The following is a 288,358-nucleotide window of genomic DNA, read 5'->3' as shown; positions in this document are numbered from 1 at the left end:
AAGTTTTGTTTACAAAATCTCACTTACAAAGTGAGATCTTTGGGAGGATGATAACTAAGTATTCTTGCATATTTGCTGCCTAGTTTAATTACTGTGCATTTGCTTAAATGAGTCCAGGTGGTTTGTTTCTTGCCATCTAAGTTTCATTAAGGACAGAATAACTAATTGGAACCTCCTCATTTTTTCATTCAGTTTTTGTTCTCAGAACTTGTGTAAAGGGACGAGGGGGAGGGAAAGAACCTGGAGCTGAGAGAGATCCAGGTACCCCACCTCTGTTTTCCAGTAATAAATCACAGAATGGCAGACTCAGGGAGGCTGGAAGGGACTGTGGGTCCCTCAGGGCAGGCTCAGCTGTGGACTCAGACCGAGCTGCTCAGGGCTTCACGCAGTCAAGGCGTGAAACCCCCCAAGGCTGGAGACAGACCAACCTCCAAGGGCTCTGGGCCCACTTCTGGGCTGTCCTCATGGGGAAAAGGCTTCTCCTTATCTCCAGCCTGAGCTGCTCATTTTTCAGCTTCCGCTGCTGCGTCTCACCCTCCCACCACGCACCGCTGTGAAAAGCCCGGCTGTGTCTCCTCCATCCCTCCCATCAGTGTTGGGGATACTGTTGGGTGCCCCCCAAAGCCATCCCTCCCCCTGGCTGAATGAGCCCTGGTCCTGCAGCCTTTCCTTGCAGCACAAGGGCTCTGGCCCCACTGTCTCGGTGGCCTCCCCGCACCTCCAGCCAGTTTGTGGGTGTCCTTCCTCTATCGTGCAGCGAAAACCAGACACAGACCATCTATTGAAACCATGACCTTGTCTTCATTCTGTTTAACTCCTCCCATACACTTTAAACAAAATGTTTAACATGCAAAAGCGTGTTATGTTGTTCCTTTTTCTCTATTATCTTTGTTTCATGTATATATAGAATCAAAGAATTATAGAATCGTTTAGGTTGGAAAAGACCTTTAAGATTATCAAGTCCAACCATTAACCTAGCACTGCCAAGTCCACACTAAACCATCTCCCTAAGCATCATATCTACATGTCTTTTAAATACCTCCAGGGATGTTTGTTAGTGTGTCCTCAAATCTTGTCTGTCTGTAAGCACTAAAGAATTCATGTGGAGCAATCAGTTAGGCAGAAGTCTTGCAGGACTTAATGGGAATTTCACAAACTTTAGTTCTGTAGTTTCATAAATCTGGAAACCTTAGGCAGATTCAGAGGTCTCTGAAGATGAATATGCATTTTTTCTCTTTTGATTCTGTCTGCCATTTCCTAGATATTTCTCTCCTTCATCTTTTTGTTTAATTCAACTGGAGATTGTTCCTTTGAACATTTCCTTCCAAGCACTTGTTCTCTCTCTGTGTTTACCCTGGGAGCAATTTACCTGTACTGTAAGTCTCATGCTCCAAGCAAGGTCTTGAGGGTGATCAAGTGTGGTCTTGAAGCGAAAGGATGAATTGAAAAAAGAAAGGAAGATCATGAATGAGCCAGGGACTGAAGGCAAACAGAGGGTTTTTTCATAATGTCTGTATACATGTATGCACAAATTTCACAGGTTTATTTTTTTTGGGGAAAAAAAAAATACAGAAGCCAACACATCAAGGAAATGATAGGCAGTTTAGATTCCGGTGTAACCAAGAACTGTTTGATCATATAATTGTAGTTCAACTGAGTGATGTTTTCTACCGGAGGAATGGGAAACAAGAAGTAATGTATTAGCATTCTGCAAGTAAAAGTAACAGAACAGACTGTGTTTTAGGAAGGATGTTAGCTGTGGTAAAAAGAGAAAACAAGCTTTACACTGATCTTTCAATAGAAAGAGCAAAATAAAGCTGACACAGCTTTTCCTACGCTGGAAGAATGTCATCTGGTTGACGTAGCTCTCCCATGTTGTACTTCCCATGTCTAGCAGTTCAGTAGATGGGAACTATCAGGATGCTTCTCTAGTCATCTGTGTGGAAGCTGAGAAGGTGGAGGGAAAACAAACCAACACCCTCTCTGTCAAGGGGCCTTAAAGCCCCGTGTTTTCATGGCCTTCATTTAGAGTGCTGTGCAACTGTAGCATCAGTGAAAATTAATGGGAACTGTGGATGCTTCAGTGACAGGTAAACTGGTGGATGTAAACTGGAAGAGAGGTAAGGAGGTGTCATCTAGCAGTAATGTTCTTCAGAACTTTCTGATAGGTAAAATAGAATATTTAAAAGAGGCATTGCCAAGATTTGGTAGACCTCAAAGTAGAGATTTGCAAGGACAAAAAAAGCTAGCACTTTGCAGTTGCTCAGCATAAAGTTTGGCAGAAGGAAGTGAGATTTTAAACTAAGCTGTATGTGAACATTAATAGAATTCTTTGGATCAGATCATTTTCAAGGAAGGAGGAGATAATATTTTGTCCTGTGGATATTAAAGTTATCTTCCTAAACGCTGGTCATTGCAGGAGAGGCTATAAAGATAATCTCTATTCATGAGGCAGGTTATGAAAAGCATTTCATAAGTTGGAAGACTTTGTGAGAAAACACTGAGAATAGAAGGATACTTCCGTTTTCTATATAATATGAAAGGACTAGAAGGACTCTCAACTTCTCCAGCAAAATGTCAACATAAATGAAATTGTTTTAATTTCTCTGAAAGCACAATATTACTCTGTGGATACAATCCATAGGCTTCTCAGAGGAACACTTGACACAGCACAAAGGGAGATTTCTATCCTGGAAAGAATATAAAAATGGAAAATATGATGTTTCCTGTCCAGCAGAGGAGATGGTGAAGTGAAATGAGATTCTTCAAAGAGTGAATCTGGAACTGAAATTTTATTTTCTTACCACAGAACAAAGGAATGGCCTAATCCTGCAAAAGATTGACTGTAAGGCATTCAGCATTCCTTATCAAGCCACAAAATAATAAGCAAAAAAATAACAGTAGTGAGGTCAAATGGCTAAATGCTCAAATGACAAGGTTAAAATGGTGCTCATGAGAACTATGGGCTGGGCAGATAACATGGATGGTGCAGACTTGTTGCCAAATCTTTACTTGCTGAACAAGGAAAGGCAGATGGAACAAAACAAGTAAATAATTAAAAACTAATGTCACAAACACATCTGATTTTGCTTCTTCCATACTTTAGTATTCTGCTGCAACTACAGGTCTGCCAGCACTTGAAGGAGTATGTGTCCGCCCAGCATCTGCAGTGCTTTATTTGTAACATTCATTAGATATTTACCCCAGGTAGATGCCCCAAGAGAATGTACAATAAATATTTCTGTTTGTGTCAAATTTTAGCAAATTTACCATGACCTATCCTCATTAAAATACACACACACATACGTGCACATATAAACATGCATGCATGCCTGTGGGAGATGGCACTTCCCTTTCCCAGTGGATGAATACCAGCTTTGTTTAAACAAATCTGGGCTGACAGATCATTTTCAGCAATTGCAGAATATTTCTAATGTAATTTTCTGGTCTTAATGGCACAATATCATCCATTTTAGTACCTGAAAATATAAAAGAACACTGACCACAGCATAATACGCTAACCTGTTGGCAAGTGCTATCTACACTTCAATAGATTTCCGAACACCTCTCTGTGTTTGGGGTTACAGACAATAGATATGACACATCTCTTTTAAAAACCTTTTTTCCTTATGACTAGGAAGTTTGTATTTCTTGGGATTAGGAAATAAGACAACCTTTCTGTCTTTTTGGTGCTTATTTTCTACAGACAATGTCAAGTGTTACTAATAGAGAGTTGTTTATATTACGTAGCGTACATGTGCCAGCTGGGCATAGTCTCCCGCTGCGTGGCGCCGTATCTGAGTAACAGTTTCTGCATTGCAAAGATTGTAAGTAGACAATATAGGCAAAGGGTTGTGGACCACAGAAACTCTACAGCAACAGTATGCTGTATGTTTATCTATTTTTTCTCATTTATCTGTGAGAAAGCAAAAGGTTCAGCGCTCTGTGCCTGCATTAGCTCTCTGCTACCATGCCTATGCAATGAGGGAACAGCTTAGTAGTAGAAACGATTAAAAAAAATCAGTTTTTATGAGGTATCATGAGGGCCTTTCCTCTGGAGCAGTCATGCTTGTGCAAAAGGACTGTGAGACTTGCAAGTCCTTCTGTTTGTTTATATGATAACTGACGTGCATATTTATATATAAACATATTTCAGCAAGACAATGATGTAGGTTTGTGCTAGTGATCATTCTTCTCCATTTTCCAGTTGGTTTGGCTTATCATTCAATTTGACTCCACTTTCAAGTCCTTTGGCTGTGTCTTACCCTTGAACTAAACAATTTCAACTTAAAAGACTTTTTACTTCAGTCAGTATTTGGAAGAAAAATTTTGCATTTGTCTTCATGGGAAAAACAGTATGTTCTTTTCCTGAAGTCAGCTAATCTACTTTAAATCCTAGGAAAAAAAAGACACTTTTTTTTATTTTCAGTCCAAACTAACAGGTCAGATTAAAAGCCATGGAGATCTGTCAGCCAGCTGCTTAAGGGTGAGCACTATATATTGCCTTTACTTGCTAGTATCTGACTTCCAGTTAGAAAATTCAAATTAAGAACATACTTTTTTAAAGACAAATTCATTTGTCTGAACACAGGCTTGGAAGAAAGAGCATTTCCTTGCCATATAATGCAATGTAGTGCAGTAATTCCTCAGCTTTCACTGAACCGGGAAACAGAGTAGCTTCATCAGTATGGCATTGTGCCTGGCTAACATGGCTATTCTGCTTCTGAAGCCAAGGGTAGTATTCCTGCATGACCTTGGAGTTGTTATTATACATCTATTGTCTATAATTGTACTCTGAAAAAAGGGTTCATCTGCTTACAGCTTGCCTGTGTCAAAATTCCTCAGTCTGATTTGCAGGGATACCAAGTAGGAAAACCTTAACTTTTCCAAAGCTCTGTCTGAAGCTCCAGCTGGGAGTAGTGTTTAAGCACCTCCACGTATAACCACATTTGATCCTAAATCAGCAAAAAATCTGGGTAAAATTGTCCCCTCTGATTGGTGATACAGATATTTGCTCTTATTTCTCTTGTTGTCCATGGCAGTTCTGTGCTCAGAACAAATGAAATCTGTGCTTTAGAGGCATATCATGCAGATAATAGATCAGGAGAATGAAAGTTTCGTCTGCCTAAACATGGCAGAAAAATGGTGATTTTTATCACTGTGAATATTTTTATTATAAAAAAGTAATTTCCATTTTGTGAATTTTTGGCTCTATAAGTTACTGCTTTCTAGTTACACCTTCTCACGATATAAACAGATGGGTTTCATTTGCTGGAGTAAGATCTTCCATAGATCATATCAGCATTTCTTACTGATAACAAGTACACAGATATTTTCCTAAAAGTTTTCTTTTTAACATAAGCAATAGGTCTAATGTGAGTGTAAGTCCGAGTTGCAATAAGACAAAAGAGTCTTGGAGTCCCTCAAGTGGTGACTCAGGAGAATTGCAGCAAAATATGAAACTGCCTGCAGTTCAGAAAGGCGTGCAAGCTTTTGCAAGCAACAAAATATTTTGAATGTAAGGACTGACCAGAAAACCAGATGGTTTAAAATCATGGCTGTTTGCTACGGAATGTATTTTCTATTTCTTTTAAATAATGTCATAGTTAGACTTTTACTGTGTAAAGTTATTCATTCCTCCTTTGGAGACTGTATTCTGATCTCAGAAGTAAGGGTCTGTTTTTATTTATAAGTGGTAGCATATTATACTCCAAAATTTTAAATGGAAGTACCTAAGTTCATCTTTACAGTTAAGTTGTGTTTCAGAATAAATTGAAAAGGGAGTGCATGCTCCTTTTCCTTTAAAACTAACAACTAACTTGTGTGCATTTTCACACAAGGTTCACACTTAGGACAAGTTAATTTTGTAAGACTTTGTGGTGTTTCCTCAGTGAATCATCTACTAACAACGAATCTTTTAAAATTGAACTGTGCCCCAAAATTGTCGTTTTGTATTTTTACTGTTGCCTGGTATCTCTTAAGGATAGTACACTATATTATTTTCCTACATAAAAGCTAGCAGGTGTGTCTTGGTGGGAAACTGGTTGGTGCATTTTTGTTTTGCTGTGCTTTCAGTTTGTCAGTGTTGGCTTAGTACAACCATTCGCCATTACCTTCTTTATAGCGGAAAGCTGATGCCCTGCATGTGTGCTTCTGAGCAACTGCGGCTATGCGCAAGTGAACAAAAGACTGCCTGATGATGCTGAAACCATGCCTTTCTGTCACATGCCTTTCTACACCAGAGAGGGTTTCAGATGAAGTTCTGGATATTTAAGGACTTGTGCAATTACCGTCTGGTAGATTTCTTCACCACAGCTGCTACTCATCCCCTCAAGTCTGTTCTTTCCCTCCTCTTTATTTTAGCATTAATCTCTCCCATAACCCCTCAAATCATTAGCACACAAAAATTAGACTGTGAAGAGATCCAAGTTGCTCTTCAAAGAGAGAAGCAGAGACACAGATTTCCCCTCTATCCTTACAAATGCTTTTCCTTCATTTATACATCACATTATGAAGCCTCCACGCGTGAACTCAGTAACAGAATACAGTTGGATCAGAGCTGATACAACCATGTTGTTCATATTGCTTTCATTCACTAAAAATTTTGTTTCTGGTCCTTGGAAGAACAACTTCCAAGAGTGACTGACATAGTTTGTCACCTGGGAAGAAATCACTCGCATTGTCAGATATCTCCATGGTTCATTTTAAAATTTTAGGCATGCTAGGCACAGTATACCTCAGTGTTGTAATCTACCTATACAAGACAGAGATCAAAACAAAAAATGAGCTCTTCTAGCTGAAGCTGCTCAAAATTCCGCAAGTTCTTTGTGGAGGAGAGATTCAGGAAAACACCGCGTGCTGCATCCCTTGCCCCTCTCCTGGCTAAAGAATCGGCTCTTCCTTGCACACATGCCAAAGGCCACATTTCTCTCTGGGATGTGTGTCTGTGTGCTACTTGCACTGAATACAAACTGAGAACAGGACCTGGCTTTGTGGTCTGGCTGGTAGAGCATCTAATTGCAGCCAGGCCCCCCGCTGTGACCTCAGTGAGACTTAGCTGACAGCTCATGATCCACCTTAAATACGTACTTTGGAAATGATAAAAAGTAAGCCAAAACAAAACAAAACAATTAAGCCAAAACAAAACCAGAACTGTGTGTGCATAGGGAGAAATGCAAAGGGAGTTTTTCAGGGGGGCTTTACTAATCTGTGCTGTACTACAATGCATTCTTTAAGTTGCTTTCATAATGGCTGCTTTTATACAATAACATAAACCTTTCTGCTTTGCAACAATTTTTAATAGGAAAGTTCTGCTTTGCAGAGCTTTTGGGAGTTAATGTGATTTTTAAACTGCTTTTTCTGCTTCCCAGTAGTTAATAACATGGATTCCAACATCATAAATGGAGGTCTATAGCTATTAGCAAAACAGTATACTTTTATGTCATATTTAGCAAAAACGAAGTGGATTTTAAGCAATTCTGTCCATGTCAACAAGCTTTCATAGGAAGTTCTCTATAATCAGAAAGACAGGAGGTCTCTTAAACTTGCAAAGTTGAAGAGTCTTCTAAAAAAAAAATCTAATATATGATCAGGGTATTCAATTCACGTGGCTCTTCGGTACAATCTGCTGGGAGGAAGGAAAATCATGTCCAGCCCTTCACAGGACTGGAGTGGCTGACATTCCTGTTGGAACTGCACTGCATCTTTTTACCTCTGTAATCATATTTGCCAGGTGTTTATTGTGGTGGTACTAAGGAGGCAGTTCTGCCTTTTGGACCATATGTGCCTTTGAAGTGGGAAAGCACTTGGGCTGTAATAACAGCCCATGTTACAGTTTTACTGAGCCAAGGATAGGAATGCATTTATGCAATAGATAGCAATTACTTCACAGAGACAATCACTGCTGAAGCCCTTAGTAATGCGTGGCTTAAAAAGATAATGCAACCATATTGTCTAACCATATCTTCCTTACAACTATAAGCAGAAGCTGTTGATAGTAGTATAATATAACTTTGTGTTTTATCTCAGCCACATGACGAAATTTAAACACAACTTCTTTGCAGCAATAACCTTACATGGTCATAAAGATTTAAAAACTGATGGGTTGAATTTATTGTCTTCACAACTATCTATGTAAAATGTCTGTCTCAGTAAATATACTTTCAGGTTCGCTTTGTATTGCTTTTTTTTTGGTTGTGCTCTTTTCATTCCAGAAACAAAAAATGTGGAAGGATGTCCACTTCATTTTTTCCTACTGATACTGCAGGAGAGGACTCCAGCATATTTTTCTCAGCAGCATGTTGAGACTAGGGAGAGTGGAACAGCTTCAGAACAAAAGGAAGCCTCTGCTCTTAACTTTATATTTGATGGACAGTGTTAGTTATTGCCATAAATTTTGTCATAAACACCTTCTTAAAAGAAATATCATCAGAGAATAAGACTTGAATAATTCAGGGCGAGGAAATGTCTAGAGTTCTTAATAAATGTTAGAGGAGTTGACATTAATGCTGATGATTTAGAATTTTAGTCACTGGGTTCGAGTTGTTGCACTGCATATTTTGTTTGTTTCTTTCAGCTTCAAAAGGGGATTTTACAGATGAGCATAGAGCCATAAAGTATGGATGGGGGAGATTTAATCAGTGCACACAGGAATGTACTATACCACCAGATTGCAGTTATTAGACCATTTCCACTTTCTTAAGAAGATCTTACTCTCAATTATTTGCCAGCAAATAAATGAGTAAACTAATAATAATGCTGGGGTCTTAGTCTTGCTTCCGTAATAGATGGCTCAGAAGAGATCCTTTGTAATTCAGTCTCAATACCATATGTCTCTGTTGACATTAAAGTGCTTAGTTCCAAATGAGTTGGCTTCATTCAAGCATCTTAATTCAAGAGTGGATGATTAGATCTTAAGCTAAAAACCTATTAGGATGTAAACACTTATGCTGCTGAAAGGTATTAAAGGAACAGCATAGTGTGGTTGCAGATAAACCCTCTATATCTAGTACCAATTGGTTAAACCTTGCTTGATCTTCAAACAACATTAAAAGCTAGCTTAAATGTTCGAAGTTGAATGTTGCATAAGTAAACCTCCAGGATACATTATGTGAAAATAAATTTTGATGGCTTTTTGAGAAACAGGGAAGCTCAGGTATGAGAACAGAAATAGCATAAGATGCTTTAAAGAGCACACAGACACTTTATCTTTTAGAAATGAAAAGTGTGTTTTTTACTTTAGTCAGTAAAGCATGGCAAGAATAATAAGCAACTCCAAAGAACTTTATTCAGTCATTCCTTGGCGTGGTAACTAGCATTTTTAATAATCCTGCAAGTTCTGTATTTTATTTTTCATCTGCAGAGCAGTGCAAATTATGTAGAGAGCAAAAAAACCCCAATCGTTGTGTTAAGTGAAAAGAATTATTGTCTGATTCCTTACTGACTAAAAATCAAATACTGAAAGTAAAAATTGCTATTTTGGGGGACTGATTTATGGCACAATTTAATTCTGTATGTGACCCAGGCCACTGTAAATTTATTTTCTGAATGATGTCTTTTGCCTCCAGCCCTGTAGCAGAAATAGGAGAAGAAAATTAATATATAAGTGACTTTGAAATCTTACTTAAATACTGTTTTACAAAATATTTAATACAAATAACAAAAATAATAACTGAATTTCAGAATCAGTCCTGTGATTTGTGGGACATAATTTGGTGACTTTTTTGAATGCCTGGCTTTGGCCATGTTTCCCAAAAGGGTTGCAGGATAAGATTTTCAAGAAGCAGCTACTCCATAATGGTCTGAATAACTATGTGAATGCTCACACTTTGCTAGTGGTCACATTCCCTGCAGTAATGCAGTATATGTTTAAAAACCTGATAAGTGTGTGTTATTGCCATCTAAAATGAAATTAAACTCCTTCATGATGGATTACCTTTGCATACATATAGCAATCTTTTAGGGAGTATAACTTAGGGTGAAATATAAAAAGAAAAAAAAGTATGAAAAATCTGTTAAAAGTGCAATGACTTGTTTTGGGTTTGTCTTGATGGTGCTCACTTGCTAATGGTTCTTTGGCAGTTTATGTGATGCTGACTTGTCCTCATTCCTTGCTACAAAAATGGCATTCAGAACCCTGGAGAAGGTGGTGAACTCATTGCTATTATGCACACTGCTGTAATGGAGAAGGGGAAATAGGAGATATCTTTGCAGACTATAGTAAAAAGAAAGGAATTTAGGACATGCCTACATGTGAAAAAGGCATCAACTTAAAAAACATTTTTAGAAATCAACTCTGTCAGAGGCACAGTCTTCCTGGTGAATGAACAGCGTGCTTTCTTCTTCCCTTTTCTGAAGTTCTCATTTATTAAGCAGAAGTCAGTAAGGGACCTCTGCTGTAGTTGAAAACAACACAACTTTCATATTTAAGTAAGGCAAAAAGTCAAAGAGGTCTGTGCTGCTACAGGGCTTGAGAACCTGTTCTCTAGTCTTCTAACCCCATTACTGTTAGGATGCTGAGTTGCTGCAGGTGAGGGTAACCAGAAACAGCTGCCTCTGTGCCTGTCCTTGGCAATGCCGTCATAGACAGACCACAGCACCGCTGTTGATTTGTGTTTCTGGAGATACAGCCCTGGAACTCTGTGCTGCTGGGTCACCCAGCAATGAAATCCTCCTTAGGATCCAGCCTGGAAGCCAAACACCGTTTTCTCAAGTTAGCCACAGCATGCAATGCAGAGTTGAGGTCTCAGCTTGTTTCCATTGGCTGTAGGAGGAGACAAATACCCAATCCACCATATCAAACTCAGGCATCTATGGTTTGGGGCTAATTTGAAGAGCACGCAGACGCTTTGCAGCCTATGGCCATGGTGTTCATCTAGCCATAAGGATTACGCAGCTGCATATCACGGACACGTGACCTGAGATTCAGACAAGTTGATCATAGTCAGACCGAGAATGATTTCACCCGTCTACCTTAGCAACTCACATCATTATTGATCAGGGTTTCAACAGAAAAAGAAGCTCTTTGTATCCTGCTTTCAGCACCCTTTTGTTCATATATTTGCTAAGGTCTGGTGTAGGACCTAGGCTAACATTGTGCTCCTCAGCTGTGTCACAACAAACCCCTGCATACATCCTACATCCATCTGTCCCATTTGGATACCTATGCATGAATATATGAACTCTATCAAAATCTGCTGCAATGATGAAGTGAGGTAAATTGATACAATAATGTGAACATGTGTCCTTACAGACCACCTCGTTTTGAGTAATCCTCTGAATATGTACTGGTTTACAGGATGAAATAAGTACATGAAATAATTAGGCTAATGGGGAAGGAGAGAGTAATGGGGAAAGGGAATACTAGAAAGTGAGTAGTAATGCATGAATTCACGTTCCCCAAGACCTGGAAAAGGCAGAGAAATCAGGACAACTATTCCGTACTCCTTGACAGCAACAGGAGCTGATTTTCATCAACAAAATTGAACCTTAGGAATTAGCTTGTTTCATAACTTCAGAAAATACGTATTTTCTGTAGGTTTAAGATGAAGGCCCCTATGGCAATGTGCAGGAACGATAAAGAATTTGCACTCTAAAGGATAGATATTATCTAACCGAATGGGAAGATCTGAAAAGCGGGGACATCCTCTCCCTATTCTCACTGAAAAAAGCATCCCATTACATTCCAGTTTCTTGAGTGGGAATTCTGCTTGACTTAGGCTTTCATTTCTAACAACTTATTTACTTATCTGAATTTGCCCTTGATGACTCTTCATTATTCCCTCCTTAGCCAGCCCTCAGTTTTAGTGCTTCCTCTCTTTTGCTGTAACATTATCACTTTCACAGCGGCTCATAGCACATCATTTTCTGATGGTGTGACTGGAGCTGCAGTCTGCCTTGGTGCTGCTCCCAGCTCTGCCTCCCCTTGCAGGCAGCATCCACTCACAGTCAGTGCTACTTTCAGACCAGGGTAGCTGGATTGTGTGGCACTACAAGCTAAAATCCGACTGAGCCTGTAAATTCAGGCTGGAAACCCCCCCATACAGATTGCAGGATAATTTACTTCAGTGCTATCCTGTAGCCCAGTGTACCCTACTCCCAGCACAAAAGGCACAAACAGATTTCCTCATGACTCATGGTGAAAGAAATATAAAGCAGTTCTGCTTATAATAACAAAAAGATTTATGAGACAGATATACCCTCGAGTCTTGGGGGTGCCATGTGCTGATCCTCAGCACTGATGATGCCCTGGAAGTCTGGCAAGCTAAGATTTACAACTGCTTACAGCTGAAGCTGCATAACCCTGTGGCTCCATCCCTTCCACTTGTGGAAACACAGGGCAAATTGCTCCACCAGAAAGGTGTATGGAACATAATGCTCACCCTCCTTTGAGGGGGAGGGGGAAGATAAGAGCTATAATGATCGGCACATCTCAAAGCTTGTGAAGCTTGTCCTTGGAATAGCTCCTGGGATTTAAGAGCCAAAGGCATGACCTCCCAGACTGACAGGAGGGTATGAACTGTGTCAGTTCCGCTCTCACAGGAGTACATCAAGGCTAATGTTTTATCTCCTTAATGCTTTTTTCGGTGCTTCTAGAAAGCACTCACAATAAACATAGACTGATCAAATACCTGCTTTGTTAATGAATGTGTAGCTAAAAACTGCTATCAAGACATGTTTGATCTACCAACACTTAACATGTTAAAAAGTTATCAGACTCTAGCTCAGTTTTGTTAGTTTGACTGCCTTGCTCATTATTACCTCCTTGTAAGGAGTGTCAGTTATCCTTCGATGTTTACAAGTCACTAAGCTGAATGTGAGATGTAATTTATCTCTTCGCAAAAGGGTGTTTTCTGCAGACTTGCCTACCATGCAACAGTAAGTGCACAGAAAATGCTGCCATATAGAAAGCTGAAATGAACACCAAGAAAAAGTTAAAATGCAGCATAGTGGCAAGGACTGGCAAATCCTGACTTTTACAAAGGTATTTCCTCTTTTTCTTCATTGGAAGAGAGAGCATGGTGCTGAGCAAACCACAAAGCTGCCTAACAGCCAACCTCCCAGTCATGTGGTTGGCAACTGTTTGGACACACATGGTAGTCTCCTGGCTTTAGGTGAAAGTGTATTGCTGTGTTACAGTAAAACAAAAATTATGAGGAACATTATGTATACAAAATCCTTCCTTTGGATACACCTCAACTAATTCACTAACAGTAGAATGTTAAAATGGGAAGTCATGCTTACGTGCTGCTTATAGTTAAGAAGAACATGTGTTTGACAGTAACAGAACATCCTGAGACCTTTTCTATTCTCAGTCTATTTTTGGAGGCACAGGGAAATTTTTGTCCTCTTCCAGGACATTAGCTCTGCACCCTTGACGAGAGCTTACAGATTCAGGAACTAAATTAGGGAGAGATCAGTACTAGTTCATGCTCCACTTCAGGTAAGCCACAATGCTCATTTTGATTATCCAATTTGATTTCCATGTTTTACTTGAATAGTATGCAAAAACTTTAAAGAGCAAGAAACATTTCAGAAAAAAATCCCACCCATTAGCATCTTCAGCTATTGGAATATAATCTGCATGAATACTCAGTGAGATGGAGAATTTTGCAAGAGGATAAAAATTACAAAATAAAGGAACAACAGATGACACATTCACTTGTACCACAAACTCACAGACTGAAATGCCGATGTGGGTTTGGGCTGCATACCAGAAGCATCGGATAACAGGGTAGGAAATTACATTTACCATATAGACTTTGGAAGTTTGCTGACCTGAGTGCTCCGCTGGCTGAAGCTTGTGCAAAGTGGGGTGAATGCCAGCTGATTACAATTTTCTCCTCATTGACACAGGAGTTGTGTTGTAAGACCTATTACACAACTGTGATTGGATATAAGTAATGCCGGTGGTATGCGATTTTGTTACTTTGAAGAGTTTAGCTGTGTCATTTGCTCCCTTTGTGCTACAAATGTCTGTATTTAAATATACATGGTTGCAGATGCGGCCATGCTAGCTTTGAGATTTTGCTGTTCCTGTAAGCACATAGAGAGTTCTGGCAGAATAACGCCCAAAGTGTTTCATTCACTCTAGGCCTCTGGCTACCAGAAAGAAACCTGAAAGCTGCAGGAAGGGAAAAGAACAACAGAAAAGAAGAACAAAATCCTTAGGACAAGGAGCAATTTGTTCATGAAGAAAAGTTACATGATGTTGGCTAAGGGAAAATGCTAGACATTTGCATAGTCATTCATGACTGATTATGGGGGTGCACAGAGCAAAAGAAAAGCATCATAGCATGGACACATTTGAATTAAAAGAAAAATAGGAATCCCAAGGTGACTTTTCTGGACTAGGAATCTTTGTGTAGGAGATCACACAGAAAATAAGAGTGGTTGCAATACTAATAGAAATAATATTAACAGAAGAAGAGAAAAAACTACTTGCTGTTGGCAGAGCTGTCTAATGAATTGCTAAAGAGTCTTTGCAGCCCAGGCTTTACATCTAATGGACGTTAACTGTATTTTCCATCTATACACAGATTAAAGTGAAGTTCAGTGCAGAGTCTGCCTGAGAAACGTACTGTAGCCAAATGGCAAACACATACTCAACAGAGAAAACCCTGATTTCTCTATAATCCTGTTATAGTGAAAGTCTAAGCTGCCTCAGTGTACTCTGTTTCTGTGCAAAGGCTCAGTAAAATGGCAGTCCTTTAAGCAGAAAGGGGAGTAGGTTCACCCTTTCTGCAAGGCTCATGCAGTGGAGCAGGAGTGGAGCGTTCCTTGCAGGTCAGAGAAGGGGAGCACACCCTGCCTTTGGGAATTCAGGTGCTCTCAGTCCATACAGCTGGTATGCCCACATGGAGTGGTGATGATGCTGAACCAAAGGCAGTCAGCAATCATTTCAGGAGAGACTGTTTGAATGCCCTGCATGTATGTAGCAATAAAAAAACCTATGCCTTGCAATTGTAAAATACTGCCTAATCAGAATTGTCTATATACATCACACCAGGACTTTAGTCTGTGCAAATGATGGCACCAGTCCAAAGGAGCAGAGAAGGCCTCCAGATGCTGGCCTGAATGGTTTTCAATACTTAAATGTAACTTCATCTCTCCCCTTCTTTCCTGTTCATTAAAAATACAATCAGAGAGGATGGGAACTGTAAATATTGGCTAAGTTAACTCTGCAATGAAAACTAACAAGTGGATATACTATGGCATTCACCTTCCCCTACAAAGGTATTGCTGTCTAGACAACGTCAGAACTCCAGTTGCGCGTTATTTCTTCAAAACAGTTTCTCTGATCTGGGTGATGATTGTGCCTCTTACGAATGCTAACTTTCGATGAATGTCCTTATTATTACTGCATCAAAAATTCTTTAATCCTTTATATTTTTCATAGCAAAGAGCCTGAAGCCAAATTTTGTCAGCCTGTAATAAATTCTGGTTTATTTTTACTGAGGCAAATCATCCATGTGCATGTGTGTGGGGATGGACTTTCTTGCCTGAAGGCATCCATGAGCAAAACACCAAACACAGAAAATGCCAGTAGAATTCTGTTTCTAATAGTAAAAAACAGTACTAAAAGAGACTTTTTCACTTGTACACGCCAAAATGTTTTGCTATGACAAGCGCCTACTGTACAAATGGCAATAACCATTTAAAAATGTTTATTCAAGATCGTGCTGCAAACTGGTGGCAATTTAAACTAAGTAGTTTAAAAAGAGTATTAGGCCAATTTTGGGCTTTGACCTAGCACCCAAGTCTTCTCTACCATGTGGTCAGAATAGACATTTGAACTGCATGAAGTTACTCTGACAGTCAGGGAGATTAGGATTGTCACTCAAAATTAAATAGAGGTATTGTGGCTCTGATCTTTAAGATTAGAATAAACACACTTTTATATATATTTATATATATAATATATAAATATATATATATATATATATATAAAATAAATACTCCTTTCTGGTAGAGTCAGGTGAGAAACAGACTGAGATACCCAGATATGTAATAGAAGTAGGCAGAGGAGAGACCTGATCAGGGTCTCCTGTTTCCTATGTGGATGTCTTGGGCTACTTGACTATGGGTGTGGAGAGGGCATGCCTGTCTCAGGCTTTTCTATCAAGTGTTACCCTTGTACAGCCAATTCACTACAGAGGCAAAAATCATAAACTCCATGGCCTGATGCTGGGGGCACTCAGCTAAAACACAGGTGAGTAGCCTGGAGGCTAGTCCCATTAAATGCTTGCTTATGCTAGCAGTAGATGGAAGAGTTCAAACTAGAGACACTAGGAGAGATTCACCTTACATTAATTAATAACCTGATAAGTAAAGAATCCCCTTGGGAAGGGGCGGGGGGGGGGGGGGGGGGGAGAGAGAGAGAGAGATGCTATTTGTATCTGCTTCAGGTCCTCCTTCTTCCATGAACTTGTTGGCTATTTGGGGGCGGGGGGAGTGTCTTCTGATTACTTTTTTTCTTTTGACCAGAGATTCAATCCTGAACAAGAGAAGTGTTCTGTCCAAAACTGACATCTTAACAGAAGAAGTAATTGTTTTGAACGATTATTATTTTTAGACAAAAACCACAAACAACAAAAAAATTAATTAAAAACAGGAAACTACAAATATTTAGAATGTCTTCTCAGTTATGTGGTTGAAAATTTCATAGCTGTTTTCTGAGCCCAAGTAAAGGTAGCAAGGCTGGGCTCAGGGGCAGAGAATCACGTGACTGTGCAAGTATGCACAAGGCATGCTCATGTGCACTAACCTTCTTCTGGGGAAAAAAAAGAAACAGTAATAACATTTTACTAATAGAAATTATATAAAAAAAGAAAATGCCAACAATGGCAAGGTGCGTAGAGACAGGGTGGAAAGCAGTACCAGTACAATTAATTAAATGATCATTTGTTACCCAGTGGTTACTGGTTGTTCTATCATCTCAAAGATTTGTGGACTATTCTTAAGCTCCAAAGGTTTATGGATGTCATTGATAACATTTATTTATTATAACCTGTATTTTACTCCCATGTGTGTATAGGTCTGAAATAAAAATGGTATATCAAGTGACTCCAACTTAGCAAAAAATGCATTAGATGACATTCTAAGCTCTGTACAACAAGATGGAGCTAGAAGTGCTTTTTTGTTTCTCTGAGATCCAGATTTAAAACAATCACATGAAAATTTTTGATGGGAATCTAGCAAACCTGTTTCACTGCTGCAAAAAATAAGGCACCCCTATGACTTCTATGGGAGGTGACACTGTATAGTAGAATAGTACAGGTTACCAAAGCTTGCAAGGACCCTGTCTCATCACAGCTGCAAATATTTTATTGATGATTTGTAAGACAAATCACATTTAAAACCTCCTTCATCTCCTGAGTATCATGCTATAAAGCACCTCAAGGAGTCCTGCAGTAAATTTAACTTAATCCCCTTTGAAGGGGGATGCCGTGGACAGAAACCCGTATCTATAATATTTACTGGACCTCTATCTTATGGGGAAATCTGGATGGTCTGAGGAACTCAAACAAAACTGAAGTTGCTGTTGTTACTTCAGGACAGTTAACCAGTAATAACAAGACCCAAAATTAAAAAAAAAAAAAAAAAAGGTTATTTAAGGTCCTAAGTATGGAAATGAAGTAAATATTCTGAGAGCTCTACTTCCACAGGTCTACAATAACAAGAAACTTCAGAGAAGTTACGACTGAATCATTTTTGTTCCAGGTCTGTTCTACCTGCCCACATGTGCATGATGCTGAGCAATGCCATCTTCCAAATGCACTCATGCTCACATGCAGGTGACTAGGTGATGGTACTGTCCTGTTCATTGTTAAGACCTTTTGAGCTGACCTCAACCCTTATCTACAACTCTTCATTCTGAACTACAGTTTTCCATGTTTTTCAATGAATATATTTAAAAAAAAAAAAAAAAAAGAAATTTGCAGTAATGAAGAACACTTGATATATTGTCCTGATAGTGGCTGTTAAATACTGGTGCGCAGTTTCTTTGTTCTGTTTCATCAAGGTCTTTGGAGTACTAGGGAGTATCATAGGAATCATAGAATCATTGAGGTTGGAAAAGACCTCGAAGATCATCGAGTCCAACCATCAACCCAACACCACCATGCCCACTAAACCATGTCCCTAAGTGCCTCATCTACTCGTCTTTTAAATACCTCCAGGGATGGGGACTCCACCACTTCCCTGGGCAGCCTGTTCCAACGTTTCACCACTCTTTCAGTAAAGAAATTTTTCCTTACATCCAATCTAAACCTCCCCTGGCGCAACTTGAGGCCATTTCCTCTCGTCCTATCGCTTGTTACTTGGGAGAAGAGACCGACACCCACCTCGCTACAACCTCCTTTCAGGTAGTTGTAGAGAGCGATGAGGTCTCCCCTCAGCCTCCTTTTCTCCAGGCTAAACAACCCCAGTTCCCTCAGCCGCTCCTCATAAGACTTGTTCTCCAGACCCCTCACCAGCCTCGTTGCCCTTCTCTGGACACGCTCCAGCACCTCAACGTCCTTCTTGTAGTGAGGGGCCCAAAACTGAACACAGTATTCGAGGTGCGGCCTCACCAGTGCCGAGTACAGGGGCACGATCACTTCCCTACTCCTGCTGGCCACACTATTTCTGATACAGAAAGCATTCGCCTAGAAGTGGCAGTCACTGTCCAACTCTTCAGAGATTTCTTTAGAGTTCAAAGGGCTTGGAGGCTGGTGAGGGAAAGGGAAAAAGGCCCTCCTAGACTGTGACTTCTTATGGCTGACAGCATATATGTGATGGCTTTACAGGTAACATTCACACTGTAATGCACAAGCTGTACTAAAGGGGATTGCTTTTGCCAGTGTTTTTTCCTTGCCAGAAGATTCAGCAGCTTATTCTGCTGACACCTGCTTTCCAGATATCTGTGGCATGAGAACTGAAAGACAGGGGTGGAGGGGGAAGATAGGGAGAATCCTAGTGCCTCCTTATTTTTTTGTCGTTGCTTATTTATGCAGTTATGCTTAAGTTCTGCTAAGCGTAATGGCTTTATGAGGCAACAGCAAACCTAAGTTGAGGGATTAGTTTTACATCAGATGTGTACCACTCCTGATCCTGCTTTTCTTTCTTTCAAGTTTGTGACAGCAATGCAGTCCCTTAACACAGGGCTAGGCTGTGCCTGGCAGGATTGGAGACCAGGGAAGCAGCATCCTTTATGCCCTGTGGAAGGGTACACTGACCCTTGAGCAACATGTTATTCTGGTCACACCAAGCCATTGAGCAAGGCTGTAGGGTGAGGTACAGCAGTCTGAACCACAACTACAGCACCCTTTTGCTCAATGTGTCCCCAGCAACCATCAGAAAGAGAGAGAGAGAGATACCTTCTCCTTCCCTCCTGCAGCTCCGGCGGCAGGGAGGACCCCTCCTTGTGCTTGCAGGAAGTACCCGTGCATTTCCCTAAGGCAGAGGCAGTGCGATTCAGCACTCTGGCAGACCAGAGTGTGTTTAGTAAGTTTGCCTTTTAAAGTCCCAGCCTGATGTCTCTTTCGCACAGTCTACTCATGGATTAGTCCCCACCGTGCAGACCTTCATCCAGAGTTAACCCACATCTCAGTACATTGAAGACATGCTGAAGACATTTTAATGGTCTTGTGTATGACAGCCTAGTAAGTCTCTTTGTATGTCTTCCTCCTTCTTCAGAGACCCAGTGTGGCACTGTGCCACTGCAGTGGTGGTGTTGCTGTGATCTCCAAGGCTATCAGCCAGGCAAGGTTTGCAAAGCAGTTAAGTTTTTTAATAAAATAATGACTATAACTGTGGGAAGGGTGAGCATGAGGAAAACAGGCTGCATTTTCTGAGCAGGGCTTGAGTGTCCCAGAGCTTGCTGCATTATTCTCTTTCCCCATGATAATCTTTCTTTATGTTGCACAGCTTGATTTCTGTTGGAGCTCTTATTTGAGAGAACTAACAATTTTCTGCTATTGTGCCTATCTGAATGTTGTTTACAGTCTTTTTGTGTCTGAACATCTGACAAAGGGCAGGTGCTTCTCAGCAGTTGATTCAGTATAACACTAATTGATGGTCTTAGTTGATAGAAGCTAAGTGATCACTGCCCCCAGACTTCATCTGTAGCATTTGACCATTTCCCTCCACAGTAGAGAATACAAATTATGGAAAAGGATGTTTTAATGTTCTGTTCTTATTGCAGAGTGTCATGGTTTAACCTCAGTCAGCCACTGAGCACCACACAGCTGCTTGTTCACTCCCCCCACCCTAGTGGGATGGGGGAGAGAATTGGAAGAGCACAAGTGAGAAAACTCATGGGTTGAGATAAGAACAGTTTAATAATTAAAATAAAGTACAATAGTAATAATGATAAAAGAATATACAAAGCAAGTGATGCACAATGCAATTGCTCACCACCCGCCAGCTGATGCCCAGCCAGACCCCGAGCAGCGGCCCCCCCGGCCAGCTTTCCCCAGTTTATGTATTGAGCATGACGTCACATGGTATGGAATGTCCCTTTGGCCAGTTTGGGTCAGCTGTCCTGGCTGTGCCCCCTCCCAGCTCCTTGTGCACCTCCAGCCTTCTCAGTTGGTAGAGCATGGGAAGCTGAAAAGTCCTTGACTAGTGTAAGCACGACTTAGCAACAACTTAACAACAAATGTCGGTGTGCTACCAACATTATTCTCATGCTAAATCCAAAACACAGCGCTGCACCAGCTACTAGGAAGGAAATTAACTCTATCCCAGCCAAAACCAGTACACAGAGGTAAGGAAGAGGATGTCCATCAATACAAGCACTTACATTAGAATGAATCATACCTGGTTCAACTCAGCAAATGCAGTTTTCAGTTAAGTAGATTTTGTTCTTTTGTCTAAATCTGTCTCTACAGCACACTGCCAGACTTTTCTGTTGTCATGACTTTGCCTTCCCCATGACTGATAAAATAGGAAAAAAACGTTCTCTCTGAAAAGATTTGGGGGACAGAAGAAGGGTTATTATAACTCTCCTGAGCCTGTTTTTAGGCAATCCTGATAAGCATGCGTTATTGAGAGAAAGGAAAAATAAGTCTGGAACCGATTTTGAGAAGACAGTAACATGTAATTACTTGCAAGAATGTTTAGAACCAGCTGCTAAAACTCAGTGTAAACTGTAGGTGGCACCATTTGCATAAAATTTTGGAGAGCACTGGGGAAAAAAGCTGTCACTTTAATTTACAGTTTTCCGATAGCTTGCCGTGATCGTATAGTGGTTAGTACTCTGCGTTGTGGCCGCAGCAACCTCGGTTCAAATCCGAGTCACGGCAGGAAAAGGTGCATCTTTTGAAGAGATGTAACTACAGATTGCATACCAAAAATAATCTATTAGTGATGTCCATGCCTAAGATGAGAAAGCAATTACAGGCTCCGTAACTTTTACAAGAATGTTTTGCTAAAAAATTATGTGCTGCAAGTATTAGTTCAGTAATCCTGTTGTCAAGTGTGATTTTTTTTTTATTTAAACGTTTATCGATATTGTGATAAACAGAGTGGCATAGTCAGCATGTAATTTTTACTCATTAGAGCCACTTAAGATCTGGACTGAGCCATGAAGTCTGTTTGGTTTTGATCTTTGCTAGTTTTTCATGCTAATAAAGCAATCAGCCTGAATTGCTTGGAAATATAACAGTGGTAGATGTGGAAATCCTACATACCTAGGCATGAACTGCTGCTAGCAGAAGGTCTTTGCTGACGACAGACAAGAGGAACAATCACTTGTCAGTGATTCCAGTGATTCCCTTTGTTTTTGTGGTAGGAACAGTGTGTAACTTCACTGTCCTGCCTCACTGAGTAATATGAGCTCAGATTCTCAGAATGAAGACTTCTAAAATGACCGTGTGGATTTTACAAATTAGTTATGGTAACTAATGGCAGTTTGTGTAATAAATGATAAATAAACAACAAAATTATATAGCTGGTAACAACTATATTAATAAAAGATCATTATTGTGGAGTTTATCAGATTATTTGGATGCCATATAGAGTTTCTGGTAGTTGGTTCTTTAATTTGATAAGGAGTTAATTCAAGAGAAAGTGCTGTCTTTCTTTCATTGTTGCATCATCTGATGGGACATCAGTCCTCTGCATAACAGATTACATCTCCACCAGGCTCAGATGGATTCAAGTTTCATGCAACTGGTCCAGCTTTTGCAGAGTGTGAATGACAGGTGCCTTTCTCTCTGCAAAGCAGCAGGAACTTTCCTTGCCCTCTTACTCAGTGAGGAAGTGAAACAAAACTTTCTTCACACTGCTATCAGGAAAAATCAAAGCCCTGTATGCCTGCAGACCTGGAAGGGCACCTCACCTCTGGAGGCTGGAGGCTTAGGTGTTCCAGTTTTGGTGTAGTAGGCTAGTGACCCCTGGCATCTTATCACCTCCCTCAGGTTCACGAGAGCTCTTTCTGTTGTGTTTTTTAAAATATCTTTGGGTATTCCTCTGATTGGCCTCAGAGTTCCTGTCTAAATGTCACTCAGCCTTTTAGGAGCATATCAGAACAATTAGCTCTTGACTTCGTGGTCTAATTGATGAGAGAGATGTGACTGATTTCCCAAAAGAAAGCAATTTAGAAACATGCACTAACGTAAAAGAGACCAGGATGATCTTTCATACTCTGTCCCTGCTGTAGTTTCTCAGAAATGCCATCTGTTGTGTTAGATTTTATAAGCCCCAGAAATACCAAATTAACTCATCACAGGTGTATATATTCTTTAAAGCATCCTATTGAATCAAGTCCTAGAACAGAAATCCAAAAGTTGCAATGACAGAAATTCTACTCTACTCATGCATCATCCTGAGGCTCACCCCTGCACTCAAGGCTCACCCCTGCTTGACCTCAACCACCCTGGAACTGACTTCTATATATCCAGTGTTCATATGTAGCTAAAATGTAGAAACACTGTATTACCTTATTGCTAGTTATAGTAATATTGATGATTTTGAAGAGTTTTAACAGGACACTAGCCAAATTCAAAATGTCCTTTTTTTTTGTTTTATGATGAGTTGGCCAGAAACAGCGGTCATTCTGTTCACTTTAGTTTATTTAGGATACCGATATCTGTATTGCTGGCTCAATGCTAGCACTATGAACTGAGAGCAAGAATGGTGCAGGCAGATAATCAGACATTTCTTACCAATTCCCCCTGCAGCTATTTGTTCTCCTCACAAGAGAATCAAAATTAAAACCCAACTTCATTTTGGAATATAAACGTGCAAGTGCAGGTGGCTCCCAGCATTCCATTTCCTGAGAAAATATTTGTCAATTTTCCCATCTCATTAGGGAAAAAGAAAACAAAAACTTTAGTACAAAACAGTTTCCAAGGATAACAGGATTGCAGACTAGGAAACACAGAGATATAATCTTGGAACTGATTCTGAAGCTTGAATTGTACAAAGAATTGCCTGTACATTTCTGAAATATGTGGGTCTTCATCTCTAGCAGACATGTCCAGATAACACTTTTCCAGTTGGAAACCATGATCTAATAATAAAATGTTCAAAATATTAACAAGGATCCAGGTTTACATATTTCTGAAGCTCTGAATGTTTTTTGTCTAAGAACACTTTGAAGGCCAGAGAGAAGAGTTCGCTTCAGCAGCCTTCTCTGCCTTTACACAGCAAGCTGATCTGGTGGGAAATGAAGAATAGTATTTTAAAAATGAGAGAGGAAAATGCCTTTCACTGCAGCTCTTCTGTGTCCTTTTGTGCCTGCCGTTGTTTTCGTACATGGCCCATTCTGCGTAGAACATAAAACCTTTAAGACATAGAGCTGTCTCTCTATATATCCCCAACATGCCTAATTCACATTTTGGCTCTGAAACTAATAGGATGTACCCATCAACAGTGCTTGGGAAGAGATTTATTTCTTGTTATTGTATTTTAACATTAGCTTTTGATTAGGGTTAAAACTGCTAGAGTTTTTAAGCTATAAAGACAGCTAGTTGTTAAGAAGGCAACACTGAACAGAGACTTGAAAAACTTTTGAAATATTAGTTGAACCTGATGCAGATTTCTGTTCTACTTCATTAATTTTTCAGGAGTGCAGTGAGTTGCTTGTATCCTGTCTGATGTTCGTATCAGGTGTTGAGCAGGATAGAAAGCAGTGGCTGTTTTGAATCTGCAGTCATCAAATCAAATTAATTCTGTTTTTCATTCTCTTTACAGGAATGCAGCTCATATTAAAACTTTTATAGGTCCCCTCTGAAATCCTTTCAAAGGGCTCTGGTCAAGAAGACTCTTTGAAAGGAGATCTTCTGTGGTAAAGAGAACTCCTGAAAGCTTAAATAGCTGGTTGTGCTTTAGCAAAGAATGCCAGGAATTCATTTCACAGGTGGGATGATTTTATCTCTGGAAATTCAGCTCTGAGTTTACAGGGTATTATTGCAGGATGGATAGTAATTGGGAAAAATTTGGCAGATGGGGAGATTCCTGAGCCTGATGTGCAAACGTAACTGCATAAGCAATGTCTGATGCTGCAGTTCTGTAGCTTTTCTCATAATCTGTCTTTGGTGTTTCTTAAAAGAAAGCATGTCCTGCTCTCTAAATGAGACTGTGTGGCTTCTCATTTGTAAGGCTCCAGCAGTCACTCACAGCACTGGAGAGAGCTGCGCTGGAACACGTGATGACTATGGTCAATTTTTGAAGCTTTCTACTTGTACTGCTTTGGGTTAAGCTTTCGCTCAGGTTTGAATCCTACGACTTTCTGCACTATATTTCAAACTACTGAGTAGGGCCTGGTTTCACGTCTTCATCAACAGTTCAGCACAAAACCCAAAACTACCAAACATCCAAAACTATTTAAATAATGTTTTCTGTTGCTTTTTTTAAAAAAATTATTTCTCTCTGTTTTTATATCTCTTGAATTCTAAATTCCCAATTTTTTATTCTAAAAACTTTATAGATGTGTCCTCTTGATTTGGAACTTCACAGAAGCAAAATCAGCTCTGAGTTGGATTCAAACACATCTGATAAATCTCTCTTTCACAAAGCTTTGTGAAAGTCATTCATCTGCTTAATGTTTTACAACTTTTTCCTGCACTCTTTTATAAAGAAATGTGGTATATATTTTCTGTGCACCAAAAACAACTCAGAAGGTGACACTTTGTGATATTTCTTTTAAAGGAATATCTTCTTTGTCACAAAGAAGCCTCCATCCAAAGGGATCCCAAAACACAATGTCTTAAAAATCTTTGAGAAGGGATCATAGATTTGATATTCCATGCTAATATAGCAAAAATTTTCTCTTGGAACACGGTCTGTAATGTTAACATAATCATTGCCTCTGTGCTGCTAAACCAGCACCTACGTGTCTCTTGCACCTGAGAGTTGCGCATGGAGCCTGCAACATAGCCACCGCACTATTTCTGGTAGTTTCTTTCTTGTGGATCCCTGCATTCCCAGTTCAGATCTTGTGCTTCCAGACTCCTGGAATTTTTTTTTTTTCATTCTCTAATATGAGCAGCAAACCTCTTATTTTACCCTCCAGAATTGTATCACTAATTTGTTTGGGGGTGGCAGGTCTATCGAATATCCTTTCTATTTAGGAAAATCTGACATGGTAGGATGTGTTTATTCTGGGACCTGTACTGTTGCTATTATTCACCATGCAGCTGAAGGCGAGAGGGTGTACTGACCTTTGTACTGGCACAGAGAAGAAAACTTTATGATATAACCATGAAGGCATTTGTATTAAAACCACATGGGGTAAATTAGTGTTTTACTGTTACACTTGAGAAGGAAAAGTCTGAATCATTTAGCTAAAGCAACAGTAAGAAAACTAGCATATCATGGAAAATTCCCTTCAGAAACACAATTTGAAGGTTTTTTGTGTAAGAACTGAACTTAACTGAAAAATAATTGCGAAAGAACTCTAGAAGGCCTAATATAAGAAACATGAACTCTTCCAGAGAGACAAAAGTGTAAATTCTGGAAAGAGATTTAAGAGATTGATCCACCAGCTATTGAACTGCTTTGTTTCACCATATTGTCCTTCCTATTTCTGGTTTGCTGAGACATGAGTTTAATGGAATTAAATATTCCCTGATGGTCTTCATAGTTATGTGAGTCTCATTTTAAAAGCAATTCCTTTTCATCTTAACAGTTTCAAGATAGTCTTGCTTCCTTACTGAGCCCTAGACAGACACCTGGACGAAGTTGGCCAAGAGCTGGCAAGCCTGTGTCTAGATGCCTGAATAGGGTTTGACCTCAAGGACATATACTCTCTTCAGTAAGGAAACATTTGAGATTCTGGCCTCAACTGTTAGAAACATACAGTCATTTCCCATAAATGAATATTTGTTGCCTTCTCCTTTTCCATCCCCTGCTTTTTCTTTTGGCTTGTAGTTGGGTTGTGTGCTTAGGCATGAAGAAATTTGGTTAAAATGAGTAGTTTTTACTTCAGTCAGCAAGATGTATAGCTATCTAATGATGAAATTAGAATTGGCCATATGATATGAAGTTCATCAATATATTTTTGAGCATCTTCTATTAATAACAAATTAGAAGTAGAACTCTGTTGCTGCGTGGTTCAATCAGTATATAAGGTCCCTATCTGTAGGCACTTGGGAGTATTTCTTGAAAATTTCTTTCCTTGTGCATTTCAGCTAACTTCTTTACCTCACCATCTCCATACTGGAAAACCTCTGGTCCCTAACACCCCCGCCCCAGCCTGCCCCACCAGGCAGCATAGGCGGGATGAGGGAATGGTGCTTAGATAAACAGAGAATCATGTCAGGCCATTTTCCCACCCCTTGGCAGAATCCTCCCAGTCACATCATCCTCTCCCCACAAAAACGGCACTGCATTTCCAGCGGTGTCTTGCTTCTCTTTAATCAAATTTCAGATCTAGACATGATGTCTCCCATTTGCTGCTATTGATTACTGGCCTCATAAGTGCATCATTCTTGGAACAAAGATACAAAAAAGCCTCACAGTAAAGAAATTAATTGCACGTAATATCATGCCTTCTTTGTTGTTCTTTCCTGAAAAATTCTTCTGGAATTTTCTTTTGTGGTGAGTCATCCCTGGGGACAGTTCATAGAAAGAAATCAATCTTCACTGGGAGAGAGAAAGGAGATATGTTAAAAAACTAACAGAGTGAAGTCAGTGAAAATGTTGTCCCAGACAACCTTAAAATAACAACATCTGTGTGAACTGCTTGAAATCACACAAAAGGAGACAAAAAGCCTATGATGCAAAGAGTGTCAACCACCTTATCATGTAGCAGTGAGCTACGTGAACTTTTTTGTGCAGCTACTGCTTCCTCTCATTTGTTTTTTTCTGTGCTTCAGACACTGAGCCCTGTTCAGCAGTTACTGCAGAGTGTGGGCTCGGGTGGGTGTCATGTCCCCAGTGGTGTGTCTCCAGCAGCAAGCCTCCAAAAGTGAGGACTAAAGCAGTTCCCTCTCCCCTGTGCCGTGACTCGGATTTGAACCGAGGTTGCTGCGGCCACAACGCAGAGTACTAACCACTATACGATCACGGCAAGCTACAAAGGACAAGTCCAGTATCTTGTGTTTTCTGTCCCCTCTAGCAGAGCTGTGCAAGCATTGCCACCTAGCGTGGACCAGCTATAGTGTTCCACGTGCTGGCCTCCTTCCTAGGGTGACCACTGCTACTGCAGCACACCCGGGCATCCCCCAAGCCAACGGAGAAGTGCGTGCAAAGGCAGGCACAAATGTTATGGTGGCAGAAAAAAAATTCCTGCTCCTTTTGGCAATTGCAGTCTGGTGTGGAAATCTTCCTTGCCTTCTGTTTGGTCAATGGCTGTCTTCAAACATACAATAATTTTGGTCTGCGAATCTTCTTCCTGTTTTCAATGCTGTGCCTAGTGACAGAGGAAAATCTGGTGAAAGGACATTCAAAGTTACATAATTATTTTAAAAGTTATTGAAAAGGAAGCATAAAAACACATGTTCCCCTCCTGCTGTAAGTCAGATTTGAACCAAGGTTGTCGTAGCCACATAGAATCATAGAATCATAGAACCATTGAGGTTGGAAAAGACCTCGAAGATCATCGAGTCCAACCGTCAACCCAACACCACCATGCCCACTAAACCATGTCCCTAAGTGCCTCATCTACACGTCTTTTAAATACCTCCAGGGATGGGGACTCAACCACTTCCCTGGGCAGCCTCTTCCAACGTTTCACCACTCTTTCAGTAAAGAAATTTTTCCTTACATCCAATCTAAACCTCCTCTGCCGCAACTTGAGGCCATCATAGTACCAGCCACTGGACTGTCACAGCAAGCTGGCACATTGTGACAGGTTTTGAACAGACATGGCAGAAAAATAAGATTTCTAGTAAAATATCAAATGTTGACAGCACTGAGTCATCAAGCAAGGATTTCTGTTGAGGCTTGAGAGTTAATGTTTCAAAACACAAGTGTTCATAGTAGTTATTCTAATAATTGTCTTTATTAGAGATCTCATATACTCCATTTAGTCTCACTTTAATTCTGTGTCTGACAGTGATAACAAGATAAGATTGATAATAGCAAGTATCTTCACAATTTTGTTAATTAGTTAAAAAAGTGGGAGGAATTGGTGGGTACACCAGATGGTTGTGCTGCCATTCAGAGGGACCTCGTCAGGCTGGAGAAATGGGCTGACAGGAACTCCATGAAGTTCAACAAGTGGAAGTGACAAACCCTACACCTGGGGAGGAACAAGCCCATGCACCAGCACATACTAGGGGCTGACCAACAGGAAAGCAGCTTGTCAGACAAGGCCCTGAGAGTTCTGGTGGACACCAAGTTGACCATGAGCCAGTAATGTGCCCTTGTGGCAAAGACGGCCAACAGCCTCCTTGGCTGCCTCAGGCACAGCATTGCCAGCAGGTCAAGGGAGGTGATCCTTTCTCTGTGCTCAGCCCTGGTGAGACACATCTGGGTGCTGTGTCCAGTTCTGGGCTCCCCAGTACAAGAGAGACATGGACATACTGGAGAGAGTCCACTGAAGGGCCACTAAGATGATGAAGAACTTGGAGCTTGGAGAGGGTGAGAGAGCTGGGACTTTTTAGGCTCAGGAAGAGCAGACTTAGGGGGGAATCTTATCAATGTGCATAAATACCTGATGGGAGGGTAAAGAATACAGAGCCAGGCTCTTTTCTGTTGTATGCAGTGATAGGACAGAAGGCGATGGACACAAATTGAAATAAAGGAAATTCTTTATAAATCTAAGAAAATCTTATTTACTGTGAGGGTGGTCGAACACCAGACCAGGTTGCCTGGAGAGGCTGTGGAGTCTCCATCCTTGGAGGTATTCAAGCCCGACTGGACATGGTCCTGGGCAACCACCTGTGGCTGACCCTGCTCAAGCCGTGGGACTAGAGACTTCCAGAGAGGCTGGCCAGCCTCAGTGATTCTGATTCTCAGGAAAGAAAAAAACAAAAACAAAACCAAAAAAAAACCCAGACCTGTCAACCAAAATAAAATGTCAGTGCTTGCAAATTTTTTTTTTAACATTTCTATAACATATAGCTGTGCTTAACAGCACAGGCAGTTGAGCAGAGGGAGTCCATGAGTGCCAAGAAATGGGATACTGAAAGCTTGACAACCTTCCCTGTCAACATCCGCACAGCCTGGGTGAGCCAGAGAAGTAAGCAATAGCTAGAGGTTGAGCATCTTATTTGGTACAAAAACATTTAAGACAACTTTAAGTGTCTTCTCGTATGTTTTCAGAATTGACAAAGGCTTTGTAACATAGATCTTGCCCAGTGCATGCATGTGTTATATTTTTGCTAGGAGGTGCCAAGTCATGGGTACGAATGATTAAATGTATAGATTAGCAAGATTGCCTGGAATTTTCTAGCTTCTCTTTTTGCCAGGGTGAATGAATATAGATTACATTGTTTCAGCCAAACTCCCTGTGATTATGAAAAAAGGAGTTGGCTAATTTTTCTTCTACTAACCACAAATAAATAAAAAGATATCAGTTTGCCAGTCCATTCAGACTATGCTCTTTTTTCCTTCCTTTTTTTTAATACCTCCAATCAACGTGGTTCGTTGTATGTGCTGGCATAATAATATGAATATCCACAATTGTGCTGTAAATTAATTCCATTTCTAGGAGTTTATCTTGTCCCAGTATTTGCAGTGCCTTGGATTTGATCGAAAGGTCAAAATTATTTTAATAGTGCACAAGGCCACATTTCTGCACCTAAACACGTGTGTACAGATTTTTTTGCATTGATTCCCAAGATTCTATGCACTAAATGACTTTTACACTTGTAATACTGGCATATGGTCTCATGTTGATTAAATGCCTACCTGCTTCATATTTAAGGCCTACTAGCAGCCCGGTAATCTATTCCTCTGTCGCTTCCATCCTCCATACTTCTCTTTTGTTGAAACGGAACCAGATTATTGTCAGAGAACCGAATGCAAAACTACTGATTGCATGACACCGTGTGTCATTCAAGAAAAAGAGTGATTTTTAAAACATTTTAAACTCAAAAGCATGTCTGCAACATTAGTAAGTATGCCTCTGCCTTTGATTCAGCTTGTGCATTTATAACTGTTAAACCTGACCAGTTGGTGTTGGCACCAAGGGAAAAACTTGTTTCATTAGACTATGTCAGCATGTCTGAATACAAAACATGAGCCTCTGGAGATTCTTTGATCTGATAGCATGTTAGTTATATTTCTTTAATTGACTGTGGTTGCTAAAATTTAGCTAAGAGCTTGATTAATTTGGAAATTGGGAATCTTGGCCTAGTGGTACTGAATACAAGTAGGTCTCCTTGAAATAATCCTGGCACACTGTGTTTCCAGTATTTTCCCCATTTAAAAATGATCCAGGAGGCAGTGGTTGGGCTTAACTTGGTAGCAGAAGCAGAAGAAACTTAGCTATGCTCACAGATGGTAAGGTTGCCTGACATTAGAGTAGACAATGGCAACGTCAAGGAAAAGAGGGTTCCAGAATAAGACAAAACCCAGACGCAAGTGGATTTGAACTAAAGACACATCATCTTTTTTGTGTTCAAGGTGTTGGCTATTTGGGGATAGCAAGACCTCTCAGGTGTGTAAGCATCCTAACTCACAATGGTAGAGCAGACCTCTGCCCCAAGACATCTAAGAGGCTGTCTGTAGTACAATTTTTGGTATTGCAGGAAATGTTAGTGCTACAGTTCATACTATGCTATTGCTTCCAGTAAAATGCTGTCACCCTGTCATCTGTCTTCCCCTTATGTTACTGCCTTTCTTTCCTTGTGTATCATGACTTAAATTTTCACTGGATTGAATTTCTGTTCCTGTGTAATTATATCAACATAAAGGAAACCATGGATACATGTGATGGGTTACTTCCCTCTTGAATGATGACATAACATCTAGCAAAATGGCCCCAGAGTAGGAAGCTTTTTCCTGGGCTGTGTTAAGAATGCAGAAGAGCTAACTCAGCTGCTAAGTCCTGTGCACTTTTCTGAAAAAAAGAAGTGAACCTCCCTAAGGTGTGTGCATTTCAAAGCAAACTCTTCAATAAACTAAGTTCCATTACAGTCATCCTGATGATGTGGTACCATTAAATGAGCCTGAAGAGTCCTTGTGGTTGAACTAAACACTTGCAACACAGTATTATCTTTGCAGCTGGTTAAAACATAGAAATTGAGCCTCTTATTATACTTTTTTTTTAGTTGTCTGAGTTATTATGTGTGGACAGATTATATGAGACTTCAATGCAGTCCGCAGAATGCTTAGGATATATATGCAATGTAATATTAGACAGTAAAAATATTTGGGTTTGAAGTGTATTAGTGTTTTTTCAATAAAGTTTTAAAAAAACCCATCCTTTATCAAAACCTGAGGTTGATGATAGACATCTCACTATTTAAAATCACTTTTAAAATTAATTTCTCATCTTATGTTAGTACTGGCTTAATGTAAGAGCTAGTGAATGTTTTTTACTTAGACATGAATTTTACATGAACAATACACCGGATAATAAACCTGTCTTTAAGTAAATCTGGTTGGCAAATCAAACATATGTGAGCCTGAGGAAATATGTAAAGCATCCTATGACCCTGTTCAGTTGGAATTCTTCTGGTCCAGAAATTTGCCTCACATAATGCTGAGAAGAAACTAGAGAGGAACAGTGATAGTGACTGTAAGCTAACGCCTATCCCATCCAGCTGTTTCAGTCTGCCTGGCACACATATGCCAAAACTTCTCTTCATTTATGACCAGTATTTGTTTTACTTTTTATTTTTGAAAGTTGTTCTAGCTCCAAGGCAGTTTAGAGGTGATATATGCCTCCATAATGGGCATGTCAGACCAGAACAGACCGTTGTTTGGAGACTCCTGGCTTGAAATCCTACCTTTTATACTCAGATTTGATGTAGACGCACGGATAGCTACAGTAAAGGCCATCTGTTTAAATGAACAGCAAAATCCCACTTGCAAAATTCTCAGACTTTTGGGTGTTATAGTGCAGAGGAGCCAAGCAAATGTAGATTGCTTGGCTCTCCAGAGAGTACTGTACTGCATCTCTTCAGAAGAAACTCTTCCATCAGATAACTAAGGCAATGGTGGAAAAATTTTGTGGGAGCTACATTTAACTTAATTTACAGCTTATTCTATAGAAAGGATAACCGTGAGGCAAAAATGCAAAGGAAGTGTTCACACACCTCTCTTACGCAATGGCTGCTTAACGTTATATGCAGAGGACTGACAAAAATATTCAGAGCAGCTGTAATAATGGAATACTCATCAGATCATTCCAATCACATAACCAAACTGTATCTGATCATGGATGGTATTTAAGTATCTTTCAAATTAGGAAAAGGATTTCAAAACCAGTTTTTAAAATAACAGATTGTTGATAAAAAGAAAATTAATCGATAATGCATTAGACTCTCAGAAACTCAGCTTTCACAAAGCAAGGTACACATGACACCCAGAACATTTTTAATAAGGTTTAGGTTTTGTTGTTGGAAATAAGCAGATCTCTCTGACTTGTTGTTCCAATATGAAGATTTCTCTCAACAGGATTACATAACAAGGAATGAAATGACCTTTCAGTCGCACTTCTGCAGCAAAACAGCTTGTTATCTTCACCTTGGTTTAGGCAGCATTGTCCCCTTTAGCATCAACCAGCAACCAAGAATCCCCCCTCTTTCTATTGTGTGCATCCCAAGCTCCTGTGCTTCTTCAGTTTGAAAGATGTTGTTAGTTTCCTGAAATCTATATGATTAGTATATGACTAATGACTAGTTGTGCCACTTCCTCTAACATGTGAATAGCCCTTAGCAGCATAGCATAATCTTTCTAGCAATATAGTGCTACTATCCCATGCCTAGCAAACACCAGAGGTGCGTGTATCAGAAGGGGTACCTCTCTCTGCCGGGGAGTCTGCTTTGCTGCCCTGATGGATATTTATGATAAAGCCACACGATACCCATGTTTGCCTACCATTGCCAGCTCATAGCACCTATGACTGGAGTAACTGTTCACAAATATTGCTGTTACAGCTCAGCATTTATCTTCAGCTATCAGGCTGTGCTCATTGCTGCTGCAGGAAAAATGCTACCAATGCCACACACAGGAGGACAAAAATGTTTTTTATGGGGGAACTCACAGGGACTCCTTTTTGTCTGTTTAAAGACTCCTCTTCTTTCAGCTGCTGCCTGTAGGCCCTGATTTCCAGTGTAAAATTATGTCACAACACAATTAACAAGAGACTAATAAAAGGTAAGATGGTCCATAAACAGTTCAGTTATGTGGGCTGTTGTGCAAATTGACCAAATCTTTGTATAATTTTGCTAAAACTTGAAATGGTGCTTCACTTCCTGTAAGGGTGCTTTCAGGTTTCTTCTCTGAGCCTTTTTAGGGATATTGCCACTCCTGTTACAAATGTTTTTTTTTCAGAGAAAGGTGACATTGGTACCAGCAGAACTGCTGTTACTCAGAACATCCCTTGTTCAAGTCCACATACATCACCTATACAGGGCTACTCTTTTTGTTGTTTGGCTATCAAAAAATCTTTTCTCCTCTTCTGTCTTCAACGTTTCCTTCAGATTTTAAAATGTTTTATTGCTGAAAACACCCTCACAAGCATAGTGGATGGTATATTATAAATATATCACAAGTTCATTCTGTATAATGCTGACAACACAAGCTTAAGTATTAGGCTAGTAAATACTATTACTGTCAATGAGGTAACAGCAGTGTACCGGTGGGCCCATGAGCGCTCAAGTACATTTCCCAGTTGATATTGTGCCATTGGCAACCGGCAAATGTTGACTACACACATGCTAGTGCTTGCCCTGCTTCTGTGAGGTTTTTTGGGCTGCAGTGAAAAGATACTGTAATTTTTGTTTTCTTTTTTTATGTACCGTCTTATATCTCTGGGAATAGCTTTGGTCAATTCCGTTGTGAACCCTTGCATTGGCTGCACTGAGAGCTCCCTAAGCACCAGCTCAACAACCTACACTATAAACTCCACATAAATGCATTTTCTAATCTTGGTAACAAAACAGTGGATTTTAAAACTTATTCTAATGTCTGTTAATTAGTGTTAAAATAAGGGGATTCAGATGATTGTAGTCAGATTTTGTTGTGCTAATTACCTCCTGAATATGCTATTTGGGGTTAGGAAAGTGCTGCTCAGGGGATGACAAAATGCGAGCCGCTGTTAGTAGAGCCCCTTTAAACTCTGGAGGTGGCAGAACTTTCTACTGCTTTCAGTCCTAAAATTAGAAAGACATTACACTCCATGATGAGGTCTTTTATTGCATCTACTGAATGTAAAACAAACAAATAAACAAAAAAACCCCACCCAAACCCTACACATGTATTGTTAAAAAATTCTCCAATTATCTTGTTTAGTATGCTACATGCAGCTAAAAGTGGTTAAGACCGATATTCATAATGGTTTGTTATGCTGTAAAATTGCGGAGTATAAAAATTATCTGGCTTAGATTTGCATGGTAATTAAGATTTACCTGGCAGGAGTTCATAAGGAACAGGTACAATAATGTCAAACTTCTAGCTTGCTTGAGACATCTAATTCGTGACCCCTCGCTCTGCGTTCAACTGGTCTGAAAGAGATTTTCTTATGCTGAATAAATATTTTTAGAGAATACCTATTTTTAAAAAAGCTCAAACAATTGGTTGGTTGATATCTGTGAAATAATAAAACGTTCAGTGATTACCATGTTAAAAATCAGTCCAGGAGCTGGATAACGTCATAATCTAAACCTCAGAATGGAATTAAGGGCATTGATTAACACCATTCGATCCTGGAGATTGACTCACACTATTAAAATCTATTCAGTGGCTCTTAAATGATTGTTTAAACAAAGAATTATTATTTAATAGCGATTTCACCAGTTATGTCTACATTTTGAATATTCAAAGGATTCAGATTATTTACTGATATGATCTGATTTGTTTCACTGAGAATCTGCTCTTAATAGGTACTTTTTTGGCAAAAAGTATTTATACTGGGCCCGAAAGAAAAGTGACAAGGTTTTCTCTGTAAGCAGGAATGCTGTTTACCAAACCTTTCCTCACCATGTTTCTCAGTATCTTTCCCTCTTTGATGTACATCAGAATCATATTAAACATGTGATGGGGGGAGAGCTTTTATAAGGTTTGGGGCTGTAAAGTGATTGCAGTTTCACATGTTGTTCTGTTTGTAGTTGAACTAGGTTTACTGCTGCCACCTCTCATCTGTTAATCACTGCTACACTCACCAGAGGTTATGACCAGTTCACATCCACCAGCATAACCAGCCATGTGTTTGCCCTCTAAGGGGGCCTCTCAGGATGATACATGCTCCCTAAACATCTTTCATGGTAGGAAAGACTGATTATGAGTGAGGTATAAAAGCTTCTGATTTTGGAGGATGGTGACAGGGAACAATAATATTAACCTAGCTCAGTTGTGCTAGAACATCATGGTTGATACCTCATGAGTCTGTAATATGAAAGGGACTGGGAAAATTGGCCATAGGCTTGCAACAGGTGACCACAGGAGGCATGTCATTCAATCTACATATAATTAGGTTTTCCACCTGTAAAATATCTCTCAAAGGCACTGTGAGAATTTCATTTGTTAATGTTGGCAAATCTCTGTTTCTCAGAAGAGATAATACATTGTCTATGATATCTAGATATTAATTGAAGTATATAAATGATATGTCAGTGTCATTTCAAAATCAGATATATTCCTAAGCATAATTTAAAAATTCCTTTTATGATGCAGTAGCAGCAATTACAGCTATAGGATCCTGATATTTATGCAATCAAGTAATTACCAAACAAATTATTACATGAGCTGTCTTAAATGAATATAACCTGAAAAGGTTAAAGTAACCCTGAGGCAATTAATCTCTTCTTCTGCAATGACCAGTACCATTAAATGTTTATCAAACATGACCTTATCTTCCTTCATTTTGCAGTTCACTCTCAGTGTCCTCAGTTTACAGTGCATTCATTGCTATGGTATTTTGTGAGGAGAGCAAAGCTCTGAGAGCCCAGAAATCTGACTTCTGTTCTCTCTCAGTCCTCAGCAAAACATCTAGCTATAACTCCTTATTTTTCATATCTGTAAAATCCAGACAACAGAGTAAAATAATCATGGCTGCTAGAAAAATGCTTTGCAAATCATGGATGAAACACATGAAAGAAGGTCATCCACAACAGCTGGGTAATTTTAACACCAGTGCGTATAACACTGTCCTAAATGAGGCTCCAGCACAAATGCCTAACAACAGTCTTAACAATGATAATTGGTTGGAAGTATTTAAAGCCCTCATAAGTATTAACCAATACAATTTAATAGTTTTTCTGAGACCTTATTGCCCTATACAAATAATAAGTTGAAGCAGAAAGAGGTAACTGCCATGCCTGTCATGACATAAATTTTTATGATGACTCAAATGACAGAATTGATCCTGATTTTAAATTTCACTCTGACTAAAAGTGTAGCACAATGACATTATTATTATTACTGTCAAATGCAGAGCACGGGGCTTTTTTTTTTATTACTAGATTACACAAATGTGCTTACATTTAGTTACACTCCATGAAAACCATTCCAAATGATTTATCTGTTAAGAATTAATAACTTGTTTCATGTAATTTTGACTTACTACGTCTGGTTAGGCAATGGTTTGTTCCCCAAAACCTTAAACAACTTAGTATTTAACTGAGCATTTTCTCTGGGTAAAACAAGCTCCCTCTGCTGGGTCTGCAGAAAAGAGTATGGATCTGCCTAGGTCCTGTGGACGAAGGCTTGGCATTGATTGGGGCTTTGCCGTTCGTTTTAGGAAAGTGGATTTTCTTATTGATCTTGCTTGTTAAAAGCACCACTTAAAGGACAAGAACTCAAAGCTTTATCTACGAAGAATATTGAACCACTGAGGAAGACTACTGGCTCCAAAGGGACAAAGAGGCATTTCCTGAGACTAGTGTTTTTCACTAGTCATTAGAAAGCCACCCCTTTCTGTGAAAAGAAACTAAGACTTTGAATAGTAAAGGAAACTGTTATGCCTCTTTCAACCCTGGAGAGCTTAATTTACTGCCTGCTATACCTCACATCTGTCTTTCCCATGACAGCAGAAAAATTGCTCAGCTCTCTCTTTCAAAAGCATGAGACCAGTTTAAAAATAATGAGATTTTGTATTAAACCATTAAGAGACCAAGAGAGCACATTTTTGGAGGGGCTGTGCAGAAGGGGAGAACAAACAGATAACTACTTTCTGGGGTGCTCTTTTCTTATTATTTTCTTCAATGAAAACTGAGATTATGTCATCATAATTTTATTAGTATATTATTTATTAATTATATGGTTATAATTATTACATAATACTCAGTCTCCAACAGTTGTTTAAGGAAAAACACCAAACATCATGAAAATCAGAATTAAATAATGACATACACCACCACTACAATTCATAAAATCTGCAACAAAATCCTCATTTTTCAAAGTTTGGTAAGAAACAAGTATCAACTATGACAAAATGTGTCCTTCCTAAATACTGTTTGGCCTTTTGATCATTGCTCTCCTTGGACTCAGCGTATGCTAACTGCTGTGTATGAACCAAGGAGCTTCTAAGATGCGTGACATGTTTCCGTTCCAAGTTGCAAAGTTTCATAGATGTTTGTAACATTCTGTCCTTACCAGGAACTGTGACCAATTAAGCCTAGAAAGCTCTCTTGGACAGATCAGCTTGTCTCCAAAACAGACAGAAAGCATGTTCCATATTAAATTGTATTATTTTGCACATCTAATTTAACAGCTTCTGGGAACTGATTTTCATAAATCCCGCTGCATCTCACTCCTCTTCCCTGCCTCTTGTGGCAGTCTAATACCTGATCGTTACATACCTAGACCTTTTGGGGTTTTATTTATGTGACTTAAATTTTGACCTGTAATATGCATATACTGAAGAAGGAACAAAACTGTCTTTCCACATAACTGTGGGAACTCTTTGCTTCGTTATGTGATTATAGGAGGATTGTGTGCTTCAGCATAGCTACATGTTTAGATCTGCATGGTACCTTCCGCTTCTTCGTATCTAAACGTACACTGCTAACTACCATAGAAAAGAACTGTTCTCAAACAGGATGGGATTAGTAGACTATGCCACAATTTCCTATGGGAAAAAGCTGCTCAGAATCACAGAACCACAGAATGGTTGAAGTTGGAAGGGACCTCTGGAGGTCATCTGGTCCAACCCCCCTGCTCAAGCAGGGACACCTAGAGCAGGTTGCCCAGGACCGTGTCCAGACAGCTTTTGAATATCTCCAAGGACGGAGACTCCACAACCTCTCTGGGCAACCTGTGCCAGTGCTCCGTCACCTCACAGTGAAAAAGTGTTTTCTGATGTTCAGAGGGAACCTCCTGTGTTTCAGTTTGTGCTCTTTGCCTCTGGTCCTGTCACTGGGCACCACTGGAAAGAGCCTGGCTGCATCTTCTTTACACCCTCCTTTCAGGTATTTATATACATTGATAAGATCTGCACCGAGCCTTCTCCTGCATGGATGAGACTGGACTGGCCACTGCTTCCTTCTTCATGCTGTATCTCTGCTCCCGTTAAGGGGAAACTATCCCTACATCTGTGCTCATGTAGAGAAAGAGCACAGCTCATCTATGAACAGGTCATGCCTTTTAATGGGTCAGAGCAGCAACACTGAAGCCAGATATTTCCACTGTGGTTTTTTGGGAAATGTTTTCACTGACAGCATTAGATGGGGGAAGTCCTAGCAAAAACATTGACATGTCTGCTATTGGAGGTTTTTTGTAGTGTCCAGCAGGCAACCTATCATCAGAATTAGGTAAATCAGAGCTAGCTTTTTTAACTCTAAAGCAATTCTTACTGCCACCACTGAAAAGGCACTAGAGTTAATGCGGGAGACCTCCCAGAACAGCTTGGGGTTAGCACAGCTGCAGTAAAGGATGGTGAAGTGATAATCCGTCGGAAGTAGGCACTTCTCATGTATAGTGAGATGCTTCCTTTACCAGATCTAGCATTAGCATGCTATGACCAGTCTTTCTTTCAACAGATTGACAATTCTAACCCAAAAAGCAGACTCAAACAAAGGAATAACATTTTAGGGAAGCAAAAAAAGTAACAAATTTCAGCATATGCTTGGATTCAGTTCCTTAAGAGTCTGGAAGCCAGAAAAGTTTGCTTTTTATTTACAATAAGAAGATTCATAATCAAAAAATTTGCAAGCAAAAGATTGCATTAAACACTTCTAGCCCCAGACTGATTCCTGCACAATGTCACAATTATCCAACAACAGATTCCATACTGATGACCACTACCTTATGAGTTTGGTGGTCCAGAAAGTTTTCCACCTACTATATGGTTCGTTTATACTGTCTATATCTCACCAATTCGGCTATAAGTATACTACAGGAGATTGCTCTGAAGGCTTCACTAAGCTGAGGTAAGCTGAACAGTATCCACTGCTCTCCTCTTGTCTATATGGGATGTTATAGAAGGCAATCCAGTTGGTCAGGTATGATTTGTCCTTGCCAAATCCATGCTCCCAATCACTTCATTCTCCTTCAGTCATCTGGACATGGCTTCCAGGAGGATTCGCTTCATAATCTTACCATGGGCTGAGGTGAGGCTGACCAGCCTGACATTCCCTAGATCCACCTTCTTGCCCTTTTTGAACAAGGCTGTGCGTCATTTACCTTTTTCAAGTCATTAGGAACCTCTCCAAAACACCATGACACTTTGAAGATGGTACAGAGTGTCTCACAGGGACAGCAACTAGCTCCCATAGCATCCTGAGATGCATTCTGTCTGGTCCCATGGACTTGTGTGTTTCCAACCTCCTTAAGGACTCCTTAATTCAATTCTCCTTTACCCTGGGTAATGCTTCATTCCCCAAGGCCTTGAGAGACCTAGGAGACCTGAAGACAAACGCAATCAGTAAAAACCAAGGCAAAGAAGTCACTGAGTGTCTTAGCCTTTTCCATAGAAGACCTTATTGCTGCTCTTCACGTCCCTTGATAATTTTGACTCCTGCTAAGTTTGGGCTTTCCTAACTCCATCCTTTTTTGTATCTCAAAAAGTTCTTAGAGCTTTGGCCTGTATTGCATAACTCCTAACAAAGAGACCTGTATGTTATTTCTGATACTGCTTTTGGCTGACCCATTCTTCCTTTCATGCTGGTAACAGACAAAGGTAAAACAAACTATTCAGTACACAGTTCCAGGGTCCAGGGCTACTGCTCAATGTCTCTCAATCCACCCTATGCTGCATCTCACATTAACTGCACTTGTCTGATGAATCAGAACTTACATAATAAAAATTCATATTCCTGTACCTCGAAGAAACATAATTTGATAGAATTCAAAGAAACTCTGAAACAATAAACATGACTAATATTCCCTCAATTTTATCTTCTGTGTTATGCAGCTGAGCAAGAGCCATTCTACAATGCTGCTCCATCAGCAGCAACAGCAAGTCCCTACAGCACTACTGAAAATCATTTATAATTCACAGTTCCAGCTGTAGGTGGCACTGCACGATACTATGCATGTTTTTTTTCTTTTTCTGTATTCAGATTTCTTCTTTTCTAGACAGTGTGCATAGCCTCTAACCTTTTCACAACTCATGCCTGTGACAGACAGCTGAGGATTTTTGTCTGAGAATGTAATAAAACAACACATGCACAGAGGATTTTTCAAAGTTATGGGAAGTTTTGTTTGAAACATACTAGGCCTTGTTAGGTGAATATATTTTACTATATTTTTCCAGGAAAATCTGTTGTAGAAAATTCAATGGGTCCCTTTCAACAAGCAAATACGGGACATCAAGAAATAAGTGTAGTATGTCAGCTAAGGCACACACAGCAGGAATCCAGAAATCCTGTAATTGCTTGAAATCCATCTCCTGCTCCAGTGTCATACACGGAAACACGCACATTGCCTTCATTTTTGGAGCTTCAGGGATAGTGTCCTCTTTGAGATTTTTAACCCCTTTTAAATTCTGTTTCTGCTGTACATAAAGTAAAAGACTGACAATAGTTTTTCTATTGTCAGCTCAGAACAGAAGCGGTCTGTAACCGCTTACCCAGTGTGTCCTTACCCAGATGTTCATGCCTGATCTTGATATAAAGCTACCCCTTATGCATTTGTCAGTAAAGGGCAGGGGGTGTTTTTAACTTTTAATACTGGAGAAGTAAAATGTTTAGAAATCTGCTATGCACATTACTATCACTTTTCTGTGTGCTCAGTCAAAAAAAGCACAGATGAGGAACATTTAGAACAAGCTTTTCAATAAAGCCTATTTTCTCTCAACATACTGAATACCATAAATGCTGGATCTGGAAACTATTACAACATTTTTAGAAGCTGAAAAGTAATCATAATGAGATCTTGCAAACAATGAACTCTATTCTCCCCCTGACATACAGAAGGATTTACGGACATATTATTGCCTGTGCATTCAAAGAAAAATCCCTTGTGCATCAGCACAATAGGACGCAAATATCCACTAAGTTCTTCCACAATTACAGTGCTAGTTTCACCCATTTATGGGTTTTTTATTATTATTCTAACAGTAGATGGCAACATTTAGTTGAAACTTGGCAAACCTTTGTAAGCTTTACAGAGTCATTTCAGTTCTGATTTTACTCATGAGACTTAGAGATACAGAAAAATAACATAATAGCAGCATATAATTAGAAACTGTAAATTAACTAAATTGTTTAATTATCTATATAAATTAATATAGCAATTACCTTATTTTCTTCCAAATTCCAGCTTGCCCGGGATAGTTTTTGACTGAAAGCCAGCTGTGCTCTGACAGTTTGTCTGGCAATTTGGAAAAAAGTCAATGTCCTAAGGGTTAAGCTTTCCTTATACAAAATCATAACTGGAAAAAAGCAGCAGGTTAATTTCTTAAAGGGTTATTAATAAAGCTTTTCCTGAACTGCACAGCTTGGACTCAGATGTGAACTGCCAGCATCCCGGGATGTTTGGATCAAGCTTTTCAGTGTAGCCATTTACAGTTCTCCGACTTTTACCATATCTGTTTCCCCTGATAGGTGCTCAGTGAATATTCCCATTTAATGATGAAGTTAATGAGAATTCTGCTGTTGACTTGATGGAAACAGGAACATCCCCTGTAACATTAAAGGATAGAACTGCTCTCGGTTATTAAGATCACAGTAAAACTGAAATCTCTTAACACTTCAGAGCTTGTCTTGCAACAGATGTCCACATGCCTCAGGTGCAGGCTCAGGCATAAGGTGAAGCAGTATGTCTCCACTCACCCAAGATGGGCAAGTATCCACATCCTGGGCTGTATTCTATTCTTTGGATAGACACTGAAGGTACTTGTGTAATGTCTGGCCTTGGCAGAGGAGGCCAAGGGTTTAGGAAAGGAAATGCCAGCTGCTTGGAGCTCTCTAGGTATACTAGTCAAAGTAAGGCTATGTGTGTGTTTAATTAGAATAGGCAGCACTGCCTGAACTAAAGAATTGCCTCGTAGATCTGTTCAAGCAAAATATATTCTTCAAGTTTTAATTCTTTTAAATATTAACTACAGACTTTTGTGTAACATACATCTCTCTCTGTGTGATTCCTTGTCTGGATCTGCCTTGAAATCTTGGGCGTCAGCTTCTCAACAACAACAAGAAAGACCATATAGTCAAGGAACATTCACCAAATTCTTCTGCTTAAATTACAGTGAAAGTAAAAAGCAGATCAGCAGGTATCTTAATGTGCATGGCTTTACGAACCCCTCTGACCAAGGCATGATATTCTCCGTGGATAGTGCATCAATCACTCAAAGAGACTAGGGCATTATTCCTGGCTTTTAGAAGCACAGCCTGGGCCTTGTGCTGTTGTGCAGACAAGTACAGAAAGAATGTCATTTGAGAGGGAGAGTGGGAGCTGAGTGAAGAGAGGGGGCCCTTGTACGGGGAGGAGAGAAGAAAAGAGAAAGGAAGAAGGCCCAGACGCTGGAAAGCAAGATTCCTTTTAAGCTGTCAAGGGTTTAACAAAAGCAATCATGAGGTTATCCAAAAGGGAGTGAGCTTCTTATCATAAATACACAGATGATTTCATGGGCATGCTCTGGATCTCACCACACTTCTATGTGTATCCTATTAAGTGGTGTTTGGTCTCTGACTTTTTCTTGTAGAAGGATCTCTCCTGCAGAACTTCACCGGAGGCTGCACGTTCCACAGGGCATTTAAGTGGATGTGGAAGAGTTCAGCAAATGTCCTGTGTATCTATAGCTACTGCACTTTTTTCTGATAATGGAATGAAAGATAGAGTATTAAGAAATGGAGTATTCTGGAATTGTAAAATCTTGTAAATGTAGGGCAGCCTCTGTATTCTTCAGATACACTGAGATTAAGTTATCTCTAAAGAGGTGTTTAATCAGAGGAAGACAGAAGCATCTAGAGATAGAGGTAAATAGATTAGGATTAAGTAACTGAGGCTGCCCTCTGTGCTTCGATCGTGACTGCAGAATTCCTTTGAATTCATCTCCCTGCAAGGAAATCCAGTGCAGCTGCTTGAAAAACCTCTGACTGTGGAGTGAATGAGAATAGGGAGCTGCTAAAACTTCGGCTGGCTGCTAGGACCGGTTTTGAATCAAGAGCAGGAGAATGTCCCAGCACAAAAGACACGGAGGTTTAAAAGCTGAAAAGCAAAACAAATCAGGACATTCAGGGTCACTCATCTTAGGAAACAAGTTGCATTACACTTACAAAATGTTATGCCAAGGTAGATTTCTATTTACAAAATAAAGAAGTCTGTAGGTGATTGAATGATCCTGGAAGGAATTAGTCAGGAAGGACAGGCACACATTTTCGGTAATCTCTCCTAAAACAACAATGCATTTAGGCAGTGATTGCCTCCTAGCAGTGTGTGCCATTTGACAAAGCTGGAGGACACAAACATAGCCAGCCCAAGAGGTTAAATGGGGGGGTTGGAGCATAACTTTCCATACACTGCAGCTTGAAAATAACATGGGTAAAAGAGGGCCTCTGATTTGGTGCTGTCTTTTCTGGAATGTATAGTGCAACTGGATCTAAATTTTGGGAGAGTGCCCAGTTTCAGATGTCTAAAGCCTCTGTTGAAAGCAGTGGAGACTATACACTGCCAAAGTTTTATGTACGCAACTGCAGATTGATTGCCTAACGGCAGTGGTGGGCTTTGATCATGAGTGTCTGGAAAGAGAAGTCTCAGTAGGTGCCCTTTTCCTCTTTTTTCCCTTTACTCTTCTAACTCCTAATTCTACTGTTTTTCTATGTTTTCCCCCTGTATTTACTACAAGCCTTTCACTGATACCTGAGATATAAAAGTTCCTGTCCACACGTATTTTTCTTCTTTAATGGCTTGCTAGTTGAGGACTGTGCAAGAGGAGTTAACTGAAGAAGGTGCAAGGGTATGCAATTGCTCTAACACTTTGTCTATTTTGGGCTTTATGGGTGAGAGAAACAGATGAAGATAATTTCCTCTCATTCTCTGTTTCTTATTAGTAAATCGTGAAGAATTTTTAGGTACAGAACATCCAAGCGGGATCATCAGCTGTATGTAAGGGAAAATTCTTTCCTTACAGATTGGTCAATGTGTGAGTCAGAGTCACATAAAAAATGTAATAAGCTGCTGTTTCTCACAATTAGAGGTTTTGTTCTGATGGCGAATTAAAATTTAAGTCCAGCAGAATTAGGTGAGAAATCTTGCAGATTCCCAGCTAACCATTTATTGTGATTCCACCTGGCAGCTAATAGGACTCAAAAAATTGCTTTTTTTGGCCCCTACTTTCCCTTTTATGTACACTTCTGGAATTGTGCGAAATGACAGCAAACTGCCATGAATATATCCTTAGTCTATATCCATTGCTCACTTTCATTCCTTAATGAAAAGAAGGGCAATGCATCAATTTTTATACCTTGTTACTGAAAAAAAGAGTAGCACTCTTAATACTTACATACCTAACAGATGGGATGAAATGACAAAGAAATGCCTAACAGTATAGGCTGTTTTTTAGTGAAAAATCTTGCACAGACAAAGAATTAAAACATTTTTTTTAAATTGTGCTTGCCCTAAAATCAGCCTGTTCATTTTTCTTTATAACTGCCGTTATGGGGAATCATCTCAGAAGCTTCCAACTCTGCTACAAAGACAGATGTTTGAACGATTCCCTCCTGCTCAGTATCAGCTGTTCAGCAGAGCTTGCCTCACAAATAAAGGACCAGTTACCTCCTAATACTGGCTGCCTTTTCAGGAATGATACAGGGATTTTTGTAATAACAAAGGTACCTTCTTTGTTCTGGGGGTCAGTTAGGAAGCCCCTGGCAAGTGCAGATTCAGCTCACCATCAATAGAACTTGCTGTGGCTTCTTGCTCTTAAACTTTACTTACAGGACAATTATACAACCTGTGTAATTTTTATGAAGGTATGGTGGAGCTCATCACCCTGAGTCCCCCATGAATTCTGCATCTCTCCCTTTCAGGCATGAGGGATTCACTTATCTATTAGCAGCGGCAGATCAGGCCACTTGAGAAAGAATATAGGTAGCCTCAAGGTCTGTTCTGCTGTGGGTGCAGAGTGAGGTAGTGAACCTGATTCAGTGTTCAAAGATAAACAGTCTTGAAGGCTACACCATCACATCATTTTACTCGTAAGTCAGTGTCCTTGGGTGTGGATGTGAAGAGGATCTAAAGAAATAAAATAGAGAACCCCCAAACCAGGTGAGGATATAGTGTCAGTATGCTTTTCAGGGTTGTCATGTGATTTTCTCTAAATAGACTTCACAAGGAGGCACCTGAACATAAAAGCAAGCTACATTGCTGTTTTCCTTTCCTTTGGTCCCTGGGTTACCATTGTAGGAGAGGTTCTTTTCCTTCAGAATCTAAAAGCTTTCTGAGAGGTGAACTGCAAAGAGAAAAATAAAAATTAAACTTGACTTTGCATATTAGGGCCTTGACCAGGGAAGGGAGCAGGAGAACATTCCCTTTAAATGAACTCTCAGTTTAACAAAATCATAAAAGCCCCATAAAAGATTAATTATAGAAAATAATGGCAGTCCAAAAATATGGTAACAAAACACAGTAAATCATTTTTGGAGGGAACCTGTTTCATTTTCATGAATTAGGATGACCTCCACATATTTCACCAAAGTTCTTATTTTACCACTCCCGAGCTCATAAAAGAGGGTATATTTCATCCCAGGGGTAATGTTAAGATACTGTGAGTTAAGCCCAGAAATATGCGCTGAACATCCCCCCCATTACCAGACTGGGTGGAGCCTTGTGCATAGGACTAAGACTTGAGTAACCCTTTCAAAACCTTCCTCCTCTCATGGCCCTGCCTCCTGCTACGCTCTGGCCTAAGGAATTTGTCCGTGTGAAGAGGTGACAGCCTATGTAGCGACTGGGCTTGCTGGAGTCTCTGGCAGAGATCTTCATTCACACCTGATATTGCCTCTTAGGTATTCAACAGTCATCAGTGGACTAGAGGCACCATTACTCATGTGTGGGTCGCGAAGGGAAGGAAATTAATACAAAAAATGTAAGGCATACTGGGCCATAAGTAGCACTAGGAGGACTACTGTAACATGGGGTGGCCTCCAGCTCTGATAAATTACACCAAAATCTAATTCAGCTTCTCTAACAGCAGGCATCCTAAGAGCCACCTTTGCCCCACCTGTCATTTCTAAACATGCCGTATGTGCTTCAGTTCCCAGAGGTGCAGGACTAATTCTAGCTACTCTGTCTGGAAATGCTAGGGATGGACATATTCAAATGGCAAGGAAAAAAATGTCATCTCCCTCTCCTCTCCCCATCACCATTAAAGCTGTGCTTGAACTCTACCATGGCTCTCCTCGACCTTCCTTTCAAGACAGAACAAATCTAGGTGCTTCATCCTTCCTTGTTAGGTCTCATTTTGTCTTATTCTTGAAGATGTCTCTTTATTTCACTCACATATAAGTCAAACAAAGACTTTGTTTAGACCAGTCTAAATTTCTGCTATTCTGTAGTAAGTGGAGAACTGTATTTCATTTCATGACTATGGTAGGAGCTGATGCTCTCAATTTTGGTAGGTTGCACAGCTCTGCCAACATCATCTGCCTAAAGCAAAGTGGAGATCAGGAGTTGCACACTCTGCCTCTCATGGAGGTAATGGCATCCTGGTGTTAGCTTCCCTATTTCATAAAATGGGATGACACTGGCAACCTGGCTGCCTTTGAAGATTGGTTGCATGGCTGAGGTAGATAGTTAACAGTGATGACTTACAAACAGCCAACTGATGTTAGATTTGAGCTGGTTAAGAAGTCGGGGGGGGGGTGTTAAAAAATCCTCAGCAAACAGTGATATCTCTTCATGATGAGATGGCATTCGGGAGCACATGGCACAAAGCTTAGACTGCAAGAAACTGACAGCTCGGTGGAAAAGCTGTGCATAAGCATCTCTGCAGGCATCAAGCTCGCTGGTAAACCTGCCAGGATGATTCCATAGAATGTTATTTTTCAGTTTGCTCAATGGAGAAGCGGCATGCAGTGATATCAGTAAACAGTTTTAAGCACTCGCTACACCTCAGTAAATTAAGAACTACGGTGAATTCTGGAGCCTTAATACAGACTTGTGTCCATAAACGTTATTGCACAGTACTTAGGAGACCTGAAGTGGAACAAGACTTTAATTATTTCAAGCAGGGTACATAAACTTAGACAGTAATTTTTACCTTTGCATCCCTTCCATAACGTGAGGCTAATGGTCCCTTCACCTCCAAGGGGTTTGTGTGCAAGTAAACAAGGCCATGTTTGCAATGCCCTTGTGCATTGTGATGAGAAGGTGGATGTGCCCTGTGGAAGCGCTTGGGCAGAGGATGGGTCTCTCATGCTGGGGTCAGGCGAGCCAGTGTCCGAGGAATGGCACAGGGACATGCTGACAGTGGGACTGGGGCCACCTGATTGTCACCATTGACTCACGCGTGGAGCGGCTTGGAGGTGCAGAGGGGTGCCCTGGGCCTCCCCCAGCGATGGAGAGGGCCTCCTCGCCCCAGAGGAAAGCTAGGGTGGGCACAGGAGGGCAATGTGGGGCTGAAGGAGCAGAACCGAAACATGGCCCTGTGGGGTCAACGCCCGGCCCCAGAGCCGCCACCAGGCTCCCCTGGGGAGGTGCTGTGGCCTGGGCGGGACGGGGGGCAACCTGGGCCCCCCATCCAGGTGGGTGGGGACCCAGAGCTGCAAGAGAGGAGGGCAGGTAGGCAGGGCGGGCCCCACGGGCAGGAGGCCGAGCCCCACCGCTGGGGCGGCAGCCCCGCAGCTGGGGGGCCGACCCCTACAGCCGGGGGCCGAGCCCCACACCGCGAGCGGGCGGTGCCGGGGCCGCGGAGGCGCGCGGGCGGCGCTAGGGGGCGCGCGGGGGCCGCGCTGCGCTGCGCGGCCGCGCATGTGCCGCGCCCGGGGCTGCGCCCTCCCAACGCCGCCCGGCGCCCTCCGCCGCCCGCGGCGGGCCCTGCAGCAACGCGGCGGCGGCTCTCGGGGCTCGGGGCTGGCGCGGCGGCGGCGCCTTGCCCGCGTGTGGCGGCCGGAGGTGTCGCCGGTGGCCCCGGGGAAGCCGTGCCCTGCCACAAGGGCGGGAGCGCTCCCCACCTCTGCCCGGTGGCACGGAGAGGCTCTGACCAAATTAGGCGACTTTTCCTCCGAAGGGGGTGAAAGCCTCGGGCGTCCTAAAAATAATCCCGGTCGAGCCCGGGCCGGCGGTCACAACGGGGCGCGGGGCGGGGGAAAGCGGCAGCTGGGTTTTGGGGTGGGGGCGAGGGGGGGGATGGCGTGCGGACCCCCCGGGGCAGCCGGCGCCCCCGCCCCGGCAGAGGGACCGCCGCCCGCCTGCCGCCGGCCTCGCTGGAATACCGCTGCCGCGCTTCCACCGGCTCTGTCAGCGGGGTTTTTAAACCCGTCTGCGTTTGAGAATAGATGGCTAAAAGCCACGAAATGGTCCGTAAAGGACCGGGAAGGCTGCGCCGCTGCCCTGCGAGAGCCGCCGGCGCGGAGCGCCGACCCGCGCTCCCCGGGGTGCCCGGGGACGGGCGGGACCTGCGGGCGGGAGCCGAAGGGCATCGCCCGGGCAGGTGCAGAGGCAGTGGGGCAGGTCGGCCGCGGTAACCGCAGAAATCCCGCTGACCTAACGCTGCGGGAGGTGGTCGGTAAGGTCTCGGGAAGATTTCCCCGTGCTCTCGAGGCGGAGGCTGTGCGTGCGCGGAAAGATGTACGCGGGGGCGTGCGGGGGGGGGGGGGGGGGGGGCCGCCGCCTTCGCAAAACCCGGCCGCCTTCACCGTGGTAATCCGGCAACAAATACGACGGCAGAGCTGAAATGAAGCTTCCCGAGCGCATCCGTGCGAACAAAAGACGCACGTCCCCCCGCTCCCCACCACCCCCCAAACTATGTCCTGCGTTGTGGTTGTGGGCTTCTTACTTTATATTTAGTCTCTTCATGGAGGCTGGAGTCTCTTTATTGTGTGGGGCTGGGAACGCATTTGCGACGAATGCTCTGTCGCTCGCTGCCTCCGTTTTTACTATCCTTTTTGAGAAGCGCTGCTGCGGGCTGCAGCCTGCGGTTCGTGCCAGTGCTTCTGCTGGAGTGGAGCTGGCGACAGGGAGCGGAGAGGTAGCGAGGCTGCAGGACACCCGCTGCCCCTGCGCTCTCGGTGTCGGCGGAGGCTCTCCATACGTGTACCTCTCATTATCTGCTCGCATACACCCAAGGAGTCCGCTTCTTTTAAATACACCGGTCCGTCTGGCTGTTACAGCAGAGTTAAATAGCGATACAAAAAGAAAGCGCCTAACTTGAGGAACAATGTCAGTATTGCACTCCGGTTTTGTAGGTTTTCCCTACCTGTCAAAGAGAGTATATCACTATTCTTCAAGAACCGGGAAAAAGCAACTAAGATGCACTACAAATATAGAGGAATTAGAGACTGTAATGTTTGAGTGGGCTTGGTACAATCATACGAAAAGGTTACTGCACAATAAGAATAGGTATTGAATATATCGATGAGCACATACAGGAAAAAATAGCCTTTCTTTTATTTCTCTGTGCAATTTCGGAGCCTTAGTGCTGAAACTAGGGTAAGTGGGAAACAATGTGCATAATTACAAGAAAAAAAAAAAAGACAATAACGATTGAAAAGGACAGGGGGGTTAGCAGCACACAAAACATCACGAAGACAGTAGGCTTGTCAGACTCAGGGAATGTTTATCCGGATGGCTGTTCAATCAGTTTCTTCATAACAAACACTATTTTTATAACAGGGCAGTTATTGCTCCCTGTCATAACAACAATCACTAAACGAGCAGGATTTTGCCCCTTTCTCTCGTGCGCAATGACGGTGTTCTGTTGCTGAGAAGGTAATGATTTGGAGCTGCAAAACTCGGATTTTCATCTTTTCTAGACGCTCCCCTTACACATATTTCAACGTCTCTGTGCAAAGAAGACTAGTTTGCACTTATTTTATTCATTTAATTTCGTTCAGTCCCTGGCCCCTGGCCGCGAAGGGCGTCCTACATGAGGATACCCTTGGCGGCAACAAAAAATCCTGTGAAGAAGATCGCAGTGATCAGGCACTTTCTTCAATGCAGTGTTTTTGCTAATGTGTGCGGATGTCCAGGCGCAAGTGGTATGAGAACTTTCCAAATCTGCAGCCATGAAGTTTAAAACTCCTGTTACCATTTCTACACCTCAGACTGTACCTATGCGTACATATAAATGCGTATGGCATTATAATCTCAAGGGCGCTAGTTTTTAAAGTCTGAATTACTCTAATTCACTCTTTAGGAGGCATCACTTGACAGAAGTGGATTTCTCCCTTTCCCTTCCCACCTACTTTGTTGTGTCCCTTCATAGCGCTATTTGCATTTATGTTGGACTGCTTGTAGCTAAACACACAGCGACACGTTTTTAAAATGGACACAGTAGCAGTGTCAGCTGGAAGCTCCCGGACGACGCGGGGGGGGGGGGGGGGGGGGGGGGGGGAATATTTAAACACACTTTAAAGTACTCTGTTACTGAAACAGTAGCTGCAGAACTGCAGCTGGGAAGGGGGAGCAGGGCTATTTAAATGGTATTTGAACCGGACCCGCATTTTTAGTGCTGTTTATGAAGTGCATATGGAACTCCCAAAAACTGTTCAGCAAGTGCCGACAAAATGTATTTATCAAGGGGACAAGAAGGCATGGCAATATTTTGATCAGTTCTTACTTATTTTGATAGCTGGGCACATCGTTAGGGTCATCATAAGCGTAGCACCTACGGAAGATTTACCAGTTTAATATATCGGGTATTTCCCTGCAACATTTTTGAAACGTTTCTTTACTTAGGCAAACGCTCCTGTCTACTTTGTTGAGAGTGATTTGCCAAGCTAGGGGAGCCATTTCCTATAACAGGTAGTTTGACAAGGAAAACCGACGGTCTTAAATATCAAAGAGTAGTCAAACCGCAATGAGATTCAAAGCAGGGAGTGTTGGAACATTTTGTTCCAGCGAACGAGCTAAAAATAACAGTCCCCACCCGTGTTGGAAGGGGGTTGATTTGCCCACTTGGAAGGGCCGGTAGGGAATAGAAATTAAATTATTAATGTAATCAAACAGAAAAATCTGCCCGGAGAGTTGAAGGGTGAAAGGGGTTTGTTCTAAAGTGTCAGTGATTTAAACAAGCCTGAGTCCAGAGCCGGGGCTCTGAACGGGATTTGATGGGTTGTTGGGAGCTTTAACCTAATTTTATACCTTCCTCATGGCACATCAGAATGCGTTTGAACAAGGTCATAATAATGCCAAACTGCACAGCCAAGTGTAATCCTGCTGCTCCAGCCGTTCTGCCACTCGAAGTCAAACCCGAAAGTCTCATTTTCAGCCCCAAAGCAAGTTCCTTCCACAGCTTCACATTTTTTACTTACCTGCAGGACAGGCTCTCTAAAGATGTCAGAAACTGCTTTGACATCCATTTCGGAGATTAGAGGCTAAACGTGGTGCACGTCAATAAGGAAATGCTTAACAACACGACGATTACACCACCCACGTTATTGAGATATTTGGTGCCATGTTGGAGACTTTCACCGTCCACGCTGCGCGAAAAGAGAGCTTCTTTCCTTGCAGACCGTAGGGGAAAATAAAAACAAAAAGCAAAACAACAACAGCAAAACCCAAAACACCCACGTTTTTAATCCCCCGACCACTTTTTATGCAGGCAGGGAAAGCTTTCCCCTTTTCCAATAAACACGTTTCCAGGGAGCTGTTACTTCCCTATTCTTGTGAGCGGCGTGGCGTTTGTTTTTAAAGGGTTTGACTGTTTAAAGCACAGTAGAGACGTTGTAGAAGAAATAGCCCACGGCAGCCCAGCTGAGCGGTGTTGCTCCCCAGCGGCTCCGCACAGCCTCCCACCGCCGCGGAGAGCCGCGCTGCCCCGGGGCTCGCTGCCGGGCTCCCCCGGCGGCCCCCGGGCGCCGCGGCTCCCGCCGCAGCCCTCGGGCATCCCCGCTCAGCGCCGCCGTCCCGCTGCCCCCGGGCCCTCCCCCGCCGGCCCCCGAGGCCGGCGCCGAACCCCTGGTGCGGGCTCGGCCCCGGGCTACCGCCAGCCGCCTCCAGGCGGGTCGCCGCTCCGGCAGCGGGCACCGGCTTTCCAGCCTCCCCGGCGGGGGCGGGCGGCAGCCCGAGTCCCCCTCGTCCGCACTTGATTTTCACCTGGTCCTACAGCACAGGTTCTTGCAAACACCGCGTCGTCGTCCCCCGCCCCAGACACAAACACCAGCTCTCCCCACCCTCGGCCCCTCCGAGCCCCCCCACCGGGATGGGGCGGCCGTCCCGACCTCCCCCTTCCCCGGAGGCAAGAGTATTCTTTCCTCTCCCCACCCAGCGAGCCGGGGCCGGACCTTCCCCCGTTACCTCTCCCTCGTCCACCGGGAGCAGGGGGGAGTCCCGCACCGCCGGCCGCCTGCCCCAGCCTCCCTCTGCGTCCCCTCCGCGGGACTTCCAGCTCTTTTCCCCTTCCGTCCTCCTGTTTGTCTGCCCGCCCGCCTGCCTCCTTTTTATTTTCCCTGCCAGTGACTTAAGCCCAAGCCAAGGGAGGCACAAGGAAAAATACAGCCGTGGGCTCCAGGTCTATAAATACAGCTCAGAGCGAGCGCCCAAAAGTTTGGAAGGAGAGAAAGGAAGAAGGCAGCGTACGGAGACAAAAGCTGAGGACCGCTCCGCTGCTGCCGACGCTCCCTCCGGCTCTGCTCGGGTTTCGTGGCGGCGGACCGAGCCCGTTTGCGGCTTGTTTGGGTGGGCTGTTTTCGGGGGCAGGGCGGCGGCGGCAGAAGGTTCGGCGCACTCATCATTTCGGGCTTAAATACCTGAATTTTAGTGAAAAATACCAGTCGATCGATCAGCCAGCTTTGCAGCTGCTATCGCGAGTGGAAACTTTCCTAACGCGGCTGAGGCTGCAAGTGGAGGGTGGGTTTTTTTGTCTTGTTTGTTTTGGTTTTGTTTTTTTTTTTTTTTTTTTTTTTTCAGCTGGTGAAACCTAAGAGGCTGAACATTTCCTTGTTCTCTCCGTGATTTGTGTGTCTATCGGCGAGGGAGAGAAAAACAAGCAGTCGGCTCTTTAAAGGCGGGGCCGCGGCGCCCCTACCTGTTCTGTGCCATTGTCCTCCAAAGAGTACCCTTCGGGACACTCGTAAGCGGGGCTGCGGTCCGCCGTAAAAGTAACACGGGGATGTCAGAGAGGAAACGGCCAACATGTGTCTCTTGTATCCTAAGTTTATATTCATGTTAACTGCTTTTTTCTTCATCCTACGTAAGCAATTGGTATCATACTGAAAGTATTGCTCTTTCTTAGGACCGCGCAATACCCGGTTGTACTGTGCTCAGAATAACAACGACAGCAGCAAGAGAGTCAAGGGAATGCGCATACACTGGGTGAAATTGGGAGAAACCGACCCACTTCTGGAGGTCGTCTATTTGGGAGACTGGGGCTGTGGGGAGGAAGCAGATCTGGAGTTAGGAAACGAAGCTAGCAAGTGGAGAAAGTGCGCGGGCAGCCTTCGAAAGCGCCAGGAGGGACAAGCCACACTGCCCTGCAGCGAGGGTGCCGAGCGGAACCGGTGAGAGGCCGCAAAACACAGTGCGGAAAGATGCTGCCGGGAGCGGCCGCCTGCAGTGCCTCCCGCCGCCCCCCCGGACGGGCTGCCCCTGTCCCACCGGCTGCCTCTGCCCCTCTGCGGCTGGAGGGGAGGGAGGGGCCCTCACCCCCCGGGAGAGCGAAATAATCGTCGGTTGCTGTAAGACAGAAATAAAGGGGGCCGAGGGAGTAAAGGCTGAGAGGCAGAAGGAGACAGAAGGAGTTAATCTGAAGGAACAAATAGACGGCAGCTCAGCGCTGAAGCTTTGCAGGAGTTACCGCTTGCTTTGCACGCCAAGCACTAGGCAGCGGGAGATATTCCCCCACCGAAGAGCACTGCAGGCTGCAGGCTTCAGAGGGGCTGGTTTTGGGGCCCTCCTACATGTCACACAGTTGCAGGAGGCAGCTTTATAGTGCACTGCTACAAAACGGGGGGCTGGACGTTCCTGCTCGTTGCCCTGCCCCATGCCACTGTCACCCAAGGAGGAAGGGTTGACTCGGCTTGCCAGACTACGAGGTTCTTGTTTACTTAGGGGTGGTGGGAGTTGTCCACAGGGATTATTTTTGGGTTGGGGAAGGGATGAGGAGAGAGAAATCACGTATCTGCTTTATCTTGGAAAATTCACAGGTGGTCAACATCTGATGAAATAACAGCACTGTGCAGTTTTTGTGGCAGCGGGGCTGTGGAGCCATCCCCAATAATGCCTCCCTGGGCTAGTTCTCACCACACTTGGCATTCCACACGTGTAACACTTGGAGCTGAGGCTTCCCCCCACACACGTGCTGCCACCAGGCCACCACAGCTTTATTGATGACAGATTTCTAGTAACTGCAGAGTTGTTTCCGGGGGATGGATCACATTGCCAGCCATCGCAGCCCATTAGCCTGCCCCGGGGGCGAGCAGGGAGCTGGGGGCGGCTGGGGGGCTGCACACGGGTGGGGGTGAGACACCCCATGGGTGTGGGCACGGGGGCAGCGAGGTGCAGCTCATCCTGCACTCTCAGCTGGAGTCCCCCCTTGCTGGCGCACGGCTGCCAGCCCTACAGGAGCAGCCTGCAGCCAGGGCTTGGTCTATTTAAAGCCTCCGCTGCTGCTGCAGACTCCAGGCAGCATGTGCCAATCCCCTTGGCTTGGCAACATTATTTTTGGCCGCGGCTCCCTCCCACAGCGTAGGAAACACAATAAAATTAAAACAAACAGAAAAAAAAGAAAGGAAAAAAAAAAGATGCTTCCGGCAGGGGAAGGAGTGGAGCCCATGGGTGCCATGCATCTGCCCTGCCACGCCGTTCTGTGGTCGCCTCCCCTCCGGCCATGGCACCTCTGCCTGTCTGCTGTGCGGTGGCAGGTATGGGGTGAGAAGAGGCAGTATGGCACTGCGGCCCCGCATCGGCTGCCGTGGGGCCTTCCCCACCACAGTCGCTGGCCCTGTCTCCCCCTGGGCTAAAAGAGGGTGGCCTCCCCTCTGGTCCAAGCCATGGGGGCAGCAACTTGCCCCAGGCCCCGGGGTGGCTGCTGGGGATGGGCTTGGGACCATCCTGGTCTGGACTGCAATTTAGGTAGGATAGACCTCTCTGTGTGGACACCGCTGGCTTAGGGAAGATGCTGGGTCCTGCTGGTGTGGCCTGGCTTTAGTCTTCACCCTGCCTTCAGGGAGAGGTGTTAGGACGCACTGCAGCTTTGCTGGTGCAGGTGGAGCCTGAATTCTGATGTTGTCCATTCCACTACCACAGCTCGGCCATAAAAACGGAGTAGTAATGAAAAAAGACATTTAAACAAATCCTATTCCTGAATTGAGTCCACAAGAGTTGTAGGCACAATGCATACCAGAAACAAAGAAGCCCGTGCTTTCCCAGAAAACTTTATCTGTCAAAACTTCACAGAAAACACAAGAGGATGTGGTTTAGGAAGGGAAAGTAAATCCATTAGGGAAAAAGGAAACCCCTTTCACTGGTGCAGAAGAAAACACCACATAACATTGTAATGGGAAAGCACTGCTTGATCATGTTTTTTCCTCTAATCTACCAACCCACATTTCCACCTCTATACAGAGAGCAAGAACATATGCATTTATGTAAAATACATTCTTTACTGAAAAATGGGTAGTGTTTCTACTTACAGGCTGTAAGTTAATTTTGCCACCTTCTTTGGAAAGGCTCATGTATTACTTTCCTTCACACACTGTAAAGTCTGATAGAGCTTTCCCCATGCCCTTTACACACCTTCCTGCTGCTTCAGCTCCTCCTACTTCCAACGTATTTTCCTTTCTGAGGCTCAGTAAGAAGCAGAGGGAAGACAGGGAGGGCTAATGATAGAGATGATGGGGGTGGGGGCTGGGAGGATAAAGAAAGAGGTGGAACTTGCTTTGCTTTGGTTTTGCCTTAGCAATCAGTACCACTCTTGTGACAAAGCTTGCCTTTGCTCATCCTAGTCAGACAGAGCGGCTCTTGGCCTAGACTGACCTCCTGCTGCTGGCAGTCGCATACTCATCTGACTTTCCCTACTTCCTCTACTCCAGAGCCGAGTGCTGTCCTGCTCCATTACCTGCTTGTGTTAATGCATATTGTACTGCAAAATATATTACCTCATCAATCAGTTCAGCTGGTTAACAGGAAGATTAATAGTCTTACCTTATTAACTTGAGTGCATGTGTCTCTATATTCAGAGTATTCAAAGAACTACAGGGTATGACTAAGCTACAGAGAAGTTCCATTATAACCTTGTTTTCCATATGTTCAAAACATTCTGAAAATGTCGCCTTTGGAACTCAAATTTCCTGTGTCTAGTAAAAACTATTAACATGCCAGGAAGTCTTCCTCTGAACACAAAACGCAGCCTTTCAGAAAATTCACTGGATGTTTAAAGTACGAAGCAGGACTTACATTTTAGCTTACATACTTTCAAATAAAATTTTTTGCTCTGAACTTACATGTCCGTGAGAGCCAGGATTGCTTGTCCAGCTGCTGGTACAGGCAGGGTATGGGTTTCATTTTAAAATGGTCTCTGAGAAGCTCACTATATGGAGTGGCTGCTGCTGAAGTCCAAAACCCTCATGCCAGGTTGTGGTAGCTCCTCAGTGCTGCACTGCAGTTCCCTGGGCCTGTACTGTTCCAGTCTCCTTCCTTCTCGTGGCTTACTTCTACGTAACACAAATTACCTGTGGTCACTTGTGGCTTATACACATGTAACTCTCCTGTCATGCAGCTCATTCTATTTTTACATGCTTGTCTCACCTTGGACATGCTACTGAGGTTAACCAGCTCTTGACAACACCAGGCTCATCACAGGGTTTGGTTACCCCCTGATGTGATTGTGGTTTACAGTTTAATTTTGGTAGGTGCACAGAAAATTAACACTGACAGTAAGGCACATTCAGAGATGGAGGTGAGAAAGCCTGCTGTGATTTCAGGGTGTGCCATTATAAATCCAGTGAAGAACTGCAATTGCAGCAAAATATGGCAACGACACACCTTGCTGTGCACGTGTACAGCCATGACTATGGTGAGCTTGAAGGGTCCCTAGGACTGCCTCAAATATCTACTTTTGACCTAAAGATTTTATTTTTTTAAAGAAAACTGTGACTTTTGGTTTAGCCACTACAGCTTCTTGTTTCTCCAGACAGGGCTCCCTGTAACATTCACAGCAGTACAGCAGTGTAGAGTGATACTCCTAAAACATTGTCTCTAAGTCCAGACTGTAGATCACCAATGTTTGCATGTAGTAAAAATCTCCACCCAAGACTGTGGAATTTGGCTTCCTTGATGTTGTCCATTCACAACCTCACATCCTGGGAGAGGAGAGAATAAATTTGACAGTCTCTGCAAAACTTTACCTTAGTCTCCTGTCAATGGCTGCTTAAATTCTCCCCCTCCCCTACTCAGGATGCTAGTATTTGCCTTTAGCATTTAAAGTTTAAAATATCAACACTCAGTAGGCTCCTTGGCCAGAACAAACTTCCTGTAGCTCACCAGCCCTCTCTCTACCATGGTATGCTCTTTACTCAGCGGCTCATGCAGTGACAGGCAGAGCTTTTTACACCTGAGAAAGTTACTTGTCTTCTTACTAGTAATCTCTCCTTACTGACATCCTGGAATGACCTCTCAGTCCATTTTCCCTGACTTCTCTTTCCAGTCAGTTAAGAAACTAATCTGAAATCCCTCCCATAATGCACCTATGAGCTGGGAACCTGGTTGCTCAGGGATAAAGGAAGAGGTCTGTGGTCTTGCCATGCCGTAGAATACAAAGGAGCAATTCTTTTGTTTCTTTAAATAGAGGACAAATTATTTGCTCTTCATTTTTCCTGGAGGAACTTTCCTCTTCCTTAGATTGGGTCAATAAGCAAAGCAGAATCAACAGAGTACGATAAAAGGGCTCATAGATGCATGAAGTACACATCAAGTCTGGACAGAAGTTGGATGAACATTTAAGCCAGTGAAGTGAGGAAGAGCAATGACTACAAAAAAAAGCAAGCTATGGAAAAGGAGGAAGGTAAAGCGACCTCTCTTTAGAAAAGCTGAAATACAGCTCTCTGACCAGGGCTGGAAGGGCATGCAGCAAGGTGTGCAGAAGAGAGAAAGGAGCTAAGTGGCTGGTCACTACCACAGTTTCCAAGGCAAGGGTTCCTACTCCTGAAGCATAACCACCTCCAATATTTTACTGGTGCCCTCTCCTACATGCTGTCTTCTTGTGCAGCCAGTGCAGCCTCCAGAGAGTACAAGATTTTCTATTATTCCAGGTCTGGAAGTAGGTACTGCTCCCCATTCACTCTGTTCCCACACAGCGCATTGGTGTGTGGTCAAAGGGAAGTAGTCCCCTTCAGAAATCCTTCTCAACCACCAGTGTGACTGTACCACCAGGACTTACTGGCATAGCAAAGCTGCATCTTTAAAAATTGTTATTATAATCAGCTGGAATGCCTGTAATGGTTCTAAAAATGCTTAAATAACACATTATTCCTAATATTTTTATTTTAGTATTTTTTAAATTGTTTAATAAATTGATTAGGCAATCTTCACAGGTATTCCCAGACATGTGAATGTTCAGGAGAGAAGAAGAAGTCGGGAAGACTCTAACATATTCAGTTTCCTGATTGTCAAAAGAGCAATGGAAAACATATCCATGGGCGCTGGAGGACTGTGCCATGTCCCATTTTATTTCCATAGTATGACATTTTCTTTTGCACATTACAAGCAATGCAAGGGTGAGTGCAGACAGTGCTTTCCTTAAGTTCTTTCCCTGCTTACTGGACTCTGCCCCACTGATGACAAGCACACTTTCCAGCCACCTGTCTCAGGTCTACTGTGCCTTGAAAACTGGTGGAGAGCCTTGGCGGTCCTTTTCCTTGGAGACGTTGTGCAGGATACTGCAGAAGGCAGAAGTAGAAATGACACTGGCCACGCTTTTATCCAGAAGTGATTTGGTAAGAAGGACTGTCTTTTCTTTAACCTGCTGAGTTCACACTTTATCACTCTCCTCCAGCTGCCAGTATTCTGCTGGCTGAAGCGATACCAGCATGAAGGGGGCAAGAGGTGTTTCTTAAAATGACACACATGTCTTGCCAACATCCATACTCTTGGGAGGGAGTAAGATCCCTGCTGTTCAAACTGGTAAATGTCATCTCCGGGACAGCATCATGCTGGTCATCTTTCTACTCTGTAGGTGACAGAAGCCTGTGTTGTCTTTCAGGCTGAGATAGCTAGGTTTTCTCTGTAAAGCACAGTATCCACATCGTAACACTGGCTGCAGAGCAGTTTGTGAAGCCCATTCTCTCAAACCTTAGCTATTATTTTAAGCACATTAGCAACAGGAACAAGATCATCAATCACGTAAAAAATCTTTGCTACCGTAAGATCTTCAGCTGTCTTGCTGACACCATAATGACACAGACCTGTAGAAGTCTGGATGAAAAAGCCACCAGGTGGCAAAATCCCCCACTCTGGACAAAAATGTCTGCCCTCATGGGCGGATCCTGCAGATGGGGGGCAGGAGAGGTTTGCGGTCAAGCCTCATGCGTATTTCTTTTTCATGCAGAAATGCTGAATGTCCCAAGACTACACGCTGAGAGGACAGCTTTCTTTTGCACAAGCTGTCATACCGGTGTGCCTATAGAGAGCCCATAGTGACTGCGGTGTGCAATAGGTGTCTGCCAGACTGTCACATCAGCAACCCATCGGCAGAAATAAGCTCTCCTCCATTTTTTTTCTGGAGATCCCAGTGTAAAAGATGTTCATATGAAAATAACCTTTGCTGCCTTCCCTAATCTCTTCTGCATCCTGCTACAAGAACGCTAAAGCCCCATTCATGAGTGGTTGATCCAGTTCCAGGCTGATATAACAGGAAAGGACAGAAATGAAAGTGAGAAGCTGGGTTAGCAGGCTAGAAGCATTTTTTCACAGGAGCTTGAGAGTGACAGAGAAATTCCTCCTCTGACCATTTTGAAACATGGTCTCAAGCTGATGAGTGCTAAAAACCTTGGAAGACATGCTCAGAAATCCTAGTGCCAAACCTATCCTAGGACCAAATCTGATCACCTATGTAATTGCAACATAGTTAGAGTCTGTTACAGGAGTATGGGCCACGTGCAGCTCTTCAGGTGCACATTCACATATGGGTTTGGTCAGCTTAAGTAAGCATGCTTGTGCCCAGAGCAAGAAATATTCTGCCAAGTCGATTTGGATGCTGTAGGACCCATCTCAGAAACAGTGGACTATGCGAAGTTCAGTGGAAAGAGACCCCCTAACTGGAGCAAGAAGGAGACTTGGATCTGGTAGACTGGTTTGCAAAAAATAGGAAACCAAAATAATTGTCCTCTAAGGGCCTGCCCTGGCTCCATTTCACAACGTTCTGCAATTTCTAAACTTAAAAAAAAAAAATAAAAAAAAAACCTGCTACAAAAATACAGCTGCTACAAAGTCAGTTAATGTGCTGCTGGTCTGTTCACATAGCTTGGCTGAAAATGCTGCAAGGCAAAAGTAACAACAAAGATGTGCACCCCTTCCCTTCCTGTTCACCTTAACGAGGTGTGAACTCAAAAGGCTCTGTATGCCATTTAAATGCTACCATTAAGCCTCAGCTATTTTTTTTTTATTAAAAACAATGATGTTACAGTTCCTCAGCAATCCTGTGTATCGAGAGAGGCAAGGCTCTGGGGAAAAAAATTATACTTTGCCATATTATTAAGGACAGTTGAAGAACTGAAGGCAGTCTGTTGTATGGAACGTATAGGAAATTTTATACCTTTTTAGTGCTTCACTCTGTAATCTCCTAATCTTCTTTTAATTTGTTCTGGTGATGATGTGGTTGTGTGGTGATGTTGTGATAGTGCTTCCAACATATTTTAATAGAAGAACAGGATTAAACAAATAAAAGTACATAGTATGAGACTATTAACTAGGCAGAAATAGATGCTGTGCATAAGGATTCTGCAGCTGCTTTCCTGGACAAGGAAAGGGAGACTTGCTGCTGACTAAAATTGTGTATGCCGTATTTCCTCTCCTGTGTTGCTTTATTATCCAAAGTGAAAAATCTGGTCTGCTGTAATCGGTAACAACTTTGCTACTGCTTGCCCAGGCCTCAGGATTTGAGAAATAATTTTACAAAATCTCCTTGAATTCTCCCTTACCGAATATGCCAGAGCAGGGCTGGGAACGAACAGCGCTTGTCCTTGCCACGGCGAGTGGGAAGTCCAGGCTTTGCTTGGCAGTACAAGGAATTACTAACACCAGTCTCTGTAAGCCTGCTGACCAGCACTCCCCATCTCTTTGCCCAGTGCGTTTTACCCTAGACCACAGAGTACTTGCCCGGGGGAAGCAGCAGAAGAAACCATTTTGTGGGTGCCAAACTCAGAGTTATAATTCTGCCTAGTTGCTAGGAAACTATGCAGGAGGCTCTGCAGGGCCAGGAGCCTATAAAGAGCAGCATGGCAAAAGTATGAACTTCCAGAAAAAATGAGCAAGTGTCATGCACATGTGCAAATCGTGGATTTTCCGTGGCGCGTTGCTCAGATGAACCCGAACGGGTTGCTGGAGGAATAGCAAGCGGCACCTTTTTAGCTACAGTAGCCCTTCCCTGAAAAATGTGAAGCTCCTACTTGAAAGCTGGTGGGGCGAGAGCAGTTTTTTACATGTGCAAAATGATGTATTTAGCCAAAGCTACCTGGTTTTCTCAGTTGTCCTGTTATGCATGAGGACGGCTGTACCCTCATGCACACAGCTGAACTGTACTGAGATTCTGCCTACCGCATTGTCGCTTAATGTGATCCTTGTTTACTCGGTCTATTCTGTGACTGAGCTACTCAAAGACTTTACTGTTGAACCATCAATATGCCAGATCCTCTTTCACTCATTTTATTTTCCTGTCCTGTTGATTAGTGAGGAAACCTTGAAAATACAGATATTTTAATAAAGCAAATTATAGAAGCAGCTTTGAAAATAAGTCTTGACAAATTTCTTACAAATCCTGTTATAAAGATGTCAAATAATTCTTTGATTGTTTTTTGTTTTAGTGGAAATTCTGCAAGTAAGTCTACCTCCCTTCAGATTGTTATCTACTCATATCCAGATAAATAACTGAGTACGTAACAATTATCCACAGAGGAAAACTATTTACAGTCTTTCCATGTTTCATCCATTGTGACCATTAAGAAGTATCAAGTATACAGATGTATAACCTCAGAAGACCAAAAAAATCCAGAATCAACAGAACTTAAGGTCAGCCTGTTACAAAATATAAGTGCCTTTGATTGTATTTATGGAAAAGCAAGCCATAATCAAGACATGCTAGTGCTATACAATTGAGAAATCAAAGGCAATGGAAATGATACGTAACATAATATTTGAACTTAAAAATATGTTCAAGAAAGTTGCGTATGAGAAACAATCTAGGCTTAAACTAAACTGAGTAACTATGGCAGCTTTGGGTAACATAATTTTTCTTTCTAAAAGACTGCAATATCCATTGCTTTCCCCGATGCCATTATTTCTCTTATTTAACATAATATAAAAAGTTCCTGTTTGCTAAATCACCTGCAGAGTTAGGCTTAGTAACTATACAGGCTCAACAAAAACAAACAACAAAAAAGGGAAAGCTGCAGAGAGTAATGGGCCTGTCTACTATAACTTGAATCTTTGTCAGCAGTCACAACAGCAGCACCAAAATTAAACCTAAGGAGCAACAAAGAGCCTGGAAATCTATCATGAAATATTGCCAAAGTTCTTGTAACAAACTCTGTTAAGCATTGATGACCAGCGCAAATCGTTAATTGTCTGTGACTCTCTGATTCAAAGCTTGAATTCTATACCAAAGAAAAAAAAATTTAAAAAAGTTTAAAAAATCAACACCCACAGGTTCCTTCCGGCATGGAGAAAGGTCTGCTCTCCACTCGACTGACTGGCTGTCATAAAGTTTACAAAATCTGTGCCACACATAGCATGAACAATCGTTTCCCCAATTCACCAAACAGACAAATTTGTAACTTAATTTTTCTAGGTTTGGTTTCTTCATAAAAGAACCAGAAAAACCCCACAGTGATTGTTCTTAAGTCTGAAAGCTTCTTTTTTTTTTTTCCTATTTCATGGCAATTTGTGCTTCATTCTAGGCATAGAATGTATTTTTAGAGCTTAGAATGTTTTGGTTTTGAATCAAACAAAAGAAAATTGACTTTCTGAGAGGCCCTCCTGTTCCCAGCAATGGTCTCCAAGCAATTACGAAGATTCTTTAGAGTTTGTACTTGGCAAACAATTTTTAGCAGGAAGGAATGTATTTGTTATCTGGCTGATTAAAACTCTTCACACACTTTCGCCTCATGCAGTTTTATTTATTTCATTGCAAGTGCCTGAATTCTGTAGGAATTCTGTAGCTTTAGACGCGAAATCCTTCCTCTGCGAGGTGCCTTACTGCCTTCAGGTTTGGACTAGAGAACAATTCCTCCGGAGTGAAGTTAATCCTGCAGGGAGGGAGTCGTGTGATGTGACAGTTTACAAAAGGCATCTGGAGCCACGAAATCACATAACCTGTCTGCAAAAGCCTTTCATTGAAGTATGTGTGAAGAAATGTACTCGGCAAGCGTGGCCTGTGAGGGCTAAACGAAAGTATTTTGGTACTCATGTTAAAATTTAAGATGCGGTAGCAAGCGATTTAACGCTTCCACTCTCCCAGCCGACGTTCATCATCCCGTCCAGGGCCCGGCGCGTGCCCTGCTTGGTAGGATTGTCGTTACACCCTTAGTCCTCCCGAGAGGGTCGGGGGACTTGATACGAACGCACGCAGCAAGAAACCGAAATCGAGCCAGCGGCGGCCCCACCACCGCGCTGCCCGTGCTCACCCGCGCCCGCGGCAGCCTCTTTCTTTCTGGCAGCGTTCGAGATGCAGCCTGCGGGCAACCCGCCGCCCGCTGCCGCCCCACGGGGGAACCGCGGCGCTGCCGACCTCCGGGGTGACACCGGCTCCCGCCGCCCGGGCCCCCCCGCCGGGCTGCCCTGCGCAGAGACCGGACCGGACCGGACCGGACCCGCCCGCCGGCCCCGCGGCCGCCGCTGCCGGGCGCCCCCGCCACGAGCTGCCTGCCCCGCCCCGCCCCGCCCCGCGCTCCCCATTGGCTGTCGCCCTCCTAATATGCAAATAGCCGCGGCGGCACCGCTGCGTGCGGCAGCCGCCAGGCGGAAGCGGAGAGCCGCGCAATCCGCGCCGGCGGCGACAGGCGACCGGCGGCGACAGGCGACCGGCGGCGGAGCCTGTCGCCGAGGCCGCAAGGAGGCCCGGGCCGCCTCCGGTCGCCCGCACCGCCCGCCCGCTCCGCGCAGCGCCCGGCGGGGGGGAGGGGAGGGGTGGGGGGACGCGTGCAGCGACGCGCAGAGGCCGTGACATACACATCTATATGTATATATATTTTATAGATACGTGTATGTGTGTGTATATATATATATAAAAGTACAAAAAAAAAACCCTAAAATTTTTTTCTTGGACCGCGTTCAAGTCGGTCGCCCCCGAAACGTGCTCTCCAACCTGGCGGCTCGGAGGAGGAAGGACGACTGGGAAGAGAGGAGGAGGAGCGGGGGCGGGGGGGCTGCCCGCTGCCCGCAGGCTGTGATTTCACCGCCTCTTCCCTCGCTCCGGCCAAGAATTTTCATCCCGTTCCGTGTCGAGCAAAAAAACGGCAACAAAATAAACCCAAAACAAACCCAAAAGCCAGACTGAGCAAATAATAATACTCCCCCCAAAAAAACAAAACAACAACAGCAGACAAAACAAAAACCAAACCCCACCTCAAAACAAGGCAGAAGGCCACTTCTGGAAATAAAAAATAAAAAAAAAACAAGAAAAAGACCCCAACACACCGAGTCCTTGAGAAAAGAATAGATTTGTTTCCCGGAAAATGTGAAGTCAACGGCCCGGTGGTGTGTGTTAAAGATTTCAAGATCTCGTTTATTTAATGCAATACACTGCAATGGTACGTGGTGCTTAAAATGATTTTGTTATATATATATAATTTTTTTTTTTTAACTTGCTTGACTCTTGTTTTGTAATTCCTCTCAGGCTGAGATCGTGTCTCTGTGGTTTCAAAGTGGATGTTATACCCTCTTCTTAAATGCTGATATCCCTTCTGCTTTGCAGGATGAGATATAAGTGGTGGATTGTTTATATTTTGCTTTTTTGGCAGCTTTTGTATATGGGTCACACTTTTGTGCCAGGAATCAGTTGATGGGAGTTTGCGTCCAAAAGTGCTGAACTTGGCACATTTCCTGCTTCAACTTTTCCCCCCTCCCCCTTCTTCTCTGGCAGGCAACTATCAGTTAAATGCTGGAAAGGATTAATGCAAATACTACTTTATTTGTACCTTGCAGACAGTTTTTTCCCCCTCTTTCTTGTTGCTGTAGAGATTGCTTCTTTATTCACGTTTTAATACAGTATTTTCTCTCTGGCTGTCTTGGTGGTTTTCATAGTTAATGGACTGCAGTGTTAATGTATAATGTTGAGGAAGTGGCATTGCTGTTGTGTATGGTCTGCTCCATAAATTGTCTGGAGGCTTGTGCTGGTCTCTTTCACGCTATATTGCAGGATGCAGTGTTCGGGTGGCATTTCTGGCTTGTTTTTTAAAGTTACTTTAGAGGGTTTCTTTTTGTTCCTTTTTTTTGCCTTTTTTCACTGCCTTTTTGTTGTGGGACCTGTGTGTGTATTTTAATTCATTCCTTTCTCTTGCGTGTCTGTGTGTATGTGTGTGTGTGTGTGTGTCTGTCTGCTTTCCCTCTTGTCCTCTCTTCGCCTGTGTGTCTGGGCCACATTTTAATGCACAATATCCCATCCATTAAGTTGTGGTTGAATGCGGAGTGTGTGAGGACTTGGCAGCTCTCAGGTTGAAGGGGGCGGGGAAGCCAGTTTCGACTCTGACACAAGATGCCGATGTGGCGTGATCTGAATTATTATTAGGGCTGCGAACATGGCCATCTTCTCCTCCCGCTGCTGGAAAGCGCTGCCATTGAACTTGAGACGGGACAGACAAGATCTCCAACTTTTTTTTTTTTTTTTAAAGTACAGTAGCTGGCAGGGAAAAGGCGCCAAAACACACAAGATTAACTCATAATGTTCTCTGAAGCGGTTTTGAGCTGTAACGTGTACGTTTTTAGCTTTGAATCACAAGAAAAAAAATAAAGCACTTTTATAACTCTAATTTGGGCAGACATTTAAATCCAGCTTCTACACACCGCCCCCACCCCTCAATATTCTCAAAATCTGGCAAGTGATATAAACTGTCAGAAAAGGTGGTGCCAAAATTTTATTGTTGTTGTTGCTGCTGTTTATGTCCAGGGCATTTAAGATCAGCAAATGTGAATTATTAAAGAATTTACTGTATTGGGATAAGAGGGTTTCATGCCTTTGTAAGGCTGAGAATGTGACCCGCAGTGAGGACAAAAACTGCACAGTTGTGTAACCCAAAACGTTGTGGTTTACAGCTTTACACTTGAGGTTTGATGTTTTCATTTGCTGGTCTGGGAGCTGTGGAAAGCTCAAGTATTATAGTCCCCCATCAAACCATATGTGGACAGGGGTCAAGCGCGTGCACCCTTCATACGTGTGTGTGTCTGTATAGAGTCAATAGTGTGTTTCTTTACTTTTGGTTGTATATATGCACACTTTCTATCTGATCATACACATACACAGTTTATATACAGTGTGTGTTTCTTCTCATCAACCAGAAACAAACAACAAAAAGTGCTAGTGAATATTATGATACATATATTTATAGGTGTAATACTACACTGACTTAGAAGTTTTACTGATTGCTGTTTGCATTTTAAGTCATAAGTACCTTACAATTCAGCCGCATATGAAATGTATCGAGACCCCATAAACCAATGTATTATCAGTTTGCTTATTTAACTAGTTATGTTTGTTCCCTAAATGTTTTCTACCCAACTTTCTGTGCATATACATATGTTTATATATACATATATATCTATATGCGCACACAGTACCCCTGTACATAAGAAAACTGACCACGGCTCTGGTTATGCCAGAGACATGAAACTTTACTTTGTAGTTCAATATGATGGTACAAGAAGTCTTGCAAGGCATGAAGACTAGTCATACAGATAGAATCGCCATTAGATAACATTATGATAATATAGTATGGTTTAGGTTATTTGTTACACATAGTTCACATAAACTATACTGTATTTGTGCTGCTCAGTATTTATGTATGTACCTAAGTAACTGTATATCCAATGGACATGTATCTGAATGGCATTTTCTAACAAAGGGTAAAAAAGAAGTTAACAGTATTGCTATTAAACTAGATACAAAAAACACTGTAAAGCTTGTATTTTGGATCACAGAGACCTCAAGTAAAAGTTTTGGAGCTGGTTCTCAGTTATCGAATCTTTTAGATGAAATGCCATATGCCAGAATCAATTGTTTCTGATTTTCACAAAAAGACTACTGGAATTTTCAGGAAAATTTGATTTCTCAGAAGTTCAGTATGTGTATGTTTAGATAGTCGGCCAAACTGCCCGCTTGTATCCTGAGAGGATCTTAGGCTGCACACTTCAGCATTATCAATACTTTTCTCTTTGATTTTTGATGCATAATAATGGTCTTGTGCTCCAAAACTTGAAATAGTTGAGCAGTTGTCCGGCCAAAGGGCATCAGCTGAAATTCTGCTTTAGGAAGGACATAGGTGGCCTAACTGGCCTTTCCACTTTTTAATGTTGTTATCTCTGAAGTCCAAGGGCAGTGCCGTTTTGCAGCATCTGGTAAAGTTTGTGAGCAATGTCTGTGAGGAAGAGAGGGAAAAACCAGGCTTTTCAGTGCAAGTCTGGCAGACCAGGATCTGCACCGCTGGCAGAAAACTGCTCTGGGGAGCTAGGGTGGGTGGTGGGGAGCGAGCCCATCTGCCCATGGTGTCAAAAAGCCTTTCTGGTTCTTTCCTGAGATGAGCTGTCACAGATCCTGCAGTGTGGGCAGTGGATGTCCCTCCATCCCAGCCACCCTGGCCAGACGTGGATGGGAGGCATGGGTGGGGGAGCGTGGGGGCAGCCCCCCCCTCTGGAGGGTGCATGCTCTCAGGGAGATTCACACATAGTTTTAGTATTTGCCACTTACTGGTGTGAAAGGTGCCTTTTCTTCCTGAAGGCACATTTTTGTTGCAGGAAGTTTTCTAGCACCCGTGTGCCCAGCTGTGCGTGTGTCCAGGCGTGCTCATATCGCATCCTGCCTGAGGGCAAGATCCCTCAGGCCATCCTGGACCCATGGAGCTCGTGGTGTCTCTCACCATGAAGGTCAGATGGTGACGCTTATTTTCTTAATTGCCCACATTGAAATGATAGCTGAACTTCACAGCGTGGAGGTTGGCATAGCTCTGGCAGTGAGGACAAAAAGCAACTGTCCCCCAGCCCAGAGCTTCAAGGTCTTGTCTTCTTGCAGCAGTAGCACAGTTTTTAGCGTGTGGGATGGGACAGAAGGGTTTTTAGGGGGATGGGGAGTTAATGCAAGCCAGGACTTGAAAGCAATTGAACCACTTTCCCACAAGGTCTCCCGGCATGCCAGGGCCCAGCCACTGTGGCTGCTGTTGTTGCTGCATTAATACCATGTTTCTCCAGGCTAACCCATTTCCCACATACCTATTTACGTACCTCTGCAAGGAAGTGGTAGAGAGTTGCCCTTTTTTATTATTTTAATGGAGTTCTTTCTCTGCTCTGGAAAGAATCTTTAGCTTGCTTTCCTGTTAAAGGAGCCTGGCAGGGGGGTGGGTGGGATGGGGGTGTGTGTGTGTGTGTGTGTGTGTGTGTCTATGTAGGCGTGTGTAGATGTGTGTGTGTGTGGAGGGTTCTCCCAGGACAAAGTCTCCCTCCTGTATGGGTTCCCACTGAGATTAAGCAGGAGGAACAGAGCCACAGCATGGCTTTTGGGTGTCCAGCTGCTTTCACTGATGCATTGGGAGCCTGTGGGTCAAACTGGAGGCAAACCCATGGCAACCTGCACCATGCCTGCCTCGCCTCCTAGGTCATGAGATGATGCTAGAGAAGATGCTGCTTGAGCCATGCTGGCCAGGCAGCTCCATTTCCCTCAGGAGGCCTTCACATGAGGGACCTACTCAATCCTGGCCAGCAGACTGGCTCTGGGGTGGGTCTGGCTTTGCCGTGATCCCCAGCAGCGCTATTCTGGGGGGTACTGGCACATGCTACAGGGCTGGCTGCACTCAGCCCCACCTTGTCCGCTCTGGGTAGGGATGCAAACCCACCCTCAGCTGGTTCCTGTGGGGATGCAAACCCAATATCATCCTGACTCCACACCCCCTTGCAGTAGCAAGGGCTGCAGAAAGTGCCCAGCTTGGTGTCTGCCCTTACCTTGCTCCATTTGCTTTTTCCTGCTTGCCCCTCCTCGCTCCTGGGACCTTGCCAGATGGTTCTTGCTTTTAGTGCACAGGTCTCTAGCGCAAAGCGGTCCCTTGGCCAGGACCTGGGAGGGAGTGGGGCCTTCTGCAAGCCCTGCCAGGGAAAGGGAGGACTTCTCACATCTGTGCAGCTCACAGGGGCAGCCTTGCTGGGGTGTTGGGGGCTTGCCTGGATCCTCACGGAGGGCTGCGAGAGAGAAGGGGAACGGAGGGGCGTTATTACAGTTTTAAATCAGGTCCACAATAACGGCTTGTTGTGTAAGAGTTCAAGCGCTCAAAGAGGTGTGTTCAAGGACATCAGTGCATTTGTGCCAAGGGGAATGTCTTTTATGGTAAATTAACTCCAGTTAAATTGAATATTTATTCAAAGGGAAACTCCAGTATTTAAAGCTGGTGTTATCAGCTTTTTGCAGTGTCTGGGTAAAGGAAAAGATGATAGGATTTGGGGAGTATTCTACACCAGATATGAAAATAAATTTTGCTCATTGTGGTTAACCCCGAGTTTGCCTCATCCCTTCTTGCCTAAGCGTATGCTCTGAACTTGTCACTTATCAATGTGGTCTGTACAAGGGAAAAACCGTGGCTGTTGCTTGAACCCTGTAAATCTGAGGGAACTGGGCAAGTGCAGCCAGAAACCGAGCTGCGGGGATGCGGCGTGGATTCTGCAAGGGTTAACGCGTTGGGCTTTTGCTGTTTCCTTTGACGTTACCTGTCTTGTACGGGCTCTCTCTTTCCCCCGCCCACCCCCCTCCTTCTTTTGGTTTGTAAATTTATGGGAATTGCAGCTGGTAGACTTGGCAAGCTCCCCTCATTAAGAGCCCTCTTTGAAAATGGGCTGTGTTTGAGCATTTCCCTAATGAGGACAGGACGGGGTTAAAAAGTGACCATTTCATGGTTGACTTGAACCTGCCTGCTTTCCTTGATGTGTCGTTGTGAAATGCCTGACGTGAATAAACTCTCACTTCGGGCAAGGAGGAAGTCAGCGGTCCCTCCGGGGCGCCGCCGGGGGCTGCGCACCGGCACCGGGGGGCAGCGCCGGTGCCGCTCAGCCGCTCCTTCCCGCAGGCGGCAGCGGCAGTGCTGGGGGGCGGGGGGAGTGGCACGCACCGAGCACCCCCCCGGCCGTGCGCCGCATCGCAGCCCTCCTCACAGGAGCAGAAATAAGTTTCGTTCACTACTTTCCCCCCCTTCCGCAGCTCCCCTGGTAAAAGCTGCACCGGGAGAATGGAACCAGACCCCGCGCCCTATTGCTGCCCGCAGCCGGGACTCCCCCGCCGGCGCCCGGTATCAGCCTGCGGGCGCGGGGACGGCAGTTACCGGCGGTGCCGGGCAGGGTCCCCCCCGCTTTGAGGGGGCGGACTGCCCTCCCCCGTACCCCCTGCGGCGGGGCGGGGGCCGCCAAGGGGGCAGGGGGGGCGTCCGCACCCCGCCGCCGGTGACAAATTCGTACCCCGAAAGGAGGAGAAGGAAAATAAACCTCCTGCAGACGGCAGCGCCCCCCCCCCCCCCCCCCCGCGGTCTTCCCGCCTCCCCCCCCCCCTCCGCAACTTTCTCGCACCAGAAGAGAGGGAAAATGAGGGATGTTTGCAAAACGTGCTAGTTCCTTCTGCAGCGTTAGATGGTGATTAATAAAGAGGGAGGGCAGAGGAGGGGGATCTGGTGGAAAAGGAATGTGTTTGCAGGAGGAGGAGTGTAAGCGATGATTGTGTAATTAAATAATTAAAAAAAAAATACTTAAGTCTCATTTGGGGAGAGAGCTGGAACGGGGTCCAGAGGGTGTAACCGGTGAATGTTTCAACTTCCAAGTCTTGCAGAGCGGGGGGGGGGGGAGGGGGGCGGACACGGCGGGAGCAAATCGGGAGGGAGAGATTTATCGTCTGAATTTTCAAGAGATCACTTTTATTACAGTGGGCGTTTGGAAAGGGGTCCCTCGCCACTCCCCGCAGAGCGAGGGCGGGCGGGCGGGCGGAGGGAGCGGGCAGAGGCCGCCGGAGGAGCCCGCGGGCCGCGCCGCCGCGCTCTGCCCGCCCGGGGCGCGCTCCCGCGCCGGCTCGCTCCCGCACGCATGGTCGCTGCCCTGCGAAGTTTCGCCTGCCATCACTCTCCGGGATTTTCCTGCTCCGCTCCGGGCTGTAACCTTGAACTTTCGAGAGCGTGGTGACAGTGCCGTAATAACCCACCACCACCAACTTCTTAAAAAAAAAAAAAAAAAAAAGGATTAAAAAAAAAAAAAAGGCCAAACAAGAAAGTCCTCCCGCCCACCCTCCCCCCCCCTCGAGTCCTTCCCCCCTCATCTGCAAAACAACCACCAGCAGCAGCAGAAGCAAAAGCAAGACTCCTGCGCCGCCGACTACAAGAGGGTTAAAAGTGTAGATTGGATTTCACCCCGGGAAATCTAGCACACGGAGTGAACTTGAATCTTTGGCTATTTAAGGAGGACTGGGGTTTGTTGTGAAGTTGTGGTGATCCAGGGCAGAGCCCCGTCCTGATTGATTTCATCTTCCTTGAGTCTCAGATGACTGTAAAATGAATAGATGAAATTATTCCTTTTTGAGGCTTTTCTTAGGGGCTCTCCGGGCAGCGTGTTCTCAAAGCGGAGTCATGATGTATTCTCCAATCTGTCTCACTCAGGTATAGACGCATTTTATTTAATTTATTTGTTAATTTATTTATTTATTTTCACGTGTTTTAAAAATTTTTTTTCATATGTATGTGAGTTGTTAAGGCGTCACTGCTAGTAGTTGTAACGGGTTAAAGCACAGTTGGGACTGCTTGTCAGATCCAAACTCCTCTCGCAGGGGGGAATAGTAGAGAATAAACTGTACCAGGCCATTGTTTTGGGGAGATCCATTCAAAGTGTCACCGTAGACAAATACTGTTAATTGTTGGTGCATAAGAAGTCAAGGGTTAACAAAATGGAAATGAGCATAATTACGCTAAAAAGCAGGTTTGAGAAGTATTGATTTGATTGGAATCAAACGATTTGTTCTCTTTTCAGCTCGCCAGCTTACGCAGAGTCTAATGAAAGGGTTTGAAAGGAAAAGTGCCGTTTTTGACAAAAAACGAGCGCTCGCCGGTGCGAAGTAGTCCCGTCTTACGCTTAATTAATAATGTGTAGCCTGCCAACAGTGAGGGCGATGTGAGAGGGGGTGTCCAAGCTGTGCAGTATTTTCTTGTTCGGTTATGCAGGGGCATGGCATTTGCCCCCCTCCCGGCTAAGTTGCAACGCTCGCGGGCGAGCGTGCATCCTCCCGAGCAAGGGGAAAGACCTAGCCGGGTTTTGCAACCGCACTTGCAGCCGCTTTTCAAGCCCCGACGGCGGCTGTCACCGGGAGGGCGGGAGGGAGCGGGGCGAAGCCGCGGCCGGCGCCGCGCGGGGCCGCGGAGCGGGGCGCGGAGGGCGGGGGGCGGCGGCAGCGCGGCGCGGAGCGCGGAGCGCAGCCCGAGCCGGGGTCCCCGCCGCGGCAGAACGCCGTTTTTGAGACCCGAGGGGTTTAGGGAGCGGGCTTGGGAAGTTCCCCGGGTGCCCCGGGACCGTCCTTGCCGGGCGTACGGTAATGGGGAGCGAGCGCCGGGGCACCGGAGCCTGTTCCGGAGAGCCATCCCGGTCTGCAAAGCCAGAGGATAGTTTTCAGAAGCTTTTGTGAAAGTCTGTCTTAGGAGGATGTGATGTAAACTGATGAAGCGATAACTGCTTGCTTCCACATTGGTGCAACAAATAGCGAAAGAAGCAGAAAACGTGCGAAAGTAACGTCTCCTGCGATACTGTTATTAAGCAGTCGACGATGCACTTCTGGTTGCACGGTGAATAAATAAATACGATTTAAGTTATTCCACAATTAGAAAGCATTGTAATTCAAAAGGACCGAAGTATTCATAAATTGTGAATGAAGATGGAAACAATGATAAGGCTTATTCAGTGATTGGATACAGTCCTGTAGCTTTTTGGCTGACACATTTTTTATTGTTTATATTTTGTTTGGCATCTAAGTGTGATTGACTTAGATATGGATATTTTCAGCAAGTAAATGTGAGCTGCAGTGGAGCAAAGCTGGAAAAGAGTACTGTTGAAATATTTCTTCTTCAAAAGAGAAATGAATGCATGTGGGAAGCGTTTGGTGTAACAGATACGCACATGCTTATAGGTACACACATAGAAATAATTACGTATGGTGGAATCTGCAATTAGTAAAAATTAATTCTGTGTGGGCTGTCCATCCTGTGAAATTACTGACAGGCAGTAAGACCTCTGCACCAGAGTATAAACCTGAGAGTACAACTTAAGAAAGCGGTTTTTACATTGGAAACATGCAAATTTTCACTACTACCTCTATTACAGCGGGTAGTTCATTTTGTTGTTTCCTGCTCTAATGACTTTTTTCCCCATATGTTTGCTTTTTGGACTCACAGATGTAATAGATTTCCTCATTCTGTGCAAATCTGTATTAAAATACCACACGCAGGTGTATACAAAAACACAACATTGTGCTTCTACAGCCATAAATACAAGAAAGCAATTAATTCCTGGCTTTCGTGTGTTGATAACTTCTCCATAATATTTTGCAATCACGCTGTATCATGTGCCATGCAGAGACAGTTCCCATTTAGTGGTACATACATGGAACACAGTTGCAGCAAACTGATTTTAGTTTGGAATCGTTCTCTACCTATTTGGAATGATAAAGGCATTTAAAAAATCATGTTTCCACTCCATAAATTAAAAATTAAGATTACACTGGCAATGAGAATTTATACTTTGTGTTATTTATTTATTTAAAGCAAAAGATTGATTAATCTTATTTTGAGTTGCGACTGAGTTAAAGTAGTACTGCCAAAATTGTTCTCTCTATTGTGTTCTCCATCTCTAGGGCTCTTGCAATGCACATTGACTGTGGTAGTGTATTCTCAGAAGAAAATACTTCGGTAAAAGTTCTAAACACAGAATACCTGTTTGGACCAAGCTCCTTGCGAAGCAGTAGTTCAGTTTGTGCCGAGACAGCGCTGAAGCACTTTTTAGAAACAAGTCTAAAATCCAAAGTACAGCTTTAAGACAAACCTTGGCAATTCAAATGTTACCTATCACTCTTTCAATAAAAGCTCGGTGGGTGTAAAATAACTCCAAGGAAGAACGAAGACTTAGCAAATGCAATTTAATTTTTTTGGGGTCCTTTCCTCTCCTTCCCATATGCCTCTTTCCCCCTGTTTTGGAATGAGTGTAGACTGCATTTATCTCTCCTGCTGAGGCATGATAGGATGCAGTTACTGTATGCCTTTAAGTGCTTGGTCTCTTGTGATATTTTTGCCGTGGTTTATTTTTATGTTACGGTGGTCCAAGAAACTCAGGATATGTTGCCATTTTCTCTTCCTCCTAGAATATATTGTTTCATTAGGCACAGACAAAATCCATGCAGGGAAATTGAGTACATGAAGTTTTCTGTATAAAATTTCTAGACTTCTGCCTGGTATATTTATTGTATGGTCCTCAGTTCAAACTTGCATGAATTGATAACAAAGTTTATAAAAGTGAAAGATACTAGAAAGGCGCTACATTTCCCCTTTACCTTTTCCAACAGGAAAACCTGGCCTACCTATGATCGTTAGATGACTGGTATTTTTTCCTTTATTTACAAGCCGCACAGATATTACATAGTAGCTTCCATTTTAATTTCAATTGCCAGTGCACAATGGTTCACCTGAGCCATTTGATGTGACATTTGGAAATCTTACCTCCATAAATCACTTCATTGCAAGAGCAACTGTGGCACATGGGTAAGTGCCACATAAAAAAATATTTCAGTTTTGCCTATATGAATATTAAGTGGGGGAAAAATAAAATTCTGTAGATGGCTTTTTAGGAGGTTTAGTGGAGAACATGTGTGATTAATTGCAAATCTCCATTTAGGATCATTTTTACGGGCACTTCTTCTTGTCAAGTAATGTTTCATTTGAAAGGACTCCAGATGCACAATGAATCTCTCAAAGATATCTGATAGTATTGCTTCAGAACAGGATGTTCTTTGCTGTTTCTCCTTCACACTCTTTCACATATATTTATATCTTCAGGACTTAATGATATTATGAAAGAAAAGCCTGAATACAGTTTTAAAAAGTTGGGGTTTTTTTGGTGGTTTTTTTTTTTTTTTTTTCATTCTTTGAAAAGGAGACATTCAACCACTACAGATTGGAATTTAAAAAGTGGATTTTTTCTCTATACAATTTTCATAGATGTAAAATGCTATACATTATTATTGGTAATACTATGTGCATTACCTAAAGGCATAGCCATTCCAAAATAGTTTGTGATGTTCTTAAAAATGAAAACTAGATGTGCAGTATTCTAGTAGCGAAGAATATTTCCACATTAATTTTGTTGCCATTTTAAGTAATAAATGCTGAAGTCTGTTTAGATATAGGGGAAATCATTGTATTGGGGCAAAAATTGATTTCACCCAAAGCTCTTCAGCCCCCTGCCTTCGCCCCACCTTTAGTCCCAGCTGTTAGAATTTTCAAAATCTGCAGTAAATCTGTTTTATTCAGTCTAAAATGAATTGTAAGGATTTAACACCGCACAGTCTTTATGCTTATTTTTTTTTAAATTGTATTTGAATACTTCGATTAAGATGACTTCTGTAGAAGAAAAAAAGAAACTTTCTTTAGTAGTTATAATTGAGGGGGAAAAAAAGCATGGCATCAGAAAGCGTATGAAGATAGGGAAGTCTTATCATGGGCTGTGGTTACTCAGAGCAGTATTGCCTTCCCACACAAAGAACAGATTGTGGTTTAACTCTTTCCATGGCCTAGTTTTATGTGCCAGTATAGTATCAGAATTGTTCAAATCCCTGCTGGAAATTACTAATCAGTTTAATTATTGCCTTTGTGGCTCTTTGTCAAGCATCATGCTGCAATGCAATCGTCTATGTCCTCAATTATCTTCCTATATTGTCTCTCCTCTTTTTTTTTTTTTTTTTTTCTGTGAAGGTAAAATGGTAACAGGTAAACTGCTTGCAACTCTTCTGTTGTTTTCTCTTTGATTTGAGGATAGTTAGAGAAGACAGGTAACTAGACCTAGTGGGGTTTTTTACCATTCAGGAAATTTTGAAGTTTGTTTGAAATTTGAAGATTTAAATACTAAATTATTGGCCTGAAGCTTCTACAATGGCAGTCTGAACTCCGTATAATTGAGACTATTAGTTACACTTTCATCATTTTTACCTAATGGAGTTAATCAGCCTATTGATTAAACATAATTCATTCCTTGTCTAGCAGCGTAGCTAAAATATTAGTTTGTTAAATGTATTTCTGAATGTAATTGTATAAAAAAGGTTCAGTTTTAGTTTGATTGCACCGTGCCACTCAGTATGATGAACAATCTGCACGGTATTTAAAACTAAATATGGCTGCACACAGGAAGAAAGATACCTCCCCTAAGGTCTCCCTTCCAAACCAAAATACAGTAATGTTTGATAAGCAGATCGCGCTGTTTTAAACAGATTTGCTCATGGAAAAGAGGCATTAGTTTTTGGGAAAGGCCTATTTAGATATTAACATCGATGTGTAGGATGGTACTTTAAGCAGACAAAACAAATTAATTTAATTACTATAGGATGTATTTGTAGCTGACAACTAAGCATTACCTCCTTAATGCAATCCATATCGCTGCTAGGCAGAAGATAAGAACTTGCAGGTGAAGCCAGATGACAGAAAGGGATATTTTGGAACTGTAAATAAATTGCATGGATTTCACAAAAGCAGCATTTGACCAGCGGTGCACTCGTAATGTCACTCTGCCACAGCATGCAGAAACACAAAGAATGCAAAGTTTGTGCCAAGTTGCCATTTTTCATTGTACACCTCAGATTGATTTTTAAGGGGTTTAGAATAATTGCCACACTCATGTGATCAGTTAACAAATTAAGTGACTCTGTGGGGCTTCAATACCCACAGTGGAGCTGCCAGAAGAACATAAATGTAATTTTTGTTCTCAACTTCATAAACTTTTATTTTACAGAATTTGGGGGTGGTGGGAGGGAAGCCCGAAGAGCTGAAAGTACAGAAGCTTCTGTTCAGGATTTGTATACGACGTGCTGTGTCTTTTGCCTGCTTTCCCTTACTGTATACTGGTTTCTCTAGTTACCACCACTGGAATGGTGCTGTTTCAGTGCTGGAATGTTGGACGTTTGATAAGAAAATGGATCAAGTTTAATGGCGCATGCTCTTTGTGCCACCAGCAGTCTCTTGCTGAGAGCATGCTCCAAAAGCGGGAACTGTGTGGCATTACACTGAGCATGTATATGCTTTGTGTTTCTGTGCCACAGAGAAGAGAAATGAACTGTGGCATTCGCCTCAGCCTTCTGAACGTTTCTGCTCAGATTTCTTAAAACCTTATAGTGTCCTCTTTGTGCAATGGTACTTTTCTTGCTGTTAGCCGTTCACTCAAATATTTAAATGTTAGAAACAAAACATCTCGATAGCATCTCTTTTAAATAGTGTTATCTCTGCAGCGTTGCAGGATGAAGTGAGGGGAGGCATACAAAATAAAATCTTCACATGGTTCTTTCAAAGGATGAAATATGGGGAAAATGGAAATCTCTGTGTACTTTTTGTCTGCTGCCTGACAGTGGTAGTAATTGCGTAAAAGGTGTTATGCAGAAATTTGCGTAAATTTTAAGTGTTTAAGTGTTTATTCTCTTCATCTTGGATTTCACTTTAAGATTTTCAGAAATCTTTCTTGATACTGCTTTGATTATGAGAACTTACTGACTTCGAGTTTTCTTCTTCTCTTCTTTTTTTCCCTCCACTTCTTTCCACAGGATGAATTTCACCCGTTCATTGAGGCACTTCTTCCACATGTCCGTGCAATTGCCTATACTTGGTTCAACCTTCAGGCTCGAAAACGCAAGTACTTTAAAAAACATGAGAAACGAATGTCAAAGGATGAGGAAAGAGCAGTCAAGGATGAGCTACTTAGTGAAAAGCCTGAAATTAAACAGAAGTGGGCATCCAGGCTCTTGGCCAAGCTGCGCAAAGATATTCGCCAAGAGTTCCGGGAGGATTTTGTGCTCACGGTGACTGGGAAGAAGCACCCATGCTGTGTATTGTCCAATCCTGACCAGAAGGGTAAGATTAGGAGAATCGACTGCCTGCGACAGGCTGACAAAGTCTGGCGTCTGGATCTAGTCATGGTGATCCTGTTCAAAGGCATCCCCTTGGAAAGTACGGATGGAGAGCGGCTCATGAAATCCCCACATTGCACAAATCCAGCACTTTGCGTCCAGCCACATCACATAACAGTATCAGTCAAGGAGCTTGATTTGTTTTTGGCATACTACGTGCAGGAGCAAGGTAGGAAGCAGATTGTCGTATTTCTATGTTAGTATGTCAAACTCTGATTCCAATTATCCCTGTTTCCCCTATGGGCTGGCTTCCAGTGAAACATTATTCTGTGGTCTATAGACGTAATGTGGGTACATATCCATATGTAAATCAGCATGTATACGTATATACTTACATAGACACACATTCCTACAGACCTGTGTAAATGACATGTATGTTTGACAGAGAGAGCGGGACATGCCAAGGTAGTACTTTAGTTCTGCTGTAGTTGCCTTTTTTTGTTTTGTCAGAAAGTGGCAATATATTACGTAGTTTTTCCAGTCGTGACTTCAGAAAACCTTCTTGTTTTTCAAGTTGTTTTTTTTTTTTAGTTCCCCCAGTACTGTTAGTAACAGATGCAGATATGTGCAATTGTACAATCACAATGAATACTACAAATAGTTGTTATTGTCTTTGTAGTAATAAATAATCAAGAATTTATCCTTAAACTGATGAACCTACTACCACGTTGAAGAGCCATTGTCGACTTTCTCATGTCTATAAAATAAAACGTGAAAAAACTTTAGCACAGAAATACTGCTTCGTAAATACCATATGTAGTCAGAATTACAGCATACAGTACTTAACGTTTCATTCATACTTTACATCACTAGCTCATCTTACCTATCTGAGCTTTAAAACAAAGATCCAGGTTGTAATATTTTGAGAGAATTTTCCATGAAAAGTATATTTTCATAATCACACTCATATACTTAATTTTATTTGGCAGATGATTGAAATGTGGAAAATTGCAGGTACACTATGGAAAAGCTTCTTAAGCTTAGTTTTACAGAATGAAAATAAAAACAGGGCTTCTGATAATCATGTATGAGGGAAGAAACTGCTAGTCATATTGCATATTCAGATAACAATACTCATATAACCTTCAAGGCAGGTTCCCCGAAATTGTAAATGGCTGTAAGTAGATAAAGGTTTTTTTCTCCGACACTAAGCCTTCTGAAATGCTTTTTCTCTGTGAGGGGTCATTTTGGTTCTTTCTGGTGATTATACCATCCTCTAGACGTCTTTGTATTGCTGACTGATCAGCAGTAATAAAGCATTTCTTTTTTAGCCGCAGATCTCAACTAGGGAAAGTTTGATCGGCCGCAGATGGTGGGCCATTTCACAACTTGGCCTGGTAGTAGGCAGAAATGGCCTGCAGAAGGGCAGATGGCAGGCTGTTATCTGATGCCTGATACATAACTGCGGGATTTAACTGAAAAACAAACAGAATGGATTTTGTTAGTAACAAAAAAGTAAAATTGCACATGTCTTCATTCAGTGTGTACTCCTTCTTTAAAAGAACAGATACACAACACAACCTTTTTGTTTTCAGTGAATTTGTCTTTTAGCATTTACTCACACAAGTGGAGCACTATGTTTACGTGAACATATAAATAGGGTTCAATTTTTTTGATTCTTCATCATGAAAAAATACGTTTCATTGTTTTGTTTTGGTTTTTTTTCCCCTGCTTGTATTTTTGTATTTTTCTCTCCACAGCAGTAGACAACACTTAGATATTTTGCAGCGACTTTAAGTAGCTGTGGAGTCTGGTAAATCTGGTCCCCAGTAACATAGGAAGAAAGATTTCTTTGATAGCATTAAACAAAATAGCTTAATTACAAATAATTTGTACCTTTAAGCTCCTTTTGTGAAGAAAAATTCAAATGATATTTTGAATGCATATACTGCAAGACATAGCTTACTGATTAATTCTAATGGATTTACCTGTCTCTAAAAGTCAAACCTACAAAGGGAGGCAAAAGAGTTTAAGTAGCTCTTGAGCCGAAGAAGCTGGGGTCAGAGTACTCTTACACACTGTCGACTTTTAAGTTGTTGGAAGCCAGTAACTTGAAGTGGGAGAAGGAATTGCAGGGCATAGCTGATTTTATTGATTTAAAAGGATTGAGAATATGAGTTTATTTAAAACACTTGTCTAATCAGAAATGAGTAAGATAAGCATGCTGTAATATTATATCTTTCAAAGTTACACTATGCTACTTTGAGAATATACTGGAAGATGAAGCTGGCTAATTTCTGTGTACCAAGTCACCCTTAGTAGACCCTTTTGTTTATTGTAAACTGCATGTATTTTGTATCTGTCTTGCTGCTTCACAGTAAATCTTCCGTTAACATCTGTTGGCTCTCTTCTTGAAGAAGTCATATTAAGTTTTCTTTGTATTTTTTTTCCATTTTGTCAAACTTTGATTCTCTATCTTCATTGAAAGCAGGTTAATTGTGGCACTTTGTAGTGCACTTGATTAAGAGCACCAGGCTTTGCAAAAGATAAGCATGAAGTCAACCAAAACGCTGCATTTTACACATGCTGTTTTGCTTTCTATTTCTCTTTTAGAATATATAAACCTGCCTAATAGTATCATGTAAAAAATAAGCGGAGACATAGAAACAATTAAATCCCTGAATGAAATATGAAGAAGGAATTGGCACATAAAATGAAAAAAAGGGCCAAGTAGTTTGGTTTTTTGTTGCTTTAAAAAAGAAGATTAGGGGGAAAAAGAGGAGGAAGGATAGTTTGAGAGCCAGTGATGGTTGCCAGTGGCACCAGGATTGGCATCAGACCTTCTTTGTTTAGCCTAGGATGCCTGTGATTTGTTGGTTGGCATCCGCATTGCAGTGCAGAGTAATGTTACAATATATTGACAATTTCCAGATCTAGAAGTGTCAATAATCCCTTCAGTTCTTAATAAAAAGAGCTTCTACTTCCATGCCTGCCTTGAAAGAAGAAATAAGGACCGACCTATGAAGTTCTGTCATTGACCAACTTCATCTGGTTCTACTTTTTGCTCATCTCCCTCTGAATTCAGCATCTTATTTTTTCCCCTATTCCCTTTCTACTATCCTCTTGTGCTTTAGGATCTTAAAGAAAAAAAAAAAAAAAAAGAAAAAGGGGCTTGACATAGGTTGCAATGTTGCTCCTTTGACTGAAATGGAGGAAGAAAATGGGAAGTACACACTGTGATCAATGTTTAACATCAAAATAACTCTTGATCTTAACACACTTCTACGGGGCTCTGCTTGTTGTGTGCATCAGGTCCACCCCCCCATCGAGTTTTTAAAAAGCTCAAACCTTGAAAATGGCATGAACGTTGTTTCTATTGACAAAACTGCCTTTTTTTTTTTTCTTTTTTTTTTTTTTCCTTTTTTTTTCTGTCAGGCATCTGAGAGTGTCTATCGTTTGGTATGAAACACATCTCAGTCCATAAAATCATTTGATGGTATTTGATTCAGTGCAGCGCTTATGCTGTGTTCCCGTTGCTACAAGAACCGCCATTTTGTTTGTCGAGTGCCAGGAGAGGGGAAAAAAAAGGCAGACAATGTGCTTGATGCCAATAATGGTTGCCAGTGGCACCGAGGTTGGCATCAGACCCTCTTTGTCTAGTTGCTGAATGCCTTTGATTCGTTGGTTGGCATCCGCATTGCAGTGGGCACATTGGAAAGTTTTTGACAATCAGTGAATGAAAGCTGCAGTACTTGTTTGCTGCAACAGAACACAGATAATATAAATCCCTTCTTCTGATACGTGTTTTACTTACTCTTACAATGGCTAATTAAAAAAGAAAAAATTGCATTGCTGTCTTTTCTAAAACATAAAATATCTATAGCAATGTGCCTCATCTGCAGAATTCCTTATCCCCGTGTCATCTCTGCCGTTTTTTGCGGCATAAATAAAATGCAAACTTGATGTTAGGTATTTCAGCACATACTGAATGAAGCATAGTAGACCTTCAGAAATGCTTTGGGAGTTTAAAGGACTGAAGCAATGGTACATGTAAATGGTAGGTGTTTTTAATGCATGTGCCTCTCAGAGTGCATTTCGCAGATCAGTCATGTTACTGTTTACACTTTCCTTTGTCCTTGTGTAAGAGTGATATAATTGGGGGAGCCCGCATCCTCAGCTGTTAATAAACTCTGAAGTTGAGGGAGGGGAGGATCTTTTAAACTATCTAAGAAGGAGGGCAGAAAATAGATGCAGATGTCTTTAGTCTGGTACTGTTCAGGCACTCTTGTTTTTTTAACTTCTTAAACCATCAAGATACTGCTGCAGTTCCAGCTGCATGACTTTGTTACCAGGAAATCAGCAAAAAGACTAAATCATTTCTGTTGGAAGTTTCCCAGGTAGTTAGCATTAATATTGCTTTCCGGTTAACTGCTATTATCTCGTTAATTAATAAGAAGGATTAGCAGCTCTACCCAAAGGGCTGCACAGAAGGAAGCCTGGCCTACGTGAGTCCCTGAATCGCCAGACTGTGTCCTGTCTCTTGGGGGGGGTAGGGGGAGCAGGGGGAAAAAAACAGAAAGGAAAGAGAAAGGAGAAGAGGGGGAGAGCGAGGGCGCGGGCTGGCTTCTGCAGCCTCGATAGGGGAGAACTTCGTGTGCAGGACCCTCCTGCCGCGCCTCCGGGACGTTTGCGGGACCCTGGCGATGGGGGCGGCTGCGCGCTGGCGCTGCCTGCACGCCACATGCCTCCCGCCGGCAGCCGCTGGGGCGAGGGGTGCAGGCCTACCCGATTTTTGGTAGCGTGCTTTGTACTGTTAATAAGTGCGTTTTCAGATAAGCTCAGCTGGGGCGCGGAGTGCCGCATCTGCATTGATTCAAAACTGTTTTTACCCTAGCTTAATGCCGGCAAACTGGTAATCCTTAACTGAACGGGGATATCGCTTTTTCACTTAAGACAGTCCTGGCAACACGTGTGCACTGTCTTACTTTGAAAAATGCGTTCCCCTTCCAGGAGGAATTGTGATTCTTTTTTGAAGATGATATATCTGAATTGCAGGAGTGGGTGGGTGAACTCTTGGTGTATCAATGACTTGATCTTTTTATTAAGCTTTTTGAGTTTTGTGAATTTATTTTTATAGGGAGCTCAAAATTTGAAATAGGTTTGCGTAGTCATTTTCATGTTATACTTTAGTTTTCATTTAGTAAGTATAGAAAGTTTATAGTAATATTATAACAACACTTTTCATACTTTAAAATGATAAATAAAATTATTTTGGTTGGTTTGCTGTGACTACAAGAAATTCCACTTAAAATCACAATAAAAATTATGTTTTAAGCAGTCTCCTTTCTGCGTAAGTCATATAATGGTCATATGTCGAAATGTCACACCACCCAGATGGATTTTGGACGACGGTTTGCATTTCTTGTGTACACTGATGCTTCCACGTACAAATAATAAAAAAATAATGGGCTTAGAAGAATCAATCAATCGGTTGAATTGCTGATTGCTCCTTTCCATTAACTTTAATGATTTGCCTCCTTCTGAATACTTTGCCTGGGAACATACAGTAGAACATTTTACCTGTTTTGCAGAAGGATATGTCAAGGTACAAGGTGATTTGTTGGAGTTTACACAGCAAATTATTAGTTACACTGGGAACAACAGGAAATAGAGCTTATCACTGCCTGTACCTATAGGCATCTAGGTACTCTAGGAGCTTGTTACTCACACAATGAAATGGCGTGCTGATCCCTTGTGCTAAATCTCAATTTTGAATCAGAAAGCCAGTGCAGAAGCAGAAGTATGAGTTTATATTTTACCTGCTCTCATATGATAGGAGCTTTTTGTAGTTTAAGAATCTGATAGGGAATAATAAACCTTTTTAAATCTTTGAATTACTTTGAGCAGTTCCAGTCTATTCAGGCATGTGGAAAATGGAATTTTAAAGAACTTTGTGTCATCTGAAAAAGACACTATATTAATTTCTTTTCTAGTTTTCTAATGTAAAATTTTGGATGACTACTTTGTTCAGTATCTCTGTTGTGCTGAAAATTACAGGCAGGAAAGACATTTGTCATTAGGAGATGGAGGTTAATTTGGTGTATATACAGGCATAATAATGTTTTTCAGTTGATGATTATAGGTACTTTATTTATGAAGATGTAGGATATTAAAACATTTAAAAAGGTCACCCATCAATTTTCATTTTTCAGTATGTGTATGTGTGAACTGACATTTGGACAGTAGATCCAAAGAATTAAAAATGTATATTTTTTTCTTTTTAACTTTAGTTTCCCTCAGAACAGGGTTACGGGTCGTATGACAGGTTCATAAGAAAGGAAAGGGAATTTTCCATATTTAATTTTACTGTTGCGGTCAGGAATGAAATATATATACATTTTAGGAAGGAGCTTTTAGCTCATTCTGTTTTTTCTTACCTGATACACCAATGGGAATCATTTTCACAGGGTTAAATGACATTAATTGTTTTTAAGACAGAAGAGGCTTATGGTTAAATAAATTCTGTGCAACTAGTTGAAAATTTAGAGGTCAGTGTTAATTTATGAATGACATTTAGATCGACAGCAAGAAGCTATAAAGTAAAGAAAACAATAGAAAAGAAAACAGAAGATTCTTGCTTCACGGTAGTTTCAGACAGAAGAACAATACTGGGAACAAAAAAAATGCTTTTAAACTATAAATAAGGCCACTAATTCATAAAGGAAATACTTCAAATAACAGCAGAGATTTATGTTTTAAATTTCTTAATTTTCATGCATATTCAATTCATTGTAACTGTGAAAACTTCATTAAAATATTTAAACACTAAATACCACTGCAGGTTGGATTTTAAAGTTAATTGCACGAGATTGCTGTCAAGTCCGCTTCTTTTTCTAGCTTTCCCTTCTTCCTTGCTTTTCCTCCTTCTCCTCCTCCCTGCTGCTAGTATAGTAATGTAGACATCTCAAGGACTGGTGGCCCTCCGAAGCTCTGGTCCTTGGAGGAACGTAGCCACAGTGCCAAGCACAGTAATTCAAGAGGCTTCCTAAAGCGTTATGTTCCAGTCTCAACAGCAAGGTGGTATGTTGCTTTGCTGTAATCACTCGTGTTAGGATGATCTCAAAATCAAGTCAAATGTCTAACTTAACTGAATAGGGTTGCTCCTTCCTTTGTGGGGTGGAGGAGAAATCCCTTATCTGGAGACACCTTCCAGATGCTAAGTGCATGTGAAAAAGTAAGAAGGTCTGTGTGATTAGCCAGTTTGTTTGACAGATGTCAAAGAAGATGTCCTTCATTATAGGGAGGTTTCATGATTTTACTCTGTCTCTCCTTTTTTATTTTATTTTTTTTTTAAATCTGGTGGAACGTCTAGAAGCAGTTGCTAAAAACCTGGCTCAGGGCAGTGAAGCCTGGATTAGAAGAGGCTTGAAAGGCTCAGAAGCTAGTAAAGGAGAAGTAAATCTTAGATTATTAGCTTTGTCCAAGAGAAAAGAGAGTTGATTTGGGTGTGTATATTGTACTGTCTGGGAGCAGTGAGTTGTGTGTGAAGTTGGGAACATTCTACTAGCACAGCTGTTAATCTTTTCCCCCCACCTTTTTATTTACAAAAAGGTTACTTTCTTACACTCTCCCCCTGCCAAACTCTCCTTTCAGAGAGGTTCTTTCCTTTTCTGAAGTATATTGTGCTTTTTTTTTTTTAAATAAATGTATTTCTTTAGCTGTTTCTTAGGAACCTCATTATTGGCATGACGTTTGTTCTAGCTTTTTTCACAGTCGGTGGGATATGGGCACTTCAGACTTGGCTTTTGTGAGGGATTCTGTCTGAGGAAGGGCTGATAGTCTAAAGTGTGTTTATCAGTAATAGCGTTTCGGATGTTTTTAGCCAGCCTGAGGACCAGAGCTTTTGCCTTCATGCTCCATGACTCCTGTGTGTTACAACCCTATTGCCCCCATGCCCCTCCTCAAGTCAAAAAGGTGACTTAAAATTATAGGGACATGAGAGTCATTTTAATGTTAGTTTCCTCCTAACTACTTACGGTGTTTGGGACCTTTTAAACTGCTTTTTTTACTCTAAGAAATAGATTTGAAATACGGAGAAGTTGCCATGATACAGCCCTGGGGAAAGCATGGTAAGAAAGCTTAGCTGAAGCCCATTCAACCATTAAGCGTTCTTTTCCCTTGGAGAAACCTTGCATTTTTTTAACAGTAACCGCCTATCTCCAGAGCAGAAGGGAAACTTTTATGTTTTCCAGTGTCCTTCCATAAAGGCACCTTCACTAAAAGCATGACTATGGCTTTAATTGGGCTTTTAATTATTTCCCCCTTGAAAAAATATACATGGAAATTGAACAAAACAGTTCCCCTTTTCTTCTTTAGAGAGTGAACAGGAAAGCGAAATGCAAAAATGAACAGTTAGTGAACTCTGTCTGAGAAACTTGGTGTGTCCATCGAGAAATTAGGAAAAAAGATAAGTTTTCTGATATTGGTTTGACGCAAATGCTGTGCACAAGTAAGTATATTCTATATTATTTGCAATTATTTGTCAATTGAGAATTTTAAACATTTAGGTCTTGAACATATTGTTTATGTATTTGTCTTCCCAATCTTCATGTTATATTAACCTGAATTACTATACATATTTTCATAAAGGATGATTTTAAACAAGTGGAAGAAAAGTATGAACTATATATCTTAAATCTAGCATTGTATTTTAATTTTTAGTCAGTTATCTTGCCATATCCTTCACAAGCTATCTTCTGAGAAGATGTCATAGGATTTACACATTTTTCTTTAAAATAGAAACGAAGAAATGTGCACACATTAGAATCCAGTAATTACAAACTCCATGTCTTTAGAAATTAAATATAATTAAAATATTTACAGAGTATATATTTTTGCTTGTGAATTACATTGGCCTAAAATGCCAAATAATTTTCAGCCTTTCTTGATGAAGCGACTAGCAAGGAAATGCTGGATTTGCTTAGAAGATTATTACGAAGTGCCTTCTGTCTGAGAGATAGCAAGTATATTTACTGCAGCATCAGTTTTCCATTGCATGATTAATGCCATTGAAAATGATGCCAGACGTCTTGAAAGGATGACTACACTCCAGTGTTCCTGATTTAAAAGTGTGAAAACATCTCCTAGTCAAGACAACTTGTATTTTATTATTCTGACATCTGTAGTTTCTGGACAGATTACCTTAAATTTGTTATGCCACGTTAAAAGATGTGTTTTACGAGGCTGGTCTCAGCTCCCGGCCTTAGTGTCAAGAACTGTGCTACGTGATGCAACATGTCTTGTTAGGTTTAATTGACCAAAGCCGATTTGTTAAAACAATTCATTTGTGCTGTAACTCATGCCCAGGCCAAGTTGCTACCTGAATCTCTTGACCTTGACTTGTCTGGGTCATGAAATGGCTGCGAACTGCTTGACCTCTCCATTGTTCAGCAGCTGCGCCACTTCCTCCGGTTCTTTGTGGTAATCGCTGACAAGAAGACCTTGTCCCCAAATTTACACCCCAGCGGGTTTCGCGGTGTCCCTCCGAGCAGCCGTGTCCTCCCTTGGATGTGCTCCTGATGTCCTGCTGACAGCGATGGGGGCAAACTGACAGACCTCCATAGTGGAAGAGGTGACGGGAGGATTTCTAGGGGCTGGAGGGAAATTCTATCCCCTCTCAGGCTGCAGTGCATTTCTCTTCTGTTAGGGTGCACGAGTTTGCTACGTTTTTCAAAGGCAAACACCATCTTAGTCAGTCCCGTTTCGCTGTGAGCGTTGTTCGAGTGGGATGTGCTGGGAAGAAGGCCGCTTTGAAAATGCTTTGTGATGAAAATGTAATGTGTATGCACACCACTTCAATTTTTAGGAAAAAAGAGTCATCAAAATAATTTCTTGACATGAAATGGAGCAGCATTTCATGTCAGTGTCATGAGTGGCTATTTGATTTCTTTAGTACCAAAACATCATTTTCTTAAAGACTCAGATTGTATTCAAAAGCAACCGTGGTCTCTAAAGCAAAGAGCTTTACACTCTATGCTTGATGCAGTATCTAAACTTATCAAAAGGGGAGAAAGAACAGTCTTTGTTGTCTGCCTTTTTTTTTTTTTTTTTTTTTTTTTTGTGAAACACTTTATTTCTAGGGGAAAGTACTTGTCCTTAAGAATTACTCTCACTGAGGGGGGGGGAGTCATTGGCCCCATATCCTGCCCGACAGGCTGCCTACTGTCAATGTCCCTGATGCTAATGTCAGCTTCTTGATGTAGGCTTTGTGCTTCCCGTAATTACCTACAATTTGACTGTTAGGACAGTTTAGCTTTTTGAGATGGGTATTACGTTTAATCATCTGCTGCATTGTGCCGCAGTTTTAGGAAGCAGTGCCTTTTGAAATCAGTGACTGGATCTGTTGAAAAACTGATGGCATGATACAGCCTTGCTGGGTTAAGAAAGCTCATATGATAGTACTGGTACCATTATAAAACAAGTAAATTTGTAATCCAGTGGTCATCAGATAATTGGTATGTTCTTAATTTGAGGCCTTAGCCTGAAAACTTTGCTCACATGAGTAGATTTATTCAATCAAATTGACTTAATTTAAAACATATTTTCTTTCACAGCACTATGCACTGACTTTTGCAGTGTATGATCAGGTTCATATTTCCGCAGTCCACCTGATTTCTTCTGTCAACTCATTCATTTTTTTTTTTAAAAAGAAAAAAAAATAGGATTGTATGTGTATATACAGAGCTCCCGTGCACTTGTAAATAATCAAACCTTTTCCTTCCGTGTGAAACTCCACAATCTAGGTGTGATTTTTAATCGCAGTTATATAGTTCCTCTGAAGGAAGAGGGTGGGAATGCTGACACAAGGAGCTTGAATGCTATCACTGTGACGACAATGTAAAGTATGACTCAATGTTTAGATGCAAGGACTTCAAAATCCTTGTCCTGGTGCCCAGCCCTGTTGTGGCTCCCCAGGTGACCGCAAGCAGGTTGCTTAGTCTCTCTGCGCCTCCGGTCCCAGGGAGAGAGAGCACCGCTTGTTTCAGCGCTGCCTCAGCGAGGGTTGCGAAATACTGAGATACGTACTGGCTGAAAAGTTACAACCCTTCCTGTATTTCACTGCAAGCAAAATCTGTGTGCCGGTTGCCCAGCCCCCAAGTGGGCTCTGCGTTGTAAAGAAATGTCTTACCCGGTTTTCTCATGCCCGGACGGAAGAAACTTGCCCAAGCAGGGAGGGCCAGCACAAAGCATTCCTCCACTGCAAGCCCTGCGGTGGTACTGCTCCGTGGGAGAGGGTGTCAGAGAGAAACCGCCCAGCGGAGTCGGCCCACCACAGGAGACTGCGTCTGTGGTGGGAGCACTCCTTGGGGCACCCGTGCTTCAGTCTTCAGGAGCCCTGGCCAGGGCTGGCCCTTGAGGATGGGACCACGGTACAGGGGCTTTGGTGTGCTCAGAGATCTGTCTGAGTTTTCTAGCCCTGTGACAGTGAAGGGAAAAAATACTTTAGGCAGAAAGAAACAGTCATCATGGGCAGTTATATGTATGCTCATCCAGCTGGCCCACCACGGAGGAGGCATCTGCAGTGCCTGCAGGGGTGGCCTTTGAGCTCAGTCTGGTTCCCCATCCCTCTCTCCCCTCTGAGTCCAGGTTTTTCAGTCAAGTGGGCCGGTAGCTCGGACCAGAGCACACCAGCGTGGGAGGAGGATGGATGGTCAGGAGTTTGGGCTGAGGTGTGAGATGAAACCCAAGCTAATGTAACAGCACGCTTGTGTCTGCAATATGCTGGTCATCCTGTTTCATCTCCCAGACTTGGGCAGGTCTGGTTTGTGAGGCAGCTGAGGGGGAGACCATTATTTTGTAAGGGGTTAGTCCAGGGTCTTGTCTTGAAGGGCCTACCTTTGCCTGAAGCCCCCACTGATTGTGCTGAAACTCTCCTAAATACTTAATTAGTAACTTGTGCCTGTTGGACCCAGCGTGCCATCTACTTTTACTCCTTAAGTCATTGCTTTCCTCATTCCTTCCTTTATGATGATATTTCAGGGTTGGTAATGAGCCAGCTATAACATCAACACCTACAAAATTACTCTGTCTATTTCTCAGAGTGGGAAGTGACATTAATTTATAAAAATGAAAAGAAGTCTGCCCATGCACTTTCCCCAGGAGATACTGAAACAGTGCAGTTTACAGCTAACCCAGGGTTAACATCAAAAGTAATTCTATTGTTTATCTTCCAGTTAAAGAATAACCAGCTTGTGCAGAAAGGAGAATTGGAAAATTGATTGCACTGTCTAGATTCAGACACATAATTTAAAGTAATCTATATCAAGTTGTGTTTTTACCATATATGCATTCATAGGTGAGTTCATTGCCTGCAGTTCAGTCATCTATAAAGGCTTATGGAATTCTTTGGTTTTATTAAACCCGAGGGAATTTTTGTTGGTTTTTTTTTTTAAAGCTATGTGTAATTACTTTTACTGGCTTAATTGTTGCCCCTTTTTTCTTTTTCTAGTTAAGGAAACAGATATCACATTGTTACATAAAGCATAAAAATTGTTTCTGCATTTTAACTATAGTGAGGCGTGCTGGTATATTTTAAAACATGTGCCTAACCTTGCATTGTCATATGCAAATGCAGTGTGCCTATATAGTCCTCCCTGGCCTTTCACATATTTTTTTTACTATATTGCTGCTATAACTTGAATATTCTGGAATTATAGTTGTCCTGTAATGATTTCTGTTCTATTTACAGCCTCCAAATAAAGGAAAAGCTGCTTATAGTAAAATGAGGATCACTGGTCTTTCAGTAATTAAATAGACTTGTTATACTGCATTAATCCTTTTTGGAACATTTGGAATGACTTCTTAGCACTCACAAACACAGCATTAGGGCCAGCAATTAATCTGTTGTTTGTCCTCCAACATTTGTGTGATGTAAAGCATGTGCGTTCAAAGATGTATTTCAGGTTTAGGACTAGGACCATTGCGGAGTCAAATAATGATATTGATCATTCGGTAGTGTGAACCAAGATCTAGAATGAAGTTACAACAATTGTTAGAAGGACTCATACACCACTAATTGCATCCAACTGAAAGGACTTGCAGTGTAATGGTGTTCAACACTGTCTATCTAGTTTTGGGTGCTGCATATGAGAAAAAAAAGTGTGAATTATTTGGAGGTAGCCAGAAACTTTCTAGATTTCTGATTAGCCTTCCTTGTAGGTAGGACAAGAAGTAAAGGCTTAACATTTCATCAGAAAAGATTGTGTTCAAGAAAAAACCCAGTAACTTTGTAATAATGAGGGCAGTATAGACTGGGAGAGGAGAATATGTTATTTTTGTCAAGGACAGGTTTAGGAAGCATCTACCAAAATGACACACCTAAACTTGATCAAGTTGTCCAGCAGAGAGGTGGTTCAGGTGATCTCTTACTGTCCTGTGTAACTTCAGGGTCCAATGATGTCAATGAAGGAGTCAAATTTGCTCCTTTTCTGAGCTTTGACTTCACAATTAATGACCAAATAAAATCACCTGAACTTTCTCTCAGACTTTTGCAGTTTTGTAATTGCTTTCCTGGACATAGCCTGCTTAGTTTTCTTTGATCAGAAGGGCATACTAATTCTCTTGGTACTGTGTTGGAGTCCTGTGCTGTTTTCCTGCATTGTTCGGCAGTAATTAACTTGAAGCATGGTACAGAGCATTAGTTTCTGAGCCTACATTAAATCAGCAGAAAAGTCTTATGTTCCTGTGGTATATAGTCTTAGAACACACTATCCTATTGCAGTAAGATAAAAGTGTTTTTAAATATAGTCCAGCCACTTTGACCTTGTCAGAATTCAAGCCATATTAATGGTAACTTGGGCTTGCTGACGCGTTTCACAGTAGGACGAACATTAACACAGAACTCCCTATTCCATCTGGTGAGGAACCTACAGAGAGGGCTATACATAGACTTTTTCTTAAATTCCATATTATAGTATAACGAGACGCTCTGTCTTCCCTGTACTCATGACACTTCTCTTGCCATTGATAGGCACCCTGTGTCTGAGACCAACAGACGCAGTTAAGAAGAGACACTATAAAGCAACAATATTAGATCATGCAGATATGATCGCTGAATAGTAACAGTTACAGGTTGTATTTTGGGAAGCAGCGATTAGTGACAGTTTTATTGCAGCAAATGTATGTATGAAGTCCCCGGCTTTCATTGTAATGCCCTGGAAACAGGTGTCAAAATGCACAGAACAGCATTTAATGATTAATCTACACATTGCATATAAGTTGCAAAAAAGCTCTAGAATTTTTAAATTTGATTCTGCTGAAGTTTGCCTGCATGGTATAAGTGATACATAAAGATATCATGGTGAGGTCTGAAAAAGCTCACATGGGTCCTGAAAGCAGCAAAACTGCATTCATATGATATCTTCATGTGGTTTTATGTACACTGCTCTGGTGGTTCCCCACAGGATGATGTGGACCTACTCTGGAAAAATATGCCCATTGGAGTTACCATAGCAGGCTCATTTGAACTTCTCTCAGTTATATGTGTGTTTTATTTTCTAATAATAATATATGCATATGAATCTGACTATGTCTGTTGCTGTGGTGTTTGATATGTAGTTTCCAGTTTGAGTGAATGGTGTTTGGCATGCATCCTAGTTATTATGTATATTATTGACAAGGATGCCTTACTTTGGTTCTCAAGGCTGGTTTCTGTACCACTGGTAGCACATGACCTATTTGAAAGTGGCACATAGAATCATAGAATTATTTAGGTTGGAAAAGACCCTTAAGATACAACTGTAAACCTAACACTGCCAAGTCCACCACTAAACCATGTCCCTAAGCACCACATCCACAAGTCTTTTAAATACCTTCAGGGATGGTGACTCAACCACTTCCCTGGGCAGCCTGTTCCAATGCTTGACAACCCTTTCAGTGAAGAAGTTTTTCCTAATACCCAATCTAAACCTCCCCTGGTGCAACTTGAGGCCGTTTCCCATCATCCTATCACTTGCTGCTTGGGAGAAGAGCTCAACACCCACCTCACTACAACCTCCTTTCAGGTAGTTGTAGAGAGCAATAAGGTCTCCCCTCAGCCTCCTTTTCTCCAGATTGAACTACCCCAGTTTCCTCAGCCGCTCCTCATAAGACTTGTGCTCCAGACCCTTCACCAGCCTCGTTGCCCTTCTCTGGACACGCTCCAGCACCTCAACGTCCTTCTTGTAGTGAGGCCCAAAACTGAACACAGTATTTGAGGTGCGGCCTCACCAGTGCCATGTTGGCATATTTCTCGTTGCCTGGGTGGCAGACACAAGCGGCAGAGTAACTGCATTGCTGGACATCACAGGTGATGAGTAAATGGGCCAGCATTTCCCGGCTTTCCAGAGTAAGCGTCTCCACAGAGGTAGCTACCACTCATCAGCTTTTTTGGTGTCTGTCACCGTTTGACTGCTTGGTGGCCATGGGCTGTGTGTGCCTCCTTACCAACTGAAGCTGCAGCAGCAACCCAGCTCCTGCCAGAACCTGGGGGGATGTGGGGACTGGGTGAGGTGAGAGAAGGCAATGCACGTGGGGCTAGGGAGGAGTGGGCAGGGGGTGCAGCGGAGAGTGCCAAAGAGTGGGTGTGAGGAGGGGGTGGTTGAGGACTCCATCTCCATTGCCAGTGGAACCAATTTTGAAACCCCTGTGCGAGATGGGTCTGTTGACTTCTGAATAGTAGTCTCTCTTCTTCTGTCTCCATGGTAACCCAAAGTTACTGTATACCAAATGTTTGCAGCGCCAGATTTTAATGTTGGGAGAGGACAATACGCATATCCAATGTTGTGTTCCATTTAGGAAATATAAAAAAATAAAGAAAGAATTTTTTTTTTTCTCCTTTCCCCATTTTTGTAAATGCAAGGGGCATTCTTCCTGTATTTTGTACATTAACATGGATCAGGTCTGATGTCTTTGAACCTTGTTTGACTCAGGAGGGGTTGTTTTACAGTAGTATAAAGTCCTAATGCTGAATTCATGTTGCAAGGACTGTGTTGGGATTTGTACTGCTTCTGTAAAGGATGCTTGGCCTGTTCAGGAGCTATTCTGGTGGATTGGGTTCCCAGGCAACAAAACTAGAACACGTATGACTGAAGTACTGCAGATTCTCTAGACTGTAGACCTAATCCTGCAAATCCCTATTTACATAAATCCCACTGCTTTCAAAGGGTCTGCACATGAGAAAGCAGGTTTTACAGGATCAGGCCATTCTTCCTGGAGACCAACATCTGTTGCACCAACTGTGATAATCTCATGACTGTTAAAGAAAACTCTGAGGAAACATTTTATCTGGGCTAAAAGAAAACAGCAAAAAAGTAACACTGTTGCCTGTTGCTATAAAGTGGATTATTACCAAAAGCAACTTTCTGTATATACTGTGTCTCTCCTCTGTTCCCTTCCTGCATATTTTTATTTACTTGCGAGAAAATGCTATAAGTAGCTGTGTGCTGTTACCGCTATTCTTCACACGTGTTGTATAAAGTTTGTGTGCCAGACTACACATACTGAGATATTTTTAGATACCGAACGAGGCCTCTGGCATATAGGTTAATGACTGTCAGTGTCTCGCTTTGGATTTTTTGGAAACTGAGAAAGAAATGTCTTCAAGAAATTTTTAAGGTATTTTGGGTCTTGCAGTTCAAGTCTATGCCAAGTTCTGGCGCTGGCCGAATTAACTAAAGTACTGTGTTCAAAGAGTTCACTGGCATTCACTGTGGAACAGTGGATGGTCAATTGGTACGACTGCAAGGAAGAAAGAAATCTGAGCAAAAGCAGATGGTGGGCGTGTTGGGAAGAGTAGAGTCCACTTCCTTTGCTCCCCTCTAAGAACAGAGAACACCTGCATAGCCGTGGTAGCACTTGCTGCAGCTGGAGTTGAATATCTTTTGTGACTTCTACTTGGAGGTCTGGTCTGGAAAGGACAACAGGCTGCTGCCTTACCTTGGTTGACTCCCAGTTCCTGTGGGCCTGGTTTCATAACACACAGCAGTGTGTGGACTCATAGTGCTGGGGTCATTTGACACACAGTCTGGAGATTTCATGTGTACGTTTGCTGCATGCCTTGGGCTGTGCAGCTGAAGATAGAATCGAGATGTTATTCACTGTCCCTTGCAGCACAGATGTTATAATAAAACAGCTGTAGAAAATATAAGAGGAAGAGCTTGGCAGCTCAGTTGGGCCATTTATGTGTGTGTGGGAAGACCTCCCTGAAGTCCAAAAGCGATGGGAGTCTACATCAATGGTGCAGTGCATGAACAGTAGTTCTAACATCTCCCCCATGTTTTGGATTCCCTGCACTTAAAATTTACGGTCAGTCTGCACATGACAAGGACAGTGGTCTGGGATTTCCGTGAGCCATATAATGGGCAATAAGCTACTGCTACTCATGTCATAAGACCAAGGGAAAAAAAGGGACAAGATGGCAAATACGCTGACAAGGTTAGCTTGCTGTCGGAAGCTGCAGAGTTGGTGGACAGAAGCGTGCTGTTCCTCTAGACTATAGTATATTCTTGAAACTTTTCCTGATGATTTTTAATATTTTGGATGATTACCCTTTCACCTCCCTGAAATTAGTAAAATAATGTCCAAAGCCTAATAGACAAGGCTTGGGGGGCCTATATTTTGACCGATGTGCAGAAGCTAGAATATAAATGAAGCCTGTGTGCAGTTCAACTTGAGAATGTAACATGTTCAAAGATGGTGCTTTTATTCACAAGTTGTAACTTTACAGCATCTTTTCTTCTCACTGTCTTTTCTGGTTATTATGAGTCAAGTTTCCTTAAGTGTGCAAGATTCATAATTAAGCAGACCTTTCATTAGGGGAACAAATGCTTTCCTATAGGTTTTTCTTCTATGTCACCTGTATCTCCACAGTGTAGTTACCCCAATTCCTCCTTCCCTATCATAGGTCCACATTTTCCCTTATGTTTTAAGGTGTGAAGTCATTGGGAATTATACTCTTAATGATTTACAATAGATTTTAACTGTTCCACTTTGCTCAGAAGTAATTGCTTTTGTGAAGCGGACAATACTTTTTTAGTGTGTATTTTCTAGATTTTATATTGAGCTCTGTGGAAGATCAGATCTATGCTAAATGTGCAACTTAAATCAACTATACTATGCTTAAAAAAACAGAATGGAGAGGATTATCAACTGAAATTGCAAAATGTAAACCTCCAGGGAACAGGTGTTAGGACTGAAGGCAAAACAGTTTACACATTTATTTTCAGAGACATTAATATGAAAGATTTGGGAAAAAAGAGAAGCAAAATCTCTATAAAGTTTATTTATATAGAAAAAAAAATATCAAGAGAACCCTTGTACTGATTTTATGTATTGAGATATTGTCATCTTTATTTACTAGGAGCAATTAGTTAATTCAGTCAGCAGATTTTTTTTGGAACTGCGCAGAACAAATATTCTCAAAATAGCAAGTGTATAAGGTCAGTTTGCTCACATGTAATTATGCACACTATTTCGCCCGCCTTCCCTGCCTGAACCCCCAAGGAATACCATCAGTTCTTTAGGGTCTGAATTTATCTTTTGTTTGTGTTAGGTTAAATCCAAATATTGTGACAAACATTTGTAGTTCTTTTAGATTTTACTGGATTTTTTTTTGTTGTTTTGGTTTGGGATTTTTTTTTTTATATCTTAGAACAATCCTTGCCAGGATTTGCAAATACAACATTACAGCAGATTGTGGCAGCATGGGAAGAAGGTGAAACTGATTCTAAACAAGAAGGAAACTAATTAGTTAGTTTTGAAGAATACTTCATTGTTTTTTTCAGAAGATTGCTTGTAACAAGTGATTCCTTGTCACATTCTCTGCAGTTTTCTATATTGCAATCTCGCATCTCAGGAGAAGTAATGTTCTTCGTCAGAACCAATGTACCTTGTTAAGTCATTAAGATAACAGGATGTCCTGTCATTCTGCTCTTGCTGAAGGTGAACATCTTTGGAATGCGAAAAGAGTTTTGCATTATTTCCCACTTAAAATAACATGCTGTCTCCTGGCTACCTAAGTGAAACTGTTATTGATATAAACATGCTACTTTATCTTGATGCTTCCAGAAATGCTTCTACACAGATTTGAAGCTCAGTGTCTGAGAGGAAAGGAATGCAGTCTTTTGAGATTGGTGTCCTGTGCCTCAGTTCAGCACCAAGCACAGCAGGATCTTCATCCCTGTTGAGATAGCGGTGTATAGTGGTATTTCAAATACTTAGTGTGGAGTCTCTATGCTAATGCAATACTTGGTACACTACAGCTGCATTCCAACCTGCAGGCTGTGATTCTCAGCACTTTCTTATTGCCAGATAAAACAAATCATTAAACTGATTTGGTTTGTTCGTTTGTGATAATGTATTCTGAACATACATTCTAGAGGTCCTTTGGTATAAATAAGAAAATACTTTTTCACAAGCATGAAAAGATAGGTACATTCTATGTCACATTCTTTACAACAACTATTGCATTTATGTATCTTACCTCTGGCACTAAAATCTAAAGTCATAGAGAAATACTGCTCTTATGCTTGTAAATGCTTAGATTTTGAACTTTTTCTTTTTCCCATGATAGTTGTCAAAATACCTGTCAATAGAGGAAACCATGGAAAGCAGCTAAGGTTTTATTTTAGAAAAACAGGTTTCTGTTAATCATAGTGAACACTTAATTTTCTTAATCTTTATGGTTGTTACAAAAGCTTAATACACCAGACCAGGTAGCAGGAGACATTGTACATAAACGCAGTTACGCTTTCAACTTTACTAGGACAGAAGTGAAATAGTTTTTGATTAAATTTTACTTGTTTGAAAGAAAACAAGCAAACTAAAACATGTATAAATTTAAAGGATGAGTTCACTTTACTGGGTTGTGCTGGGAATGCCTGGTACTCTTTGAGAGTTCAGTAGATGGTGCTTTTTCTTGTGATGCTGTCATTGCTACTGATGCAAATAGGATAATTTGTAAAAGTCTCTGACCTGAGAAATTCTAGGACCACAGCACATGTTGCTATGAATTCTCTTTAGATCAATCATTCATTTTAATTTTATTAATAAATTAATAGTGTTTGTAAAATGGCAATATCTGTTTCTCCATTTTTGAATTTCAAAACTCTTCAGACACAGCTATGAGTTCTTGCTTTTAACTGTCAACGTGCATAAATGCATAGGCTTCAGAAGCAAAAATATCTAAAAGAGTGTTTTTCAATCTGTAGTGTACAGATTACCCATTTAAGTAATCTGCTGTCCGTCCATGGAATCATATTGAACAGTGTGTTTAATAGCCTTTTAAATTAAATATTTAATTACAAAAGTACATGGTGGCTTGTAAGAAATGGTGAAGATTATTAGTATAGTGTTCATTGATAAAAAGTGTTTGGGTAGCACAGGCAGTTCTTTTGCAGGCAGTTCAAACTCTCTGTAGAAGAAGTGAAAAAAAATCACACAATTCAAGACTGTATTTCTAACAGAACACTTAAGAGGTTCATCTTGGAAACCACAAAAGTATGGCTCTGGCACAGCTTTAATCCAGATAAGGGTATCAAAATAAAAGTGTCTTACAGACTTTATGAGCTCAAGACAGTTTTTTTTGCTACACAAAGTAAATATTTGAACATGCATGGCAGGTAGTGTTCTCACACATTTGTTGAAAAGTGAGAAATCTGAGGCATCTAAGCAAGTCCAGATTTTTAAGAAGCCTCTGCTTTATAATGTGAATGCATTTGTTCATGTGAATGAAATGAACTTTTGGCCTGCAGCAAATTAGTGTAAGCCATAAGTGACCTTGATGTGCTTTCTGGCATGATCTTTATTATTGCTGTGGTTGGCTTTCCTTTTAGTGTTTTTAGATTTTTTTTGTCTCCTTTACCTATATTGTCAAAACACAATTATTTGTAGTGTGTATGTCCACTAATAGCAGTTTATCTGTGCATAGTTTGCAGAGAGAGTTAGAAGCTAACAACTATAATTGCATCCATGTTCCTAGTTTAGCAGCAAGCTAGAAAAGTGAACTGAAAGTATGCCATTGATGCAGTAGATCCAATAAGAATTACAGGGTAAAATCATTGCTATACATTCTTTTGGTTTCATGATAATTGTTACTTAAATTTGGTTTTGGGGGGGTTTACCACTGTCTGTTGTGTTTATGTGACCACATAAAGAGCACTTAAGTTCTGTGTTTTGTGACTTTCTTCTTGTTGTATTTATTTACCACTTCTTCCTTCTGACTCAGCAAAACTGTAAATTACAGGTAATAACTTTCTACAGTAACCTGGCATTGGTGCTGTGTGGAACCAGTGCAGTTTTTACCACTAGTGGTGCAAGTATGTAAGCAAGGTTACAGCACATACGTCAAAGTTCAACTGTGAAGTGTCATAGCCACTGTTCTCTACCTGGCTTACCTGCTAATATTTGTTAAACATTTTTAAATGAGGCAGTTGCCTGTAAGCTTGAAATGAGTATAATTCAGACTAATACACAACAGGTTTTCTGTAGCAATGGAAGCCTTAACATTTAGGGATTCAACTCAATTGCACAGATGCATTTACAGGTATAATTATTTCTTGTTATTTGGCAGTTAAATTTGAATGTTCTTTGAGTATGTAGAATATAGTTTATTTGTTGTGGTTCATGTTTTTTTCTTTCTTCTTGCCATAATCATGCAATTATTTAAATATTATTTTCTTACTGAGGCAGACTTGAATTCAACACAAGAAATATTTAATTTCCTGAGCATCCCCCCCAACACGTGAAAAAATTAAAATCTTTCATAATTTATATTATGAAAAAAGTTTGGCCAAGCATGGGAGAGTTGTGCAGACACACAAGAGACAGGTCTAAGTGTACGGAAGCTACTGAAAGGTCTAAGTGTGTATGATAGGCAGCAAGAGGTCTGTAGAAAATATAAAGTTTCTTCTGTTAAGGTATTAAGCAACTTTCCTTAGGCCAGATAAAAAATCAATGGCAAATCGAAAAGGAAACTCTAACATCCAGTGTCTGGTCCCTGTGACCATTCAAATGGGACATATTACTGTGTTCTCAACTATTGAAACTTAGGGCTGGTGTCCTGCCCACATTTATCAGTATGCTTCCCGCTGGTTCTCTGAGACTCCACCAGACTCCCTTTTGGGTTAGTCTTGTGTGGTACTATCTTGCTGGCCTCCAGTTTCAGAAGGCAAAGCACAATTACATTTTTAAGGATGTTTCTGGGTGCTGCTGTGCAGTGTGCTGTAGCTGGGCATTTTTGTCACAACCTAGTTCTTACACAAAGAAGTCTGAGATCCCCTTCCAGCTTTGTGCTGAAGTGGATTAGGCAGTAGTTACGTTAAGAAAATTGAAGCAAGATTAGGACATATTTATACGGCGTTTTGTAAGCAGACCCAGCAATGTTTCTTTATGCTCTGAGCCAGCCAAGCACGCTGTAGCAACTACAAGGCACTCAGTTCTGGCCAGCTGGCTCATGGCACAGTCAAGGCCTGCGTACGGCTTCCTACGAAATACCTTGTAAATACACCCATACTTGTAATAGCAATGTGAACCGGGGAGTGGTCAACACTGACCTCTCAAATAGCTCCTTTCCAGCTCAAGTGACAGGGATGAGGCAGGCCATGTGTCAGGGGAGGGTGATGGTGTTGCTTTTCAGATGCAGCTTGTGTCTTCTAGCAGGCTCCCTTTGAAGTACACAGCTGTCACTTAGCAATGTAGCCCACCCTTGTAACATGACCTAGCACAGCAGCGTCAGGGGTGGCTCCAGCTAAATATCTTCCCTCTTTGCGAGACCTGGTTGCCTGTTTGCAGTTTGCATGGAGGGATGGAGGGATGGGCTTGCTCTAGACTCCTTTGTTCTCTGTGTTTCCTAGTTGTAGAGCTTCCTCATTTAAGTCAATCTGTAGTCCCCCTGATTTTTTTGGGAGTTTGTAAAAAAGCGGAATAAACCTAAGTTCCCATTATTTTCAGAACACAGTATTTTTTTTTTTTTATTGAGTTTTGTTTTAAAAGGTCTTGGTGTCTACTGGCAATGACTGCAACATTACTTTTTTTGTTTCAAAACAGTCCTTGAAAACTTACATTTGGAAATACAGAGCAGAATTTACCAGGATTTAACCTTCAGTTTCCTTCTGTTCCTGCCTCTGTACTCTCCAAACTCTCAGTTTTCATTTGATGGAAAATTGTTTCAAAAATGCTTATTGTCATAATAAAATAAGAAGAATAATCTGAAATAGTTGAATTCCCCAGGAAATAACAGTGATTTTTCTCAATTAATATTTGTCATAGAATTTAGAGTGGTCATTCTTTTTTAGGGACTGAAAGGAGATACTCAGATTTAACATGTGTACCTTGTTAGCAATGTTTTGACAAATAGCAGCAGCTGTATAAACTAATCTTTCTGTAGCTTTCACACATGGGACTCAATTAACAATGAGCCACTGTCAATATCTAATCCTTTCTATCTTTTTTTTAAAGTTTCCTGGTTTCTGTACATTTTTCCATGTGTAACTCAACTATTATTCTTACCTATAAACTGACAAAAGTGACAGACTGTAAATGGATTGACCTTGTATGACATTTTATATGTGATTTATAGAAGATGATGGCACTTGTGTTTATATTCCTGGTAAATTCAGATTAAGGTTAAGATTAAAGTCTGTTATTTGCAGAATGTTGTAATGATTGCAGAATCTAGAATAAAGCTTTGTTTGAAATTCCTGTTTCAAGCTCTGAGGTGTAGAGAATCAAGAAGTATTGCCCTAGGTATGTCATTCAACCTTGTGGTAGCAAGTAAGGGGAGGAAGAGCTCTGTGGGTGTTGGTTATAGTAAGCCTGTGAACCCATGGTATGTATTGTGCAAAAGTCTGTATTTACCTATGGCACAGTCCAGGCACAAGACTTTGTCATTCCAAATAATTTTGCCTTTAACTAATTTCCAAATGGATCTGTGGCCAGAAATTGAAGTATTAGAGATTTCCACAGTGGGACTTCTGGAATTTTTGAGGTGTCTTAGAATAACAGGAAGTACAAATGCAAGCTCCGTTTTAAATGCACTTGACCTTTGAACCTTCCATTTGAAATTCCTGCACTAGAATTATCTAAAGAGGTCATTCTGGAATTACAGGGGCTTCTTGTCTTTGGCAAGTGAGCAGATGATGGCAAAAGGATATAAAGACAGAGCCCAAACAATATGTCAATTTTTTCTTTGACCTAGTCAAACTTCAGTAAAGCTTGAATTGCTAAATTCAGAGTAGGCTATTGTCACTACTTGCCAAATAGTACATGCTTGTGCATCTGTCTAATCCATATTTGAAAGCCACAAACAGAAGCACATAATTTGGCACAGCACCAGAAGCATGCCTCGGCACACTTCTGGAGATTCTTCCAAATGACTTACTGATTCAAAAATTCTATACTGTTTGCCTGTGCGCGCGCACTGAGTGTCTGGAGGAGTTTAGCATGAGTTCTGCCAGAAAACTGTGTGCGTTACATTTGAACTGGGGATATGACGATTAAGAATCCCTACTAACTTACCAGGAGTTCTAGATGTATTATCAAATTTTCTTTTTTTTTTTTTCTTTTTTTTTTTCTTTTCTTTGTTGTTGTTGTTGTTGTTGTTGTGTGTGTGCAAGGAATGGTGGTATTTCCACTAACAGAAAATTCACAGAGACAATGTACATGAAATGGGCTGGTGATGAAGAGTGCTTGTTAGTTAGAATTGGTTTTTTTTAGTTACTTTGTTTTCTACTATGTCTTTACTCTCTTTCTGTTGAATTTTTAAAATAGGGGATTGACTAGTGCTTAGAGACCTCAAAAGTTGAGTACAAACTCCTCCATAAAATAAATCCCACAGTCATAGAATCATGGAATCATAGAATCATTGAGGTTGGAAAAGACCTCTAAGATCATCGAGTCCAACCATCAACCCAACACCACCAGGCCCACTAAACCATGTCCCTAAGTGCCTCATCTACTTGTCTTTTAAATACCTCCAGGGATGGGGACTCCACCACTTCCCTGGGCAGCCTGTCCCAATGTTGAACCACTCTTTCAGTAAAGAAATTTTTCCTAATACCCAATCTAAACCTCCCCTGGCGCAACTTGAGGCCATTTCCTCTCGTCCTATCGCTAGTTCCTTGGGAGAAGAGACCGACACCCACCTCGCTACAACCTCCTTTCAGGGAGTTGTAGAGAGCGATGAGGTCTCCCCTCAGCCTCCTTTTCTCCAGGCTAAACAACCCCAGTTCCCTCAGCTGCTCCTCATAAGACTTGTTCTCCAGACCCCTCACCAGCCTCATTGCCCTTCTCTGGACACGCTCCAGCACCTCGACGTCCTTCTTGTAGTGAGGGGCCCAAAACTGAACACAGTATTCGAGGTGGGGCCTCACCAGTGCCGAGTACAGGGCCACGATCACTTCCCCACTCCTGCTGGCCACACTATTTCTGATACAGGCCAGGATGCCATTGGCCTTCTTGGCTGCCTGGGCACAGTCAAGAAATCAGGTTTTTTTTCCTCCCATAGTAACCGTTGTTCCTTATGTTAATCCCCTTAGGCTCTGGCACATCTTCTTTTATTTCACAGTGAACTGTTTCAAATATTCAGATAAATTTAAGCGTGCAACTCCATGAAACAGCTGAGATGACCTCATGGATAGCTGCTGCAAAAAGGGGGCCTTCCCCACCGGTCTCGTCCACCCAACTTCCCACAGGACCCTTCTCTTGCCCTGGCGCTGGTGGTTGTTTGTCTCACCGCTCTGCTGATCTCTATTTCATGCTGGCAGGAAGTGTTTAGGTGGTCAGGGGATGAACTTAGTGTGGGAACTGCTCTGGTTAAAATCTTAAGTTTAAAAAACAGGTGTAATGTTCTAATAGTTTGAAATATAATGCAATGAAATGTAGCACAAAATAATCAGCCATTTCATTTTTTGAAGGGGCTTGAGTTTGTCCTTTAGTTTCAAAAGAGTAATCTTGTTTCTTTCATGCTTCTTTGCCACTCTAGACGTAAATATACAAAATCCTAAGTAATTTATTCTGTAGTAGTTATTGCAGTATAAATTACTGTTGTGGGCACAAGTGTTTTAGAAGTGCAAAGAAGGTGCTTTAGAAGAGGAAAAGATGCTTTTATTCCAAAGCAAGCTTTCCAAAGGGATATTATATTATACCAGAATAGCTGTCCTGGTAAATTTGCTGTGTTGGACAAATCTTTTTGTGAACAAATATGTTTTTTGATTGTAAACTGTATGTACAGGAAAGTGAGGTAGATGCAACAGTACTCGGTGTTTCATACTTATGTCCATACTTCAGCAGAACAATGACAGACATCATATAAAAACTGAGAGACAAATCTACATTTTCTTGGATTTCAAAATCTTAGATGTGGAAATATTGTCACCTGACAGTTTTCATTGTGTTTTTTTTATTGATGAGCAGAGAGTGTGCTGAAAGGTGAGAGTGATGAAAGACAACTTATGCCATAAGCTGAGCTTCTGGCTTTTAGTCTGGACACTACTACAAGGACAGACAGGCAAGTACAGCGTATTCTGTCACAACAAGAAGAAGACAAAGCCCATTTTGTCTTTTCTCAGTGTGGTAGGTTGACCTTGGCTGGCTGCCAGATGCCCACCCAGCTGCTCTCTCACTCTGCCTCCTCAACAGGACAGGGGAGAAAATAAGGCAAGAAAGCTGGTGGGTTGAGATAAAGGCAGGGAGGTCACTTACAAATTACCCTCATAGGTAGAACAAACTCAGTTTGGGGAGAATTAATCTAATTTATTACCAATTGAAGTAGAGTTGGATGGTGAGAAACAAAGAAAAAACTAAACCACCTTACCCCGCCTCCCACTTCTTTCCAGGCTCAACTTCATTCCTTCATTCCTGACTCCTTTACCTCCCTCCACCCCCAGCCCTAGTGGTGCAGTGGGATGGGGAATTGGGGTTGTGGTCCGTCCATAACAGCTCCTCTCTGCCTCTCCTTCCTCCTTTTCCCATGCTCCAACGTAGATCTTCTCCACGGAGTACAGTCCTTTAGGAAATATCCACCTGCTCCAGTGTGGAGTCCTCCCTGGGCTGCAGTGTGGACATTTGCTCTGGTGTGATCCTCTCCACAGGCTGCAGGGAAATATCTGTTCCACCGTCATCCTGGAGCACCTCCTCCATATCCTTCTTCTCTGAACTTGGTGTTCACAGGACTGTTTCTCACACTTTTTTTCCCTCATTCCTCACTTTTTTGCCCTTTCTTAAATACGTTTTCCCAGAGGCACTACCATCTTGACTGAGGGTCTCAGCCATGCCCTGTGGTGGGTCTGTTGGAGCCTTCTGGAGCCGGCTGTGTCCGGCATGGGGCAGCCCCTAACTCTTCCACAGAGGCCACCCCTGCAGTCCCCAACACCTGGACACCTACACCCCGTACACTCAGCATTAGAGGATGTTCTTTCCTGTTGGAAGACGACTCCATTCACTGCATATGCCATGGGGCATTAAGCTGTCCCATAATAGGTAATGAAGAAGGAAGTGAGACACTCCTGTTCTTCCTTCATGCATCAGATATGCAAAGCATCTGAAATGTAGTCTGCAAGGAATTTCTCAAAGACTTGGTATGGAACAAAAAGACTTTAACAATTACACTGACTGCTTTGAACACAGTTTTCAAACATAGCTCTACGTGTAAGGAGGTTGAGACGTGTCAGCAGTTGCGTCAGCTGAGGATTTGGGTGAGCTTAAATCATGGAGGTGAGTGAAATCTGTGTTAGTGTAGGTAAACAGCTATTTGGCATCTGTGTGGGAAACTGTGGTTTAGTATTACAGGACTGATTTGTTTATTTCAAAACTTTTGACATAAAACTTTGCATTTGCCTACTTTCATGTTGCGGTTGGATGCTCCAAAACTAAATGCCACCATTCTTTCAGGCCAGCACTCTCTTCCACCCCTTCCCCTCCCCCAAACAATAGAGAAATTACAATTTTAGGACAGTAGTGTGATATATTTATTATCCTTCAAATGAGTTTAGGGTTTTCTCTCTGTATGGAAAGCAGTTTAAAGTAAGCTAAATAAGCACAGCTGCAAAGTTAGCTACTCTCTTCTACACTCCAGTAAAAACTTTGTACCAGCTCTTGGTGTGAACATTCTCAACTTGTGCTGACTGCCTTTGTGCAGGGAAATTTATTGCATTGGCAGAGTTTAGTAATATGATGGCATTGCTAACTCTGGACAACGCTGTAGTGATTGCCCAGTGTAGACAGACTGTTAAATGAAATACGTCTTGGAAGCTACCATATTTTCCTGTGTAAATGATGTGGATGGGCTGCTGAAGAAAAAATTCAGCTGTTTATATATAGTCCATATTTGGGAGTTTTAAAAAGAAGGCTAAAACCCGACTTATTTGCTCTAAAATTCCATTGACAATGCCAAGAATAAAATTTAGTCATTTTTTTCTTGAACATTTAGTAGAAAAAAAGTTCCTCGGTAATGACTTTTGTGAGGCTAACAATTAATCATTAGCAGAATTGGGATTAAAAATTTGTAGAAGTACATGAAAAATAACATGAAAATGAATGTTATAATTAATGCTATTCTACAGTTACAGGATCACAAAAATGCATCCAATGTAATGAATACAATTTTTATATATATCCCTAACTTCAAACCAGGGAAATTAATTTCCTGAGGTAAATTGCTATTAAAATGATATAAAAGATTTGCTCTTGGATTACTTTTCCAGTTTAGGTTATTCAAGAGGTTTTTTTTATGACTGATAATAAATGCAATATGCATGTGTTCGGACCTGTGTATAAATTTGTCAAATACTTCAAAGATCCATTTTCATTTTGCACACACCCATTCAGAGTGTAAAATGTCTGTCTTAGCTCCTGTCAGTGAATGGTCAGGAACTTGGGTTCTGTACAAACAATTCTCTGTGAATTTGGGTCAGGTTCTTCAGTTTCATTACTGAGCTCCTCATTAATTCCTGCTTGAATGGAGATCAAAGGCAAAACTCCTTTGGACATCAGCAGGTGCCTCAGCTGCTCAGCTCTTAGACTAAAACTCTTAATACGTTTGCTTATCTCACAGTCGTGGTAAGGCTTAATCATGTTTGTAAGACACTTCGAAGCACTTGGATAAAAAGCAGTGCAGTGGTTATCAGCATAAAATCTGCAATTCTCCGTGGTTATTGCATTGTGCTCTCTTGGAGACTGCTGTATTACCTTGTTTCTAAAATAGGAAATTATTGTGGTATTTCAGAGGTTGCGGTTTTGGAACTGTCAATAAATCCTGATAAGGAGTATATATAAGAGTCCAGAAGCTATGGACCAGTTTTTTAAGTGTTCTGTGTTCTGTTTTGGCTTGCTGATTGGGTGTAAGTTTTTCAAATTTGACCCTTACAATATTAATTTTAAGCTGATGGAAAAAAAGATACTTTTCTTGAAGTTTATGAAATGAAAACGAAAAATTGGTCATTCCAGTAGACCAGCAAGAAAGATTAAATTGTGTTCTCATATAAAATAATAAAAATCTTCATTTTTAGGGGCTTCATTGTCAAAACGTAAGTCCAGTTTTGTACATGTAGTTTTGTGTTCTCAATTATGCCTAAAATCTTCTAAGTGAATTGTCAGCTGGGGGAAAGCTGGGGGAAAAAAGGCTTCTGTCATGTCCAAAAATGAGTTTGCAGTTTTGAGTAAAGCACTGATGTGTCACTCTGGGAGAACAGAGTCCAGCCACTTTACTGCATAGACAGAGAGGAAGAATGATCCCACAATGGGTGGTATAGTCTAACAGTCGACAACTGTTGGCAGTAGTGCCACATTTGGCACTGACAGTTTTGGTTTGGCTTAATGACAGTGAGCTACATTGCTTTTTAAAATAATTTTGGCACCCAGCACCAGAAACATACACCCTGTTGGTATAATCTGTAATTGAGCGTGATTCAGAACAGAAATAGAAAGTGTAGTTACAGGCAGGACAACACACTTGGACACTCCTTATCTAGCAGTGTTGGAATGGCTGTTACAGTGTCTCCTTGTTTTTGGCACCAAAGGATGCTGTATCAAAAGGCAGAATATATGAAAACATGAACAAAAAAACCCCAACAAATGTGAACCACAAAAACCAAACCCCCCAAACTTGGAGTTTTTTCCTTTTTATTCTGTGCTGGTGCTGGATGTCCCCCTCTCTGCTGTCCTGCATTTCAGAGGAGGGCTGTGGCAGGGTTGGCTTCTGCAGTGTTCCTTCCAAGCACTCTTGTGGTTGGAGCACATGCTAATTAATGATGTTGAGCATGGACAAGTATCAGTCTGCAAATGGTAAAAACTGCCCCCAAAAGACTAGGAGCTACCACTGTGATTAACCAGTTTAAGTCTGGAATAAAAGTTTTGTCAGAAGTGCCTGCCGAAGAATGTGGTCTCACTGGTGTAAAAGAGAAGACTGAGGGTTTAGTCTGGTTTCTGGTGGACTGGTGTCTGCTTTATAGAAAAGCACCGCTGAAATGGTTGATAATCTCGGCAGAGAAACCCAAGAACGAATAGGCATGGTTAACTGAACAATTGTTTCCCTCTTTGATGTGGTTCCTTTAGAAAATCATTAAGGCACATTGATAGATCAGCAAGAGGAAACTACTGCCCTTGTTTGTGTGTGATTTGCTCTGTAGTTGGGGGGTTCGAGCCATTAGCAGGCCTGTTTTATGTGCTACTTTTACTTGTGTTTTACACCCCTCCTCCCGCACAAAAACCTGAATAAACTGAGTATGTAATGCATTTTGTCCTTTTCTGTTAAATCAAAACTGCCGTAGGAGCCCTGAGGTGTTGGAACTGCTATCGACAAGTTTCATGATGAATGGCTGCAGAGAAGTAAATGTTTGCTTCTGTCTCTGGTTCTTCACTTTCAAAGTGACTTACACGGCACGGGCAAAAGCTGGATGGACAGATAAAGGAAAAGAAAGTCACTCGGCATTGTTCACACAAGTAATGTTATTTACAAAAAGCTGGAGAATGAAGCCTTTTCAGTCTAAAACATTCTGAATACCCAAAGTGGCACTTTTAGAAAGAATATATCCATATAAAGGAGGAGGATACCATTTATAAAATTACGAGGAATTCTGTGGACCACATTTATCAATAAAAATTTCAAGAGGAAGAAGTAATCACAGGACTTCTTTCTTGGTTGTGTTTCCCCCCCACCTCCCCCCCCCCCCCCCCCCGGTTGCATGTTAATACTATTGCTGCTAACAATATCTGCAGCTACAACTGGTTTTGAGCAGATTTGTGTTGCTCTGATTTTTTTTTTTTGTTTCCTGCTTTGTTGCACAAAGTGTCACTCCTTGCCCATATAAGCACTTTCTTGGTCAGACACCTTTGTGCATTCAGATACGATCTGGAATTCATTGGCTTATCTCTTTAATGCCATTGGAGGTGAAAAAAAGGCTGTTTCCCTCTTGCTAATTATGGTGAAGTGCCACGTTATGTTGTATTGTAGTTAACAACTTCGGGGGCGCTGGGAGCCTTTAGTTTTGCCTCTTGGGAGTGGGACTTTTCCTCTTTTGATCAGCTCCAGGAAACTTGAACATTTGTATTTTCAAGACCACATACCATTGGGAAGGAAGCAGGGGTGGAGATGTGTGCAGAGATTAAGTGGATATGAGAAGCAGTGTGCTTTGTAAAGATCTAGGAACTGCAGAATTTTGAGAAAGACACACACATGTCCTTTGGCATTTTTAAGAGTTCAGTGACAATGCTGCTAAATCTAGCAACCTGTCAGAAAATTCCATGTAGAACTGTTTTTCATGTGTGGTTATCACAGACCACACTTTTTTGCATACCGTTCCCTTCTTGCACTTTAGCGTACATAATGTGTATGCAATGTGTGTGTCTGTGTGCGTGTTTGTATGTGGGTGCACAAGCTTTCATATACTCTAGCTGTGTTTTTCTGGAATACATATTTATTATTCATCATGGTAAAGGAATTCCATAACTGTGGGAACTAGTTATTAAAAAATAACCTTAAAAATATTTTGACCAGTTTAGCATTAACTCTTCCCACTCTGATGTTGCATCTGCAAGTAATGGTCTGTTTTTAAATTTGGACCCATGAATTCTGTGCCTCTACTTACTTTAATTTCTAATGAGAGAATATTTTGGGAAAAATAGATAGAACATTCAGATGAAATCCAGATTTACTAGGTATTTTGTAACTTGATGATACCACTGAAACGTTTGTCATGCACACTGTTGTAAATTCAGTTAACAGTATACCAGCTGAGAACAAATTTTCCTGTCCTTTCCTGTTAGAAACCCCTAAACATATTAGCTCAAGGCCAGATTCAGTGTGCTTCATAGCTATGCTTAAATGCTTCTGCAGGGCAACATATCCTAGAGGAATATATATTTTGTGGGTTCTTACAGTAAGAACAGAAGCAGTACATTCCTGCAAATTGAATTATTCATGATTGTATCAGTGAATAAAAACTGTACATGTATCATTTTTCCTTTTTCTCAAATAGTCCATTAAACTAAAATCAGTGAGAATCCTGAATGCACCATGCTCTTCTTTGCTTTATTTCTTCACAGTTTTCCTGGTGTTTTTTTGTGATGTGAAGGAGCAGTATGTGCATGTGGATCAGACAGGGCAGGAACAGGTTGCAGGGACGGCAGTGCAAACAGTTCTGTGGCAGGGAGTATGAGTGTAGCAGGGAGGAGCACTCTCAGTTTTGCTGTCTACAGACCTAATCCTACTGTGAAGGAAGCCATAGGCTTCAATATCAACACATCAAGTCCCCAGTGAAGAGAATTTCTTAAAACGTGGAGCTTTTGAGAAGACTGAATGTGAGAGTCATCCTCCCAGGCATATAAATCTCTGCAGAACAGCCTGCCTGTGTGATTAATATATTTCCTGTTTCTGCTTTATTCTGGTTCTACAGCACTGACACGTTCAAGTGATAGTAATTTATTTTCTAGGATGAGTATCAGTTGTCTTATTTGGCAAAAGCAAAGCTGGGACTACCATTTTAATATTTACTTTCTTTTTATGCCTCTCAACTTTGGGCTAAATGAAAAAGTTGAATAAATCAACCAAAATCTTCTTTCAAATAGGAAAAATACATAATTGAAGTAAAACCAAATAAAAACAGGTAGGTAAAATGAGGTTCCAACATAGTTTTCTCAATAATTAGCATACATATTACTTAAAAATATAAAGAGGCTAGACGACCAGTATCATCTTGTCTGAAAGTTAATTCTACAGCATTTTTTCACCAGAAATAATGCTGGAGGTCTTTATTTGCAAAGGGTGGTGGTTGCTACTAATACAGTGAAAAATATGCACTAATGCAAGAAATGGTGTAGGTGAAGCTGACCTTCAAGTAATATCCCATCTACTTTTTGGGTTGTGTTTTGTGGCTGGCTTAGAAAATGTTTTCTGTTCCTCTAACTGATAAAAAAAGTGCTTGTGGTAGAGACATTTCTTGAAGGTGGGCTCTTTGTAATAGAGAAGTTACTCGGCTATTCTGTGTGCTGTTCTGGAGGAAGTGCTGTTGACAAAGAATGAGTTGGGACTAATGCAAGACAAACACTTTTCCAACATTTATGTATTTAGTGCCTGACATTTTTTATTCACTAAACTTAAACACAATACATGAATGTATTAATGGTTTGTTTACCTATCACTTAATTTTGATAATAAAAAAGTCTGAGAATTATTTAAAATGAATTAGCCATCAATTTCACTTTGCATTTAAGAACCACTTTTGAGAGTGAAGTACACAGTGAGGTGCAGGGCTGTGTCTTTTACAGTAAAAAATCGTTATTCTTTCCAGAAAACTGCTACAAAGTACAGAAAATGCATCCCATGTCTATAAATGCCAGAGACCTTTAGAAGTGTAACAAGCAAATGCATAATTTAACCTTTTCAGTTGAATTCAGACTTGTGATTGAAAGAAAGAAACTATCATCTACATGAATTGTGATATAATGATCCAATAGCTTTGATAATCAGATTAGTAGGCAACATCTGAATATGAAGTGTGGCAGTGCTTTATCCTTTACAGTCTGAACTTAGTGGAATCTGACTTGCAGATACTTTACATTTTGAAATTTTTATTCCTTTTGCTATTTGCCAGAGAGTTCAAGTTTGGCTTAGACTTTAAACTTTTTCTCTACGGTATTTTCCCTACTTTGTTAAGTGTCCTTGTTAAGTGTGTTCCAGTCTGAAAAGATATCTTAACTAAAGATATGCGTGTTACATTTGGAGTAATCGAATTGGATGGGGGGCAAGATGATATGTGCACCTCTCCCACAAGGTTGTTATGGAATCTTATGGAAACAAGGTTTCTCAGAAAAGAACATGCTGATTTACAGTCCTGCTGTGAAGATCACTGTGTTAATATGTTTTTCTTCTCCTTTTCTTCACAAAGCCCATACAGAGGTGTAGAGATGTGTTCTGTGGGAAAATTTTATCCACTCCTAGCTTCTCTCCTTTAGTTTTTGCCTTTGGGAAGTTAATAATGCACATTTTTAATAACCAGAACGTGGAGGGTTAGATGTCCTTCTTCTGGACCTTTTTGCTATATATTTCCCTCCCCTAATGCAGAGTGTGTTTATTTCTACATGTGACAAGTCTGCAGTCGTGTGTTCTTTCTGAGTTATAATGACTCAGATGTCATAATTAATTTGATGAGCAGGTGGGGGTTATTAGCCTTGTGCTTCACTTGCTAATAGCTGCACAGCTTTTCTAAAGTACTCTTTCAACTAAGGAGGCATTTCTTCACATAGAATAAACAGTGCAGCACAAAAGCCTCAGTTAGATAACTATCCATGGGTTTGAAAAGCTGCCAAGCAGATGTTGTTATTGGAGCGGGCCCAGACGAGATTGGGCAAGGCAGATGCGAGATGGGGGAGGAGGTTACACACAACCCAGGCGCTTTCGCTGCGGTGGCTGGAGAATGGGAGGCTGGGAGGTGTGTTCCCATAAACCAAATCCATCCTTCACTGGCCTCATGCTCATTCCTCAAGACCCACCCTTTAACTGTAAATAAAAGAGGAGGAAGCCCCCGCCCCCCGCTTTGTCTTAATATCCATGTGGGAATGAAACCGAATGTTCATCCAGCAGTCAGTGACTTCTGGTTTGCATTAAATCGGCTGTGTGCAATTTTTGCAGGGCCTACAGAGACTTTGCTTCATACCTATCAACATATGTAATGAACATGACTGCACTGACATTTACCAGAACTCTTAGATTCTGCTTTATTACTATAAATTAGGTTGTGCAAATTTAAGACAAAATGCTGTCTTGTTTCCTGTCACCTCTCAATACAGTTTTTTTTTCTGGTGAGATTTTTTTCTTCTTTATTAAAAAATTACAAATATCAAATATCAGTCCTTTTTTATTATTATTTTTTTTAAAATAAGAGTACACTTAGAAAATCCAGTGGATTTGTATGTGAGAGACAAGTAGATTGGACTGAAAATGGAACTGATCCATCTTTTACCCTTTCCGGATTTTTTTTCTTCCTCTGATCGTAAGCTTTTTAGAACACCTCCCTCTCCCTCTCCCTCTCCCTCTCCCTCTCCCTCTCCCTCTCCCTCTCCCTCTCCCTCTCCCTCTCTTCCTCTCTCCCTCTCCCCTCCCTCCCCCACTTCCTCTCCCTCCCCCCCCTCCCCCCCCCCAGTATAATCCCATTTTTCTTTGATTTGATCTCAAGCCAGTGGTCTGGGCTTTTGTTGCCAAGGGGTGATTTTTGATAATGGGCTATTAAAACACTTGGAGCTTCCATCCCAGCTTTCAAACCTGTATATGCATAGATTGTCTTTCTGTGGAGAAAGAAAATCCCTCAGTTGGCAGAAATCAATAGATTGTATGTATGTATGTATAGTACAAATTACTTAAAAGAAATAGATGCTTGTTAAACTAAAGATGGCATAAAAATATCATAAGACACAGGTGACTGTAATTCATAAAAGATGATGTTATGAGACTCTTGCCTCTATGTTTTATTTGTTACCTGCAATGATAGTTCGTCGATTCTTTTGCAGACCGATATGGTACATGCAGACAGGGGGTTGTCCTACAGTCTCTTTGATCATGGAACTTTACTGGTACATGGCAAGATGTACAAGCCATTTTGCCATTTAAAATGTAGTTAGTATTAGTTTTAAAAGGACAGACAGCTTAAAGCACGTCCATATATTCTTTACAAATATGCACACTTAAGCATTTGGTATGTTTGACTTGTGAACTTCGTCAGTCTTTTTCGGTAAGTATTGTAAGAGTCATAAAAGCTCAAAGCAAGAGTTTATTTGCCAGAATGTTCTTTTTACTAGCTTAGATTTGATTTTTTAGTCTGAACACAGTAGGATTACATGCTTCATAAGATAGCAAAGTGCTAATGACTTCCCAAGTTCAAACATTCATTTTTCATTTCATGAATGAAATGAAGCTCCTTGCTGCAGTGGTCTAAGAAATTGTTTTCCTCAATCTTAACAATGTTGTTTTTTATTGTGCTCCTTCAGCAAGCCCATGGAAGCTTGCTGACCTGCTAGAAACCTTATCCATTTAGGATTTATATAGCTAGGGTCTGTTATAATACAGTTAAAAAAAGAGAACAGAATGCAGAAATGTTTTGAAGTTCAAGTAATCAAATACTTTTAGGAAAGAACAGGAAGGCACAGCTTCTGTACATCTTCATGTGGCAAACAGGCTGACCCAGAAACATTCGTTTTGTCACTTTTCTTGTTGCTCCAGGAAGCTGAGGTTGTAAGACTCTCCATACATCAATTCTTGCCTTCAGGCATTAGTTCCATTTTATCCCATTTGTTTTTCTCCCTTGATTGACAAGTATCAGATGTGAACATCGAGATGTTGGTCCTTCAACTCTGTTCCAAAATAGTGCTACTATTGTAGCACTGATGTCTCATTCAGATGCATGCATAGGATTGAGATCTGTCTTCTGTCCAGGCCTGGTTAAAAAAAAAAACAAAACAAACCATATATCTACCAGTAAAAGAATGTGGTAGCAAACCAAGACATTCCCATTTTTTCTGTTTAAAAAAAAAAAAAAAAATCTCAGATTGTCTGCTAGGACAAAAAGAAGGTCAGCCTGCAAAGGATACTTACTAAAAACTTTACTGCTAAGTGTCTTATACAGTTTCACTCTGGCCTTTTTACCATATTCCCCGTTTTGAAGTTGGTGACAATTTTGTCTGGAAAGGAACCAAATGAAAATTAAAAAAAAACATTATGTGGTTAGTTTATATTTAAGACTTTCTAAAACACTGAATGATTAGCTGTGTATTTGCAGCACGGTTCCTTGTTTTCCTGATGGTCTTTCAATTTCTCAGCTGCACAGTATGTCATAATCATGGAAAAAAAAAATTAAGTCAAAAGATCTTTAAAGTAACAGTCCCTAGGACACCAATCTGATGGCTCAGCACTCTTCTAAGGAAAAAAACAAGAGAGGTTAAATTGAATGTGAAATAAAAAGTAATGTAAACTTTTACTGGCATGTAAAAGTCCAACTCCTTTTCCTTATATTTTGTTATATTTATTCAAGATGCCTGTAACCATCCCTGTAATAGATTTGAACAATGCAAATAATAGCATATGGAGCTGGTGATTAACAGAGACACTTCTCTGATGTTATCATCCTTTTCTTTTGTAAGAGTTTCTGACATATTTCACACAAGATCTAAAACCTTCTTCACTGATAAAAATTTTAGGTACAATGGGAGAGATGGAATATAATAGCAAAAAAAAGCACTGACATTGAGCAGTCTGGACTGGTTCATATGTTTGTTCCTTTATGTCTTCTAACTTGTCCAAATACAAAGCTGCATGGAGCAAAGAATAATAATCACACTTACAAGCATGAGAAACAGTGACCTTGAAAAGTAACTGATAATAGACAACAGAGAATAAGATGAATGTGGCAACAAATGTGAATCACTTATGTGTAAATAGGAAAATCCTGAACAAGAGGCTGGTGGCATTTTGGCTGTCACTGATACTAGGCTTTGTTCAAACATACGTGCTTCAAGAAGAACAATTTTTAAATGCTTTGGTGAACACTGCTTGAGATAACAGTCTATCAGCTAGTTAAAGCCAACCTTGAATCAGAAAAATTTTGAAGGGGGCAAAATAGTTAACTGGATTTTCACTAATTTTTTTTTTTCTTCTGACATATTCTCCAGTTCATATTTCCATCTGGGACCAGAAATGCTGAAATACTGCAAGTCAGTCAATTTTTACACTTTTTCTGCTCCAGTTGGAGAAAGAAAGTATTGGCTTGATCTTGTAAGATTCCTAGTCCAACATTTCCTGAAATATCTTCTTATGAGGCAAGGGCCAGATCTACAACAAAAACTTCTGCCAGTTGACTAATGCTGGCTAGAGGCTGTGACTTCTTGCAGCAAAACTGTAGCCTGTGCTCAGTTCAGCTGCAGAAATGTTTGTGTTGGAGTCATTTGTTCTGTTGCGCTTCCCTAGGTTAGATCAAGCTTCAGGTAAAATACTGTTCCTCACTTACCTTTCTCCAGTAAGTTCTGAAAATCAAGTACTTTCCTCTGTTCCATGTATTTTTTTTAGCAAAAAAAAGTTGATATGCAATCAACTGAATTAATTGCTGCAAAAGAATATGGAATATGATCATTATCAGAAACACTGATAATTTGTGATATCCACAAAACAGTGTAAAGTCATAAGAATCTGTGTATCAGTTTTATTTCAAAGGAGTGAACAGTTACCTTTTCTCAGTGCCCTTATCATCTACAGGGAAAGCTTTGCATTTTTAACCTATACATTTGCTAGCCCTGTAGTAGCTTTCAATTACTTTATTTCTCTTTATAATATTACACAGGTATTGAGATTCTGATTTCATTAACTTCTTGAAATGTGTGAATTAGCAAATAGCTGATATCTAGACATTTCAAAATGCCTATGTGTTTTTGAAAATCCTAACCTCTATCCTTTCCCATAATGTTTTTCCAGCAGCCATCCTATGCTACGTAACATAACTAAAAGTGACTTAGACTCCTGTGTTTGACTATACATTAAGTTGGAAGAAGCGCAAAGACTCCCTGTTATCCCATGCCAAGGTGGACCACTTCATAGAGTCCAAGAATCCAGAGATACAAATCTGTCCAGAATCCCAATGTACAAGTACTGAGTGGAGCTAGAATACCTGTGGTCTTCAGTCTTTCCAAGAAGCAGAGTCCCCTGAGAGAGGCTACAATACACAGTTCCTTTAAAGTCATACGAGTCCCCCAGTAGAGACAGTACTTTAATAGTTTAGTTTGATTCTACATATTTATGATATAGGACCTCAATGCATAAATTCTTTATTTTATATTTGCTAAAGAAACGGCTGCACTTTTTTTTATGTGTGTATTATTGGCTTGTCTGATTTAACTAGTTTTTTACTGTACATTGTTCCCTTTACATCTATTTTATGTTGTGTTACTACCATGTGCAGTTGGCTTCTTGCCAGCATTCTCAAAAGCACATTTACAGAGGCAAATCACCTTACGGTGAGTCAAGTGTGCTGCCTGCTTCTGAAGACTTGATGGGCAATATGAGAACAAGATTTCTGCATGGCCTTTTTATTTGGCATGATACTGAGCAGAGTTTATAGGAGGAAGGCATTTTTCCTAGTCACAGCACTGGAAGAAGTCGCAAAGGAGCCTCCCTTCTTAAGGGGCAGAGGACATTATGTATGTCTCTATTGTAGGCCTTCTTAGAGTGCATCTAAAGTGTGAAGCAAAGCCTCCATTCATCGTGGAAATCTTAAAATCTGACCTTGTCTTTTCCATATTGCTGTGGTAGGCAGAAAGAGAGATATGCAACCGTAAGTCAGCTGAGCACTGTTCCGAACCCCAAACACTCCTTAAAAAACAGTGAATATGAAGTGTCTCTTGGGATAAGAAGAGTGGCTTAGGCTTCTGCTTCAACCAGCTGGACAGAAAATGAGACTGCTCATCTTCTTTTGGGCCCAGAAGTTTGTCAGCCAGAATCGTTTCAAAGACAAATCCCTTAAGAGGCTAAATGCTGTCACTGTACCCTATGAAGACCCATATTGGATATCAAGCTTGGCTACTATTCATTGTCTGTTTGGCAGCGATCTGGAAAGATATTTTCAGCTCTTGTCCCAGATAAAGACTTTTGCTGTATTCATGTTACTACAATTCTAAAATGTCTGAATTAAAGATGCAGCTGCTTTCTTTTTCTTAAAATGTTCATTCTTTCTTTTTATTCTAAGTGGACCTGGTAACACTGTTAGAGAGTTGAGGTAGCCAGGATCTTCCCATTACAAGTATGCTTCCTGTTGCTTATAACTTGGTCAAGCTTTACTTCTTTGAGATTTGACTTTTCCATGCAGAGTGCCACCTGGAGCTGAATTTTATTATGAAGTTTCAGTAAAACAGGGCTAAACATTCCTAAAAATGAGATTAAACAAAAATATGTTGGATTGTAATACATACATCTTACAGCTGTTTTATTGAGAAGCTATGGTGCCTCTATGCTTTTGAGCAAAGTCTTGAAATTTGGCATAGAGGTCATTCTGGTGTCAGGGGATGCCTGTTGCTGTTCTTGTGAAAAAATGCCTGAATGTGGCCAAGTTTTAAGCCTTTGTGAAGGCTCAGTTTGCATGTTACCTTACAGTCACATCAGACTTCGGCAGACAAATTCCTTGGAAGGTGCCGTCTGCTCTGAGCATGTTCCAGCCCAGGAACAGCGCTGGACTTTCTGCAGCTTTTGCTACCAGCTCTTGGGGTCCTCTTTGAAGTTAAGAAGAGGAATACATTCCCTCTTGTTGTCTCAGTTCTTCCTCAAATAGGCAAGTGATGAGAAAAGCGGTTGGATTTTAATATAGTGGGGACAAGGAGTTACTTCAGAGGTGTAGAAGAATGGTAATAAACTAGGATAAAGAAGAATGGGTTACTTGTAAATATTATGCTGTTAAAAGATATAATATGATGATACTGGATTTATTAATTGATATGATACAGCTTTAGAAGATGAATGTCTTTTTTAGGATCATTTTAAGTGAGGGAGCAAGAAACCGTTTTTGGCTTGCTGAAGTGGTGGTAATGAATGGAGGAAATGAACAAACCTCAGCTATTTCTCCTTGCCTCTCTTAGGCATTATTTCTTTCTTCTTCAAAATGAAAATGATAGTGAAGCCATGAAGCCACAGATCTGTGAAGTATTTTTTACATCTGATACTGGTGTGGTTAGCAGCCATTAGTCATTAGGCAATCAGAAGTTGCTGGTTCTTTTCTGTGGCAAGTGCCTTTCTATGGTAAAGGTATGAAGAAAGATAAGCTCCCTAGTAACACAAAATCAAACCCTAATTTCTTCAAAGTGTTTTGATTGCATCATAAAAGTTGAGTTAGTTTAGGTTATCTTTAGAAACCTGCTGTGAATGGCAGTATTAATTGGGGTGCAGAGGTTGGTATGACAGTGTGCTGTAACTCTAAAAATTACTCAGTCTGAGAAAGTAAAGTTCTCTGTGTCTGAGCAACACAGTGTAAAATACCTTTGTCTGATTTCCACTCCATCAACTTGCAAACTTAGCCTGAGTTGTTATAGCAGCACAGCGCTTGTTCCTTCTCATCTGTTACCAGTAACAAATATTCTACAGGCCAAACTATGTCCTCAATTGCACTTTTGCCTTGAGTCAATCTGCACAGGTGTGCAACTTTAATAAACAAATGTAGCTGTAATAGAAGGGCTAGAATCTATTTCTCATGCTCTCTTAACTATATAAGCTCTTCAAAGCTAATTAAAGTAAAAGTCTCTTTTGGTTTCCAAAATGAGTAGGTTGGCCCTGGATAAGCAAGTTGCTGGTGTTTTAATAATGAACCTACCATGTTTTTACAAATTTTCATAGTAGTCTTTTCAAACTTTTTTGTATTACTTATTCCTTTGGCCCTTTTTGAAGGTGAAATGCCCACACGAATGTCCATCACTCTCCAATTTATTTAGCAAAACTTTTCTTTACAGACTAAGAAAAAATGCGTTCATACAAATTACTAAATATATGTATTTACATAAATTTGCCTGACCACATTTTTGCAGTTATTTGTATTTCTTCAGCATATCACTCAGACTTTTATATTTAGATTACACAGGAAAACCATTCTGGTCAATTCTGGTATCTACAGAAGAGATTGCTTTCATAAACACTTTGCATGAAGAATAATGACAGATTTGGGCCTTTGACCTTTTTGCAGTTAATCACTATGTAACATGCGTATATCTACAGTAGTTTATCCCCATAGATTTAGTATGTCCCCATAAACTTATCTTTCACAGCTCATCACTGAGATCTTAATTACTGGTTGAACTACAGACTAATTTACTAAACTGGCATTGTTACTTTTAGTCAGTAATGATTTTTCTTAGGAGAGCTGTAGACCTCTGCTGGCTATGTTTTCTGCACTGGATTTGAGGATGAAGCTGCTGTGGTGTACATACCTACCTAGCAATCAATACCAAACTCAAACTTCTAAATGAAAGATCATCACGATTTTAGTCACAGATACTTTTTTCTTTATGTTTCTGAAAAGGCTGAAAACTTCTGCCCTAAATAATATTGAAACCTCTAGTAGTAATGCCCACTTGATGTGTTATGGTGCACAAAATTACCTGGATAAAAATTGTAATTGTTCACAGAAATCAATAAGCTGAAAGAGTTGTCAAAGACTTATTCCCCACCCCCCCACCCCCCCTTTTTTTTTTTTCTGGCATTGGAACATTACTTCATGCATTGCATTTTTTGAAAGAAAAAGCAAAATGTGTGAAAAAATGTTTAAGGACAGTTTTCTTGCTCAATTTGCACCTTGTGGAAGACTCTGGCTCACAAGGGGCTTGTAAGCAGTTTAGTGGTACCAACTAGAAGTGAGACCTGATCCATCATGGTTAGGTTTGCACATGGAATTTTGTAAAAAATCCACATCCGTTTTGGAGCCTGAATGTTCAAATACCTTTGTAGGCTCCATACAATGAGCATGTAAAGGAGGAGATACTTAACAGAAATAAGTAAGATTTTTCTTCTAACTTTTCTTCTTCTTCTAACACTAAAAAAAAATCTTTTTCAAAGAAGCTTACAGGTGTTTGAATAATATGGTCAAGTTCCTATATATGGCAGTCGTGAAAGAACTTGGGAAAAAATTACGTTTGAACCCCTACTGTGTAAGAGTTTGAGACCCTTGACATAGAAACATCTTTAATGGGTGTTTAGTTTGAGATTTCTGCATTGACATTGTAGTATCTTGAAAGTACAGCTCTTGAAAATGGGAGACAGCAGTTTTAAAAAGTGTTTTTCTTTTATACTTTTCTAGACAGTGACCAGTAAAAGGGCGTGAGGGTGAAATTATAGCTTCAGATGTGCTTTTTATTATTCTTTGGGAAGTTCACTGCTGCCTGTGGCACATGATCTGTCAGGGGCCTGTCTTTCCATAACTCTCGGCTGTACAGGGTAGGTTGCGGACAACTGTCTTGATTTGTCGTGCACAGCAGCATAAGCCTGGTTGCACAGATTGCCCAGCAGAGTACACAGAGAGTGTGTGCTTGCACCGAGCTGGCATTTACCCTTTGAGTATTTGAGGTTATTTTACACTGTGCTATTCTGAGCCCTGATCTTCCCCCAGCCCTGTCCTGCCCCCCATCCTCCACTCTACCCTTACCATCTTTGATCCTGGCAACAAAAGTTCATTCCATAGCTCAGGTCAGACAGAAATGATGCATTGCATCACAGCTGCTTTTATGAAAGTGTTTATTTCATATCTGAAATGTTTTTATATACATTTGCTCTGCTATGACTTGCAGAAGGAGAAAGAAAGCAGTTTTACTGGAGGCAAAACAGCCACCTGTGAAAACTAATTGCGTAGGTTGCGTTGTGCTGGTATCTCTGGGAATGATCCATCAGGAAGAAAGTAAATATCCTTAATCTGCTAGGAGATCACCTGTATGCCAAAATGATCTCCTTTATCAAAGTGGTGATTGAAATATCCCTTCAGATTTGCGGTGGTATGTGTATGGGGGGAAGGAAGGGAAGGAAGCATAACTCCTGTAGAGGCAGGTGCCTCATCCCAGCAAAGCATATAGACAAATGAAAAATTATGAACTTGAGAGGCTCTAACTAAAGTGTCTCATTAAAGACTGTAATTTAATATGCTTGGTATCCAGTTACTTTCAAAGAAGAATTTCAAGAGACCAGGCTGCTCTTCAGCTTTGTCTTTTTTCCCTCAGTAAGATGAGGCTTGCAGTGTCAAGTTATGCCCCTCTCCTTACTCCTGCCGCAACGTTCTGCTCTCCGTCAGCTCTCCAAACATCTTGCAGTAGACTTGAAAAGAAAAAATGGTTAAAAAATGCAGCGCTCTAAGGCAGTTCAGCTGCCTGCTACCTCTGGCTGTGTTGTTCATGCAGTCCTGTGAAAGCCTGCCACAGAACTGTTAAAAAAATCAACGGGGCATTTCTGTAAGGCACAGACAAGAACAACTGCTTTGTTTCTGCTACGTGCTGTGCTCCTCGGTGGCTGCTGAGGACTTGCTGCTCCTGGTCTCCCCGCTCCCCAGACTGCAAGGGCCTAGGGGCAGTGCCCGAGTGCCCTGTGCTCAGTCCCTGCGTCACAGGGCATGGTGGTGACTGGACTCTGTGTGAACCTTGTGAGTGGCATGAGGACCTGCACCCAGGATGCTGCTTGGCTCACTGAAACACCAAAGGCCAGGGTGTTCGATGGACAGGATTATTTCAGTCCTTGTGGTCTGACTGTCTCTTCATGCCAAGATTAGAGGACTTTTTCCTCACGTTTTTTGACCTTCAGTTTCATTGTGCCTTAGAGACTGACCAGTCCAAGAAATGACCATTTTTCTGCAGCAACATGGAAACTTGCTGCTGACTCCATTCCTGTGATTCGTGACCACTGTGTAGAGTTTTCAGACAGCCCTTCACCCACAGCTTTTCCATCCCTATTGTTTACCTATTTTTGGAAATTTGAAAGACAGGTTGTGGGGACCCCATGGAGAAAATGATAATTAACTGCTTTTCTGACCCGCTTGTATGAATGTTGTATTTGACTGATACTTCACTACAGCTTAATCCAATCCTTGCCATATGGACTCAGTGGCTAAGTAAAGTACCTTACAGCAAGTTATAAGTGTAAAAACATTTTGCAGCTCTGTGTTTTAAGCAAAATATAAAAACATGTTTCCCCCACCCCTTTCCTTAATCTTAACCTCAATTTAACAAAGTTAAGGTTGGAATTTGGGGGAAAAAATATCAGCTGATAAAGAAACAACCGAATCAAAGGGCTGGGCTTCTCCTGTGGCATGTATTGTGGTTTCTAGTATTCAAAAATTGAGAATAACAGAGTATTTAGTAACAGCAGACAGCCTCTGTATGAAATGCATATTCTGAACACTATTCTGTTAGGAATGAATAACCAGAGGAACCAAAACTAAAGTGACCTTGAAATCTGGAATTATCTTTTAGTATTATACCACTAATAAATTGATCTTATCTTTGGGATTGACAACAGCGGATATAAGTAGCAAGAGGAAGATGTCAAAATGACATATTGTATACAGTATTGACAGATTTCGTAACATATGGGACCAGATGAAGTCATGGAACAAGTTGTTAGTGGCAGTGAAGATCACGTTTCATTAAAAATGTACATTTTTCAATAAATGAATATGACTGCCTTGTAGTTATCAGGCTTATAGGAGGTAAACCAAGGCACAACAATTAGCTTACATGAAATTTGAGAGAATGCTGAAATCCTGAATGCCAGCTCCATGCTTTGCGTCCTGGATATTCAGATTTCCAAAAGATTTGCCCAAAGTGTTTGGATTTAATTTGTCAGTCATGAGTCATGGTTTTGCTTAGTTTGTATATAGTGTAGCTATTGTACTGTGCTTTTCCATTACTCTGAAAAACATTCGTCATCAGTTGGTCTCTGATACTGTGTGATACGGTATATCTTTTTAACAGGATTTAGAAGAATATACACTACAAGCCTAGTTGCCACCAGGTGGAAGAGTACTGAACCTGAATGACAAAAAAATGCCTCCCCCCCCAAATCAAACAAACTGTGTGTTGCTTTTGTTCTCGTGTCTTGCAAATTAAATGAGTGACAGCTTTTACCTCTCTTGGTTATTATTGGACTGCTACTTTTTTCAACTTCAGGAATTTGACAGATTATTTTCCTTTTACATTCGTAACTGCTTTTTCAAGTTAATAGAAATGGTTGTTGTAGGTGCAACCTTATACCCTTTCCCCTTACACTAGGGAAAAGACAGAAGGGCCACTTGTCGAAAGTCTCAAATGCTGGAGGGAAGGAGGATGTTGCTGATGCCAAAGAAATCTGAGAAACACACACCTGTTGTTATTTCAGAGTGCTGTGCTTCTGCTGATAATTGGCTGAGGTTTAAAGTTATGTGTGATTTAACTCTAATTCATAATTCCACAAGAGGGTTACACACTAGGGTGAACAAGGCCAAGTCAAAAGCAGAGGAGTTACTGACTGTTAGATCGACTTTGGAAATTGGCAGTGGTCCTTCAAATGAAAAGGAGTCCCTGCATTTTTGCAGGCAGACACTGACACATGTCTACAGGGACAGGCATTTGAGCCAAAGGGGTTTGGGGCTGCATTTCAACCCCATCTGCTTTTGTCACCCGTCCATCCTGATGTGCTTACTTTGTCAGCTAGAGATTTATTTTTTTTTCCCCAACTCTGTGTCTGTGTTGTGAGAATTCCTGGCTTCCTAAACTATTCTGGGCAGCTGTGTTGGGCCTGAGGCTCTAGCTCAGTATTTAAAGCCAATTTTTCTACTATACTCATGCTGGTTTGTATCTTGCATCACTGCCTCTTTTACATCTGACGCTGAGATACTACATAGCAGTGGTCAAAGGCAGTAGAATTTGGCTTTGTGAAAATTACCCTGGCACCTGAAGACCGACCGTTAAATCAACCATTTCTTTATATGTTTCTTTTGTAATAAAAATATCTGCCCTGCCCTCCCCTGCAGCTTTATGTGAAACAATGAACCTTCACAACTGAAGGTGGAGGAGAATGGTAACTCCATCAATCTTCTGGTATAAGGGTGATGGAGATACTCTTCAGCCTCTCTTCCTTTCCTCATATTTTCCCTTCTTCTTACTGATTATTCTCCATGAGGTCCAGAGGACTCTCCTAAACATACACCTGTATTCTGCAGGAGAAGGGTTACCTGGTTTAGCTCTACTTAGCCAAACAAAGAGAGAGTTCAGAACCTGAACTGCACCAGCGCAGCTGCCTTGTCAGGGGAGTGTTATTGACAAACCTGCACACTTTTAAAGTGGAAAAGATATCTAGTTCTTTTTTCATTATCACTGCATTTCACTTTGCAAATGCTTTGCTTATCTACAGTATGATGTATGCTGTTGAGTATATCAGATAAAAGTGGACAGGTCTGCGTGTCGGGTTGGGTACAATTTGCCGGGAGATAAATATTTTATGAAAAACATACCACTTGGACATGAGTTTCATTATTTCTTTTCAATTCTGAATTTCCTTAGATGTTACGTGAATATACATTCTCTTCTAACACATTTTAAGAGTTTTGTTTCCGTTCCATACATGTAGCTGTAAATATCTCCCTGGTTTCTGTTCAGCTCTACCAGACCCAGTGATCTGGTGTCATCTCTTTCTTTAAAAATACTTAGCAATGTGCTTTCCAGAGTGGGATTTGGTCAGTGCAATTGCCATATTTTTGTGTAGTTATGGCAGGAGGCCTGAACGGACACTCCTCTGCGCCCATCCGACCACAGAAACACATGCTGCAGAGGTGAGTTGTGCCTTCCTGTGTCTGTAACCCCTGGAAGTTAATGCACGCACAAGCCTTGCTGAGCTGATGCCATTTGTTTGCATACCATTTGCAGCAACCTGAATGACTGGTTATTCTGGTCAGGACAAAACAGCACTGACATCATGTGATTCAGGCAAAGTGAGCCACACTGGATCCCTGCCTTTGAATACCCAAGGGGCTGGCAGCAGTCTCAGGGGTTGGCCGGCAGCCCCATTGAGCTCCCTAGTAATCAGTTGACTGCCGGGCTGGACAAGCTGCCCTACTTTCTCTGACAAGCTCTGTCTAAAAGAATGATGGGCAGCCTGCCACTAGTGCTCTTTAGTGGAGTTACTGAAGATTAACTGTTTAGCAGTGCAGCACTGACAGCGCTTCCCTTTGAAGAATGGGTGTTGGAGAGGACATAGTTGAGTAGGGATGCCACTTCTTTGTCTCACTTGTTGCATATTTTAATCTTAAGAAGTAAGACTTTCTTTTTTTTTCTCCCCCAATGCCCTTCTTGCCAAATTTCAGAGAAATACTATTAGATTTGTTTTCCTTTGAAGTTTCTAAGGTTTGTTTTATTTTTTAATGAAATGTGACGTTCTGCTAATTACTGAAACCCTAAGATCCTACACTGCAGAAATCCCTGGAGGAAAGATAGACGAGAAAATTCAACTCTTTGAAAGACCCAGAACTTTTAGTATTTATTTATTATGACAGATGTACTCATGTATATTTCTTCCAATAAAACTTTTGATGTGTGCTCTATGAAAGATAAACCGGGATATTCAGGGTAGAGGGAGAGTTACATTCGTGAATAGTTTTGAAAACCTGATTGCCATAAACATGAGACTGACTGTTGGCCATCTGAAGTGTAATGAATAAGTCATTATTATAAACAAGAAAGGTTAATGAAAAGTCTGTTTATCGGGTGATGCTGTGAGTTGGTGGAAATTCAGTTATTGTACTGTCCCACTAAAAGCAAGGAAGTGCCAAAATAAAGACTGTAGGATAGGTATTTTTTCAGCAGGTATTTTGTGTAATATTTTGCTTGATAATGAGATTGTTTCCAAGATACATTTTTCTCTGAGTCATTAATAATTTAAAATATGCCACTGGCTTTTTTAGATAGACTCCTGAAAAAGGGAGTTTGCTGTGTTAATATCATGATTCAAATGAACTAATCCCAATTCTTATGAAGTCAGTGGAAGTCTTTATGGACATTTCCCTCTCTGAAAATTATGGGAAACATAAAAGCTTATTATTCTGGAATGTCTTTGTATTCCATCTGTTAAATGTGTAGACACAATGTCAAATCTGTATGTAGTGTAAGCTGGCATACTTTTGCATTAGCTACAATGCAAGTTCACTGGTTCTTCGGGTTTGCTGCATTTGAAAATTAATTTCCTATCTGTTAAGAAAATGGCAGGCAGAGAAATGCAAAGATAAAATGACATTCTGAGGATACCTTTGGTTGCTAATAGATTCTTTTGACACATGTATGTAAAAGGTTTCCATTTAAATATTTTGAAAAATCCCATCTGCATATGTTCTACCATCCTACTTTCTGCTATGAATGTAATACTTGGACTCCACTGATTTATAGGACAATACCCCAAACAGCTCAGCCAGTGAGTTGCAATTTGGAAATACTCTTCCTACGTTTAGACCACATAGAATTCATTTATTTTGGTGTTGCTTTCAGAAGTCTTTCTCCTCACGTTTCCTAAAACTTGAAAGTAACCTTATTATTAAGGCTCTTTGTTTTAGATCATAAGTTCAAATGGCTGCCTGGCAGACAATGGTTGATCGGTTGACTGACCAGTCATTGTAAATAACCTACATCAACTATCTGCTAAGAGATGACACCTTCTGAAACCCTGTGATAACTTGGACCCGTTGCTATTAGGAGATGCCTTAGTTCTTTCACCTGGAAGAATATATTTTCATTCCACCCAGCATGCCTATGAGACACAATTTCCTTGCTCACGAGTGAAATACAGCAAGAATGCAAACAGCAGTCTCCTCTAGAGACACCTATACTTGTTCCTCTGGCTTTTTACTTGTGACCTTTAATTGCTTTTCTATCCCAGAACACCTCTTCACTTTGGAGGGTCAGAACAGAAAATTGGTAGCAACAGCATTTTTAATTAAAAGCAAGCATGTAAAACTGTTTAAATCCCATAAACGTAGTCAAGTCTTTGTGAATGTCATTCACTATGAATGAAAAAACAGACTATTCATACAGAGGTAAGATATATATGTGCACTATTTTAAAATGTTTTAGTTTACTCCAATCTTAATCATAGCACCAGTTGTCACGATACTTCTAGTGGATATTACTAGCCAGATTTTGAAAAGAAGGTTTGTTCTTTACTCAGATAGACTCTTTCCTGTGTGGAAAGCTTTACAGGGAAGGAGAGTATTGTAGAAACTCATGAAGAGTTATCGTCCTCTAATTGATATGCTCCTATAGTGCATTCATACATAATTCAAAAAAGAGAAATTGATTGCATATTGCAGCGTAAGTGCTGGTTTATGATTCCTATTTTAGTTGTACATTTCTAATTCTTAAGAGATAACTTTACTCAGTTAAAGAAAAAACCTACAAGTGAATTTCTTTGCCATTGTACTTTTGAAGAATTGTCATTGAATTCTCTCAGAACCATTCTTTTGTGATTATGATGTAGGTGCCTGTATATCATGGCAGAAGCATGCCTTTTATATTTGCATTTCTCAACCTCTGTTTTTAGGCAAATTACAGTAGATCATTGTAGGAAGGTTGCTTCAGCCATTTAACTGATTGTATCCTTTTCTTCCTTTTCTTTTAGACCATTAAGCCAGAAAAATGTTGTGTTTCAATGGGCTACTGCTGAATGTAGGCATTCAGAAGGGAGAAAAAGAAAAGGCATTGAAACTTGGAAGTTATATTTAATTTTGCTTATGGACAAATTAATTATTTTATATCAAATATATATGTTCATACCCATGATAATGCTAAAAACTGCTACCATGGATTGTGGGTGTGCAGATACTCTACATTTTGCAGGGAAAGGAGAGGTTACTAGACTAGTTTATGGACGAATCATCCGGATAGTTAATCTTATTAAAACTTCCCTGATTGCAGATATTTGCAGATATTGCAGATATTCCCCAGTGATTTGCAAAGCGTCAGTGCATTTCTGAACACGACATTTTATAAAGCTTTCAGTTGCTCTATTTCAGTACTTCAGTGTGAAAGAGTATTTCAGACATAATTTAAACATTTTCTTGAAAGTTTTCTTTCTCCATTTTTTATTGAACAATGAACTGCATAAAATAAATTCCCATGGAGTAAAAGTATGTTGTAAGGTCTTTGACTGATATAGAATAATTGCTTTGTTGATTGTATATCCATGCATGATAAGATATGCATAAGAAGAAATCTGGTACAGAAGTATAAATAATACTTATCTTTAAGCCAGCATCTGTCATCTGCTTCAGCAGACAGTGTTTTCTTTCATTCCTGCACAAAAAGAGCCGAGAGATTTATGGAGCAGCTTTGTTTGTGCTCTGTGATGCTTAATCAATTTTTATTAAATTCTAAATTAAAACTTGGCTTTCATCACAGTCTTTTTTTTTCCCAGTAGACATATCTGATGTATAGAACAGGAGAAAGGCTCATGTCAGCCACAAAGTTTATGCAAAGGTGGGAGGGCTTCAGTCCTGAACTCCTGAGCACTTTGTTTTCAGTGGGGCTACTCTCAGTCATTTTTCAGAAGCTACATTGGTATTTCTGTGTTCAGACTGTGATGTTCATGAATACAACTAAAGCAGAACAACCTTGAAGGTATTAAAATCTTTAGACTCCCTTTTCGGTATAATTATTATTAATCTTTGCAAGAAATCTCTGAAAGAATTTTACTCATTAATTTGCAGATGGTATGTATGGTTCTGTTAATCAAACTGTGTTTAAAGATGGCTTTGCAACTTCATGGCACTTTAAAACATTAGCTATTCCACATTAAACACTGAGATATGTAAATAAGTAGCATTATCGCCATTTTACAGATGAAGAAATTAAGGCAGAAGTGCTAAGTTACTTAGTCAGGGTCACATCTCTTCAAAGAGGCAGAATATAGACTACAAGAGTGCTTGAGTCCTCTGCTCAAATTACATCTCTTTCTAATTACAGTAATGAATAATAGGCACTTACCATATACAAAAATTTTATTTTCAAAGTTTAGATACATGAAATAAATGAGTCATCTGAGATACAGAAATGTGTCTTGAAATTTGTTACTGTGAAAGAAGATGATTAGACCACTGGTGAGTCAGTTTGGATGATACGATTTTTAGCTCTGAGTCAGGCCAGTGTTCATCCTCATTTCATATGAGAATGGTTCCATGTGAACAATGCTAAGAGTCAAGCACAAATCAAAGGTAAGAAGACAGAATTAAAATTATTTGTGCATTTATTTCTTCCAAAGAAGAAATCCCCTAGACTACTTTAAAAAAAGAAAACAAATAAATGGAGCCTGAGGTCAGAACGGACATTTGATCTGGTAGTTTGACCTCAGTGTAACCCAAAAGCAATTCTTCTTGGCCTAGCAACTTGCATTTGGTTAAGCCCATTTCCAGAAAGCTATCCAGCCTTGGTTGGAGAGGGGTATCCATTGCTTCCCTTGGTAGTTTGTTCCAATGGTTTGTCATTCTTGCTGTTGCTAAATTGAGGTTGTTTAGCTTCACTGTATAGTTCTTGTTATGCCATTCATTATTAAATTGACGAGCTCTTTAGGACCTGTTATTTTCTCTCTGTGAAGGTACTTCCACACTCCAGTCAAACCACTCTTTTCCTTCTTTTCGAAGAAGTTTCTTATTATAGGATTTATTCTGTGACCTCTGAGTAATGTTTATGTCTCAATCCTTCACTAAAATATGAAGACAGAATGGTGCTTCTGCTGCTTTCCTCTTTTCATAGAGCTAAAACTGGTTTTGTCCTAGACTGTGGTTGGGAGCTTGTATTGAGTTTTTCATCCTTAAAGCCTTTCAGAGTCACAGGTTTTGGGCATATAGCCCTCCATTCTTGTTTGTCCTGTCTAACAAACTCGTGGAGGGAGAACTGAAGAGGAACCATCTTCTCAGTATACTCAAAGGGATCTTGGTAGATAATAAAAGAAATTGACACTCTGGTGTCTTCAAGGAAATTTAAAAAATAGCAATGTGAAAAGAAGTATTTTTGTTTAACAGAACACCTCTGCTTTTGGATAGTTTGACTTGTGTATACTACACACAGTCTCCGGTACACACCAGGCTGACTTTGAGATTGTTTGTTATTCTCTCTCTACTGAGTAGTTAAACACTAACTACAAGGTTTGCTGAAAAGCGAATCTCTCAGTCCCCAAAGATGCTTGAAAAGACTCCTTCCAGTTTATGCATGTTCCTTTTAAGAAATACAGCAGGCAGTAAATTCAGGTCAGTGTGCCCAAATCCATTAATTTCCTTTGGTGGGCTGTTGTAGAGAATCTGAGAAAATAATTTTGGTGATAACTCTGAGGAAAGTGGAGTACAGCCTCCAGAGTTTTTATAGCTTAAGTCCTAATCAAAGAGATGTCAGTTAGTTCTCTTTGTGTCCTTTTGCCTCCTTTATCCACTCAAAACGCTGCTTGTTATCTGTCCTGAACACATTACTTCTGTGTCCAGTGCAGCAGCAGCAGCAGCAGCAGCATGGAAAAAAAGCGTGGGGCTGAGAAACTGGAAGAACTTAGAAAGGAAGACAAATAAAGAAAAGTGTCACTGAAATTTTAAAATGAAAACAGGATGTGGACACGATGTACAACTGTGCTTTCATGATACAGTGCAACTGTCTTTGTAGCTGCCCAGCTATATGCTGTACTGCTGTTTGCCAATGTTCCTTTTCTGCTGCATGGAACACAATATAGATCTAGTAAGCTTGTGTCTGTTTCATGTGGAGTAAATTTAGAGTAGATGAACTGAGTCTTTGGAGCCATTGCCAAATGAGGTGGTGATGATGGCTAGAGAGGTTTGGAGCTGGGGGGTGCTTCTGACAGGAACACAGCACATACTGCATCATGCCTTTGACCGTGGTGCTTTAGACACTCTGCCAAGTGTTTGTAACAAGATAGTGCTGTAACTGCACTTTACTTTTAACTTTCCCATTGCAGAGAGTACATTTCCTTTTTTGTTTTATAAACTGTGCTCTCCATAGTTTTTGTACCTCTGTAAACAGTTCTGACTATTGATATATTGTCAAAGTATGAGGTAGTTTCTTACAGTTTTCTCCTTGTTATATGCTCTTATACACTCCATACTCAGTTTTGGTAGTGTCGTCGGTTTGACTCCCTACAATATGATAAAGGCTTGGATAACAACTATTTTATTGGTAGATATAAGGAAAAAAAAAAAAGAGGGCATTACTTGTATCTTTTAAATGAGCAAGAAGTCAATGATCAATATGATAGTCATAGTATATGTAAGGAGGTACCTTAACAATAGTTAGGTCAGGTTTTCTAAGAAAAATGAGTTTAATCTTGCTGCTTTATATAGAGGGAAACTGAATCTTCTTTTTCATAAAATGCAAAACCTGATGATTTTAAAATTTAATGAACATTACTGAAATCTAAAAAAGAATACTAATTTTAATCCACAAATTATTCATACATATATAGGCTGAAACTTCACCTTTCCAAAAGGATAACAATGACATTGTTTTTAGAATTGGCAATGGTCATATAAAACTGAACTGTACCACACCATTGAGACTGTGCTATAAAATAAGTTCTCAAGTTGTAAAAACTACAGTAATATCCTCCAGTAATGTTAAAGATGGTATAATACCTTGCGGCCCAACTATTTTTTTCCTCTTTTAGTCTGTTTTTAATGCTGTTCTTTAGTGGATCTTGTAATTGGGGTCTCCATTAGAACTAAAAAGTTGCCCCTGCCTGAATGAGGTAGCTGTCCTGTATCTGATGGTGGTATACAGTGATTGTGCAGGATCTTTGGTTTAACCCTGATATCTTGCAGTCACCACAGGTACCTTTGAGAAGGTAAGATTATATTAACTAGGAAGGTTGGTAACCGCAGAGTTTTGTCAGACTCCAGCTTGAGACATTTCTGAGACACAATTTTGAGTATCTTTAACTTCAGCGTTAAATCTCTGCCTCTGTTCATCTCAGAGGCAGCTGCATATCTGTGGTGGATAAAATGATTTCTAGTGGTATAAAACTAGCGAACTTTTCAATACTTTTTTTTTTTAAGAGTTTGTTAAATGCTGTGATGTTTGCCCAGTAGCATGCCGTATCACCATGCAATAGCACAGCTCTTTTAATGTTAAGCTGGTCATCCACATCATAAGCAGTTTTGTAGGCTAGTCAGAAAAGCAGGGTCAAAGCTGTGCGATGTGGTTTTGGCAAGCCTTCCACTGTTTCTTCATGCTTACGCTTTTTGTAAAAAGGTGTCTGTTAATCCTGAAAAAATGTGCTAACCGATAAGTGAAAAAGTACTTCTTGTGGCTTGGCTACCTTAGTTACTATTGTGAATAACCTTCCTATGTTTGTGTTTGCAAGAGTGGTTTTCCACTCAGGAGGGTTACTGAGTCACCTTCTCAGCCTGCACACCTTCTCTCCTTCTTTCTCCGCAACAAGCATGGCTTTGAAACGGCGGCTCAGTGCTGGGCCATCATAGCAGTAGAAAAACCGGTCACCACGAGTGATTTCCTGCTGGTGAGTAAATGTTATTGCAGAGCTGGAGATTAGGAAATGAAAAGAGAAGTTAAGGACCAGGAGATCTCTCTTGAGCAAAGCATTTATCTGAACAGCCTGGAGTGTTTATCTGCTGCTTTTCTGTTTTTTTTTCCTTCTTCTGGTAAAAGAGTGAAGAATAGGTACCGAGTTCCAAAGCACTGACTCATGGGGCCACAATGAAGCATTAGGATACAGCCATTTCCTACCTTTGTTTGAAATCAACCGAGTAGCCCTGGCGGATGCGGGCCCTCGGCTGCAGGGCTTGGTGGAAGGAAATGCTTTTCGTCTTTACTGAGGACGGGGTGCTGCTCAGCAATTACTTTGTGCGCCTCATGCGGCAAGCGTTCTGTCAAACGCTTTGCTGTGTGTTGCTATACGCCGTAGCCACCCGAGGCTCCGAGGTGATTAACGCACACCTCAGGAAAAGTACTTGCCGGCTAGTTTTTTAGAAAAGCGTGGTGAGGGAGGTGGTGAATTGTAAGAGCACCGTCTATTGCACCGAGGCTGTTTTACAGGTGTAAATAAAATACCACCAACAGTTCTTTGAATCGGAGAAATATCGCTTCGGCAAGATGAAATTAAGCACGGAAAAAAAGTATCGGTCACTCAGCCGGAAGCAATGCTACGGATTCCGCAGCTGAACTGAAAATAGGTTGTACGAGTTTGGGCTCCTATTTTTCTGCTCTGACCACTTAACTCCACTTAAATTTGGGTGTCATAATCTCAGAAAAGGCAGCACATTTGCATGTAGTGAGAGTGAATGCCTTAAAAAACCCCAAAACTCCCAGGGTAAGTAAAGCAATGAAGTGCTAAAAGAAGCAATGGGAGTACTAAAAGAAAAACAATGACAACTGGAAACTTATGTGGTCGTTGGGTATTTAGCCTTGAAATTCATTAAGACTCTTTCCAGTATTTTTTTCTGGATTCTCCTGTAAATGAGTCTTGCGACCTTTCATTTATCAACACCAGACACAATTTTTAACTTTTTTTTTTAAACTCCTTTTAATCTGTATGGTTTAGTGATTTGATTTACATCTCAGAGGTAAATTGTTTATTGGTGACTTACCGTTCTCTTCTTAAATAGTGCCTTATTGGCATCTGCAATCAGTGTTAGTGAGCACATTAAAAAAAAAAAAAGGAAAAAAGTATAATCCTGGAAACTCTCCAAAGACGGATTAGGAAACGACGTACGGACAAATGCTCCTGCTTGGAACAAAATAGAAAATGGTCCCTGGTTCATGTGTTTGTCTGTGTGTGTGTTTTTAGTTTTTGTTAAGCCAAAATTAAACACAGTAGAGTTCACTGTTTGCTAATCACCATGTGTTTACTTTCCCTTCCAAAACTGAAGTTGCCAACCAATACATTTCCTACCCAGTGCTATGAATCTGTCCAAATAAACAGGGGAAGTAGTAAAACAATGACACTATATGAAAATACATCCTCATTCATTAAACAGAGTCCAAAAATTTTTGTGGAATTTAGCAGTAACAGAGAAATGTGCATCTTATGGGCTCTCCAGCATATGAAAAAATAATAACATAACATGAATGATGTTCTCAACACTTATCCTGTTGATTTGCTGAGATGAACATTGATTCTTTTATATTATGCTCCCTCTGTAATCCCTGTGGACTGGTGCATTTTGGGTATCTCATGGTTTTATGTTAATTAGAAAGGTAAGCATCTTGCAGAGAACAAATAATCAATTCTAGCTACCATTTGAATCATTAAAGGTTACCAATGTGTCCTTCAAAGTGAATTTTAAAAGGGCTTCTCTTTCAGATGACAGAAGCAACAGCAGAAATGTTAGATGCAAAATTAGGTAATGTCTTTTGCTTGTATGACCAACTAAAGTTGGGAGAAACAGTCTTATATGCATGACAGAAAAGATACTGTACCAAACAGCTGTCCATCTCTTCCCACCTGCCAAATTAATTTAATTTACAAAATTTTTGGTCTGTGGCAGAACTTATGCTGATGTCAGCAGATGGTTTGCAAATGAATCAAAAGTACCATTAAGCCTCAGTGTTTGCTGTTGCTGAGCTGCAGGATGGGAGATGACTTTTTTCAACACCTCACGCTGTGTTACACACATTGGGTGGAAAATAAAGAGCTATGCAAAATACATGGAAGCAGACTGTGATATGAAGATTAGCAGTCCTGGTTCCTCAAGAGCATACTGGTTTTGATACATTTTAGATCTCATCCAAAGGAAGAGACTTTCAGGAGTGCATCAGCCTTCGATGTTTGTGGTTTAGAAGAAAGTGGGTTTCTGTATGAATCATCTACACTGTTGCCTGCTGCGGTTCCCTGTTCAGGGAATGGGATGGAACTACATACAGCAAGCAGTGAACCTCAGGGGGAAAGTACACGGTGCGTGTAAAACTTCATGGGGACCCATGCTTTTAAGGCCTCTTGTTCTTGAGATGCAGTCCTGAAATGGGACATTCTGCCCTGGGGGTGCTCCTTGATTGTCCTTGGCAGCAAATCAAACAACTGCCTCTTTCTTCCAGCAAACCACCTACTTGTTCTCTGTAGATGTGATTTTTTGAACCCCATCCAAAGCATGATTTTAAGCATCCAAAGCACACATTTAAGCGTCCAGCTTAAATCTTAAGACTCGCCATGCAAGGTGATGGCCTGGGACTGTCTAATGGTGCATTGTAACAACTACAGTATTCCCACTCTGCATCCGTGGGGTTTTTTTGAAGTGCCTATGGCAGCTGTAATTACCCCTTCCATTGATATTTCCTTTGCTTTTTTAATGTTATTTGTTAGTGTTTTTGAGCTCAAATGCTAAGAAAAATGTTTCTGTTACAGTTGGGAGCACATTCTTTACAGCGAGGCATGGTGCACAACTGTTCTGTTAGTCTGCAGCCATGCAAGCTGAAACAAAACCAGCAAGAGATGTGAACTTCTTGCAGTTCTCTGTGACTGGGAGGGTCTGACTTTAAGGTTGAGCAGTTACCCTTGGGATGGCTAGGAGTTAACCAGTTCACTGTTAATCATAAAGGACAGGGCCAGCAGAAACACTTGCCCGAGCCATGCTTAGGGCCTCTTTACCTTCATCTAGCTGATAGATTCCTCAGAAAGTAAATTCTGGGGGACTGAGGTTTCAAATTTGAATAATCAGATTGGTACACAAAATGCAACTTGCTGAATATTATTTTGATTGTTTGGATAATTTAGAAAATACAGTAAATATAGTACTGACAGATGGAAAGCACTGGGCTTTGTCACATGGTCAAGGATCTTTCACCTTTTGCAAGACAATTTTAAGGTATTCAAAAACGGTTAGGGTTTTCTTGTTGTTGTTTGGTTTTTTTGTTTTTGTTCCCCCCCCCCCCCCCCCCCCCCCCGCAAGGAATGCTTAAATCAGCTGCACAATTAGGAATGTGCCATTTCCATCTCTGCTGAAGGAGGAGCTGTGTGGATAGGGGATGTCTGCAAGTGTGTGAGGGCAGCAAAAGCATCAGGACAGTGTGTCTGGGATTTCTCTTGAAGATTTAATAAGTATTTAGAAATATTTTTATTCATACTTTAAATCACAGTTTTCGACTACATGAAGTAAAAGTCTGAGGTCAAAAAAAATGTGAACAAAATCTTGAAGCTATTTGATAAAAACAACACAGCTCCCCAAAGCTGCTCCTTAGCCAACCCGCTTCCTTTCTATTTGAAAAATCTGTAGAAATGACAGTTGGGATCAAAATTTAATTGTACTGGGCACTGTGCAAAACCAACACAGACATAATATCTGCCCTAGGGAGTTTATGGTCTACTTCAAGGCTTGATGCCAGGAGAGGGTGTAGCAAGCAGTGAGAACAAGAAAGAGGTGGTAGTTCTAGGAACTTGTGACTATCCTGTCTTGCTAGATAAACACTCTGCTTGGTGTCAGCATCATTCAGTGAGGTTAAGATGCAAACAAAAACACTGATGTATTTGGTAATCTTGGCTAGTCATCTGTCTTGTGACAGGCTTTGTGAATTTATGAGATAGAGCTACTGTCAGCTTTATTTCCCAGATTTTATTATACCGGCTTGTGGGCAGGAGGATTTGGGCCTCGGCTTATTAACTCCTTGTTTAACGGCCGGCTGTTGATATGCTCTGTCCTACAGAGCAATGCTGACATGCATCTTTAGAACATTTATTTGCAAAAGACGATTGTTTTGTTTACAGTTGGTAGTTCAGGGTTTTCTTCTTCCCTTGCATTTCTGATAAGCTGAGAAATACTTTCCCCATGTGAACAGTTCAGTCACTGGGAGTCAACTAAGAAGTGAGCGTAGTGTATCTGAAACAGATAAACCGCTTTTGTGGGTACAGGATGCTGCGTTCTTTAGCTGCTTTCACTAACTCCCCTTTTCTTTGGCTCATTTGTCTGGTGAAGGAGGCAGGCTCTGCTGGCAGTTCATGAACAAATAGTCACCATTTCAGGAAGGCATTCTCTCTACAGGGCATCCTTAAGTACATTCTCAGAGCTCATAGAAACTGAATTGAACACCTGTTTAAATGTCCTGAGCAGGGAGGAATGGCATGTAATCAGAGGAGTCCTTAAACAGAGGCCACAATTTCTGTGTGGAAGAGTGTAAAATGGTAAGATAGAGCTGTGCTACGACCACAGGAATGTTATCATATCAGATGGGATCAATGGTCCAGGATCATGTACTTAGTGCTTGGTGCAGCACCCTGTGTTTGATAACAGCCAGTGGAATGTGCAAGAAACCCATTAACTGACAGTTACAGAATAACCTGCCCATAGGGGAAGTAGCTTTCTAAGCTCAGGCAATTAGTGGTTTTCTTTTGCCTTTTAGCAGGAGTTTGTATACTTTGTCTTTAGTGAGCAAGCAGTTTAGTTTGCTGAATAAGAGTTTTCACTTCGCTGCAGGAAACTTTGTAATTGTGTTGTGCTGCTACTTTCAGAGCTTGCACTTTGCTGGTCTGTCTGCCACTCGTAAGTACAGTTTAAACAGAAAAGGGCAAGCTGAGAAAGCTCAAAGCAGAAAGGCAAGATGTATTTTAATGAGACATCAACAGTAAAATCTGTATAAATTACCCTTTTTTGGGCTGCTTTTTAAGTCTCTAGGCAAAAATATGCTTCTTGTTATTGATGCAGTGATGTATGTGTGTTACAAAGTAACACATCGTGTTTTATTGAAGGTTATTATGTTTTTTATATAGTAAATTTTAGAGATGTAAAAGGTATGTTATGTACATGTTCTAATCCTTGGGTTTATAATACTAATCAGTAAATGAGACTAGCACCTTCAACACCTAACTCTCTTCTCATCAAATGTCTCACTAAAATGCACATCTCAAACATGCCTACTTCCACAAACGTAATCTGATTTGGCACGAGAGTGTTACATCACTCCTTTGGGAAAAGATGCAGCAGTGCTAAAAGTCTCATGAATGCAAAGATTTTCCTGAAATTTAGACTAAATATTAAAATTTTAATTTTTTTCTTAGACTCTCAGATTGTTTACACTACGTTGTATTAAGCGCCCCATGTTTTTACTATTTGAACACTTCAAATCTCTGTTGACAATCATCAGCTGGCCTTTCAATCCCACAGCTGCAGACCAGTTCCTGGGCCTAAAACTTTCAGATTGATTGTAAATTACATTAAAATTTATAGCTACATCACTCTTATTGTAAAACATTTTTCAAGACCAAGAGAAAATACATTTCTGGTTATCCACAGAATTAAAAAACTGGTACTTGTGGAGTGTTTTGGGGGGACAATGGCGAATCCAGAGTTAAACAAGTGACCGGTTTATGTTGAACTGAACATTCAGTGTTGCTGGATCTTTAATCCCTAAACAGATGGTTTACCACAGTCTCATTGTAGTCCAGAAGTACCTCTTGTATGAGAAAATGCAGTCATGCAGAAACAGTACAAACACTATTGACTTGCCTACTGCTTGTTGCTGCTCCTTCTTTTCTCTTTCTTCCTCCTTTTTTCTTTCTTTCTTTTTTTTTTTTTTTTTTTTTAGACAGGATGCAATGTTAGTTTAACTTTTATGCCCATAATGCCTTTTGCCCTTTACCTAGGATTTCTGTTTTGCTTCTAAATTAAATTAATATGATGGATATGATGGACCTCAAAGGCCTTCATTATGAACTGCTTATGAACTCGTTTTCAAATAGGACTATTTTGTTATTATCAGAAGAGACTTCTTTTGCTTCACATAGCTTTTCACATCATGGCATTTCAAACTCTTTAAGTCCTGTAATACTATATTTTGTGAAAAAGAGAGAGGAGAAAATAAAGAGATTTTAGTTCCTGCTTTTGTTAACGCATTCTTGTTTTGGGCAGAAAAAGAAAGGGGTTTTGTTACTCAAAGTTGAAGATCTGCCAGCTTGTAAAGTATTCCTTTTTATATGAGGGAGATTAAGTTGGCATTTTATGCAAGTTCTCTAGTATGCACCTTCGTGTCTTGTCATAAGGCATATAATTACTGCATTTCACCATCAGCAATCATTCTTAAGTTAAAACCTACTATAAACCTCTCATTAGTAAAAATAAGACAATGAAAGTAGGATGTACACCTTCAAAAAGAGAACCAACTGTTAAGGGAGTTAATCTTTTCATTGCACAATAGATAAAGAATAAATAATTTTCACTTAGGGCTTTTCTTTTACATGCAATCAAAATAGTTTGCGATAACAGATCTGGTGCCAAGGGTTTCATAAACACAGGGTTTTATTCAGATAGGGTTGATCTTCCTTCTGTGCTGCATTCAAATAAGGTAGTTTCTTTTTAAGTGTGTGAGGCGGGGTCACATTCTCCTTGTAGCCTTGCTGCACAACCATGGGGCAGATTTTAATGCTGCTTATGTTACAGAGGGTGGAGAGCCATCACAGGGAGCTCTGCACCACCTATGTACAACCTCAGCCAGGATAAAGACTGTTTTCTGGATAAGGAAAAGAGTGTGGCCAGACCACATTTTCTCTAAAAAACTTTGGCCTGAGGTATAGCCCTCGGGCATGAAGCTGACACTGGCCCTGAGAGTGGTTGTTGGCAAGTGTGAGATTATTTTGTGCCAGGCAGAGACCTGGTGTGTCTTCCAGTCTTGCCTCCTATGTAAAAACCATATTCTCTTCCTATCCAGCTCCATCAAGCCAAAAGATGAAGAGCTAACAAACCAGATTTTTTTTTCTTGTTTTCAAAGCTTTCCTGAGTTAGCAGGGAAGCCTGAAAATTTTTCAGTGTGCCATCTTCCAGAGTGAGTTTCACTGAAAATGAAAATATACCTAAGATAACCTCCATGTCATGTCAACATTTTTAGTGGCATTTTCCTGTGGAAGGCCTACTGTGGGATCATTGGCACCTGTGTTTGTTACCAGCATTTAGTGGGCTGCTATACCCAGTTGATGAATTTGCAGTTTTAAAAGGGAGAGCAGAGAAGAAGGTACAAAAGGAAGGGAGGGAAGGAAAGATGGAGGGAGGGAGAAAGAGGTTGCAGATCGAGTACACTGAAAGAAAGATGTGAGGACTGAGCTGTGTTCATGACTAGTGCACCATCACATATAATAAAGTCTGTGCCATCCAAATTCTGCTTATGGGGTCACTGCATGAGATTTATCTCCGGGAAGTATTTTATGTTGCCATTGGAATTCACTCAAAATTTGTGTTCAGTGTATACGAAGTGGAGTAAGATCAGCTAAGTCTCTTGTCAGTGTGCTGGCACGGTACTGTCAGCAGGAGGAAAAAGTAGTGAGTAGAATAAGAATAGGTTCTGGTGAGATTTTCAAAACTGGTTATTGATCTGAACAGTAAAACTATGGGAATGCAGCCAGGTCAGCAGAGAATGCTTTTCAGAGCCCTGCTCTTGTGCCAGAAGATGGGCAGGCTAAATACACCTGAATACTCAGGAAATAGGTTTTCTGAATAAGAAGACCCAACATTGCACAGCTGCTTTGCAGGGTTTACATACATGGCTCACAATAGAAGCACACAACCAAACAAGTTTCAGGTAATTTTTCCAAACTTTTTAATGCCAGAGACAGCTTGTTACAGATAAAACCACTACATTTCAAAATCAAAATTAGCAGAAAGATAACGTCCTGTTGTTGGAGTTGGGTACTAAAAGTTAGCCATGCTGAATTCCAACCCCCCCCCCCCAAAAAAAAAAAAGCAGTTGAAAAATCTATTAAACAAGTTTTTTTTCATATTGTCACCAATAGGATTGAACCATGGCAAAACCAATTTCTAAGAAACCTGCAGTTGTATAATATCAATTATAATAATGATGAAAGATTCTAAATAAATTAGTTCTTCCAGAAGCTATCCACTAGAAGTAAAGTGAGAGCCAAACCACAAGCTTTTTTTTGACTCTTTGAAACATTTAGATGTCAGATGGAATGCTTTCCAAAACAAGGATATGCTTGAGGGGAAAAAGAAGAAAAGTAATCTTGTTAACCGAAATAAGTAGAATTCAAAATTACTTTTGGAGCTTTCCCTTTCCTATTGAGAAAAAACCAATGGGAGAGGAAATGTGCTTAAACTAAAATTCAATTTAGATGTAAAGTACACTTGCCATTGCAGGGTCCACTTCCAGTTGTAGAGTGGGAATCTTCTCTGAAGTTGCCTAATTTTATTCTTCGAAGGGTAGTGTGACTTGCTACTTCTACAAGGAGTCTTAGAGAAAAGAGTGCACATAAAGTTAGTTCCTTCAGATGTGTGTGGTACGCATCCTAGAGTCATGAAGTGCTTTACAGAGAGAAATATCAAATAAAACCAACAACATTCCACTACTGACTTTTCTCCAGGCTCTTTGAGCCTAATTACTGTAACCAGTACCAAGTGCAAATATCACTTCAGCGTAATGGACCACCTTTGTTCTCAGGTCCAGTTAGACTACAGCTTGTACAGAAATCATGTAGTCAACTGCACGGTCACCAGTTAAGTGGCTCACTGCTTTTCCAGGAGGTTTAAATCCCCAGCTGTTACATAAACCAGCATCAACTTGCCTGCTAAATGTGGGCACTTATATTTGGGATTCATACGGAATCTGGGAAGCAGTTATTTCTTACACCATATTTATGAATAATGACAAGACGCTGCCAGCTGGTGTGTGTAAAGTTGTCTAGACCAATCTAAGAGCAGTATGTTTTTGCATCTTTTCTTATGGCAGCTTTGAGGGCCAAGGAGGCAGACTGGATAATTTTCCAGTGACTGCTAAATGACCTCAAGCTCTAGTAGAAGTAATGCCTACAAACTCTGCAACTTTGGCTGCTGTGACAGAAATATAAAAAAAAAAAAAAATTGGAAGGGTATCAGCACTTATGCTTTAGGAGAAATGCTGTCTGAGAGAAAAAGGAAGTTTTCTACCTAGGTCTAATATTTCATAATTTTGCAAAGTGGAAGTTTTGAGTCATCAGCAGCAGTACATAGCGCTGATTACTCTTTGAAATATGATCATGAGTTAATGTTTGGAGGTGCAACCTAGTGCGGTAGGCAGTTGTATCTGCCGAGTGTTCTGCAGTGTTCCCAAGTGAAAGACTGCATGTAGGCATTTAGTAAGTTTATTTTTCTTTTTAAACCACATTTACTGACATCTTTTGACATGCATTTCTTTTGTATCTTGTGTACACACTGAATTGTAGATGGCTACACAGTTGTATGACATAGCTTGTTTTTTTTTCCCCTGTACTTTTTTGTTAGAAGAGAGCTGTCCTGCAATAAACATCTAACACCCAAGCTGTTTGTAGTAAGGGTGAAAACTCTAACCAAACATACTGGATTGTGAAAGGGTTGATGTGTGGGGATTTAGAAAAGAAAGGAAAAAAAAAAGAGGCGGGGGGAGGGGATGAAGAATAATGTTTTAGGAAAGGGAAAATTTTCCACAAGAGAATGGAGGAAGAGAAAGGCAGAGGAACTACAAAGGAAATTTAGTTTTATTGGGAGAGACCCCATTTTTCCCATGAGGGGTATATGTTCTTATTCGGCATAGACAACAACTCCATCTCTAGAAGGGAAGACAGCAGCTTACGCCAGGATCACCACAAATTACTTAAGACTCTTTAATTCTTCTTAATAAAACTGACCTGTAGATTTATTGGGAATATCCTTTTCTTTATGCATGGCAACTACTCAATGCATGCTGAAAAAATAATTTATAGCTTAGCTTTGTAAGCAGAAATGTTTGATAATGGTTATAAGTACATGTCATAAATCTGTAAATATCATACAGCAAGTTTCCCTGAGTGATCACTAGAACAGTCCTAAATACTATTATTTTTTAAAAATAGTGTGCTTGGGTAAAAGCAGTAAAGGTAGCTTGGGCACAGTTCTTGCTAATAGTTCGCGACTTTGAGAACTTACCTCTCTCTCTCTCTTCATTTTTTATATTACAGTGTGTTCACATCTAACAAGTGCACTCATTTAAAGAAAACTGAGTTCAGCCATGTGTAATAAAAAGAAATAATTCTATTGATCTGATAAAGTCTCGAAAGAGAGGTAAATTTGAAAATCTTGTCTGTTATAGTTTCCATCTATTGCTCTGTTGTTCAACAGTATTGTAGAAGAGGGACATCAGTGCGTGAGTTTGTTTACCATTTTATTTTACACCTGGATACAATGAGATGCTGTGGGGAAGATTGTGACTCTCAGAAGGCATCTAGACAAACTGTGACTCATTAGACATTCCTGAAGCATGGTGAAATGGAAAAGTCAATGGAGTACTGTAATATCTGGGTATAAGTTATGCAGGACAGTTAAGAGTATAGTGTTGAGGGATTAACATTATGTGGTAGAAACTCCATTTAATTAACTAGATGATGCCATTCCTACTATAGTGGTATCTGTAGAGAAATGAATCCCAAATCAGCATGCATATTTAGAGCTATAAATCCAAAAGCAAGGCTTACTCAGTAAACAGGAGAACTTCCATTTCTTTTTGAAAATGAATGAACCTATATGTGACACTGCAGAAATAGCCCCATATTGGTTATTGTTTTGCAGTGAATACCTGCCCACATCTCCAGGAGATGCGCTTATACATGTTTTTGGGAAGGAGAGTTATTTAATCTCCTGCTAAGACTCTGCATTTCTTGTTGAACCATGAGTAGGTGTTAGGGTGATTCTGTCACTGAATAGATGGAGGGAGTAGATTCCCTCCTGTGCTGGCTGCTGACTGCTCTGTATCCCTGCCATGCCTCCTTCTCAGGCCTGCTTAACCTGTAACTTTTCATCGGTACCCTCAGCTTCATGGCCTTTTTTCCCTTGCGGAGGGAAAAGCTTTCTTGGCTGGTCACCAGAGTAGATGGGTCTTGCTACATCTTCTTCCTGTGCCAATCAACAAAATGTCATTTGCAGTTTTTGCACTCTCTTCTCCCAGGAACAAGAGAGAGAACACCAAGTCCCTCCAAAATAAGAGAGGGGTGGGAGGGAGGTAGCTTCCAGCAGTCTTTGCTCTCCTTCTCCTTCACCATCCACTGTAGCCTAGAAGAGGCACAGAAGAATGGGAGAGTCAGAGAAAGGATTGCTCAATTCAGCTGGTCAGAGAAGGATGGGTTTGCACAGGTGTTCATGTACATATCTCAGTTTGGTGTGGTTATTAGTGGAGATGGTGCGAAGCCCTGGTCGGGTTTTCAGGGCTGGCAGTCTAGGAAAAGTGTAACCCTGCCCATTTTGCTTCTCAGCTGAGCTGCAGTCCTTTAATGGCAATCATGCAACAGTGCTCCACATTGCTCCATCCTGTGGTTTTAGAGAGCCTCCTAACACAAGCTGCTCTTTGGGAGTAAGTCAGTCCTGTTCCAGTGTTGGTAAATGCTGCATTAGGCTGTCAGCTGGTGTCGAAGACTCTGGTTGCTCTCCTGACTGACATCAGTCATGTCTTGGGCATGCAGTGTTATCTTGTACATGCCAGGAATGGCTATCAAAACTGGAAGTGACTAAATAGATTAAATTTTAGCAAAATATTCATGTCTGTGGTTTGTACCCAGGCCACACCTCAAGAAGTCTCATCTGTAAAAGAGATTATATTCAACTAGTCCAGACTGTTGTCAAGTCATCTGAGAATTTCTCTTCATGGAGCTGATCTAAGAGCGGTAAAACAAGAGTTGACATCATCATTCTATAATATAAAAAGCATTCTAGAAACAAAATAGAAATGCATATTCCTTTGTTAGGGAAACAAGTCTACGTTTTAATACAGGATCTTTTCCTACTACTATTTTGAATAGACTGGTTGTTGTTATCCATGCTAAGACAAGAGCACTTGACCCACTAATCACTCTCTTGTGTGACTATTCCAGCATTCCAAACTTCTGACAGCAATCACTAAATAAATAATAATTAAAAAAAAAACCAAAAAACTTTTTGAGAAAGGTCTCATCCTTTATTTTCAGCACAGATGAAGAGCCTTTACTGTTTTTTGCCTAACACTGAAAAAGAAACCCAGGCAAAACAAAGCCAAATAGCAAAAAGCCCAAACTGGACTGACCTAAACCCCAAGGGACTGGTCCTCAGAGTGGTGCAAATGATCAGTTGCAACTGTGTCATGCTGGGAGACATGACTGTTCATATGTGTCCCTTATGTTATTAGGAAGGAAAAATTACTCAGGAAGCACAACCTGTTCCATTTTGGAAAACAAATTGCTTATCTGAGTATGCAAAAACTGCCTAGGGTCATTTTTTGAGATCTCTATCCTCTAAGGTTTCTATGCCTGTGAATTGTGGGGCTGGGTATCCTAATGGAATATGGTATTTTTGGGAAGAAGAACATGTCCTATGGTATCAGACAATCTTTTCCAGAAGTTAAGTGGAGGAAATTTTCAAAAACACCTTTCACAGGTAATCTCCTACTCCCACTCAAGGTGAATGCTGGCAGGAAAAATGAGTGTTTCAGTTGAGAATCGAAAGCAATTTGACTGTTCTTTCCTAAGAGCCCGAAGACTTGAAACAATTCAACTTAGATATGTGTATCATGTCCAACTTAAATTCTCAATGCAGTTTCTGTCATATATGTCTTTTTTTTACAATTGCAAGGTTGACAGATCTGTTGTTACGATGTGCAGATTGTTTTCTGTAAGAAAATTAATTTTTTGGAAAGCTGGGATGGAGTATTTTACTTCCTGCTTAAATTATTCCATTGGGCTTCAATATGACTACTCACAAGTTAGATGTGTATTCAACAGTATGGGTTTATTAGGTTAGGCTTATAAACTGGCATCTGTGAGTTGTATGTGGCTAAAAAAGCGTATCTCGGAGATGGCTGACATTCAGTTGTGTGTGAAACGCAATTGTTGGGCCAAACTTTGCACTTGGCTACATAAATCTGCATTAGCTTTAATGAAGACTGTAGAATTATTCCTAGTTTACCTTGGAGTCACTGAGAGATGCCATTCACTGCGTAGATTTAAGTACACATTTATGGTTCTAAACATTTTTTGGGCCACAGGATTTATTAGCTGTTTTAACATCATTATGTCTTCTCTTATTTTCCACCCCCAGCCAATGGAAAATCTTTAGATAACCAGGTTGCTTGATGTATTTTGGATCAGAAAGGTGTGATCTTGAGTAAACATGTTTCATATCATGTAAATGAATTGGGTACATTTCCAGGTGCCTAAATGAGTTTTTGAAAACTATCCTACATATTGAAATTGAAAGTGTCATTGCTGTTTATGGATGAAATGGTTGGTGCCTAGTGGCAGCTAGATCAATAGGAATTTGACATAGTTCTGTCATTTGTTTTGTAAGCTGCTTTTGTAGTGAGTGCTGTTGGGTTTCACCCTTGGCCTCAACAACCCGTCTGTTTCACTATTTGGCGTCCTCTGAAGTCACTGCTAATTTTAACACATTTTGTGGTTTTGTAATGTGGCAAGTTCCCACTAGGTGCTAGACAAACAATTTCTGCATTTGTGATTTAAGCCACACTTGAGCTGGGGCTGTCAGAGGTAAAAGATTAATACATCATTCCAGCTGATTAGTTGGTTGTCCCTTCCAAATCCTTCAGGGATGTCTGCACACTGGAAGTTTTATGTAACGTTTAAGTTTTGAATTTGAAATTGTCATCAAAATACCCAAAACTATTATTACAGCATCAGTGAACAGTCTGTGGCATTTTAATTGTTTTGCTAAGGAGTGCACAGATTTTTGTTCCACAAGTTGTTTTCCGTTTACTGTTCCTTAAACAAACCTCTTTAATATGCTGTTTTTTCAGAATATGCTTTTAATCTTAAAGTACGTGTTGATGCTTAATGATAAGGCAAGAGGAAAGACTGGCCACACCTTAAGGAAAATGCTCTAATCCTACAGCATACTCGTTCCCTTGCTTGGAAAATCTTGGATGGCTCTCAGAATATTCAACACCATTCAAATTTGCCTTTTCCTCTAAAAAGGATGCAAAACACTAAATCCCTGCTCCAAAACGGAATGTTTGTAATGTCATGAAAAGGAAGAACAGATGGTATCATAAAGCTTAAGGGGAAAGTATAGCACTTTAATTCAAATTGTTTGACAGAGCTAAAGACAGCCACTTAGTTACCAATTGCTTGTTATTTATGCTCCTTTGTGTAAAAGAATAAAACAAGAGAATCAGAATGTTTTGTACATTTCAGAGAGAAAAGGGTAAGATAAGGCAAAACGGTACTTTATTTGCTTATGTTATTTGTTAACAGTAATACCCAAAATGTGATTGATCTTATTAAGCAGCCTTACAGAATCATTAGAATAACTGAAAACTGATTGTATAATTTTTGGTTTCACAGTGGGCAAGTTTACCCTGATACAGTGTGACAGCCTACTAGGAAAACACACAGAGCTTCATAACTTGGAATCTTTTGCCATTTTCCCTCCACTTTTAACTAAATTAGTTTTGCAGTGCATCAGGATTTAGACTGTGATTCAGTGTATTAACTTATCCCCACACTGCTTTGATTGGGCAGCAAAGCATCCATTACCAATGCCATATCCAAAGTGACATTTCCATGCAGACTGCCTGCTGTTTCATTCATAACCACAAAGCAGCCTGAAATGACTTTACTTCTTTTTACAACTTGCAAGGAGTTAATGGACTGTGCTGGCCCCCTGCCAAAACCTTTAAGAAACTTTATTAATGTGTTATGAGGCTAGGATACCATAGTGTGGTATTTTATTGGTTATTCATTTTAATGAATAAAAATATGTATGCACAATTCAAACCATGTTTTCAAGCAAGTGCCTTCTAGTAAATGTTAAGTCTTTGACAATGATATTCTTAATGTTCGCTAATCACATTTTTGTCTTTTTCTTTTCATAATGTAAAACTTTGCACTGCAAGAATATTAAATTTGTACTGTGAATGTTCCTTCAGCGCAGGCCCCACCTTTAGTCCAGAGAATACTCTTTTCTGATGCAGAAGAAGAAGCATTGAAAGCTTCTGGTTGGACTTTACTGTGTCCCTACAAGTGGGCCATTGCAGAAGATGATGAGAAAGACTGTAAAGACTATATTGCTGTGGAGATGTAGGCAGCCTGTACACAGTACGTAACATATGAAGAACTAACATAATGTAACTAGCTTCAAAATTCATGCCAGAAGTCAGCTGCTGGTAGGCCGGTTGTCTGATGTGATTTCAGTGTTATTTTGCAAACTTTTCTTCTCAACAGGCAATGGGATTAGTTTCTGTTATACATTTTTAAAATTCAGAATTCACTCAGACAACAAAGTAGATAAGACTAGGTATAACCCTCTACAGTTTCTAATGCCTGGGAACAAGAACAGAGATGGTTCATTGCATAAAGACATGTAAACTCTTTTTTAGAAGAAGGTAGTTTCCTTACTTTTCCTTCCATTATTCAAAAATAAAAATGATCTCTTAGAGTCATTGTTCACTGAAAAGCATCCCAATTTTCACTCCCTGGATGCTTTTCTCTAAAAGTGGTAAATACTATCAAAGAAAAAACCAGTCATCGCTTTAATGAAGATAACCATAGGAAATAGAGAAAGAATGTGGAAGTGAAATTCAGTAGGTGATGGAATGAAGAGGTAGTAGCAAAGCAGAAAGTTTAAACAAAGATGCCTCAGTCTGTTTAAATAGTTTACTATATTAGCACATGTTGACAACTGTTAAGTTTGCATAAATTTTTCCATTCTGCTTTTAGACTTCCCGTTTGGACTTGAAATTTTCAAAGCTTGCTCCCTTAGAAAGCAGTTGTGCTTTGCATGTAATTTCAGCAAAAAAGGCGACAATGGTTTGCATGTATAAGGGCACTCATAAAGTACATTCTTTCTTGGTATAGAAATAAAAAGATCTTGTGACTTTCATTTACACTATTTTCCTGGGAAACCCCCCTGGAGATAGAAAAACTAGTATTTGCTGAGGAAATGACCCTTATGAAGAGTGCTGCAGTGATTATTTTAGGTTTGGTGGTGGTGCACACAGTATTTTCCTAGGAATAGTGCTTCAGAATCCTGGGTGTAATTCGGCCTAGATCCCTCCTCCCTTTAACCTCTGATGGTCTACACAAGAACTGAAGAACTGCCTAGTGTTGATAGGCCTGACACAGCTCAAGATGGCCATGAGCATCTGTAGTTAGTGAACAAAGCTCCCAAGGAGATGCTTCATTCGGTAGATCATCTCCAATTAAAGACTTGGACTCAGGAATACATTTTCAAAATAAAATGGAGGCATCCTTATGCTAATAGAGACTCTATTTGCAAAATTAAATTTTTTTTTTGTTTTTTTACACATACATATGTGCACATGCGCTGCATGGGTATCAATACAGCTACAGGCTGAATTTCGCTTCTTTCTAAGTATATGTAAAACCTTAAATGCATGAATATTTAAGACATTAGCCTCATTTGATGCAAAATATGAACAAAGGATTACAAGAAGTTACAGTGCATATGGCCCAGAGAGCTAAGAAAAAATTGTATCGCCAACACTGATTGTGACATCTTGACTTTCGAGCATCTACCTATGCAACTTTGTTTTTTGCATACAGCTTTTGTATACTTTAGGCAAGATACATTAGAGAACTCTAGATGTGCAGAATAAACAAATAATAAGTTGGTGCAAGAAGCAGAATTAACTTATGATAAATTTTGCCTCCTCATTTTTCAGAATCGAGTACATATTTCAATGTTCTCTTCCAACACATTTTTATGGAGTTTAGACCTAGCCATTAGCTAAGGAATGTGAGGAAAGAGGAGGTCTTACTCACAACACTTCTGTAAAGCTGAAACATCTGTAGTGATGCTCCTGATAGAAGAATTCCTTTGATTTTTCTTGTCTTGAAAGTTCTTAGCAAAAGGAAGAGGACATAGGAGTAACTGTAAATAAAAAAAATTATACCTTCATCCTTCTTTCCTTTGAATACTTCAGAAACCCAAGTGCCAGTGAAAATGTGAACCAATTGGTAGGGGCCTTTCTAAATGCACAAGTGGGACTGCTAAGATAGAAGGATGTTTCCTGCAGCATTAAAATTACAGCGTGAATATAATGGCATTTTTTAATATGGTGAATAGAATTTCACAATCATTTGAAACCTGGAAGAGTTAGAATTTGTTCACTTTGTTTTTAGCAAACCTGTTGGCAGTAGCATGCAGAACCCGGGGACTGGGGGTGGGATCTCATTTTTTTACTGCTTACAGCATGAAAGTGCTGAGTTATGTGCAAATATATACTAGTCTTTATCACAGGTTGCTGGCCTGATATCAGACCGGTCAGATAAAGTGAGACACTGGAATTTGAGCTTGAGAAGGCTGTTCTTATATGTCTATTTTTTGTCTTTAATAAATGAACAGGAATGTATTCTTGAGCACTTTTAATATTTCTTTCAATCCAGCTAGGTAAAAAGGGAAAGTTATGGGATTCCCAGTAAACTAAGTACTTGGTGCTTCCATAGGGGAAAATAGCCTGTATTTGTTTAGTGCTGTAACTGACAGTGACATTTTAATTCAGCAAGGAGGAGAAATGGGGAACAGGTAGATACTTATTTTTAAAATACACATGCATTTGAAAGGATGAAGAGTGGCATGATATTCACAGAATGAAGCTTCATCTGTAGGGGCTGTAAGCAGCAGATAAGAGAGAGAAAATGACATAATTTTTTGAGGATATTTTACATACAGGAGATTAACCATGGCAGATTCTGTGGAAAATAGAGGTGACAAAGATGTCCCTGTGCATATCTGACTGATAAAATATTTTGCACATAATCCCTTGCTAGCTTTGTTTTGTCTTTTTTTTTTTTTTTTTGGTAGAGAGCAGTTTAAAGGTGCATTTATTAAATATTAATAGAAGAGAGACCAATTGAAATTGCATGCTGATGCAGTCCCCATGCTCTTTGGAACCTGAACCCTAGCTCATTGGTACTTTACAAGGACATCAGCATTACATAGCTGTGTGACTTTGACCCTGATTACTAATTAAACAGAGGGTGAAAGTCACTTAATTCAGAAGCCTGTTGGGTGGACAGAACTATCACAGTGAATGTCCTTTGTATTTACAGGGACAAAGATTTGCTCGATAGAGTAGAAAGGCTTAGAAATGAGATAAAAGTTATATAAATAATTGACTGGGCTTGATCTGAAGTCTTCTGATGCAGCAATGGGGCCATAGTCAATAAGCAGTTCATGCATCAGTTGACTAGGTTTTCATTAAAAGCTCCTGTTCAGACGTTATTATATAATGATAGTTGATAGGGAGGCTTAGGACAGTAAATAGACAGGGACGGCACCCACAAGACAAGCTTTGTATTCACTTAGTGTATGAAAGGTTGCGAGTCTTCTACTAATGGACTATTTTCTTCTGGTGTGGACACTTCCTATTTTCTTTTTAGTTCCAAGTGATGATAAAATGCCTGTAGAGTTATATTTTTTAAAGGAAATTCAGTGGAAACATGATGATACACTCAAGTGTCACCTGTCATTACCCAAACCACCAGGTCTACCTGAGACTCTCGAGAAACCATTCATAGAATCACAGAATCATAGAATCATTAAGGTTGGAAAAGACCTCTAAGATCATCAAGTCCAACCGTCGACCCAACACCACCATGCCCACTAAACCACGTCCCTAAGTGCTTCATCTACTCATCTTTTAAATACCTCCAGGGATGGGGACTCAACCACTTCCCTGGGCAGCCTCTTCCAATGTTTCACCACTCTTTCAGTAAAGAAATTTTTCCTTACATCCAATCTAAACCTCCCCTGGTGCAACTTGAGGCCATTTCCTCTCGTCCTATCGGTAGTTACTTGGGAGAAGAGACCGACCCCCACCTCGCTACAACCTCCTTTCAGGTAGTTGTAGAGAGCGATGAGGTCTCCCCTCAGCCTCCTCTTCTCCAGGCTAAACAACCCCAGTTCCCTCAGCCGCCCCTCATAAGACTTGTTCTCCAGACCCCTCACCAGCCTCATTGCCCTTCTCTGGACACGCTCCAGCACCTCAACGTCCTTCTTGTAGTGAGGGGCCCAAAACTGAACACAGTATTCGAGGTGCGGCCTCACCAGTGCCGAGTACAGGGGCACGATCACTTCCCTACTCCTGCTGGCCACACTATTTCTGATACAGGCCAGGATGCTATTGGCCTTCTTGGCCACCTGGGCACACTGCCGGCTCATGTTCAGCCGGCTGTCGACCAACACCCCCAGGTCCTTTTCCGCCAGGCAGCTTTCCAGCCACTCTTCCCCAAGCCTGTAGCGCTGCATGGGGTTGCTGTGGCCGAAGTGCAGGACCCGGCACTTGGCCTTGTTGAACCTCATACAGTTGGCCTCGGCCCATTGATCCAGCCTGTCCAGGTCCCTCTGCAGAGCCTTCCTACCCTCGAGCAGATCAACACTCCCACCCAACTTGGTGTCGTCTGCAAACTTGCTGAGGGAGCACTCAATCCCCTCATCCAGATCATTGATAAAGATCTTGAACAAGACCGGCCCCAAAACTGAGCCCTGGGGAACACCGCTCGTGACCTGATGCCAACTGGATGTAACTCCATTCACCACAACTCTCTGGGCCCAGCCGTCCAGCCAGTTTTTTACCCAGCGCAGAGTACACCTGTCTAAGCCGTGAGCCGCCAGCTTCTCTAGGAGAATGCTGTAGGAGATGGTGTCAAAGACCTTACTGAAGTCCAGGTAGACCACATCCACAGCCTTTCCCTCATTCAGTGAGCAGTAAGAAAGCAGTGGTCTCAGCTAAGTCTCGAAATGCCTCTGTTTCAGTCATGGTCAGTTATGATTACAGCGCAGTAAGCAGGCCCAAGGAATCTCTCCATTTATATTCGGTTTGACAATGGACGTAGTGAAAGAATACTCTCCCGTCTTTATTATTCAGACCCCAGGACAGAATATCTAAGGTTTCCTAGAACTGGCCAAGGGTGAGAAAGTTTGGTGAGGACATCGCCCTTGAATCAAACACAGAGAGGCTGGCACAGCAGAGGCTTGAGATGTGTGGAAGGGTTTTGTTCATTTTGCTGATTGCTTGGAAAAGAGAGAGATTTTCTTTAAAAGTGGGCAAATGCAATCAGTGTAAAGGATATATCAGGTGTCTGGGACTTCGCTGGTGCCTTGTGACCGAGCGCAGAATAGCTGTGCTTTGCAAAGGTCTCAACGTGTGTGCTCCTGGCACAGCAGAAACATGTGATGATTTATGCATAATTTGAAACAATAAAACTAAGCTTCTCTTCAGGAAACCCTTCCTCCCCCCTTTTTTCCCAGTTATGGGATACTCGGAGCAGTCTGTATGCCTTCCCATCCACTGCCGTGCATGGTGTTCTGGTGAGCCTGATGTTACCAACCTGTGGTGCCAGGTCCCGCGCTTGTCTGGAAAACCGGCTCCTTGCCTCATTTAAAACAGTAAGATGGTTTTAAAACCAGCTTTGGCTTTTGCCCTTCACACAGGACGACACTAGGTCGACGACATTTCAGGATAACTGTTTGGCAGCCATTTTAGATACTGCCTGCGCTGAGAGCTCTCTGGCTGCCAAAAATTGCAGACACTCTGTGCCAAAACACTCTTGGCAGTAGAGATAAACTTTGCAGAGATACACAGTCCAGAAATATCTTATAATTACAAAGCACAGAGGGCAGAATGTTTTTACAATACAGCTGTGCTAATGTAAACATTTAATTTGGCAGCCTTCTCCACCCACTTTTCAATTAACCGGGCTTATGCAGATACTTTAGGTCTGCAATAAACTTTATTGCTACTTCTCTTAGAGTACAGTTTATGAAACACAGATTTGAAGTATTTTGGGGGCTTTCTATCCATTTAGCAAGGCACATTGAAAATGTTAGGCTGTCATAAAGGGAAGTGTCAATTCCTGTTTTAAAATGCCTTAGCTCTGGCTTCACTAAAAGCCTTTGCTTTAAAAATATATATTAATTGGGGCCTGTCTCCTTTGGTTTCTCCCAAAGCAAGTAACAGGATATTAATAGAAAGAAATGAAATCACTTAAAGAGCTACAAAAGGACATTTGTGCTGGTGATTATTAGAAAAGACAAATGTTCCTGGCGTTGCAGAATGGTGCTACAGAGAACAGCTCTGAACAGCAGTTCTTACGAATATAATTGCAATAATTGTGTGATAGCTGCAGTAATTGTTCTTATAGAGTAAAAGAAAAATAATTTCCAATCACAAGCATTATTCAGCCTTAGATGGTGAAAGCAGCCAAAGATCCTTTCCTGCAAACTTCAGAATGCTGGAGGTTACACTATTTTATAATGAGATGAGTTAATTGACTTCATGAAACTGGTTAATGTTTTATAATATAAGAATACAAAATAGACAATATCTTTCTACTCACTATCAAATACATTAAAGTAACTCTCTCTAATTCCTTTTGCATTTTGTGGGAATGAAAAACTTCAGTGTGACTTTGAAAGGCTGAAATGCTGAGTCCTTCCTCCTAGTCAGGAGCTCCCCAATCCTGTGAAGGATCGCACCGTGTCAGAGGGATTGTCCCTGGTATGGAGGGCTCCATATTCAGGGTCTAGGCAAAACAGAGTTAGCACAGTCACAGAATTAGATTAGCATATTCTCTAGGGATGACAGACTTCAGGATTCAAAGGATCAGTACAATTTGGACAAGCTGAGGAGTAGGAAAGATTGTATTTTTTTTGAAAGTATGTTGAGACTTCTTTAGTCATGAAACTTGGACTAGCATCCAAGAAACTGCTATCTTGTCTGCTTTCATTTTGGCATTTGTATTTCCAGGCCAAGCCACTCATTGTTGTAGATAATTATGCAGTAGCAGCAGCAGAAGAAAGGCTGTTGGTTGTCCCACAGCAGTCTAGATGATGGTCTCTGCCCCACAGGGCATTCAGCTTTGGTTTGCAGGTGTGTGGGGCCAGGAGGTGGTGGCATGAGGCAGGCTGATGACTGGTAAAGGGCAGCAAACTGTCTTCATGTGTTTTTTCAGCTGACGTGCAGAAGCTTGTTAGGGACTGGGTGAAGGATTTTTACTTTAAACTTCAAATGAGGGAAGGAAAGATATGGAAGTAGGTACAAGTGACAACGTTTGTGAGCATCGCTGAAGGCATAGTTTACCAGGAGGTTTTCAAATGCGCGTGTTATAGCCCAAAAGCAAGTGAGTGAAATTAACTACTTCAGTTTTTAATGAATTCCAGAAAGTTTGATTCTAAATGTGAGTGAAGGGCCATCAGAAAAACAAGAGCTTCTTCCATTTGATTTGCCCATTCCTATTTCACATGGAAGTGAATTAATCTTAAATGCTGTTTTTTAAAAAGTTTATTTGCTTTTTTATAGTAGACATCAAATAAATGTGATTAGGTTAGTAAGTACTAAAGCATAAGAACAGAGATATATTAAAAAGCTAATTGAAGACAACCAGCAAAAGCAGATGCTAAAGCACTAACAACATAAGCTAGGGTCTAGTTGTAAGGGTAATTCTGTCTCTGTAACCTGTTGGGTTATAAAGATTGGCTGTGAGGGAGGGAGTATAGTTCATGGATGGGATCCTACACAATTGATTATTGCAGGAATTCAGAATAACTTCTTTTCCCTTGTGATCACAAGACATTTTCTTAGACTCCTATTGTAGGAAGTGATAATTACTTTTAATTGATTGTCTCCTTACTCTTTCTACCAATCAATCAATAAATCAATCTTGCTGATAAACTGGTATTATCTAGCTGTTTTTCTTAAGTGCTACTCCCTTTATTAGGACCACAGTTATTCAGCATTGTTGCTTGATTAGAGTGTAAAGTACAGCAGAGAACAGAGTGCTTTTAGGAATAAAATGAAACTTTTTAATAGACTTTGGCCATTTCATGAGCAATAAAAATTCTGTTTGGTGGCGAAGGACCTCATGAGCAAGATCCTTATTCTCTCCTTTATTTGGCCACAGAAGTCTGTGAGAATGCTGATCACGGCCCATTGGCAGAATCAGCATTTTAAAAAATGATGCTTTGTGGTTTGTTGGTGTTCCTTAAAATAAAAAGGGTTGTCAAGATAATAAAAGCCTGGCCACAGGAATGAAGGATCTGAAAGGCAGAAGTGAGAAATGCATTCTACACCTATAAAGAGATTATCAACCACCTTCGACAACACTGATTTAATGGATAATTGGTAAATAAAGATCTGTATAAATTGCAATCCCTTCCTCCCTTCCCAAGGCTTTACAGGAGCACAGGTGATATTTGGAAAGGAAATAGCTTTTATGTTTTGTCTATCAATAAGCCTCTTAAACAGTTGGGTTTGGGACAAGGCTGTTTTGTACCATTCTGGGACAGTAGAGTCCCTGTGAAGCTGCTGAGGGTCTCCTATGCGTAAGCCAATCTCCAGGTCCACCAGGGAGCCAGGCCTTCCTGGGGAGCATAGCAACATGTACCATGCTCTGCCATGTCCCCTTTGAAATTCGTGGTCCGCTGTAAGTGCAAGGTGCCTTGACTAACTGATGGAGGAAACATGTATAGTGTTCTACCATCGGCCCGTGCTGGCAGTGCCGAAGTCCTGGGGGTTCCCACCTCTGCCTTTGAGGCCACAAGCACCACTGCTGCACTGCTCCAGAGAGCAGCCTGCAGCAATCGGCAGAGCACAGTGCTGGAAGTGACCTACCTGATCCTGCACCCGGGGTGGGAACCGTACCCACAGCAAAGCTTGAAACAGTATCCCTCCATTCAGGGGCTTGGGAGGATGCAGAAGTGTCCAGCAAACACCTTTACCCAAAGCCCTTCTCTCATCCAAGATCACAGGTTTGAAGCTGGATGTTTACCTAATGTTTGGGCAAATGTTGGAAGTCCTGCTCAACCAATGTGGCAAGAATTAAAAAAATATTTTCAAAGAGGTACATGCAGTTTGGCGCAATTGGCCGTGCACTGTGCATCCTGGGAGTCCTTGAAAGCTTGGATGCCCAGGAGTGGGGGTTGGGGGCAGAAAATGAGTGTGTGTAGTGGGGATCCCCTGCTCTGGCATTATCTTAGAGGACTTTTTAGAAACATGCTGAAAGCTCATACGTATACAGTAGCAGCAAGCTTTTAACCTGCCAGCCCTTAGGTGGTAGTAACAATGCTGTGTCAGTTCTTTAGGAAACACACAAACAAGGACAAATGAAGTATTCCCCTGTACAGCAGAAGACAGTTTAAATAGATTAGGCTCTGGCATAGCACTTAAGTTTATCAGGCATTTAGTGTTTAGGATGTACAATACAGCTGTATGTGACTTGCCAACTATCTGGGCTTCCCCCACTGTTTCTGGTTTGGCAACGATGTGGTTTTTCACCCTGTTGCAATGCTGACTGCCAAGGAGACATGGCCAGCTTTCTGCTTCCTGTCTTCCTCTTTGTCCTGGCTTGGCCTGCACTCTGCCTGCCAAGTCACAGATGCCAAAAGCTTATACAAAAAGGTCAAACAACTAAGGCTTGAAATCACCTGTGCCAACATTTGTATTTTCTTTCTATTCTTCTGTATTTGGCTAAATGGAAAGTACACAGCACATAGCTGAGACAGGAATACAGAGAAATTTTGGCAATAGGACTGTATGGATTACAGTTTTGCAAACTGCACACAGAGGCAGTGAACACTGAACATTTTAGGAGGAATTCTGAGTAAAGCTTGGTGAAATGTGAAGTGCTAAAGGTATATAATAACCTTTTTGGTTTTGTGGATTAGCCCTTTCCCCTCCCCCACCCAGTTTGTTTTTGCTTACTCCTGCAGTTTTACTGTATTTGGGAGTCAAGTTCCTTTGGAGTTTAGTACTACACTTCTTTGCAGTTGGATCTGCAGCTACATTAATATCTGTGACCCTGTTGTAACTACTAAGAAAATTAAGCTTAAGGTAATATTTATAACTAGGAAGTTCTAATAATAAGTATATAGCTGTTCAGAACCTAAACTTCACCAGCATAAATCTGAAAACTCCTGAATTGAACAGTTTTGTACATTTTTTCCGCAGACGAAATTTGTTTGCCTGATTTTGGTTCAGCTTCTCTCCTGTGAAGCAGGAAAATATATCTACCACTTCTATTTCTGTAATGTTTCTTATAATGACTATGATATTCACCTAATGCTTTAATCTCCTGGTTTTTGACTAAACGCTAAGGCTGATAATAGTAGCCATAAATGCATCATGACTGTTGGCCACGAGTTGTAAAATTGCATGATTGTAGGGGAAGCCTTCTGTTCAGATGATTCATCAAAGCCCAGGTTGTAAAGCACAGCTTCGTATTTCAGTTAGTCTTCAGAAGAGACTATTCACTTTATTCATCATCTGCTCAGACTCTCCCCTACCTTGCACACCTTTAAAGAGAGGGTGTTTCTTTAAAGTAACAGCAACAAGCAAGAGAAAAAAGAGAAAGATCCTTTCAGCAACAGGCCACTTCATAATAAGCAGCATTTGATTGTCTGTCTCTAATTCAGTTGAGCAAGAAACCTGTACAGTTCTTCGTGGTTTTAGTTTGTTTAACTAAAAGTATTTTCCCGGACACTGAGAAGGTTGCAGGGCTGAGGAATATTCCCAGGCATATGATGGTGGCAGGAGGAAGGTAGCGAGAGATTGCAAAAAGAAGATAGGGAAAAGAATTTGTTGTTGGTTGTTTTGTTCATTCATACAGGTGGTTGCAAGTTATCTTACAGTAAATCTTTAACAATTTCATATACAGTATTATTCCTAAAGTTAATTATAGACCTAGACCTTGGATAAAAGGGCTGCCAATGTCATTAATGGAATAACAGCGCGCGTCCTAGAGTCAAACATTGTTTGTGGACAACCGTTTCTGACTCCACACACATAAAGCCACATATTCTGACTTCATTGCATACCAGTGAGTAATTTACTCACATGTATGCCCTCTGCTCTTAGTAATGCTACAGAAGAATCCTCTGTAAGTGTGGATGGCAATTGTTACTACTACTTGTCTATTCTGAACGCGGGTTGTCTGTCTCTGTCCTTCCAGCTGTGCTTCGCTGGGTTGTGATTTACAGGCTGCTAACTATATTTGCCCCCGAAGCAGAGAGCATTAGTAATGGTAAAGGAGTTGAGTAGTCATGCAACTTTGTTGGTGAATATTTTGGATGTTCTTCAGTGCCAGGGTGGGGTTAGTAATTTTCTCAGGTACCTGAAGGTGAAACGTCACTGCAGAGTTTTCACAGAACTTAATTTTGTGCAGTATTTCAGGAAGATTTCTCCTGGGAATGACTGAAATCAGCAAGATGATCTTGATTGCTGCTGTTTATTTTGTGACCTTAAAATTGACAAATCTGCCCTGCAGAAGGAAGGACTGTGGGTATGCTTATGTGTGAACAAGAAAAAAATTCAGTTTTAAATATTGTTCGTTGCAGGCCATCAATGTTGAATTTGTTGTTAGCAGGGACTTAACGTAGGTAGTCATCTGATCCAAGGGTCTTCAGGCTGTACAGGATGTTAAAACTGGTCTGCAACCCCTGTAAGGAGATGGTCTTTCCTAAGAGGCACAAACTTCATTTTTACAGATTTCAAGACAGTAAGGAGTTTGTCATTTGGGCTAAGAATTTATCTTGGCTTTCTAATGATTTATAAACCATTCCAGTCTTGGTAATGAGTCTGAAAATGATGTTGAGAGAACATATTTCAGCAGTCTGTGAGAACACTTGAATGAAGTATGGAAACACAGGAAAAAGTATTTTTTAACACACAGTCCAGATATGTCAATTTACTGTGGTTCTCCCCTGCTAATCTCATGGAAAGACATGGTCCAGAGAATTTGCCTTGTTCTGCCCCATAATCACTGCACTTCTTTTTAAAGCCTCATTGCTTAATAAATGTTATTTCCTAACATGTGACTTTATTATGTATGTTTAGCCTAGTCTTTTTTTAAAAATGCTGCAACATACTGATTAAATTTTTTGCATCTGCTGATTATTGAAATGGACTTATGCTAATAAATTTAGGAAGGCAGCTATCATTTTGGTGCTGACGTATGCCTTTGCTCAGAGATCCTCATGTGATTGCCTGTGATCTATATGAACTTAACGTTAGGCTGTGGCATTTAGTTTGAAATGGTATAGGTGAGAGCTGTGCAAAGATACCCAAACTTGCTGTGACTGAGCTAACTTGTGTATGGGAAACAGTGTAGGCTTGCAAGCTTGACAGTCTTCCTAGATTCATGTTTTCTGGTCTGTCTTCTATATACGTACACATACTGTCTAACAAACTGGTAACCTGTAGACTAAACTTTGTATAAAGCCTTAGTTTTATTCTTACTGTCATGGCAATCTGTCTTCATGTGCTGTTTCCATCTCCTGAATACTTACATCATACTGTTATCAATAGCTATGCATATGGAAGTGATTTGATTGTTCATTTGATTAAAATAGAAGAACAGGGCCATACAGTAATGCTAGTGTTTCCTGGGGGGACACAGGGCTTTAAACATACAGCAGACAAACTGGCTTGATATGGACTGTGTTTTAACTTTGTTACATGGACTTAATTTTGAACAAGTGTGTAAGAAGGAAGACTAATGCCAGAATCACTTTGGAAAAATTGGCCAAAAAATGTGCTGGCTTATTCTTGGTTTCCAGTGGTTGCTTTGCTGCTGGTGGAGCTCCCTGTTGCCAGCCCTGGCATTGCCTCGCGCTGCTGCTCATGGGTCACACACCCCTGTTCTGTTCCCATGTGTGGAAGTGCGTTGGTGCCAGTGAACAGAAGAGCATCATGTGAAAAGCGTACATTGCTACGGGACAGCTTCAGGTCCGGGAAGGTTTGGGAAAAGCCTGGGGCAGGCTGACGAGCAGGCTTTTTAACTTTGCTGCATCCTGGGATCAGTGCCTTTCTTTTTTTTTGTGTTGGTTTTCTTGGTTTGTTTTCTGCAAGTGTGAGGTGTGACTAGTGGGCCCTCTGCAACACTTACCTGTCAGTCACACCCACTGGGTAGAGAAACACAGCCCTAGGCTAAGGTGAATTTCATGAGAGAATTTGATTTTCTCATGTTCTTGCTGTTACTGATATCATACTGCTATCCTGAAAAGGGTCTATTGCTCGTGTTTCACTTTTAAGTAGGCGTTAAAGGGGTACTGTTTATTATTCAGATGTACAGCATCTCCTGGAAAACTGCTTGAAAACATAAAAGCATTTTGGGGCTTTGGAGATTTGCTTGCTATAACTGTTCATAAGGGTAAAGATTATTGTCTAACTAGCCAATTAGTCTCATTTGCATGTCAATGCAAATTTTAGCAGCTGCGTGGAAACCTGAACTACTGAAAGATAGGCTGATCTGAATGAAGTCTAGTCTTGGCATTGTGCACTTTTCCAAACTCACATTAAGTTGCTCAAGCAGCACAGACAGATTGACTTTACACTGCTCTGAAGTGTTGGCAGCAACCACAGTGGAAGGAGGCTGGGCTAGAAAGGAAGCTGTAAGAATGATTTACAGAAGCGCACAAGGTGTGTGTGTGTATTTGTGGAGGGCGGGGATGGACAGACAGAAGGGAGGAAGGTAAGGCAATCTGAGAAGTTTTTGCAGGTTTCCAATGAAGTATTGTCGTCTGCTTGAAATCAGTCATAAAAGGGTCTGCTGTAATTACAGTGTATACACCTGAACTCTTGTGCAGTGCACTGTGTCTCATCTAACTCCTTCAGGTCAAGTGAGTTTAACCCATTTGTCCAGGAAAAATACAATGCAGAGCTGTCAAAGTGCTCAAATACACATAAGATGTTGAACTGAATCTTGAACCTGCTATGTGGGTGCACAAGGGGGAAAATGATTATTATTGTTCCTGGAAGAAGGACAGTGCAAGTATTAAGTTGCTATTTTTTGCTGTAAAGTTTTTAGAAAAATCTGAAATATTTTTGTAAGGAATGCTGTTGTTCACATTTAGTCCTGTTCTTTCAGTAACGCACAGGAGAGTTAACATGTTTAACTCATTAGACTTTCCCCTCTACAAAGCCACAAATGTTGGTTTATAAGTAAGATAACCCTGAAGCTATATGCATTTATAATTTCAGCACACAAACACATGCACACATACATGAATATACAAACTTATTACAATGGAAAGGACTGTTTGGATTGAATGTTATTTTATATCTTTGGACAGCAGAAAGTTACTTTTTAAGTAAAAAAGGGCCTTTAGTAAGAATGTAATACCTGCAGTTATAGTAGGCATGTTGAATGTCTAAGGTTACTCATTCTGGCTTCATGTCTTGGAGCTGTTGGGTGGTGCAACCACTTTTGCTCTCTGCCACAAACTGGAACTGGACTTTCTGTTGTATTTTCAGTAAGCTTGTACAAGGTTTTTTAACTCCAAAGACTTTTTTTTATAGCTGCAGACCAAATCAGACTTGATAGATTTCTCAGGGTCTTGCTGTGGTGGAACAGCGGTAAGAAAATAAGCCTTAGAAACTCTGGATGGTTAAATAATGTTCAAGGCACTGGCAAGTTACCAGGTGTAGTAAGAATTTTGAGTTAGTCTTTTTTTTTTTTTAACTTAATTAACATTTAATTTTTACTCATGCAAACCAAAAAAAGTAGTAAGCAATAAAAATAACAACCTTGGAATTTGAATTCATACATCTGGTTTTTTTAGATAAAGAGTAGTATCCTTTTTCCAAGTATATAATACTTAGGTACTACAAAAATATGTGCCAGCTTTAGTAAATAATTTGAAATAAAAAGAGCAAAAGCAGCCTGTGCTGTACACTGAACCAGCAAGCATGTTTTAAAATCTTGGTTGCAGTACTGCAGTTGGTATTGTACCTATGTCAGGGAATTTCACCTATGTAGATGATGCTAATACATGAGAAATTAACAGAAATGAGGGATATGCTGACGTGTAATATACAGTGAAAGTTACAGAATTACAAAACAGATGCTCCCATGTGATATTAGCCACAAAATGACAGAATTATGTTGGGAAGGCACAAATGAACATAATCAGATAGGATTTTTTTTTTAATAGCTTTTGACCAATATGACTGCAAAGGCAGTGCTATTGCTAATAGGGAGATAGGAAGTCTGTGGGAAAAATGTTCTTTAAAATTGCTTTGTTTAAAATTTGAAAGACAAGTTTTAAACCAGGATACTTTTTTTTTTCTTTTTTTGGTTACATGCTTTAAAAAAAATTCCTTGTGTTTTTTGAGAACATCCCTGCCCAAACCCAAAACTGCGTTAGTCATACAGTCTAAGGGTTAGTCAGTTCTACATTTTAAGTTCTCCTGTGGCACATCGTATGATTAGGTACTTCTAATTTTTATCTACCATAAAAGGTCAAAGTAGACAGAAAATCAATGCATTGATCAGATTTTTTTTTTTTTTGATCACTGTTGCTTCAGTGCTCTATATATTATCTCTTCTCATTATTTATTTATTACCAACTTGCATATGCTGAAAAATAAACACAGTGGCTGTGAGCACACATGCAATTCCATGCAAGTTTATGAACCACTGGTATGAAAAGGTAGGGTGATTTTTCTCAGCCAGTTCTTGTACATTACCTACTTAGTGCCCACTGATAGATTTAATCTTTCTTTTGTCACTGTTAGTTTGTTGTAATAGTATGTGTGTGGGATTATGGACAGGCAAAGTGGTGCATATTTTGTCTACTAATTTTTAGATTATAGCAGATGGAATTAAATCTACTTTATAAAGAATATGGTAGCATAACCTACAAATTATGTGTATATACTGCTATTTGAGACATTGCTCTCATAAACATGATCTATGATAAAAAATATGTTACTTAAGGATACGCAGAACTATGGCATTCCTTATGCCCCATCTTTGTTAGATGTAAATTAATATCCCAGTATTTAAAAATTGCACATAGCATCAACTGGCAATCTCAAGATAAGAAATAGCATTGTATAGGCAGCAGTTGGAAAAAACCCAACCAACCAACCAACCAACCAAAACCAAAGCATCACTCTTTTGGGGTCTTTTCTTGGTGTATTCCATATTCTTTATGCTAAAGGTCGTGTTTTACCACCACTCATGAAGTTGAAATTAATTGAAATGAAAACATAGTTGTGGTAGCATTGTGGATCATAGATCAAAATTAGGAGATCCTTTGGTAAATGTTATAGTATTTAGAAACACTACAATGATGTTTAGGTTGTCAAATCATTAAGCCTTTTCCCTCCTATTTCAGAGAAAACAATTTTGTTTTGGGCTCCTAAACACAGTTACACTTACTGGCAGAGGTATTACCTCATGCTGTTCTTAGCTGGCTTGAAGAAATACTAAACACTGCAGTGCTCTAGTCTAATTTTGGAGTTTCCATGATATGTAAACCCCCAGCATTTTAGTTTAATTGCTGTTTATTTCCCTCAATTAGTGTATAGTGCGGTGGCATACTTAGTGTTTTAGATCTGTCTACAGAATAATAGAAAGGCCTCGTGATCTTCTGCTAATATTTGTAAACTACTTTGTGGGTTCTTTGTCGGGTGATGTTTTAGACTCGCAAAGTAGCATATGATTGTAACTCTCTGAAAGGCTGAAGAATCCGACTTTTATTACTCTATGTTTTAATAGAGGATGCAATGCACTTCGAAGAAAAAATGCAGTCCCATCCTACAGTATTTGTTGAACTATGCTTGCTTTTGTACTTTTAAACTGTAATTTACCATGAAGTGCCTCATCCAAAACTTGCTGAAGCAACTTTCCATTGATTTTAACAGCCTTTGGCTGAGACCCATATTGAACAAAACTGATTTTTTTTCATAGTCATATCATCATTATCCCGTGTTAAAAAATATTGCCTTACGTAGTGGAAATGTGTATTTTATCTCCCTGAACTCTTTTTGCTTTATTGCCCTAAAATGCAACAGAAAATGAAATCCTGACTACATGGGAGTCAGTGGTAAAATCCACATTGACTTCCATGAAACCAGGATCTTAGTAATATACATTGCATGAAGGTGAGGGTCAGCCTTTGTCTTTCACAACATAATGAAGTGGCCAGTTTATTAATTGGCTGAAGGTATATGCAAGCAAATTCCTATTCTTTATATACAAATGTGAACTTTTTCATTAATATAGTCTATCACATAATTTCTCTCTTCTTTAAACAGCCAAATAAGTCTCTCACTGTGTTCTACCTTTTGGTTTTCATCTTCTGAAGAATCCATAATAAAAGCCCTTTATGATATATACCTTAATGTAAAAGGTTTCTTGGTTTCCAAGAACAACTTCTGAATGTTTCCGACTATAGCTATTATCCACTGTATCTTCCAGGTGGATAAAATTAAGCGTTCATATCTCATCCTTTCCTACTGAATCCAGCAAGTTTTGGAAAGAAACTTTGTTCTTTCACATTCATCCACATGTGGCAAGATACCTATGTAAACCTCTTCTTAACATACATGTCAAAAAAAAACTCAGCTAACATTATGAAGTATGGGAAACACTTGTTTCAGGCCATGAAAAAATAGAGCCCTTTTCTTAACTTAAAAATGTGTGTATGTGTGTGCGTGTGTGTGTGCATACATATATACATAATACATATATATTCCATGCACAACTGATCCTATAACACAGCTGGGGAAAGTTGTTCAGTTTTCAAAATGAGCAACATATGGTCTTTATAAACTGTGTAAGAAATATTTTGAATAAATAAGTGTTGTGATTTATTTTACATAAACAAATAAGGGAATTTAAATTAAAAAGATAAATCTGTGCATGGGACATAAAGCTGAAAAGATGACTATGTGTACTGCTGTTTTGGTTCTGGTAAGTGCTTCTAGGTCCTTGAATTTCTTTCAACTATATGAAAACTGGATTTACTCCCAGAGCTCCACTTCTTAACTAGGGCAGTTTAAAAACTAAACAAGGGCTGAGTCAGTTAATTAATTTAAATGAGATTACAAATCAGAAACACATTACGTAATGTTGATTTAATTACCATTTTTTATTTACCTAATTAAAACACTCTGAAGAAAAGTTAACAGTCTCAACAATGGCCGGTTGGGTGACTTGGCAGCAGCAGATCTGAGCTGCTGATAAAAGGGGAGGTGAAGCGGGGAGCCCGCCATGACCTGCGCGGCTCTGACATCCCGAACCATCACGCGCTGCCTTGCTGTCAGCCCGCGTGGCGGGCGCCTGGGTGGTGGGATTGCCCTGACCAGCCCGAGCGTGGTGATGCCGCTCCAGCTGCCGACCCCTGCCAGGGGGACCGGGAAGCATGTCCCATGGGGACGGATGGGCTCTCAGCTGAAAGGCGCGGGGTTTCTCACAGTCGTGCCAGCTGCAGGCGAACTTGTCTGTTGTGGGAGGGCGCGGGGGAGTGTGGTGAAAGGGGACGGCTGATGACTGAGTAGCTCTTGCCGTGTCCCCACTCCAAAGCAAACAGGTTCAAAACGAAATGAAAACAGAGCCCAGCTTCTGCCTGCCGGGCCGGCTGTCTCCCAGTGGGAGCACCTCCATGCCTGAGCCCTGAAGGCTTTTGTGAAATGACAGGCCTGCTTGGGCTAAAACCCGGGTACCTGCCTGAGCCAACAGGCAACACAGATAGATAACTTAGCTTTCTGTGGCCAGCAGTCAGCTCTGTTCCTCACTGCCTTTTTCAGGTAGGTGAAGGTTAGATGGCAGCACCCTTTCAAGGTAAAGAGTGTAGGTCACTGTTATGGTGCCTCATGGCTCCTGGTATGGCACGTGGGTGCTGATAAAGCCTGCCCTCGTAGGATCAGCACATCCAGTCTTCAGAGTAGCTCCTGCCGCTGCTCTGGTCTCACAAGAGGTCCCTCCCATGCCTCCTGGGTGCAAACTAATGAAGGGAGCAAAAAGCAGTGGGGATTTACTTGTCAAAATGGAGTTTGCACTGAGGAACTGAGGCTTCCTTGAGATTTGAATACACCTCTTATCAATAGCAACCAGGACTGTTATTTCTGCGTCAGCTTAAGAGCCTTTGCACATAGATTTCTTTGGTATGCTTACTTAAATTTGTGGAAACCAGGTCTGAAAATGGATCAAAGCTAATGATATGTCTTCAGAAAACTGGAGGATGCCACAGAGCCTCTGCAAGGTGAGCAACAAGCAGTCTTTCCCTGCATGGCCAACGGGGCTTGCCAGTGCAGTGTTGTCTGGGAGCTGATGCCACCGCCCCATGACTTGCACCTAAATGTCTAACTTCAGTTCTCTACACTGCTCATTTACCAGCAGCTGTATGAATGCCAAGCACATTAAAAACTTGTAGGGCTAGTGCCTCATATACTTACTGAGTGCAATAGCACTGTACTAGATAGCAGTCTTGGTGAACACAGAGGAACTCCTTGCAGAATAAGGATAGCAGAATGACATTTTTAAAAGAAGTCACTGCTTCTGTGTTGTGGAGGGTTTCAGTCTGGGTGTCATGAACGCATATTGCTAACAGAGTATATGCTGTTGCAAAGAGATGTGAGACTTTGTCCTGCAAACATGTCTTTCTTATGGTGGAGCCCTACTTGTGTTTTGAGGTGCTGCTTCGTCCTTGTGTGAACTGTGGTTCATACCATATATCTTCAGGGATATAGAATCATAGAATCATTTAGGTTGGAAAAGACCCTTAAGATCATCGAGTCCAACAGTAAACCTAACACTGCCAAGTCCACCATTAAACCATGTCCCTAAGCACCACATCCACACGTCTTTTAAATACCTTCAGGGATGGTGACTCAGCCTCTTCCCTGGGCAGCCTGTTTCAATGCTTGGCAACCCTTTCAGTGAAGAAATTTTTCCTAATACCCAGTCTAAACCTCCCGTGGCACAACTTGAGGCCATCTCCTCTTGTCCTATCACTTCTTACTTGGGAGAAGAGACTAACACCCACCTCACTACAACCTCCTTTCAGGTAGTTGTAGAGTGTGATAAGGTCTCCCCTGAGCCTCCTCTTCTCCAGGCTAAACAACCCCAGTTCCCTCAGCCGCTCCTCATAAGACTTGTGCTCTAGCAAAGAAAGTGGTGGGGGTGAGCATTTTGTCATACAAAATCAGCCAAGATTGTCAGGGGAAGTATTTCCATTAAATGTAGTGGTCTATGAAAATGTGAAAAATAAATCGCCCCTCAAGTTAGCATACTTATGAAAACAAGGGTGACACTTGTACCAGTTCCATTTCCATGTTTATAGCATCATTTCAGCAGATACTTAATACAATAAAACACTTTCAGCTTGTTTATACCATAAACAAAATGTCACATCACTAGAGTTGGTGTGAATAATGCTCATAAAATTGTACAATAATTCAGGGTCATCAGATATAGAAATGGTATACAATGAAAGACATTGCTTTTGCAAAATGAAATAATTAGAAGTATTTGGGAAGTTTATAAATCCAATCAGTTGCTTTGTCAAAGTAAAATAATATAGGTAGTAGAAGGTAAGTGTGTAGTAAAATTAGGAAAATAATAATTAATGGTAATGATTTAAAGTACACAGATGAAATTATTTATTCATTTGCTTAATGGATTTTTGCTGATCATGTTATTTGCTTTGGAGGAGAGGGAGATATCTTGCTTTTTTGTTGCCATGGATGCTTTCCTACCATGACGATGTTCTGAAAGTCTTTGAAAGATGAAGAGCTGATTTGGAAAGTCTTTTCCCCATGAGGACAGCCCAGCAGTGGAGCTGGGGCCCAGGGAGGTTGGGCCGTCTCCATCCTTGAGGGGTTTCATGCCCTGACTTTGTAAAGCCCTGAGCAGCTGAGTTTGATCCCATGTCTGAGCCTTCCCTAGGCAGGGGCTGGGACTGGAGACCTCCCCAGGTCCCCACCAGGCTGGGCTGTTCTGTGATCCTGTGATTTTCAGGGTTACAGCTATTTGCCTCAAGTTTGTGATGTCAGGTGGCGATGTAATCCCGAAGGATGACAGTCTGGGAGGTAGTTGTGATTCTTGTTCATGGTAGTGACTCTTTCAGTTGTCAAGTCAGATGCCGTATACGTATGTGAAGGCTTGAACAGCATCAAACTGATACTTACATGGCGCCACATCTCTCTGGTCCCCTGTCCTCTCCCATACCCAAATCATGGACTATAAAAGAACAAGGGTGTATTTGCATGCTGGTGAATGATTAAATTAGTGTCTGTCAGCTGAGATTAACTGAGTGCAAAGGCTGTCTTCTAGCCTGTGGCAAATGAAAAGAGAAATGTGTTCATTGAAACCACTGAGGAAGTTTATTTGATTAGTATGATACCTGTGGAGAATCTGCTTATTTCTAAGACATGGTTCAAGAAAGTATTTTTTCTTTTTACAGACTGCCTCTGTTTGTTTTCAAGGCCTTCAATGTTATGCTAATGCAGAGAGCCTTAAAAGCAAAATTCCTTGTACAGTATGGGGCATCAGGGAGGTATAGCATAACTTAATTTTTAAAGACAGTATCCTCTCTTATCAGCTGAAAAATGAAAGTTTAGACTACTGAGGTGAGCAATATTAAAAATCCCTCAGGAAGCTGGTTAACAGCAGTGTGACTTTCTTGGCTTTGCTGGGGTGTGTATCCTTCCTGCTGCTGCTTGTCGAAGACAAGGTGGTACAACACAAACAACAACAACAAAAAACCAAACAACAAAGAAAAGAGTAAACTAAGGGAACTTACGGTTGGGAGTACCGAAATGACAGTGTTCAAAATTTCAGTTTCATCACATTTACATCATGGGGTTTTATTTGCTACTAGTTGTATAGCTTTGCTACTAGTTGTATAGCTTTGCTTACAACTTCTAGCTTAGGAAGTATTTTTCTTTAAATGTGCACAGAATTATTTGGTGGGAAAATTGAATACAAAGCCAGCTAGACAGACAATGATTCTGGTTTATGTCTTTCTCCATCACACTGGAAGAAAAGCCTGCAATTTTTAAACCCAGGGCTCATGTTGTTAATTAATGATCTTGTGCAGTTGAGGACAAAGAAAGATTTAAAGTGTCTTAACATGTCTTTTGCTTCCTTAATTTCTGTGGCTTTCCAAAAATGCCTCTTACTCCCTCTTTTAGAAAAGCATTGCTCCAATGTCCCTTTTCATTCGATGTTCTGCTTATAAATTAAGTTATTCATACAATTTATTCCTATAATGATCATGGTTCTCTCGTACTTTTCAAGGCTGTTTGCATCCAATCAAATCAGGAGAGTGCTTTATAATTACTGACACTGGTAAGAGAATTGGGTCGTCACAGGCCATCTCAGGTCTGTGTATTTTGTCCTGAGAATGAGATGCTTCTGTGTGCTTTTTTAAGTGCAGAGTTACATAGATTGATACTTTCACACAGAATACAATTCTTTTCTTTCTCAACTGCTCTAAGTGAAGGGTTAGATAAGTTGCTTCTCATATTCAGCTTACAATAATTCTTTGCTTTCTCAAGGTCATTGAGACCCCGCTGGTGAATATGTTAGTAGCATCTACTGCTCAAAACACTGTGTGAGAATCAATCTGTAAAAATCGTGATTGAGAGCTAGTTAACATAAAACCAAAGCTAAGTCTGACTGGCAAATTATAATAACCAGCCAACTGCTTATCCCTATAACTGGAAAATTCTTTGCTAAGTTTGTCTTATTATAATATGAAAAAGAATTGTTTAAACTACCATCAGTCTTTAAATCCTGGATCCAGAAAGTGGCCATGTTGACAAGGAGGAAGTTGGAGTAAAGGCAAATTGCTGTGCAAGAACTAAAAATTATTCTTCACTTTGTGCACCTTTTTAGTGGATTTTAACAGGAGAAAACTTCAAAGGCTATTTTCTGGTAGGCCTCATTAATCCATTTTCAAATCTCTGTGTTCCCCAAGCTACACTGTCCAAGCTTTATTGGGTGCATCTGCTACCAAATTGAGACTTCATTTAGCCACACATCTGCAGTAGTTTTACACTTGGACCATTGCTGTGTAAAATTAATCCTCTCTGTTAATCTTAATTTAGATAATAGTATGTATGGTTTGCAGAAGCAGAGAATGCCTATTAGAAGAATATTAAAGTTCACCCCCTGCAGGGTGAACCTTCCCATTGCAACACAGGAAAAATGGTATTTGTCCATATAAAGGTCCATATGCAGAAAAGCATCATATTTTTAGCATTTTTTTTAGCTGATTGAGTTTTCAAATTAACTTGATTTGATTTTTTTAAAGGGATGTGCTTTATCTTATCATGAAAAGAAACAGGCATACTGAATGGCTACATACTGTGCTGTACATTGGGACTCTTAAGAGTACCCAAGTGCCCAAACCATGGCATGTGCAGAACCTGACCGGGAGGCCTGCCCTTCATTCTTGAAGAAGATAGAGGAAATTTCATGTGAAATTCACTATCCAATGTGTATTTTATTGTGTGCAAGAGTGACTTCATTCAGTATTGGAAAATTTAGTTGTGTTTTTAATACCATCAGAACTGGTTTTCACATGTGCCTTGGTCTTCCAGTACTCTGGTAGATCCCCAGATGCTTGTCTTCTGTGACAATCATCATTCAGATGAATTCAGTAGAACTTGAACTGTGAAATGGATTTCCATCTCAGATAATATTTTCCGTAGAATCAAGCTTGTGTTAACTTAAACTGCTTGAGAGACGTGTGTCAAGCCATGTTTGCTAAGCTACATAACAGATGGTAACAGTTTTCAGTGAACTTCTTGTAGTGGGTGGAGGGAATCTTTCATTCTAGGTTGAGGGCTACATTGGCCTTAAGAAGAAGTGATGGGGCTTGAAGGACAAGTATTCGTTGATATGTACTTTTGTCCTTTTCTATCTTTTATTTTCTTAAATTGGACGCTGTAAGCAGCAATGCATTCAAGAACTCTGACTTCCCTCTGGGGTCCATTTGGCAGTAGCAATTTCTGTAGTGCTATGATGCAATCTTTTGAGAGTCCTATGCTACTAATAAGCCCTGCTACATTTAAAAAAAATGGATATTTTTTATTCAGACTGTAAAACTGCTCCATTTTAGATACCTATATGCAGAACAAATGGTTGTGCTTCATTTAATTTCTTAATCTTTTTGCATACAAGAGTGTCTGTCATGTCTTACCTTGTTAATAACAATTTTTTGCAGCGGAGCAGCGTTTTGTTATACCATTGGTGTGGGAATACAGCAAAAAGTAGATAGTTTTAAAAGCAACTGCTTTTATGAATAAGGATATAATTTATTATTTAGTGTGTAAACATCGAATTGCATTCTCCTCTTGATTCATTAGGTGCATGTATCATGAAAAGAAGACTCTTTGAAGTCTACAGGATTTGGGGTTTTTTAGTTTTTATGTTACATAATCTTCATTTCACAACAGCAATTCTCACAGACTAGGAACACAAAGCCTATATTGTATTAAAATGGACAGTCATATCTTCAGTGCAGTCCTGAGTCTGTGGAAGCAGCGTAGGCCTTTGTGCTTTAAGGAAAGGGTGAAGAAACAAGACTCATCACTGCAAACGCCGTTAGTTGCCTGATCCAGTACGTCTTTCTGGTCATTGCCTGAGAAGAAACTACCTCTGCTTTGCTGATTATGCAATATTATTTTGGGGGGTGGAGCGAAAGGGAATGAAAAGGTACCCTTGTAGATGTGTTTACAACTTGAGTATTTACCTGAATGACTCTCTTGTCCTTATTCAGTGATCTATGAGTTCCTCTTATTAGGATCATTGCATCTTTCACAATGTTTCCGCTTCTGCATAAAATGGGTTACATATAGTGTGTTTGTTCAATAATGCCTTCATGTAGAAAGTCAGGGAAATGACCTTTAAGAACAAAAAGTTAAGTATTAGTTTAATACTGAAGGAGGGTATTAAAAGGTTGTGAGATACTTTCAAAACAAATTAGTAAAACATTTCTTTCATTTCTTTATAGATTCTGGACAACCAGGAAGTCCAAGCCACAATGATCCTGCCAAGAATCCACCAGGTAAATATAAGTTCCAGAACATGTGCATCTAACATTGTTTGAGAACAAAGATACTACTGTTAATATTTAAAGAGAGCATAATTTGTCAGCAACCTATTTTGCACTGGTAAGTACATATAATCAGGACAAGCTGTGATTATTTTAGTTCTTTTAAACTGGTAATACCTCAATTGTAGTTTCATCAACATCCATTTAATCTAAGGAATTTTTCTTTCAGTTCATGGTTTTTAGAATTTTGTAAGTGGGGATGGGCAGAGGAGTAAGGAGACACGATTCCAAATAACTTTACTTTTATAAAAGTCTTCAAATGCTACAATTATTCTTTTATCTCAGACAAAACACAATTGACCTACCTCTAAAGTCTGTGACCTGAGCTACCAGCTTCTTTACTTTTCTTTTATATGTGCATTATAAAATGCAAATATGTTCATTTTTTGTATTTTCTGTATCAGCTCAGAGCAGTTTTTGAACATCTTATTAATGGGTCATGTTAGTGACATTTGGAATTTTTTTGAGAGATGTCAGTGAAAACAGTCCTTTCAAGGATTCTCTAAAAATAAAAATTCAAGAGAAAATCAAACCCGGACTTTGCCATTCCACACTGTTTAGACCAACGTTTCTTTGTATTTTCATGGAGTTATCCTTCTAATCAATTGGGGTGTGCTAGTAAATCTTGTAAATCTTTGTTGTTTTATGAATTTTATCGGGGTAAGACAAACAACCGTGACAGACATACTATCACTTCTTAATGAGCAATGAGTGACTCCTGCCACCACCTTCATGCTGTATCTTCTCATTTCGGCTCTCAGAAGAAGTGTCTGTCTGAAATAAGCTGCAACTAACTCAGTTTGCTCCTTTTCTAAATGCAAAATGAACCACACTCTAACCAAGAAGTAATTGTGTGATGCTGGGCTGTTACATATACATGAATATTTTCTGGATCTGTACAAACATTAGGGAAAACAGCCTGCATTGTGGCTGTACAGTTTTGTATTATGCATATGATCAAAGTATTCTCTACATGTGGTGGAACATGTCATGCGTGTTGCATGTGAACACCCAAAAGTGGGTGAACCATCATAGATCGTTATACAAAAAGCCATATACCTGTAATATAAAACCAGAAACATATCCTGGAAGATTGCAGATATGTTTTAGAGATATGAGGACAGAACAAGTCAAATAACGTGGTAAGCTGTTTTTCAAGTGATTTTTTAATGTGATTTTTTTTTTTGCAAGGGATGATGCAGGCTTGAAATCACTTTTGGCTGGAGACTTCGATGCTGTTTCTCTCCAGACTGTGTGGGATGTTCTGAGTAGGCTTTTATTTCTCTATTAAATACGTGACATAAATATGTAGGAGAGTGGTTTAAAAACCCAAACCAGCAAATTTACACCTAAAACAAGCCTGAAAAATTTCCTCACAGATAATCACAGTTTTGTAAAACTTGGAGCATTTAGCTGTAGAGCATTTATTTTTGTTTTGGAATATCACTGTGAGCACAAGAAAAGCCAAATGCATTACCCCTCATCATTTTGAAGGATCCTTTGTAGCCTCTGTGTTTGGGAAGCTGAAGGCAGAGCCTGGAAACTCACCTTCAACTTATTTTAAAATTCTGTTTTTTAAGTACCACTTAGCATTTGGAGTAGGAAGGTAGAAATACATATTTCACTAGTGAGGATCGTATCTCCAGTGAGTCCAGTCTCACCAACTTTCAGTCTCAACCCCAGGCTACTCCAGGAAGGAGTTGTCTTGCTGCCAGCAACAGAGCCCTGGGGAGGGCAGCAGATGAGCTATGTAGGCTTTCTTTTGGCAGCCTTGTGGGACAAGACCAGATGTTTGACAAACTCCAGTGTCCCAGAAGGTAGAGGGAGATAGAGGGCAAAGAAATCTGTTGCTGGTTTCATCATGAAACTTTCTGCTTGAAATTTGAGCATAACACTTTCTCATGCTTTGGAGTCACTGCTGGCAGTATTATTCCTTTATCTGCTGCCAAGTGGGGACAGAAAATGGAAGCTGTGCCTTGCTTCCCTTGAAACCCTTCATTTAAGCAGAGACAGAGGCATAACTGAATGTCATCTGTCTATTTGAGGATACATGAACTTCTAGCATCATTCAGCTTCCCTGTGTGATACTGTCTTGTGGTTAAACTGGCAGGGAGAAAGCATTGAGGTTTGTGGGAGTGCAGAATACAGGACTTCTGGGACTGTGCAGGAGAATGAGAGGGAGTTGCACTTCATTCAGCTTGTCTGGGAAAAGGACTGCTGTCCTGTTCTTTCTTATTAAACTTCACATGAGTCTTATTATTAGAACCAGGCAGTCACTTCTGTCAGAGCCCCAGAGGATATCCACTCTGAGGTTTGTTTTCAGTCCCAGGCCAGGAGCATGTGGACTGGCAGTGCCAGGAGGGTTTGTTCTTCTATCATGTTTTGGTCTGATGCCTGTATGTCAAGGAGCCAGGGCGTTGGCAAGGGATAGGTGCTGTTAGCTTTTGGATGCCACTACCTTCACAAAGACATTGCCAAGGAAGAGGAGGTTGGAAACTGAGTGGTAGTTGGCGAGGCTGCTGGTGTTAAAAGTGGGTTTTTCTAGGTTTGGCTAGACTGTTGCATTCTTTAGGGTGTCTGGTAATTTGCTGTCTTAACCATGGAGGGAGGGTAATGTCACTTGCCAAACAAAAGAACATTAAGAGCACTTGCTGGAATTCTTTACAATACGTTCCTAAAAATACACTGAATACTTTGATAGCATAGTACAGTATTAAGATGGTGTAGCTTGTGGTGAAAGTGGTATGTAGCTTTTGTAGCAAGATCCAGGGATATCCTCCTCTAAGATTTATTTTTCAATAACTTTCATCTGGTATACTTCTAAAGAATGAAACTTGCTTTTCTGAGAGCTGGGTTGTAAAGGTCACTTCTCTGCAGGGATTGTTAAGTAGGTTCCAGACACATAGACAAGCTGAACTGAACTGAACTGAGAGAGGAGAAGAGTTTGAACACTGCTGTTGTCCGCATTGGTCATTAAGTTCCTGGAATCTAAAAGTTTATGTTACGCTAGCATGGTACTAACTATTAAAAGTTTACATGGTTTCAAAGAGAGAATGGGCATGTTCATGGGTCCATTGAGGGTGACTAAACAGATAGATAGAGGCACACCTGGATTAATAAGTTTTAAAACTGAAAATACTTGGAGCCTTGGACACTATCAGTCAAAATAAAACCCCAAATACTTTAGGCCTGCCCTGTTTGTTACTATTCTACTGTGCATCTGCTCAGGGCTACTGCTGAAGACAGGCTATTGAAGGAGACCTAGTGTGGCAGTTTCAGTGTAATGCTGTATTATTTGCTCCCTGCAAGTCCCGTAGGTCTTTTATATAGCTTAAGAAAATCTAAAAAATGAACCTTCCTTAACATGTGTGTCTTGAAATACCTGCACAGGTGTGGGAGGGTAAGTACTGAAGACACAGGGAGTGATCGTTCAGTAAATTCATCTCTTAGGCATAAGAAAATTATGAGGGTGAGTAAAAAAAGAAAAACATCTAGAACTACTAGTAAGCTAATGATATTGACACCAGCCATAACAATTTGGTCCCCAGTGATACAATCCTTATTAGCCAGTTCTTCTAGTAGAGATTTTCTGGGTTTTGTTCTGCTTTATTTTTCTTCCCCTTACTTACTTGCCCACTGGCTACAACTGTTTGACATTAGTAACATTAATATTACTTGCTACCTGCCATTGGTGTGAGGTTGCTGCTTGGCAGGCTTGACTTATTCATACACCAGTGCTAGCACTACTGTGTCCAGTTGTTGCCATGTTGCTCAAATCTTTGAAGACAGCCTTTTTAAGCTGCTAAAATAAGAGTAAGAAATAGCAATACTGATAGAGTAAAATGTTACCTTGATATGACAATAAGATAGGATAGACAGTTGAATACAATTTGAGGAATCAAAAGAACTGGAAACCTAAGGGAGTGGATACCAGTTCCTACTGGTGCTTCATGTCCTTCATCTTTTGTCTTCTGGATGGAGCTGGGAGGAGAATAGTCTCTTGTACAGGTCCCTTCAAGATTTCAGAGTTATTCTTGTCCAGCATTGGGGAATACAAAAGATAACTTTTCAGAAGGTGCAAAGGAAACCTAACCATCCTGACATAGACAGTTATGAACCTCATTGGCGAGGGAAGACAAGTGTGTTCGGATTTTTGCTTTTATCCAAGCAGTTCAGTTCAGAGGTTATTAGAGCTATGTTTCCTAGCAAGTGGGACCTGCTAGGTTCCCCCCCCCCCCCCCCCCGATAGAATTTACTCCACTTTAGCTGGTCCAAGGAATATTTTCATATAAATTTTGCAGACTCTATAACATCAGTCAGGGCTGAATGAGGAATGCAGATGACTCAGGTTTCAGCCTGTGTGCTGATGAATATTACATTATTTATATGGGGTGACACACTTTTAGACAGAGAGATTGAGAAACTGTCTCTCTGCCTTTCATTCCTCCCCACTGTTTCCCTTCTTCTTTCCTTCACAGTAACCCATGATATGTTGTCAGGGAATTCATCTAGTGATAAGATCCTTAATCCGAATGAGGCATAGGTGTGTGAATCCCCAGCCCCAACCTCACTGCTCTGGAATTGGTTTTCCCTTTCTATTTTCACCAGAAATTTTATTCTGGGAACCATTTCCAAAGAAGACCTGAGTGAAATCACCATCTATTATTTTTTTTTTCTAATTAAAGAAGGTGTTGCCAAAAAGCTTGCAACCAGCCTCACCTATCTCTCAATATGCAAATCTCTCTTGCAGCTGTAGAGCCCCAAAGGCTTTTTTGCGCTTTCATATGGCTAGCAGCCATAGGGAGAACATTCTTTTTGGATCAAGCCCTAAGAAATGTGTAATAAATTTGCCTATATATGACTGTTTTAGATAGAAGTATTTCAGTTTTAAGTTTTAGAATGTATAGTTTCAGAAATAACCTCTGACGAGTAATGTGGTCTCAACCTTTGCTCTCTTTTGCAAATGTAATAAGCAAATGTCTTTGAGTTTTGAATGACTCAGAACACAGATGGTTTCATTATTTTACGGCATTTCAAGTTACCCTCTTGTGGATGGGGAATTAGCCCCCTAATTGATAGGAATAGAAGAGATACTCCCTGGCCTCATCATAGTAAGTAGCTTTTCTTGTGGAAGCAATGATGCCATAGTAGCAGTTTGGGGATTCAGACAGAATTGTGTTTAAAGAAACATATATTCACCTCGCTTTTTCAGCATGGGAGTGGATATTCTGAAATGCTTGCTGTTTCCCGTATGCCTGCAGCCATGCCATCTCAGATAGTGATCTTCAAATAAAACAGGGTTGGGTTTGGTCAGGGCTTGACTTTCTGTGGAGTTCTCCCTTTCCCAAATGCTCTATGAATTAGTAATGCCAGTGATTGAGAGGTGATACTCTTCCTCATCAGCCTCTCAGCCCTGAGCCAGGTGGGGCATTCTGGGGGCAGTGCGCAGCTGTGCTATCTTGACAATCAGAAACTTGCACAGATTGTACAGCCCCTTTTTCCAAGAGGAATAGTTTTTGGCCTTGCATGCTGGTTTGAAATTTGGTGTGGGTAATTACTACTGTCTATTGGCTTAGGATTACTTCTGAATTTTTGTTTGCATTGGCTATCCTTCTTTATGAGCCTACTCTGTAAATAAATGATGCTGTGATCACTTCTGATGCTGTGTTCCCTTCCGATGGCATTGTGTTCAGTGGTGAGCACAATGTTTTTTATTTCAAAGCACGCACAGAGCAAGAATTTACTAAAAACTCTTAAGTTACCAGTTACAATTCCAGAAACCTGCTTTGTCACCAGAAAATTCCTTTTTGGTACCTCATAGTCCTATAGCTGTTAAAAAGCAGCTCCCCCAACCTCTTTTTAATTCTTGGCTGTAGTTTGTATATAACCTGAGACCCTCTGGAGTGGAAGACAGTATGCATTTGTGTTAGTTACCCTTTCTGTTTCTTACTAGGTTTCGGGGCAACTCACTTCTTGGATTCCAGTACATGGATTCCACAGTCCATTAAACCAGGTGTTTACTTCTTCAAATTACTGCAGCATTGAAGGGTATTATAGTTCTGGTTATCAACTTGAGAGTATTGAAAATCTCATTTGTTTTTGAAAATGGCACAGGCAGCTTCTTAGTTCCTTATTGTGCTAAAAAGTTCAATGGAGTCAGAGGATCTTTTTGCAACGTTTGCAACAGTTACAATATAATTGCAACTTTCAGGAAAAAAACCAAAACAAACTTGTATGCACCAAGGCCGGAGACAGTCATGTGATAACCAAAATAGCCTCATTCTCTGGACAGACCTTAGTTCAACTCTTTCAAATGACATCATCACTGAAATCTTCTGTGTCACTCCTTGGCTTATGTTATCCACCCTTAACTGCCTTTAAGAAATCCTGGTTCAGTGGGAACTTGTTTCTGATACTCTTTTTAAGATACTGGTTTCAAAATGCATGCAATAAGAAAACAAGCTGCAAGTCTTTTGACTGTATGTTAACTTACTATGAACAGTGTGAGACTAATTTTTCACTGCCAGTTCTGCATGTGAATAGTAGCTGTATGCCACTAGGACTCTTGCTGAAATTAAAGAGCTTCCTGTAGAAGTTAGATATTGCATAGAGCAGCAAGAGCTGATCCTTAAAAAGTCAGTTTTCAAAGACTCAAACAAGAGAAGCTATACAATGAAATGATTTAATCTTTAACTGTAGCAGTTTCAGAAATTAAACAAACCTGTAGCAGCATCCAGAACATTACATTGCATAACTTAAAGTCAAGCTACAGCTCTCTGCTAGTATTTTGTATACCAGGCTGAAGCTTCCAACCTTTCTTCTCACAGTAGCTCCTGATGTTGAACCTGTCTCACTGCTATTAAGTCTATCTACTGCTGCATAATTCCTCTTTTTACAGATCGAGAAATAAAAGTACAGCAATACAAATTGTTTCCTACACTGATTGGATCCTTACTCCTGTTTTATAAGTTGCTCAAAATCAAGGCTGTATCAGTGAAAAAACTAGATGTTTAATGATACCAGGAAGCAATTTTATGTTTTGGCACTAGTCAATAAGCAGCAGAACATAATCAGGCATTCTATTCATAAAAGTAGAATTAAATCAGAAGACATAAAAAAGGCTGGTTAAAGATTTGTAAAGCCAGATGTCACTGGTAAGCTTTTAGGTAATATGAGAACAAGCCCTTTACAGTACATGTTAGTGCAAACTGAAAGTATTTTTCAGTAGGTTTAGACATTTTTTTTTCCATTTTAAGTCTTAGCATGGTTAAAAGCTATACTTGTAACTCAGCTCTTGAAGACATAGCACAGGAATAGAGTGGAAGATATATAAAGACTAGGACAGAATAACTTCTACAGCAGTTGGAAGCATTACTGAAGGTTTCTCCTGTTACTGACTGTATGAGGGGAGCTTGATCAGAACTGCGGCTTGGCTTAACCTGTTTATCTTTCACCCTTGATGGCATTGGTCTGGTCATTGTAGTGTTGTTTGGTAAACATATTTTTCAGAAATGAGTTTTCTGTAAAAAAGGTAAGGAGAGAAGACAGTTTTTACACTCACCCTGTACAAAAACTAAAAGGAAATACAGAAAAAAATCCACTGTTATTTATGGGTTTTGGAAGTTACTGTTTATACAGAATTGCACTATGGTGGTTTTGGCAGAAATGTTCTTTCTGTAGAACTCAGATTTTTAAGAATAATGACAATTAGCGAAATGCATTTCAGAGAGTGTCATCTCTCAGGCAAGATGAGTTTTAGTAAATGACAATACTCAGTGCTTATATTAGGTTTGAAGAATAAAGACAGCAAAGTGTTGTCATGACCATCAAAAGATACAGTAAATCCTCTATGAGGAATACAACAATAGACTGTTATCAAGTGCGTTAGTTTCTGTACTGAACAGATCAGAAACACACACCAAGAATGCTAATTTAAGGCTCTTTAACATGTTAACGCAAGCAGTGCATTAGGGAATGCTTAATCAAAAAAACAGTAGGACCTATAGTATACGGGGTATCACCACATATTTTTTTCTTGTGTGCAGTATAATAACATGGATATGAATGTTAACTCTTATTCAGTAGGAAGATCAGCTTCACAAGGTAAAAGGCAGCGTCTCACACCATGAAGTCAAAATGTCCTATACTGTTGTCCTGCTGCATACAGTCTTGCTGTTTATCCTATGTAGAGTGCAGGTTTCTGCAACAAATTACAGCAGATTAATGGCACAGAACATTTTCCTATTGAACAGCTGGGAGCCAAGAACAGTTCTGTAGCATACCCACTACGGATTGTCTTCCTAACCAGTTAAAGCTGTTGAAGTCCACTGGTGCTGGAACTGAACATACTGTTTATTTTTCTGCACTTGGAGGCACCACTGGAATCCACCTTCCCTGTTAGAACATAAGGCTCAGGATGAAGTTGCTCAGCGTCTGTGACATAGACTGTTTATTGTTGCATCAATTTTTTAATAATATTTTGTCACATTACACAGAGAAAAAAATCAAGCTGTTTTTTAAGTTGATTGAGATTGACAGTAGCTGCAGTTTCCGTCTCTTTCCTAATGCCAGGCAAAGCATTTGCATATATCTGTGGGTGTCATTGTTTTTGGACCATCCAAGGCAGGGTGAAACCTGTGTGAAAGACAGTCAGCAATGCATCCTTCTGTGAGGGGGTGATAATGGTACCACTCGGTGGCAGAATTTTTACCCTGCTCCCATTTCATTATCACAAGGAGAGAAACACACTATATTGCTCTTTATATTATGTGGGTATTCTCAGTATTGCCAGTGAGAAAAACTAAGAATTCATGAGAGAGTGTTGAAGATTAAATGTGTGTCTGTGTGTCGTCTCTGTGTGTCTCTGTGTGTGTGCTCATACACATGTATACATCTGTGTTCTTACATATAAAATCCTACATGGGCATTTTCTTTTTTTAATATGAGCCTTGGGGCTTATTCTCACTGTAATGATAGCTTGACTAATCTACACTTGGGTAAAGCTCCTCTCAAGTTAGCCTAACCTGAATGAGAGAAGTTGTGCTTCAAAGTAGTGGTATTTGACTAAGCAGCAGAGAAGTTCAGTCTTGTCTCATTACCAGCTCCAGAGCTGGCTGCATGTTTGCACACTGGCTTTAAGCCACTCTTCGCTTACAGGCCAACTAAAATGAAGAAACCGAATTTTTCTTTGGCAATCTCCCTTCCATATACTACTTCGGACTGTTCCTGCTGGAGGAAATAGGCAGAGAAGGGAAAGATTGCTATTGTTGGAGGAATTATTAGTGTTCATCCAGCTTGCCCATTCTTAGGTTAAAAAATGAAAACTGAGGAAGAAGGGAAAAAGAAACATTAACTCTCTGCAATTTTTTATGATATGGGTATGCCAAGTTCTGTCAAATAAAGAAGTAAATATTTGAGAAGCCATGTCATGTTTTCATCCACACAAAAAATATGGAGAAAGGGGTGCAAGAGAATGCAGAAGATGAAAGAGAAAGGCTGTTATTTTTTAGAAACTGGAGATGAATAAGGTTGCAGAGAGGCCTGCAACAACCAGGTGAAGGACAATAAGAGAGGAAAAAGTAACGGATATGGACAGAAGCTGTTGAAAATGCGAGGGAATGGAATGTGAAAGGAAGTGAAGAAAAAAGAGAGGGAGACCTGCAGAACTACTAGTGGAAATAAAGACAGGCAGGGATATCGTATGAAAGTGGCATGAAGTGGCATTACTTCATATGAAGTAATGTTGACTGGAAGATGAGAAGGTGATGGCATTGGCCAACATCGTTCAGGATGATCCCACAGGCCTATGGTGCTCTGCATGCCCACTGCACTTGCTCCTGGGATGGTTTTTCAGCTGGGGAAGACTGACATTCGCTTACAGGTGTAACAGCGTAACAGGAAATGTGCTTAGTTGGATGTGTTCATGTTCTTTCAGCTTGAGTTGTTGGGTGCATTGTTTATACCTGCACTGGTAAATAATATCGGAGGTGCTGGGTGAGGTGGCTCTATGGTGAAATTGCTTAGTCCAGCTGATACAGTTCTTAGTTCAATACTGACTTAAAAATTGAAAATACTAGTAAAAGGAACCAGTTTTTAGACATTTTCTGGATGGTTAGCTCGGAACTCAGTGTATTGCTTGTTAGTTTTCATACATGTATTAAAAAATTGCGTTCTCACAACTCCTCAAGGTTTTTTGCACCTCTGCCTGAATTTCAGCTCTCATTAGATCCTGTGATCAGCTTTCAGTCTACTTTGGTCTGTGTATTATAGTTCTGGGACTCTGTTGATACTGTTATTAGCTGGTGTATAAACTTATCTATAGTTATTTATTAATCTTCTCATTATACTGATTACGGTATTGTGATCTTTTTCAGTGTACCTTGAGGACAGTTTTGTAAAATCTGGAGTGTTCAACGTGTCAGAACTTGTGAGGGTGTCCAGAAGTAAGTTATCATTTGCATTTAATAATTTCCAAAGCCTGCTATAATCAAGAGAAGGTTTTTTTCTTGAATTTTTTTTTCTGCCCAAGATGTAAGATGCGTAGGAAATGCCTATAACCATGCACAATTTTGATATCTTTGACCACAGTATTGCAGTTCATCTTGCATGTGTTTGTAATAAAACAAACAGAAGTCTTCTTTTGTCTCTTCGATATTTAAAGATTGAATCAATTTGTTACGTGTCGCCCTGCACAGCTTAATGGACTGATGTGTCAATATAATTACCATACGTAACAACACCTTCTATTTGTTAGACTTGCAGCTTCTTAAGGTTGTCCTACACATCCTTGGGTTTTGCTAAACCATCTGATTATTTTAGTTTGTTTTTGAATTTGTAGCTCTTAAAAGAAAAATCACAGCATGGATATAAAGGATGACTAACTTAATGTATTATACGCTTGTGTTTCTTTTACTCATAGCACTGGATGTAACTGAATTTCTAATTACATTGGCTTGTTTTGGCATCAGAAATGTTATGCACATGAACACACAAAACCAAAAAGTAACATAAAATATAAATATAAAAGGACAGGTGAAGCTTTTATTGCAGAAAGAAAAAACAAAACGAATATAAATAAGAAGATCTGTTTTGTTGATATCTAAGAATTTGCTATAATAGTATGGTATCAAACCAGTGCATATTTTCATTTGAAATTGCTTTCTGAACACTTCTTTTCTCCCTTTAGTATCAACATTATTAAAATATTTCTCTTACAACTTTATTAAGAAGTGAAAAAAATACTTGAAAGTTATAGTTAGAAGTGTCCGCAGTGATGACACCAACATTATAACAACTGAATGGTCCACGAAAATCTCTTTTCTGATGAGACGAGGACAAAACCAGTGAGGGACAAGTTTCCAAAACTGTCTGTCCAAATTTTGCACAGGACTTAATTCAGGCCAGGTCAGGATGCTTGAGGAATTTAATTAACTTAGGCTTAAGGTGCCTGTGTCGTTTCATTTGCTGTGGTCAGAAATTAATATTCAACAATTAAAATTATGTTAAGTCCTTCAGCAAAATACTGAACATTGCCATCCTGCAGTGTTAAGACACATTCTTTTTTGTGCCTGCTGAAGATAAGGTTTTGCTGTTTTAGGAGTCTGAGGATGTGCAATATACAGCTTTCTTTTAGTTGTCATGTGGTTAAATACGTTTTAAAGTATCAGGCCATTCAGATTAAAAAAGAATCAATATGGTAGTTATGTTATGAAATCGTACCTTCTGCAGCTGTTATACATGATATACTTCTAATAATAAGCTTTAAAGCATGTGGTTTCTGTGGGATTTCTTACCATGCATTTGTTTAACCTCAGGCCGCAACAGAGTTGTACTTTAACTGTCAGGAAAAATACAAACCTTCAGATACATTACACAACATGCAATTATTCTTTTAAGTGCCAAAGGTAATTAAAATGCACAATGCACAGACAGTGAACAAAGGTAAATACAGCACAATATGCAACACATAATTTATTCTTGAAATGCCAAGACGTATGGTACACAGACTCTGTAAGGAGGTGAAGATAACGCTGAGTGTGTGTGTTTGTGTGTAGGTGTACATATGCAAAGCAGTACCTGTGGCACTGAGTGAAAGAAAAAGGAGGCAGCAAAACATGCTGTCAGCACAGGAGGCTATTATTAATACGAAAGAGTTAACATTAAGGGAAAAAGAGTTTGTGTGTCCCCAAGTTTGTTCTTTCCAGTTATTTCAGTTCTTTAATAAATAGTGTTAGCTGTCCTTATAAACCCTGCCTCATTCATTATAAAAGTCCTTCTACAAAAGGCTTGACTTTGTGCCGAGGTTTATGTTACCTTTTTCATATTGATGATTCCAGGTTATCTGTTATACAACAAATATATTATGTCTGCATAACTGCTAAGGGATTTCTAGGGACTGGGGAAGATAATTCACTTTTTTAGATATATAAACATTGATAGAACTTGTCTGTACTTGGTTTCTGCAAGAGGCAGAAAATTAGATACATGTAGTAACATCTTGATGTTTTTCCCAGTGTTAAAAATGAAAAGATGGCTAAAAAGACAGAAGATTATCTTTGACTTGTTATGATAATATGTTTTTCAGCACCCATAACCCAGGGAACTGGAGTGAACTTCCCAATTGGAGAGCTTCCGAGCCAGCCATATTACCATGATATGAATTCGGGTGTAAATCTACAGAGGTCCTTGTCCTCTCCACCAAGCAGGTAAAAAATTGAAATAAGTGCTAATGTGAAACCAGGTTTAATAGTGTAGGACAAGCAATTCACAAATACTGTCAACAGCCGACTATTCTATGAATTTTCTGTGATTTTGTGAGGTAGGCTACTTAGGTATCTTACCGTAATCTATGTATAGATGTATATGTTACAAATCTTGTAATTTGAAGTGGTGTCATTATTGCCTGTCATTGCTGTTGATATTGAAGACTATAATAACTTTTCTCAGGGTTTGAAGTGGTCACTAAATCATCTGCCAAGAGAACAGCTATGTATCCTGAAACTGCTGCTAAGTTGCAGGAAGGTTTAGCAGCCGGGAACCTGCTGGCAGGGCTTGATGCCACAGGGTGGTTGCAGGCACAAAGGCTGTCTTTGAGGGCTCCCTCTTGGACCTCCATCTTGAAAGATATGTTGGGACAGATACTATTTCCTGTGGAAAAGGCATTAGGACAGGTACATAAAGACAAGGTGTCTTTATACATAGCATCACCCCAGCTTATAAAAGTGTGTTTCCTGCCTCGCCCTTACAAGGGGCATTTCCCAGCACAGTGGGAACAAGGAGGAGCATGTGAGGTAGTCACAGGCTGTCTAATTTTTCTCAAGGGTCTCCATGTGCCTGCTATAGGCAGTTTGATCTGAGGCACCCACTTTTTCCTTGCTTCAGCATGCTCCCTTCTCCCAACTCTGAGAAAGACCCCGTTCCCTCCCTCAGGAACAGCTGGCGAGCCCACAGAGGTGGAGAACCTGCTGTGCCCTCCTTCTGACTCCTAGATAATGTACTGTCTGTCACACCCCTGGGGCCCCTTGGTTTTCTGAAACTGTCCAATGTACCATGATATCATAAGCACTATAGGACCTCTCATTGCCCCACGTTTCTGCACCCCAGTGAGTCAGGAAATGTCTGCACAGTGGGACAGGATTAAACAGGACTGTCAGGGGGTTGGGGTGCTCTTCCACCAGCACCTGGTGCTTCTGAGTTATTTTGCTTATATTCCCCTATTTCTTTGCATTGTATTTTCAGCTTGGCAGTTCACCAAGTACATTTTAGAAATGGATAGATTAATTATCACAGTGTTGTCTAAATAATAATGATAATAATGATAATGATAATAATAATGATGATGATGATGACGATGATGATGATAATAATAATAATAATACTAATAATACTAATAATAATAATAATACCACCACCACTACTACCACCACCACCATTAAAACCTTCATCCTGGTTTTCTTTGGCAGTCAGCATAAGAGCTTCGGTATATACCGTTACAAAGAAACTTGACTTACCTCCACTGTATTGAAGTGCTGCCTCATTTTATATAGTGTGACTTGAAATATGGGCTTTTTGTTGTTTTTAATTAAACTAGTCCAAAATGAAAAGTCTTTGTTTCAGGTTAGACCTCTTTGAAAAGCTTAGGATTTTGACCTGGTGAAATACAGTAAATTACATTTTTTCCTTATTAACACATTCAGAACAGTTCCTGGTTTACCTTGACTTTATTAGTAATACTTTTCCTGTGCTTTGTTTTGCTTTCATGGTTTCTGCATAGTGTTTAACACTCTCATGACACAACCTTTCTTTGGTAGGTTACAGGAACTTGTTTCTTGGTTGTTCAGCCAAATGCTGGTAGACTTTTATATGTTACCCATTCATGCCATCTCTGAAATATTAAATCATGTGGAAAATGCAAGCACATACCTGCATTACATATTATTAAATAACATCGTCCATGTAAGTTAATGTAAGCTCTAATATCCACTTTTTTGTGCTTTGTATGCCTGAATTACTTTCTATTGAAATATTTGTTGAAATCTGAACAGTTTATATACCACTACTAGCTGCATATCATATTCACTGCCAAATCTCACATTACTTCAACAGCAAAAGACCCAAAACTATCTCCATAGATGAAAATATGGAGCCAAGCCCGACAGGAGACTTTTATCCCTCTCCAAATTCACCAGCTGCGGGGAGTCGGACATGGCATGAAAGAGATCAAGGTGAGTAACATGGGACCATTTCACCTTGAAGTATTTTCAAATATACAATAAATCCCTGCGTCTGCCTTTCCATTACTGCAATAAAATGATGGCTTTTTAGAAGAATCATTATTTTTCTGTTTATTATTTTTTGCTAGTTGTGTAAATGTAGTTAAAACCAACAGTCAACAGGATATGGTATAAACAACCACATAATAATTTTTCCATCTGGTGACTGCCTTATCTATTGTTTGAAAAGATGTGTGACAAGTGAGGTACTTGATATTGTGTATGCTGTGATCATCCCAGCAGGATTATGAGTACAATGGTTTCAAGTAAAAACCAAAACATGTCCATTCTATGGTTGAGTCAATGCTAGTTTACTCAGTTTTTGTTTTACCATGACAGACTCCTGTATGTGCATTTAGTCCATACTATGTGACTCAGAATAGGTCCAATAGGCTCTTTTCTGAAGAGCCCACATATAGCTCTGTGGGACTATATCTGTATGCTAAAGGGTGTTGGTAAGTGTTGCTGTGTTTTGGGTTATCAGAAGGAAGGAACGTGTTTGTGTGGAGAAGAAAGTTACGGCTGTCAAAACAGTAAAATTAATTGTCATAACTTTCCCTCATGTTATCTTGATGCTTTATAAACCTAGATGCCAGCGTAGTCGTTTCCCTCACCTTTGTGATGTGAAAACATTTTTAAACTCACATGTATTTGAACAGTGCTGGTTAATGGATCCTGTGGCTGAGGTGCTGCAGCTATTTGGAAAGTCTGTGAAATGTACAGCACAGTATGTAAAAGTGAAATAGAGAAAAAGACATGCCGTTGCTTCCTTTGCTGATCTTCCAATGTTTGCTCTCCTTTTCCCCATCCACTGCTCATCGTTCCTCTCAGTTCTTCAGTAACCAACAGACCCTTTGGTCTTACCTCGTTTTTATATTGTTTTAGGCTTCTTTTTTTCTTTTTGCCTGCTAAGTTTTCTCTTTCAGCTCTGTGTGCAAGGTAGCCTGTGATTGCTATTTCATTTAGCTGCCTTTTATTTTCACATTTTTGTTATAGTTGGTCTCCTTTTAATTTGCTTCTGCCTACCCTCTGATCTGTGTTCTCATCATTGTGCTGTTCCTCTCACACAATGTTTACTAGTCTTTTTCTTCATCGTTTCTTTTGTACTTTTTGTTTCTCATGGAGGTTCTCATATTTTCTTATTTCTAGCTGTTTGCAGCTTTCACTGTTGAATTTAAAAAAAAATCTTGCCCGTGGTTTTGCATAATGAAACTTAAGAACAGCCAAATAGCAGTTCTGCCAGCCAGACTCTTCCCCCTTGTGCAAAATATTTTACTCTGTGACTGTTACCTGTTTTGCCATGACACTTTATTATAATTTTTTATAAAAGGCAGGATTGTACCTCAACTAATTTTTGTGCTTTTTAAATAAATTATTTTTGTGGTTGTGGGGAAAACAGCCCATCGTTCCTCTCTGAAGTGGTCTCCACATGTCCCCACTTGTGAAATGAAGTCCTTTTGTGCTGCTGAGTGAGCTGTAGGGGCTTCCGAGAAATGCAGTGCCACATGGACAGCTGAGCCAGAGTCCTGCTGACAGAGCCTTTCACAGATGATCTCTGTAGTTTCCAACTATCTCAATTGCTTTTTAGTTCTTGAATCATTCTGCTTGCAAAGAACTGTGCTCTGTGAACACTGGATTTGTTCAGTTTTACCAGCCTTCTTCATGTCACATTTATCAGTAGTGAACAACGTTATTGTTCAGATTGCTTGAGTAGATTTACAACAAACCTTTACTTAATTTCTGTGCCATTGAGTAGCTAGATTTCTGGATTGAAACAGTCTTTAACTCTCTCTATATGTTTCATAAACCAGAGAACTCCAAAAGATGAGAAGGAGAGAATAAAAAAGATATACTTGCATCAGTGTATTTTATTTTTGCTTCCTGGATTTTACATTCCTCCCTGAATATCCTCTTCTCCAGCACTGCTGGGCCTAGTGAAATTTTACCAGATCCTTGGCAGAGAGGTTGTCTTTGAGGCACTATGAGGGACTTTGTTTTTTCTGTCCTTAAGATGTTCTGCCATTCCTGCAGAGGGACAGATATATTACTGTCCAGTCTGAAAACCATTATACTGGGGGAAAGATAAGCCTTTTACCCCTAACCATTTAAGTTTGGCTCCAACCACTTTCTGAGGTTATCCTGCTGCTGTGGAAACACTGTAAGGTAGTGACCGCAATGCCTCTCCTTGGTACCTGGCCTCACTGGGAAGGGATATGCGGCAACTCCTGGCATATTTGTTCTGCTGCTAGTTTGTTAGATGCTTGATATCATCTTCATGCTAGCATGTATCTGTGTAAAGCTCCTTTTGGACACAGAGGTCTTACCAGGATATGATATTTGTGAAAACCTATATTCTGTTTCCTTATGGCTGCAAGCACAAAGATAATAGAAATAAAAATTTGGAGGTGGTTTCTATGCCAGAGAGCTCACTGGTACTACTTCCCTCTCTCCCATGGAGATTTGCATGTCATATGAGGTTAGGCATAAATGAAAAAAAGGAGAAGCCGTTTGGAATCACATTTGTGTTCATCCAGTGTCACCAGGGGATGCTCATGTAGTCCCAACAGGCACTGCTTTTCCAGGCAGTCTCTGAAGGTCATCAGCACCAGAAATGTGAATCATTCCACAGTACCCAAAAATAGGAATATGCAGAGGTATCATGTTTATGGGTAAGTAGCTTCTCTTTCACTCTGATGCAATTTTAACTTTTCTAAGAGAAAAAAAATCAGAAACAGGGTTGATATTAAGATATAGCATTATTGATTTCAGTTTCATTGTCTCTGTTTTGAACCTGACAGAGCAAAGTCTCTAACTTCTGACCTGAAACAGATCTAGTTTCTTCATCTGCACACCTAAGTGTAATGTATTTTCATAGAAATAGAAATTACATAGATTTGGAAGATTCTTTTATCATGAATGCTTTACATATCTTTATTTAGCTGCATTTGTAAAGTAACAGAAATGAGATGACAGTGTTAGTTTGAAACTGGAGATAGTCACAATAAAACAATGATGGCTGAAACAGGTTGGAATAAAGTAGTTAGGAGTTTCATAGGTGTCTAAGGGGTATCTAACCATTTTGATAGAGAGAATGGGACAAAGATTAATGGGTAACACAAAAATATACTGAGATTAAAAATGTGACAGATGAAAATTTGCAGTGAGGTGGAAGAGGTTAGATCAACCTTTTATTGCTGTGAAAAACAAATATCATGTAGTTTAGTAGGTAAGTACACATCAGGAGAGGAGTGATTCTGTGTGAGTGATTCTGTTGTAATCCTCATAGTTTCTTCAGCTTCTCTACTGTGCAAGCATGCATCATGAGGGGTAGGAACATGACTACAGGAGTACTTGTGGTTTAGCCAGGATGTGGCATTTGAGAAATTAAGAAAAAGAAATCTAGCCCAGCTACAATACAATTTTCCTCATACCACACTCTATTTTCAGTTGTAAAACTCCAGACTTTGTCCTTTTGCTTGTTTTGTCTTCTTCCTGTCGTACTACTTCCAAAAATGTTTTGATAAGATTTCCAGATATTGTGTTTTATAGTCTATTTTAGGGGAGTTGGCTGTTTGAAGATGTAATTCTGGGCAGAAATAAGTAAGCTTATTTGAAAAATGGGAACTTTAGATAGCATAAGGTTGGTCAAAGCCAGTCCACAAAGGGTTATGAGCAGTGGCTTCATTATCCAATGCTCTAGTATTGTTATGCATGTTATTGTTCTGATACGAAAATATAAAAAACTCTAATTAACCAAAATTAGTACTAAAAATAGTTATTTGTATTTATTGAAGTCAGATTATAAATCCTTATGGAAGAAAAGAAAAGCTTGTGAAGCCATGATACTTCATTGGCTTGCAAAAGTTTGTGACTATTTCAAAAATATACGTAACCACAAGAGTATGTGTAACAGTTTCAAAAACAGATTAAAAAAAAAATTACTATGGATTTACAATGTTGTTTTTGAGTTTACATACATTCAATCATTGTGGGAAGATTCTGTAGTTTGTGCCATTATTTTTGCTATGTTAAAATATTTAAAATATGACTCTATTTGCATGATTTTTTGAAACAGGTGTGAGGTTTTCCTGCAGAGCAAATAGGCAGGTTTATAACTGCAAAGATTTCTCCCAAACCTTCTATCAGCCTTCCAAGTAACTAACCATCCTCCAAAAATCCCAGAGCCTAAGAAAGTGAGACGTCATCTCTGAGAATGGTGCATTACTTGGAAATAGAGCCCTAATGTGACAATTAGGAGTTCAATTTCTGTGTCTGCTGTCAGATCTTGTGCAAGTTATTTGTTCTCTCTTGTACCGTGTTTTACCAATTGAATGTCTTATTAACTTCAATAATATCTGGATCATGTCTTACTTACATTTCTACCAATTGGAAATATATCTAGATCTAAAAGTAAATCTCTTGCAGTCTTCCTTTTTCCGGGTTGCTGTTACTGAATTCTTTACATGTTTCTATATTAAACAAAATTTTGAGTTCCTGCAGTAGTGTAGTAATACTTTGTGAAATAGATGGAAGTTGCTGCATGAGTATATTTGCTGAGTGTTTTAGAAATTCTGAGGAGGATAAGATTTTGTACAGTTAAAAAAAAAAAAATCACCCTCCCCATTTGGAAGAGGCAGTTATTAAAAATATAACAAAACTAGCGACTAGTGCAGTGGCTAAAAAATACTTTGGATCTAATCGGCTAAGAACTATTGGTGAACGTCTTGATTTATTAACTGGTAAGTAAATCGGATACTTTTTCCTTAACTCAGAAGGAAACAGGAATATCAGAATAACAGAACACACTGTGTGCACCTATGGCTTCCCTTCTAAAAGCTAGCTTGACAAAGTGCATTAACATAATTGCAGACAATTTCAGTATTTGTCCTTGAGATCTGTTTTACTGTTATAGTGTAACAACACTGTGTATGTTGTAAATAAATAAAACACGGGTTATCACCAATGCACGCTGGTCATGATAAAAGTGGAGAAATTCATGTGGATTTCTGTAGTAGTCAGGTGTCTGGAAATACTGAATGTCAATATACAATGAAGTGAATTTTAATTTTACAGTTTCTTCATCATGTTCACTCTCTTACACCTCACCCACCTCTACCAACAGTCAAGAGTCAAGATGCCAGCATACCATTAAAACTGAAACAGCTGGACCGCCTTCACCCGTTGATTGGCCAGCAGCTGTTGGACCCTCCACTTCTCAGGTCCCGAGCCCCTTTGTTGGATACCCCTCTTCTGGACACTTGTCCCCTTTTGCTTTCTCCCCACCCACCGGACACTCCTTCCCCATTGGGGTCCTTCCCGATGGCTCTTTCCTTCTTGGGCCTTCTTCTCATGGACTGTCAAAGATGGACGTTCTCATTTCCGAAGTGAGGGAACTAAAAGAGGAAGTAGTTAATGTGGTCCAGGAGTTGAGAACAGTAACAGATCACCTTGGCTTTTTGGTGGCCTGTGTTGGACAGAGTTCAGGATTTTTTCCAGCTCCTGGTGCTCCTTCTGAAGGTTAATGCTTTAGAAACTCATAGTCTCCATCTAACAGATGAATTCATCTTGCAAAGGTTTACCTTGATGAATATCTGTTAAATGCATTTCTGTGTTTTTGACTCAGTCTGAGTTCTAAAAATCCTTGTATGTCAAAGCATGTTTTAAAGCAATTTATGTCTTGTTAGTAACTTCTGTTACATCTGCCTTTGTATTTTTTAATATTTCAAAATACTCTTTAATCAATGTATCCACACACATACACATACCTTTCATATATATATATATATATATACCCATGCACACCTTATGGATCTATCTGAATTTCCTGTGTTTTTAGCTAGTATAATGTGTGCACAGTAGTCAAATGCTGCCACTTAATAAGTTTTTATAACTTCACATTCGTAAAGTGAGAGGTACTTTTTACCAAGAGTAACTTTTCAAAGTGTGTTTCCAGAGAAAATTTTTAGCCATGGCTTCTCTTAGCCTGTTGGCTGCTACAATGCTGAAGGTAGCATCATGGTAACGAACAATAGCATTAGCCAGGAAGACTCACCTGGGAGACTGCAAGTTGGGTCCTCCTCTTTCTTCCTGATTGCAGAAGATGACGTTGGTAGTGTTCAATGAATGGGCATTATGTCTACTTGTTAAAAATCAGTAGTTCTGCCATGATAGTTAAAACAAATATAAAATCAGTAGAGAATTGGTTTACTTTTGGTTTCCATAGTCACAATTTTACAAGAAAGTCTGCTGGAATGTAAAATAAGTTAAACTACTTTCATAAAGATGAAAAGTGCTTTCTTATCCTTAGAGCTTGAAAGGCACTAGGTACAGAAAAATAGGTGAAGGAGCTTTCAAATGCTTATTTAATTAAAGAGGCAGAGAAAGAGAAAAAAATCCATGAAAAGGACAGCAAAAACATTATCTTAAAATGAGTGAAGTTGCTTGTACATCAAGAAAATTTACATCCTCCATTATTGGGTGAGAATGATGTTAAGTTTACACTCTCTCCAAAAATAAAGCAATAGAGATTATATCTGTTTTTCTGTGTTTAGAATAGCTTTAGACCAATTTACAACTTGTTCATAATTATCTTCAAATATTCAGAGTAGCAGATGAGCAAGTTTCTACTCTGGGCAGAGCAGGGACTTGACTGCTCCTTCAGCCCGTATACACTTCAGTTTCTGAATGAATGAGGAGTAATAAAATGTTTAGAAATACAGACAGAAAGACAAATACAGTAGGAGATACAGTAGGAAGCATACAAAAAGGTTTGCTTTTTTGCGTTCCTGGAAATGGCTGTTAATTTGCTCAATAAAGTCACTGTAAAAAATCTCATTATAGGTTCTTTGTCTTTTATTTTGACTAATACGTTGTGGCAAGGCCTATTACTTAATGTTTTCCATGTGTGATTAGTGAGTTGAATACACTCAGGGCTAGCATATGGATCTCCCATATACATCAGTGAAGGATGTACGTGCAAAAGGATTTTTTTTTGTACGCATAGCACTTACTCTGTGATGAACTTTATACTATGGCGACATCCTGTTACCTTGATGGTGACTCTAGACGTCCTTTGATTGAAATTAGTGATAAAATGCATGCCTTAATGCAAGGTTTGGCCCAGGAGCTATTACGTGCAATTGTCCTATTCTAATGTTGCTGAATAAGAGATTTCATTAGTATTTTTGAAACTGATCAACTCCTATTAGGTTAAGTATTATTCTTTATCATCTAACCTATGTGGTGCAGAATATCTTCAATTGCCAAAAGAACAGGTATTTAGTACCTCATGAATTATAGGTGTCTGCACTGACTTTTTTTTTTTCCAGTTATTGCACATCCATGAGATGGAAAAAATGAATTTAGCCCACATGTTGTCACTTTTTTTAGGCACCTCTCCTTTTTGTCTTCATTGATAGATTCTTTGTTTCTGTGCTGTGTACATAGATACATTTGAAAAGGTTCTTAATTTCTCTTTTTTATTGCTTTCATATCAACTGTATCAAACTTGATCAAAATAGTATATTTCAGTGTGAGTTAATGATTTTATCTCAGTTGAAAACCATTCCCCAGATGGATCTACAATTAAATTAATGTAGCACACCTATTAAACCATCCTAAACTGTTACCAGTGTAGACTATAATAGTAATAAAAAGGAGATGCCATAACCCAAATGCTTCTAAATCAACAACTTCCCTTACATTGTTTTATCTCAAATGCCTCTTTAATCTTATTGCATTAGAAATCGGGAATACGTTACTGACTTTTGCAGTTAAGGTTACAATATTGATTTCATTTTCTAGCCAAGTTCCTTGGATTCTCAGCATTAATGAGATGTTATAGCTGTGCATTTTTCCTTGGAGTTTGGATGACTTTCTGTAGGATAATTTAATAAATGACTAAAATGTACTCTCAAGTCTTTATAATTTGTTTGGCTTTTTGATTAGATTTTCTCACAGTCTCCCACAATGCTCTTCTATCACAGCTATCTACTGGAATCACATCTCTTAACAATGATTCATAGATGATGAAATGGCCCAGTCCATTTCTGAAGTGTAAAGTTAAATAAAAAAGTAGTTGAGTACCTAAAGTACACTGTAACTGCTTAAGGGTTATTTATGGCAGTGCAGAGTACTTGGAGCCTCGTGTGGGCTTGTTAATGACAGTATATATTTGTTATAGTACATTCTTTGTGGCAGCAACATTGTATTTTTGGTCTCATGCTTTTTATCTCTATTTCCAAAGTTAGCCTCATTACTTGCAGTGCCTGCTCCATGTTCAACAGGTAGCCACCCTGCTGAGCTCTGAGTTACTCCTAAGTACTTCCCATACGACATTTGATGGGCTGTGCTGGTACAGAGGTGGTTGGATAAACTGAGTCTGAAGTTGTGGGAAGAAGTGAGGCAGGAGAGGCTGCAGAGGTGAAGTTTGGCACTCTGCCGCTGGCCCCTGTGGGTCACTGTGGAGCTGGGGGAGACATTCTCATCTCCCTCCAACAGCAACACCCCAGCTTCCCATTGTCGCCATGGTGGCACCTGTGTTTTGGGGGTCTCACAGCTGCACAGTGCTTCTGGTATGAGGCATGTAGGGTGAGGAAGGCTGGCCAGCTTTATGCCTGCAGATCAATGCATGGAAAAAAAAGGTTTTTTTTTCCTCACAAGAAACAGTGCAGGTGTGATAACATAGTCATGCTGATTATGAACCTTTCCTGGGAGGTTTACTGTTACTTTCTGATGAGGAGTGGCAAGGTGGGTTTAAAGGATGAGAATGAAGAATTGCCGCCCACTGTTCTTGCAGAATAATGTGCCATAGTTTGAGCCTAATCTTAGTGGGAATAGATGTAAATTTAAATAGGCATAATCTCTTCAGTATGACAGTTAATTACTTACATGTCATATGACACTGTCAAACAACTGTTATGGGATTAGGTCCCTATGTCCCGTCCTACTGTTAAGCATTTTTTGAAATTACTTTGGGATGTGGATGTTTTTGATGTGTACATATTCAACATTAATGCTCTAATGTGACCATTATATCTTTCCTCTTCTCCTGTTCTATAGACTGCCTTTTGCTAAAACTGATTTTTTTTTTTTTAAAGTTAATTTTAGGAAATGTGTATGCAGCTTTCCCTAACTTAAATAACCATGCACTAGAATTATACTTTTCAAAAGCTAGTGTATACAATTTTAACAGGAACTGTATTGAGTTGTTTTGCCTTCTGTCCATAAAAAGTAGGATAATCGGTAATGCAATGAAGAAATTTGGTTGTCCAACTTTATACAGTTAGTCACACACCAACAAAAAGCATCCTACAGCTTGTTTGTATAGAGACTTGTCTGAGTTTCTGCCCCGCCCCCCCTTATGCTGGGAGATATAAGGGCAGGTAGATACAACCCTTCTATCTTTTGTCCAAACCCCTTTCTGTTGAGGAAAAGAAAATCACCAAGATTAACACATCCCACAGAATGTAACTGTTGGCAATGGAGTACAGTATTTTGCAAGTTTGCATGTGGGTAAGGATGACAAGAATGACATGTTTACTCCACCTAAAGGGTTTCGGACTCTCATGTTTCTGTTGTCTGAAAGTTCTTGCATCACTTTCTTATCTATATTAATACTTATTGAGCAATGCAAAATAAAATAGTGTAATTTATTAGAAAAGATCAATAGAGAATGAGCAAGGAAATAATTCAGTTGCTATTGTAAGAAATTTACTCTTGTTTTGCTGTGGCTTTTCTGAGTTGCAATATTGTTGTAGTGTTTTGCTTGCCAGCTTGCAGTACTGAAAATGGCATTGGAAGAAACTCTAGTCTAGTTCCTCTTCTTAGGTTTTTCACCACAAATCACAAAAGGTAATACATTGAAATGGTTTCTCTGTTGTGAAATGGCAAAACAGCACAACGGGGTGTTTGATTAGCCTCGGGCGTGGTTCCTGATAGGCAAACCAGAGTCACAGTCTGATAGACTGGATTGTGCAATATCAGAGGTGTGCCTGTGAAAAGAACATTGGCGCTAAGTAGGCTGATTTGAAGATGGGAGGTTATCAGATCTTTGTACACTGAAATATTCTACTCCAGTATAAAATTTTCATATGTAAAATGCTTTTCTACACTTGATGTAGAAGCAAAAATAAAACTGAAATCAGGTTTTTAAATGTGAAGAGAGCAGCTTTCTTCAAACCTTAACACCGGCAGCTCCTCAAGTTCAGAACACTCTCAGCTGCTAAGCAACACACATATATATCTTCGTGTAAGACCTCACTGTTTCTCTTAAAAGTGAGTACAAAGGCCTTCGCACTGAGAATTGCTATACGTGTCTCAGAAAGTCATGGAACAGAATTGATCATGATTTTTTTTTTTGTTTTGTTTTGTTTTGTTGATTTTCCACTTAGGAAAACACTGATTATCAGAACTGAATTTTTCATGGAAATAAATAAATTTTTAGGAGGGCTTCTCTGTGGTCCAAGATAAAACTTACAGTGAGAGGGAATGAGACACCAACAAGCCAATGATTAGGGCACAGATTTGGATAATGGGAGAGCTAGATGCAAAGCCTGATCTCTGCCTGATACTGAACAGGAATTCTAGTAAGTCTTTCTCTGTTCTAGGCATCATCTCAGGCACCAAGACGTTCAGGCACATCTGTCTTTCTCTCCTATTTATTCACAAAAATATAACACCATTGCTTTTCTGTAAAGAAGATAAATGAATTAAAACATTTTGATTTTCAGGATTCTTGGTTTCAATCCAGCCCCAGTACCGTCTTTAGGACAGATACAACAAAGCCTTTTTCTTACAAATGAGAGGTGGTTGTGCTTTAGAGACTCAGCTGTCAATATTCAGTGTTAGGTGCCTTATTAAGACTGACAGTTGAGAAATACAGAATGCTTACAGCATTAAAGGAAATCAGACTGAGCACATCTGAAAAGCGGTGATGCTGGCTCTGCCTGTGCAGAGTGGCTCTGCTTGTTCTTCACATACACAGGTGTAAAACAAAACTGATTCTATGGAGCACAGTGGGATTTGTCATGATTCATCATCATCATACAGCTCTCTGATGTGAATTTAAAATTTTACTTAAGTTTTCACACATGCTTCACACAAGTGTACCTACCAGATGTGGTGGAGGCAGTGGAGAGTGAGGCCCAGCTGGATGTGATGTATGTAGTATATCCTGCCACCAGAAATTATCTCAGGTACTGCCTCTGGGAAAAGAGCAGTTTGTTTAAAATTGTAGCATGAAAGGATGCCTCTTATAGCTTGCCAGTGGTGCTATGGACTCCGTAGCTTTCCTGCTTTCACTATGGTTATATATACAGTAAGCTGAATGTTGTTTTATCTTGCTTTCTCTGGAGGTGATGCTACACTAGTGAGTTGTAAATGAATCTTTACAGATTGTTGTCTGCAGGAGCGTACCTTGTAAGGAAAGACTTGTGAAACTAAGCAGTAGAAAAGATATTAATAATAGTTGAAGAATAAACTGGATTAAAAGAGATTTAATATTTGTTTATGATTCCTTCTTACTCTGCTCATGAGCATGTCTCATGAGCAAGAAAGAGAAGCTGCCGTGTTGTGGTGGTGAGCAAGAAAGCAGATCAGGTGTCCAGAAACAGGCAGGTGGATGTTTGAACTTGTCCTGGATCACTGCTCGATTCCAGCCGAGTACTCCTAACAGGTGGCTTGCCGAGTGGTGTGCCAAGGTGACATTTGTCCAGGGAACTACCTGGATGACAAGCTGCTTCAAACTGAGGAAGAGTGTCTTTGCTTTGATGAGGAAATTGCCAAAACTCATGTCTCATTAGTGTTTCCTAAGGTTCTTTGGAAGTGAACAACAGTTTAATTAAAGGCTGACGTAAACACGTTTCTACACACTTTCCCTGCAGCATTTTATCACATTAGAATTGATCAAAATTGTTGCCTTTGGCTGTCTTGAACAGCTATACATCTGGAGCACCATTTGTGCAAGCTGCTGATGAACAGGCTACATACGCTATGCTTCACAGCAGCTCTTCTGCCTTCCTACGTAGACAGATTTACCTTGTTGGGAGATGAAATTATCTAACTCTTTATTTGCATAAGCCCTTTTTTTCTTTGATGTGATGCTTTAAAATTTATAACATGCCACCCATTTGGGTGCATACATACTGTATCTCCACAGTAATATGAAAATACAGGCAAAAGTGATTTGGAACAGCGCTGAGAATTAAAAAAAAAAACAACAAACCAACCCGTTTTTCACATTTGAAGAAAATTCTCGGCAGGACAGGACACAGTGTCTGCTTAATGTTGACCTTTTGATAACTTTGTCCAAGTGCTTTTGGCATCTTTCTGCTTTTCATCTGTACTTAGCATTTTTTCCAAAGGTCTAAAAATAAATCACACTTGAAACTGTTTTATTTTCATTCTCAAAGTAATAAGGATTGGAATCTCATTCCTGAAACTTTGACACAGACATAAGAACAAGTAGCCTATTTTTGTGACCTCTCTTTGTCATTCATTATGTAATTATCAATATATAACTAAGGTTTATGTAGCTACTGGACTATACCTCATGATGTGGAAAAATAAGACATTTTAAAATGAGAAAAATGTGTGTTTTCTATTATGTAGAAGCTACTAGTAAAATCATATGAAGTCTCACTGTCACTTTAACTCATACTGCTTTATTTAAAGGCACTGTTTCTTATGAGCAAAATTAAAGACAGTGAAAAACTGCTTTGCATTTTTATTTTTTTCCCAGTTTTTTTTGTAACTGGTAACTCTCCAAAGAAATGTAACTTGTGTGTTTTCCTATTAAAGCTCTAAGCCTCCTCTCTTGGTCAAGGAGAAGATGGCTGCAGCCTTTCTTCCTAACCTATACAAACTGTTATTGTTCTGTCTCCCCTGTTGGCTGCATCTGTTATTCGGCAGTGGCAGGAGAATGAATGCTCCGTTATGATGGCCAGGCACACACGGGGAGAGCTGTGGGGGCTGCAGGGGGGAAGGGTCTGTCTGAATTACTTCTCAATGCGAGGTCCATGGTTTTAACAAAGAAGCTGCTGCCTGCACTTCAGCCGTTATTCTTTGCAGTTGCCTATGCTATATACAACGAGACTTCTTCTCAAAGTACTTCATGGTGGTGTGCTGTGCAGTGTACGTTAAAGTCGCTGTTTTGGTGGGTAACAAGTATTTTTATGGCAGTGCTGAGTTTTCTATTCCTGACTACCAGTCACGTTCACCTTGATGAAGAAACAGTCTTCTGTATATGTTCATTGTGTTTACTTTGTAATTTATGCTGTCTGTTTTCTATGTGCTAACTATAATTCTTACCTCCATAAAGTAGGAGCAGGAATAAATTACACATTTTTGAAGCAAGATCTAGGGTTATCATAGTCATCAATCTCCTTTTCAGTAGATTCTTTTCAAATTAGTGGTGCCACTGGGGGGTTAATGGGTAGTCTGATTACATTGCACTTCATATAGCATACTTCTTTCGAGCAACTAAAATATTTTGGTTTTGAAAAACACAACAACTTTTGCTTGTTTAATGAAGTAACAGTCACCAACCAAATTAAATCTCTGTTGCATTCCAGAAATCAGAGCTGCTGACACATGCAGACCTTCAGGAGCTAGGCAGCTCTTTCTTTTGTTGAATATGAGCTTTACATAAGGAAATGATTTTCCACTTCCAGCCCATGGTTTGTTTTTTCCTTAGGAAGACTTAAGTGCAGTACTTTTAATTTGAAATAAAATTAAACTGTTTGTACATTCTCTCTTTTATGATAGCCTATATGGTCACTGATAAGTTCTGTGACAACTAGTGATGACCACAGCTTTGTAGTGGGAGGCTGTGTCTACAAGCTATTAGGCACACTTGTCTTTTTTCTCAGACTGTAACATTGCAGCATTTCTGCAGAGACAGTGATTGTGCATGCATGGAACCACAGTACAAAGACAATAGCTGGTTAATTTTGTCCTGGGCTTTTATAAAACCCTACATCTGTTGTGGAGGTGTGAGAATTTTCCTGCTCTGATAGAACTAGGGCCTTATATGAAGAAGCTAGGTCTGTCATTTGAGCAGAAAATAAAACATAATGAAATATTTGAAAATCATTCCAGAATTAATGTGCCATCTTATCATTGTTTGCCTATGCAAAACTCAATTTAAAGAAATTCAGTCTTGCAATCTTAAAAATTATTTCTTAGCTTAGCAGAATGTATTCAACAAAAGTGTAACCATTTGGCAGCTTTGTCTTTGTTACCTGCTGATAGATTCAAAGAAATAAAATATTCCTCCGTTTTCTTCCTCAACAACAATTTATTTACCAAATTTTTATAAGACAGCTAGAGGTCCCTCTGTCAGCACTCAGTGTTTTTGATAACAACATAAAATTGCAACAGGTCAGTATAATAAAAAGCATACAGTAACCTTTGTCATATCTGTTAAAACTGAATGAGTTCTGCATTGCTCTGTTGTAAAGCAATTCCTCGCTCTTGCTGAATGTTTCACTGAATAAAATCCTTTCTCGGCAGCCTTCTTGAAGAGGTGAACCTTGCAGGGTATCTGGGAAATTAGCAGACTTAGTAGTTGGGACCAAAGGGGAGCTGGGGAGTTGCAGGGGGATGGTGGAGGGGCACTGGCAGAGTCTGCTCTGGGTCTGGTGCCAGTGCCTGTGCAGGGCTTGACAGCGGGATGGGGCAGAGCAGACAAGCGGTCTCTCAGTTTGATGGGTCCTGCTCTAAGTACAGCTTTCAGGGTGCAAACCCACTCTTAAACTCCAGCCAGTTCAGAAAGCATTGGTCCAATTTGGTGTCAGTAAGGCGCTCACATTTTGCAGGCCTGTCATTGACTTCCAAGATGATTGTATTCCCCCAGAATAGCACAATACAGTGTGCCAATACTAAAAGTGCCAAAATCACTTTAAGGGCTAACATCGTCCATGTAGGAAAGTCAGCTGCAGCGTGGCCCCGCTCCAGTAAAGTACTTAAGAAATGACCTTTGCTTTAAACTTGAGTTAGTCCCATTGATTTGAAATGGAACCCACTTACAATATTGATGTGTGTCCCATAAAAATATTATAAAAACTTTGAAATAATTGGGTGCAAAGCCCAACGAATGTTGTTTAATTAATTTAAACTTTCAGAAATAATCCAGTATTTTTGCTTTATGCAATATCAGTAACCCTGCATGGTAGAAATCACACATTTGTCCCTACCAGTGTGCTATCTTCACGCAGTGAGCTCTAAAGAAATGTTTTTGTTGATAGGGAAACTGGAAGGAAGAGGTGGGAAGGCCCTACTTGAGACATGGAAAATATGAGAGAGAGAAGTCAAAGTATCCTTTATTCTTAGGGAGGTTACATTGTTTCACTATGGTTTTGGGAAGTGTAAGGGATGGGGTTTGAAATAACAAAATAATAAATACCATAAACCGGCATGTGTATGGCAGTTACACTACACACCTGAGTGTAGGCGTTCCATTAAAAAATGCAATAAAGATTATGTGGCTGTTGAAGGAGCAGATGATTTGGTGATGTTCTGGGGAGCTGAGAAGTGTCTAGGGAGGTTTTGAAGACATGCATTTCTTCACTGTTTGGCTTGTCTGGTATGAAAGGAGTGTGGTTTCTGTTTTGCAGGACAAAGAACACTTAGGGGATTATTATTCATTCTCAAGTTTGAAAGCTATAGTTTAAAATCAGTTTATTGGTCATAGGGGAGCTGGGTGACCAAACAATATTTATGCAAGAACAGTAAAAATAAATATCTTCAGTCTACAAAATGATGTGTCCGGAGACGGGCTTCTAAGCTAATGTCACTGTTCCGTTGTTTTTCTGTTGCAGATATGTCTTCTCCTACAATGAAGAAGCCTGAAAAGCCTTTGTTTAGTCCTACTTCTCCCCAGGATTCTTCACCAAGACTGAGCACTTTTCCCCAGCATCACCACCCAGGAATCCCAGGAGTTGCACACAGTGGTGAGGTTTATAGAGGAGGAAGAAATACCTCCATATTCATTTGGTCTGTTCCTTCCTACAATCAGATTGTGATGCATTTTTGCAGACTTTCTTAGAGACCTAATCCCATTCATAATACTGATGAGAGTAGAAATGGAAGAAGTTGGAGTAACCTTGCAGGAATGCTCATTAAACTCAGTTCAGGTAGTCTGACTGCTGCAAACCACTGGAAAGGATTTAGGATTAACCAGTGAATAAAATAAGCTGTAAACTGCATGAAGAAACTGACAGAGGAAAAATCCTCCCCATCTTTCCTCCTTCCACCTACATCCTTTTTTATTATTGTTGCTATGACTATGTTGTATTTAAATACCAGAATAGGTAGGATTTAATACACCAGAGAAGTCACAACCATGTTCACTATGTGACACAATGAAATAATTCCAGCGCTTCTTTTGAATGCTCTGTCTAAAGAGGTAGAGTCCTGATTAAGTATTTTTCAACATCTGTTTTCTGAAATCCATAGTAAATCCATAGTAAAACTTCATTTAAAGTGTGAAGGAGACACTTGAAATGTGACAGCATACATGTTATCTTGAGGGTTTATCAGGAATGACAGGGAAATTCCAGCATCACGGTCTGTTTAATTGTGGAGGTGAGAGTGACCCTGATTCTTCAGATGAGAACACGGTCCTTGGAAGGCTCCCCTCAGCAGCTCGTCATGTCTCCTTACAAACTGCACGTAAAGGGATTCATTTCTTGAGCAGAGCTGGGTGACTAGGGGAGTAAAACAGATTTGAGGACTCTTTCTTCTTTTCTTTAATGTGCAATTCTGCTTTGAGAAGTTTCTGTTTTGTGATTTCTCCATGATTTCAAGTTCCTCTCTTTCAATTCATGTGTAAGGGCTATTTTCCCCTTAACATCCACTTATTTTGTATTATGAAAGTGAGCCTGGACTCATTCTGGTCTCTGTAAGGTTTCCACTATCAACAAATACTCAAGCACATCAGAGATGATGGGTGAAATGGAAGGGATAGATTTCCACTCACTTGTGTTTCTTTTGCACAGCTCCCACATGTCAGAGCAGTAACTAATGTTTTATGATTAAACTGAACTGGTGGGGCTGTGATTAAAATAAACCTGTCACAAAAGAAGCTTCCACAATTATTTTTGGCCCTATACTTATGTGTAGATCTTTATATTTGAATTAGTGTATAATTTTTAGATATATGTATTTGAGTGACAGTCATAACCTAATTTGTAGATGAGCTATTTACTTGCTAGGAAACATGATCTCTATCTGTGTAGCCCGTTCTATTATGTCAGTGAGCAATGGTTTTGAGATTTGCAAGGTTTTGATTACCGAGTACAGCAAGTTTGGAACATTCCTACTTTTGTTTTTTTCTTGGGCAAACTATGACTTGGTCCCAGCTCAAAAATAGCAAGTCATTTAAAAATTAAGCTGAAAAAACCCAATGATATGAGAGGTGGTCCAGAAGAGCAGTGTTGGTGTGCTTGTGCTGATACAGTATAGAACCCTGAGCAGCTTATGAAATACATTGCTTATACAGACCTGATTTTGTACCCTCCCACTAATGAAAACACTATTGTCTTTTCTCCATTTCCACTGAACTCAGTACCTCCTTTGTAATATGTTGCCAAATAGGTGCCTTCTAGATTTGTAGTAAGAGTGGAAAGCGGGTTGTTGTGCAGTGTGATAGAAGAACACTGTCCACTTCCAGCCAGACGACTGGGCAGCAGCAAGACATGCTGTACATTCCTTTCACTGTGAAAACATTGCTGGTTGTTTAGACATTACATATAGTCTATAGATAGAGAAGTGTGTGTTTGTAGGGGCTGGGAAGAAAGAGAATGCAAAGAAATATTTGTATAGGGTAGATACTTTTTTGTTTGTCAGAGATATTTTTATTGGATGGATTGGTCTCCCAGGCCCTGAAGTTGAATGTCCATTAGCATTTTCACAAAGGTTAGCTAATATTCATGGCATTACTGATGAGTAGTTATTACCGCGTCCCCACATGAGGCAGGCAGAGTGCAATGCAGTGAGGAATCACCAACTGTTTCTTACGACTTGGTGACTTTGCTCTCCTCAGTTGGAGTGCTGTGGATAAAAGTGTAGGTTTTATTTATTGGGTAAAATATTTTTTTTGTTTATTTGGGCTCCAGATTGGAAAACTGTGTAATTGAAATGTCTTTTATGCTGGAGAATGATTACTGTTTAAAGAAAAAATGAAAAAATATGATGGCATAACCCACAAAACCAAAACAAGATACAGTATTTATGAATTTGAAACAGTAGCACTTTCCATTGCCTGGGATGATGTGAGGGGAGGACATGTAAGTTTTTCTGTAAATACGCCATGAAGCAGGAGTGCAGTGTACTGATTTATAACTGACTTTTTATTTTTCTTGCTGTAACACAGAGGTGAAGAATTTTAGAAGAAACAAGATGCGAAGTAATTTTAATTTTATTTTATCTTCTCCAGTCATCTCAACTAGAACTCCACCTCCACCTTCACCATTGCCATTTCCAGCACAAGCTATTCTCCCTCCTGCCCCGTCTAGCTACTTCTCTCATCCAACGATCAGATATCCTCCCCACCTGAATCCTCAGGATACCCTGAAGAATTATGTACCTTCTTACGACCCGTCCAGCCCGCAGACTAGCCAGGTACTGTAAAACAATGCAAACCCTCCAAAAGAAATCCTATGAGGAATATGTGTCTTCCAGGGCGTCTAGACTGGTATCTCACTAGTTCTGGTCTCAGAGCAAGCTGGGAGCTGGCATATAAGCAATCCAGCAAATTTTCCTGTTCAGCATGGTTGAATAAAGGGCGCAGGTTAGTCATATCCACTCGCTGTTCCTCTGTCAAGCGTAAGAAAAATACTTGTTCTGAATAACCCGGCAGCACTAACAGGGCAGGTTCTAGTCCCGCACCCCTCCTGCAGGCTGGGCGCCTCTGTGGCCATGCAGGGCTGCCGGAGATGAAGCTCCTGCTACAGGATGGAGCAAGGAGTGCCCTGATATGTACACACGCACGTGTGCACATGCACGGACATACAGGTATATTTATAGACCGACAATGAAAATAAACTCTGGCAAGGTAATGCTTGCCCTGGTTCGTAGGCACCTGACGTTTCTTTGCACAGATGCAAAGACATTATTGTAGTGAGCACCTCACAGACCCACAAAATGGTTTTTCTTCCTTTTGTAGAGAATACGCAGTAACAGATGAGTTCCTGGCTGCCACACCAATTCAGACTTGTGTCTGATATGGGAAATTAACATGGTTTTCATTAGCAAAGTAGTTTGTGAAGGACTATGTGCAAAACTGCTTTCCGTGATAGCATCAGCACATAGAGTTAGCATGTAATCTGCACTATAGGATAAACTGCAATTGAGACTTGGTCTGTCAATACATGGAACATTTCCAGTGTCAGTGTAATGTAATCTTTGCTGCTCAGGCTGTTATTTATTTTTGATGCCTTGTCAGAAAGGCTCCTGTGGAGCCCTGTAGCTTGTGCTTTAGCATGTTTTTTGGAAGAGCCTTGGGAATGTAAACTGAAGAGACAACGGTCAGGTTTTCCTGCTCGTAGGAGTTAGGTTCCTTTGGAAGGACTGTCTTATCAGGAATGAAAGGGTTGTTGTGACTGCATTTTGTTTTGGGCTTTGTTTTGTTTTGTTTTTCACCAATAATGACAGGCCTTTCAGCATGTGTTTCAGGCACAACAGCAACAGAACTTAAGACTGAATCAAACTTTCTATGCTGAATAACAGATATGGCCCCTCTGGGCTGTTCAGAAGGTCAGTGTGGCTATTTCCCCCATGGGCTAATGCTCTGGTCCAGATACATGACTTTCTACTTTTTTTTTTTTAAAAAAAAGTGGGTCCATAAAATAAAAATTTACTTTGAAGGGAGAAATCCTAACTATGTGATTTTTGTTGGTTACAATATTAATGCAAATTAAACCAAAAAGTGGAGATGGAGTATGTCGGCTTTAGAATACAAATTGCTATCTGTGCATGGATTAAAAGTCTTTCAGTCCCATATAGCATTTTTTCTGAGACTCAGCTGGGAATGTTGCATGCAGGACCTGATTTTAATTTGTGTAAAATTTACATGAATAACAAAGTCTAATTAAGACATCCATTAAAAGTCCTTAGCGTTAATTCAGTGTGGAAAATCTTAGAGTTCTGTTGGATTTTTTTTTTTTAAACTGATGTCTTAATTAGGCACTATTAAGGGAAAAATTATGCAAATTAAAATCAGGCCCTTACTGTTATGCATTTCTTTAATTATTCAGTGCTTGTTTTACTTACATTTTGATTTCTTACATGTATTAAAAGAGCAGATTAGGTGATAATCTCTCTGGATTGTTCAGTGCTCTGCTTCGAATAATCGCTGAAAAAATACAACATCTAAATGAAGTATCTGACTTTCTTTCAGACAGTTGACAAACATGCTGTCTTGTGATTTTAACGTTGGGGAGTATATTCATTGAGCAGGAGAAGCGCTTTCAACTCTTTGCCCAACAAGAGTCTTAGTCACTTCCCTTATCTGCGGTTGAAAGATTAATCTTTAGACCTTAAAAGATAAAATTTTACTCTGCTGATTTTTGTCAGAGTAGTAGCAAACTGAAAACACTTCCTATTCTTGTGTTGTGGCACCATAGGGAATAACAGGCCAAACTGGCCTCAATTTACTACTTTCGTCACCTTTCATAACCTTTATATTAGGGTAATGTTTTTCATTTCATTTGATGTTTGATTTAGTTCCTGAAGAGGGGATGGGGTTAAACAACACCAAGTATGGGATTCCAGGTATCTGCATCAGCTGTTCTCCGCAATTTATTGTCATTAATCACTATTATTAGTGGAATCTCTTTTAAATTTAATTATTTAAAGTTCACCTCTGAGATATGCTGTACATTAGAGGAGTTGCATGCCCAGTCAGAATATCTCTAGATAGAACAGTTAAAGGATAGCTGTACAAAAAGTAAACCAGCAAGAATAATTTTTTGCTTAGGAAAAGAAGAAGCAGGTCTGTGGAGTTTCAGTGACAAAAGAGAATTGTTCTGATACAATTGCATGCTTTGAGCCAAACCAGTTTTTCTTTTCTAAATAAAACGTGAATTTTTATTCAAACAAATTTAATTATTATAAAATGCAAAACTGCATCTGTAGGAATGCCACATCAAATTTAATTATAGTTTCCCACCTCAAAACATACTCATTTGGATTTCAAAAGGAGAACTATGATGATAGTTTTAATTTCAGCTTTAGAAATAAGAAAGGACGGATACCCTGACAGCATTTACCTAAAATGAACTGTTCCTCCCCAACATCTTTCAGTAATACACTAATTTAGATTGTTACGACAAGCAACTGAGATGCCTTGTACTCCCCACAGCAATTTTGAGATTAATTACATTACTGCTGCACTGATTATAGTGAGACAGTCATGCTATTCAATGGAATACTTTAAGTAAAATTAGTTTAAAGATATAGAGCTCCCATAGGTTTCCATGGTGGGAAGCAGTGGGCAATTTTCTTGACATAATGTTAAATACTCCAAATTATGTGTGATGAACAGTCAGGAAGTTCAAACAGGCCCTTTGGCTGCAGTGAAAGATTGTTCAACAATGGATCATCCTAAACAAAAGAGAGCCATGGCTGTTGGTTTCATGCATATCTGCTTTTTATCCCCTGTTCAATCTGGAGAATAAATAAACAAATGTACTGAACAGAAATGGACCTTGTTAGATATAGAGCTGGACTTGCCTCCAACTAGTAGTCTGAAAAGTTCCCAAGGTTTTGAGAACTGCTGTACTTTCCACTAATTAATTCTGCTGAGCCCTTTTTATTACACTTATTTCAATGCTTTTCTTCTTAGCTAGGCATGCATGTTACTGGATGAGATTGTGTCTGGGAGTATGTATCCGTATTATGATGGGGTGCTGGTCTCTCCACAGTTAAATTCATACTGGTTACTCACTGTAAGTTTCAGGAAAAACTAATTGAGTGGTATGTGTCTAATCCACCTATGGTGTTTACCCATCTACAGGGTACTGAGGTTTTCAAAGCTACCACAAATTTTGAACATGTATTTCCTTTTTGAATGATTCCAGATGGGTGAATCTTTTAATCTTGGAAAATATTACCTCCTTTGTGTGTATGTACACGTGTGCACACACACACACAAATCTGCACACACTTGAAATGCATTAATAATGGAGAGGGTATGAATCAATATACAGTATCAAAATCAGACTTCCAATGACCCTGAACAAATCACCAAGCACAACAACACTTGTGTGGCTGAAGTCAAAACCAAAACCTCCAAACTTAATGCCCCGTCGAGTTAAATGGAGTAATTTCCTGATTAAGGTGTGGTGAATCACAAAAGAAGGGTCAGCAAGTGCGATGAAGGAAATGATGGTAAAGCAAACAGTTAATGTGAATCCTGCTGAAGAACGTCCTGGCATCAGTGAGAAATTTTTTTTTCTGACTGAACCAAGCAAACAGAAGTAGACAATCTTGCAAGCCCTTTGGGTTTGGCTTATGAAGAGTACAGTTTACAGGTAACCTTAAATCAAATTTTGTGATATTTTTGACGAAATATGCAGTTTTCAGTGGCATGGTGAAACTGCCTCCAATTTGGGGGAGTTAGGTATTGGACCCTTTTCCTCTTACAATAAATGGCTCGCACTTGTTACATACGACAGTCCAACTGAACCGCTGTCCGCATATTGACTAAAATTCCTGTTAAAAAGTACTTTGTTGCAATGTGGGCTAGTTTGCAGCTTTATCTTTTTAATGGTTTTATCTTTGTCTGAAGACAGAAATATCTGAACTGCTTGAGAAGAGCTGCTTCTGGAAGCTGGTGAGGCCACTTATTTTCCTCTCATAATTGATTGGGGTGTTCAATTTTTTGTTCGATGAAAGATAGGCATACTCTTCAGGAATGCCAGGCAGATGCTTTGTCATTTTTCAATACAATAACTGCAGTCATTTAGCAACGAGGAGGGAATCTTGTGAGGCTCTGTTTGGGCTGGTCAAAGGGTTTCCTGTTGGTTCCTGGGAGAATACTAGCAGAATAAGCTGACACAAGCAATATGTGTGCATGTAATTTCTTTGGTATAGCTAGCACCTTTATTTGTTGACATTTAATAGTTTTCAGCTTCTTGGGCAAGTCTTTCCTTGTAATTTTTAAGAAATTATTGAAGATTAAATATGGGAATGTGCTGTTTTTAATTGTAATTGGGAGGCAGAGAGAGAGAGTACTAGCTTAACTGCATCTACTGACAAGGCATTTTAAGATTTAATTGCAGTTGTAATTGGTTACTTTGTATTTAGTTTGCTCATTTTTAGTTTATTAAATGCACAGTTATAAGTCTCCAGAGTGAATGAAATACCATTTAACCTAAAGATATCTTTTGAACATTTATCTACAAAGAGGTTTCCTTTCCCATGCTTGTGTAACATGGACTTACCCTGTTGTTAAGGCAAATAAACAAGGAAAGCTGGGTATTTCCTTGTGCTCTACCTGTTGATAAATAATTCAGATTTTGTGAGCTCACAGGTAAAATAGTGATTCAGGATGGAGGACTTTTGCCTAGAATGTCTTATGATATCTGTGTCTGAACATGGGTTGCTGAAGCTCTGCAGTTGCCCTCAGTTTCAGCAGCGTTACATCAAGAGGAAAATGTTTTCTCAAATGGATGAGACTTAGAGCTTTATAGATCAAAGTCAACACTTTGATTTCTCTCAGAAAATAGTACAGAGGTGATGTTGTCAGCCAAGAACTGGCAACAACATGTTTTTTCTAAAGTTAATTCCTCAAGCAGACATGTAGCTGCGTGTCACACCACCTGAAGCTTTTGTGTGGCAACTCCCAGTGAGGTCTGTGTAAGATGTGCTATAGCAATGAGTTACTCAGGTTGCAAGGATATCGAAACTAGTGAGATTCATCCTTATGAGAAGTGGTAAGGGGCACTATAAAAAGGCAAAGTACATTTCTGTTCCTATCACAGTGTCCAATAGCAGAAAGGAAATCTGTATAGCCTTGCTTCTTGTTAAACAAATACTTTATGGAATGCACCAGGTTCAACCTAGAGGAGAAACCGCCCTACAGTACCTTCTACAGTCTCACTGGCAGTGCTGTAATAATACCATTCCCTTATGTTTAGCAGAGTCTCAAAGGTACTGTGTTATATTACTCAGGTAGGTAATAACGTGAGGATATGTCTTCTGCACATTTGATGAAACTGCCTCCTGTACCATTGAGCTGTCTCCAGCGGGAGACTAACATGGCCATTGGCTGTTTACAGGTGATGTAGCATTAGGGTGCCCTATGCAAAAGCTTTACTGAGGTAAAAGGTTGGGTTTGCGTTGTATAGGCAAAAAAAAAAAAAAAAGAGGGGGGAGTTAGAAAAATGGAAGATACCTCCAGTTTCTTTTATTTGTAGATTGTCTAAAACATCCGTCACCCTCTGTGGATATCACAGAGCCCAATGGCATGGACTCAAAGACAGAACTTATCAGCTATGATCTCCAGGTTCATAGATGTTGCTAGTAGACAACTGTTAAAACAAGATATTTGGTACGTGAGCAGGGGACCAAAAGATGCAGAACTGGATCTTCTACAGCTTCATCAACAAAATTAATTCAATCAATGGTCTCAAAACTACACTGCCATAGGATTTTGCAGTGATATTCTTCACCATAGTATCTGTACTTTGCCATTACAAGGGACTGGAACTGTTGAGAAGAAATGGGTGACAGATTATTTCCAAACACACTGAATCCAGTTTGACTAAACTGCACTCATTGGTTGATCACCTGGCTATAATAGGGTAACCTTCTTGGGAAACAGAGTTTCTATTGAAAAACCTGTGTTTTGAGATGCAAATATATTGTTCTCCAAATATAGTGATTAGCTGGAATAATGTAATTTTTATTCAGCCCTGAAACTTCTTTCTGAAATACCTAACACAGTATCATATGTAGCTGTACCTAGGATATGCACAGGATTAAGATGATTTCAGGCCTTTGTCGATTAATTATTTGAAGATGCTTTGTATTTAAGATTCCAAGGAAAATTGGAATTATTTTATTTGGCATTTAGAATTATAATTACAATTATTTTGTAAAAAAAGATAGTGTGCAAATTTAAACGTAAAATATATTTTATCATTTAAGCAACTTAATAGTTTATGTGAATTGTTTAATATGTATGTCAAATTTCTGTTGTTTGGATATCTCATCTGTAGATGTTAGTGTTGCTGTTTCACTATGGCATCAGAAAGATTTTTTTAATGCTGGAAGTAGTAAGCTGTATGACAAAACACTGTCCTAAAATGTAACTGAAGACCTAAGGTGTAAATGTGTTGATATTTGGGCAAATATGTGAACAGAAGTCTGAGAGGAGGTTGATTAATCACTGATTATAAATATGTTAGTAAAATCCCAGCAGGGAAAACAGGTATAATGAATCCTGATTTTAAGAAAGTCTATATTCATATCTGTTAGAAGTTTCTGTTCAGACTTCAGACCTAATGATTAACTGAAAGTGTGCATAGTGCACACAATCAGATATTAACAGTCTGACAATCTGAGTTAAGTTATGTTACAGCTATGACAGTGAATAAAACTCATCTGTGGCTTTGGGCACGAGTGGATTAATCTGTGGCAATTCAAGATAGTGTGAATTAAAAAGGTGGAAAATCTAACACAGATCTGAAAATCAAATTAACCTCCAATCCAACAATAGAAAAATGTTTACCTGCATAAATTGGGGCTAAATTTGCCAGACCTTCTTTGTGTTTGCTTCTTTCCCTCTCCCATTTTCAAATGCACAGCTTGTTTATCTAACACAGCTGCCTCCATGCAATTTGCTTGAGGTTTATGCCTCAGGCATCATCTCTCTGTGAATCCATCACACAGACATATTGATGCTGTAGTTGATGGTAACAGTTGATTTTTCACCTGTAATGCATTTGTCTGTAAGAATCTCTTCAGGGAAAGCTGGAACTAGAACCTAGAACTTGTTTTAAATAAGGACAAGATGAATTTGTATTAAATGATGTGCTATAAATATTTGCATTTGTAATTCAAGTGGATACTGTCCAAATAGATATGTAGTTTCCATGCTAAAATATCTTTTGACATAACTGCAAAAGTTAAAAGAAAAACAGGTCACAGAAGCTATTTCTAGCAGCCAGTTTTCAGTAAGATTATAAATTGACAACTTCAGAGCGCTATTTCTGACCAGAGGGTTTCCCTGTTTGCACTGAAAACTTAAAGCAGGACAGAGGACTTGAGACATCCAAGAGGCCCAGTGTTCTTGAGCTTGTACCGCTATCAACTACCATGGTCCAGAATCTAGACCTAGAAATAATTCAAAAGTTTTGAGTTCTGTGTTTGCAAAGATAACCACAGAAATGTGAATCGAGCATAAACCAATGCAGCAAAGTCAGTGTCAGTCTGAAGAGAGGCCTAAGCAATGTCTGAAACAATTACGTGATCTGTTTATTTAGGACTACTTTATGACCTTAAGGTGCAAACTAATTATGATAACTTAAATATTGGTTTTGTTAACTGCTTCACTGTTGTTCACTGCATGCAAGAAAGACAAGTATGGACATTTCAGGAAGGTTTCTTATGAGTGACATTCATGTAACAGAATTTGGGAGAGTACGAGACTACTTTTCATTAACTTTGTTTTCAAATGTAGCACACCTAGGAAAAACACTGAAATTTTAAGAAAATTTCATGTGTACCATTTCCCATGACAAGTTGTGTCAAAAGGAGGGCCTTAGTTCACATCTAGTATTGTTGAATAATTATATATGTAAAAGTCCAGGTAGGTATGTTCTTACCTATAACTGAGGTTAGTTAAAAAATTTAATAGTGGAAACACCTGTACAGTTATTGAATAGATCATAAAGTGCATTCAGAAGATACTTGGGGAAATGTGACAATATGCAACAGAAGTGTTAAGAGGCAGGTAACTAGGTTATAATTGCATTTGAAATCTAATGTGCAGTCAGAGTCTGAAATGTTGGAACCATAAGAATTAAACTTACTGAAGTAACGCGTTTTCCCTTTTCTTACTTTGAGGGTTTTATTTTTCTGTCTAGAGGTTGCAGACCTCAGTTTCATTGTATTGTGTCAGCATTCAGTTTTACATGTAGGACAGATAGGGAACAATGCCTACCATTTAAGAAGACATTAAAAAAAAAGAAAAGAAATAGAAATGTAGACACTTAGTGGGGGGTCACAAACCACATCCACTAAAATCACTAGCAAATTCCCCATGGATTTCAACAAGGACAGGATTTCACCCTCAATTTGGATGAAGTGGGGTGATGTACTGCACTGCTGTTATGTATCGCACAGGGAAAAAACATGGTTTACATGAGAATGGGGTATAAGTATATTCTTTGTCTTATAACACAGCAAGAAAAGGATTTGCTCGTTTGGACCATAAACACAAGGACTAAGCTGGAGTCCATGTAAGCTATTGCATTCCTGTCGACTGGGATCACTAGGGAATAGTAGAAGGTGATACATTGCTGTAAATTGTCCTGGTCTCCAGCTGTGTCCTTCTAATTCATTTAAGTCTGGCTTTGGAGACAGAGCTGCTTTTGGAAGCTGATGACACTGGCTGTTTTAATCCATAAACTCCCTGGAATATTCTTTCTTAGTTTTTAATAAAAGTTGGTCATTTTGTTAAGGGATTCTCAGTTGGTTGTGTGATAAGTTAGCACACCACATGAGCTAAGGCTCCCTCCTAAGGTAGCCCTGTGGTCACAGGTCAGTGACTCCGCCTAGGAGCTACCAGACCCAACTGAGAGGTGGTAGTCCCTCCAGCAGGCTATGTGGACAGCTGGGCTGCCAGGGCTTGTCTCTGCAGCAGGCTCCCCAGAAACATACTGAAAATCCAGTCCAACATAGCAAGCAGTTGTTACTGACAAGAATTTTGGTGTGTTAGAGAAAAGTTTATCATAAGACCCGCCTATATTTATGACAGTTTTCCCCACAAATGCTTCAAACTGTGTCACTGCTCCCTTACCTACGACAGAGCCTGTTTTGTTGCAACATCGAGATGTCTCGAGTTGAGCTCTGTACAACTGCAATTAGTGAGTGAGGATACTTGCCTCTAAGTTTTGGGGTATCTTGGGTCACCTGTATGGGGAATTTATTTTAGGTAACTCTTAGAGATTTTCTGACTTTATGTTAGTTAAAATTTTCATTTTGTTCTAAGGCAGGTGGAGTCAGATTTCTGCTTGCCAAGACACCTGGTTTTAGAGGCTGGCAGGCCGTTAAAATAGAGCCCACAAAATAAAATTCCCTAAACCACCGCTAAGATCTCAAAGAAAGTGGACTTATTGACACATACTTAATATATGACTGTTTGCTGTAATATAAAGATGTAATTTATATTCTTGAGGAAAGACCTCTGTAATTACTGAGTGTGTTCCCCACTTATGACCCATCAGTCATGTAAGCATGCAAGCAGATGCTCAGTAAACTTTTAGGCCACATTATTCTCTAGAAATTGTCTTGTTTGTATTCTGCCACATCTCATTTTCATTTCAAGTACACATAATAAGGGAGATCTATCTAACTGTTAAGTTTCACTTAGTGAATAAAACAATGTAGCATGCCAGTTATTTGGGGAAATTGTATTATTTGTGAAAGGATTGTCATTCCTTTGAATCCGTGCTGCTTTCTTATTTTGGAGCTACTTTGAAAGCTGACACTTATTCCTGTTACTAAACTCCTAGTAGTAACTTCCCAGCTTATGCAGCTAGCAACATGAGAGAAAAGGTGGTGAATACTACCCAATTTCTAGATTTGCAAGATCTTGGGATTCCATGGCTCTTCTGTCCCCACCCCACTCCAACACTCCCCCAAACATACAGTTATGTTTAGGGGGTGACTTTTTTTCATTTAGAGGGGTAGTGTGTTGGCCACTTCTCATTAGTGTACATTTTTACTGTTATTTTTCACTGTAAGGCTTGTGATTTTAGAGAGGGAAATAGTCTGCTAACTGCTCAATGTTCCTTTGAATACAAGATTGGTCTCCATTTGCACTTATATTTTCTAGTGTTTTCTTCTAGCTTAGTTTTTGATGTCCTAAAGAACAAGAGTCTCCCCTGGGGGCATTTGCAAAGTCTGGTAGATCATACTGCCAGGAATTTTCTCGTGCTATTAATTTTAAATTTCCTCCTTCTCGATTTCATTCCATTACCCCAAGTTTATACTTCCTGTACTTTCCAAATAACTCCTTCCTCTTCTGTGTGTTTATACTCTGCACATACTTGCAGTAATGTCTCAGCCCAGTTATTATTTCATTACCGTAGTCATGCTTACCTCTTTTAACCTTTCCTTGTATCAGCTGAATCAGGTCCTTTATCAGTCCATTTCTTTACTCTGCATTATCTCAAGTTTGACAAGATCCTTCTGATAATGAGACTCCCAGTATTTTTTACTTTATGGCTGTATTTTAAAATACCTATGATTCACAGAACACACAATCAGTTCAAGACAAAAGTTATCAGCCACTGTTGAAAAAACTTAATACTTGCTAATTTTTACTGCAAGTTATTTACCATTGGAGTATTTACAGTCATGCAGAATGTCTAAGGCATGTTTAAGCATTGGATAAACATATACATTTACTGGTGAACATTGCCAAATTCAGATGTGCCTATATGCAGAAAGTAGCATATTACCTTGATGACCTGTACCATAAGGTCATATGCAGACTGCCTCTTGTACTTATGAAAGAAGTGTCTTAGTTTATTACGCTCTTGACTTGCAAAGTTCCCATTATTAAACACTTCTGTGTTTTTGGTAGGTGGCTTTTGGCCAGATGTTATGACATATCCATTATAGTGCATCGTATCCTAACCCTCTCCCCCACTCCCAAACATGTGAATTATTAGTGAGCCTTCCAGTATGCGTAATCTCTGTGGACAGTTGTGGTCAAATCTTGGTTATGCTCCAAGCCAGAGTGGTATGGCATGTGAAAACAGAGGTTTTGCATCATTCGTTTGCTCTTAATACTTCGTACATTAGGGCCTATGCCCGGTCAGTTTAATCCTGCTATCGTGGGATTTACTGTGGTTCACAGCCACTGCATGAACAGCAAATATATTTTGAAACAATCATCTGATGCATGCTGCATCCAGAAAGAAAGAAAGCTTACCAAAAAGTACTGCTACTTAAGCTTGTACTGCCTATCTGAGGAGGGATCTGCCTGCTAAAAATACCACATAGCAATTCATAGCTTTGTTAGAACGGCGCATTCCAGCACGCAGGTACTGCAGTGATGGGCATTCTGGAAATCCCTAAGATAGGTGGGTAGGTTCCTTAAACACAATGTGTATGTTTCACAAGGCATTCTTTTGGTTTTGTTTTGTAGCCTAACAGCAGTGGTCAAGTAGTAGGGAAAGTGCCTGGCCATTTTACTCCAGTTTTGGCACCCTCTCCCCATCACAGTGCGGTGCGACCTGTGACCCTGACCATGACAGATACTAAACCCATCACTACATCCACTGAAGGTGAGGCATCTTCACCTACAGCAACCAGTAAGTATTTCTTTAGGAAACAAAAAATGTCCATCAAAGATTCGATATGATTTCAAATTGAGGCCAGAAAAAGGCTCCTTTTCCTACTATTTGACCAAGTGGATGCTCATCATTTTACATGGAGAGCAAACGTGATCTGACTGCAAAGCTTTTCCTCCCCAAATTTCAACCAAAGCATCATGTTACATGAACCAAAGTTTGTGACATGACAACCAAATGAAAGGGAAAAGCCTGCATATTTGACCACTATTCAAGAAAAAGAAAACGTGGTTGTTCATCTAAGGTGGACATTGTTAAGACATTGAGAAGCACACCCAGACAGCAAGGTTTTACAATGACCCGCAGATGGAATTCCAAAGAGAGATTGGATAATTTGCTCCTCAATGAGCTTTCCTACAGAAATCAAACCTTGTTACAACGCATACTGAATCCGAGCTATGACAATTGCATGCTGATATAGGTTGTGTCATTTTTAGCAAAAACAACTGATGTGGCAGAAGAAAATTTTAATTCCTTGTCATTGCTACAATGGATGGTAGATCCACTGTTCTTTTTTTTAAAAAAAAAAACAAACCCAGCCCTAACTTTAATGTCTTAAGCTCTTTATTACTATATAGGACCATATTATTTATCCTATTATCTTCAATGGAATTGCGGTTTTTGGAAATAAGAGCAAAGGTATTACTATGTATAGGGTAATTTCTTCTCTTCCAAATACTCATCTTATGCTCAGTGATGCAGAATGTTGCTTTTTAACCACTTTCTGCGTTTCTGTTGTCTTTGAACTTTTATTTGAACTTGAGATGGCCAGTGTTACCAGCATTTATCAGAGCGGTGAAGATTTTTAGAAGACACTTCCAAACATACACTTTGGAAGAAAACTTACCAGTCTTCAAAAATATTAATCTCTTTAGGGTCCTTTACATTAAAATGACTTGCTTTAGACCTGTTTAGTTTTTGAACTGTGAATCCAGTCCCTAACTTTTGGTCTGTCATTAACAGAGACCATAAACTTTGTTTCTTAGGTGTTATACTACTTTAAATCTTTTCATTAGAATGTGAAGCAGAGATGAGACTCAAATGCATAGGAGTGGCCAAGACGTAAAGGAGGAAAACTGGTTATGTCTTTATTATAAAAAGATAGCAGTAACTTTTGGACGAACTATTGTTTAAGTATAAACAAACAATTACATGGATAGATTTACGGAAGTATTTTAGCTGTTCTTTTAGTATAGCAGAAGTTTTGTTAAAGGCTGGTAGAGTATATCTGTATCCTCCCTGGTGGTTTGTGGTACAGTTCTTGCACCTTTTAAGAATAGTTAGTTTTAGCAGCAAACACGAAGCTGTTGCTCTAAACTTTTGGTCCAGAATAGAAAACTGAGAAAACTGAATTCATGTGTAGTTTCAAGTATTTATGGTTTCATTCTGCTTCCTGTTTGACATGATTGTGCCTGGCCTAAATAGCTGTCTCAGATGAGGTCAGGGTTTCTAATACACATGGCAAAAAGAACAAATACAATGTCAGAACTGCATTGGGATGTTTTCTGGTAATCTGACCATATTTCATCATTACAAGAAAGCAAACCTAATCTGTTCATTGTCCTACTATTTAGGGAAAAATTTGGACTATATTTTCAAATGAAGTGGGCACCCAGTTTCTTGTGCAATTCATTGGAACTTGGGTACCTGATTCCCCGTGAACCTTAGAACATCTCAGCTTAGATATTTGAAATAAGGCCTCCTCATGCTTCCACAGCAGTGTGCAAGTAACTTCTTGCCTAAAGATCCAATGTCTGTCACTACAGCACATAAATAATAATAAAAACCCCCTATGTACAAATTTTATTTGAATGTGCCAGTTCTGCATATAAGATAGCGTATAAATGCTACATGTTCAGAGTGTTACGGTTTTCAGAGCAGTGCAGTAGTCTATCTGCTTGGTAAAGCCTTTTGAAACTGGATTGGTAACTGTAAGAGCAAAAAAGTGAAGGAACATAGCTTGTTGATGAAGAAAATAGCAAAAAATGAGGGATCACATCCTGCTGATATATGTTATATGTGAATACATATAAACTGTATTATCAGTCATAATAGACCTGCTGCACAGAGTGCTAATGTTAACTTAATGGGAAAATCAAGACTAAATATATTTTAAGGCATAGATTTACTTTTATTTGCAATAACTTACTGATTGATTCAAAATATATATGAATATATATATAAAACATATGCTTGGCCAACAAGTTATCATTATTATTCATTCTGATGAGAATAAAATGGCAAATGATTGGCACTGCTTTTCATTCTAAGTGCAATAGCAGAATTGTTTTGAATGAGAAAGAACAGCAGGCTTTGATAGTATTTGGGGAACCCTGTAGCCTCCACCATAATTTCCTTCTAATAACCGATTAATTTTTATGACAGTTTTTCAGTAAAGCCTGTTTACTGTATAAAGCCTTTTTTTAAAAAAAATGTAATAAATTTCATTTGCTTGTATTTGCTGTGTGACTTTAATACCAACAGGCCAATTCAGTAAGTACTCCCATCTAGCTCCTCACTGGCATCCTTGTGTGTGTCTGTTCAATATTAGTAGTTTTGCTTTGTCTGCCAGCAAGTTTCCAGGTTGTGATGCTTCAAGTTGCAGTGCGGACATCTCCACACTGGGAAGTAGAGTAAGACCACCTACCTCATTTCATAAGTGCCACCAAAAGTCATGAGAGGGTAATGGTTTTTAGGGATTACTGTGACAGAGACCAGACAGGAATGTGACCTACGGGTGAAGGATCCATATCCTGTAACTAATCCCAGCATCACCTACCATTCCCTTTCTCCTGAGAAATGGATTTCTTTAATCTTCTGTAGCAGACAGCAAGAAACTTCCTTAAATTGTCCCCCTGGGAAAATGTTTTCTGACGCATAGGGGAGTTGAATATTTAATATTATATTGCGCAGTAAAAGTTAGCTCCCTTCTCATGAAAATACTAATCAGATTACATCCTGATTCCAAAGGCCTGTAAAGATTCATTTCATGCCACATAAGTAAACTGAACTTTTCATTCCAATTTTTGTTGTTCTTTTACAGTTTTGTGATGGGCCTTCACAGCAGTAAGAATAACGTGTGCACTAATATTTTCTCTCAATGTTGTAATCTCAGTGGTTTCACTGGTGCCTTAGATTGGTGTAATGGAAACGAGAATCAGGCTCGTGATTCCTTCAAATACATACCTTATTTAATCACTTAAAAAAATATATATATATTAATCAGAGGAACTTTTATTTAACAAGAGACATCATTGTGATTTACACATGCAGCTTCCATTGAAGTTTATAGGAATTTACACGTCTTTCCAAATTTGGTCCAATTTTTCTTTTGCTTTCTATTAAAGTTTTAATAAAGGAAAAACACAGACACATCCTATATATTGCAAAATCATAACTCTGGATCTCTCATATTTGTACTGTACCCGCGCAGGGTAATAGTTATGATAGGTTGGTATTTTTATCAATCTGTTTTGTTCTTCCTTAATCAGCCTACACAGCCTCAGGCACATCCCAGGCCAATCGATATGTGGGACTAAGCCCAAGAGACCCATCCTTCCTACACCAGCAACAGGTGGGCAAGTTTCACATAGGTGTAATGATATAGAGAAGCTTTCGCAATATTACCTTCCTACGTGCTGCCACTGTTACCTTGGATTAGACTGGGGTCCTAAGGGTTTCAGTATTTGTCATCTGAAGATGAAGTTTATTCAAAACAAAACTGAACCCTTTAAGAAACATCAATTTAGCATATTTTTTGTTTCTTAGATTTGTGCCATCTTAAGGAACTTCTAATCATATTTCTTTCAATTATTTTATTTTTCAAGAGCTCATATATGTAATCTTTAATAGGATTTTAGGAAAGAGAATGAGGTGTATAAAGAACAAATTCTCATTTCAAAATCAGTTTAAAAAATAAAATTTCCAAAACAAAAAGTACAACTTATTATTTTCAAGCTATTTTTTTCCCCCAGATGTTTAAGCCTACATTTCTTCAGTTTAGTTCTAGAAGATGAGTTATAAAACCAAATTCTCAATGCAACACATCATCATTTCTAGTTTAATAGGTTTAAATTGGTCTGCTGATTTCAAACGTGATAAAACCACGTTTTTGTTCTAGTTTCTTACAGCATTTATGTTTCAAGTAGCATTTTAAATTTCACATCTCATTAATGCTGTAAATTTAATGCAAATGAAGTGTTTACCCAAACTGTGAAAATATACAGCCGAGATTAATGATGGCTTACAAGCAAATTAGCTGCAGTCAGTAGCAAGGCCATGCATACACCGAAATGCTACATCGCTAGTAACAGGAACAAATTCAGACCCTTTAGAACTTTAATATTTTATGATGTGTGTTTGTGTTGCTCCTAGATCTTAACAGTAGAGGACTTTGAAATTAACAGCATGTAAAATGTTACAAGAAAAAAAGCTGAATGTGGCAGTAAGAAAAGGGCTGTTAAATAGTCCCTGGTATTTATTGTACTGTATTTTTTTCTCAGGCTTGGGTTCCTGTCAACAGTTGGTACACATGCCTGTTTCATTTTTCAGTAATACCTACCTGTTCTGTGTTTGCTGAGATATAGCTGCAGTGTGCTTCATCTGGAACTCCCTATCCCTACCCACTCCCAGGGCAAGGTGGCAGTATGTCCGTTTTAAAGGTCACCACATGCAGAGTTCAGAGAAAATCATAAAGATGATCATTTATTCAAGATAGTTGATGCTTTGCCAACTTTTTTTTAACCAGTGCGACCTAACTGGAAACATCTGTACACTTTTATGAAAATACCAAATGACAATTAGTGGTTTTGCCAACCATTCATTTTTCAGTAAATTTTCTGGTGTATTGCTTTTTTTTTTTTTTAACCTCTCAAAGATTGTTGTATTATGAAATGTGTTATAATTACTATAACATGGTTCTTTTTAAAAGATATACAGTGTATGTTTATTGTATTTGAAAACACACACAACGTCTCTCTTTTTAAACACAGTGCATGTAATTTCTGGATTTCTTTTCATGTGAAGTTTTACATAGTATCCTTTGAAAAGTCTCTGACATCCTGTAAATTTGGGGATGTACAATATTTTTTTTTTTCACTACATGTTTTTAGACACAATTTTTTCTGCAAATTTGCTACTGCTTAAGCCCACTCCACCTTCTTCCAAGTTCATTGAAAGGGTTACAAACTTCTTGTCACATGCCAGAAGGCAGTGGCAGCATGCTTAATTTTCTCTTGGCTGAGTTTATGACATGTAAATTATATATTGTTTAATTCATGCATCTTCTATATATTTTTTGCTTTGTATAGATGGAAGTAAATTTGGAGGTTTCAGCAGTGTCACAGGAACATAAAAGTGAGAGGGATCTCAAGGGTCATCACAGTCTTTGGTGTTTACATGCACTGTGTCTTATACTCCCTTTCATGGTAAAACCTGTGGCCACATGGCTTAGGGGGAAGGGGAAATTAAATTAGATCTCACATACACTTCATAAACAGAAAAATTCTTTAATGCCACTGTGTGAAACCAACGTTCTCCCTTCTAAAGTATATTGCTTCATAGTCTCGTTATATTAATTCAAGAGCATCAATTGGTGATCAGTGAGCCATATAGTAAATTTAAAAATCGTGTCATGGTTTAATCTTTGCTGTGAATTCTCTATTCTTTTCTAACTTATTCAATGGATATATGTGTATGCTTGCCTAAGTGTGTTCGGGGGGGTGCGTGTGTGGATGCTTATACATATAAATATGTACAAAATTAGGGAATAGTATGTACTGCTGAAACCATTTGAAAGAACAGAATACTTTAACAACAAAGCTTTTTCAGCTGGATCAATACAAATATATGTGCGTATATGTAAGTTTCTAATGAATTAGTTAGCATCACTCACTTAAATCCTAAAGGCATCTCTGAGATTACAGTGCCATATATGTTTATTACCCAGAAAGTGAGGTAGAGCACTGAGATTGTCTAAACAACTTTAATAGAGCAAAGGTTATCCTTTCGTAAGGCAGAAATGAGATTGATTTACTGTGTCCTTTCATTACTTTACAACAATTTAAAAGAGACCACTCTTCTTGCGGCAGATTTTAAATGCATTTTGTTTAAAGCAGCCCATGATGAATGAAAAGAAAAATCAAGAGATACATGAAATAAAGGCAATCAATCATTCTGTATTAGCGGAAAGAAATTCTAAATTAGAAAGCCAATGGTTTTAGTTCCAGAGAGGTCTTTTAAACATTCACCATACCCTGTAGTGCACACTGACCCTTGAAAAATAAATATTGTCACCAGTGCATTTTTTACTTCATTGGAGGAGTCTTTATGAAGATTTATTCTCTCTGGTTATGAGAAATATTGGCATGTACTGTTGAGTACTTTTTGTTGTTAAAAAGAACCATTATGTAGCCTGTTTAAATTACAGTAACCACAATAAATTTAAAAGTTAGACATGTATTTTGCAACACACACTTACATAACTCTTTTGACAAAGTGATACTTTGCTAGAACTTCCAGTAAACAATTTGTAGCACAACCTACCTGGAATACTCACATTTAGATGGGAAGCACTGAATACAACTTTGAAAGACAGTGCATAATAGCACCAATGGGAGCAGTTTACTTGCTTTTACTGATCTGGATACTGTGAAAAATATGCTGTTACATGCATTACTTAGCATGCTATGCTAATAGGAAGAAAAGGAGGAATTATAACTATGCAGTCCACTTCCTGCTGCAATTGCTGGTGGGTCTTCCTCTTATCTGCCTTGAAATGCCACGTATTTCTATACTGTGACATGAATAGTTACAAAATATATCTCTTGCTTCAGTGGCATCTAGAGAGTCACATGTATCTTACAATTTTGTTGTAAAAAAGTCATGTCAGCCCCTCCAACTGTCCATTACAAATTGTTAATGACCACTTGGTTTGCTTTTCTTGATTCAGCATCAGCTTCTGAGAGTTGTTAAGTATTGATAATGTAACTGCAGGGAGGGCACCATAGGAAGGGGCAAAGGAAGTGATAAGAGCTAGTACCTAAGTGAGAGAGTTTTTCTTAATTTTACTATTGGTGGTTGGTGGGATTATTTTATGAAGTCAAATGTAGTACTTGGTGCTCATTGTCTGTGCTGAGAAACATCTTAAATGAATTGCACATAAAAGAAAGGTTGGTTTATCTTCACAATTATATGGGAACACCTTTTCCCCCCCTTCTTTCTCTGATTTGCATCTGCTGAAGATTTGTGGTTTCTAAGCCTAGGCTAGAGGAAAAAAGCAACAAATCAAGGAAACTCAGTCAAATTCAGTCTTCTACAAGTGGACACAGTCCCTTGCCAGGTTCTAGCTGTGTCTCCATTCTTTTGGCTAAATAATTTTAATGGAGAGATCTTTAGTTCAGTAACAAAGCCTTAATGATCAGAATTCTTATGGTTATGTGATGGCATTTCTGTAGCCTCCTTGTGTTACTGTTCTCAACTTCATGAATTTATTATATTCTTGAAATGATAGACACGTAGAGACAGGTTGATGTTGTTTCTGGCTATAAAGCTAGAATGTTGCCAGAAATACTAGTCATGCACTTTACCTGTATAAACAATATAAAAAGACAGATGGATGGATGGATAGATAGACATTTGTATTTATTGCAAATACAAATTAATGGTTTCACAAATAATAAGATTTCTGTTGGAGTGAATGAAATAACTGACGGGTTTTCTTTCTTGACCGTTTATTTAATTTTAATGTACCTTGGAGCTTTGTATGGGTAATTTTTTTTAAAATTAGAAAAATATAAATAAATGGGATAGTTATTGAGGTCTGTGAAGACAATGACCTCTAGAACTTTCCTGTCTGTTACAGTAAACTGTGCTAACAAATGCTGGCCCAATTACTGAGGAGCTAGTGAACTCTTCCAATCTTTGCACTGATTAATACAATGGCATGGTTTTCACTAAAGCTTGGACTTTCTGAGTGTGGTGTATGGTATGCATGATTTTCACACAGATTTGACATTTATGAGTGAGAGATTTGCCATGTATGTAGTAATAAGAAACTCTTCAGGTCTCCAAAATGCAAAGTCAGAAAACTGTAGATAGCTTTTTATTTCCTACACACCAGACTGCCCTGCCTCTTTGGTAGGAAGTTGTTCTTTCCAGATGCATCCTTTGGTTACCAAATCACACAGTTCAAAATGGAATTCTCTTCATAGTATTCATCATGGAAGTTGTAAACTTAAATGTCCACTGAACACACAGTGTCTGTTTGCAAAATGTTTTGGGTGGATGTTGCTTTTGCTTTCAGCAGAGGGCTGAAAGAAGAACACAAGTGGACTCTTAAACAGAACTTCTCAGTAAAGCCAGGAAACAGATTATCAACACTTAGGCTGTTCTTATTGTGTCCCTTATCATAATTGACAGTTTGATATAAAACTGGGTCACATGACCACCAGGGAGGTATGTAAATGGATAAGAGGTCACCTTTCACGTATGCTTGCTGGAAAGGAAAAACATTTACAGGAAGTTTCAGTCAAGACAATGACAATATGCAAATGTTGAGTTTTATAGGCTTTTCTCAACTAACAGAAGCTATAGCATAGTCTCCTATTAGACTTTCCAAAATACACGTCTACTTTCACTAGCAATCACAGAAGCTTGAAATGAATGTTAGTCTTAGACAGCCACTCTTTAAATAGGAGAATACAAAACCTGCTTAAATATTAACCCATAAAAATTATTTAGACTTTGATTAACGATTGAGCTGTTGACTATGGATTTTTAATGTATGTAGGATTTGTATACTTAAAACTCTGCAGGATGGTTGTGCTTGGAAGATGCCCAGTTTAAACTGAAAAGCCACCTATAGTGAAATCTAGCTCTTGGGTAGAACTTCACATCAGTAGGTCTCACACCACTGGAAAGTGCAAACCAAAATCACCTTCCTGGCACTTTAGAAAGGGCAGAACAGGAGCAGGGAGGTGGATGACTTTCAGGCAAGTGGAAGAGTTAGGAAAAGCACTCAGTCTACTCCTCTGCTTCTGCCTGGGCCTGTGGCCTCTTCCCATGACGCAGCTGAGGTGGGTGAGAGAGTTGCACTGCCTCCCTGGAGAAACACTTGCAGTGGGCTTTGTGCTCTCTGCTACTTCATGAGTGACGATGTGTCACAGGGATGAGAGACCTCTGCAGCTCCTCGTGTCAGGAAATGGCTGTGCTGCCTGTGAGGTTTCCCCACCTGCTGCAAGGCTGGGCATCCTTTTCCACTTCAGAATACAGACCCATGTTCTTTTTCTGTGTGGTTAGGTGAGAGATAAATAAAAAAATCATTGATAATGTTTCGTGGATGGAAAGTGTTATTGAAGTGGTGTTCATGTGGCTTGCCTTGCTGAAAACGACAAAGCCGTGGGACTGAGGAGCAGGCCTGTCCAACAGGCTTCTAGGAAAGACTTTTCACCATGCCACATGCCAAATCATGCCAATAATTTATTTTGCATTCATAGCATATTTTTGAGAAAGTTAGTAATGTTTTTCAGCATTTATTAAATGTCTCATGATGTCTATTTCTTAAGTCCATCTACTGAGGAATTTAAGTTTTCTCAAGTAGCCGTCAGTAGTTTCCTGCCTCTCCCTTTCACATGTCCTGCAGAGAAACTTTTAGGTGGCTTACTGTGGGTGAGAGTCAATGTGCCTTCTCGTCTCCAGCTAACACTGTGGCATGATTTTAGAGGTCACTTAAGTTACTCTGAGGACTAGAACTAGCCAGAAAGCTTTCAGCATGGATCCAGACAACATACAGCACTCAAAATATTGTACTAAAGTGCTCTACATCCTTCCAAAGCTTGGTACTCATGTCAGGTCTGTGCCCCCAGGCTTTCCCTACTGGGCTGTCTGGACATCCTCCAAGGGCTGTGAATGTCCTCCTGCTGCTGCTGTGAAAAGATTTCTTCTTCTACCAGATAGAGCCAGGGCTTTTTTAAAGCTTCTCCAGCCTTTTTACCCCGAAAGCACTCAACACACGTGAGGGATGCAGATGCAGACTTTGAAAGTGATATTTCTCAATACTTTCAGAAGTACATTTCTAAATCTTAGACATCCTGATCTCTAAGCAGGAGTGATTTGGGAGAGGAAATTTTATGTGAGGGAGACAAAAAACATTGCCTGGCAGGTTAGTTTTTAAAGACAACATGGCAGCTCTGTGAGCTTGCTGAGGAGTGTGGAGCAATAGTTTTTAACATTGGGAAGGTGGTTTTCAGCACAGCTGGTGCAGTCCTGGGCTTATCGCAGAACCCGTTGTCATACAGACCTGCAGTTCTTCAAGGTGGTGTCAGTACCGCAAGTATGGCACAGTTGGTGCAGTGAATAGCACTACAGTTTACACTAACTATAAGTCTGGTGTAGCATGAATCTTCATATACATGTGTGTATGTGTCTACAGCACAAATAAAAAATGCACATGTTCTATTATTACCATTACAGTATTTAGATGTATATGTATTGAGGTATATATGACTATATATAATAGGAAGTATGTCATTACCAACATTTATGAAATACGCTTGAAAAGCTCTTTTTGGAGCTTTCTTAATGATAAATTTAACACATTAACTGTACACGTGGAAAGTTTTCATACAGACTGTGGGAAGAATATAATGATTTAGTGCCGAAGCTGATTTACTAAAATGTAATGTATCAATCCCTTACTGTTTTCCCCAAATAGCAAATGCAATCAGGTTCCATAGCAAGCTAAGTGCTTGCCAGATTTTTGAGCTAGACCTAAGTGCATAAAATCATTTGGTAACACTAAGTTTGTGATTTTATTATTTTTTATGGTTCTAATCAGCCAAAGGGCTTTTATTCGTAGATTTTATATTTTGTGAAAGAAGAAAAGAGGTGGGGTTTAACCTTTCAGTCTTGTGTTTCAGCTGGAAGTGAGTTTTTATAGCTAAGTTATAAAGCTTTAAAATATGCATCTGTAATGAAGATGACATTCTTAAGGATTATAGCAGAAATACATTTACTGTACATTGAGTAACTGAGCTGACATATTTTACTATGTTTTCAATATTAAAATCAGGTTTACAATACGGTTTTATATAGTGACTAAACCAAATATTTACTTAGCCCTTTCTTTAAACATATTTAATGTATTATTCACAGTTACCCCTAGCAAACTTTTTGACTGCATGTTTCCTTTTCTGGTTAATTTCATGTGGTTTAGTCATGCTTTTAATGGCCTTTAGAAGGTCCCTTAGAGTTCTTTAGATAACAAACAAGAAACAATCCCTATGAAAACATCAGAGACTAACATTTCCATTTCTCAGACCTTAACAGCAGGAAGCTTATGAGTCTAACAGCCAGACAGGGTCAGGTTTGCAATATTGTCTTGTCCTCAGCATTTGTATTTTTCAGGAAAGGACTGCAATTAATTGTGCTCCTGTGAAAATAGTTTATTGCAGTTTGTTTGCTGTAGCCTGTGCTATCTAAAGACTGTGAATACGGATAGAGAAAACTAAAATGCATCAAATGCAATTAAACTGAGCAACAACATTATCTTCAGAGTACTGTATCATATATAATGCTACAGCAATTTATATACAGCATGACTATACAGAGGTTAAAATGTATGTTTTCTTCACAAGCCAGATGATAAGTTCGCTTTCTTAAACTTAAAAATAAGCAGTATATCTTTTCAATAAATCTGCTAACACTATAGGGCAGCTGTTAAATAAACAGAGCTATAGACGGTTGCTTGAACAATCCGTGAAGGCAGAACTGATGATTTGAGGATCTGGGAAGAATTTGTTTCAGCTAACATTTAGTACATTCCTCATTATATTAAAATGCAATAAAGTATTTTAAATGCTATTATTCTGAGTCTAAAGCAAGATTAGATTATTTTATCACCTCTTGCTAAGTAATACCACTTTCAGTAACACTAGATTAATAAAATTCAATTACAAAATACCTTTACCCTTCTTAAATAGCAAGATAAGGACATACAGTTTGTTTAATTTGGGCAAATTTTCTATAAATTGCATGTCTTCTGTGTTTCATGAAATGCATGCTACAAGATATTGATTATATTTGACCTTTACTTAATACACATTATATAGAGCATTACTTAGAGAAAACAGCATTTTTATTTCCTTTCTTAAAGTATCTTGCTATTGAATATTAACATTTCCTTTTATTCCAGCTCAGTTTATAATCTAATAATGGCTAATTGTTATGTGCTAAACACTAGTTACTCTTTTATGCTTTATTAATAGAGGAGCGTATTAAAGTAGCATTATCTTAAACAAATCTATAGGCATTTATTTCTCAGAATAAGTTATTTTTCTTTGTTTGTTTTATTTTTTAAAGTTACTTCTTGGGAAAGTAAGGCTTTTGCCATGTACAGTACTAGTTTGCATGTGTTCATTTAATACTAAAAACTGTAGTACTGCTCGATCCATATCTGACTGCTAGGTTTCAATTGACAGCTGAGAATTTGTGACTGGACCATGAATCAAAACGGCAGGCATTTATACCCCAGTGCCAGTGAGGATACATTGGGAATTACTTGGCAAAGGTAACATTTTAATTATTTCCACCCCTACACCACCTCTAAAAAAGTTGCATTGAGCTACAGTATCTGTTTTAGTGGGCCTGCAGAGGGATATGTGGCAGCATTTGATCAAAACACATGTGTAACATTTCTCCCACACGCATTCAGGTTATCTTTAGTGTAAGCTGAATTTAGAAACTACCTTAATTGAGCACCTGGAATGACAATACTGTGCTGTCAAATGCAAAGGGTTTGTAAATTTAAGGGAATACTGATCTTAGGCTTTAAAAATGAAAATGTCGTTTGCAGAATTAAAGGTCATATTTTGGGGGGCTTAGTGGTTAAAACAAAGAAAATGGTGCTGTTAGAGGTATAGATGAGTATGATAATAAATGTCTGAGGTGGTGGTGGTTTTGGACAATGAATAACCATACTATTCATGGAGACTTCTGACTAATTGGCTGGTGTAGATTTAGGTCACTAACATATACATGAAGGTAAGATATAAACCATCTTATTTCTCAATTAAATAACAGAATAATTAGGAGTGATTTACACAAAAGAGAGTTTCTTTTTGCATGAAAAAAAGGCAAACACAGTAAAACCCATTAACCCTTGGTAATTAATAAATTGCTCATTATTATCTTTTACATCTCTTGGTATATAATGAATTATGGTAACAGTAGAGGTGTGTGTGTCTAAATAGGTGTATAAACAAATCAGCATAATTGTGATACATCAGTCTTTCACCTCTTTCATGTGCAGGATTATCTGCAACGCTTAATGGGGGTTGTACATGCAAAGCCTGCGGGTTGGGAGCCCGTCAGATGACATATTAGCTACTCACTCTTGAAATAATTTTAAATACTTCTTGGAAATTTGTGTGCACATAAAAGTATGCGTACTTCTGAATAGTTTATGTAAGTATGTGTGTGACTGTGAGTGTTTATATGTATTATGTACAAAATGTCTTTTGATGCACTGTATTGCACTATGCGTTGCTAGAAGGTTTGAGGTTTTTGAGTATCAACTTGGAAGGGTAATTATGGAATTTGAAAATTGGTGCTGTTTACAAATCTGAAACTTAAATGCCTTGAATATTTTTGCTTTACTTTTCCTTTTTGCAATTTTCCTGAAATAATATTTAAAATCTGGAAGAGTTGTGGTGGAAAAGCAAAGTGTTGTCATTTCTTCCCTTAGAGATTAAATGGCACAATGGAAAATTAGCTAATGGATTCACCTCATCTCCTCAAGGGCTGTGATTCACATTATAAATCCCCATCATGCAGTAATTGCCACAGTTTTCAATGTACTGCCAGGAGTGAATCCAAACTGAGCTAGTATAGCACAGAGGGGGTGATTTATTCTCCCACTAAAAAGGGTATTGCTTTTTCAGGGCATTGACAGGTGTTGGGAAATTATATCACAACTGCCTATCTAGGAATATCCTTGAATGGTTTTAATCAGTCATCACTTGAGCCCCTTTTAAAGCAATGCCAGTTTATACCGGCTGAAGCACTGTCCCAGTGTTTGCTGAATTCTGTTTTTCAGTACCCATCACACAAGACCCTTGGGCATAAATTATGAAAAGAACGGAAAGGGGGAAAAAGATTTCTAGGCGATGACCAAGGAAACTTTGGTGATGAATACAAGCACGCTCCATGATCCACTCACCTTTACAGACAAAACCGCCTTGCAGGTCGCTCCCAGAGTGCTGCCTGCCACTTTGACCCTACCAACATACAAAAGTGCTGCCAGATGAGCTTGGGCACAAATTCTGCCATGGGCATCTCTTTACAGGCCTAGGCTATGCTTACTTGGCATTGAATTAAGCACAACCTTGGAGGACAAAGAAACAAACTGTTAGTTCTCCCTACGTAGATGGCTTTTAGGATTTGAGCTTCGGAATGTAACATTTTTCAAATCCCATGTAGGTGAGGATCTAAGAGAAATGATACGTACGCAGACTAAGGAGCAGTGAGCCCTTCTAACACTAAAACCAACACTGAAAAAAAGAATGTATTGCAAAAGAAATTGTTGCTCGTTGGCAAAGAAATATATTCTAGTCCAGACAGTCAAATTTCCCCCCACAAAATGGTTTGATAAATGTTTGATTTTGTGATTTCCTCAAATCTCCAGTGCTCATTTTGATGGTACTCAATCTGATCTTTTACAGCAGGCTTTTGTGGTTATTTTAAGTATACTGATTTTTCAGAAATATCATTGACCTCAAGAAGGTAAAAGAGTTGGCAGTGCCTCAATGTTAGCTGTCCTGTCTCTACAGAAATCAGGTAGCAGAGGTGGCCAAGCTGAAAGCTTTGTCATGGAGCATTGTTGGTGAACCACACCTTGGACACTGAGAGTGAATGATGATAAAACCTCTGTTATTTCTGTGTTCTTTGTCTTATTAGTAGCTGCCTGTCATACCTGATAGTAGATATGATACATACAAAATACATTTTCTGTGTTTTTCTTTCCTTATAAAATTATGTATCTGTTGGCATTTAAAGTCCCAGGTGTAAGACAGTAGTGGTCCATATGCAAAAAACTGAACTTTGCAAAAAAAAGAGAATATGAATACAAGACAAAAAAACCCCAAACCAAAACAAACCCAAACCACAAAACTTTACATCATTGATGCATCATTTTCTCCAAAACCAGAAGACTTGCAGGGAATAGTAATAAGAAAAACTAGATTAATACTTTGCTTAGCTGAATGAAACATTCTAGTATCTTTAAAGGAAATACTTATATAAAACATCCTGTAAGCATCCTAAAAAAAATAGAAAAAAACTCAGTTATTTGGTAAGGTATTTGGATGTATTAATTTTTATTTTGGTCCTGATACCCAACCATCTACTTTTTTTTGTTGTTGTTGTTGCTTACTTACAGCATTTATAGTATGTATTTTATTATGTCTGCTGAACTTTGAACAACATTTAAGCACATCAATAGAATTAAGTTCTCAAGTACTTTTAAGATCATTTAGGTCAATTTTTTGTAGTACATATGAAGAAGATACTCAGAATCCCTTAAAAAAAACCCCAACACCTTCTTTTTTCATAACCACAGTTCTGTGATAATAACTGTTTTCCTAGAGACAGAAGGTGAGGGGAAGCTGTGAAAATCTGTAAAGCTTAATTAGGAAAATACAGTCTCAGTTGCTACATGAGAGCAAGAGCATATGCAACAAGTAAACTTAAGACATGAGTGAGAGTGAGAAAAAGTGTGTGTGTATGTAAGTCTGATAACATGAGCTTGAGCCTGAATCTCAGCGACTCATTATGCCATTGGTATTAATTCCAGTGCGACCACTCATAAAAGCTGGCATGATGGGTCTCTTTTAAAGCATGTTGAGTATTTGCAAGTCTTTCACAGACTAAGCAAGTTTTCATTGCCAAAGTGTTCATTTTAACTCAGCTATTGCCAAATATATTTTTATTCTCAACTGTTGTTATTTATATTCTTTTTTTTAACAATCTTTCTGCGTTAGTTTTACTGCTTAACTGTTACTTTAAGATTACATTTACACTACCCAGGCAAATGCACTAGGTGAACATTTCCTGCTTTCAGTTTGTTATCTTGATACATAAGCATAGTAAAACAGCTGGTTTCTTGGTTTGTTACTGGAGATGCTGAAGGGATCTCTGTTCTCAGAGTGCTGAATTTCCTTCTCAGCTCTAGCTGTAGTGGTGTTCAGCTTTCCAAACATCATTTTCCCCCCCAGCACTACTCCAGGTTTATGATAGTAATGCTGATAAGGCAATCAAATGCGATAATCTCTGATTTGTGAAAGAAGTAGGAGGAGACTTGAGAATGGGTGCAGATTGCTTTTGTACCTTGTGTGTGTTTGGTATTGAGCAAACACAGAGCTAAAGTAGCACAGTCAGCAGCATTGCTGTGGCAAGCAGATTTTGGCAAACACAGACACCTGTTAGAGTAATGGTTCATACCCTCCGCCCCCCCCCAGCCCCAATCCCCTTGGGCAATGTGTTGGAATAGAAGTATCAATTCATTACAATTTAAGAATAAAAACACTAAAGTATCCTCATTGTAAAAGTATTCATAGAAAGAAAACCTAATGATTTCTGGTCTTTATCAATTTAAATTGCTAACTCTAATAGTTTTGCCCAACTCTGTAATGCAGAAAGATGTGCAGAACATTATGTTTCCTCTCCATCTAGACAAACATCTTCAGAACACTTCCTAAGAAATTAATTGTATTCAAGCCAGACTTGCATGCTGCCATCCCACAGGAAATGGGTCAGCAATCCATTAAGATGCCATTAGATAATCTAATTTGGAACTTAATCTCTAAATTAACCATGCTCCATACTTGAAGCATACTTGAGAGAAAGAAAGAAAGTTTATGTTTGAATCGATAGAGGAGCCGAAGCGTGAAGAAGGCTGTTTGTTTTTTCTGTAGCTGTGGTCACGTCTCAAGCCGTCTGGTAACCAGGAGAAACCAGACATGATGTAATTCCAGATTGAACTTGAACTTCAGGGACTTAGAATGGGGGAACAATGGACCATAGGAATCAATAATGTCCATTTTCCACATGATTATGTTTGGAGCTTTAAGTTAACCTTTATGGGAGAAGCAGCAAGAACTGCAGTGTGACCAAAATGAGTGAGATGATCCAGAAGCAAGATGTTAAAGTAAGGAAAACAGTAATATTTTCTGAGCAGCACTGCAGATTCCAGCAGGATTAGAAGAGTTCCCGCTCTGTAGTAAACTGGTTGCCTGTTCTGAGCACTCTTTGTTCACTTAGGTAGGACAAACTTAATCTTACGTTTCCTGTCAGATGATTTTTGGCAGCACTGCTGGGGAAGGAGGAGCATACTATAGAGAATTCCCAAGTGTAAACTGTATCTTTAACCCTTTGGTTACTCCAGTTTTCTACTTCTTGATCATCTTACCTCCAATTGTTTCTTTTGAAGCAGTAAAACTACATTGTTGGTTTTGTTGGTTTGGGGTTTTTTTTGGTGCAGTTAGGATTGTCTGCATTATTATTTAGGCATGCTAATTTGATAAATACACTTTTAGTCATATTTTTTTAAAGTGCTAAGGTAAAAAAATCTAACAGATTAAAATTGGAAATGGTAATATTTGGGAAAAAATGCAGTGTAGATGTGGAAAGTGGAGAGTCAGTTTATCATAGGCGACTCAATGGTCTCTTGTAACCCGAGCCCACGTTATCCATGGTTTGGCTCTTTGGGAGGCAGCCCTCCACTTGCTCATAGCCCCCTCTGTGCACATGCATGTTTGCAAACCTCCTTTAGCCCTGTCCCTGCACCAAACACTCATGGATGCATGTTCCAGAGCACAGCATGGACGTGCACCATTTGTCAGGGTCCTTCCTCTGCTGTGGATTTTCTTTGTCAGTGATGGGCTCTGTGGCCTCTTCCTGATCTTTCTCTACCTTTTTTTGTTACACTATCACAAAAAGGGGTCTGCAGGGAATAGAATAAGCATCCTTACAGCAGAGTTCCCTTTTCCCTCCTCTGGGCATAAATCAGTAGGTCTTTACCTCCTCCCTCTGCTAGATGGGTGGTATGGGCCTGCTAAACTATAAAAGTCATCCTAAATTAAGCTGAGATATACTTAATACATCTCTTGAAATAAATGCTCACCTTGGAGGTGAAATCTGGCAGCTGTTTAACTACAGATACCAGTTTAGAATGGTAGCAGAAGTACCACATTAAGTAGATGCCGGAGGGGTGGTTATTCTTTTGGCAGAAATGCACAAGTGGGAATTTAGTCAGGGCACTGAGGTTAGCACAATTGCTATTGTGCTATATGTCCAAAGTTCATACGACCTCAACAATTTGAAACGGTAAAGTTCCCTGTATTTATGTGGGTGACTACTTGCTTAGTACAGATAGATGAACCTTGCTTGGTGACTCACCAGTGCCATTTCTCTCGACATCGAAGGCATTTCTACCTTTTCTGTCCAAAGACTGACTTGGCATGATCTGATCTACCTTGTCTAAGCTAGTGTGTTCATGCACAGGGTAGTAAAGCTGCAAGAAGGAAATACTGTTTTAGGTGTACTTTCTGAATGGTGAAATACTCTTACAGACTTCTGAAGCCATGACAGAAAGAAGGTGGTAACTGGTGGAAATTAAGAATCTTAAAATCCTTCAGATTTACTCAGGTCTGATTGGATTTATTTTTTATTGCATTTAGTTAATTGTTTAACATTATTATACTCTTTATGTTATTACAACCTCCAAAGCGGACTGTATATATGTATAATGTTAGTACTGCTTGTGGTCCATTCCAGTAATATTTTAATCAGAGGTTCTTGAAACAGCAATTATTATCTTTAAGAGGAAATCATGGCAGAAATCTTGATTGAATTAACATGTGAAAACTGTAATGGAAACTGTAATGGATAATGTTAACCCTGTACGATGCTAGCAGAATTTTCCTTTGCTGTTTTATTACATTTGAACAGATAAATACATTATACTTGCTGTGGATAGAGAGGGAACTGATGACGGTATAATACAGCCGATAGTCTAGTTATGGTGAGAGAAAACTGTTTCTGGTAGTGAAATTGCTTAGAGGTATAATGCTTTAGGAAGGTGGTCCTGCAAACCATAATCTCTCTCACAAAGGCTACTAGTCTGAACCTCACAGCAATATCTGGTGGTGCTTCTCATGTAATTTTCTTCAAAACTTAGCCTAGAGCAGTTTTTTGGAGGTCTCATTTCATATTCCAAGGGGCAGCCATTTATATTATAACCTCTGTCAGTGCAGGGCTTACAGATTTTCTCAGGAGCAGTGAGCTGGAGAGTGGGGTAGACCTGCTTTATTCACTCATACATACGAAGCGTGTTTATCTGAAGGAGAAGCCATGTGGGCAGACAGACATCTCATTAACTTCTGCAAGGACAATCAGCTTGCCTGTGTACTGGGCAATGGAAAGAGTTTTGGCTTCCCCTGTGTTGAGGCACTTAGTGAACAGAGACAGAGCATTGCTACGTGCTTTTGTGAAACCAAGGGCTGGAAGTTTACCTGGGACTTACGCAAACTGCTGGATAGTGTGGTGAAGGGAAAGGTGTTCCATGGCTGCTACCACCCATGTGGGCCCCCAGGCAGAGTTTGCTTTGCAGTCAGCAGTAACTGGCACTTCTGCTAGGACACTCTACAGAGAAACTGTAGAAGCTAAACTCTGTGATGCTCACAGAGGTCCCTTCAGAGCAGGTTTGAGAAAGCTGACAGGGGACCTTGCTCTTCTGGGCTGTCAGTCTGGCTTGGCTGCATGCAGGAGCATTGGGGAGCTACAAAGCAGGGTGTGGCTCATAAGGTAGTTGAAAGTTCGATTAAATTTACCATAAAAGTAATGGGGTATGTGGGAATGTTGGATAGACAGCCATACATATGCAGCTTAACAGAGCCTGAGTTATTTTTTTTGTTATTCTTTGTATCATAGCTGTTCTCGGAGCTTTGTGCTGTGATTAGCACTATTCATCTCAGTAACTTTCAGTCAGGTTTCCTCTTTTGTCTGCAGTAAACACTTGGCGGTGGTATCAGGACTGGGGTGGCCCAAGATAGAGTCACATCAAACTGCAGTATGATAAGGTTAATTTCTAAAATACAACTGGAGCTCATCAAGCCTTGAAGATCATGGCTTAGGAAGTGCTAGCAAACAGAGGGGATGGCCGGTCCTTCCCGGCTGCCAGTGGGGTCAGCCGCTGCCCAGCAGGTGCATGTAGATCAGGGACTTCAGCCTGCCCTCAGCGGTGTCAGAGCGGTGGCTTTTCCAGCCATCGCATGCCAACAGCGTGTAGCTGTCCTGGCGCCACAGGTGCTCCGTGGCCTGTGCCACTGTCTCTGGTGGGCAGCTGGAGGCTCTGCGCAAGCAGCACGAGAGGCTTCCGAAACTCCTGTGGGATCTGCACAGTGTTAACGTGGGAGACGTATTACTCCCTGAGGATTCATAAGCAGCATTGACGAATTTGTTGCAATCCGCATTTTTGTCACGGTTGTACTGTAAGGTGGGTGGCTTGAAGGGTTTAAACAAACACTTATGTTAGATTTGTAGGTCATACAGCAACAACAGTCCTATTAGTCACTTGCTACAAGTTATTCTTATTGAGCACTTTCCACAAAATCAGGATCTCTGTCTCCTATATGAAGGAGTAGATAAGAAAGCTGCTACAAATAGTGATTTGCTCTTGATCAGCACCGACTGCTTTCCTTCACCGGCTGTAGTCATTAGAAGGTTGTCAACTTTAAAACAAAGGAAAAAGTCACATATATATGTATGCAACCACTGAAGTGCACTGTAAATCTTCAGAAAGATAACCTGGAAGCTGTGTATTTAGCCTTTGCAACAGAAATTGTTTAATTACCTTGTTGGTCTCACACAGAATTTACATTCTTTTAGTTAGTGTTCTATTTTGTTTAAAGTCACTAAACACTGTAAATCCTGTGTAACAGGACAGCAAACAACTGTGCACTGTAAAAAAATATATTGAGACAGATCCTGAGCAAACAAATCTGCTTGTTTTTCTTTATCTTTATTTTTTATTCTAGTTCCTATTTTTACAAATCCCTGTGCTTGGAAACGATTTACATTGTGTCTGTTATTTCAGAATTTACTTCTTAACATCACTGAAATCTGAAGAGGAAGGAACAAAAAATGCATTTTAAAACAAACTGTGAAGGAAGATGAAGAATAAGTTGAAACAATTAAGCCTCTTAAATGAGGTTCTGATATTGAATTTTTTTTTGAAACAATCTTTTCATCAGATGATATTGGACAAATCTTTAATGAACAACTGGGTTTAAGTCTTTGTGAATATTTCAAGATTTGTGGTGTAACTGTGATTTTTGCATTTCAAAAGCAGTTATTTCTCCAACAACAGAATTTATTTTATTTGCAATAGTCAATAGAATTAAAAAAAAAAGAGAAATCTTTAATTAAACATATTAGCTGATCTTAGATTTTGAAAAAATAGCAAGATTTTTTTAATTTCTGAAGATTCCCCAGATTTTCAGATGACCTTCAAGACTATTCCGAATTGGAAAAAAAACCCAAAAAACTATTGAATAATATTTGTACTTCAGGCATTTAAGATACATTAGGATATTGATATTTCTTATATTTCCTTGAGGAAAAAAATTAGTCCTGCTCCTTTCAGAATCTGACTGTCATTGAGACAAGCAGGTCAGCAATTTTTTCCACTTTTTTTTCTGTGTAAAACAGAGCACCTGAAATTAATTGTTAGGAATGAAAACAGTAAATTAACAGGCTTAGAGAGGTAAAGAGTATCAAACAGGAGTAAATGACAGAAGCTGTTTGTATTATTTTTAATATAAAAGACCTGAGGAACACGTCCCCTGGATTTCACAAAATAAGTTGACCTCTTTCTTTAATGTTCATACAGCAGCAACTGAAAGGATCACATAAATCTGCCAAGTGAAATGTAGTTATTTTTTACATATTTAAAAGAGATAAAAAGGGGCTGTTTTCCTCTTTACATGCGATGCCACAAAAGTGCAACTGCTCATCGAGGGATAGAGCAGTGCGGAGGGGTGACCAAAGAGAGAGAAGGAAGAAAACTTCCAGCATCCGTCCTCCGCAAAACATATGTCGGAGGTTTTAGTCTTCAGATGTGTTATCATGAAGCTATCAGTCTAATCCCAATGCGTATTCCCAAGTAAGCTGTCGTGTTTGCGTAAACACCTAGTATGGATAAAAACTCGGTACAATGAAGTGCGGAAGAAGCATGTGTTTGCACGCTGTGTGTCCAGTTCTGGCATTAGTTGTTTGGCAATGATTGCTGACACAATGATGCTGGTTTTCTTCTGAATAAATTTGGCAAGACTTTCTCTAAAGTCCATTATTTCTGGGTTGCCAGAAACACATCTAAGGAAAAGGCTGCTCAGGGTCTGCTCTGGTTACTGAGTAGAGACAGCTGAGGTCTTTCTTTGAGTATCCATCTTGCAAATGCTCTTGGGTATGGTACCTACTGCTAGTTGGTGCCTGGTAAACATGTGAATGCCATTGGGACTTAAGCTCCTCAGTGACAGAGTGCTTTTGAAATGATGACTTAAGTTCGAAAGTTGTTGAATTGCCTTTGAAAATATTTTCTTTCTCAGACATTTGTCGAAAAATTTATGGTACTTGCTGCTACCCTTGACTCACAGCTACCCTTGGCTACAAGTGTTTACATGATTGGGCCCTGTGTTATCCAGTGTTCCTTAGGCATGGATACCTTTTGGAAAGAATCTGTAAAGAAAGCAGGTTTATTGAATATTAAAGGTCCTCCGTTCTCGTGGGGACCCACGCACCTCAGAGGCACATCTTGAGACTGAGACAAGATAAACTGCCGGGTTGTAAGAGGGTAGGAAATCGCACAGGAAGCTTAACCACCAAACCTTTACATTGTGTTCTTGAAAAGAGCAAACCTGTACACTGTAGTGTATTTCAGTAGCTCTTAAATAACATCCGTGGTGCCATATAGTGTCACTTGTATGGTTTAGTTGTGTCTGCTCTATATGTTTGCATCTGAAATTTTTGGGGGGCTTTCATAAACAAACAGGACACTTAGTGTAAGACAGCAGTAATACTACTTGCAACTGAGATCAACGCAATTATTTTTCTTTCAAATAAGTCATACTTTCACAAAAAGAAAACTGTGAAGTAGAATCTCAAGTAATATTCACAAATTTGGTTTCTTATTTTATCTTAAGTCGTGCCATTATTAATGAATATTGGCTTAACCCTGATTGAAATTCATTGTGTTCTAGTTTTTGCAACATGTTTAATTTATGTTTTGTTTTTTCTCTCTCTTTCTCTCTCTCCTTACCTCCTTCCCCTTTTCAACAGTCCTGGTACCTGGGCTAGCTTGGTTCCTTTTCAAGTATCAAATAGGACACCGATCCTGCCGACAAATGTCCCAAATTATGGTTTGAACATAATTGGAGAGCCTTTCCTTCAAGCAGAAACAAGCAACTGAGGGAAAAAATAAAAAAAAAAAAATAAAAGCAAAATTAGAAAAAAAGAAAGGAAGACAGGACAAGAAAAGAAACTGAAGAAAGAAGAAAAAATAGACCAGCAATTGCAGCTCTTACAATCACTAATTCCCTTATGGTTGAAACTGAAATGACATACAAAGGGTCGATGATATTTCGCTGATGGTTAGAATGCAGCCCCTGCTAAGTAGCCTTTGTTATATGAAGTCCACTGGGAAATAGATGTTCTGTCTCTGACAATATATTTTAACTGACTTTCTAGATGCCTTAATATTTGCATGATAAGCTAGTTTTATTGGTTTAGTAATCTTGTTGTTTACGCATGGGATCACTATTCCTGGTTATCTCACAAAACAAAGGCTAGGCAGCAGCAACAGAGCTGCAGGAGGACAAGGGCTGTGAGCCAGCCATTTTCTCAACACTCTGATTTCTAAATGTTTTAAAAATAAGCTCTGTAGCCTTTAGTTATCAGTATGGATTTATTAAACTTTGGCCCTTAATTCAGCCTTTTCTAGTGTGTTATGCAGTTTGAAGTTTTCAATCAGTATGAACACACAGGCTCTATGGAAGAAATGCCTCTACGTAGGTAAAAGTGTTATCTCCTCATGCAACAGTAAAAAGGAAAAGGAAAAAAGTGAATGTTTTCCCCACTAAAGAAACACTTACAGAGGCAAGTGCAATTTAAAAATCATATCTAAGGGGTCATCACTATAAGTCCTTCAGCCCTTGGACTCTAAATTGAGGGGATTAAAAATAGAAATAAAAATTACTTTGAACAAACTTATTTTTCCCCTCAGTTTTTGAGGGCATTAAAAGGCATTAAATCAAGACAAATCATGTCCTTGAGAAAAAGAAATCAATGGAAACACAGCACTTATGTTGGTTTAGCTGCTGCCTCCAGAGAGGGGTAGGATTTATTTATTTAAAGTTACTGGTTGCATCAAGAACCCATAGGGTTTACATGTTTCTGTAAAATCTGCATCATAGAGACAAAGAGATAGGCAAATCCATGTCACAAGGGCAAAGCTTACCGTTTACAAACTGGTAATACCAGGATGGGGATATGTTATATTTAAATAATGCACTCAATGTAAGTCTAATTACAGGGTGCTGAAAACTTGCATGGTGCTTTCAGAAGTTAGCCTTGTTCAACAATTTTCACATACTGACAGAAATATAATGTGCATGGGCAGACATTTTGCCTCTATGTCTCTTTAAAAAAAATAATTAAAATACTCTTTCCAGTAATCCTAATTTGCACGAAGATATAATGTCCACATTACGTGCCTTGCCTTGAAATCTAAAAAATGGAAAAAAACAAAAAAAGAAAAAAAAACCACAAAAAAATTGACATCACTACACTTGTTTTGCTGCATTTATTATCATTTTAAATCTTTACCATTTTTATGACAAAATATTTTGTACTCCAGATGGGAAAAATGTGTGACATCATGGATTTTTTAGACAGTTATACCTTTATCTCACATTTATAAAGCATATCATGGCTGTGTATAGTTGCCGCTTAAAACTTGTAATCGACCAGCAATATTTTCAGTATTTTGGTGTTTTTTCTATTAACCTTTCATGTTTTTCATCTTCCAATTAATATTGGGGGGAGGGGATATAAATTTATATGAATTATGCAATACCAAGTTTTGCCTATGTAGGTAGTGCTTTTAGCTGTATTGGTTATTATAGGTAAGTACACAGATTTAAAAGAAAAAAAAAAAAAGAATAATGTATGCTTTTTTTGTTTGTTTTAATTGACCAAAGTGGGTACTGCTATTTTTGCAGTGTGATGAGGTCCTTTTCTGTACTGAGAGGTGGACAGGGGATTTTTTTTTATACATACATATATATATATATTCTGGGGTGGGTGGGGAGGATTTTTAACACTTTACAGTGTAGCTGTGAAGCAGTGCACCCTTAGCCAGGCAAGGGCTGCAAAGCGACTGTTCTGCCTACTGTGACAAACTTTCAAATCGGTTCCCTCTTTTTAACTTCCCACCTGGGGTGCAAGCTGAAATCATTTCTGGATTTAAAAAATAAATAATGAATTCTGTTGGAGGCAGACTTGACTTGAGGAAATTGTTTTACTTTGGGTTTTTTTTTCTTGAGAAAGTGAGAGAGAGAGAGAGAGAGAGAGAGAGAGACAGACAGAGAGGTCAAGACCCACAGTGAGATGAAGCCTTTTCCATTCTGGCAAAGATACTGCATCCTAAAGTGTTCGGATTAGAAAATGTTTTTAGCTCAGAATGACAAAGACACTTGCTTTGTCTAGGAAATGCACATACAGGGCCAAAATCTTTGCTGGCATAATTCCACTGACTAGTTGACTCTGGAGTTGCTCCTGCAGAGAATTTGCCTCCCTTAGTCTGCTTGACTGGTAACTATTCCTTTTTTTTTCCTCTACATCAAAACATTCTTTCCTCACCCTCCCCACCCCCCCCCCCCCCAAGTTTGTTAACTCACAGCATCTGAATTACAATTTTCAGCCTGCTCAGGCTGTGTCAGATGTTTTCAGTGTCTTCTCGTACAGCAGGTCAGATGGAGAGCTCTGGGCCGTAGTGGGGAAGGAGTTTCTTAATGCACAGAATTAGACTATGATGTAAATAAAAGTGTATTTCCAGTAAAATCACATTTTGCAGATCAGTAGTGGGCCTGTTGCTGGAGACCTCTTATGCACCAGGGATCTTTGTGATGTATGGCTCAACACAGGGTGAATTTTTCTTAAAAGCACATCCTTTTATTAGGGCACAAGCAGAGGAGAGTATAGACTTGTGGACATGGATATTTCCCTGGTGGTAAGATTCATCCCTTTGCAGTTGTCTCTGCATTTTGGAGGTTTTCCTACCCTGGAGCAGCCCCAGAGGTGCAGCTCCAGCAACAGCACACCAAAGTCAGTCCCTTCTGGCTCTGGCCAGCGCTAGCGTGCGGCGGCTAACAAGCCGTGGTGGTGGTGCATCCCCATGTCTCCAGCAGGAGATACGTGTGTAGGCAGGGCCTGAACGGCTACAGAGACAGGGACTGTAGAAAAGCAAATCCTTGCTATTTATCTATCGCTAAACTGAAAAAAAGAAAACCCCACATAAAAAGATAAGATACAAACCAAAAATGAAAATCAACTTTATGTTGCTCTTTTTCTGAGCCCTGGAGTAAGTGAATTTGTTCACTAAGCACATGGCTATTGAGATTACCAAAATGTACTAGACCTACCCAGAGTGCACCTCAGGCTCTGGCCTGGTAGAACAAAGTATGTATTGTCCTTTCTGCATGCCACTGATGCTGAGCAGTTCGGGAGCAGAGGGGTGTGCCGGGGGGCTGTCCTTGATTAGTGCCGTTAGCAAGGTGTCCCCCCTTAAGCTTTTAATAGCACACCAGGATGAAACTGAAACAAGTTCAGGCTTCAAAGTGCAATAGTCAAAATGATGATTGCCCTTGTAGGAAGATGGATGCCCTTTACAGAGCTTTTTTGTTATCTCTGACCTCCTGTACGAAAAGAATCGAGCTTACGATGCAGTATTTTAAAAAGTGAACTCCTTCCTTCCATGTGAATGAATTGAGTTGTTAAGCAACTGTGGGTTTTTTCCACCTGCCTCTCTAATAGAAAAGCCTGTTTGGAAGAAAATGAACTTTTCATTTATTGTAGGTTTGGTTTTGGGTTGGTGTTTTTTTTGTGTTTGTTTGTTTGTTTGTTTTTTTTAAGCTCAGCAGTCAAAAGATTGAGATGAGATTGAGAACTCAAATCCAGTCTCTGGCCTCCTCCTTCACCAGGAAGTGTATTCTGACTAAATCGAGCCACCCCGTTCTATGTGCACTGTTCTGCCTTTATTAAGTTGCTTTGCAGCCCTGGCCTCATGGCTGTGCCACTGAAGTGTGTTTCCCCTGGAGTGACATGAACGTCTGAGGCTTGACTAAGGGAAAAAAAAAAAGGCAGTGAAGGAGACTGTACATAAAGACATGGCAAAAATATTAATTATAGCAATATAGTTGTGGGGTGATGTTCAGGTGGGCAGCTCCATTGAAAATATGTGAATGAATTTGTGAAGCTGCAAGTAGCGAGAAGAAAGGAGGATCTTCTGAATGAACGGCCTACCTTGTAGACAGTAATTTGTACACTGTATAGTTTTGTTAAGAATTTTTTTTTTTTTTAATTAAAATACCCTTGTTTGTAAAGCTAACTTTTTAACAATTATAATGGAAATGCATGCCGTTTCCATTTTTAAAGTAAACAAGAATATTCCTTGTTTGGAAACTGGACTTGGGTTAAAACTCTCCAGTTTCTTAATTTATGTATTAAAAAAAAAATCTGTCCATGTTAGGAGTTATTTCGCAGATTCCTGTGCTTGAAAAGCATAGGTTACTAATCCTTTAAAAATGTAAATGGAGAAAAGTTATATTTTATGAAGGTTATTTTGTTGTATTTAGTATTGGAAAAGTTGGTTTTCAGAGCATTTCAAAATGTTGGAAGCACCACTGTCTTTTTATTAGTATATATGGCCTTTAGCAAAAGTTTTTGTGATTGTTACATGATGGTATTTAAGATTAGGTTCACAGAGCAATTCAGGATAGGCAGAGAACTAAAACAGTACTTAATGTCTCACATAGCTGTGTCCTCAGGGAGCAGAATTTTGGATTTGCAACTTGTAGCTTCATAAGGACTTAATGAAAGAGATTGCACAAGGACATACTCAGCTGTGACACCGGAGTGTGTTCTGTACCTAAATCTAAATTATATTTACTGTGTGAGATTATGAAGGCTGCAGAAAGTTATCCCATATTCAGTGTACAGTATTCACTTTTAATGAAACAACTCTCTAATGTTGCTGGCAGTAAGGCCCCAAGCATGACATCCAATATAGTTTATATGATCCTGTCAAGGTCTTTTGTTAACATTAACCAGCTGCATGCTCCTGGACTTTTTTATTGGGTTTCTATAGAAAACTTGAAAAAAAAAAAAAGAGAGAGTAAAATCATATGCAGGCTAATCAAGTTAAACAGGAAAAGCTCAAAGTTGAATGTTCTACTCCATGCTGAAGGAGCTGAAAACTGCCTCCTTATTTGCACTTTCTGCTAGTTCCCCAGTTTTTTCTAATTCCTCAAAATTGTGTGGGTGTGGTGGAGCACTGCAGTTGGAGGATAACACGGACCACTGATTTTGCCCTTTAACCCTGCACAATGACCTTTGCATCAGCCAAACTTATTGCCATGACAACTCTTTGTACTGTTTCCATGCCACAGCTCTGTTGGTCACATTGTTAATAGTAAAGGGGACAAGTTGGAGACGGTCAATTTTTACATTTTTTGTTGCAATTTTTTCTTCAATGGTTGTAAGTAGTTGTTTTTTTTTTTTTTTAATGAGAAAAGGGTTCACTAGTTATTACTCTTTAGAAATATCTGTGTGTTGCAATTCAAATGTATGTTGAATTTGTGAAAAGGGCTTCAGTGCCACTAGCATCATAATATCCTAGAATAAGCCTTTGATACTTTTATTGCATGATAGGGTAACAGTAAAACAAAAGGTGGCCTAAATAAATGGAGAGCAGTGTGAGCTAGTGACACTAAAGCCAGTCTTTGTATTACTGTATTTTTGACAGAATGGTTTTGAAAACTGTGCTACAGGGACTGATGTGGCAAATGTATCTCTATATGCAGAAGGAAGTTTTTTAAGAAGTATGGCTTATTATGCATTCTTCATTGAGGGCATTGAAGTTGCATGGACTGATAAAAGTTGATGCAAAATGAGAAAGAAACAAAAACCAGCAAAATGTTTACCAAAAAACTCAAACAAATGAGCAGTGCCTGTTCAATTTCACAGTCTCTGTTGAGTTCAGTTGTAAATATGTTTCAGATAACATTTTCTTCAAAGAAAAAAAAAATCTCTACAACATTGTAGAATGTGAGGGGTCCCTTGATCCCAGGCATAGGCTTCTCAAGAGCTGCATTAGATTATGTCTTCATCAAGCTGTTAATTTGTGCTTATATCATATAGAACTTTTAGTAAGCTGGGAAGAGGCACCCCATCTCAATGATATTTCTCTGAGAACAACTTTTGTAGGGCTGTGTGTTTCTTTAGATACATTTAGTACAACTGTAGGTGACAAGTAGTCAGTTATTGCTTGCTAGCTACACACCAGGGTTGATCCATTTTAAAACTTTTGGCATTTTTCCCCATACTGTAGGCCATAAATCCTGAAGGTTACATTTTAATTAAAAAGGAGGTGCGTTCACAGTCTTTGTGTAATGAACCTTCACTAGTAGGATGCATTACAGTACAGCTACTTAATTTTGGAATTAGGGCCCTCTGGCATCAGACCTGGTTTTAGCCTGACTGTTAACAAAGGTTTTTATTGTGCCTGGTTGGAGGATAATAATGTTCTTTTTGGTACTTTTTTTTAGGTTACAAATGAACTCAACTGCCGCAAGTTTTAAACTGGTGTAAATCAAGCTTGACTTAATGTGATTGTTACTGTTATATCCAGCCTATACTGCTAGCAGCTGCTCATACTGCAGTCAATTACTGGAAGCGGATATATTTCCTATGCAAAAACTGTTTAAACAATAAAAATGAGCTATGCTACAGACCCTGGTCTTATGTTTTCTTTTATATCTCTAAGAGTCATAAGTAGTAATATCTTAGAAACTAACCTGAAACCTTGTACCCTGATAGCATGGCACAGCTTATGGAGTTCTGTGTATACTTAGTTTAGATTTAACGTATTTGTTTGCATACATTTTGGCTTAGCGGTTACACTGAAAAAGGAGGAGAACAGAAACAAAAGAAGATACAATCAGATAATCAGTTCAATTTAAAAGTTTATGTTTAGTTTTCACCATCACGTTTTACCAGTCCTAGTAAGTATACAGGTTACCTGAACTGCTTCTCCTGTGATGTAAGATTGAGCATGATAGTGGAAGGGCAGGAGACCTCTGTTTTCTTTCAACGTTGTTGACTTGTGACAGACAGTAAATCTTTGATTTCTTAACAGCCTTCATGACAACATTTTCATTAAATAAAGACAGCAAGATCCAATCTTCCCAAAATTCCTTCTGACTTCAGAAAGATTTGTTTTGGGTCAAGGTCTTTGAACTCTACAAAAGAAGAATTCTTTTTCATAAGTGTGAATTAGCTGTATATATGGGATATTTCATTCAGCTCATGTTCCTGGAAATACATTGTTTTCTTCTTACACTGTTAGGAACCCATAAACCAGTAGGAATAGTCAGCAAGTAGCATGAATCTGGTCAAGAGATGACTGACTGGATCACAGTGTAAAGACTTAAACTGGATTATATAAAAATCCTCAATTTTTGCCCTACAGTGAAGCTAAACAACTCTCCATCTACTTGATAAAAATATTCTGGAGATTCTAGAGCATAAGCTTTATCCAGTTTCAACCATTAGTGTGCAAAATGCAAAATGGTTTGTTATTTTTCCCCACTGGTTTGTTTACACAAAGACCATTATATTAAATGGACTAATTTTTCTGTGAAAGGCCCTTTGTTGTATGTGTGTCTCTCCAAAACAAATTGTCAGGCACTGAAAAGTTAGGAAATTCTACCAGTTTGTCCTGCTAAGTTTCCTTGAATGTTGTCATTTGGACATGATTTGAAAACTATATTAAGGACTTCAGGTTCCATGTCTAAAACTCCAAAATGGAAAACCTTCCTGCATAACCCAGAGATGCTTAAATTCAGTCCTGCCTCCCTTATCTGATAAGGAAGTTCCCTACTTCTTCAGCCACTCTGCAGCCCCCTGCAAAGCAGTCCGCTGCTCTATACAACCCACCAGAATCCTGCAGCAAGCTTCCTACATGACTTTGATCCTCCACTCCATGCATGCCAGCTGCACAGGGGTACTGATGCCAATAGTTCAAGACAAAGAATGACAGCCGCCTGCATTTATTCACACTGCCAGTGCCAGAGCCAGGGCTGCAATGCCATGCTCAAGATATGCAATGTAGTGCCCAAGAACACCAAGATATGAGGAGCAGGAAGGAGAGCATGCAAAGAAGACCATGACTTGCAACTTCATGATAAGGGCATGCTGGGGGGGGGGGGGGGGTGTGTGTGGAGTTCCTGGTTCAGGTCTTTCTGCTTTCCCATTTGCTAGGTTTTTGAGAAGAAATGGACAAACAATCCATGGACTGGTGTTTAATGTCTTTTTTTAAACTCCAGTGTTATTTTTGTGTGTTTTCCTATGAGCTTAAAAATTATAATCGAAAAAGAACAGAAATCTTGCCACCAGATCCAAACACATGCGCAAGCAGCAAGGTAGAAACGTGCAGTGCCACCTCACAGTTTTTTGCCACTGAAGTCAATAAATGAATTTGTTAAGTTATCTTTGCTGTGTGTAGGTTTCTTTTTGAGTTTTATTTTTCCTTCTATTCCAGTTACTGACCTAAATTTTTATATTATAGCTGTTGCTCAATCAACTTCTGGTGGATTGGGCAACGCTGAAAACAAACGTAGTCTTGGGTTCTTGCTTGTGAGCCTGGGCCGACTGGCATCTGTTTCCTTGGGGATGAAGGCACTGAGTGCTAGGGCACCCTTGGGAGTGTTTATCTGTCAGAATCTGAGTCACATCCATGAGTGTCTATGAACAGAAGAAGGTTATTGAATGCTCAGGACTGAACCAAATTCTGCCTGTACTTCGCTGGAGGGAAAAAAGGCTCATGCTGCTATCCAGGTAACTCTCATGCCCCTTCTCACATCTCCACTTAAAACAGCAGCAGCCTTCAAGGTCAGGTTGGGCGGGGCTCTGAGCAACCTGATCTAGTTGAATGTCCCTGCCCACAGCAGGGGGGTTGGACTAGGTGACCTTTAGAGGTCCCTTCCAACCCAAACTGTTCTGTGGTTCTATGATTCGAAGTCTTTCTGGTAAGGTAAATACACCTTTAGAGCATCCACTGATGGTTTCTTTAAGGTCCTTATTGGCATGAGATCAGCCACTATTACCAAGGCTACTACCCACAAACGTCAATTGACTGAGCTGCTAAGAGCTATAAAGGTCTGCCCAAAGCTGTGCAAGGATTCAGGTGTGTCTTGAACTCAATTTACCTTTTATGGCATTCACCATTATGTAGTACTCCAGTCCACTTTTCTTACTCTGTCCATAATATCAGCATGTTCTCCAGACAAAGAATGGAGTGAAGAAATTTACAGGATATTACTTGCAAAATATGAAGCTTTAAAAAAATATGGGAGGTGGTGACAACACCACCAGTGTTTCATCTCAAGCTTGACTTGCAGTTGGCCTCTGCACATGCTGTTATGCAGTACCTAAACAGAACCTGCTGCTTAAAAAAGGGAGGAGGCACCTGCTCCTCTAAGAGGTTGATCTGATGCCACTAGAATCGCTAGAAATCCCTCAGCTGATTTTTAACAAGGATTGGATCAGGCCTACATTGCTGGCAAGGCACCTTAATTTAGGTAAATGTGGATTTTCAGGTCTTAATGTGTGTTGTTTTTTTTTTTCCCTGAAGCGGGTGCCTTGGGGTGAAAGGAGGTGTTCAAAGCAGAACATAACTGTTTCTGCTTGCTAAGCTGATGCTCACCAATAAAATGGTGGTCTCCATTGACTCTATTTAGCTGCACTGCAGGCTGCCAAAACCAGCACACACTGCTGTGGGCAGACAAGCAAGGAAGTCTGATACATAACAGGACTGGGGCAGGGATAAAAGATATATCTCCCCATAATGAGTCAAGCACTGCAGCACTGTGAAGCTGGAACCATATCAATTGTAAGCAGCTGTCTATTCAATTTTCAAAAACTCTCTGATCAGATAATTACTGATGTTTCAAGAAACAAACGGTGCCCCCAGTTAGACTACTGAAATGCCTCTGAGTGCAATGAGGTCACCTAGGGGTAAGTGGGGGCTTTAGTGCTTAAACACTTTTCAGACATAATTCTGGTTGTAAAACACCTCTCTCCCAAATTATTTGAGATTGAAATATTTCCCTCAGTGTATTTTTCTGCTGCAGTACATTGAAAAATGTCACAATTACTTACAGTGGATTTGTTTTATATCCCAGAAAACTTGGACCTGTGAAAACCCTCAGTACATTTTTCTGTTTCATGGAGACAAGAATACAAAGATAAGATTTTTTCTATTTTTTTTTTAGGTAGCTTGATCTCCTTCTGCCTCCCTCCCCGCTTTTAAAATAATGTGATGTGAGAATTCACTTTGTATGTAATACCTGAAATGCCTAATGTATGCTAGTTTGTTTTGGTTTTGAACAGGAGAGAAGGACACACACCACAATAGCCATAAAATACACTTAGTAATAAGAAAATAAACTAAATATAACATGATGGCTCCCCAAGTCATCAAGTCGAGTTTTTTAAAGGTTTTTTGGAGAGTAATGAGCATGATAGAGCTCAGCATCAGAGTGAGCATCAGCACAGTGAGGAACTTCCTATTAATTTCCTGTAAACTATTCAGAACTGTCTGTGAAGTTGTATACCTTAGTTTGTCTACACCTTGTAAACACAAATGTGAATACAAACTTCCAGGTTTCCTGTGGCTAGAGTTACAGTGACCGAGATATAGCATGTAAGTTGCCCTGGAGCCTTCTTGGTACCACTGAATTATGCACTTAGCAGGTTGTACGTTGGTATTAAATGGCATTATTGGGATTAAAAGTGGGTTAAGATTATTAGTGAATCAACTATATCACCATGCAGACACAAACACACTGATCATTTCTCAGTGCTAAATTTGCATTCATAATGTGGTTTAGCACACAGAAGGCTGCCTGTAAGTGAAGTGACTTTCACTTATGTCCTACAGTAACATGAGCATTGCTTTTCTAAGCCAGCCAGTCAAACCAGTTTTCACTGTGAAATAAAAAAGAAGTATCTGTGATTACATGATTCCATCAGCTTCCCTGCTAAGCCTATGCAAGTACTTCTGAAGATATTTTTACTAACTTTGTATAATATTCAGGCTGTCCTGAAGCTCCTTGTTTCACATACCAATTTATCTTTGTGCTGAGTTCTCTGGTGTATTATTCAAAGCTTCAGGTTTGTAGCAAGGATTTTTTTTTTTTTTACCCACTTTCTCCTCACACTGTTACTTCTTATCTTTATGTTCAACTCTTTCTCCCTTACAGCCATTTATAAAGATACTCTTTCCTTGCATCCATGAAGAAAAAATTTACTTTTTTCTCCTTCTAAAGATTTATTAAAATTTCACAGTGCCTCTCTGGCTAGTTAGTGGCTTTCATTTATAGGTTCTTCTGCCTCAGAGAAATTTTCTTTAAAAAACAAACAAAACCTCTCAAATGGCCCCCTGTATTGTCAGAATAAGTTGTGAACACCCAGACAAGGGAAAAAGAAATGGTTTTGAAAAAACACAAAGCCAAACAAACATAGACTGAGAAATTTGCAAAAGTAGAGGGATGCTCAAAAATTTCTGGATCTTAGGGTCATTTATAAAATGTGAATGGACCGAGCATGTTTTTCCATAAGCCTGGCTTCTGGAGCAGACCTTCATATCAACACAACGTCCTTGACCAGCATTTGTGTCCTAGCTGTGCCTTGCATGCTGTGATGAGCCAAGACTGTGCTCCAGACTTCTGAGTTTGCACAAGTTAGAAATATTAATATGTAGACCTAGGATGAGTTAAGGCACTTTGGAGGACGTGGAAGTGAGTTAAGCTGATCATGCAAACATAGCTGCAATCAGATGGTCACCTGTTAGACTGTCTTCACTTAATGCCTTCTGGGCATGTTATGCTAGCATCACACAAGGCTGAATGTCCCATTATGGCTACCAAGCTTGCTCTGCTCAGGAGCAGTCAGCAGCAAGAGCCATAGGGTGCTGGCAAGCCCAGACTGGTATATCATTAGGAAGCTTGGACAGCACCTGCTGTAGATGGTGTGTTCCTCTAGGCTAGAGGCTTTCAATCTGTGGTCATAAGAAATCCTGGGGTCCTTGGAGTACTTCTGTAGGGGCTGTGAAAGGCAATTTAGAAAAGAAAACTTACTGTCAACAGGGTCCAATTCACTATACAATGCCCATTAGAAAAATTTCAGGGTCTGCAAACTGGAAAAAATTATTTCCATGCATTCAGTGTTTTCTTAAAATAAAGAGCGGAATAGGGAAGATAAAGTGAGTGGTACAATGATGGCTTTCTAGTAACTAGTTTTCCTGTCGCACCATTAGGTTTTGAAGGAGAGGTGGGAGACCCCTTCCAAGCATTTTTTTAGATTTATAACACTTCTGTTTAGGCCTGTGAGGTTTCATGCAAGGAACAATGTGAGGAACAGAAAGCCAGCCCTGCTATCTTATAAAAATATAAGTTAATTCCCTTTGCAATTTGATAGTTGTGTGGAAGGTCCCAGAAGGACGATATTAGGGTAGGACAGGAAAAGAAAGTCTTGCCCTATGCTCAGGGAGGAAATTTCCAAGGTTGGGCACAGCATCCCACTGTGAGACATCAAAACTCTGCGTTCCCAGGGTGGTGGGGACTGGAGAGACAGACAGCTGACATATCCAGACTCACAGCTGGCTTCATAGACAACTCCTGGGGCCAGCCCTGTCCTGGCCTTCCCATGGGCTCACAAGCCTCTTCTCTAGCATGCTCGGTGCACCGCCTCCCCTTTCCTGCCTTTACCCTTCGTCTTCATTTACTCAGACTCCTTACTTACCATTCTCCACAATCTCAGCTGGATATTAATCACAGCAGCAGTTCCCATAATGCTTCCCTTGTGCCATGTGTCCTCCTTGTCCCTCCTGAGGATGAGAGGTGGCGGAGTTGGATCACTCTGCCCCAGAGAAGGAGGTGGCATGCAATGGGTGAGCAGGAGCTCTAGGAGGATCCCTTCCCGTCTCAGGGAGCAGCAGAGGGAAAAGGGATGTCAGAGAGCAGCAGAGGGAAAAGGGATGTCAGAGCCCCACAGGAGCACCAAGGACACCTGCAGAGGTGACAGGCACGTCTTCCCTCTCCTTCACCTCCAACGGCACCACTTCTGCAGAGAAGCGGTTATGCCAGGGTGCCACAATGTCAGGAGCCCCTCTCCAGCCTGGCTTGAGCTCGCCTGACCTTCTGCCTCAGGAGAAGGTGGGACCTGCTGGGCTCAGTTGTCTCAGAATTACATCTTCAGATCAAGGTATGTGTTCTGCCTTGGCTGCACTTAGCTCCAGTTTTGAACAGTGATTGCTAAAATAAATAAACAAAAGCTGAGGGTCTGTGATAGCTGTATGTGTGGCTACTGGGGCCTGGGGTGTTTCATCCCAGAGAAACAGTCAAGGTGATCATAAGATTGTAGGCAGAAACGATTTCACTTCTATGTGTTTGCTCCAGGGGTGTGATGAGAGGGAGAAAGACTTTGCAAAGACGGTTGACAAATGCTGGTAAACACGACCTTTCTGAGGGGCCTTGTTAAGCATGGCCAGAGCAATGGGTCCAGAGTCGGGAGATCCTGCCTGGCAGTATCTAGCAAGGGGAAAATTACTTCAGGGTGAGCACAGTATAAGGCGAAATTATGCTTCTGAATGAACTTGTCTAGCAGTTACAGTGAAGCTGTGGATTGGGAATAAGCTATAAAAATGAAGGAAGGACTGGTATGGAAAGGGAAAGTTTCAAGTTAATTGCACCTTGAAGCAACCTCAGGGATGGATTTGCTCCCTGTTCCCTTGGATGGGCAGTGCCTCAGGGGCTCAGCGCTTCAGCGGCTGCCACGGGTGGCCAAGCTCCCAGGCTGAAAGAGCAGAGGTGGGAGAGGCAGAGAGGCCAGGAGCCTGCCCCAGGATGGGCTTGTGCTCTGTGCCTGGCACAAAGTTCATCAGTGGCTGCTGCTGTGTGCAGCACTGAGATAGGTCCCAGCTGCTGTACCACAAAATCTGCAAGAGGCTAAAGACAGAAATATTAAAAGCAGTCCGTAAGGAAGAGCTTAATCTCTACTCTCTCCCTCCACCCCTGTTTAATGACTCCAGACTTAAATGCTCTGCCCTTGGTCTTGCTTGCCACTCTTCAGGCACACTGAGGACACCTGTACAGTGTAAAGATATTCGGGCAAAATAAAACATCTGCTTTAAAAAAAAAATAAATCTGGCCACTTCCTGAGGGGCATGGGTCAGCCCACAATCATTATCAATAACTCTTAGTGAAGCACAGAGCATGGTGCAGCTGTTGGAGGTTATAAAGTTCACTCCGACTCAACAATTGTTAATGTGGTTTCATAAACAAAAACACCCCTTGAAACCAGTATAGTTTCAAGGCTCCACTCAGAGAGCAACACAGTGAAATTTCCAGTTGATTTGCAGGTAAAACTTCTGACTTTTAAATTATCTGATGTTTGCTGCCTGTTTTCATATTGATGTGGGATGCAATGACTGGAAAGGCTTTTTGGCTTGCCTTACTTTCATCCCCTTTTTGTGTGGGTATGTGGCTTAGACCTGAGAGTATAGAAACAGATAGTTTGGTAGCAAACAGAAAATTTTAGATGAGTTTGACACCAAATCACACCTGCCTGAGCTGCCACAAGGAGTCATGTGTCTTTGGGGCTCCTTGGGAAGAGTGGAGCACCTGTAAGCAGTCAGCACACACCTCACTGCCAGCCACTTCTTGCCCATCTTCCTCCACACTGGTCCTCTGGTTAGTCTTCAGTCAATGGGGCATGAAAAACTGGAAGCTATGGGCAACTGTGCACTCCATATAATTATTTTGCTGATGTTGGGCTAACAAGTGACATGAGATTTTTAAAAGGTTTTTATGTATGTCACCAAGGGCTTAACTGGGAGTACTCTCATCATGGCCTGTTAAATGATGATTCCCGACAATAATTTTCAAAATGAAAGCCTGTGAAGACTGAAAGCTAGAACAGTTAGACTTTAACCTTCCTGTATCTTGGTTTCTATGTGGTCAAATAGGACAACAGCACTTCTTTTTATGGTCTACTTATTTAGCTTATGGGAACTTAAACAGGTGACTGCAGAACCCCCAGTCTTCACTGAGCTTTCTAGGTGTTCTCATTAATATAAGTAAGAAACTATTATTACAAACTCAATCTATGCTTTTGGAAGAAACAGATTTTGGAGCCTTCTAACACAGATTGTTTTCACTAACTTGAGGTAGATGATCAGTGCCCTCTCTCTCTACATGGAAGTCACTTGACTATATTAAAAGTTTTGCTGGACCTCAAATCCTGCAACCTAGAGTTTTCTAGCTTGAATGAAGGAATCAAAACCACTTCCTCTACAGGCAAAGCTTCCTTGCAAGACAGAAACCTTGCGAAGAATGAAAACATTCACCGGTTTGCATTGGTTCCTAGTACTCATCTGCTTGGTTGTTACTGAAATATGTAGAATCATCTAACTTCCCACAACTTACCTTTGATTAAGCAGAAGGTGTGGCCTGGGTTTGAAATAAATATAAGGACATGGTTTCCAGTGATGTCATCACCTTAGCAGTTGTAGGAAGAAAGGAAATATCGATGACTCCTGCCTCAAAACCAGAGGCTATAGACTTTGCATTGCTAAAAATATAGCATTAGATTGCATTTCATTGCTGAAGCTGCGTCTCTGGAGAGGAACCTGGGAAAGTGCAAAGTTGCTCCAGTGAAGACAACTTTAACTGACTTACTTAACAAGTTTGATACTTAGGAAAAAGATAAAATTCCCCTGAAAAGTACATTACTCCATATATGGGTTTTGTACCTGGGGGTAGAGGGCTGAGCTGCCTGATCCAATATAAAGAGTGCATTGCCTCCACAGTAGGACACTGGAAATGTAGAACTCCACACCCAGGAATAATTGGAGAATAGAGAAAAGTTCCCAAAGTTGAGTGTTTACTTACAATTTGTTGACATTATATTGATTTACTGTTTTCACCCTTTGTATTAAATTCTTTCTTTCTCTTCAGCTATTTCAGTGATGTTGATATACTAATAGGCAAAAATATTCTTCAGCTGGAGGAAATGTTATCAAATTACCTGATTGTTGATGTTCCTTCACACATTTTTGCATGATTGTCTTGGTTCTGTTACCATTTTGATGGTATGTTCAGAACCCAGGTGAAAGCCTTTCCTCATTTGCCATAATTCTGTGATGGTACATAACATCATGAAAAACGTTCTCTAAAGTACAGCTTCATTGAAAGTGATCAGAATAAAAAAGCTGAAGAGATGTACATTTGTATGGCAAGGCAGCTCAAGCAAATGTGAACCAACTTTAAACTAAAACAAGTGTCCCATAGACGGTGTCACACGTTGCAGCTGAACAGCTGTTTCAAGAGTGCAAGAGAAGTGGCCTACTGAACAAGTCTGCAGGGCAAACACTGTAAGGTGAAGATATGAACTGCTGTCAATAAAGTGCAAGAATGCACTGCTGGATTATGGCCTGATTTGCCATTTGCAGAGATCAAGGAAGGCAGGGGGAGCACTCATGTTGGTCTTGCCTGATGCTTCTCCATTGTTTTGCTGTCAAAAACTGCATGTGAGGAACTCACCTTTTCCACTTAAATGAAGCCTTCCGCCTGTCTTGTTGCACCAGCCTTCCATTCAGTAGTATTTTGTTTAATTTCTTGGAAACTTATACCTTAGGGCTGTTCCATCTTTATTCATTCAGTTGTCTGTCATCATGATTGATACAGTTTATTGCTTGACTAAACATTTATCTTTTATAAATGTTTATCAACATCTAAGGGCTGCAGAGAAAAACAAAATGTGGTACCAAGTTATGGGATTTCTACCTGAATATGTCTGAAGCTTGAAGCGTTCCTAAGACAGATGAGACAGAGTTAAGTTGTGGTGTTGTCCTTTGTACTCTCCACCATCTGTTGACTGTATTTGTCTGCTGGGATCAGAAACTATCTTTTTTTTCCTCTCAGTTAGGCACAGGTACTGTACCTGACCCAGTGAATTCCAGATCCCCAGGTAGGCCTCTAGGCACTACTTTAATATTCCTGGAAATATTACTAATAATAGGAAAGACTGGTCTCAAAGTTTTGAGGGTGATGACTCATACATGAAAGAATAAATTGTGGTTATTTTAACATAAAGTTTCATTTGTAACATCTAGAAGACCAGAATAAAATGCAGGCTCATTTACCCAGTGTGGGTCATGTTTATCACCCAACTGCTCCAGGATAATGGGAAGTTTCCTACATGGTCAAGCCATCCACTTACTTTTTGAGAATGCTGTTTTTTTTGGTTTGTTTTTTTTTTTTTTTAATTCTTCTGAGGGAGGAGAGGAGAGATCTATTTACCAAGTACAAAGTTGGTATCAAGTTAAACTAAATTGTTTTGAAGTACCAAGTCATGACCTGTAGTAAAAGGCCTATGTTTTTGGACTTAACTGGCAAATTTTAGCAGAGCATGTAAAACATGAATTGGTATTTAATGATCTTATGATCTTCTATGCTTTTAGGTGCGGTAGGAAGTACATCTCTGGGAAACAGTTTTCAAAACCATAAGCTCAATATGACTTGTAGAAATTAAAGTAAGGTTGCCTCTTAATCCTGTTTATACTGTTGTGCTTACTCTACCTATCTGTTTTGCATTTATGTGACCAGGAGAAGATTTTGATCTCTTTTTGAAGGTTTGTTGTAGAAGAAGGTTCTCGCTGACTGGGAAATTTGAGCTGGGGGAAGTGCTATCTCTAAGTTACTGAATCAACCATCTTTCTTAAAGGATTAATAAGCAGATCTAAAGGATTTGATAAAAACTATAAATAACACAAAATAAATTCACACCTGAAAATGGGAGTTGGTGCCTAGGTCAATAGGACAGAATAGAAAACCCAAGCACCTTCTGAAAATAATTAAGAAGTGGCTTTAGTCACTATTGAACAAGTGGCTGCCATTCTTCAGTCTGTTCAGCACCTATGTAATTAATTGTGAAGGGATTTGTATGGTGCACATGAATCCAGAATTTGTTAAATCATAATTATGTGCAGATGATGTGCTCAGAGCCAAGTGCTACCCCATCTCTTGCTATTAACATGTCTAACACGGATTGCAACTTCTGTTGCTGTAACAACTTAAATCTCCTCATTTGCTGTATGTTTTGATACCTTAAACACTTACAAGATATTTATCTTCTGATTAGGTTTATGCTGACTGGACTTGCCTTTTTTTCCTAGAGATCAGTAACTTATCCAGCACAAAACAGTAAGAAATTTAATTGTAGTCTGACAACTATTTTTACAGTCACCTTGCAAGACATTTTTTTTTCTGACTTGAGCACTTCCATGAATAATTGTAGGATTTTGATCCTCTCAAGTGGAAATAAAAGAACTTGACATGTCTTCTTTTCTCTGATGAATTTGAAAAAAAAAAAAACAAAACCAGGAAAGAAAGAAAGGAAAAAAGAGAAAAAAAAAGAAAGGAAAGCAAAGAGAATGTTTACATAATCTTCTGATTTCTTGAGGCAGTTGAAACCATTTATTAAATAGCTATGAAACCCAGGCTGCCTGCAAAGAGACAGCTTTGCATAAAATCTCATCTCACTTTAGTGGGGAAGTGGAGCTGTCTGCTAAAAAAATGGACAAAAAAGGAGAGATGTAACATGACAAAAATGATAGAGGGAAATGAAGGATACTAAGGAAAGTAACATGGTTGGCAGGGCTCAGAATAAGAAGGAGCCAGAATACGTTAGGAACAAATAAAATCTTGCAGTGAAACAGAGCCATGACCAAATGGAGACAGCAAAAATTCCATAATGGTGCTGAAAAGACAGAATAGTTCCAGAGAAGTGCTCCGTTAAAGGTGTTCCTATTTGGAAAGAAGCAGAATGAAGTCCCTGTATGTCATCAGGATGCTGACATGCTTATCAGTCCTTTACTGAGGAAGAAGAGCACTAACTATTTGCAAAAGCCAGTAAGTAGATAACACACAGGGCCAGAAAGGGGTTCTCAAAAAGAGTCAAATGCTGTTTATATCTGCAAATACATTCACTTAATAAATATTAAGCACTAAGGAAGTTCCAAAAGCCTGAAAAAGTGTTACAGTTTGAATGGGTAGTTTGAAAAATAACTATTTCATAAAAAGTAATGAGAACTGAAAAAAACCTGAAAAAAACCAGCCAAGTTAATATTATAAAGGAGGCTGAAACTAACAGCAAAAGATTCTGGTAAACAAAATCAGAATAAACAAACCAAGGGGCTGGACTACAGCACATATACAGTACAAGAAATACTGAACATTATAGCAGTGATGGCTTTCAAAAAGTTTTAGTAGATGTAAAGAGCAAACTAGTCAGCTTAAGCCCTGAAGCAACATAGGATAAAGAGGGTGAGTAAGCCCTTTTACCTGACCTGTGAGTGGTAGTGCTATGGCTTTTACATGTATCTGCAACGATAGTCAAAACGACACTGTTGTCCTGTAATAGTTAAAAAGTGAACTTTAAAGTAAAAAAAAATCTTGAAGGAAGAAAGATTTGATACACTTGAAATTCAGGAAGAAACATTGTTGTGGGAAATTTAGAGAGCTTGGCCTGTTTTCTTTATCAAATATACATGATAAAAAATAGTAGAAAAATGTCTATAAGCTGAAGCTGGGCAATTTAAATAGAAAAAATAGATTTTTTTAAAAAACATTAATGTTACTAATAAGCAGCCAAAAGAGATGGTAGATTCTTCAACTCTTGTCTTCAAGTATAATATGAATCTTTTCTTGAAGCTGTTCTTCCATCAAATGCAAAAATTATATTAACGTCAAAACAGGAATACCTGGATAAAATTAACCAGCTGTCATAACTGGAGTTCAAACCAGACTGATGCCATACTGTGTTACTTAGTGCCTTTGCCTGATGTCTGTTTGTGGACAAGGAATGCTTGAATTCCTTCTGCTATTGTCTTTCTGTGTTGCTGTTGAGGACTGACTTACTGGTAACAAAGTACAAAGCAATAGGTAAACATGGTAATGGTAGAAGTGATAGAAGCAGGAATTATTTGGAGGTTTACTTTTTTCCATTTAATTATATGTACAAATAAAAAGTTCTCAGTTCTGAAACTAAATGGATTGATGGATATTGAACTCTACCTTTCACTTTCAAAATGAACTATGCACTTTATCCAAGTTTAGTTTTAAAATGTTGATTTCTGTTTGAGAGACTCCCACAGTTTTTATCTTAAACTTTGATTTACATTTTTAAGTTTGATTGTTTCAGTAATCTACTGAAAGAGCAAAGAAGCATTTCCTGAATTCTATCTGGGCTTCATTTTCTCAAAAAAATAGAATTATTTTTTTCTTTCCCCATCAGACTATTGATACTTTAGGTGAAGTTTGTGTAGGTGAACTCTTTGTGTGTGTATGTTGGAGGCTCACTGTGGTTCCTTACAGAGCTTATTAACACGTTCTCTAGAGGAACCAGATCTTGCTGTTCAAACTGACTCCTTGCTGACCTGAAGGTTGTGTTGTTGTTTGCTTTCAACTTTCTTGAAACCAGAATTTCTCCTTTTGTGTCTGTGGTGGGTTGACCTTGGCTGGCTGCCAGACCCCTACCCAGATGCTCTCTCACTCCCTGTCCTCAAAGGTCAGGGGGGAGAAAATAAGATGAAAAAGCTGGTGGATCAAGATAAAGACAGGGAGGTCACTTAAAAATTACCCTCACAAGCAAAACATACTTGGCTTGCGGAAAATTAATTTGATTTATTGCCAATTAAAAATAGAGTTGGATGAGAAACAAAGACAAAAACTAAAACACCTTCTCTCCATCTCCCCCTTTTTCCAAGGCTGAAAGCTCTTTCATTCCCAAATCCTCTACCTCACCCCTTCCCCAAGTGGCACAGGGGGATGCGGAATAGGGGCTTACAGGCTGTCCACAACAGCTCCTCTCTGATGCTTGTTCCTTCTCACACTCTTCCCCTGCTCCAGAGTGGGGTCCCTCCCACAGGCTGCAGTCCTTCAGGAAATAACCACCTGATCCAGCATGGGGTCGTCCATGGGCAGCAGTGTGGATATGTGCTCTAGCATGGTCCTCTCTGTGGGCTGCAGGGAAATACCTGCTCCATTGTAGTCTCCTCCAGGGGAATCTCGGCTCCAGCTCTTCCACCTCCTTCTCCTCTGACCTTGGTGTTTGCAGGGCTGTTTCTCAGTCTTTTTTCCTCATTCCTCATTCCTTACTGCCTGTGCAATGGTTTTTGCTCATTCTTAAATACATTTTCCCCAAGGTGTCACCAGCTTGGCTGATGGGTTCAGCTGTGTCCTCTGGTGGGTCTGTTGGAGCCATCTGTGTCTGGCACGGGGCAGCCCCAAAGTCTTCCACAGAGGCTACCCCTGCAGCTGCCCCCTACCAACACCTTGACACCTACACCCAGTACAGTATCCTTCCCATTTCCCCCCATCTGATCTCTTTTTAGGATTAGAGGCTGTGTAGCTGTACTTTGTGCTACTGCAAGAAAACTGAAAATTTTAGTAGCCGCAGTTGATATTACTTTGTGGAACAGTTTATGCAAAGTTCCTTCTGCTATTGGCAACCTTGTTGTTTTTGCTGAAAAGTGTTTTCTTTGAATGAAGTCATGGAGGAAGTGATGAGCTTCTCAATGGCAGTGCTGGGAAGGGGCATAAATTTCGGGAGGATTATTTCAATACAGAAAAATATTTGTACTTGCTGGGTTTGTGTAAAATTTTTACCTGGGACTCTCACAAGGTCCAGCTTGCCTGGGGGATTTGCAAGAACATCCTTTCCTTTGGGGTAAAAATACTACAAGAATGATGCTTATTTTATAGTCTTCTAGGTTTTGTTTCTAGCTGAAACCTGGAAAGACTGGGCAGAAGGAAAAAATGCTGGTAAACGAGTTCTAACTGAACTGCAACATTGCCACATACTTCACATGCTTAGATTACCTCGTTTAACTTAGCCCAGACCTTGATTCAACTCCTGGGGTATTGGCTAACACAAGAACAATGTCCACATTTGTAACCAGGACCCCCTTCTCATCAGGAGTCTGAAACAGAGCGTGATGGAGCTGGCTGAAGCAGGGGGCTGAAAGCCAGCCCGTGGCTGTGGGATTCCTTCCGTAAGGAATTTGAAATAACTCGCCTCCTGTAAACTTCCAAAGCAAGAGGCATGACAGTTTCCTTTGAAAATGCTCTAGCTCAGTAACAGTGAGAGAAAATGGCTCAGCATTTCCTTGAAGTGGAACAGCAGAGACAGGCAGACAATAGTGTAGCTGTGTAAGTAAGTTGCTTTGAGGGAAGAGGCAGTAGTAAGTCCTGTGACTGATTTATGACAGGGACATGAAGACTATGCAGTGGTATGTAAAGCTTACGCACCAGCTGAACTGATCAGTTGCCCCACACTTTCTGGTCTGCATGAAACAGATGGGCTCTTTTTTATTTTGAGGGATAAAGGAATACATGAACTTTTTTCTCTTTTAAGCTCTGGCCGACAGCACAAATTCTAATGCACATGTTTTATCATCACAGAGAATGTGAGTAACTGCAGTTCGTCTCTCTGTGTGCAGTGAGTTGAAGGCCCACCCAACCTGCCAGAGGCTGTCGCTACATATTCACACTGTTCCCAGGGGTTAGGAAAAAAAACTGGGATCCTCTGTTCAACATAAACTGTACAGAGATAAGCTAAGATTAGCACTTGTTCAAAACGATTTTGACCCTTTCAGGTTACTCTTATCAGCCATAAGAAAAGGTTTGTACATGGTCGCAAGGAGGTGGAAAGGACGTACAAAACAAACTCGTAAGACTGACTGTGCAGTACCAGAATATGATGATGTATGATGCATCATACAGACTTTGTCTGTCCAAAGACCAGGCATTTCTCCTGTCACACAATAGTTTTGGAGTGAAGGGAAGCATACAGAGGTGTACTGCAGCCCTATTACAGGAGTTCCTGCAGGAGGCACAGCCGGTGGAAAAACGATGCAACAAACACACCTTGTTGTTTCTCAGCTGTTCTTTTGGTATGGCTGAATGTTCGACTTCTGCTGGAGTGCTGTGAGGTATTTCAGGATCTGGGACTCCAAAATCAGGCTGTAGATCACTCTGTTAGACCTTTCCTCAGACAACATCCCCAAACATGCCTGCTCATTTTGTTAATTCCCATGTCATGAGATACTCAGGTCTTGTGATACTGTGTGCTTGAAAAGAAGAAGGAAAAAAAAGAATGATTTTGTGTATGCATATTGTTCTGGAGAATACCAAACTACTTTTTTCCTATCCAAAATGTTTCTTGGGTGGGATTTAGGAAGTTCTGCCTCGTGACTGAGAGACAGTCTCAGGATTGCATTTTAGAACAACTAAAATCCTTTACTTCTTGCTGGGCCTTATAGGATTGCACTATTCTATGTTGCAATTCAGTGACATGTTGGGGTTCAAATATAATACTTTGAGAGTTCTCACAGCAGAAGTAAATTCAGATTCAGGGTGGGAGCAGACTGAAGGAACCCAACATCAGAGAGAGGTAAAGTAAGAATAACACTTTTGCTGGTCTTGGTTTAAGAACACCTTTAGAGCACTGATAGCATTATTATGGGATTACCATCTTTCCAAAAAGCCAATTTAGCAAGTCACTACAATGAACTATGCAAATGCAGCATGTAAGATAGCAGCATGTATATTTTTCTCTCTCCTTTTACTGAAAATATTCCTGAAGTGTCCTGAAGACTTGTAAAATACTGTTACCTATGAAAACAGAGCAATTTTGAACACTCGAGGAACACTTGCTGTTTTATTAATTGGATTAAACTGAAACATTGCGTTTGCTCAAACTGTTTGAATGGCTCTTCTTCACTCAGTTCTGATTTGCGTATTATTAATTCAGGAATCAAAATGCTTTTTGTTTGTGTCAGATAAAACTTGCCATAGCAAATGTGGCATAAACAGATGCATTAAACCACAGGAACACATAGCAGCCAACAAATAAAAGCACACGCTAAACATTTACAGAAACATTTCTGTTTTAATAAACCACATACATTGTGCCTTTGTGAACAATGGCATGGGAAAAAAATTATGAATGGGTTTGTGAGATAAAATTACTGTTATACAGTGGTCATTATCATTGTAACATTTATCAAATCTGAGCAGCCAGCAAAACATCTGGCTTTAACAAACACATCAGCTGTAGGGGTTTGAGTCTTCCTTTGTCCTGGATACATTTCATCCTCTGTGTCAATGCCTATTGTCAGAGATTTCATGAAGCTAAATAAACTGCAGTTGGTTCTACTAATACATGGAAAAATCAAGGAATGTGTTGTTTTGCTTCGTGGATTTTGTTTATTTATTTGTTTGTTTTCTTCCCTACACATTGAGTTTGCGTTTAAGTGGAAATAGCTTGGGTCATCATGTTTGTATCTACAGAAAATGTAATGAGAAAAGTGAACTATGCTTGAAGTCCCTTTTGTTTTTAAGTAGGCTTTTATGAGCTTCTCTCAATAGTGTAATTTCTTCATGCTGCAAGAGAGATATAATGCAGCTGATACCCTGCCTCGTATCATCTGAATGATCTCATCTGAGATTGAAATGAGTTCTACACCTGAGATGAGTTTGCAAGGCCTCTTGGGGTAACCTCTAAAGCTGACATACTCATCACTAGTCCAACTGATGTGGCTTGGCACAGCTGGCAACGTAAGCTCAGTAAATGACAGATACTGAGTGAAGATGGAGATTGAATTTACACCTCATATATCCCATAAAGGGCAATTTCTCAAGGGCAATGTTTAGGTGGACAAGTGGAACAGCATTTGGCAATGGTCCATGTGCTCACAAGTTTATGCACCCTGCATTCAGCCCCTTCCCCAGGATCATGGGTGGGTGTGGAAGCATTTATTTTCCCAGAGATATGGGAACCAGTTAAGGTAGTAGGTCCTTCCCTCCTCTGTTCTCTGAAACACACCTCTTTAACTTCTCAAAGTCAGTCTGGTTTTGCTCAGATGCAACAGTTTACATGGAGACCATTAAAACAGAGGTGACAACAAAGAAACTAGGAAGAGGAATAGATCTGCTTACCAAGAGTACCCATCACAAAATTGTCTAGCAAGCAGAAATGCCCAGTGATCACTTTGAGGTGCAAGGGAAGAAGTTCTCTGTAAAGGCCAACTAAACTTTGCAATTGCAATTGTAATTGCATAGTACCATTTGTAAGTTATTTCCTTTGGAACCTAATGACCTAACCCAAGGAATTTCTATGTTATATTATTAAAAAAAAATCTTTATGGTCTTTCTTTTATGTTGTTTTAGTCTGTGGAGTTAACAGGCAATAAGGATCACCTCTTCTCTTTGCGATGCATCTTTCTCTTCAGGGGATGGCTGCTAACTAGTTTCAGTTCACATAAAAATAGTTAGTGCATAAAGTAACTCCTTTTGTGCCCCATGAACATTCTGTCTTTCTTACACTGCATTAAGGGGATGGTTAGAGTGTAAGCCACATGGTTTGCCCTGGGGTATGGAGGAAACATCACAACTTCAAGAGTAGTAGTTAATTTCCTATAGCTGAAAGACAACCTTTGGTTTCTACAAGAAAGCAGCTCTTGCCTTCCAAAAGGTGATGAGGCAATAAGTCACTGATATCATGGTAGAACATGAATATTTCTCTGGTTAAAGACAGGCTGGAAAAGTAAACTTCTTCTGTCAACTTTAGAAAGGCTGACTTTGTGTTTTGTGAGAGGAGTTCTATGGAGTGACAGGAAACTTTTCACTATGTAGGATTTAGCTAAGATGTACTTTAGTAATGATAAACTGTGGTTTGTTTGGGATTTGGGCGGGGTTTATTAAAGTGCCCTTTAGACTCCTAATAATAACTTCTCCAAGGTCTCCCTACCCTAGCTAAACATAAATGCTGGGTTAATGTCAGCATTCACTGAGTATTTTGGATGCTATTTTCGTAGTTCATGAGATGGGAAATACAGCTGACCTCCACACAATATTGGTAACACATGCTCAAAGTGAATGGAGAAAAAAGGGAAGTATTACCACTGCTAAGGGAGATTGGCAATTAATTTTAGGACTAAGTTGTGGTGGCAGCAGGTACAAAGCATTCTAGCTCCTGCTTCTTCTCCTGAATAACATCTGATGGTGCAGCCTTTAAATCACACCATTTTCCTCCTGTATGTATTAAATTCTAAGGTATCCACATGCAAGACAGGATGCTGAAAAGTAATCTGTGTTACTGTGCCACAGCTTCAAATTTGGGCCGGACAGGATAGCAGTGGTTTTAAGCACGTAGGCCATGTATTTGAACACACAGCCCCCTCTTTTCAATGAGTCCTTTTATTCCTGTCTGCCGTTTCACAAAATACTCTAATCCAGGTTCTGTCTACGGTGCTATTAAAAATTCCTTTTACTTTTGCCAGTCTTACCTGTCCCTTGCTGCACTAATTCAGCATTTCCTGACATTCAGAGTGATTGCTGCTGGTACTGATGCTCTTGTGTGAGTTATTTTTATTAGAGGTGAACTATAAGTGCTGGAAAGATAGCATTATCAGAAGGATGCTCTTCATCTTCCCTTCCATTCCCAAGTATCCTGCCACTTTCCACCTTAAACCAGCTGGCAGATTTAAACTGAGATCTCCCCCAATCTGGCCATCAGTTTAGTTACTGCAGCCCCCTCCTTGGTGAAAATGGCTGAGCTGTGCTGCTCCGCTGTTACGGCTGCAGAATGACCTGGAGATCTGAAGCAAAAAACAGATGTCTCAATAAATTTTTGTCAAAATGTAATTATCTTGGGAACAGGAAAACAAATGGGGGGAGAGGCAGAACCAGATGCACGACGTTAAAATATGCAATCATAATTATAAGGAAATTTTGAATAACTAAGTGGAGGAGCCAATGACTGAAGTAGAGAAAAGCCGTCCTTGACTGCTTATGATTTTGATTTCAAATGAATCCCTGAAATGCAGTTTCTGATAATGGTGCTCAAAGCAGAAACAGTGGGGGTTGCACAAAAAATATCATCCTGAGTGCTTTTTCACAAATAAATCTCAGCAAATATGACAGGCTATCTTTCCCCCAGGAATCTGGCCAAGTTGCTTCTTCTTTTTCAGCAAATAAAACATGATGAACTGTGGATTTCATCAGTAACCATAAAGACTTTGTGTTTTCAGTATGTAGAAGGTTGGATATATATTAAAACAACATGTTTAATGGGGGGGGTGCTTTATGAATAAATTCTGATTGTGTTTCCATTGTGTAAAAATAGAGTGGATTACTGTTTGTGTTGTCAGCTGAATAGAAGAGAGTTTCTTCCGAGTGTTTAAATAGCAAGACCAAATGAAAGACAGGGTCCAGATCATGTTTCTAAGTCTGACCGGATGCGTGGAGGTGCCCCATCCAACACCTCACAGAGGACAGGGCATAAGTATTCCAAAACTGAAAGGCAAGTTGGTTTTTTTTTTGTTATTGTTTTTTAATTTTTTTCTTTAATGGGAGTGGAGTTCTCATTTTTAGCTAAAGCAGTCATTTATAACTTTCATAATGTAAAGAACCAGTTCCTTTGGAGTTAGGCTGAGGTCTCCAGCCTTTACTATAGGCTACTTGCCATGCCCACATTCCATAGCAGGTGTCTTACACTGCTACTGGGGGTCCTTGTGGTGATAATCTTGTGGTGAAAATTACTCTGTACCAAGCAATGCCTGACTCTAGACAGCATTATTCAACAGAAAGTCAAGTTCAGAAGTTTGTGTTTGCTGGCTGCTCTTTGAAGAACAGTTCCTCAAATCAGATCCTCAGATCGGTGCTGTGGTGACATTTGCAGTGCTGTTTCTGAAGGTGTATGGTGAGTAATGAGGAGAGATCATCTCTCTAAAACAGCAGGTTAAGTAAGACACATAAGGAAAACTAATCTACTCATCCAGTGTGGGGCTACAAGGTCCAAAAGTACATATTTTTTAGCAGTGTTTTAACATTAGAAAATTTGTTTAAGTTTCAAACAGAGATTTTAGTTTTCTAAATCAGGCAAGAGCATTCTACATCTGCATTTTAAGAAAACATTGTGGAGAGTCAGACCAGTTTGTTAAACTGCCTTTTAGGTGAATGTAAAATAAGTAATTTCTAGCTGCTGTGAGCAATGTTGCAGAAATTCCAGACCAGTTAGAGGGCTTCCTAGTACAGAGAGTGCTCAGGTTCTCCTCATCCTGTGCAAAAACCGTTGCCATTCCCCGAAGCACTGCACACTGCAGCTTGGTATGTCCACAGATCCACTTACCAGAAATGCTGGCACCTGAAGCATCATGTACAGCCAGGCTGCCTTCTCCACATGTCTTTCTTCCCAAGGGACTTGCTGGAACTTTTACAATTAGAAAATGTTTAATGAATTAAACCTCTACTGAGGCAAGTTTTAGCTCAATGAAGAGGCTATTCCTCCTTTATTTCCCCCTCTTTGTCTCATATTCACATCTGTCCTGTGAGTGTAAAGGATTCCACTGTTGTTTATCTTCACATGGAAATAGCAATTTATGGGAAGTGTTCCCATAGCTTGGAAAGCATCTGGCTGGGATCTATTCTGTGAAGATGAGTAAAGATTATTCAGGAAATAGTAAAACTTTACTCTTGTAGCTGACATCTTGTTTAAACATTTTAGGGTTTGGTCAATTTATGGCATCAAAAAGAGGAAAAGTGCAAGTGGGTTTCCTTGAAAAGGTAGCCTGGTTCCTCCCAGATGCCCTGTTTTTGTTGTGCTGTCAGACACAAAGTCAAAGGTTTTGTTCTGTCCGCAACCTAAAGAAGTGTCTGGGACCCCTTATTTAACCTCACTAGTGGAAGTGGTGTTTCTGTTTTTGTTTAATAAGTATGATGATTGAATTATAGAAGATAACGTTAGCTGAGAAATCTTACTAGCCTGTCAGCTTTTCCCTTTTATACGGCCCATTTTATAATTAATAATGAATAATGTTCTCCCTCCCACCCCCCAAAAAATCAAGTTTACTTTAGTCATCAAGGTTGCTCCTTTAAAGACAAGGAAGACTGGAAGACTAACACTTTGACTGACTCTTCGCTAGTAATAAGCATCCCTTTCTCTTCTCCCTCATTGATATATTTTCAGGTATTTCTAAATAGACATTACGTAGGAAAGAAGCAGGGAGGAATTAAAACTAAATGTGGATACTTAATCAAAATTCAGAGTTCACAGTTGCAATGTGTTCTGTTGTAGTAAGTCTTTTGAATTTTATTTTATTCCCCTATTGATAGTAACAGCCCAAAAGGCTTGCTTGAGTGGACACTGTTGAAAGATAACTCAGGAAGATAAGTTTTTGCTCTGCTCTGTTTCAGACTGAAGCTGAGGATAAAACTGAAAGATTAATTTCAAGTTAATAATTTATTCAGTAGAACAAGCCTAACACTTTCAAAGATATCTTACAGACTTAGATATCCAACTTATTGAATTTCAGCAGCAGTGGACACCTGATTTTAGCCTTATAGGTAGGCTTACAAAAGTCTTTTGAAGATTTAAATATGAACATAAGATTTCCTCAGGTGCAAGAAGTCACCTGAGACCTAAGACACGGGAGAAAAGAACAAAGATCAAAATGGGATCTTTAATATTCCTAGTTAGAGCTGCCTCACTCCAGAGGTGCTCAGGTTTTTCCAGTTCAATAATTCTATTTTTCCTGTGAATACTTAATATAACAAAAATACATCTAAAAAGCAAAGTGAAGCTCCGACAATAACACGTTCTAGGTTAATTTACGTAACCTCAATGTCAGTGCTAAGACAGACATAGTGACATAATATGGATTTAGACACATATTTAAGTAAATATAAACCCATGCTACCGTGTTTTTATTCCTATCCTGTACTAGTGTGAGGTATGGAAATGTGCTATCATACATTATTATTGCACCTTCCTTTTGCTGTTCTTTCATAGGTCAGCTCTTAACAACTGTTTGCACAAATTGTGCTGAGGTCAATAATAGATGAGGTAATATATCTTCTGAAACTCCCAGCACAGCAAAGGTCTCCTTCAGAAGACATGTAATGTCTTGACACCACCAGGACTAGAACCAGTTACACCCCATTTTGGACTACCCACCCCATTCACTCAAGGCATGGGAAAACAAAGTTTGATACATTCCTGTACCGTCCAGTTGTGAAGAATACAGTCAGGCTGTAGTCTGACTCACTGAAGTGTGTTGGTGTCATCTACCAAGAGAGAGAATATCTAATTTTGTAGCTAAACCCATTCCTGGAGAGTGGTTTGCTGGTTTCACTAGGGGTAGTGGGGATTTATTTAGCTTGCTTTTTTTTTTTTCCCCCAGTGGGGAAAATAATATATGCGGCATCTAAAATTTTAACAAAGCTTCATTTATATTAATACTAACAAGATATTTTGAAATGCTTGCTTTATGAGCTTCTTCCTCCATTTTTGCATCTGATGGGCATTGTTAGAACAAAATATAATAGCCTCTGGGGCTGCGTGATTCACTTACTATAACAGTTTTCATCCTTGAGTTTGTACACTTATCTTTTCCTTTCCATCAATACATGATTTACCAGTGATTTGTTTCAAAGCTCATTAAGACAACTGTGAAGTTGGGCCTTCATTTGCTATGCAGTCTGCACAACACTGGTGGTCTAACTGTACTTATTGTTAGCAAAATTACTAAAAAACATTATTGTGTCAGATAAAAATAAATAGTTTAATTCCATGTAATAAGGATTAGAAAGAAGCCCAAACTATGGTACAGGCTGGCATAACTCAAGGAATCTTTACTGCTGTTCAAAATCTAATTGTCCATCTGTCCTGGTTTCAGCTGGGATAGAGTTAGTTTCCTTCCTAGTAGCTGGTACAGTGCTGTGTTTTTGATTTAGCATGAGAATACTGTTGATAACACACCGATGTTTTAGTTGTTGCTAAGTCGTGCTTACACTGGCCAAGGACTTTTCAGCTTCTCCTGCCCTGCCAGCGAGAAGCTGGGAGGGGGCACAGCCAGGACAGCTGACCCAAACTGGCCAAAGGGATATTACATACCATGTGACATCATGCTCAGTACATAAACTGGGGGGAGTTGGCCGGGGGGCACTGATCACTGTTCAGGAACTGGCTGGGCATCAGTTGGCGGGTGGTGAGCAATTGCATTGTGCATCACTTGCTTTGTATATTCTATTACTATTACTATTACTATTTTACTTTATTCTATTTCAATTATTAAACCATTCTTATCTCAACCCACAAGTTTTCTCACTTTTACTCTTCCGATTCTCTTCCCCATCCCACCAGGAGAGAGTGAGTGAGCTGCTGTGTGGTGCCTAGCTGCCAGCTGGGGTTAAACCATAACACCATCACAGCCTGGCTTGTCATGTCCTTAGTCTGTGGATCCTGATGGTGCTCTGCTTCATCCCTTGAACCATTTTATACCCTCTTGTTGATCTGCTGATGTCTGCCAATACACAGTCAGTTCTGTGTTTGATCTCCCTTCTTAACAGCAGCTTGAGGGAGTGCTTGCAGATATAAGGGGCTATTAGGGAGACGAAGGCAGCAAGTCTAGTACTGAGGATATTGCCATCTTTCATCACTGGCCAACACCAGAAAAGCTCTACCAGTCTTGTTGGGGTTCAGTTCTATCAGTTTCATACATAGAGTTTGCATATGTGAATGACAGATTGTGAATCCTTCTTAAAATTTTTTGTGTAATGCACTAATTCATTAATATCCAGACATGAAAGCAAACACAAAGCTGAAGCATGTGGAAGAACATGGTCTCCTTAACCATTGAAAAGGTGGTAAGGAAAAAGCTTTTTGGTGTGTGTTCAAATTGTTCTGCAAACCACAGGATTAATTGTGTTGATTTTTATAGTGTTTTGGGCCAGACTATCAGGTTTAAATACTGCATGCAATACCTCTGTCTATTTGGCTGTACCTTTTTATTGTATTGCAGCTATGATATTCATTAATAATTTAGGTTAAATTAATATTTCATTTAAATATATATATTCACAAATTGTTAACAGGAATGTTGGGAGATTGGTTGTAAAGCATAGACACATCTGTGGACTGTACCTTTTTTTTAACCTTACCTTAGTTCTCAGAGAGTACAACATACTTTATAAACATGCACATATGTATTTATACAACAAGAAATGCTTTGTAGGAAATCCTGAGATCCGCTAGGGCTGAGCATGACCTGCTTGACCTGCTAAGTAATAAATAAATAGTCTCCTCCAGGTATAGACCAAGACTGCAAAGTTCTGCAGTCTTTTTCAATACTGAAAAGTGAAAAATTGAAATTCAGAGATACAGGAAAAGAAGGTTAGAATAGAAACCACTATATGACCTTTGTAGCATGTTATTGTAGCATGTCTGAGTAGGCATATGCATCTATATAAACAGGATGTTAATCATTTAGACTGTGAGTTGAAGAAGCAGCAAGGACAGAAATTAGTAAAGACTTCATTTCTTGATGTTTTAAATAGCCTGCTGCCTACACAGAGAATGGTCTTTATAAAGAGCAGAGAAAATGTATTTTCACTAATGCATTGTATCAGCTACTTTGCAGAGTCCTCTGTTGATATTCAGATGATAAGTGAAACTATCAAACATGCAAATAACAAGGAAGAACATCTCTGTTCCATGTCATTGTATTGACCATTTTGGAAATGTGCAAGGTGGTATTGCCTGTCAAATTTTATATGCTTACCTTTAGAAAACTTCAGAGAGAGAGGTTAATATGTAAAAAGTGTACCTAAACTTTCAGCACTTTAAGATCAGAAGGCTCTGGATTGTTTGTCCTCAATTTTAAATTTGATAATCAAGTAGTGGTTGGATTTAAGCATAAATGCTGTAGTTTTTTAGCATGAACAATCTGTCTGACTAAGGCAAAGCAGTGACTGAGTTATAATTTTTCATAGTCTCATTTTAAATAAAATAAACCATTACAAAAAGGTTGTATAAATTAAATAAAAGTGGCATAATCCAGTTTAAGCAAAATAATTTTTTAAGTGTAATTTTGTTTGCAGTCTCAAATGTTAATAAGATTAGAGCTTAAATAAAAAAAAAATATTTAGAACTTCACACTTTGTTCTTCAAAAAACTCAGTAAATACCTAATTTCAATTTAACTTGCTCTGGATTTTGTGCAGCAGCTTTCTTTTTTCCTCATGCGTCTCTGCTTCTTCCAATCCAACCCCCATACCACATGCTCTGCAATTCCTGCTGTTTCCATTTCATCCTTCTAAGAACTGCTCATTCTAAGTACATTGAGAACACTATGACACGTCCCCAAAACATAAAGTTAACCCGTAAGTGTCCTATGACACACTGCATAAACTCAGGGAAACAGTTCTTGCATAACCTTGCCAATCAATACACACTTCCTAGCAGCTGCTGCTGCCCTGAAATTGTGATAAAGGATACCTTCCTGAGTTGACCAATGACACACTGTGATGAAGGAGTTAATTACGATCATTTGTGTACTCTACTTAATACCATTTTTCTCATCAACGTGCTCTCTCCCTTATGCACACACTGCATTTCATAAATAACTGACAAGATAAAAAACTTTGGATGAAATCTTTTTTTATCAAAACCACCAGAGTCTAGATTATATGTGCTTGGGTATCTAAAACTCCTTGCCTTCCAAGGCAATGAAATAGTTAAGATCTTTAACAGATGAAAAATAGATTCCAGTACTTCTTTGTTATTTCATTGCTATAAGGGTTAGCTGTAATCATGCTCCTTAATTTATTTTTCGTTTTCATTCTGTTGAATAAACCCTGCAGGTTTACAGTTCCATGGCTTATTGTATGTATGTATATATGCATGCATTATTCAGAACTGAAAACCATATGGAGAATTCTGCGTTCTTGGCTCTCTTTTTTTTTTTTTTTTTGTACCAGGAAGTAGTAAAATGTTTTGAGATGTTATTAAGTCTTTAAATTACAAAATCTAGATTCCACCTTAAAAATGTTCCATACTGTACGTTGCATAGCCTGGGGTGCTGACTAGCTGCCAAATATCTATCAGAGAGTGATTTATGATATATGATATGTTCCTCAGCCCAAGTGGAGACTGTTTAGTTGAAACATGAGAAAGGAGAGGCCTTGTGCTCTCAAAACCATGATGACAAGTTTCTGTTTGGCTTTCTGAAGGAACATACAGTACAAAACGTGCCATATTTTACAACACCAAAACTTATGTAAGGAACAAAACTAAATTCACTTAACCTCTGGTTTCATTAGTTTTTCTTTTTTTTTTTTTCCCTTTCTCTCTATTTTTTGGTAAAGTCTGCTTCCTATTGTAAAAAAAACCCTTCTTCTTTTGTTGTTGCAGGGTTTGTGAAATAGAATTGCAACAACTTGATTCTGAAAATTGAAATATTATCAATAGCTAATAGCTGTGTAAACATATTTTTAAAATGTGATTTCAGACCCACAATTTAAATTTTGCTTGTACTTTCCTTTCAACTCTAACTAAAGCCTGTGTTATGATTTCTGATGCTTTTTGTTCTGAAAATAATTATTCCCTGCAGCTGTGAAGAAGTACCTCTCCCATGCAGTTTTTGGGATCCACACTTTAACATGCCTGGGTAGAACAATATGGTCAGTGACCTATAGGGTCTTGAACAAGAAAATTCCTCAAGGTCTTGTGACAGTATTCATGGATAGTTACAGCCAGGGGGAAAAAAAAAAAAATTGCCTGTTTAATCTAGCTGATGTATCTGTTTTAGACAGACATTCAATCACCACAATACCTAAGTGCTAAAATACAGCATGGAACAGAAACACACTCAAACCCTTGTTACCTACAGTAGGCTGGATTTGTTTCTTCATATCATTATATTGTCTTTCTTTGCATGTCCTCTCTCTGCATTTGTTATTTTCCAGGTTTTGCTGTGGGAGAACGGCTGATATGAAAGGCTGTCTTTATACAGGGCAGTGAAAATGATCAGGCTAGAGCATGTTCTGATCTTGAGTAAAGCCTTTCACAGCTGCATGGTAAGTAGCGTCATCTTCAGCATTTTGTGTCTATGGTATGTCAAAAGCCTGAGCCCAGACAGAAGATGCAGCAAGTACATATTATGAAAACACATAATCTCTGTTTACAAAACCTTGCAGCTCCTCACTATCTGAAAAAAACCTTTAAATCTAAGGAGCCTAAGTGCAGAAGGAAACAAATACTTTTACTGTCTTTCTACAAATGAACGATTATGGCAAAGGCCATATCTAGTCAGGTGCACCTAGGAGTGCTTCCCAGGTCTACTATGACATTGTGCCAGCTCCATATTCAAGTGAAGACCCAGAACCAGGGTAGCACTATTCTGTGTCTGGGTTTCTGCTGAAAGGTATGGGCCCAATAGACCCAGGAAGTACTTTGGCCATGTCCCCAGCCCTGGCAGCTGGGAGCACAGCACTGTGGCATGTGTAACGGCACCCATTCTCCACTCAGTCCAGATACAGCCAGGAAGACAAAGTAATATACCCTATGACATAACTGGAAACTGTTAGCAGAAAAAGGAACTTACTTTACCTCTTCTGAGTCCTTTTAAGTTCCTTAAACACAGGATTCATTGAAGACATAGATAATTTCCACATATGTGATTAGCACAGTTATTTGGAGAAGCTGCAAATCATAATGTGGACTTGAGAGGTCACTTTGGCTTCAGTCCATTGAGGCTGTCGGGATGAAAGATCAGGCTTTTATGTTGGACATACAGAGAGCAGAGGCTGTAGAGAATGAATATGCACTGGTCTCAGACCATTAAGACAGAGTAGGGTCTGCTGAGGGGGCTGGCTAAATAAACTGTGACACAGGTATGTTTCTGTTTACATAGATTATTTTTCTTGCTCAATCAGAAACGTCTGGGAAGTCAATTTGACTACTCAGTCAATAGCAGAAAAAAGCCAGTCAACACTGGCTATTGAGGTTGACTGCCCTTTGAGTTCCTGGGTCAATGTGCTATTGATACATGTCTTCAGGCTCAGTTATTGGCCCGTTCCGGGTATGTGCAAGTCAACAACTTAGGAAAGCCCCACTCTGAAGGCTTCTCAAAAGCACTGCTTTTTCTTGTGTTACCCACAAGTCCAGGCATAGCAAGCTGTTGTGGGGTAATGCAGCTGATTGTTTTGAAAAAAGATGCAAGCTGGAAACCTGACTAAGAACTATGTACGTGCCTAAAAGGTAAGCAATCATTAGTTTGGGAATGGAGACACTCCATCACTCAGAGCTGTGCAGCTACGTGACTTCATTGCATACGTCTCCCAAAATTGATATTTAGTGTGACACTTTCTTAACCTTAAATTGAATCTTGAGGTGTTCTGAAATATGTCTTTAGGAACTTGTGGCTTTGTAAAGTACTGCCTCAGACGTTAAATTAGTTGTTGCCACATACTGCATTTTCGTCCCATCTGAGAAAACAAATAGCACCCTGAGTCTGAGCACACTCACTGCAATGCCTGTGATATGTAAGGAGGCATAGAATATTGTGAGGAAAATAAACAGAAACTTTCCAACACATAAGAATGAATTGACAGAGAGAGACATAAGCCTATGAATAGACTAATTCTCTATCCTGTGATCAGTGTGAACCTTTAGTTATGTTCTGAATTAATCCTTCTTCCTGGGTAGCTTTATAGTAAATACAGAGTAATAATACTACATAAACCACTCCTTAAGCTGTTGCCAGGATCTCATCTGTCTTGAGGTCCTTACTTTCTTCTGTCCAAACAGGCACAACTACCACCATTTTGTGTAAAGTGACCCAGCCTCTTCTGCCACAGGGACTCAAACATGCCCCAGCTGGTTTTTATCTGGAAGATACAGGAGCAGGTTAACAGCAGAGTATGGAGTCGCGCATAGAAAATGCATAACAAGCTACTGAGATTCATGGCAGGCTATTCTGATTGGCTTCCCACTATATCTCACAGTGTTACATCAATATTTGATGTTCTGAAATAATGCTGCTTTGTAATCAGAGTAGAAGTGTGCCTATTGAATGCTAACTAGTGACTATTTTACATGACTTTGCAAAAAATGACAAAATAGTCTTCAGGCCTCTCAGCCTGGGGAATGCTGGTATTATCTGTTACTTTCCTGACACTACTGAAAAGGTCTAGTTGTGTTTAAGAGAATGTTGTAAGTTGTCCGATATCTGCTCTCAGAACAGTTAGAATATGAAAACTGTTGAAGGTTATGGGTTCACCAGCAACTTTTCCTCACTTGGGAATAATCTGTTGCTGTTTTAGACTATAAACAACCCTATTAATGCTAAAATAATTGTTCAAGACATTTTCTTATGCTTGGATATTCAGTATAAGTGCTGAGACTCGCAACTTGGCTAGCGGCTACAGCAAACAAACATCCTGTCAAAGTGCCTGGCACTCTGTGTTCCTGCATGATTGGCAGGAAACAGTGTGTTTAGGGAAAGGGAAGATGGACATTACAAAAACTATAAACTTGTTTTCCCAAAACAATAGCATGATACAAAACCAAAGGAGCCTTTTATTAAAATATTTGCTGTCAGATTAGTGTGTTGCACGGGTACGCGGGGAGAGGGATGGGGAGAGGGTGTGATTGCTTAATACATAACTGGGGCTTAATATAACTGACACATTATATACATATTTGTTTTCTGGTAGGCTGTGCATCAGCCACACTTTAGTATGCATGGAACTGAAACCACCCATCCATATGTGCCCAGCCCATTGGCATTCATTTCTAGCACACCGTATTGGCATTAGTTGTTACGTTAGCTTGATGTGACTAGATCTGTCTTCACTATCACTGGGCAATGCAGATGTCCTTCTGCTTATTTGGTCTATTACAGCTCAAACCGCAAGGCAGACCAGGTGTTTTTGTCCCACTAGTGCCATCCTAGTGTTGTGCAGAAGGTTGGGTTTAATCTCTATGGGACATTGTATGCAAGTCCACCTGGCCAAAGCTGCAGTGTGGCTGTGCTGAACAAGCATGTTCCCCAGCTGCCTGGGTAACGTCTCCTCCCCAGTCACTCTCTGAAACTCTTAGTGCTGTGCTGAGTCCTGGAAGCTCCTAAGATGAAGGAGAGTGAGGGAGCTCTTTAATGTGACTTCAATCCTCCAACCTGAAAGCCTTCTAGCTGTCTCTGATGCCTTCCTCCTGAAAAGCAGTCTGAAGCAATTTATGACTTTTACACATCTACACAGGCAACCAGATAACTAATTTAGCTATCTATAGAGCAGCCAAGCAGGTAAGGCATGTCAGGAGGAGACTGCTGAATCAGACTGTATTTGAAGGACTGTCAAAACTGGGAAGTGGAATTTGCTTTTTTTCTTATCTCTTCCCAGTAAGCATATCTAGAAACATACCTGCTTGTTTGTGAGACCCAAAAGCATCTTCTGAAACCACTGAGGTAAATTGCAGCTAGATCTTAAAAAAAGGGGATGCAAAACGTGCAAATGATGACCAAGAGTGTGGTGGTGAAGGTGCAAATCAGCTATCTTGTCTCTGAAGGAGGTCTGCACAGGACATGGGAAAATCTGCAGAACTTAGTTTTCTGTTCTGTTTCATCCTGAATTCATTAACTGTCAGTGGAATAAAAGAAATAGGAATGTTATGACTTCTAGATCTGGTTGCTATAAACACATAGATTAAGAAACGGGAATAAGCTTCCAATAACCTTGGGATAACCAGTAAATTTGTTATTATTTGTCTAATTATGAAAGAGTTTCTGCTACTATGAAAGGCTCTTGAACTAGAAGATGTTTATAATGTCAGCCTTGTGTTGGTGTGCAGTACCATCTGGCACATTTGCAGCAGCAATTGCTTAATATCAACGGTGGTTCCAGCAAGGAGCATAATCAATTTTGGCAATGAATTCAACTAACAATGAGAAAGCTGAGTTTCTGTTCATTGGTCAGAAATAAGAACATTTGTGTTGCCTTACAGTGATAGACCCAATGCAACGCAGAACTTGTGCTGGTGTAGGTTGGGGGTTTCTCTGGAGTCACCTACTGAGGATCTGACCAGCCATACAAGAGCTATCGTGCTGCAAAAATGACATAGATAAGTTGAAAGGTGTAGAAGACAATGCTGAGGAGAGCCAACTGTTTGAGCTTTATGGAAACTGCTGGAACACATCACCCCCTTGGACATTGGTATATTGCCATAATATGGTACAACTTGGAAAGAATTGTCTGACATGAGCTGTGTCTACAGTTCTTTTCTTTCTTGTGAAGATGAGGTGTCTACACATCCATGGATCACTGTAGAAATTTATTCCCTTAATTGTAGGCAGTTGTGCTAGGTGTCCTAGGTGGGTTACAGGGGATAAGGAGAATCCAGTCAAACTCCAGTATGGCCAGTTCTCCTCTATAAGTAATGTCTTAGTCTATAAATAATGGTTATGCAGCATGAGGCAAAGAAACCAGCCAGCCCTAACCAAACTGAGCCCTACAGCTACATTAGTGCCAGACCTTAGTCATGACAAGGATGATAAAGATCCCACAGGAGGAAAGGATGGTTTAATTTTTATTCTGAAAAGTTGAAATGGTAGTCCTTCCTCTAGCATTGTTACTCCTTTTTACTGCAAGTGGCTAGTGGATGTTTGGACAAGGATCACATATTTTAGACACAGCAGTAAGACTACCTCAATTTGTCTGCATGCTCTGCAGCCCATCGCAAAGGTGTGGGCAGATATGGCACACTGTTGAGCATGGCAACATGCTGCTCTCTCAGTCCACACAGGTAAGGTCTCAGTAGCTTGGGAGAAGCCTGCTAAGCTTGCTATCTAGAGGAGTAACTGGCACTAGTTGCAGCTGTAGGACTCAATTTGGTTAGGGCTGGCTGAAGCTTCTTTACATCATGCTGCATACCCTTAGACTTAGTTTTTGCTCCAGATTCAAGCTTATGAATGTTTGTAATTAGTTTATTGCAAATAACTGGTCTTTGAATTTACAACCATTTTGATTCATTTTGATCAAACACAGGTTTCCTACAAAAGTTCTCCAGCCTTAATTTAAAGTCTTGCCTATAGTCAAGAGATTCTCCTCCTGGTGAACTGATTAGCTGGTGTATAAGCTGCGTGAAAACAAAAAAGTGGGAGAAAACCAACAGCAAATTGCATTTGAAATTGGAACAAATGTCATGGAATCATATAGAATCATAGAATAGTTTGGGTTGGAAGGGACCTCTAAAGGTCATCTAGTCCACACCTCCCTGCTGTGTGCAGGGATATCTTCAACTAGATCAGGTTGCTCAGAGCCCCGTCCAACCTGACCTTGAATGTTTCCAGGGATGGGGCATCCACCACCTCTCTGGGCAACCTGTGCCAGTGTTTCACCACCCTCAGTGTAAAAAATTTCTTCCTTATATCTAGTCTATCAATGGGAGAAACTGCATGTAGTCGTCAGTCACAGTGAAGAGATTTCCCTGTGAGTGGCATGTAATTTAATGATTTCACAAATGGGTGGGGGCAACTCCATCAATTTTTGGTGAGTTGACAGGCTCATTACATTTATAATAGCCAGGACTTGATCCCGCAAACCTTAGTCACCAGAGTGAAAAATTGTTTGAGGCCATGCCATTGTTATGTATAAAATAAAGGAGAAATAAAAATCAAAATAAACATTTTTTTTCCCTCCTTTTTTCCAACTTTACCATCAGCAGAATATTTCTGAAGCTGATGAAGGGATGCTCATTCCTATCTGCTCTGAGACACAAATCTGTCTTCTGTTTTTTCTGAAGGTAAAAAGTATAATAACAGTAACAATAATAACAATAAAGCACAACTCACTGGATAAACAGATTATTAGTTACGCAGCACAGTATGACAAAGCAATAATGTGAAGGTGACATAATCAAATACTTACACACTGCAACAACAGAACTAGAACACTCGAATATCTTGCAATGTTGTCTTTTTGCTCGACTCCACTCTTCCACTTAGCGCTTAAACGCAGGGACAAAGGAAAATTCAAAAGATCATCAGAATGCCTGTGCATCAAGACTTTTGCTTGAATGCCCTTCTAGTACCCTGCTTGCACAACAGCTCGCAGCTGGGAAGCATGTGGTGATTGTAGGTCTGTAAGTCCTAAGTGATTCTAAGGAAACAACCTCACCTTCACTGCTCTATTTCTGTCCTGGACTGTCCTGGACGTTTGGTGATGTACGGAAAAACCAAACCAACAATTATTATACTTTCTTTTGAGCGTAAGAGCATTTTAAAAGCATTTTCATCTAAAAGGAAACCAAAATTGCTCAGGCTTAACTGAGAACAGTCATCTCCAAGGATGAGAGTTGTCCTGTGCCAGCTGTGGTATGCAATGTTGAGAAGGAAGATAATGGGAAAGAAAGAGAGGGAAAAGGAAGAGAAGGAAAGGGGAATGAAGATGTGACATAGGCATAGAGGAGGACAGTGGAATTTGGTCAGAACACCCAGATTAGTAATCTTGGTAAAAAGTCCCTCAAAGTCTTAAATGGGAAATAGCCAGAGCTTTACATTTCATACTCAAGATGAGAGGTGAAAATCATTATTTAATTCTGGGAATCAACAAATGATGTAACGAGGCATACTGCAGGGTATGCACTGGCCTATAAAGTGCTTTCTTGTATAGGATCAATACAGTAAACATGCATGTTAACTGAGGCTGCATTGTGTTAGCATTATTTTATGGCAAATCCTTCCTTTACAAATTGATAAAAAGACTGATTTACTTGTGGAGTTTAATTCTACCCTGATTAGCGATCATTTCATCACTTGAAATGCTAGAGCAGGGGGGAATTAGAAGGGAGGGAACCAGTTTCCTATTTGTCTTTAAAATAAAAGGCATTGGACACCTGGCACCCTATAAATACTGTGACACTATACGACGGCAAACATGGGCACACTGCAGTGCTTATTCTCAGTTGGAATCCATCTGTACACTACAGTAGTAAGACAAAAGAGGATTGTTAGCACTTAAAGGCACCTTGACGCAGTCATACCACTTGACTGTTTTATTAATTGCCCCATCTGTTAAGTGAGAACTTTCTGACATAGGTTGGTACGTGCCCTTAAACCCCTTGGTCTGCTTCCTATTGGTTCCACATGTGTTTGTATTTGTTCTCAGTAGGCAGAGATTCCAGAGAGAAAATGAACCGCTGCAGATCGATTGCAGTATCAGTCATGCAGAAGACATGGTAAAACATGCCACTTCAGTCTGGTTTGCTGTTAACCCTTTGAACACAAAAAAGTAAGGGGGAGAGAGAGAAAGAAACCAGTTAGCTGCCAAAGATACTACTGAGAGAAATAGGATTGGTATCACGACTTCTGAATTACTCATCTCGTTAGGGGCTCTCTGCCTTCTAATAATTCTTCACAAATTACATTTCCATTGCTGCCTGTCTCAGAGCTATGTACTTTAATATAGCCAAGCCAGACAGTATTAGGATGATGTGGAAGATTATACTGCTGTGCTGAGTATTCCTGCCCATTCTGCACAGCCTGGATAATTCTCTGACAAAATTACAGTGACAATAGCAGTGACTGAGGCCTAGAGTGACAAAAGCCAGAACATTTAAAGATAAGGCCATGATTCACACCAGCAGGAATAAAACAAAGGCATAGTGTTGTTAAATGTTTGCAGAAGGTGTAGGCCCACTTCCCTGAATTTTTCTTTGGCATTTATGGTATTGCTTAGAATTATATTCTAAAACACAATTTTAAAAGGCATTAAGGGAGAACTGGTAGTTTGAAGATGTGGACAGTAATTCAAGGCATTTCAATTTATTGGGAAAGTGGGATTAAAATCAAAAGACCAACTTTATCTGAACTCACAGGTAGAAAAGCAGTACTCTTATTAGTTGAAAAGGATTGGCAGTGTTTTACTTGGCCAGGGCTCTAAAAACCTGGGGACAAATTTCTGAACTTTGAAGGTGACTTCTGTGCATGTGCATTCATACGTTTATGCTTGAAGGAGGCAAGCAGGACCTGTTTTCTCCAAAATCCAAGGCAACATAAAAATCTTCTCCTGTTATAGTGCTACAATTGTGTTGACTGCAAAGCCTGCTAAAGACAATGCTAAATACAAAGGTCCACATAATCCAGTCAGTTTTTATAAAATCATAGAATCATTTTGGTTGGAAAAGACCTCTAAGATCATCGAGTCCAACCGTAAACTGCCAATTCCACCATTAAACCATGTCCCTAAGCGTCATGTCTACACGTCTTTTAAATACTTCCAGGGATGGTGACTCAACCACTTCCTTGGGCAGCCTGTTCCAATGCTTGACAACCCTTTCAGTGAAGAATTTTTTCCTCATGTCCAATCTAAACCTCCCCTGCCGCAACTTGAGGCCATCTCCTCTCGTCCTATCACTTTCTGCTCGGGAGAAGAGACCGACACCCACCTCACTACAACCGCCTTTCAGGTAGTTGTAGAGAGCGATGAGGTCTCCCCTCAGCTTCCTTTTCTCCAGGCTAAACAACCCCAGTTCCCTCAGCTGCTCCTCATAGGACTTGTTCTCTAGACCCTTCACCAGTTTTGTTGCTTTTCTCTGGACACACTCCAGCACCTCAATGTCCTTCTTGTAGTGAGGGGCCCAAAACTGAACACAGTATTCGAGGTGGGGCCTCACCAGTGCCGAGTACAGGGGCACGATCACTTCCCTACTCCTGCTGGCCACACGATTTCTGATACAGGCCAGGATGCCATTGGCCTTCTTGGCCACCTGGGCACACTGCCGGCTCATGTTCAGCTGGCTGTTGACCAACACCCCCAGGTCCTTTTCCTCCGCGCAGCTTTCCAGCCACACTTGCCCAAGCTTCTAGTGTTGCATGGGGTTGTTGTAACCCAAGTGCAGGACCCGGCACATACAGTTGGCCTCGGCCCATCGATCCAGCCTGTCCAGGTCCCTCTGCAGAGCCTTCCTACCCTCAAGCAGATCAACGCTCCCGCCCAACTTGGTGTCGTCTGCAAACTGACTGAGGGTGCACTCGATCCCCTTGTCCAGATCATTGATAAAGATATTAAACAGAACTGGCCCCAAAACTGAGCCCTGGGGAACACCGCTCGTGACCGGCCACCAACTGGATTTAACTCCATTCACCACAACTCTTTGGGCCCAGCCATCCAGACAGTTTTTTACCCAGCGTATGCCCGTCCAAGCCATGAGCAGCCAGTTTCTCCAGGAGAATGATGTGGGAAACAGTGTCAAAGGCTTTACTAAAGTCCAGGTAAATTGTAGCATTTTTGGTACAATTAGA

At 40.1% G+C, this 288,358-nt stretch overlaps 1 protein-coding gene, 1 long non-coding RNA gene and 2 other non-coding genes across 9 annotated transcripts; 2 read left to right on the top strand and 2 right to left on the bottom strand.

Annotated features, from left to right (window-relative positions):
• The first annotated feature begins 21,215 nt into the window (after positions 1-21,215).
• On the top strand, positions 21,216-21,287 carry TRNAH-GUG (transfer RNA histidin (anticodon GUG)). The gene has a single exon. It is a non-coding gene; the product is annotated as a tRNA-His (tRNA).
• Positions 21,288-27,427: 6,140 nt separating this feature from the next.
• Positions 27,428-27,499, bottom strand: TRNAH-GUG (transfer RNA histidin (anticodon GUG)). Its single transcript has one exon. It is a non-coding gene; the product is annotated as a tRNA-His (tRNA).
• Positions 27,500-64,394: 36,895 nt separating this feature from the next.
• Positions 64,395-65,083, bottom strand: LOC143172641 (uncharacterized). Its single transcript, XR_012997380.1, has 2 exons — positions 64,923-65,083; positions 64,395-64,544 (listed from the first exon to the last, which is right to left on the bottom strand). It is a non-coding gene; the product is annotated as an uncharacterized LOC143172641 (long non-coding RNA).
• Positions 65,084-72,778: 7,695 nt separating this feature from the next.
• Positions 72,779-246,747, top strand: NFIB (nuclear factor I B). 6 transcript variants are annotated; one of them, XM_076361894.1, is made up of 12 exons: positions 72,781-73,118; positions 79,298-79,829; positions 175,309-175,362; positions 185,784-185,852; positions 187,994-188,114; positions 190,015-190,133; positions 206,000-206,131; positions 208,618-208,802; positions 220,567-220,732; positions 224,263-224,345; positions 233,248-233,336; positions 244,160-246,747. In XM_076361894.1, the coding sequence occupies exons 1-12, from the start codon at positions 73,089-73,091 to the stop codon at positions 244,287-244,289; spliced, it is 1,710 nt and encodes a 569-aa protein (XP_076218009.1). In that variant the 5' UTR covers positions 72,781-73,088; the 3' UTR covers positions 244,290-246,747. The 6 variants fall into 6 exon arrangements, with proteins under 6 accessions (XP_076218011.1, XP_076218012.1, XP_076218014.1 ...); XM_076361895.1 differs by having other exon boundaries at positions 72,782-73,118; positions 220,567-220,705; XM_076361896.1 differs by lacking the exon at positions 233,248-233,336 and having other exon boundaries at positions 72,779-73,118; positions 244,160-244,266.
• Positions 246,748-288,358: the final 41,611 nt, after the last annotated feature.

The sequence above is a fragment of the Aptenodytes patagonicus genome, chromosome Z (assembly GCF_965638725.1).
Source record: "Aptenodytes patagonicus chromosome Z, bAptPat1.pri.cur, whole genome shotgun sequence".
Taxonomy (NCBI): Eukaryota; Metazoa; Chordata; class Aves; order Sphenisciformes; family Spheniscidae; genus Aptenodytes; species Aptenodytes patagonicus.
The sequence above is the reverse complement of the archived record's forward strand: the minus strand, read 5'-3'. Positions and strand labels throughout refer to the sequence as shown.

What these genes read in the sequence shown, in the direction of transcription:
- NFIB (XM_076361894.1), top strand. Translation starts at nt 73,089, where the DNA reads ATGATGTATTCTCCAATCTGTCTCACTCAG. An exon ending in ACTTGTGAGGGTGTCCAGAA is followed by an intron (nt 185,853 to 187,993) that starts GTAAGTTATCAT and finishes TATGTTTTTCAG; the next exon opens with CACCCATAACCCAGGGAACT. An exon ending in CCCAGGAGTTGCACACAGTG is followed by an intron (nt 206,132 to 208,617) that starts GTGAGGTTTATA and finishes TATCTTCTCCAG; the next exon opens with TCATCTCAACTAGAACTCCA.